The sequence below is a fragment of the Globicephala melas genome, chromosome 8 (genome assembly GCF_963455315.2).
Source record: "Globicephala melas chromosome 8, mGloMel1.2, whole genome shotgun sequence".
NCBI classification, from domain to species: Eukaryota; Metazoa; Chordata; class Mammalia; order Artiodactyla; family Delphinidae; genus Globicephala; species Globicephala melas.
Window position 1 is genome coordinate 8,256,721 of NC_083321.1, and position 286,384 is coordinate 8,543,104.

The 286,384-nt window shown below is 45.1% G+C and overlaps 7 protein-coding genes, 1 long non-coding RNA gene and 1 pseudogene across 23 annotated transcripts in view; 4 read left to right on the forward strand and 5 right to left on the reverse strand.

The window, feature by feature from the left end:
• Positions 1 to 10,999: 10,999 nt before the first annotated feature.
• SPINDOC (spindlin interactor and repressor of chromatin binding) lies at positions 11,000 to 23,030 on the reverse strand. Of its 5 annotated transcripts, none has more exons than XM_060303045.1 (7): positions 22,634 to 23,030; positions 18,984 to 19,313; positions 18,759 to 18,905; positions 18,456 to 18,608; positions 18,116 to 18,316; positions 14,415 to 14,475; positions 11,660 to 13,305 (listed from the first exon to the last, which is right to left on the reverse strand). In XM_060303045.1, the coding sequence occupies exons 1-6, from the start codon at positions 22,758 to 22,760 to the stop codon at positions 14,426 to 14,428; spliced, it is 1,008 nt and encodes a 335-aa protein (XP_060159028.1). In that variant the 5' UTR covers positions 22,761 to 23,030; the 3' UTR covers positions 11,660 to 13,305; positions 14,415 to 14,425. The 5 variants fall into 5 exon arrangements, with proteins under 5 accessions (XP_030689682.1, XP_030689683.1, XP_060159028.1 ...); XM_060303046.1 differs by having other exon boundaries at positions 11,667 to 11,803; XM_030833822.2 differs by lacking the exon at positions 14,415 to 14,475 and having other exon boundaries at positions 11,000 to 11,803; positions 22,634 to 23,028.
• A 14,346-nt stretch (positions 23,031 to 37,376) lies between these two features.
• Positions 37,377 to 38,368, reverse strand: LOC115840700 (large ribosomal subunit protein mL40 pseudogene; annotated as a pseudogene).
• Positions 38,369 to 42,183: 3,815 nt separating this feature from the next.
• LOC132597660 (uncharacterized) lies at positions 42,184 to 56,677 on the reverse strand. Its single transcript, XR_009564806.1, has 3 exons — positions 56,551 to 56,677; positions 43,413 to 43,506; positions 42,184 to 42,619 (listed from the first exon to the last, which is right to left on the reverse strand). It is a non-coding gene; the product is annotated as an uncharacterized lncRNA (long non-coding RNA).
• An 8,011-nt stretch (positions 56,678 to 64,688) lies between these two features.
• Positions 64,689 to 74,198, forward strand: ZFTA (zinc finger translocation associated). 2 transcript variants are annotated; one of them, XM_060303050.2, is made up of 5 exons: positions 64,689 to 65,196; positions 67,842 to 68,339; positions 68,868 to 69,254; positions 69,598 to 70,149; positions 70,310 to 74,198. In XM_060303050.2, exons 2-5 carry the CDS (start codon positions 68,045 to 68,047, stop codon positions 70,762 to 70,764), a joined length of 1,689 nt encoding a protein of 562 aa, XP_060159033.1. In that variant the 5' UTR covers positions 64,689 to 65,196; positions 67,842 to 68,044; the 3' UTR covers positions 70,765 to 74,198. The 2 variants fall into 2 exon arrangements, with proteins under 2 accessions (XP_060159033.1, XP_030689686.1); XM_030833826.2 differs by lacking the exon at positions 64,689 to 65,196 and adding an exon at positions 65,545 to 65,683.
• Position 74,199: 1 nt separating this feature from the next.
• On the reverse strand, positions 74,200 to 136,903 carry RTN3 (reticulon 3). Of its 4 annotated transcripts, none has more exons than XM_060303047.1 (9): positions 136,527 to 136,903; positions 121,305 to 121,355; positions 107,957 to 110,299; positions 82,759 to 82,966; positions 80,682 to 80,820; positions 80,172 to 80,241; positions 79,646 to 79,692; positions 78,243 to 78,301; positions 74,200 to 76,383 (listed from the first exon to the last, which is right to left on the reverse strand). In XM_060303047.1, exons 1-9 carry the CDS (start codon positions 136,669 to 136,671, stop codon positions 76,338 to 76,340), a joined length of 3,108 nt encoding a protein of 1,035 aa, XP_060159030.1. In that variant the 5' UTR covers positions 136,672 to 136,903; the 3' UTR covers positions 74,200 to 76,337. The 4 variants fall into 4 exon arrangements, with proteins under 4 accessions (XP_060159030.1, XP_060159031.1, XP_060159032.1 ...); XM_060303048.1 differs by having other exon boundaries at positions 107,957 to 110,020; positions 136,527 to 136,813; XM_060303049.1 differs by lacking the exon at positions 107,957 to 110,299 and having other exon boundaries at positions 136,527 to 136,813.
• Positions 136,904 to 142,912: 6,009 nt separating this feature from the next.
• On the forward strand, positions 142,913 to 193,896 carry ATL3 (atlastin GTPase 3). Of its 4 annotated transcripts, XM_030833830.3 has the most exons (14): positions 144,570 to 144,584; positions 152,252 to 152,302; positions 154,004 to 154,218; positions 154,359 to 154,502; positions 162,517 to 162,621; positions 163,117 to 163,167; positions 170,942 to 170,998; positions 172,019 to 172,111; positions 173,139 to 173,277; positions 185,704 to 185,831; positions 186,444 to 186,500; positions 187,763 to 187,834; positions 188,225 to 188,656; positions 189,451 to 193,896. In XM_030833830.3, the coding sequence occupies exons 3-14, from the start codon at positions 154,012 to 154,014 to the stop codon at positions 189,535 to 189,537; spliced, it is 1,572 nt and encodes a 523-aa protein (XP_030689690.1). In that variant the 5' UTR covers positions 144,570 to 144,584; positions 152,252 to 152,302; positions 154,004 to 154,011; the 3' UTR covers positions 189,538 to 193,896. The 4 variants fall into 4 exon arrangements, with proteins under 4 accessions (XP_030689687.1, XP_030689688.1, XP_030689689.1 ...); XM_030833827.2 differs by lacking the exons at positions 144,570 to 144,584; positions 152,252 to 152,302 and adding an exon at positions 142,913 to 143,010; XM_030833828.2 differs by lacking the exons at positions 144,570 to 144,584; positions 152,252 to 152,302 and adding an exon at positions 143,044 to 143,351.
• Positions 193,897 to 197,098: 3,202 nt separating this feature from the next.
• Positions 197,099 to 225,658, forward strand: LOC115840614 (phospholipase A and acyltransferase 3). Of its 4 annotated transcripts, none has more exons than XM_070046104.1 (5): positions 197,099 to 197,231; positions 197,467 to 197,628; positions 198,394 to 198,471; positions 219,093 to 219,361; positions 225,386 to 225,658. In XM_070046104.1, exons 2-5 carry the CDS (start codon positions 197,577 to 197,579, stop codon positions 225,485 to 225,487), a joined length of 501 nt encoding a protein of 166 aa, XP_069902205.1. In that variant the 5' UTR covers positions 197,099 to 197,231; positions 197,467 to 197,576; the 3' UTR covers positions 225,488 to 225,658. The 4 variants fall into 4 exon arrangements, with proteins under 4 accessions (XP_069902205.1, XP_060159035.1, XP_030689695.1 ...); XM_060303052.2 differs by lacking the exon at positions 197,099 to 197,231 and adding an exon at positions 213,464 to 213,566 and having other exon boundaries at positions 197,593 to 197,628; XM_030833835.3 differs by lacking the exons at positions 197,099 to 197,231; positions 197,467 to 197,628 and adding exons at positions 197,631 to 197,731; positions 213,464 to 213,566.
• Positions 225,659 to 261,722: 36,064 nt separating this feature from the next.
• Positions 261,723 to 269,253, reverse strand: LGALS12 (galectin 12). Of its 2 annotated transcripts, XM_030833092.3 has the most exons (9): positions 269,185 to 269,253; positions 267,371 to 267,459; positions 267,063 to 267,276; positions 266,118 to 266,237; positions 265,518 to 265,556; positions 264,846 to 264,872; positions 264,142 to 264,230; positions 262,513 to 262,663; positions 261,723 to 262,048 (listed from the first exon to the last, which is right to left on the reverse strand). In XM_030833092.3, the coding sequence occupies exons 1-9, from the start codon at positions 269,251 to 269,253 to the stop codon at positions 261,902 to 261,904; spliced, it is 945 nt and encodes a 314-aa protein (XP_030688952.2). In that variant the 3' UTR covers positions 261,723 to 261,901. The 2 variants fall into 2 exon arrangements, with proteins under 2 accessions (XP_030688952.2, XP_030688953.2); XM_030833093.3 differs by lacking the exon at positions 264,846 to 264,872.
• A 5,577-nt stretch (positions 269,254 to 274,830) lies between these two features.
• Positions 274,831 to 286,384, forward strand: part of PLAAT5 (phospholipase A and acyltransferase 5) — a 24,049-nt gene continuing 12,495 nt past the window's right edge. The window contains 4 exon segments of the mRNA XM_030833094.2: positions 274,831 to 275,003; positions 275,006 to 275,179; positions 275,737 to 275,830; positions 277,103 to 277,202. Of these exon segments, the coding sequence (XP_030688954.2) occupies positions 274,928 to 275,003; positions 275,006 to 275,179; positions 275,737 to 275,830; positions 277,103 to 277,202 (444 nt within the window). The 5' untranslated portion in view covers positions 274,831 to 274,927.

The following is a 286,384-nucleotide window of genomic DNA, read 5'->3' on the forward strand; positions in this document are numbered from 1 at the left end:
ATACTTCCTAAGGCAACAGGTATGACCTACAGTCCTAGTAAATGCTCGGGACTCCATGACACCTCCTCATGCCCCACCTCAGCTCCATTCAGGCATCCAGCCCTTGAGGAAGAAGTCGGTGAAAGAACACAGAAGGAGGTGAGAGGGAAAAAAGAGGAAGAGGTGAAGCCAGAGGACATTCCCCGACCCCAAATTCATCCGGAAAAATCCATGAGAATGATGTGCCCTCTGGTGGCCAAAGGGAGACTCACTGGTGATTCCTGTGCCCCGTGTAACCTCCAAGGCTTGGGTCCCTGGAATAAGGGAAAAGGGGAGGGGGTTGGAGGAGCAAAGGAAGGTGCACTCAGGGGTCTTCCCCGGCCCCTGTCTAAGCAAACTTGACTAAGCAAACTCTACATCCTCTATGCTTCTACTCACTCAAGTTCTCATCCCTGCACTCTGCCCCTTAGTCCCTGCCTCCATCCTACCTGTTCTCTCCTCTTCCTCACAAGGCTGTCTAACAGGTCTCCCTGCCTAGAGTCCCTCCAACCTGCCCCACCAGCCATGCCAGAATAATCTTCCTAAAGTCCAGCTCCAGTTACATCTCTGCCCTGCTAGAAGGCTCTCACCAGCTCCCTTGTGGGTTAGGCAGGCTGATTTCATGGGCCTGTGACCTGTGCAGTCACATAAAAGCCCCACACTTAAGAAGGGCTTTGAGCTTGATTTAATGCTCTACTGTCACCCCTCTTGAAATTTTTACCAAGGGGGCCCTGCATTTTCATTTTGCACTGCGCCCCACAAATTTTGTACCTGGTCCTGGTGCTAGGAAAAGACTTTGGCCTGCATTGAAACCTTTGCACAGTCTGGCCTCAACTTACCTTGTGAATATCCTCTCCAACTAGGTATCACTGGTTGACACCTCCCTGCAGTTTGTGCCCTGCCACCAAGCTCTCTCACCTTCACGCTTTTGTTCAGGCTGATCGATTGCCAGTCACCTCCCTCACCTGGAATTCTAGATGTCCTTCAAGATCCAGTTCAAATATCGTCTTCTCATACCCACCTAGTCCTCTTCAAAGATTAATTATTACCACACATTTACCTCTCTCTAATCTGCAAACTCATTCATTCATAAATCTCTGTTGAGCATCTACTATGTGCAAGGCACTGTTCTAAGCTCTTCAGATATATCAGCGAACAAAAGATCTCTGCCGTTGGGGAACTTACATCTCGACTGGGGAAAGACAGGCAACAAACATAATACATGATAGTAAATATTAAGTGCCATGGGGAAAAGCTAGTCAGCTAAGGGGGGTCAGGATTGCAGAAGTGAGGTGAAGGGATGCAAAACAAGTTGCAGTTTTAGGCTGGTCAGTGCAGGCTTCACTGAGAAGGTGACACTTGAGCAAAGACTTGAAGGAGATGAGGGAGTGAGCTCTGCCGCTGTCTGGGGGAAGAGCATTCTAGGCAGAGGGTGCGGCCAGTACAAAGGTCCTGAGGCAGGTGCGGGCCTGGCTGTTTGAGAGTGTGGGGGTAAACAGTAGGGGAAGAGGGCAGAAAGGTGATGTGGAGTCAGGCCTGGCGGACCGCTGCTTTGGCTTTTTCTTGTAGTGAGGTGGGGAGCCACTGTAGTGACATGACCTGACTGGCTGAGAATAGAGTGAAGGGGCAGGGCAGGGTTTCCTTCTGGAAACCCTGAGGAGGCTTTTATGACAATTCAAGTGAGAGATGACCATGGCTCAGAGCAAGGCAGCAGTGGTGGAAGTAGTGAGAACTGGTCAGATTTGTGATAGATACAGCCAACAGGATTTCTTTCTTTCTTTTTTTAAAAAATCAATTTATTTATTTATTTTTGGCTGCGTTGGGTCTTCGTTGCTGCGCATGGGCTTTCTCTAGCTGCAGCGAGTGGGGGCAACTCTTTGTTGCAGTGCGCGGGCTTCTCACTGCGGTGGCTTCTCTTGCTGCGGAGCACGGGCTCTAGGCACGCGGGCTTCAGTAGTTGCGGCACGCAGACTCAGTAGTTGTGGCTCACGGGCTCTAGAGCGCAGGCTCAGTAGTTGTGGTGCATGGGCTTAGTTGCTCTGTGACATGTGGGATCTTCTCGGTCCAGGGCTCGAACCCGTGTCCCCTGCATTGGTAGGCGGATTCTTATCCATTGTGCCACCAGGGAAGTCCCCGGACAGGATTTCATTTCTTTTCTTTTCTTTTCTTTTTAATATATAAATTTGTTTATTTATTTTTGGCTGCATTGGGTCTTCCTTGCTTCTTAGGGGCTTTCTCTAGTTGTGGTGAGCGGGGGCTACTCTTCGTTGAGGTGCGCGGACTTCTCATTGCAGTGGCTTCTCTTGCAGAGCACGGGCTCTAGGCACGCGGGCTTCAGTAGTTGTGGCACACGGGCTCAGTAGTTGTGGTTTGTGGGCTCTAGGCGCGCGGGCTTCAGTAGTTGTGGCACACGGGCTCAGTAGTTGTGGCTTGTGGGCTCTAGAGAGCAGGCTCAGTAGTTGTGGCGCATGGGCTTAGTTGCTCTGCGGCATGTGGTATCTTCCTGGACCAGGGCTTGAACCCATGTTCCCTGCATTGGCAGGCGGATTCTTTTTTTTTTTAATAAATTTATTTATTTTATTTATTTACTTTTGGTTGCGTTGGGTCTTCATTGCTGCACACCGGCTTTCTCTAGTTGCGGCGAGTGGGAACTACTCTTCGTTATGGCACGCGAGCCTTTCGTTGCAGTGGCTCCTCTTGTTGCGAAGCATGGGCTCTAGGCGCACGGGCTTCAGTAGTTGTGGCACGTGGGCTCAGTAGTTGTGGCTCGCGGGCTTAGTTGCTCTGCAGCATGTGGGATCTTCCCAGACCAGGGCTCGAACCTGTGTCCCCTGCATTGGCAGGCGAATTCTTAGCCACTGCACCACCAGGGAAGTCCCGGCAGGCGGATTCTTAACCACTGTGCCACCAGGGAAGCCCCCGACAGGATTTCTTGATGGATTGGTTTAGGAGTTATGTGAGAGAGAAGAGCTAAGGATAATTCCAAGCTTTCCAACCTGAATAACTGAAAACAAAACAAACACAAAAGTAAAGGCTCTACCACAAGCCCCAGACCAGGTAGAAACCAATGGATAGGACCTGTGGTCCAGGGCAGCCATGTTGCCCACTGGAATCAGGGAAGGCAGGGGTTACAGATCCCCAGCACCAGAGGCACAGGGGCCTTAGGAGAGCAGTCCCCTGCATGGATGGGCCAGGAGGGGAAAAGCCAAAGGGAGCCCAAGGTGCTGGATGGAAGACACCTTCATTCTCACCCCTGTGAACCATTGCAACTCTTCTCCATCTTTCTCCTCCCAACCAGTGAAGCCAGAAAGCCTGCTCAGGCAGGCCAGGCCGGGGGGTAAGGAGAGTGGTCCAGAATTGCCCTCTGATCAAGAGTCAGGTAACAGGGTGTGGCAAACCCACACATGCCCTCTGACTCACAGAGACCCTCCCATCTCGCTGAGCTTTGCTCTCTCTTGATGTCTCTGAACTCTCATCATGCATTTTATTTATTTATTTTTAAATTTTATTTATTTTATTTATTTATTTTTGGCTGCATTGGGTCTTTGTTGCTGTGCCCGGGCTTTTCTCTAGTTGCGGCGAGCAGGGGCTGCTCTTCGCTGCAGTGCGCAGGCTTCTCATTGCAGTGGCTTCTCTTGTTGCAGAGCACGGGCTCTAGGCGCCCGGGCTTCAGTTGTGGCTCGCGGGCTCTGGAGCACAGGCTCAGTAGTTGTGGCGCACAGGGTTAGTTGCTCCGCAGCATGTGGGATCTTCCCGGACCAGGGCTCGAATCCGTGTCCCTTGCGTTGGCAGGCGGATTCTTAGCCACTGTGCCACCAGGCAAGCCCCATCATGCACTTTATCGCCATTACCATACACCATATTGAATTTAGGACATTTCAGAGATGCTAGAGTGTGGGCAGATGTGCATCTTAGAACTGATGGACTAGAATATGTTTATTATTCCACCAGGATGTGAGCTACACTAGGACAGGAACTCCCAGGCTCCTTTCCTTTTCTCAGGGCTAACCCACATGGAGAGCTGCATCCTATGTGGATATACTCACACTCACAAGTGGAAGGCATTGTTATTTCCCTCATTTTTCTCAGAAGGAAACTGAAGCATAGAGAAGCCTGGTCCCTTGCCAGTGGGAGTGGGAACAGGGGAATGAACTTTGGGCTTCTCCGCCCACGAGAGGTGGGTTGTGTAGAGTGGTGGGCAAACACACAGACCCTGCTGCCAGGCTGCTCCTTAGCAGCTATGTGATCTTAAGTAAGCCTCTTAACGTCTCTCTGCCTTAATTTCCCCATCTGTTAAATGGGGATAATAAAAGTACCTACCTCACAGGGCTGATTTGTGAGGCTATAATGAGACGATCCATGAAACAGGCCAGGACAGAGCCTGGTGGACAGCCAGCGCTTTGTCCGGGCTGCTGTTATTATTAGGCAGACTAGCCAGCCTCCCTGAGGCTTCTTTTAAGTCTCTCTACTATATCCTCCCCACGTCCCAGAAGCACAGCCCTGGATCAGATGTGAGAGTCCATCCTGGCCCCAGCTCTGTCACTAATGGATCATGTGAGCCATTAGGTAACTCCCTCGCCCACTTGGGGCCTCAGGCTTCTTCTTTGCTGTCTGTGTGGTCTTCCATAATGCTGTCGACTGAATGTGTGTCTGCCCCCCAAGATTCATATGTGGAAATCCTAATCCCCCCGAGCTGATGGTATTTGGAGGTGGCGCCTCTGGGAGGTGATTATGTCATGAAGGCAGAGCCCTCATGAAGGGGATGAGGACCCTTATAAAAGAGACCCCACAGAGCTCTCCGGTCCCTTCACCGAGTGAGGACACAGCAAGAAGACAGCTGTCTATGAACCAGGAAGTGGACTTTCACCAGACATTGAATCTGGTGGCACCTTGATCTTGGACTTCTCAACCTCTAGAGATATGAGGAATAAGTTTCTGTTGTTTATAAACCATGAGTCTATGGTATTTTGTGACGGCAGCCCGGACAGACTAAGATAATCTCCCAAACCCTAAGCCAGTGACAATGTCACTCTTGTCCTTCTTCGCCCATGACTTGGCACTGTGCCTGGGGTGGAGGAGACAGTGTTCCTGCCAGCCTTGCTCATATGTGCCTAGCGCAGCAGGAAAGTCCAGCTGCCCACGGAGGTCACTGTATACCGACTTGGGGGGAAGGGGGGAGGAGAGGAGAGGGGGAGAGGAAGGGGCATCAGGCAGGGAGGCCACCTTCAGTGTCTGTTCTCCTGGGAGGAGGTGCTATTTGGACCGGCTCACATTCCCATACTGGGCCACTGTCTACAGGCAGAGTTCTGCCACCTCCATCGCTAAGGTTGGGCATTCTGGATGGAAAGCCAGGCTGCCACGTTGGCAGAAGCAACGTCGGTGGGAGGCGAAGGGGAAAGCAGAAGTGGGCGGTTTTTACTGGGGCTCAGAGGGGGATACCCAAAGTGGATGATCTGGGGCCCGTGGGAGCATGGGGACTGGAAGAAGCAGCAAGGAAGGCTTCTTAGAGGAGGTGATGCAGAGTCAGACCCCAAGGATAAGCAAAGGATTGCGAGGCCTGGCAGAAATAGGAGCAGCCCGTGGAGGCATGAAGGAGGCCGCTCTCAAGGAGTTCCCATCTCACAGGGATGGGCCAAGAGCAGCCTCAGACTTGGAGCTGGCAGAGGGGAGTCGGTACCAGCTGGTTGTAACTGGCTTCCTGGAGGATGAGGGGCGGGGGAGGCCGGCCAATGACTCATCAGTGTCTGAGATGATGTCCCCGCGTACCCAAAGCTGCATGGTTGCTCCTGGCTGGCCGGCAGCAGGTGTGTCTGGGGGAACACTCCCACTTTCCCTACCACCTCACCATCCTCCCTAGGGAGGACAGTGCCTGAGGTCCCTAGCCCCAAGGACAGCAGGGACATTTTCTGGCCCTGGCGGTGTCCTTAGTAGTTCCAACAGTGCTGGGCACATAGCAGGCTGTGAATCCCTGGGGAAAGAAAGCCACAGGACTTTGGCCCTCCTTGTTCCCTTTGCCCTCAACTCCCTTCCCCTATGTAACTGCATGGCTCTCTCTGTGCTTAAATGTCTCCAGAGGAAGCCCTCTCTAGCCCCCAACTCAAAACTGCATCCCTTGACGAATGAACAGGCAAGGATATCATGGGAATGCAATCAGCCAAGTCCAGAACGGAGGAAATTCTGTCCACAGAACAAGCCACTGTGTTCTTAAGAAAAAAGAAAAGAAATATGGACAAAGAGGAAAGAAAGGCTGTTACAGGTTGAAATCCATCAACCAAATGCAGTGTGTGGAATGTACTTAGACCCCGATTCAAAGAAATCAGTTGTATAAAGATTCATGGCAGAGTTCTGGAGATCGGTTGCACAACAATGTGAATGTACTTACTATTAAACTGGACACTTGAAAATGGTAAATTTCATGTTATGTGTATTTTCCCACAATTAAAAAAAGGTTTTTTTAAAGATATTCATGGACCAACTGGGGGATGTGAACACTGTGTGGATATTAAACGACATTAAGGGATTATTAGTTTTTAAAGTGTGATATATATTTTACTGAAAAGAGTCTGAATTTCCTAGAGATACAAACAGACCTATTTACAGATGAACTGATACAATGTCTGGGATTTGCTTTTAAATAATCCAGAAGAGAAGGCGATGTGGGGAGATAAAGATAAACCAAAATTGGCCATATTTGTTGAAGCTGGGATACATCAGTGTTCACTGTTTCTCTCTCTCTCTCTCTCTCTCTCTCTCCCCCTCTTCTTTTGGGTGTGTTTGAAAATGTCCACCATTGGGAATTCCCTGGCAGTACAGTGGTTAGGACTCCGTGTTTCTACTGCCGAGGGCCCGGGGGTTTGATCCCTGGTCGGGGAACTAAGATCTCACAAGTCGCGCAGTGTGGGAAAAAAAAGTCCATGATCGAAAGAGAAAGAAGAGAAAAAAGAATAGTGCCCTTCCGTCACGCCCAGTACTCTTCCCTGCTGGACACACTGAGAAGCCCCTAGTTTGCCGTCTGCCTCCCCTGGAATGGGGGTGTGGGGAGAGCCGGGGTGCTCTCTCGCTTGTTCACAGCTATATTCAAAACACCTGAACCGTGAACGCCTCTCGTCCGGCTGGCAGCTGTGAGCCCGGGTCTGCGTGGCCCCTGGAGCCTGAGCTTTGAACAGCACAGTGATCTTAACCTTGGAGGGCCATGGGTTAGTCTCTCTGAGGCCAACTGCTCACCCAGGAAGATGTGGGTGCCATGGTGGGCAAGTGGTTGGGTCAAGGAGAGGGAGTGGAAGGGACAGGGCAGGGTCTGGAAAGGAGAAGCCCTTCCCTCTGCCCTGTCCCCTAGGGCAGCCCGAGCTCATGTGGACATCATTGTACCTGGCACTGCTTTTGTAGCCTCCGAATACCAAGTCCAGCCTGAGCCAGGGTCAGAGGTCGCTGAGGGAGGCCAGGGCCAGCAGGCGGGACCCAGCAGGGGCCCAGGAGCCTTTCAGGAGAAAGGCAGGTGAGGGACAGGGCTCCCAACACCCTCAAAACCCTCAGCTTGGTTCCCAAACATCATCACCTGAGACAGGTGTGATGAGCACCCCTCCACATTGCTGTGAGCCCCTCCAGTGGGTGCTGCCAGGCACAGGGCATGATCCCAGCAGGGGCCAGGCCCTGGAGGGCTCTGGAAGTTGGCAAGGCAGGGGCACTGGGCACCACTATCATGCTCCCGAGCAAAGGAGGTGTGAGCACTTGTCTCGAACGAGCTTCCTGACTCCCATCTGCGTCCACTCCAGCCCCAACCCCTGAACCCACCGTGGGTCCCCAGGCTCTGGAGGGAAGGTGTGCCAGGGTCTTCCTAAAGCACAAACAGGCCATGGCGTGCCGGAGACAACAGCTCTGCAGTCAGACAGACCTGGGCTCAGCCAGGTTCTGCTCCTTTAGCCGCTCTGGGATGGCAGGCAAGGTACCACATGCAGCTCAAGGTGCCTCAGTTTCCTCACCTGTATCATGGGCACAAGGTCGGGTGACCCACAGTGGAGACCAGGGCAGGTGTCCTGTCTGCACCCCACAGTTCCCAGCACCGTGGCTGCCCAGGGGCCTTCATCCACGGCTGTGCAAGCTGGCCCTGCAGGGTGCTCGTCCCAGCCTCTGCTTCCCCGGGCCTCCTAGGTGCGGGGCCTGAGGAGACCTGAGGCTTTGCTGTTGGTGTTAGGGAGGCCAGAAAGGTGGCTCTGTTTCCTTTCTCTTCCTTTCTCGTGGTGTACTCTGTCCACGGAGCGAGGCTATTTGCTCGAGGTAAGAGAGGGACTGGCCAGATTCGGTGATATGAAGGCACCTGGTTCCAGGAAGGTGGGAAACAGACACACTGGTGTGCTGTGGAGTCACCTTACCTGTCACACCTGCAAGCGGCAGCCCCCACCCTGCCTTGGGGAGGTCAGCTGGGTGCCCCCTTCCCAAAGACCCTCCGTGCGGACAGACGCAGAGGCTGCAATCCCCTCAGAGACGCTCTCGCACCCCAGCCCCCAGCCTCCTCCACACCTCAGGGGTGTGCAGGACTTCACACCGTGAAGGCAGTCTCATTCCAGCCGCTCTGCAGCCTGGCTGTGTGTGTGAGGAATGGGGTGTGGGGGGCCCTGGAAAGGGAGAGCGGGTTGGAGGAGCCGCGGAGTCCGGACCAGAGCAGTGACGGGACTGGGTGCTGCACGGGGGCCCAGCCGGTGACCCTCCCCCTTTTCCAACCGTGCTCCCCCCTTTCCAACCACGGCCGTACACACTGCAGTTTCTCTTCAAGGAGGGAAGGGGCTGCTTCTTCCCTGGTCTCGGACTGCCTTTGCCCTCAGGGCTGTTACTGGTCTCCAAAAAGAGCTCCCTGACTGGACCCCAAGGAGGGCAGTTGTGAAGGGTGGCAGGTGGCCGCCTTCAGAGCACAAAGGAGTACTGGGGACTAGGGGCGGGGGTACGGCTCAGGGGTCGGGCGGCGGCATCCTCTTCCCCAGCTCCTTCACCTGGTCGTGGCTGGACTCCAGCATCACACCTGGAGAACGTCACCACCATCAGCCACTCGGGTCGCTGATATTTGCAAAGGAGGCTTTCTTGGTGTCACAGGCTCTAGGACTGTGGCTGTGGCCCAGGTGGCAGACCCCTACGTTCAGAAACTCCCTTCTGCACTCTGGGTGGAGCCATTCCCCGGGCTCCACTCTCTCCACCTCTCCCTGGAAGCCCAGAGGTGCCCACAGGCAGCTCCCAGCCACACATGCTCACGGAGTCCCTGGGGTCCTGGCCGAGGCTGGGCAGATCCCTGCCACCCAGGATGTGGGGCTTAAGCCGTGGAACAACCACGTCACCAGCAGTCACCATGGCAGCCACCTCATGCCGAGGACCACACTGCAGGGACCGGCCTGCACTGCACAAACGTCGCACAGGAATACGCACCAAGAGGTCAGCAGACAAACATTTATTAAGCACCTACTGTGCACCGGACCCTATGCAGGGCGCTAGGAAAATGGAGTCAATGCAATCCAGCCCTCGCCCGGAAGGAGCTCACAGTCTAGCGGGCCAAACCTTCAATCATAATTAACAGCCGCAAAGGTGCACTTAGCTTCACAATTGCACGAGGAGCTTTTATGTAAGTTCTCCCAACTGTCAACACCCAGCAACACAGCCACATTGTTTTAAAAGCACATTGGCATAAATGTAAACAGTCACACGACTGAAAGGACGGACAGCGACCACCTGTGACAGTTCACAGTCTGTTTCAGAGCCAAACTTTCAGCATTACTTATTTCTTCCTATTAGGAAGGATACAAGTTTTGCCAATTTGCCGAAATGGTGGTAGAGATACAGGGTAGTTCTATGGCCCCCTGCCATCACGCGCTGGTGCAGCCGCCCTCGACACGAGGGGTCCTGAATCCTTGCCCTCTTCCCCCCACCACACCACAAATCTTCTGGTCTCCCCTGGAAGAGGGCCCCAGATGTCCCTGGGCTCTTTCTCCCGAGCTCGTCAGATGGGGAGAAAGGACCACTTCCCATGAGTCAACCACGCTGAGATCACTCACACCTGGTTGAGCCCACGGGTGACACCAGCTCAGACGGGCACACAGCACAGCGCGCTCAAGCCCACACCCTTCCTTATTTAGGGACCAGCTCTCTGGTCAGTCTCAAAACCTGATGGGGTTGGTGTCACACAGGAACAACTGCCCTGTGAGCCCTGCCTCCGCCCCGCCCCTCCCCGGCTGCACGGGATCCATCAGCAGTACAGGTGCAGAGGGTGGATGGCCCTATTTATCCCACTCACCCCCGGATTCTGAACGGGACAGTGAAGTTTGGGATCTGAGAGCCCTCTGTGCCTCTCTTGAGAGCCCCCTTCACCAAAGAGGAAAAACACAACGCTACACAGATTCGGTTGGTGACGGTTAATTTAGGAGGATAAGGGGTTAGGAATCTGCTGAAGAGATCCAAGTGGACACACCTCTGGGTCTGGGGAACAGGAGAACCAGCCAAAGGCTTGGTGTAATTAAGCCGAGGAGAGGGCGGGCAGACCATGAGGCTGAACGTTCAGCGCTGAAAGGTTGGGGGCGTTCAGGACCCCACCGCCTGCCTTCCTTTCCTGGGGCAGGGGGAGGGGAGGCTTCTCTTCCCCTGCACACTGGGCACAGCCAGGGCACTTTGTAAAGGTCATGTTAAGTCTCAGCTCCTCCCCTGGGCCCCCCAGTGCGGCCTGTCTTGGACAGAGGCTTACCAAGTGAGTCAGAAGGTACCTGTTAAAGGTGTTTCCGACCCCATTTGGAGGGCACGGGTAAGGGGAGGGGGCGAGGTGCCCTGCTCACGGACTCGGCCTCGGTCTGCTGGCCCAACAAAGCCTGCCCTGACCCTGTTCCAGCCTCTGGGGCAGCAGCTTTCTGGCTCACACCCAGGACCACCTCTTAGCCCTCCTCAAGGTCGCTCCAGGAGGCCGGATATCCTGCTAGCAAACCCCTTCCCCCAATGACGGCCCAGACGGAACTCTCTTAATAAAAAAAAATAATTTATTGTCAACAAAGGAGATATATACAACAGGAAAAGGGGTGAAGAGGAGAGTGTGAGTGACGGAGCCCCCAGGTAGGCTACTTCAGCCACCTGCAGGGATGGAGCAGGAAGAAGAGGTAATGGAGGCCTCCTGGTTTAGGAGCCGAAACGGGTGGGGGAGGAGAGGCGTCCCCCGAGGTAGTGGGACTCAGTTCAACACCGTCACGACCACCTCTTGCGTAAGGCACTGTGCCAAGGGAGAATGGTGGGGGGCTGAGAAGGTGGGAGGAGGTCAGGGGGACAGAGAGGTCTGGGTCAGCAAAAGGATCGGGTGGGTGTTCTCCAAAGGCCCAATGCCCTACCGCACGACAGCCCTCGGCACCCCGTCCCCCTCAGGGCCTGGCCTCACGCCTCACTCGGGGAGACATTTTCCAGCGTCCCCGAGTCATAGCGGATGCTGCCCACCTTCCTCTTCTCCATCCTGCCTTGGCACCTGGTTTTACTCTCCATCAGGTGGCCGAGCTGGGCAGCTCTGAGTGATAAGCCGAAGGGTGACAATGCCTCCTCTCCCCGCCCTGAAGAGCAAGAACCTACAGGCCACTCCCTGCCTCTGGCTGCCCCCCGACAGTGGTGCTGGATTCCGACAGAACCGCGGGCCATTCTGGGCTGTCACCTGCTCCCACACCCTTGGTGCCCTGGGGATGCTTGGACCAGTCTTGCAGGAGGCTGACTGCCGGGGGCTCCTCCAGCCGCACGCGGATAACCTGGAGATCCAGCGTCCCGCGAAGCCCCGGAGGGGGAGCTGGGCAAGGATGGGAGCAGAGAGAGAGTCAGGGACCTCCAGACAACGCACCTTGAGGATGTCCCCTGAGGGTCTCTGTAAACCACACCCCCATTTCCTGGCCTTCAGTTCCATAGCCCAGGACCTGTGGTCTGAGGAGAAGCCTGGGGACAGTGGGAGGCTGTGCTCCTGGATCATCCAAGGACCAGCACCAACCGCAAGGGCATCGCGCCTCCGCAGGCATCAGTGCAGGCCCTCTGCAGCCTTCCTCCCTCAAGTATTGTGGCACACGGACGCTTAGTGCTGTACTCCGCTCCCCTCAACTACCTTCAGCTGACTCCGTTTCATCTAGGACGTACTGGGCACCCTAGCCTGATGGGTTCTGCCTTGTGTGGGCAGAGGTGGTGGGGTGGGGAACACCCCAAAGCAGAAAAAGACATGACTGTGCCCACAAAGGAGCAACCAGGTGAATATGCAGGGCGGAGGAGAGAGCACTGGACAGAGAGTCCTGGGTTAACATTCAGCTCTGCTCTGGAAGCTCAACCAGGCTCTTCATCTCCCGAGTCAATACCTACCACGCAGGGGTCAGATGTCCAACTTAGCAGCGTGGAGGAGCTACTCACAATGGACAAAACCAGGCCTTAGGACAGGGAACATGAACTGCTGACAGCCACTGTTCAGGTACCAAAATGTCCGGTTTGGCACGGGCACACGCAAAAGTTACATCAAAAAACAAAGCCAGAAAACGGTGACTGTAACTGTTGCGGCGTCTGTATTATTTGTGGTTTTCTTCTGCACTGTTTCTAGAGACCCAGTGATTTAAAATCTGGCAGAGAAAACAGGTACAATTCTGCTGTACTGTTTGCCGGGATTTACAATGACTCAATGGCTGCCACTGGGTCATGCGACTGAACAAGTTCTGCTTTGTAGTCACGTGAGCTGGTTTGTCTCCCTGACAAACTCTAAGCTCCTCGAGGGCAAGTGGAGCCTACTCACTGGCTCCTTAATTCAACAATAACTTACTGGGCAACTATACTGTGCCCAACACTAGTCCAGTTGCTGGGGGTTCCCCAGAACATGGAGCAGGCCAAGTGGCCTTCCTGGAATTTACATTCCAGTGGTGAGAGCCAATAAACAGGATGAACAAAGCAAGAATGCAGTGTGACATATACAGACAGAAGCAAAGTAAAGTACACCAGGGAAGGGGACGGGGTAGCAGGGAGGGCCTCACAGAGCTGGTGCGCGAGCAAAACATACAGGAAGCGAGGAGTCAGCGGCGTGTCTAGCTGGGGAACAGCATTCCTGACGGGAGGAAGAGCAAATGCAGATGCCCTGGTGGGCAGAAGAGGTGAAGATCCTGGTTTGAGGACCACTGGTCTCCACGAGGACTCTGACTTTTATCTGAAGTGCGACAGCGACGGTGCTGGAGAGCTCTGAGCAGAGCAGTGCCAGGATCCCACTTGTGTTTCAACAGGGGCTCTGGCTGCTGTATGAGACCGACCACAGAGGGCAAAGCTCAGAAGCTAGGAGACAAGTTCAAAGGTTGTTAAGGAAGCTTGGATGAAAGTAGCAGCAGTAGGGGTAGTGACAGGGGGTCAATTCTGAGCATCTTGGAGGTGGGGCTAACAGGATTTGCTGATGGACGGATGTGGGGTCTGAGAGAGACAGAAGATGATGACTCTGAGGGTTTGGTCCAAGCAAACTGAAGAACGGGGCTGCCAGCTTCCTGCGTAAGGGAAGACTGGGGGCGAATAGAGTGGCTGGAGGGGAGGGGAGGAGACTGGAGGTTCTGTTCAGAAACGCCGTCAGAAACTCCGAGTTTGGGGGATCTTTTAGGCAACCAATCAGACACGTCATACGGGTAAGAGAGAGGCTGGAACCGAAGGGAGAGGTCTGGGGTGGAGGAGAAAGGCGGGACTGTGAGCCCAGGAACTGTCCTTCAAGCTGTGAGCCTGGACGGGATCACCCAGGGCGCTGAGTGCAGACCCTGACCCACGGTTGGGTCATTCATTCATCCACCAAATACAGCAGCAGTACCTATTCTGTGCTGGGCACTGCGGATATCACAGTAAATGAAACAGGCAAACATCCTGACCCAAAGGAACATATGTTCCAGAAATGGGAAGAAAAACAACCATAGGATCCCCCTTGGGGAGCTAGGACAGAACAAGCAAGAGAGGCAGGTGCAACCCAGGCATGCTGCTGCCCGAGAGGCCCAGGGCAGAAAGGGTCTCCAGGAAGGAGGGAAGGAGGGAGGGAGGGAGGGGTTCCTTGTTTTTGCCAGGTCAGGAAAGACAAGGACTGAGAAATGACCACCAGATCTAACTTTATGGAAGTCAATGGCAATGTTGCCAAAAAGGCCATTTTAGTGTAGGGTGGTGAGCATGAGTTTGACTCAAGTGGCTTCTAAAGACAGACTGGAGACAGTGTAGAAGAGTGCTCCAGCTCTGCTGCAAAGGCTCGGGGATAAACGGGACGGTGGCTACGATGGGATGAGGGGCCAAGAAGGGAGAAAGAACAGCTTTGCGTAGGCTGATGGGGAAGACCCAGAGAAAAGAACAGCTCCTGGTCTGACAAGAGAACTGATTCCTGGCCCTCATTGCAGGCGGGGAGTCGCACGGGTGAAACACACCTGCCCAAGGCTCAGTTTCCTCTTCTGTAAAGTGGACATAATAATCCTTTATAAGGTGGTCCTGTGGATTTCAGGAAAAAATACATTAAAAGAACTCAGTACATTGGAATTAAGTGCCAATTCTTCCTGACAGCAGGGAGGGCAAAGGGGTGGGTGGTGGGGAGGGGTGTTTCAGGAGAGCGAGGCCTGAGGTGCGGTAGAGAGATCTTCTTTCAGAAGCAGTGCGTGAGCAGAGCCCCAGGCCGCCAGAGAGCAAGCCAAGAGGACTTCTCTGTCCCTGGGACAAGCAGCAGCACCCCCACCCCAGAACCGCCCCGACTTCTCTCCTGGCCCAAACTGCTCTGCTTCCCCACTCCCTCCCCTCCCCTTCCTCCACACGTGTGCATGTGTGTGAATGTGTACGCCTTCTCCAGGGGGTGGCTGGGCCCACTTCTCTCGTTTCTCACTAAGGCTTGTCTCTGAGCAGAGACTCTGGACATGTCACCACCAGGATGACGAGTGAAGGCAGCCGCCATCCACTCATCTGTCAAAAAATCTTCCCTGAGGGCTTTCTTGGTGCCAGGCCCTGTTCTAGGTGTTCTCTCTCTCACACACACACACACACACACACACACACACACACAGGCCCTGTTCTAGGTGCTGACACACACACACACACCCAGGCCCTGTTCTAGGTGTTCTCTCACTCACACACACACACACACACACACACAACCAGGCCCTGTTCTAGGTGCTGACACCTCCCACCCCCACACCCCCCCCAGCAGGACAAAGAGGCTTTTTCCCACTATCTACACACACACACAACACACACACACACACACACACACACACACACACACACACACACACACACACACACACACACACACACACACACACACACACACACACACACACACACACACACACCACCACCCCACCCCCCCCCCAGCAGGAGGCTTTTTTCCACTGTGTGCAAGTGGGCCCTCAGGGCTCACCTCCTCTCCTGGCCAGGTCCCCACCTTCAGCCTGGGAGGCCCCTGAAAGTCCAGCAAGTCGTCCCTGACTGCTTGACACACATATCCACCAGGTCAGCTGACCTGACCACAGTGACTCCCCGCCCCCCAACTCTTATATCCTTGATTTAAAGTGGTAGGACCTTTACTCAAATAAGATCCTTGGAGAGTTTCAATAAATAAAACAACTCAAAGTAGAGACATTCTGGTTGAAGCCTCACAGGTTTCTGGGAAATCTGAGCTTTGGGGACTTAAAACCCCAAACCGACCTGAAACCACTGGTCTGGAGCCTGTGCTCGGCACAGAACCATCGTGGGCACCACACTACTCTCTATTTGCTGACTTGTACCCTTAGGCAGACTGTGAGTTTCGTGGGGACAAAGGCTGTGGCACTCCTGTCATTTCCCATAGCTGGGCTGCAGAACACTTGCTGCTGTGTCACTTAGTGCCTCCTGCAGTTTCTGGACTGTCTCCAACCTCCACAGGTCCCAGCCTCTGCCGGGAACACCTCTCAGCCCTCTCCATCCCTCTCACTCATTCAATCAGCTTGCTGAACCCCAAATCTCAGGCTTTGCCCACTCAGCCCAAATAAACCTGAGATCTCAAGGATGCCCTTCTCACCTATTGCTCACTCCACACAGGTGGGGTTTGGGCACAGGGTACCCCAGGGGTCAAAATAAAGCCCCCACTTTCAAGAATGAAACCAGAGGACTCATCAGCCAGTGGAAGAGATCAGCCATTTAGAGCAGGGGTCCACTGACAATACGAGGGGGCCCGGGAAACACTCAAGTCCAGGCCGAGCACAGTCCTGGGGAAGCAGGACTGGAAGGTGACTCAAGCTGAAACCCGAGACAGTTACAACCTCACAGGGGTGAGGCCTGCCTCCAGACTAGAAAAAGTGGTGAAGAATAAATACATGAAAGCACACGTGCAGAGACGTGCACAGAGCTTCGGAAAAGGTCCGAAGGACGCAAGCCAAACTTTTGACAGTGGTCACCACTGAGTGATGTGGGCTGAAGTGACAGGTTTGCCTTTTTCTTTAGGCAAAAAGTACACCTCCTTTTTGAGAGCCCTGCTCTGGGGAGCCTCCAGCACCCCGTGCGCCATCTTTCTCAGGGCTCCAACTCCAAACGCCCATTTCAGGCAGGCGGGACGAGGCACTCTCTGCGTCACACATTCACTCCCTCAAGAATCCCTTTCTGGGGCTTCCCTGGTGGCGCAGTGGTTAAGAGTCTGCCTGCCAATGCAGGGGACGCGGGTTCGAGCCCTGGTCCGGGAAGATCCCACACGCGGTGAAGCAACTAGGCCTGTGTGCCACAATTACTGAGCCTGCGCTCTACAGCCCACGAGCCACAACTACTGAGCCCACGAGCCACAACTACTGAAGCCCGCGCACCTAGAGCCTGTGCTCCGCAACAAGAGAAGCCACCGCAATGAAGACTAGCCCCTGCTCGCCACAACTAGAGAAAGCCCGTGCGCAGCAACGACGATCCAACACAGCCAAAAAAGAAAGAAAAAAAAAGAAAAAACATTTTTTGCGTCTGAGATGCTGCAAGCAGGGCCTGGCCTGGCGAGATGAAGAGAGAGAGGAACCAGGCTCAGCCCTGCCCTGCTGGAACACAGGCCAGTCTCATCTCAATTCTGCTACTGCTAGGTTACGTGACTGTGGTAGCAGTATACCGGTCCCCCAAAGACGTTCAAGTCCTAATCCCCAGGACCTGTGAGTACGGTATCTTACACGGCAAGGGAGAATTAAGACCACAGATGGAACTGACATTGTTAATCAGCCAACTTTAAAATAAAACAGAGATCTGCATGGTCTGGGTGGGCTCAGTGTAATCGCAAGGGCCTTTAAAGGGGAAGGAGAAGGCAGAAGAGTCAGACCCAAACGTGGCATCCTGAGAAAGACTGCACTGGCCACGGCCTGCTTTGAAGATGGAAGGAGGGCACAAGCCAAGGAACACAGGTGGCTGCTAGAAGCTGGCAGAGGCAAGACTTCCTCCTTTAGGAGCCAGAAAGGGACCCAGCCCTGCTGACACCCTGACTGTAGCCCAGTGAGACCCGTTCCAGTCCTCTGACCTCCGGGACTAGAAAATAGTATATCTGTGTTGTTGTAAGCCACGAAGTTTGTGGTAGTTTGTTACAGCAGTCTCAGGAAATGAATACAAGGACCGTAGAGGAGGAACCATCTCTCTGAGACTCAGTCGGTCCATCTGGAAAAGGTACTTTTATAAGGGCCAGATGAGCTGCATATGAGTTTCTTAAAATCTGAGAACATGATAAAAACATAAGCACTTACTGCTATTATTAGACGTAAACTGAGCTGAGGTGTCTGCTGAGTGCTCGCCCCGTCTATTCTGCTATCGGTCCCATCTAGGCCCCTGGTCCACCGGGGCCAAGGTGGGCACCTCAGGCTCCAGCTGGAATCAACCTTAACTGCGGTGATGGGTGTCGGGCTTTTGGGGAGCACTGGCCTAACCCAACCTACCAACCAGCCAGGACACCCCCAAGGAGCTCACAAAAAACTCAGCTCTCTGGCTGGCTACTGTATTTAAATCCACCTGCCCTCGGCCCCTCTCCCAGGGGACTGGAGCACCAGCCACCTCTAGCCTGGGCTCTGCTGCCAAGCAGCCTCGTGGAGGCCAGACCCCAGGGATGCGGCCTTCCTGACCCCGCACTTGTCAGCCCCTCTCACGAGCTCACCTGGGGAGGGGCTTTCCGGCTGGAGAAGACCTCCTTCTGCTACTCTCCCCTCTTTGGGCGAGTCCTTGCTGTCTGAGGCCCTGAGCTGGGTGTGGGAGAAGAGCTGGAGGACGAAGCCAGCGGGGAAGCTGCCGTCGGTGAAGTGTCGGACCTCGGCGGGAGCCGCAAAAGTCTCGGTGGGTGAGCCGGGTGAGGGGGGATCTGGAAGGGAGGACAGGATGGAACTGTGAGGTCAGACTCCCAAGGGCTGAGCCCATGGCCTCAGCTGAGGTGCAGGTGCCCTCTGCCACGCATCCCTCCACCCCCCCCAGGGGCCTAGCTTTCCTCCTGGAGCCCACACCTTCCTCGCCTTCACCTGGGTCCGGGTCCGGGTCCAGGTCCAGGGTTTTGGTCATGGGTCTGCCTCTTTTCTTTCTGACCGGCTCCTCCCCAGGGGGCTCCTTCCATCTCTGACCACGTGGCTTCTTGCTTACCGGCTCTGGGACAGGGGCCGCTGCAAAAGACAAGACCTTTTTAAGAGGCCTGATTGCCGTAACCACAGGGCTGCTGAGGGTACCTGCCCAGCAGCCTCTCTCCATCCAGATGGCAAGGCCCATGCTTCCCCTCCCCCCAACTCAGCCTCTGAGGCTTTGGGATGACTGACCAGGAAGCTCCAGAGGGCGGAGTCCCCTGGGCCGGCTCCTTCTAGGGAGGGAGGGGTTGTCCTCGGAGTCGAGGAGAACGACAATCTCTGCTGGCATTTCGGGGTCCGGGTCGGAGTCTGGGTCCACTTCGACCTCCTGGCCTGAGTCTGAAGGGGGCAGACGCCAGTGAGCAACAAGAGTCCTGACTTTTCCTTCCCCCTCCTCCCCTCCCCCAGCCCAGCTACCTGAATGGGGCGGGGACGGCTGCTCGGCCCTGAAGTCCTGCAAAAGGGCCACCCCCTCACTCCAGGCCTCCAGGATATTGCTCTTCTCGGAAGGGCTCAGGTCCAGGGTGTGAGGGTGCTGCTCCAGGATGTGGGTGCGTGCCGTGTCCGCCGAGGGGGCCCGGATCTCGGCCCCACACACCATGCACAGTGCCCGCCCGCTGCCTCCCGGGCTGTTCCCCACCAGGAACTCCTGCTCCCAAGACACCTGCTGCCTGGGCTCCTCACAGCCATCGCTGCCTGCCTCTAGCAGGCTGGGCCTTGGCGGTGGGGTCTTCTCCTGCTGGGCCACTACGGAGGGAGAGGAGGGGGCGGGTACTGTCAGTAAAGGTGCCCACAACCAACAATACAGACAACAGGATTCCCCAAACCTGGTGGCATATGTAGGGAAGGAACTTTCCCACCTAGAGTCTCTTTCTCCCTCTCCCTGGAGCCCACAAGGCACTAGCCGCGATAAACACAGCCTACGTGCCTCGGCATCCTGCTACCTCAATCTAGTCTCCGACCACAGGTCCACCAGGCATTTCCACAGACTGCGTTCCTGCATGTCTACGGCCTTGGCAGCCCACCAGTCTGGCAAAGTCCTCTACTTCCTTCATGGCCCTGCTCAAAACCTCAGCCCTGTGAAGCCTTCCTGACCTCCCACCCCTGGCAGGTGATTATATCCATATGCGACTACCAGGCCACGGCAGCGAAGCACTTCCTTGAGGACAAGAATGGTAAATTTTGTCATCTTACTGTCCCCGCAGGGCCTGGCACGTAGGAGAGGAGACGCTCAATGAGCCTTCTTGGGTCAGTGAATGGCAACCATGCCTGTTCCTCCACTTGCTGAGGTCCCTTCAAGAGGCCTCCCATCCTGTCGGAAACAGCCTCCCCTCCCAAAGCCTTTACAGCAGTAACCTAGCTCGTCCCTACTGGTCGACTCAGCACCTGTTCCCTGTGCACATGGCCCATAAGCTCCGACAGGATGGGAACCCTTCTCAGCTCAGCAAAGGATGCAGGCTCAGACCCACGTTAGCCTGGCAGCTCAGGGTTTCTGATCCCTTGTGGCTGCACCTCCCTCCCACCTGAGAAGATGGAGCGAAAGACAAACATGGGAGACCCTAACCCCTGGGGACTACCTGGAAGAGGTGGCATTTGCACTGGGTCTGAGAACTGGCTTGGTCTCAGGTCTAGCTCCAAGGCTGGGCTGCACCCCGCTCAGATGTGACTGTGGGCAGGAATCCCTTGGTTGCAGGTGGGCTTTCCTTCCCACCACTCCTCGAAAACAGCTCTTGTCAAGGTCACCAATGCTAAACCCAGCGGTCAGCTCTTCAACTTTGTCCTTTGACAGATGGCTTCTTCCATCTTGATTTTTGTCCCTTGGACTCCAGGGCACCACCTTCTATTGGTTCTTCTCTTACTTCACTGGAGCTATTTTTCGGGCACCCGTGCCAGTCCCTTCTCCGGAACAGAGCCGTCTTCTCACCCAAGGCTTGTCTGCCATCCCTTAGAAAGCTGCCATCTGCCCCACCTGAGCTCCCTGCTCCCCTCACTGCTTCATTTCCTACTCGTTCCCTTTGTCTCCTGACTGCACTGTAGGTCCAAGACAGCATGGATTTTTGATCCTTCACAACTGTATCTCCAGCACTCGGCACGGTGCCTGGCATGTAGTGGCATTCAGCAGTGTTTGATGAGGAATGACTCAGTCTCTAAACTGGAATCACTGGAGCATTCCACAACGGTCCTGGGACCCCATCTATATCTACCTCCTTCCTCTGGTGGTCTCATCCCAGGGCCCGCCTGCTGACAACTCCCATGTCTATACCTCTAACCAGACTCTCCCAGGAAATTTAGATTCACATGCCTTACTTACCATCTGACATCTGTGCTTGAATGTGTCATAAACTTCTCAAACTTGCCATGTTCAAACCTTAACTCCCCATCTCCCACAGGCCTGCACTCCAGTCTTTCCATCCCGGCAAATGGGAAGTCCATCCTTCCAGTCGCTCAGGCCAAAAACCTTGAATTCGTCTGTTTTTCTTTCCCACCCCAAATCTTTCAAGAAGCTTCTGCTTCAGGACCTTTGTACTTACTATTCTCTCTGCCGAAAATTCTTAACCTCCAATTATCTACAGGGTTCTCTCCCTCGCTTCCTTTTGTCTGTGTTCAAAATTCACCTTTTTAGAGAAGGCCTTCCCGACCACTTGATATTCCAAATGAAACACCCTCACTCTTTTCTCCTTACTTTGATTTCCTGTTCTCTGAACCACCTGACATGCTATACATTTATTTATCTTCATTTATCTTTGGTCATTAGTATCTACATCTATGTTTCAGAAGAGCAAAGTTTCGACTTTCTTTATAGCTATTAGCATGCCTAGCCTGAAACAGTGCCTGACATATAAGAGGTGCCCCCACATACTTGCTGAATGAATTCACTTCTCTGGGGAAGGAGGATGCTCTCGCAGGGTTGTTGAGAGGGTTAACTGAGACAGCCTGGCACTGAGCACTCGAGAAATATTAGCAGAAGTACAGAAAGAACCTCTCTTTTGGATTGAAAGCTCTGAGAAAGGTAGTGGCCTTTATTTCCCTCATTTTATAGCACTCTTGATTCCAAAAAGGAGAGGCAGTGCAGGGAGACGTCACCATGTCCTGCTGAGGCTAAAGAATGGCCTTGCTCTCAACCTTTTGGGTACTGTCCCCCTGAGGGACGGGGTATCTAGGAATGAAAAGATTTTGCATTTTCATGAATAGTGTGTCTTCCACTAAGGTGGCTCTTTGTTTTCTTAGAGTTTGCAAGATCCTGAGGACTGGAGAAATCGGTGAGGGAGGAGGGGAAAGCGAGTGCTCCCAGACTGCTCCTCAAACCCCTTCCCGAGGCCAATCCCCTTCTAGAGTGGCTGAGGGCGCCCGTAGCAAGCACTCCTTTTCCAAAACTAGGTGTCCTATGCAACCCCTTTCACCCTTGCAGCGCGAGAATCTGACACCTGTGGCTTATGCAAGCGCAAGGCCCGGGGATGGTGAGGGGGGCGTAGGAAAGCATTCTGCACAGAGCGCCCTTAAAATCCACCTTTTGGCGGGCTGCAGCGGCGCCTGCCTCCACCCACCGAATCACTCCTGACACCAAGGTGCGGGGCCCCTAGCTCCGGCGTGGAGGCCCTGCCGCCCCTCGGCCCTCGGCCGAGAACACGGCCAGGCCCCTGGGCCTGCCTCTGTCTCTGCCTCCGCGGCGTGGGGGTAGAGGGAAGGGGGAGGGGGGAGGGGGGAGGGGTGGGACCCGCCAGCGTCACCTCGAAGCCGTCGTGCTGGGCCCGGGCGAGGGGGCGCTCGGGCACCGGAAGATCCGGAGCTCGCGGGGCGTGGATCGAAGGCTCCAGACCCTGGGCGGGGGAGGGGGAATTCGGGGAGGCCTGAGATTCCAAACCCCGCTGGGGGTGGAACAAGAGAGCGCCAGTACCTCAGACAGAAGGGGGAAGGGGGCGCCCGGGCACCAGGCCGGAGTGGAGTGGGGGCGCTTGGGCCCCTGACTGGAGGCGCGGGAGGGGGTACCCGGACCCCCGACTGGTGTGGCGGGGGAAGCCCGAGCCCCGGACCGTGACGCGGAAGTGGGATTCCCCTCCCATTCTCACCTCTGAGCATCGGCTCGGGCCGCGGGATTACGGCCACCACCATGGCCTCCTCGTCGTCCTCCCCTTCCTCGCATTTGAGTGTCACCTCGAAGCAGTCGAGCGCGGCGCCCTCGGCCTTCAGGGCCATGGCGCGGCCTGGGGGCTCTCGGTGACCGGACGCCGGAGGACTGGCGCGCAGGCCTGCGCGCAAGCCGGCGGCCGCCTCCCGCCCCGTGCAGCCCCCTCCCCGCCGCCCGCCGCCCGCCGCTCGCCGGCCCGGCCTGCGACGGGCGCGTCTCGGCCTCCCCGAGACCTAGAGCGTCGGGACCCCGGGCGGGGAGGGCTCAATCCGGGGCTCTAGCCCCCCGCCGCTCCCTTTTATGGAGGCTCATTGTCGGCGCCCGCCCGGCCTGCCCGCTGCGGGCCCGCCCCCGACTCCGAGCGGCCAATCGCGCGTGGCCCCGCCCCGGGCACGCGGCTCCGTTAGAAACCCCGCGACCCGCAGGGGGCGGGCAGGGCAGCTTGCTTCCGGCTGCACCCCGGCGCGGGGGTGGGGGGGTCTCGGGCCAGCGGGAGAGGACCCTGCGCTCCCCCGAGTCGGGAGCGTCCTGAGTCGGCCGGCCGAGCCTGGCGGGTCGCCGTTTATTGAGACGCCAGTTGGTCACGTTGGCTGCACGAAGAGCGCTACCAAGTGCCCCAGGATTTTGAGCGGGGTCTCTCTTGCCTTTCCCTGAACAAGCCTTCCTCCGCCAGAGGATGTACGGGGCGCGAAAAGAACCGGTGGGGGAGCGGAAAGCGCCTTGGCGTGGGAAGAGTAGAGAATGAATTCCTTCCGATTTGCTAGCGCTGTGATCTTGGGTACGTTATCTGTTTTCTTAGACAATTTCATCCTTTATTTCAAAAAACATTGTGGAGCCTTCTGGACAAGGGAATGGAAAGATGAAGAGCCAAGTGGAGTGTTGGGGGCGCGCGTAAACCACCCCGAGGGTTGTGATTTACATTTTTTAAAAGTGAATCCAGAGATTGTGACCCTCCCCACAGGTCACGCAGAAGTCCTTGAGAGCGCCAAGACCAGCGTCCAGTTGCCATGACGCTGCTGCATAATTCTGTTGTGGCTGAGCTTTGACCTCTGTGACATAGAATGGGCATCTCCCTCTGCTGTAGAAGCCCTCATGAAATTTCAGTGGAGAACATGCCTGACACTAAAAATCCGTCTTAAAATGCCACTGTATTAGACCAGACACAGTAGTAATCAGAATAATGTAGTAGGTTGGGGTGGGAGGGGAGATGTGAACTAGTTTATGTGGACTACAGTATGGTTTTAAGTGAATGATTTTGTTACTTTCACGTGTATCCAGTACTTTAAAGGTTTTACAAATAAAGGTATTACCAAGCCTGTTTAACCTATTTCTATCTAATGGTTGTTCTCTACCCTTTTGCTACAGACCCCTTCCTTGCGCTTCTGCTCTGCTCTGTATTGCCTTGGAGGGTGCAGTTTCTCAGGCTTCCAGGACAGCTGCCTTTCAGGCTTGGGTTTGGCCAATGGGAGACAGTGGCAGGAGACTGGAAGTTAGGAGGGATGAAAAAGCCAGGTTATTTCTTCTCTTTCTCTCTCTTGCTTGGGCTCTGGCAGGTCTCCAGCAGCAGGCGAGGCTCCCCTGCGGTGCCACCTCCTACTGGATAGGCTGCTGTGGTTCCAACTTCCCATGGTGGTCCTCCCCGCCAGGCTCCACTAATTCCATCTCCTCTGTTTGTCCCTCCAGTTAAGGAGCGTGGGCAGCTTCTGGTTTTTGCTAATCTCTGGGTTGCCTCATTGTCTGCTGTGGGGTTTCTCAGCCCTTCCATCACCCGTGTCACCAATCCCCTGCATTAAGTTCTCTGTTTTTACATTCTTAGAGTGGTTCCTGCTTGTGTGGTTGGACCCTGAGCGATGCAGCCAGTATTATACCAGGCACTTTGTAGACATTATTTCTTAGACCTCACAAGTCTTATGTAGTAGATTGTGTTGTTCTCATTTTACAGAGCAGGAAGTTGAGCCTTAAAGGGTTAAATTACTTCCCCAGGGTAATACAGCATGAATCCTATTTCATCAAATCTAGCATGAGCATTTTTCCCTACATGTTAACATCTTTGAAATGGGGGTGCTTTTTCTCTAATGGACATCAACGTGAAGTTTTAAGACTATCAAAAAGGTGTAAGATGGGGACTTCCCTGGCAGGCCAGTGGTTAGGGCTCTGTGCTTCCACTGCAAGGGGCGTGGGTTGGATCCCTGGTCCAGAACTAAGAAAGTGTAAGATGGCCCTTCTGATATTCAGATAGTGATGATACCAGCAGAACATAAACCATGCTGTTAAAAAAGAAGAAGAAGAAGAAACAACAGGCCCCAGAACAGAGTCATTTGCCCCCGTGACAGCAAACCAAGACTTAATTGCATTTTCAACCTCTCCCAGGAATGTGACCTATGAACAGATAATCTGAAATTTCCTGATCAGCACGAGTGAGGTAATCTGCATAAAGACCCCTTCCGTTCCCTTCCCCCCAAAAAGAATATGACCTGGCCTGAAACAGTTCTTTCCTCTTGCTAATAACTTCCCTACCCATCCGTCCTTCCTTCTGTAAAACCCTTCCATTTTGTACAGTTCCGCAGAGCACTTTTCTGTTTACTGGATAGGATGCTGAATCATTAAATAAAGCCAATTAAATCTTCAGATTTATTCAGTTGAATTTTTTTATTTATCAGTGCTTAGAATGAGACATGCTTAGATGCTCAGGTGGGGCCACTTTGTGACCACAAAAATGACTTGGCCTTTCTCTGAGTGACTGGGTCTTTTTTTGTGGTACGCGGGCCTCTCACTGCTGTGGCCTCTCCCGTTGCGGAGCACAGGCTCCGGACGCGCAGGCTCAGTGGCCATGGCTCACGGGCCCAGCCACTCCGCGACATGTGGGATCCTTCTGGACTGGGGCACGAACCTGTGTCCCCTGCATCGGCAGGTGGACTCTCAACCACTGTGCCACCAGGGAAGCCCGGTCCTTTTTTTTTTGGCCACACCACGCAGCTTGTGGGATGTTCCCTGACCAGGGATTGAACCTGGGCCCCCCCGGAATCCTAACCACTAGGCCACCAGGGAATTCCCGATTGGTGCTTCTTTACCAAAGATACAACTCTAGCCCTCTGTGAATCCTCCTGCCTCCTAGGTAAGCATTATAAAGATACCCAGTCTGAATTGCCTCTTCTTCTTGACAGCATTTAATCCAGAACTGGTCCCTACTTTCCTAATCCCTCCGCAGAACCGTGGAACAAAAACCCAGATTTAAGGAGATACACACAAGGGTGTCCCCAGGATGCACTCTCCTTACTGCTTCAAGTTAAATAAACCTGACTTTTTTTGACTATGAGTGTGTTTCTGGTGGTCTTTGGTCAAGGGCTTTGACAACCTTAACCAATTTATTTTGCTTACATTTTCTATTTTTAGATATATGAAGAATGATATATGATAAAAATCTACCTCAAGATATCAGTAAGTCTAAAGACCTCTTTTAATGACTATAAAATCCAATTCCAAGAGATAAGAAATCATTGTGTCAGAACTTGGCAGCGTTTTTTGTTAGGGTTGCCTAAAATAATGGTTCATGTTGCATCTTTCCCTAGATAGAATGAAATCCAATCAGTTGCAAAAGCAAGACTCAACTCTGGTTCTGCCAGTTCCCTGGCCTTGCTCTTTCCACTACAGCACCACCACGCTGCCTCACAGTGAACTTTAAATAGTTGTTAAATGAATAAAAAAGTAGATATTATTAGCTTTTACACACACACACACACACACACACACACACACAGAAACAGAATCCGAGAGGAGTCATTTGAGATCAAACGACTTGCAAGTCACAGCGCGATTCTGACTGCAAAGCTTCGGCTCTTTTCCATCATGCCTGCTGCTGAGGGAGCCCTCTCTGCACCAAGCATCCGAGGGGAAACTCTGGACCAGCTTAGATGGAGTTGTTACCAGTTCCCATCCCAGCTACGTAGTCGGTGCTGAGTCCTTTTTGAAGGAATTGGAATTTTAATTGCTGAGCTAGCCCCATGTGGAGGAGAGAGGGTCGAGATTTACTAGACAGGTATGTCTGCAACTTGGGAGTTTGGCCTTGGATTATCAGATTCCTAAAACGGGAAGGACAGACTGGAGATCGGAGAGTTGAAAACAATGGCCTCTGTTCCAGTAATTAGCTGCTCCAGCCCATTCCCCGCATCATCCCCTGGGTTGGAGGCCCAAGCTGGGATGAAGCATTGCCTTTTTTTTTTTTTAACATTAAAAAAAAAAAAATTGTACTTAATTTACAATGTTGTTACCTTCAGGTGTACAGCAAAGTGATTCAAACTGTTTCAAATTTTATTGTTCAGTATATATTTTTTAAAATGGGTATCGTTGTTGACTTTTATATATTTATTTATTTTTAAAAATAAATTTATTTTATTTTATTTTTGGCTGTGTTGGGTCTTCGTTGCTGCACGTGGGCTTTCTCTAGTTGCGGTGACTGGGGGCTACTCTTCGTTGCCGTGCGCGAGCTTCTCTTTGCGGTGGCTTCTCTTGTTGCTGAGCACAGGCTGTAGGTGTGCAGGCTTCAGTAGTTGTGGTGCACAGGCTTAGTTGTTCCGCGGCATGTGGGATCTTCCCAGACCAGGGCTCGAACCCGTCTCCCCTGCGTTGGCATGTGTCACCAGGGAAGCCCCTATATATATACATTTATATACTTTTCCATGATAGGTTGTTACCAGACGTGGAATGGAAGCATTTCCTTTTGATACAGCTCTTACTGTTGGCATTGGGGGTCTTGGTGATGAGATGGGGCGGGTGGGGTGGGCTGCTGTGGGAAATGAAGCTAGATGATGAGAGGGCTGTTTGAAGGCTAAGAGGAGGGGTGTGGCTTCACTCCTAACTTCCTCGGCATTTTGTAGCTGCCTACAAAAGCCATAATAAATATATGTCCATGCTCTTTAGCTCAATAATCCTATTACCATAGGTTACCTTAAAGTCATCTGAAAGCAGAAAAATGATAACCTAACAAAGATGTCATAGCAGTCACTGCTTGAACTATTCATTCCCTAGAACTTAGACTGTCATTCCTTGCTGAAATCTTATTCAGTTCTTGCATGTAGCCCGGGGTCCCCTTCTCTTGGTTCCTGAGTCAGTTTCAACACCTCTACTGTGTAACTCGTGCTATAATCACTTGTCAGCATCTCCCAGTCCCTCAGTTTGTGGGTTCCCAGAGGGCAGGTTTACTTCTCATGCACCTTTCTAGTTCCAGCACTGTTCCAGGAGCTATGGTGTCTACACCGCAAAGATCTTGTTCAAACAAAATGGATTTATTGGCTCATGAATTCAGGGAAGGGCTGAGTGCCTGATCATGGGGAGGGCAGGGAGACAGGCAGGATGCAAACGCCACCAGTACGATCTTTCCATCTTAGTCTCTGCCTCTTTCTGTCCATCAGCCTTATTCTCTCCTTGTTAGATGGTTTTTTTTTTTCCCATTTAGCAGGAGATTTCCCACCATTTCCCATCCACTAGCTTCTAGCTCAGTACATTTCAAACCTTGTTTCTCGTCCACTGCCCACATGGGCCTTGGGTGCCAGGCGCTGTAGACCACACTCCTATCACCAGATGACTTCTGGCCTCGCACTTTGGTGTCACAAAGTGACCTGAGTCAGCTTAGTGGGCAGTAGGAGAGTTTCTGGAAGCCATGCCTACTCAGGACAGCTGTCAGTAACTGTATAGGGAAGTGGCTACGAACGATACACACCATACCAGTAAGCCCCTGCTACCGAACTACTACACCGCTACTGAACTCAACAGTTGGGAACTGCCAGTGGCCATCCCTCCTCCACTTGACATGAGGGGAAGAATGGTGGAAAAGAAGGGAGAAAAAACTCAGCCAATCGAATGCAACAGGAATTTTTGGAATGAATTAATATAATAGTAAAATACTAGGAATAGCCACAACGCCCAATAATAGGAATTGGCTAATTAAATGGTGGTGTGATAGCACCACAAAGAACAAATTTCCAGATTGTAACAACATGGAAGATCATTTATGGAATAATGTTAAGTGTGCAAACCCACAAACATACACAGATCTTCCTCGATTTACATCCCCATAAACCCTTCTTAAGTTTGAAACGGTGCAACTCAGATTCGGACTTGAACCCACGGTCTTTTAATTGAGATCACACAGCTGGCCTCAGGACTTAATGAAGCTCAGGGTTTTTATGTCTCATCACAGAAAGAATTCAGTGAGAGACAAAGCGATTATTAAGAAGTGGACTTATTTAGAGAGATACACATTCCATAGACGAACGCGGTCTGTCTCAAAAGGTGAGAAGGGCCTTGGGAGAAACACACGTCACAGAGTGTGGGCCATCTCAGAAGGCAAGAGGCCCCAAAATATTTATGCTGTGGTTAGTTTTTATGGGCTGGGTAATTTCATAGGCTAACGAGTGGGAGGATTATTCCAACTATTTTGGGGAAGGGGCAGAGATTTCCAGGGATTGGGACATCGCCCACTTTTCGACCTTTTATGGTTAGCCTTAGAACTGCCATGGCTCTGGGGGGTGTGTCATTTAGCATATGCTAATGTATTACAATGAGCACGTAGTGAGGCTTAAGGTCTACTGGAAGTCGAATCTTCCTCCATCTTGGACCTAGTTGGTTCTAACCAGTTTTTGTTATGTCCTATGGCTATGTCATTCTTTTAAAGATCACGCCATGCCCCCTTCCTTCCTGTTTCAAGTTGAAAGTATTGTAAGTAGAAAATGCATTTAATACACCTAACCTACTGATCATCGTATCCTAGCCTAGCCTTTCTTAAACATTAGCCTACAGTTGGGCAAAATCATTTAACACAAAGCCTATTTAATAATAAAATGTTGGGCTTCCCTGGTGGCTCAGTGGTTGGGAGTCCACCTGCCGATGCAGGGGACGCGGGTTCATGCCCCGGTCCGGGGGAGATCCCGCGTGCCGTGGAGCGGGCAGCGGTGGGCGGCCCACATACCGGAAAAAATAAATAACTAAATAAAATAAAATGTTGAATATCTCATGTTTTATTGACTACTGTACTGAAAGTGAAAAGCAGAATGGTTGTCTGAGTACAGAATGGTTGTTTACCCTTGTGATTATGTGGCTGACCGGGAGCTGTGGCTACCGCCGCCCAGCATCACGAGAGAGGCTGCATATTGCTAGCCTGGGAAAGGATCAAAATTCAAAGTATGGTTTCTACTGAATGTATATCATTTTCCACCCATCATAAAGTCGAAAATCATAAGTCAAACGATCGTGAGCCAGGGACCACCTGTACACTATGATTACGTTGAAGCAAAAAATTGAATAACATTGCTACAGATTGGAAGTAAACATGAGAAATGGAAATAAGTCTGTTATGATGGCAGAATTATTGGTGAAAAAATATAAACATTGAAAATAGCGATGATAGGAACTTCCCTGGTGGCGCAGTGGTTAAGAATCCACCTGCCAATGCAGGAGACACGGGTTTGAGCCCTGGTCTGGGAAGATCCCACATGCCGCGGAGCAACTGAGCCCGTGAGCCACAACTACTGAGCCCGTGTGCCTAGAGCCCATGCTCTGCAACAAGAGAAGCCACCGTAGTGAGAAGCCTGCATGCTGCAACGAAGAGCAGCCCCTGCTCGCCGCAACTAGAGAAAGCCCCCGCGCAGCAACGAACACCCAATGCAGCCATAAATAAATAATAAATAAGTTTATTTTAAAAATTGCGATGACATTTTTATATAGAAAGGTATTCATGAAATTTTAACTGACAATAGAGATTACAAAACGGTATGTAGATCGTAATCCTAATTATGTTAAAAATAACATCAGTGTGATTATATATATATATATATGTAAGAAATTATATAACAATAAACACTAAGCTGTTATTGTTGGTTAACCCTTAATGGTGGGATTATAGCTTTTACATTTTTAAGTTTTCTGTATTGTCTGATTCTTTTTACTTTTACAATCAGAATTTAATATACAGTCATTTCTATTAAAGAAAAAAGGCTCCCGATGCAGCAGACATTAGACAAATGTCTCATAGTGCAGGAATGGCAAGTATTTGGCCCATTGGCTGTGGTAGATTGGCTTATTTCCAACTATTCCACTCCCCCCATAAGATTACAGGCCCAGCCCCGCTGCCTTGAGACTTTTTAGTGCCTCTCATTAGGCAACGAGTATTTATCCATCCCACTGACTTTGGGCTTGGCAGACTTGCCTTGTCCAATGGAGTGTAAGCGGGCATGAGGTAAGCTATATCCTAGCTGAGGCCTCATGCATGTTTGTGTGACCTGCCTTGGCCTTTCCTGTTTGTGCCACCCACCATGAGAAGAGCATGCCCCAGGGAAACGCTGTTTCTTCAGCCTGGGTCCTAGAATGGGAGACACCCAAGTCCAGCTGGCCCGGTAGAGGCACAGTTGACCCACAGACCTGTGAGCAAGAAATAAATGTTTGCTTTTCTTTTTTTTTTTTTTTTTTTGGCTGCACCACGCGGCATGCGGGATCACAGTTCTCCAACCAGGGATCAAACCCGAGCCCTCTGCAGTGGAAGCGAGGAGTCTTAACCACTGGACTGCCAGGGAAGTCCCCAGTGTTTGTTTTTCTAAACAACTGCATTTTGGGGTTGTTTGTTACACAGCCTTGCCACAGCAAGAAGCTGAATAACACTCCAGATCCTGCATTTTCTCCCCAATCCCCTTGTTCTTTTTTGAAAAAAATTTTATATAGCTGAGGGTGGCATTAGGGGGACAAACCCTCTTGGTTTGCCTGAATGATTGAGGGGTTTCCTAGGACATGGGACTTGCAGGTTTTTAAAAATAGCTTTATTGAGGGCTTCCCTGGTGGCGCAGTGGTTGAGAGTCCGCCTGCCGATGCAGGAGACACGGGTTCGTGCCCCGGTCTGGGAGGATCCCGCATGCTGCGGAGTGGCTGGGCCCGTGAGCCATGGCCGCTGGGCCTGTGCGTCTGGAGCTTGTGCTCCACAACGGGAGAGGCCGCAGCGGTGAAAGGCACGCGTACCGCAAAAAAAAAAAAAAAAGCTTTATTGAGATATAATTTACATTCCATACAATTCACTCATTTACAGTGTACAATTCAATGTTTTTTTAGTATAGTCACAGAGTTGTACAACCGTCACAACAATCTAATCTTAGAACATTTTTGTCCCTCCTAAAAGAGGCTCCAGACTCATCAGCAGTCACTAGCCATTGTCCCCACCCCCCCATCCCACAGCAACCACTAATCTACATCCTGTCTATACATTTGCATATTTTGGACATTTCATATAAATGCAATCATACAGTATGGCCTTTTGTGGCTGATTTCTTTTAATTAGCATGTTTCCTAGGTTCATCCTTGTTGTAACATGTATCAGAGCTCCATTTCTTTCATTGCTGGACAATATTCAGTTGTATATATAGACCACATTTTACTCATCCCTTCATCAGTAGTGGACATTTGGGTTGTTTCCACTTTTGGGCTACTGTGAATAGTGCTGCTATGAACATTTATGTACAAGTTTTTGTTTGCACATCTGTTTTCAGTTCTTTTGGGTGTATGCCTAGGAGTGGAATTGCTGAGTGATACGGTAATTCTATGTTTAACTTACTGAGGAGCTGCCAAACTGTTTCCCACAGCTGCTGCACGGTACATTCCTACCAGCAGTGTAAGAGGAATCCAATTTCTCCACATCCTTGCCAACACTTGTTATTGTCCATCTTTTATATTACAGCCATCCTAGTGGGTGCACAGTGGTATATCATAGTGGTTTTGATTTGCATTTCCCTAATGACTAATGATGTTGAACATCTTTTCATGTGCTCTTTCCCCATTTGTGTATGTTCTTTGGAAAAATGTCTATTGAAATTCTTTGCTTGTTTTAAAATTAGGTTATTACTCTTTGTATGGTTGAGTTGTAAGTGTTCATTATACAGTCTGGAACCTAGACCCTTCTCTGATATATGATTTGTAAATATTTTCTATTCTGTGGAATAGAATTAATTTGCAGCACAAAAGTTTTAAATTTTGATGTAGTCCAATTTATTTTTCTTTGGTCACTTTTGCTTTTGGTGGTGTGTCTACCAGCCTCCTTGTTCGTGGCCGACATCCCGAAGCAGTTATGGCATTTTTTTCTCACCGAAACTGGATGCCACCTACCTTGAAACTTTCCTCAACACTGTGCTATAGGCATTGTAGTGGTTAAAAGCCCAAGCTCTGGAGACAAACTGTGTGGGTTCAAAACCCCACTAGTGCTACCACTTAATGGTGGTGTTTTCTTCACCTGAGGGTCGCTTGCCAGGTGAGCACAATGCTGGGTGTAGGCGAGAGAAATCAGGATGGGTATAGACCAGTAGGATAATTAATATAGCTTATCTCGTATATGCTCTCGTAATGGATTGGACTTAATGGAGGGCCTGAACAGATCTGAGAGTTCAGGATGTGGACCACACAGGAAACTCTGGTGCATTACTTCACATTTCTCAGGCACACACCTCTTTACTAGCCACTGTTGCCAGCTTCGCACAGGTACAGCCCGACTGCATTTTGCCCATACTTTGCACCTCTCACTTCTTGCTCTGGGGCTTCTCTGACCCCTCAGTGTGGGATGCTTGGAGACCCACTCAGCACTAATATATGCACACCCTAGAAGAGGGTGGAATGAATGCCCCTGGGGCCATCGTTGACCAAAAAGGATGGGAGCTAATGAATAAGTGCTTACACATCTGTCCTTCACTTTGTTTCCCCAAAGATACCAAAAGAAGGGGTGAAGGATGCTGAACAGGTATAAACAACAGCTACCCACTTTTTCTACTAAAAAAGAATCTATAGAAGGATTCCAGGAACCTATATGTGTAACAAGCCCTATAGGTGACTCCTATGCACACTAAACAAGTTTGCAAAACACTGAATTAGGGTGTTTTCTGAAGGAATTTACATCATAAGAGGAGCAGAGATTACAGCCCTGGCACACTTGAACATTCCCTTGCATCACACAGAAAAGCACTGTATGACTGTCTGTCTCCATCTCCATCTTCATGGATGTTTCCTCTTCTGACTTGGCATTCCCGTCCTCAGATGCACGGAGCATGTGTACATGAACTTCCTTCTTAGTCTCTATGTAAGACGACTTCTGTCTTCCTAAGGAAGGCTCCAGCCCTCTTCCACAGGAGGAGGTTTTCCTTCTGGGTTCCTTCCTGCATCCTGTTGTCTAAAGAGAGCAGGGTCCTGGGCTTCAGCCGGAAGGGCACTGATGTTCGCTTCCTGCCAGCCCAGCAACTATGGGTGATGAACGGCCTCTAGGACCCAGAGCGAGGATGCCTATGGTGGAGCCACCAATTTTGTTAGCTCGGCTGGAAGAGTGAAAGCTGCAGGGCCTACTGGTTCCCTTATTAGATTTCATTCCTAGGTAAGCACATCTTTCAAAGACCTCCCCAAAATTTTCTGGAAGCAGTAAGGATAAATGTCTAGAAAAATGTTTTCCCCATTTGCATGGCTCTCTCTCTTTTCAGAACGTATTCCTTCCTGCACTGCTTGGGTCTTGGGGGCATCATTAATCCATACCCACTTTTATTTATTTGTTTGTTTGTTTATGGCCACGCTGCACAGTCTGTGGGATCTTAGTTCCCCGACCAGGGATCGAACCCGCACCCCCTGCAGTGGAAATGCAGAGTCCCAACCACTGGACGGCCAGGGAAGCCCCAATCCATACCCACTTTCAGTGGCTGCTTGACTTACGACCCAGGGAGTAGTTTTCATTAAGTTCTTTTGATTTAGAGTCTCCCTCTGATAAAGTTGATAGTGGTGGCGTTGGGGGATTTGGTAATTCTTCCTGATTTAAACAGTACAACATGTGGCCGATCTGGCTTTGGCTTATTCTAGGGCAGAGGGAAGGACTCCCCATTTCCACAATGAGGACCATGTCTCATATATCTGGTCATGTCTTTCCCTTACTTAAAATTCATCCATGGTTCCCAGTTACTCAAGGATAAAGTCCAAAATGATTAGCCTCACTTTCAAGCCTTTTATGATCTTGTCCCTGCTGGTCGCCTGTATTATTAAGGACTCTTCAACTGCACATGATAAAAAAACCAAGTGCAAACTGGGTCAAGTGAAAAAGAGCAAGTATTTGCCCATATATACGAAAAGTCCTGAGCTACACTGGCTTCAGGCACAGCTGGATTCAGAAGCACACCTATTTTGGGGAATGTCATTTCTCACCATCTCCAGGCTCTGTCCTCTGTATTGGCTTCATTTTCAGGGAGAATCCGCTATGTGGTGGCAGAGACGAACACATAGTGACTTCAGGTTTATAATCTGGTAGTTTATCAAGCTCAGCAGGGAGTGAATGCAACTTGTCCAGCAAATTCTAGGAAAGTTCAGAGGATGCCTATTATTAGTGAGGCCAGGTCGTACACCCGTCCTTGGACCACCCTTTTGGCTCACTGTCCACTTCTGCTGCTTTGCGGGTGGGATCACCCCAAATGAACGACTTTTTTGAGAGTGATGTATGGGTATTTCCAAAGGATATTTGAGATGATATTATTTTAAGAGGAGGATGTGGCATACACCATCGCCTAACAAATAGCTGTGTTCCTCTTTTTTAAAAATTAATTTTTTTGGCTGCATTGGGTCTTCATTGTTGGGTCTTCGTTGCTGCGCACGGGCTTTCTCTAGTTGCAGAGAGCGGGGGCTACTCTTCGATGCGGTGCACCGGCTTCTCATTGTGGTGGCTTCTCTTGTTTCAGACCTCGGGCTCTAGGCGTGCGGGCTTCAGTAGTTGTGGCTCGCGGGCTCTAGAGCACAGGCTCAGTAGTTGTGGCGCACGGGCTTAGTTGCTTCAGGGCATGTGGGATCTTCCCGACGCAGGGCTCGAACCTGCGTCCTCTAGCAGTTGCAGGCGGATTCTCAACCACCGCGCCACCAGGGAAGTCCCAGCTGTGTTCCTCTTCTTCCTTGCTAACAGAGTCCAAATTTCTTTAGACGGTAAGGGAAGGAGAGCCCCTCACTCAGCCTCGGGATGAATCATAATTGGTTTAACCCAAGGCCTGGAATCCCATTCCTATTATAGTGATTGGTTTGTGGGTCTGCATGTGACCTGGCTCTAGCCAATGAGAATCTAAGGGGCAGGCTGCTGGAAGGCTCCTGGGAAATATTTTCCTCCCTGAGAAAATAAGTGAGGACATCAAGGAGAAGCCTCTGCCTACATTCTTTGGATATTGTCATGGGAAGATGAGAAGCTTAAAGCTTCTTGAAACCATGAAGAGAAAGTGAGATTCACAGAGAAGCCAATGCATCAATCTGCCTTAGTTGAGAAGGTGAATTATCTAAACTTATAGTACCTTCTCTTGACTTAAAAAAAAAATTGTGCTAAAATACACAAAACATCAAATTCACCATTTTAACCAATTTATTTTATTTATTTGTTTTTGTTTGTTTGTTTTTACTGTATGGTATCACCCATATGTGGAATCTAAAACAAACAAACTGGTGAACACAACAAAAAAGAAACAGACTCACAGATATAGAGAACAAACCCATGGCTACCAGTGGGGAGAGGGAAGTGGGGAAGGGCAACACAGAGGCAGGGGATCAAGAGGTACAAACCATTATGTATAAAATAAGCTACAAGGTTTGTTTTCTATGTTTGTGAGTCTGTTTCTGTTTTGTAAATAAGTTCATTGGTATCATTTTTTTAGATTACACATATAAGTGATATATGATATTTGTCTTTGTCAGACTTCCTTCACTTAGCATGATAATCTTTAGGTCCATCCATGTTGCTGCAAATGACATTATTTCATTCTTTTTTATGGCTGAGTAATATTCCATTTTATATATATATATATATATATATATATATATCTATCTATCTCACATTTTCTTTATCCATTCATCTGTCGGTGGACACTTAGGTTGCTTTCATGTCTTGGTTACTAAAGGGGAAAGGGGACAGGAGGGGTAAATTAGTTTGGGATTAGCAGATACACACTACTATATATAAAATAGATTAGAAAACAAGGTTCCACTGTATAGCACAGGGAACTATATTCGATATCTTGTAATAAACTATAATGGAAAAGAATCTGAAAAAGAATATGTATATATGTGTGTGTGTGTGTGTGTGTGTATATATATAATATACGTATATAACTGAATCACTTTGCTGTACACCAGAAACTAAGACAACATTGTAAATCAACTATACTTCAATTTAAAAAAATAGATGAAGGGAATTCCCTGGCAGTTCAGTAGTTAGGATGTAGCTCTTTCACTACCGAGGGCTCGGGTTCAATTCCTGGATGGGGACCTAAGACCCCACAACTCACGTGGTGCAGCCAAAAGAAGAAAAAAGAGAAAAAGAAAGCCTCAGGATATACTGTACAAGACAGGGAACACGGCCAATATTCTACAATAACTATAAATGGTGCACAACCTCTAAAAATTGTGAATCACTATACTGTACACCTGCAAGCCATGCAATATGGTACATCAACTATACCTCCATTAAAAAACAACAAAAACTGCACGCATCTTACCACGCTTCCAGTATACTAGACTTTTCTTGCTCCTCCTGTGCAATCAGAATGACTCCCTTATAATAGATCAATATGTTCTGAGATGTCCAAATGGCCCAAGTCAAGCATTGAGCCCTGGTCATTCCGGCTCTCAGGGCCAGTGTGTTCTGTGGACAGCTGCCTGCAGCTCTAACTCTTGAACTCCACCTGTGTGTACACCTTGGTGATGTCGTGGTACCTGCCTTCCGGGGGCTTGTAGTTGGAGATCGGCGGCGTGTACTCTAGCCCCTGTCTCTCAAAGGGGAATAGACTGGGGTCCCGCTCGGTGGCTGCCTCGTGGCGTTCCGGGGATGTGAGCCGCAGCTCCTGCAGACTCCCTGCCGGGCCTCAAGCATGGACCTGACAGCGTCCTTCTCCAGTTCCATATTGTAGAGCGACCACTTCTTCAGAAGCAGAGCTCTCTGCTCGCTCTCCTCCAAGGGGAGCTGCACCGCAGGCCGGTGTCTCACTTTCCCCGGGAACTTCACAGCCGTGATAAAATCCTTGAGGGGAATTAGCTCGCGGCCGTCGTGGCATCCTTTTCTTCAAGCTGTCCTTGGCGGCTTGGCCTTTTGTTTGGATTTTTCTTCTCCTTCTTTTGCTCCTTCTCCTTCTTCCTCCTCTTTCTCTTTCTCCTGCTTCTCCTACTCTTCCTCAGGGGCTCTGCTCTCTTGGGAACAAGTCCCCAGAAGCACAACCACGAAGCTCTCGTGATGTCTCTCATCTGTGTCTGCCAAGCTCCCGGAAGCTGGGTCAGGGGCACAGGGGCACTCCAGCAGGGACCTTCTAACCACTTTAAAGTGTATAACTCGGTGGTATTTGGTATGTTCACCATGTATGAAACCATTACCACTATCTAGTTCCAGAATATTTTCATCACTCCAAAAGGAAATCCCAATTCTCCTCGCCCCAGCCTCTGGCCATCCCTGCTCTATTTTCTGCATTTGCCTATTCTGAATATTTCAAATAAATAGAATCATTAGATAGTATGTGGCCTTTCGTATCTGGCTTCTTAGCATAATGTTTTCAAGGTTCATCTATGTTGCAACTTGTATCAGTACTTCATTTCTTTCTGAGGCTGAATAATATTCCACTGTATGGACATACCACATTTTATTTACCCGTTCATCAGCGATGGACATTTGGGTTGTTTCCACCTTTTGGCTATTGTGGATAATACTGCTATGAACATTCATGTACGAGTTTTCGTTTGAACACCTGTTTTCACTTTTGAGTATATGCCTAGGAGTGGAAGGATATGGTACTTCTGTGTTTAACTTACTGAGGAATTGCCAAAGTGTTTTCCACAGTGGCTGCACCATTTTATATCCTCACCAGCAATGCAGAACGGTTTTAATTTTTTTGCATCCCAGCCAACACTTGGCTGTTTTCTGTATTTATGATTATAGTCATTCTAGTGGATGTGAAGTGGTATCTTATTGTGGTTTTGATTTGCATTTACCTACTTAGCAATGACAATGAACATTTTTTTCATGTGTTTTTTGGCCATTTGTATATCTTTTTTGGAGAAATGTCTATTCAAGTCCTTTGCCCATTTTTGAATTGGGTTGTTTAGTTTTTTTGTTGTTGAGATTTAGGAGTTCTCTATATAGTCTGAATATTAATCCCTTATCAGATATATGATGTGCAAATGTTTTCTCCCATTCTGTGGGTTGCCTTTTTACTCTGTTGATATTGGCTTTTGGTGCACAAAATGTTTAATTTTTGTAAAGTCCAATTTGTCTTTTTTTTTCTTTTGTTGCCTGTGACTTTGGATATATCCAAGAAATCATGCCAAATGCCATGTCATGAAAATTTTGCCCTATATTTTCCTCTAAGAGTTTTATAGTTTTAGGTCTTACACTTGTCTTTGATTCGTTTTGTGTTAATTTTTAAAAATTGAAATGTTGTTAATGTACAATATTATGTTATCATTATGTAATGCCCCTCTTTATCCCTGCTTTGTCTAAAATTAATATAGCTACTACTACTTTCTTTTAATTAGTGTTAACATGGAATATCTTTCTCAATCCGCTTACCTTTTTTTTTTTTTTTTTTGCGGTACGCGAGCCTCTCACTGCTGTGGCCTCTCCCGTTGCGGAGCACAGGCTCCGGACGCGCAGGCTCAGCGGCCATGGCTCACGGGCCCAGCCGCTCCGCGGCATGTGGGATCTTCCCGGACCGGGGCACGAACCCGTGTCCCCTGCATCGGCAGACGGACTCTCAACCACTGTGCCACCAGGGAAGCCCGACCATTATCTTTTATCCGGATGACTTTAATCTTTCACCAGAGGATGTTCTACGTTTACTCTTTGGGCTCCTGCGCTGAGAACTTGATCACGTCAAGTTAGGGACTGAGCTGGATTGGGGATAAGTTCCAGTTTTATGAATACTCTATCTACCTTTGTTTCATCCTCATTTCTCAGGCATGAGCCTTCTGGGCTTTTGAATGAGAGCCTAGACATTCTCTGTCTCAGCCTGTGGGCTGTGGGAGGTTTTATTCTGTGTTTCGGAGGTTTTGAGTTTAACTCTCCCACCTCCCGCCCCACATATCTTCAAAAGCCCCTTTGTTTCAGGCAGGCCCTCTTTCTGTAATTGGACTTTGGCTCCTAAACACCATGCGACTGCAGAAGATTTTGCTCCCTCCAGCTTTCAGGGGCTTCCAGGAGCCTCCAGCTCCTCAGGACCACCAAAATCTTGGCTGGTTTCTCTTTCTCCCAGTCATGTTCCTTTGCCTGAGCTAAGCCTTTGTGTCCAGAATTGGCAAATGCCTCCAGAGAAAAATATTTGACCAGTGATCCTCAGCTTATTCAGGAATGAAGGCTCTTCTGTCTTTGGAATTTTAGTTCATCTCATTCAGAGCTCTCTGCTGACTTTAAAAAGATGATTCTTGCAATTTTTTTGTTTTTCTTCTAACTTCTGCAGTGGGAGCATTGGTCTGCTGAAAACCTCTATATCCTGGTTGGAAATAGAAGTTTTTTGATCTTTTCTTAAATTCTGTATAATTTACTTTCATTATTTCTTCAAATATTTTCTCCTCTCCAACTTCGTTTCTCTTTCTGAAGTCTTATATCTGGATATTTTTACTTCTACTTTAATACTCTGTAACTCGTATTATTTCTTTTATATTTTCTAATTATTTTTGAAACTTCCGACTGGGAAAGTTATTCAATTTGGTCTTCCAGTTCACTAACATTTTCTTCAGCTGTATTCATTTTATTTATCCCATCTACCTGGACTGATCAGCACTTCTGGTTCTGAAGGGCTACTAAGAATTTATCAGACTGTTATATTCATTCTTTCACGTATTCATCAAATATTCATTGAATGCCTACCTTATGCCAGGCTGGGTTCTAGGCGTGGGAAATTCAATCACCAACTATACAAAGGAGGCTTAATAATTTAAACCTCTAGCTCAGATTCACACATGCAACAGCCTACTTGACATCAGAGGCATCTCAAACTCAACATGTCCAAAACTGAACCAGGGATCTTTCCCTAATCAGTATTCCCTTGGTGGCAAGGGGCAGAACTCCAAGTCAAACTGGTTTAAGCCGTAAAGCAAAATTATTGGTTTAGTTAACTGAAAAGTCCAGGGGTAGGATGACTTCAGGCCTGGCTGATTGATATTAGAGGCTCAATGATATTGACAAGACGCAGCATCTGTTTTTCCATCTCTTGCTTCTGCTTTTTTCTCTGCCGACTTACTTTGTGGGATCTTGGTTCCCCCGCCAGGGATTAAACCCAGGCCCTCGGCAGTGAAAGCGTGGAGTCCTAACCACGGGACTGGCAGGGAATTCCCTCTGCTGACTTAACTTCTAGGCTTACCCTCCTCACATTAGGGTGAGATGGTCACCAGCACCAACAGGCTTACATGCTTCCAGCTCAGTGACTCCAGCAGACAGACAGAGATTCTGTTTTACCAATAATTCCATCATCAGCTCCAGGCTTGAGTCTTGCTGACTTTGCTTGGGTTTTGTGCCTTGCTATGAACCAGTCCTTGTAATTTGGAGAAGGAATCTTTGGATGAGCCAGGTCTAGGTCTTAGGCTGACTCCTGCAGCTGAAGTTATGTTCTGCTAGATTTGCAACCCAGTGAAATAAGAAAGCCTCTTTCCTGAGCGCTCCATCAAATGTTTGAAGGGGGTTCTCATCCGCCTGGCTTAGGACTCATGGCCTTTTCCAAACCAATGTCTGTGTCCTATTGGTAGGCCTGGATCTGGAGTTGCCAGATTTAATGAATAAAAATACGAGACATTCAGTTACATTTGAATTTCAGATAAATAATGAATAAAATGTGAAGATCCCTATGTCCCAAGTAGGCATCCTGTACTTTATCTGGCAACATTAGCTGGGCCACGCACCAGTCCCACAACGTGGGGGATGAGATCAGCCACACCCAGACCACTTGGTGTAAGTGTGAGAAGCACAATTCCAAAAGGAAAAACGGAGGTGCTGTTTCCAGAAAGAAGCATGGACGTGGACTGCACAAATGACAGTTGACCTTGATACTCTCTGTGCACACCCAGTTCATTGCAACCCATTAGCCCTTCCCCATCTCCTTTATCCCTGCTGAGAGATCCCCATTTGGTACAGGAAGTAGATAGCACTCCCTTGATTTTAGGAATATAGGCTCTGCCCTCAGCCCCAGGGGATACATTATGATTACTCTAAACTACCAATGATAATCCTTTTCTTTTTTGCCAAATGACTGGTGTTAAAGAGAAAATTATTCATGACAATTGTTGACGATGGTCAGGTAGACTTTATTCAAGGGGCTACTACAATGAGGGTTTGTATTCGGGGAGGGAGATCTGGATCAACTTCGAACACAATAAGGAAAAGTGGGGATTTATAGTCAAGGAGCAGGGTGGGGGTCAGTGGATGGAAATTTACTAAATGGAAACCTCAGGGGTGAGGGCGGGATTGTGGCTAAACCGACCTAACAGAGTCTTGCTAAAACTGAATGATGCAGAGATGAATACAGAAGCCCAAAATTCAGGGCACAGATGAGAATAGAGTTCAAAGTAGCCTGACTGGAGTTTGCCAAGGAAGAATCTTTGTCACTGATACAGATCTTCCGAGCTTCCTCTGTGTCCAGGTATGGTCATGCAGCCAGTTCCGGCCCATGAGAGGCAAGGGGAAATTTGCTGGGGAGTTTCTGGAGAGGATTTTACTTCCCAGATAAAAAGACAGAGCCCCTGAAGGGAAGGACCTTGTGCCCCTGCACCCTACTTTTTACTTGGAACGCTGGTGTGAGCACATGATATATGGAGCTATGTCTGTCAGGAGACAACAAACACAGGAGTAAAAAGCCAGCATGCAAAAAATGACGGGGCTGAAGAGTGGAAAGAGTCTGAGAAAACTCTGGAAACTCCAACCTCCAGGCTTCATCTGTAAACAATAAACAGCCTCTTATAGTTTAGCCTATGCCTTCTGGTACTTGCAGCCACATGCTCCCCAGCTCATCTGCTCCCTCCCCTCAGCCTGCTTTTCTCCCCAGTCCCACAGCTCAATAATTAACACCATCACCTTTCCTTTCATGCAAATCAAAACTTCACCGTCATCACTGGAGCCTCCCTCTCCTCCCACTGTCCCTCCCCCATTTCTGTTGAACTTCCTCAGTGACTCTGGAATCTGCCTGCATTCTACATTTCCACGTCCACTGTCGTATTCCTAGCAGCTCCTCTTTTCTCTCCTGGTCCAGTTCAAAGGCTTTCTATCCATCTCCAACAAAGCCTCTACTCTTTGTTCCCCTGCAATATCTTTCCACAGTTATCTTTTCAAAATATAAATCTGATAATGTCAACATCCCCCACAATGTTTAAACACCCTTCGGTTACCTCCTCTTACTCTTAGAAAAAAGACAAAAATCCTTAACAAAGCCTTTAAAACCCTTCATGCTTGGCCCTGCCTCAAGCCATATCTCATCCATGCCACTTTCCTCTTTATATGAGTCTGTTTCCTTCCACCACAGGACCTTTGCACATGCTGGAATGCCTAGAATGATGTTCCCCACCTCCACTCCCCTGACGCACTCCTGCTCTGCCTTCAGATCTTTCCTTTACCCTGGCTTTCTCAGGTGAGCCTTTTCCTGTCCACAGAGACCCTCTCTATTGCTCTCAAGACCTAGGAGATGTCCACAGGTATCTCTTCCCTGCCTCCCCTGGAATCCCGCCAGGATTACCTTCAATTGCTGAGATCCTTCCCCTCTGGAACAATCCAGCTGCTTTGCTTCTGTGAACCCAGGCTTTCAAATCAATGACCTGCTAATTCTTCCACTGCAGTGAGAACAGAAGACAAATTAACATTTCAGTACATTATTCTGACATACAAATAAGAAGGTAATTACATTCTTGTGTTTTCCTGACTGGGTTTTGCAGCAGACCACCATAGGTCCTTGAAATGCCTACAGGAAACCTAAAGTATGAGGACAATTGAACCAGGAGCAGAGGGAGAAATGCATTCCAGGTGCTGTATGTGTACAGCCTCCTCCTTGAGGCGTCCTGGAGTGCTAGCAGTTAGAGATGAGGATAAGGGGTAAGCTGGGCTGTGAAGGAACGGATTCTGATTCTGAGGGCAATGAGAAGCCAGAGGGCTTTAAGCAAGGGAGGTACTGCACCAGATTTTCTTTAGAAAGATCATTCTAGTGCTGTGTGTAGAATGGATTGCAGGGGACAAGACTGGGGCAGGGAGATAGAGGAGGAGGCTGATGCAGTGGTGCAGGAGAGATGATGGTGTGAAATTAATTAAGCAAGGAGGCCATTAGCCTGAGGGGGCTCTAATGCTACATCACCTATGGAAGCAAACCAAAATTTAAGCCTGCGAATATCTCAAGGTTATGAAAGCAAAACCTAAAGACAAACAACCACAAAGAGCCAACTAGGATTTAAGCTATAGCCAATCAATATTTCCTTACTTTGCTTCCAGTTTTTCCATATAAAAGTTTTCTTCAGCTCCCATCAACAGAGCACTTCTAACCACGTCCAGTTTGGCACTGCTTTATTTGAATTGATTTTTGCTCAAATAAATTCCCTAAAAATTTAGTAGGCCTCAGTTCATCTTTTAACGGTTCTGGTGTCAGAAGTGGGATCCAAAAGAGATGCCAAACGGCCCTCAGAAGCAACAAGCAACCAGGCAGAGGTACCTGCTGAGCCCATTGAGCTCACTGCTTTCTTGCTACATCTGAAAGGGGGGTAAGTTCCTTTCATGTCTGAGGTTTGCAGGTTTTGTGTTTGAAAGAGTTCCCTGAATTTATTCAAGTATTTCTTTCTCTAGACTGGGTCTGGGGGCCAGCTGACTTAAAAGAAACTGGACTGGGATGGGAACATATGTATATGTATAACTGATTCACTTTGTTATAAAGCAGAAACTAACACACCATTGTAAAGCAATTATACCCCAATAAAGATGTTAAAAAAAAAAAAAAAAGAAAAGAAACTGGACTGGGTCCAGGGTCAGATTAGGTCTGACTTAAGCTGGACTGGGTCTGTTAGGGGAAATACTGACTGAAACTGCCCGCCCTGACCAGGCAACATAGTAACCACTTGCATGAGTTATTTTAAACAGGAGGTCCTGGTAAGGAACACAGAACTAACAAGCTACCACCAACTGGAAGAATTCAGGAAAGGTCAAAATGAGAGAGGAGATGCCAGTCCATTTCTCCTTCCAACCTCCCAGAATCCTTCTCACTGGAATCATCTTGGCTGAGTGATGCACGTACCACCAGTAAGGACCCTGAGTCAGAATGATTGGCCAGAGACAACCCGGAAACTAACCCCATTCCCATAAAACCCGAGACTGCAAGCCACGTGGCAAAGCAGTCCTCCTGGATTCCCTAACCCTCCTGCTCTCCACCTGGGTACCGCTTCCCAATAAAGTCTCCTGCTTTGTCAGCACGTGTGTCTCCTTGGACAATTCATTTCCAAGTGTTAGACAAGAGCCCACTCTCGGGCCCTGGAAGGGGTCTCCCTTCCTGCAACAGGTCCAGTGTGAGGCCTCAGGTAATAAGGGGGAAAAAAAGAGAAAAATTGGTTCCCTGAGTCCAAAAAATCTGGGACTCCTCTGTCTGGGACCCTGGCTAACTATATGTATAAAATTATGGGCCCAGAATCTGTGTTTTTCTGAACCAGTGGGTTAAACTTACCAAAGATAACCTTAAATTGCAGTGGTCACAATAGGGAACTTTTAACCTAGACAAGCATATCTTTACAAGGTGCTCTAGAGAAAAAAAGGGGCCCAAATCTCCCCAAAACAATGGGGTGCATTTTTTTTTTACTGGTATGCTGAAGCATCTTAGAAACACAATGAATCGAAAATTGCTTCTTTAAAAGATTCTTTACAAAACACAAATGAAAAGTTTAAGCAACAAATTGACAGTCAATCTAAAAAACTCTAAGAAGTGCACACTGACTAACTTGACTCCAACTGCTCCTTCCCTTAAACCTCCCCTCCCTAAATTTTCTGAACCTACCAATCCCTTTACACCTTTTATTTTATTTTAAAAATTTATTTATTTATTGGTTGTGCTGGGTCTTTGTTGAGGCAGGCGGGCTACTTAGTTGCAGCAGGTGGGCTCCTTAGTTGCGACTCATGGGCTCCTTAGTTGAGGCATGTGAACTCTTAGTTGTGGCATGCATGTGGGATCTAGTTCCCTGACCAGGGATCAAACCCAGGCCCCCTGCCTTGGGAGTGTGGAGTCTTCACCGCTGCTCTACCAGGGAAGTCCCACTCAATTGCCTTTTAAAGTGAGGCCCTCTGCTGAGCCTTGAATACTAAATGTAGCCATCTTTTCTCATGGTCAAAGGCTGAATTAGGGCCATCATAAAAGGTTCTCCAAATCCTCAAGAGAATCCTCAAAAGTTTTATGAGGAATTTAGAATTCTAATTGCAGCCTACGATATGGGCTCCCAGATCGCTGCCAGTTTATTCCTATGACGTTAGGACCTAGCAATGCCCAAAAATAAATGACTGAAGCCCAGTGGGAAGCCCCCAAGAGTGATATTAAAGACCCACATGCAAACTGCTCTGCCAGGGATGGCCCAAAAGGCTCTAGAAAAATAGCCCAAGACCTACGTGAAAAAAAAATTTTTAATTAATTAATTTATTTATGGCTGCGTTGGCTCTTTGCTGCTGCGTGCAGGCTTTCTCTAGTTGTGGCGGCAGCAGGGGCTACTCTTTGTTGAGGTGCGCAGGCCTCTCATTGCGGTGGCGTCTCACATTGCAGAGCATGGGCTCTAGGCGTGCAGGCTCAGTAGTTGTGGCTCACGGGATCTAGAGCGCAGGCTCAGTAGTTGTGGCACACAGGCTTAGTTGCTCCACGGCATGTGGGATCTTTCCGGACCAGGGCTCGAACCTGTGTCCACTGCATTGGCAGGCGGATTCTTAACCACTGAGCCACCAGGGAAGTGCCTATTTGAAAGTATTGATAAGGTATTTCCTCAGAAGACTGACTGGTCTATCAGTCAATCTTGCAAACAACACAAAAAGAATAAAGCAGTCTCAGATCATAAGACAAAATTGGAAACTCTGTGAAATTTCGGGCTTTCTTTATTAAATGAAGGCTCAGAAAACACCTTCACTTCCTTATTCATTAGCAACCTCTGGCTGAACTAAGTAGCCTAATAAAGAGACACAAGCTGTGCTGGGAAGCCACTTTCTTGCTGGATTAATAGCCCTAGCTAAGCATTTTGAAAAAACCTTGGAGCAAGCTGAAATTCAAAAAGCCAACCAACTTACGGCCCTGAAGTTACAATAGTTCCAAGGGCCAAGGGGACCTCCACGAACACATTTCAAGCTAGAACCTAGAGATTCTTCACTCAGGAATACTGTGCCCTGAAGTGTCTGCCTTTGCTGTACACGAGTGGGGTACTGAAAAAAGCAATGCCCCCTGCTGAACCCATCGTTTAAGAGACCTCCACCTATTAGTCCAGACTGCCTTTCCATTGGGGGAAGTCAAACAATTTGATTACTGAAATAATAAGCATCGATGGGGCTCTGAGGGATCCTTTGGTAAGTTGCTCCCCAGGATTCCTCTAAATGAGAAAAGGGAAACTAAGATAAACAATGCAGAATGTGGCACAGTATTGGGGTTTACTATTGTCACTTTATCTATATTAAAACCCACTTTCACAAAACAGCGAAGCCCTTGGAGTAAAGTATTCCCATACTGGGAGTTTCTAGCCAAAGGCAAAGGGTATTTGTGTCTAAACTAAACTAGCCCAGATGACACTAGGGCCATTTTGGGGAAACCATACTTTCCTTCTGTGTGACGTGGCCCCAGTAAGCCTGTTAGGATGAGATTTGCATTCTAAAATAAAGAGTTACATAAAATTTAACTCAGAAGGAATTTCCTGACCCTCCTGAACCTGAGGTGTTCTGCTCTCTGCAAGCAGGAATTGATGAAATTGAGACTCTAAAGTATGAAAGCTCTTAACTCTCAGAGTGCGTGAATGCCGGACTTCCCTGGTGGTGCAGTGGATGAGAATTCACCTGCCAGTGCAAGGGACACGGGTTCAAGCCCTGGTCCAGGAAGATCCCACATGCCGCAGAGCATCTAAGCCCATGTGCCACAACTACTGAACCTGCACTCTAGAGCCCGCGAGCCACAACTACTGAAGCCTGCGTGCCTAGAGCCTGTGCTCCACACAAGAGAAGCCACCGCAATGAGAAGCCTGTGCACTGCAACGAAGGCTAGGCCCCAACTCGCCGCAACTAGAGAAAGCCCACGCACAGCAACAAAGACCCAACGCAGCCAAAAAAAAAAAAAAAAAGAAATTGCTTTGACCACTTGGGGTCTTTTGTGTTTCCATGCAAATCGTAAAATTTTTTGTTCTAATTCTGTGAAAAATGCCATTGGTAATATGCTAGAGATTGCATTGAATCTGTAGATTGCTTTGGGTAGTATAGTCATTTTCACAATGCTGATTCTTTTTTTTTTTTAATATTTATTTATTTATTTATTTGGTTGCACCGGGTCTTAGTTGCAGTAGGTGGGCTCCTTAGTTGCAGCTCATTGGCTCCTTAGTTGCAGCATGTGGGCTCTTTAGTTGTGGCAGGTGGGCTCCTTAGTTGCGGCAGGAGGGCTCCATAGTTGTGGCATGCAAACTCTTAGTTGCAGCATGCATGTGGGATCTAGTTCCCTCACCAGGGATCGAACCTGGCCCCCCTGCATTGGGAGCGTGGAGTCTTATCCACTGGACCACCTGGGAAGTCCCATACAATATTGATTCTTCCAATCCAAGAACATGGTATATCTCTCTATCTGTTTGTGTCATCTTTGATTTCTTTCATCAGTATCTTATAGTTTTCTGAGTACAGGTCTTTTGCCTCCTTAGGTAGGTTTATTCCTAGGTATTTTATTCTTTTTGTTGCAATGGTAAATGGGACTGTTTCCTTAATTTCTCTTTCTGATTTTTCATTGTTAGTGTATAGGAATGCAAGAGATTTCTGTGTATTAATCTTACATCCTCCAACTTTACCAAATTCACTGATTAGCTCTAGTAGTTTTCTGGTGGCATCTTTAGAATTTTCTATGTATAGTATCATGTCATCTGCAAGCAGTGACAGTTTTACTTCTTCTTTTCCAATTTGGATTCCTTCTATTTCTTTTTCTTCTCTGATTGCCATGGCTAGGACTTCCAAAACTATGCTGAATAATAGTGGCAAGAGCGGACATCCTTGTCTTGTTCCGATCTTAGAGGAAATGCTCTCAGTTTTTCACCATTGAGAATGATGTTTGCTGTGAGTTTGTTGTATATGGCCTTTATTATGTTGAGATAGGTTCTCTCTATGCCCACTTTCTGCAGAGTTTTTTTTTTAATAATATATGGGTGTTGAATTTTGTCAAAACCTTTTTCTGCATCTATTGAGATGATCGTATGGTTTTTATTCTTCAATTTGTTAATATGGTGTATCACAAGGATTGATTTGCATATACTGAAGAATCCTTGCATCCCTGGGATAAATCCCACTTGATCATGATGTATGACCCTTTTAATGTGTTGTTGGATTGTTTGCTAGTATTTTGTTGAGGATTTTTGCTTCTATGTCCATCAGTGATATTGGTCTGTAATTTTCTTTTTTTGTGATATCGTTGTCTGGTTTTGGTATCAGGGTGATGGTGGCCTCATAGACTGAGCTTGGGAGTGTTCCTCCCTTTGTAATTTTTTGGAACAGTTTGAGAAGGATGGGTGTTCGCTCTTGTCTAAATGTTTGCTAGAATTTGCCTGTGAAGCCACCTGGTTCTGAACTTTTGTTTGTTGGAAGGTTTTTTTGGCTGCATTGGGTCTTCACTGCTGCGCAAGGGCTTTCTCTAGTTGCGGCGAGTGGGGGCTACTCTTCTTTGTGGTTCATGGGCTTCTCATTGTGGTGGCTTCTCTTGTTGCAAAGCACAGGCTCTAGGCGCATGAGCTTCAGTAGTTGCAGCACGCAGGCTCAGTAGCTGTGGTGCACGAGCTTAGTTGCTCCGTGGCATGTAGGATCTTCCTGGACTAGGGTTTGAACCCCTGTTCCCTGCATTGGCAGGTGCATTCCTAACTGCTGTGCCACCAGGGAAGTCCCTGTTGGAAGATTTTAAATCACAGTTTCAATTGCATTACTTGTGATTGGTCTGTTCATATTTTCTATTTCTTCCTGGTTCGGTCTTGGAAGGTTGTACTTTTCTAAGAATTTGTCCATTTCATGTTAGGATATGACTTATACTTATACCTCATGCTGTTGAGAGTCTATTAAACTCCCAACAGACTCACCATTTTTCAGCAAGCCGACTAACTGAGATCCTTCTCCTTTCCCTTTTTTTTTTTTTTTTGGCCTAGCTGCACAGCATGTGGGATTTTATAGTTCCCTGACCAGGGATCAAACCCATCCCCCCTGAAGTGGAAGCGCAGAGTCTTAAGCACTGGATCGCCAGGGAAGTCCCTGCTTTCACTTTCTAAGCTCCATCATTTTTTTTTTCATTTTATAGTTTTATTTCATTCCCATATATGTGTGTGTATATATATACATTTTTTTTTACATCTTTATTGGAATATAATTGCTTTACAACATTGTGTTAGTTTCCACTGGACAACAAAGTGAATCAGCTCTATGTATACATATATCCCCATATCCCCTCCCTCTTGAATCTCCCTCCCACCCTCCCTATCCCACTCCTCTATATCGTCACATAGCATCGAGCTGTTCTCCCTGTGCTATACATCTAAGCTTCTTGAGCGCTGCAACTTTCTCAACACTGCTGCCCTTGCAGACAGTGGTACAGATCACTGTAACTGTGTAGACGTGGTGTCATGGTTATTGACCCCTTGCATTGACGTACAGGACACATCGTTAGAAAACCGAGATTTGATACTCTTTGTCGCTGGGTCCTATGCTAAGAATGCGGAAGGGAAAAATCAATCAGGATATGCTATGACAGCTCAATAGGAATTATTGGAAAGGTGAAGCCTTCCCCAGTTTAACTTTGCTCACCAGCAGAACAATATGCTCTCACTCGGAGTTGTCAGCTATTCAAAGGAAAATCAGTAAACCTTTATACAGATAGTAAATATGACTTTGGGGTGGTCCATGACTTTGGTATATTATGGAAACAGAGAGGTTTCTCACTGCTGGTGGAAGGCTGATCAAAAATGGGCCCCAGGGCTTTGCTGGTGGTGCAGTGGTTAAGAATCCACCTGCCAATTCAGGGGACACAGGTTCGAGCCCTGGTCCGGGAAGATTCCACATGCCACGGAGCAACTAAGCCCGTGTGCCACAACTACTGAGCCTGCGTTCTAGAGCCCGTGAGCCACAACTACTGAGCCTGTGTGCCACAACTACTGAAGCCTGCACGCCTAGAGCCCGTGCTCTGCAACAAGAGAAGCCACAGCAGTAAGAAGCCCATGCACTGCAACGAATAGTAGCCCCCGCTCGCCGCAACTAGAGAAAGCCCGCGCGCAGCAACAAAGACCCAACGCAGCCAAAAATAAATAAATAAAATAAAAATCTTAAAAAAAAAAAATGGGCCCCAAGTAGCACTCCCCCAGTGGTCCAGTAGTTAGGGCTCTGTGCTTCCACTGCAGGGGGTGCAGGTTCTATCCCTGGTCGGGAAATTTCCACATGCTGCTCAGGGTGGGCAAAAAAAAAAGAAAAAAATAAACTGCGGCCCCAAGTAAATGAACAGCTCTCTGTCATTCTATTCTATTCTATTCTATTGTCTAACTGAATTGCAGTTATTAAAACTGAAGCTCATACTAGAAAGACAGAACGTGAGTATCAGGGAAATGCTCTAGCAGACTTCCATGCTAAGTCAGCCAGCACTAAAGTTGTACCAATACGCAACTTGAATGAACTCCGTAAGATTGATTCTAACCAAATTATTTATGATAATTTACATAAAAGACGAAATCAGGCATCTGAGCTGGAGCAACAATGTTGGGACCAACAAGGGTGCAAATTTCATATTAAACAATTCACTGAGGGCCAGGACAGTCGCCTGGTTCTTCCTGAATCCTTGAAAATGCCATTACTGAAAGCTCTACATTCTGCAACTCATCATGGCACAGACAAAACGATCCAAATTATGAAGAAGTATTGGTGGAATGACTACTCCAAGGTCACAAATTTGGTTTACCACCGATACCTGATTTGTCAAACCCAGAACCCTGGAAAGACTATTACGGTATTAGGTGGAGAATTCTCACCACCTACTGGGCAGGCCATTTGGACACTTCCAGATGGATTTCATTCACTTGCCTCCCTCAGTGGGTTACGGATATGTTCTTGTAATTGCTTGTACGTTCTCAGGATTGATTGAAGCCTTCCTATGCAGAAAGGCTGATGCCGCAACTGTGGCTCAGAAACTTTTAGAAAATATATTTCCTTCATGGCGCTTCCCCAGAGAAATCTTCAATGATAGGGGAACTCATTTCACCAGACAAAAAAATTAAACAAATAAAGCACTGCTGACTCAATGGCATTACTGTTGTCCTTAGTCAGCTGGTCAAGTTGAACAGACAAATGGTAACTTGAAACTAAAGCTAGCTAAATTAACAGAATCAACTGGACTGCCCTGGCCTGCAGTTCTACTATTCGTTTTAATGGTGATTAGATCAACACCTATGGGAAAGGATAAAGTAATACTTTATGAAATAGTGACAGGAAAACCTGTGCCCTTGGTGATAGAACCACATCTGTCTCCTGTACTCAAATTCTGATATGATTCAATATTGTAAAGCTTTAACGTATTACGCTAAAGTATATTTCCACCAGGTAAAAGAAGTTTTCATGACCCTCCTACAGATCGTCAAGCCTTCTACAACTTAGAACCTGGACAGTGGGTCTTCTTCTCAGGAAACGACACCTGAGAAAGACTGCCCTTGAACCTCGTTCGAAGGGACCATTCAGGTTCTCCTGACTACCCAGATAGCAGCCAAACTTCAGAGATTAAACCTTGGGTCCACATCTCCCAGTTGTAAAGGGCTCCTCCAAACTCTTGGAACTGCATACTAGCCAGAAATCTAAAGTTAGAGTTGGGAGATTCCTCCCCAGAAACAAATGACATCTTGAGGTGGACAGCTCTCTCAAGGTCACAGATCAAGGTCTTTATCTCCAATATGAAATCTTTATCCCTTTCACCTCCTTGCTATCTGCTTTTTCTCTTCATTAATGCATGGAAAGATAACACTATAATTAGGATTTCACAAACAATAGCTACTGCGGGAAACTTAACTAACTGCTGGATTGGTCATGCTAAACCAAAATCAGTACATGAAGGGAGAGACCCTTTAGTTTACCCTATAAGTAATTTCACTGAAATCCCAAATGCCACTGTGTGCCTAAATTGTTCGGCAGCTCCCTTTTATAAAGGTAAAAATACTAAATCTACACATCCCCATTCCTTGCTTCAATTTAATCCAACCCTGGGATGGGAAAATGAGATTCACTCAATATATATATATAAAAAACACTGCAGGGCTTCCCTGGTGGCGCAGAGGTTGAGAGTCCGCCTGCCGATGCAGGGGACGCGGGTTTGTGCCCCGGTCCGGGAGGATCCCACATGCCGCGGAGCGGCTGGGCCCGTGAGCCATGGCCGCTGAGCCTGCGCGTCCGGAGCCTGTGCTCCGCAATGGGAGAGGCCACAACAGTGAGAGGCCCGCGTACCGCAAAAAAAAAAAAAAAAAAAAGAACACTGCAGAGCAGCCAATGTAAGTCAGACCATTTATAGGCTTGCTGACGGGCCCATGTATTTAGGTGGACTTGGTAGGATGATGCTAACACCTCTGTACCAACCAATGAGCCCACAGATGCTAATACTTACGAGGGAGCCCTATGTACCCTTCCTGGCTGTGGCTTTATATGTGGACGCTTTGGTATTGGCCTCTATGCTTGAGCAACTCATTGTCTTGACAGCTGGCGGATGAAAGGGCACTGTGCTCTTTTATTTAGAAAATATTTTATTTACTTTTATTTTTGGCTACGTCAGGTCTTAGTTGCAGCTTGTGGGATCTTCGTTGCGGTATGCGGGATCTTTCGTTGGGGCGCACGGGCTTCTCTCTAGCTGTGGTGCGCGGGCTTCTCTCTAGTTGTGGCACGTGGGTTTTCTAGTTGTGTCGCGCGGGCTTAGTTGCCCCGCGGCATGTGGGATCTTAGTTCCCTGACCAGGGATCAAACCTGTGTCCCCGGCATTAGAAGGCGGATTCTTTACCACTGGACCATCAGGGAAGTCCCAGGGCACTGTGCTCTTGCTGCATTTAGTGTTCCATTGTCCCTTCATGATACCTCAGAAACTCAATGTTGGCCACACCCTTGAATTTATACCATGGAGCAAAAAGAAGTTTGTCAGGAGATGTTAACACCTCTGGATGGGCATCATTTGGGCGGTCCCTTCTTCCTTGGCTTGGAGTTAGTACAAACAAACATATGCTTAGAAACTTCTTAACGCTGGCAGCCATAGCTGAGTCTACTGCTAAGGCCTTGGGTGCACAACAGAAGTACCTAGGCTCTCTAGCTAAGGGGCTTTTAGATAGTAAAATCGCTTTAGATGATTTGTTGCCTGGACAAGGGGTCTGTGCCATAGCTAACACCTCCTGCTGTACCTGAATTAACACCTCTGGTGTTGTAAAAACTCGAATACAAGAAATGAACAAACAAGCTACTTGGCTAAAACATCAGGTACACATTGGTACCACATCAGGTACATTCTTTGATTTACTTGATACCAACTGGTTTGGTTTATGGGGGCCCTGGCTAAGGAGTGTACTTCAGTCTTTTGGTATTATCCCCCAGGAGTCATCATCGCAGTCTCCCTGGTGGGCTGTGTTGCCTCAAAGATCTCAAATGCATGTTTGCAGCCATCAGCAGCAAATCAGATGGTCTCACTGTGCTTGGAGAAACAGAAACAAGATGTACAATGGGATAAACAGCAAAAGCAATTCTTCTATGGGTCTGACATCATAACCTGATAAGAGCAATTTAACTCTCATAGTGACTGAGAATGGGGCTAATACTAAACTTTTGTTCATCCTCGGGATGATCAGAAGGGAGAATTGTTAAATTAAACAAAGAGACCATTCGACTGAGGTGGCGCTAGTGCCTCCGCACCTACGTAAGCAAACCAAAATGTTAACCTGTAAATACCTCGAGGTTATGAAAGCAAAACCTAACAACCAATCATTAACAGCCAAATAGCGTTGAAGCTATAGTCAATCAGTAATTTCCTTACTTTGCTTCCACCTTTTCTCTATAAAAGTTTTTCCTCAGCTCCCATCTGTGGAGTGCTTCTAACCACTTCCCATTTGATGATGACCAATTTGGATGGATTCTTTCTCAAATAAATTCCTAAAATTTTAATATGCCTCAGTATCTTTTTTTAAAATTTTATTCATTTATTTATTTTTGGCTGCACTGGGTCTTCGTTGCGGCGCGTGGGCTTTCTCTAGTTGCGGCGAGCGGGGGCTACTCTTCGTTGCGGTGTGCGGGCTTCTCATTGCGGGGGCTTCTCTTGTTGCGGAGCACTGGCTCTAGGCGTGTGGCTTCAGTAGTTGTGGCACGCGGGCTCAGTAGTTGTGATTTGTGGGCTCTAGAGCGCAGGCTCAGTGGTTGTGGCACACGGGCTTAGTTGCTCCGCAGCATGTGGGTTCTTCCCGGACCAGGGCTCGAACCCGTGTCCCCTGCATTGGCAGGCAGATTCTTAACCGCTGTGCCACGAGGGAAGTCCGCCTCAATACCTTTTAACAACAGGCTCTGAAAGTTCGGTCAGCAGGGGAGAGACACTTAGGAGTTAGAATCTAATGGCATTTGTGTGATTGGACATGGAATGTTGGGGACCATTCACATTCCCCAACATTATAAAACCGATAGGACCCCCCAAAGGATGTAAAAGTCCTAATAGTTCAGGCGGCAGCTTCTATTATCCCTGCACTGCTGCCAGCTTTGCACACTGGGCAAGTCCTTGATTATAGAGAACATGACATTTCAGGGCTGCTGTTTCATAGAACTTCCTGAAGGCCACATACAAGAACTAGTAACTGTGTATATATTGCATGAATAAGTGGGGAGATAATCAGAAAAGTGCTTGTCTTTCCCTAAGAATTGGGCAAATATAACCTAATGAAATACAACGACTGTTTTTAGTGAACAGTTAAGGGGAAGAAAGAAGACAGAGAAACAAGAAGGAGGAGACACGCCCAAGGGACAGTGGGCACCGAGTGGCCAAGGGGGCAGAGGTGGCCGCCCACCTGAAAGCCCCAGCAGCCTCCAGGCTGCTCCATCTCCCCGCAACTCTTCCTCTTTTTCTCATGATAGTATTTTATTGAATAACTTAAATCCTTCTGCATCTTACTTTTATCACTTTAATACACATAGCTCTACCTCATTCTTTTTTACTGCCATATAGTATTTATAGCATGAACATTCTCTGGCTTATTCAGCTCTTTCCCTGCTGAAGGACAGTTAGGTAATTCCTGGGTTGTCATTACCTGACATGCAAGGAACACCCTTTATCCATATCTTCTTGTACATGTACGTTTCTCCAGTGCAGAATCGCTGGATCAGAGGGTATGGGCATTTTGCACAAAAACTTTTTAGAATTTTGGAATAAATTTAGATTTATAGAAAAGTTGCAAAGAGTACCGAGAGTTCCCATATATCCCTCACCCAGTTTCCTCTACTGTTACCATCTTACATTATCACGGTACATTTGTCAAGACTAAGAAACCAACTTTTGCATGTTACTGTGAACTAAACTCTAGACTTTATTTGGATTTCATTAGTTGTATTAGTCTTCTCAGGCTGCTATAATAGAATATCACAGACTGAGTGACTTAAACAACATAAATTTATTTTCTCACAGTTCTGAAGTCAGGAAGTTCAAGAATCCAGGTGCCAACAGGGTTGTCTTATGAGGCCTCTCTCTTTGGCTTGCAGATGGTCACCTTCTCCCTGTGTCCTCACATGGCTTTTCTTCTGTGCACACCTGCAAGGGGAGAGAGAGAGAGCTCTTTGGTATTTCTTCCTCTTAGAAGGACACTAGTGTTATGGAATTAGGACCCCAGCCTTATGACCTCATTTAAACTTAATTACCACTCTAAAGGCCGTCTCCAAATATAGTCACCTTGGGGGTTAAGTCTTCAACATATGAATTTAGGAGGGGACACAATTCAGTCCATAACACTAGCTTTTCCACTAAGGTCCTTTATCTGTTTCAGGATCCAATCCAGGATACCACATTGCCTTTAGGAGTATGTGCATTTTTAGATTTCAATAGACTTGGTTAAATTGCTTTCCGAAGTGGCCCTAGTGGGGCTTCCCTGGTGGCGCAGTGGTTAAGAATCCGCCTGCCAATGCAGGTGACGCGGGTTCGAGCCCTGGTCCGGGAAGATCCCACATGCCGCAGAGCAACTAAGCCCGTGTGCCACAGCTACTGAGCCTGTGAGCCACAACTATTGAGCCCGCGTGCCACAACTGAAGCCCTCAAGCCTAGAGCCTGTGCTCTGCAACAGAGTAGCCCCCGCTTGCCACAACTAGAGAAATCCTGTGCCCACGCGCAGCAGTGAAGACCCAGTGTAGCCAAAAATAAATAAATAAATAAATTTTAAAAACAAAAACAAATTAGCCCTAGTAGTTGACACATTCCCAGCTGTGTGTCCCCCTTTCCTCATACCCTCCCCACTCCTGATAGTATCAAACTTTAAAATCTTCGCCAATCGATTGGGTGACTAACAATATCTTGCCGTTTAATCAGCAGCTTCCTGAATACAAGTAAAGTTGAGCTACACTTTGCTGGCCACCTGTCGTTCCTGGACTGTGAACTGCCTATTTTTAGCCTTTGACCTTTTTTTTTTTTTTTAAGTGTATGATGAGTTTTTCTTATTGAATTATAAGACCCTGTAACTTTGTGAGGGGAAGGGCTATGTCTTATAGTCACTGCTGGCACATAGTAGGTGCTTTTTGTTGCAAGAATCAGAGATTAACTTAAGGAAATGAAAAAGGGGATGTATCCCAGGGGACCCAAGTATGCGCGTAATGAGGCCTCCTCAGGGTTTGGAAGCAGGAAGGGCAGGCAGCATCTTTTCCCCTTTCCACAGTCTGGGTCTCCTCACCCTGTTCTGCATAGTGGGAGAGGATAGATGCAGCTTCAGTCACCCACCCTCAGACATCACCTAGCTGTCTATGAAATCCCGAAAAGTGTCAGGAGAGAGGATGTGATTGGCTTTGCATGGGTCAGGGTGACACTTCCACTGGACAGTCACCTCTAGGCCCTTAAGCTGGAATGTATGGAGGAAAGATGGCGGCTGGGGGCTCCCACTCTGGGTGGGGAAGGGTGAGCTGGGCAGAGAGCCAGAGGACAGCCAGCTCCTGCAGGACTGTGATGGACAGAATAGGAGAGATGGCCCCCAAAATGTGCCTTGCCCCTGTATTACTAGTATCTTGTTAGTAGCTGGAATGACAATATACTCTCAACATGAGTGACTAGACATCTTGTTTCTGCCATTCAGCATCCCTTCTTTTGTTAACTTCATATGGTTTTTCCTTATAGCATCCACCCTTCTCAGTCCACATGCTGACTCCTCCCAGAAAGGGCATCTGACCCCAGGTACAGGGAGGTGGCACATCCCATGTGTTTGGCCACAGTGACAGGTTGAGGGATAAACATGTGATTAAGCATGTGATCCAATTCAGGCCAATGAGAGTTAGACCTGGGATTTTGTTCACATTGCTGGAGAAAGGAAGATCTTTCTTTTCTGAGGGCCTTGAAGTGGCGAAGTAACAGGTCTGGAACTGCTAGGGGCCATCATTTGAAAGACCTGTCCGAAAGGGAACCAGGGAAGCAGGGTAAAAACAAAGAGAGAGGGACTTCCCTGGTGGTCCGGTGGTTAAGACTCTGTGCTCCCAATGCAGGGGACCCGGGTTCAATCCCTGGTCAAGGAACTAGATCCCACATGCCGCAACTAAGAACCCGCATACCGCAACGAAGATCCTGCATGCTGCAACTAAAGATCCCGCATGCTGCAGCTAAGACCCGGTGCAGCCAAATAAATAAATAAATGTTTTTTTTAAAAAAAAATGTTTTTTATAAAAAAATAAAAACAAACAGAGGGAGAGACAGAGAGACACTAAGATCATGGTGACACTACTGAGCCTTGGGTCAAGTCATGTCTGAAGACAGCTCTTCTGTAGTTTTCAGTCCCATGAACAAATACACCCTCTCCCCGCCTTAAAAAAAATACTGAACCAATTTAAGTTGTGTTTTCCATCAATTACCAATAAAAGTGTGCTGACTCATACTGAGACAGGATTAATGAAACATTAAGTAACCACCGGAATGTTCTGTGTTGGATGACAGGTTATAGAAAAGGGACAAAGAAATCCCACATGTCTGATGTTGTTTGTTTTTTATAAAGCAAGCATTTTATAAAGCAAATATTTATTTATTTTTGGCTGCGTCGGGTCTTAGTTGCAGCACATGGGATCTTTTCATTGTGGTGTGGGGGCTCTTCGTTGTAACACGCAGGCTTCTCTCTAGTCATGGCACGTGGGCTCAGTAGCTGTGGCGGGCTTAGTTGCCCCGCGGCATGTGGGATCTTAGTTCCCCGACCAGGGATCGAACCCGCATCCCCTGTATTCTTAGCCACTGGACCAACAGGGAAGTTTCCCACATGTCTGGTTTTGACACATTTAAAGAGGGACAGGGATGAAGCCCTTGCTGGTCAGTTACTTTTTTTTTTTTTTAATTAATTTATTTAGTTTTTGGCTGCGTTCGGTCTTCGTTGCTGCGCGTGGGCTTTCTCTAGTTGCGGCGAGCAGGGGCTGCTCTTTGTGGCAGTGTGTGGGCTTCTCATTGCGGTGGCTTCTCTTTGTTGCGGGGCACAGGCTCTAGGCACGCGGGCTGCAGTAGTTGTGGCTCGCGGGCTCTACAGCTCAGGCTCAGTAGTTGTGGCAAACGGGCTTAGTTGCTCCGCGGCATGTGGGATCTTCCCCGACCAGGGCTTGAACCCGTGTCCCCTGCATTGGCAGGCGGATTCTTAACCACTGTGCCACCAGGGAAGTCCCTCAGTTACTTCTTGGTCCCTGTTTCTGCTCAGGGCCGGGTCAGGGAGTTGGACCACTATGAGACTTGTCTCTCCTTAGTGGGGTGAAGTAGAGGGAAGACTAAAATCCTCAAATGTTTATGCCAGATCAGGAGGGTAGGACACTGAGACCATCTTGAAGACATCCCCACAATGAGGAGCTGGGGACCCAGCAGCAGGCCAGCTTCTGAGGCTGGTTCTGAGGACCTTTTGATGCATCTATGGTTTTCTGCACTAGTGGGAACTCAAGCCACTTGAGATGGTCCTTAGAGTTATTCTTCCTTTGGCACCAACAGGTAAGAATACGAATGCCATCCTGTATTTTCTGAGTGATCACGTCACCCCAATAAATAGTTATACAGCCTGGGCATTAAGAATGTTTCACTGGGGGTGGGGGGAGTGGGAGGTACAAACGATTGGGTGTAAGACAGGCTCAAGGATGTATTGTATAACACAGGGAACATAGCCACTATTCTGTAATAACTATACATGGAAAGTAACCTTTAAACACTGTATAAAAACAAAAAATTTTTAAACTTAAAAACAAACAAATAAAAGAGTGTTTCATTGGACCAGCTCCTCCAGAATCAGAATCAGAAATCAGAATGTGAGACCTAGGGTTTTCATCTCTGAGTCCACCTCAGTGGTGAGATCTGTAACAAACATTCAATAAACAAGAGTTGAATGAATGAATAAATGAACGTGTTTGAGAATAAACTTGTAGTGTGGGTAAGTGCAAGAAATTTTGAAAGTTCCAGAATGATAAGTATGGAGTAATTCCACTTAGTTAAAGCTTAAAAACATGTAAGTCATTGATTTATATTGTTTATGAATACGTGGGCAGTGAAAGTACTGGAACTTGTATGGGAAGGATAAGCAGCAGCTTCAGGAAGGGTGAACTTGTGGAGGGAGGAGGGAGATGGGGCAGGAAGGCTTGTCCTGGAGCTTCAACTGTCTCTGTGATATTTTCTTTCTTAAAAAATGCTATGTAGCAGATACATCAAAATGTTTACAGTTGTTAAAGCTGGGAGGTTATGAGAATATGTACATAGGTACTTATATAATTTTTTTCTGTATGTTTGAAATATTTTATAATTAAAAAAAGTGTTTTTAAGTGTCAGGGTTTTAGAGACCGGGAGGCTGGAGTTTAAGTCTTCTTTTCACCAGTTACTAGCTGTGTTTTGGACAAGTTACTTCCTTTCTCACCTGTGACTCTCCCTCTTGGGATATGTCACATCCTCTTCACCTGCAATGAACACTCGACTAAGTTAACACTGGGAAACAGCTTTTGCCAGTTTTCTCTTCTCTAAAAACAGAGACATTATTGGCTGTTTTATTTGCAAATTTGAGTGCCTGGGGTTGAAATGCCTCCCCTCTCTCTCCCCTCAACACGCACATATAAAGTTTGAAGTTTACCTTACACCTGGAGATAATCTTTAGGTTTGAAATTCCTTTGGAGTTTTACAAGGGATGATTTAACGTACAGTCTACATGGAAAGTCCCTTTGACGTTCATAGGCTATATGACCCATTGACTTTTGTTCTTTGGAAGGGTTTAGGTCTGCCCTCTAGAGAACACCGAAAACCTACTTTTCTGAACCTGTTCCGTAGTCCTGAGACATTTCGAAAAGTAGAATCTAGAATTTGTGGCAAATTGGGGTCTAGTGAGGTGAATGTTATTTACGGCCTGAAAAACTTCCTTTAGGAACGCTCTTCACAGTAACCCCTTCTAGTCTCTAGGGAGGCCCTTCCTTCAACTGGACTCCAGAGGAGCCACTGAGGCCCTGGAAGACACTCCGATTCTGCCCCGAGAGACTGTGGCTCTAGCAGGCTGGGACCAGCCACCCTACGGAGGCTGCGGTGCTGCCGGCTGAGGACCACAGATGGTGGCCTAAGCATCTGTGTCAGAGAATGGAGGGGAGGTGGCCTGGTGCAAAAACGAGTTCTGGCTTCCATACAGGCTCCAAGGTCTCCACTTGTGACCTCATTCTGTCTCCGCCCTCAAATCTGTCTTTCTTTTTCTATCCCTGCCCTTCCAGTGCAGATACTGGGAGTTAGCCAGGCTTTTCTCTTGCCATCACATTCCATCAGTCACCACGTCCTGTAGGTTCTACCCTCTTAATATAGCTCAATCTAGGACCACTGCTGGCATCTACAGGGCCTTTGTTAGAAATTAGTTAAAAGGGCCCTCTCTGGGGACTTCCCTGGTGGTCCAGTGGGTAAGACTCCACGCTCCCAATGCAGGGGGCTCGGGTTCCATCCCTGGTCGGGGAACTAGATCCCGCACGCATGCTGCAACTGAGAAGCCCACATGCCACAACTAAAGATCCCGCATGCCGCCACGAAGGATCCTTCATGCCACAACGAAGATCCCGCGTGCCGCAACTAAGACCCAGCGCAGCTACACTAAATAATACAATAAATAAATATTTTTAAAAATCACATTCATTTAAAAAAGGGTGGGGTGCTTCTCTGTGCTAGTGAAATAGGAAAAGACGCTCGCTGTAGGTGGAGGCAGCTTTCAGGTACACGCTTGGCTAACAAATAGCTTGTGGGTGAGAAGAGGGGCACCTTCCTCCTGGCTCAGCTGGGGGCACAGGCGGCACTTCACACCCCCCTCCAGTGTCTCTGTGTGCAATGAAGATGGTACCACGATGTGCTGGGACCCTGCTCAAACCTTCGGCTTCCTCTCCATGCACCCTGTAGCTGCTGCCTTACAGCCTTTCTGTGGCTGGCGTGGACGGCTCCAACTGTGTCCCGTCTTTCTCTCTCTTCTCGCCCTCCTCCCTTCTGTTCTCAGGGCTGCCTGCTGGCTGCCCTGCACACTGGCTCCAGGCACTCCCCAGGCCTCCGGGACAAACGCGGACTCTCAGCAAGGCACCCGAGACTCTCGTCCCTGCTCTTTCCATTTCCTTTTCTGCCTCTCCCACCGGAAATCTTCCTTCACCCCAGAGCTTCCCTGCCTCTATTTCTCATCCTGGCAATACCTCCTGGCCTTTGAAGACGTGGCTCAAGCCATACCTTCCCTAAGAAGTCTTCCCCAGTTGGTTGGGTAGCCTCTCCCCTGGCACTTGTCACCCTGTATTGCAATCAAGGCTGGCTAGACATTGGGCACTGGGAGCACAGTGCCGAGGGCCCTTGATAATCTTAGGGGCTCATGAAAATATTTTAACTTATTTAAAAATCAGAAGAAAAAAAGAACCTTAAGGGTCAAAGAAAGTGTGTTATTTTTTCTCACATCAGAAAAAAAAATTGTAGGGCCCATAAAAATCCATTAAATCATTTTTCCTTTCCTTTTTCTTTTTTTTTAGAGGAAGATGCCCATGGAGGCAAAAGTACCTAGGACCCATGAAAAGTCTTAATGTGACCCTGACTGCCATTGTCCACCCAGTAGACTGAGAGTTCCTAGGAAGTGGGGAATGGAACGTCCCAGAGCCGTGCTATGTAATCTTTAAACCTCTGTATCCCTAGCCCAGTGCTACATACTCAGGACTGGCTCAGTCAATGCTTTCTGAATAAGTGGATAAGTAAATGAATGAATGGACTTGAGTGAGACGCTTGACTCTGAGTCTCCATTTCTTCATCTGCAAAGCAAAGCTTCGTCTTTGTAGGGTGGCTGTGAGGATCAGTTGGTGAGTGGAAGATGCCTTGGACCTGTGGAACTTGGAGCGGGTCCTGAAGCTACGCAGGACGTGAGCAAGGAGAGGAGCCAGAGGTTGTTAAAAATGGCTCTAGGTGGTGTCCATACCTTTTTGTTGGTAACAAGCAAAATTATCCTATTTATACACAGAGAAAAAGAACCGGAAGGACATTTACCAAAAGTGTCTCTCAGTGGCCAGCTCTGAACTTGGGCTGTCTTTGTAATTGTTTAAAAAACATACTTAGGAACATGGGAAGGCCAGGTCTGTGTCTTATTTTCCTTTTGTGTCCCTGGCCGGGCATAGGCGAAGGACATATGAATAAGGGAATCCCCCATCTCATGGCCCCATCTGGTACCACATCAGCACCAGGGCCCCTGGTGGGCACCCAAGTGGGTGGAGTGCAGCAAGGCCAGTAGTGGAGAGAGCAGAGCTGTAGGACGGAGACTCTGTTTACCCAGGGTGATGTCTCTCGCAGGCCATCATGGGGACTGAGGAAGAGATGGGACAACATCTCCAATGGGACAGACACCTTGTAGACACTTCAAAAATTTTAGTTCCTGGTCCCTCTTCACGAACACTTAGGAAAGCAGGCTTCCTGTGTCCCAAGTAATTTAATATTTCCCATGGCTCCCCAAGGACTGGAATCGTTTCCTTTTTATAAGCTGTGGGTGCTAAGTCAGAAACAGTATCAGATTTGCACACCTTGCTCACTGCTGTCTGCCAGCGCCTGGGAGCATGCTGGCACACAATAGGTGTAGAGTGAGCAAATGAATGTGTCAAGAGTGACTTCTTTAACGGGTTGCTGGGCACCTCCCCGAAGAAGAGACTAAAACCCACCTCTAAATAATGAGACCCTGTATGGCCTCCCGCACCCTGTAATTTGGATCTCTAGGAATCGCCTTTGTTGTGGGCGACCAACCACAGGCACAGAAAGCACCTGCTTCTCCAGCCGGTCCTCGAGGAAGGACTCCAGGCTGCCGTGCCCCTAGCTGCTTCTCCAGGTCCCTTCTCTCCGCTTCTTGGGACCTGGGGCTTCCGAGGCATCCCGGGGCTCGCAACCAGGGTCCGCCCCAGAGCTTCCCAGCCGTGGTGGCGCGGGTCCCCAGGCGCCCGACTCCCCGCCCCGGGACAGCGTTCTTCCCTTCCTCGTGCGGGGCAGAGGGTCCGGGACCGCGTCTAGGGCCTCGTGTCGCACCCCCAGGCCTGCGGGGGCAGAAGCCTGAGTCACGGCGGCGCACGCCCTCCCCTCTCGGCTTCCATCCTGGGGCCACCTCTGCCCGGCAGCGTCGGGCCCCGGCGCAGCCCGCTCTCCGCGGTCTACTGCGCGCCCCCTCTCCTCGGCCTGAGTCTCTGCGGCCGCGGTCCCCGCCCCGGCCAGCTCCGGGGGAGCTTGGCCCGTCCGCCCTCCAATGCTGAAGGCCGAGCTCCCAGCGCTCCCGGGCGGCTCCCGCGGGAGGGGGCGCGGCCGCCCCCGCGGCTCCACCCTCTCTGCAGGGACACGGCCATCTGGGGCCCCTGCCAGTCGTGTCCGCTCTGGGGCCCGCGCCTAGCTCGCGCGGGAGGAGGCAGTCCCTGGCAGGGACCGGGGCCTCCCCACCGGCCGACCCCCTTGCCAGCGCCGGTGCGGGGAGCCGGGCGCTTAGATGCCCCGAGGGGCAGTGGCTGCGAGCCGAGCTTGGGTGGAAGCGCGTCGCAACGGACGCGGCGCCCCTGGCCGCCTCGGTGACCCTTCAGGAGCCGGGACCCGAGCCCCGGAGGCGGCGGCGCGGGCCCGCGAGGACGGCGAGGTCCGTGCTCCTGACGTCCGCGGCGGGCGAAGGCTGCAGAGCCTCGGTCGGGCTGGTCGCCTCATGCCTCTCCCCCCAGCCCCCCGCGAGCTGGCAGGAGGAAATAGCGCGCGGTCCCTTTAAATTTACCCAGGAGCCCTTAAAGGAGCCCCAGGGGCCCCAGACAGGAATCCCCACCCCGGTCCAGCCCGCGCCGCCGAGCTAGCAGTCAGCCGTCCGTGCGGCCGGCCGCCCAGTGCATGCGCCCCGCGCTCCGGGGCCCCGCGCACCGAGCGCCGCGCGCGGGCCGCCGCCGGCCCCGCGGCCCCGCGCCCTGCCGCCCCGGGGCCCCGCTCCGCAGCGCAGCGCATGGAGCCTGGCGGGGACCACCGGAGCCGGAGCGGCGGCGGCAGGGGCGGCCCCGGGCCAGCAGCGGCCTCGGCACGGGGCCGACGGCTGCCGCCCGCCGGATCGAGCGGCGGCGCGGAGCCCGAGGAGGACGACGGCGGTAAGAGTTGGCTGGGGCCGGCGGCTCGGGCGGGGGCCCCGGCATGGGGGAGGGGAGGGCTGCGGCTCCGGGCTCCGGGCCCCTCTCCTCCGCCGAACAAAGGGGGGGACGCGGGCAGGGCGGCCGGGGGCGCCACCTGGCGGGCGCGGATGGCGACTGCAGGGCCAGCGGGGGAGCCCCCCGCCCAGCTCCCGGGGTTGGCCCGCGGGGCTCGGGCGGATCCCCTCCCCCTTAAAGGGCCCCGCGGCCCCCGCCTTGGAGGCCAAGCTGGAGGGGCCCCAGAGGGCCTGGCCAGGCGCCGCGGGGCTCGCGCTCTAGGCTCTTGGACTTGCGGCCCCCGCCCCTTTCTCTTTCAGACTCCCAGGTGGTCTCCCTTATCCGGCTGTCTCTTAAAAGTCTGCCCAGACCTTGGGTCCCTTTCCGAGCTTCCCACCAGAGGAACTGTGCTGGGGACTCCGCTGCTTTAAGTTGGGCTGTCCTCTCCTCTGTGGCCTTGCCTAGAGAAAGGAACCCTTTTTCTTTTTCCCTACGTTCTCCCTGGGAAAGAGCACGGCTTGCGCCTCTTGGGGACCTACCAGTACCTTCCCCACGGCGGGCAGTCCTTAAAGGGATGGGCTCGCCCACAAAGGCATACACCCGCTCCAGTCCGCGCGTTACCCCCTCCCTTCTTTTCAGAAATTTTGCCACAATTTGTCAGCTATAGGGGGACCAGCCAGTCCTCTTCGTTTGCTCTCAGAGGAGACTGTTTTTCTTCATCCCTCTGCTTCATGGTCAAAGCCTTAAGACCCTGAAGACTGTCCAGGCTAGGGAGACTCAGCCCTAATCCCCGAGCTCCCCTCCCAGAAATTCCCCATCCCCTTTTGTTTTTAAAGAATCCCAGCTCCTCCCCTTTTTTCGGCTCTTAAAGCGCCAGTCCACCTTAGACTAACATCCAGCGCTGGAAGGATGCTCAGAGACCAGCTAGCTATCCAGTGTCTTTGCAGACAAAGACGCTTAGGCCCAGAGAGCGGACATGACCTGTCACAGGTCACAGAGCAAGTTACCAGTGAAGCCAGGAGTCGAACCCAGGTTTCTGACTCTGAAACTAGTGTTTTCTTTTTCTTTGGATCTACTTACACCAAAACCAAACAAAAACACAGTGATGACAGGAGCCCTCTCTGATCCTGCCTTTTGTTTCCCAGACCGGGGGATTCTCCACTGGGAGAATGATCACACCTGTCTATCCAGCCTATTTGTCCAGGAGACCCTTTTCTAAATAAAATAAGGTCCAAAGTGTAGGCAAAGTGGGGGACTGCTTAGTGTCTCTATTTGGCAAAAGGGAACACCACTGGGTTGGTGGCCTCTCCACTGACTGCCCTCTGATTGCTGGGCAGTGGCCGGCTCCCGGCCAGAGCAAAAAATAAATCCCCAGAAAGACTTAATGGACTCCAGTGGGTGGTGGCCACTCCCTGCTGCAGAGTCTTCAGTAGCCACTCTGGTGGCCCTCCTGCCGTCGTCATCCCCTTTCAGTCATCGGCTCTCCCAGACTCTAGGAAAGTCAGAGTCCTAAAAACTCCTTTCTCTGGAGGTGCTGACAGCTTTGTCATGGGGATCCCTCCTGTGGGTCTCTAAATTTGGGGAACTGACAATGCTTAGTACCCCTTAAAATGGGATTCTCAGGAGGGTGTATTTGAGGCATTATTGGAAAAAGGGAGAAGATCATCTTTGGGTGGGGCCTTCCTGGCTGGGGCCTTGGGCAGTGGGTCCTGCGTGCAGCCCTGGACGCAGACAGATGCCCCCTTTGTTCTTCTCACCCCGCTGCGGCTGTAACCGCCCCGGCATGCTGCTCTCCTGGCTGTACCCCTACAGCTCTCAACCAGAAAGGGGGCCTTGCACAGCCTGCTGCCTCCTTGGCCTTCGGCCTTCACCTTATTTTTTAAAGTCAGAGCTGTGCCCTGCATTCTTTTGTTCTTGAGCCTCTCTTAAAGGGGTCTTGCTCTCTGTAAAGGACCAATGTTTTGACGCCCTGCCCTCCCACTTCCCTTTTATTGCTGTTGCCATCCCTTTCCTGCCCCTGAATGACCTCTCTCCCACCTCCCTTCTCTTGCAAAATCGAAGCCCTAGGTTCTTTCCCTGGAAATCGGGGATTGAAAAACTGTCTCCCTTTCCCCCTCTTCAGGGCAAGATCTTCAGCTGGAAGGGGGTGCCTTGGGGAGCTGGGGGAGTGCCCCCCTGCCCTCCTCCAGGGCTAGGGGACCAGCATCCTCAGGCAGGAAATACTCAGACCACTGTGAGGCCCGGGCCTCGAGGCCTGGAAAGAGCCGCATCCCTGGCCGTGACCACCGGCGCTACTACCACGACCACTGGCGGCTGGAGTACCTGATGGACTTCAACCCTGCCCGTCACGGCATGGTGTGCATGGTGTGCGGCAGCTCCCTGGCCACTCTCAAGCTCAGCACCATCAAGCGACACATCCGCCAAAAGCACCCCTACTCCCTGCATTGGAGTCCCCGGGAGAAGGAAGTCATCAGCAACAGCTGGGATGCCCACCTGGGGCTGGGGGCCTGTGGAGAGGCTGAGGGCCCAGGGGCCCAGGGGGCTGAGGAGGAGGAGGAGGAGGAGGAGGAAGAGGAGGAGGAAGGGGCTGGCCTCCAGGCTTGCCCTCCCAAGGGCCCAGGTAACGTAGGACATGGGGAAGCAAGGGCGTGGGTAGTGGACAGGGCCGGGTGGGGACAGCCTGGGCTTCTTAGCCAACTAGCTGGTTTTCTGGAGCAAGTTTTTGCTCCTTTTTGGGGTGAGGTCTGTCTATTGGACAGTAGTGCGGGAGAGACAGTGGGATTAGGGGTCTAACCACTAACCACTCTGTGGTTTTAGAAGGATCCAGGGAGTGGAGGCTGGGGAGAGAGGCCGGGGAAGGTCTGGGAGCAGAGGGCACTGGGAAGGTATGACTGACGGTGAAGTCTAGGGAAGGGGCTAGAATGTGGGTCTGGGGGAGGAGTCAGGTGGGCTGAGGGTTTGTGTTCAGGAGGATTAGGGGATGGAGGAGTGAAGACCTGAGGGGAGAGGAAGGGCCGGGGGAAGCTTAGGCAGAGGGCTCAGAGTCAGAGTGAGGGAGAGCCTTGTGGCTGGAGGACCTGGCTGTGGTGGTGGGGGCTCCCCGGGAGGGCCAGCATCTCAGTTCCTTCCCTTCCTCCAACCCTTTCAGGCAAAGCCCCAGCTGGTGGGGGCAGCCGGCGCCAGCGGCGAGGGGGCCCAGGGGCACCCCGGGCTCGGCGTCGGCGCCTGTCTGCCTCCCGGAGGGCTGGGGGCAGCAGGGGGCTGGGTGCCCGGCGCCTGGAGCGGAGGCTGAAGGAGTCCCTGCAGAACTGGTTCCGGGCAGAGTGTCTCATGGACTATGACCCGCGGGGGAACCGGCTGGTGTGCATGGCCTGTGGCCGGGCACTACCCAGCTTGCACCTGGATGACATCCGTGCCCACGTGCTGGAGGTGCACCCCAGCTCCCTGGGGCTCAGCGGCCCCCAGCGCAGCGCCCTGCTGCAAGCCTGGGGTGGCCAGCCCGAGGCACTGTCTGAGCTCACCCAGTCCCCACCAGGTGCGAGGCCCATCCCAGGGCCAGGACCCCATCATATACGGGCTGCAAAGTGAGGTCTGTGGCCAGAATCGGGAGGGACTCATCCCCCCCTACACACACACGCACACACGCACACAGATGCACACATACCCGGGAGGACTCATTCCTCCCCTACACACACACACACACACGGGAGGACTCATTCCTCCCCTACACACACGCACACACACACACTCCTCTCCCTCTCTCTCTGGTTGGGCCCTCTAGCTTAGGGCTGGGGTGTGGAGCAAGGGACCCTGTCTGTGTGGGTAAGGGCAACCCAGCCAGCAGGCTGAGCCCCTCTCCCTCACCCCTTCCCCAACAGACGATGACCTCGTCCCCCAGGACCTGACCAGAAAGAGCCGGGACTCGGCCCCCGCTGCTGGAGCCCCCTCCTCTCAGGATCTCAGCCCCCCAGACGTAAAGGAAGAGGCTGGCTGGGTCCCTGAGAGGCCCGGGCCGGCAGAGGAGGAGGAGCTGGAGGAGGGCGAGAGGGTGGGGATCCCGGGCCGGTCTTCGCGGGGCCGCGACCACCGCCGCCACTACCAGGAGCGCTGGCGGCTGGAGTACCTCATGGAGTTGGACGGCGGCCGGCGCGGCCTGGTGTGCATGGTGTGCGGGGGCGCGCTGGCCTCGCTCAAGATGAGCACCATCAAGCGGCACATCCGCCAGCGCCACCCGGGCTCCACGCGCCTCAGCGGGCCAGTCAGGGCCCTCATCGCCCAGGAGTGGAGCGAGAAGGCCGCCCACCTTCTGGCCTTGGGGCTGCCCTGCCCCGAGTCCCCCAGGGACCCTGCCGCCCCCAGCACAGCCGCAGCCTCCGAGGAGGGGGGAGGGGAAGAGGAGGAGGAGCCAGAGGAGGAGGAGGAGTGGTGGGGTGAGCTGGCGGAGGGCCAGAGCAGGTGGAGAGGGAGAGGGGCCAGGGCAGAAGGGGGTGGGGAGAGTGGAAGGTCGAAGGGGAGAGGGGAGGGTGGGACAGGGCAAAGTGGGGGTTACGAAGCCCAGACGCTCCAATGCGGTCCTTTGTTCCGTCCTAGGCGACGTCCCACTTTCCCCTGGAGAACCGTCGGAGCGGCCCGCCGAGGAAGAGGAGGACGATGAGGACGGCCCAGAGCCCGGGGGACTCGCTTTCCCACCCCTGCCGCCGCCGCCTCCCCCGCCGCCGCCGCCCCGCAGCCGAGAGCAGAGGCGGAACTACCAGCCGCGCTGGCGGGGCGAGTACCTGATGGACTACGACGGCAGCCGGCGCGGCCTGGTGTGCATGGTGTGCGGGGGCGCGCTGGCCACGCTCAAGGTCAGCACCATCAAGCGGCATATTCTGCAGGTGCACCCCTTCTCCATGGACTTCACGCCCGAGGAGCGCCAGACCATCCTGGAGGCCTACGAGGAGGCGGCACTACGCTGCTACGGCCACGAGGGCTTTGGACCGCCCGCCCCGGCACCGCGCGACGGCGGCGCGGACCTCAAGGCGGGCGCCGTGTGTCGGGCGTAGAGGACTCGCACTCGAGGGGCCGTGCCCGGCTGGCTGTCCGGCTGGGAGCCCCAGCTTCCCGCGGCCCTGGCCGCTGCCGCTGCCCCCCGCTGGCCGGGCCGGGCGGAGATTCGGGATTGGGTGGGGGTCTCCGGCTTGCGCTCGGTTCCAGAGAGTTCCCCAGGCTAGTCGGGGCGCCGCAGGAATCGCGCTCTCTTCTCGGACCCGGAGCCCAGGCCCTCGCCGCTCAGGGCCTCACGTTCCTGAGAAGCCACAGCGTTTGCACGGAGAGCTTCCGGGCCGCGGCCGCACCCGCGAGGCGATCCTGTGCCAGGCCGGGACGGGGGCACCGACAGTCAGTATTAGGGCCCCAAGTAGGTGGGGGAGGCAGAAAGGACGCACCGACCCCTTTTCACGGCCGGGGTTCCAGCTCTCAGAGCTGTACGTCGGCAGGCACGGCTCCCGGGTCGGGGCGGCTGCTGCCCAGTCGTTACTGGCTTTCTCGACCGCTCCGGGGCCTGGACTGCGGACGAGGGCCTTCCTCGGGAGGAGAGGCAACGGGACTGGGGAGCCAGCCCGCCAGCCCGCGGTGAAGGCGCGTAGTACCGCGGGTGGTCGGGCGGGGCGGTGGCCCGGGGCGGGGGCGGAGCTGGGCCGGGCCCCGCCTGCTGTGCCTGCCTCCGGGGCGGGCTCTCCGAGGACCGCCCCACCCGCCTCCCCGGCCCCTACCACGGCCGCCAGCACCGAGATCTTGTAAAGGGATTAGCACTTTTTTCCTTTGCTCCTCTCTTGCTCCGAAGGCCTCCGTTTACCCTGAGCTCAGTCAGGCGCTCCTGCTTCAGCGCCCGTCAGTCCGAGCCCGGGGCACTGGAGGTCCCGGCAGTTGGCGTTCTGTTCCTGTCCCCTTTTGTACGCGGTGGACGCGCCACCCGTTCTCAGCCCCCAGGGCCTGGGGCCGGGCCTCGGCCTTCGTTTCTCTTCCCCGCGGCAGCGCCAGGTCCTGAGGGGCCGGAAGTGGGCCCCACGATCTCCCAGGCAGGTCCGAGAGGGATGTGTAGATTCATTCTCCTGTGGAGAACAGGTGGCCCCGAGATCAGGCCCTTTTTGCTCTTTGTATTTTATTTTGAAACTGTATTTAATGCTTTTATATGAGAGGGGGAGGGGCGGGAAGAGAGCTGTCCGTCACCCTTATGTGCAAATGTCTTATTTATTATGCGTGTATCAGAGATAAGCTGTGAGGTGGTGGAGGAAGGACCTAAAGGGAGGAGGTGCGAGGAGGCGCGGATGAGAGGACCCCAAACATCATAGACTAATGTGTGCCTCACCGGGGCCCCTCCTCGGAGTCTCTGGCACCCACTGTCTGCTCTTCACATAGGCCAGTTCCTTTGGTCTTAAAGCCTGAGAGTGGGGAGGTCAGCGGGTTGGGACTTCAGGGCTGGGTCTGGAGGGGAAGGGGCCCTGGCACCTGGGGCCAGGAGCTGCCTCTGTGGGTGGGAAAGCAGACAGCAAAGAAGCCCTTCCTCTCATCCCAGTGCCCCCAGGCCAGAGCCCAAGGTTCAAGTGCCTCAGGCCCAGTCCCCTTGACTCTTCCTGATTGGGAATTGAATTTTATACCACGGATTTTATAGCATTTTTATATAATTCAAGATTGTCTGAGTTGGAAGGACCTTGGAGATCTAGTACCTGCCCCCACCCCTTTCACAGATAGGTAAAATGAAGCCCGGAAACTGAAATTATCACACACACACACCAGGTAGGAATAGTACTAGGACTAGCATAAAAATCTCAACTCCCAATTCAGTGTTCTTTGCACTATACGGCCTCCCAATCTCTGGTGAGTTAAAATTTCTTTTACCATTAGGCCTGCCGAAGGATGACCTGTGCTGGGTGCTGCAGGCCCGCAGCGCAGTTGTGGCCTCCCGGGGATGGCAAAGAACAGCACACTTGGCTTGTAACGATTGAGTATCCTATAGGGCAGCCTTGCCACCACTGGCTTCAGCTGGAGGGCACCAACAGCAGCCTTCTCCGTCAGAACTCCCGAAGCAGGGCTGACTGCCGCCCGGCCCAAGGCCTCTCTACTGGGCAAGGCTCTGGTGTTGTGTTGTTGATGCCACCAGGGGTTCAGGAAATAACTGCATGGGCTGTCAGTTGACTGAAAAGTGAATTCCTAGAGTGTCTGAACCTCCAGGTTTTTTGAGACAGTATTAAAAGCTTCAGAACAGGGATTATGGATGGCATCAGGTTGGACACTGCCATTCTTTTATTTTCCTTCATGCACGTTGTTTTCAGATCCAGGAGTGTTGTGCCACTTTTGCTACTCTGCCTGTTCAAAAACAGGAGGCAAACTGGGGCAGTTATTATAGTCATCCAAGCCCTCTGCCGAAGTTCAGGTAAGCCAGGGCAGAGAGCAGGGTGGGAATGGTTTCTCCCCTCGATAGGGAGAGGACTTAGGAGGGCAGGAGCAGATGTCTTTAGTAAGCAGCAGCCCCAAGCACTCCACTGGTTCTCAGAAGTGGCCACCAGAACAGCATCATCCCATTAGGAACTTAGTAGAAAGGCAAATCCTTGGGCCCCACCTTGTAGATCAGAAATGGGGGTGGAGCCCAGCAGTCCGTTCCGAAAAGCCCTCCAGTGATCATGAGGCATGCTGAAGTTCTGAGCACCAATAATCTAGAAAGTGCCACTGCAGTGGTTACTACTTTGCAGCTATAGCCTCATGAGTTAGGAGATTCGGTGGTCCCCATCTCCAGGTGCCTCCTCCTTGCCTTGGGAGTCTGATATGAACAGGTGAAGTTTCTTCATGAATTCTTTTGTTAATGGTGTGCTTGCTATTATGGCCAATATGTAAATGTTACTCTGAATACATATTTATCTACCATGTCAGTGATATTATTTGAACATTTGTATGCGTATTTGTGAAGTTGTTTGCATCAGTTATTTTTAAAAAATTTCAGCCTAAGTTTTCTAAGAGGTATGTTGAATAAACTTTTCAAATCCAGCTTAAGGGTCATGGCAGCCTTAGTTTTGGGAAAGAGCTAATCCGAGACAAGTTCTTTCAGCAAAAACCTGATGGAAAAGTTTCCATTTGCCATGGTGATTGACTCTCATTTTAAGTACATTGTGACTGAGTTATAGGCTGCTTCATGTTGCAGGTGGGGGAACCTTCCTAGGTTGGTGTAAACTGGGACAACAGACCCCTCTGGCCCCCTTCCACTCATCATCTTTCTCCTAAGGTCATCTCTTAGAGGGTCTCTTATTTTCTTTCAGAAACCAAGTGCACAGTTTTGCTCTACTATGGAAATTCTACAGTCTTGGAAATCATTACCAGTATCAACTATTAGTCGCTTTTTAATGCCTCAAAAGTGGAGTGGGAATGGGGGCCAGTGGAAGCCTTGTTTGGTTCTTACTTTACCCAAACTGTGTATAAAGAATAAAGTTAGCAGAATGACACCACAGTCACTGTGTTCTTTTTTATTATTATTATTTTTATTAATACCACATCAATTTGCAGTTTTACAGGAACCAAGGTTCAAGCTCCTTAGGCGCTACTGTACTTTTATGTTGCACGCACATACACGCACACACGGTTTCGTTAGTAATTTTTCACCTATAGATTTTTCTTAAAAAAAACAAAAAATTCTTGTGTGGCACAAAGATCTGTCCAAATTAATCTAAACACAGCACTAATAAAACAAAGAGCTAGGTGTGGAGGCTTCCAGTGCAGAAAAAGGTCCTTTGGAGGGGAAGCCCCAAAAGATGATCAGTACACTTACTTCCTGGGAGGGCAAAGGATGGGGATGGAGAATGCATTCCCTACTATGACATGAAATCAGTTAAACATTTCAAAAGGAAAGGGGGCTAAGAAAATAAGCGAGTGGAGTAAGGCAAGGGTACCTTTTACCCGTCTAAAGTCCTAAGTAATTTCCTCAACAAAGTAGAAGGAAAACTTCCTTCCACTACCTTCTACAGAGCTGCACCGCTTTGGGACCGTCAAAGATTGTAGCCTTTAAAATCTCCAGTGCATATTCCCTCTGGATTATCACGACTATGAGTTACAACCTGAAGGAACTCACAGATGATTTTCTTTCAAATTTACTGAATTTTCATGTTGGAAAGGGAGGAAGACACTTATAAGTCTCAAATGGGAATCAAAGATTCCCAAACGCCCTCCATCTGATGTCAACGTGAACTGTTTTGTTGTCTTTTAATTGTGCACGGAGCCTGTCAACACAATCTGGCCCTGCCCGATCACCCTTACCTAAAGCTTCTTGGAAAACACTCTCAAAAGGTACCCTGTACCACAGTAGAGGTGCCAAGACATTTTATGTGCCTGAAAATGAAAGGAACCCTCAAACAACACACACCCAATAAGCTAGCCTCCAAGTTAAAACTCCCTATGAATCACAAAATGCACTTCCTTACACTAATCTGTGACCTCTTAACCACAGACACAATCTCCTCTCAAGCCAGCTCAGCTTTGGTCCTTAGGGGAAAACGATGAGCACAGGTTAAAGATGTACCATGTGCAGGAGGAAAAGATAAAAGAGAAAAAAGGCCTTTGTGTTTCTGTAGTTCACCTCTTGAGAATGTCTCCCCACCATGGACTGAGACAGGATTACAATAACCCAATAACTGAGGAGCCCACATGCAGATTAATTTTTTTCTCTAACAAGTTTACAGCAGTGTACAGCAGTTACAGACATTTATTTTATAATAAGAAAAGTACAACCATATTTATTAAACTTGAGGGTAGGAAAGAGGGAGGAAAGCCCATTCAGGAATAAGCTCTCAAACTAAAGCTCAGAACTGGTGTCCGAAAGAAATGACACAGGCCCCACCGTCCCACATGGCGGAGCCTTTCCTCTCCTAAGGGGGAGCGGGAGTCGCAGCAGCACCCCTGTGCACTCCTCCTCATCCTACTTTCCATTTTCATTCTTGGTTATCGGATGGCATTCTGAGAATCAGGAATTATCACTATCAACTATAAGTTATTCATAGAGTTGAAAGTTATATCGTTAAACGAAGAAGAAGAAGATTAGGGGTAGCTGCTCACATTGTGGGGCAGGAAGATGGGATCACAGGGCTGCAAAAAACAAAACAAAACAACAACAACAACAAAGAGGGAAAGAATCCCATTCTTGTCCCCAGATAATTTCTTTATAAGTTAATCATTATTTCTTAACTTAAAAATAAGGGCAAAACTATGATGGAAAGCTATGTAAGACTGACTAGTCCTTGAAATTTGAATAGAAGAACCCAAGAGATGTGTTTTATTTTCCATTTTCTCCTTTACCTCCAATCTTTCCCCTCCTTTCTAGCTACAGGTAAAGCTCCACCATCATTATCCTATTAATTTGATTCTTTCTTTATTCTTTTGGGTTCTAAGATATCAGTTCTTTCTTAAGTCCAACAATTCTTGTGCTTGATACTGAGGGTAAAGGGAAAGGAGGGGAGAAAACACCAAATTAAAAAAAAAAAAGCTTGGAATGCAGGCTCAAGCTGACACTGAGCACGGTTCCTTCATAGTACAAGTAACAACATTATAACTATTAAATGGTGTTTTAGTAACTGTTGCATTTCTGGTTTCCATGTACTTATTCTGCCTTTTTCTTTGCAATTCCAGGGAGTTTTGCTTGAATCCTATTGAGGAAAAGGAAAAAAAAAAGGGTGAAAATATACACATTAGTTCTAGGTTTTTATTTTAACACTGATGCTAGAAGACACTCCTGGATTTACCAGAGCCATGTGAAAAACACTCTCATTTCCACAGGGCTTCCTCTGGATGAAAAGTGGCAGGGGCCGAGTCTGGCCTGGGATGAGCTGAGGAGTATACCAGGATCCGTCCCCCTCCCTGCTGCTGTGCCTGCTGCCTGTCCTCTTTCACTGCCTGAACCTCCTGGCTCCTTCACTGGGGGTTCCAGAGAAGAATGAGATGTATCTAGGCATAATGCCTGCTGACTGTGCTCTATGTGATGGCAGTGCAAGAGCCCCTTTCCCTTGGAATGCCAGGTTACCCATTAGTGTCACAGAAGGAACCAGGAGTCAAGGGTCAAGGTCACACATAAAAAAACTACAGGGGCTGGCAATAGTTCCCCGCCCCTCACAGGACACTAAAGCTGTCCTTTATTTTGTGCACTGAGGTTACCCATCACTAAGGGTACCAAGGGACATTCACATCCCTCAGCTAATGTCAAAGCTACTCCCCACAAACGATACATCCCACCGAGTGGGCCAAATCAGCTCACACGGCTAATCAAGACTTCAGGTTTAAAGCTAAGTTATGATCATCTTTTACAATGAGGAGTAAACAGCAACCATATACAAATTTGTCCTAACTGCCCTTGTCTGGCTTGACCTCCAACGTCTACCTAAGAAAGCAAAAGAGCAGGTAAAGATCCTGGCATCAAGCCAGAGCTGTCTGGCTATAGTCAAGATTTCCTCTTATCAAAGCTGGAAAAAGCACTAAAATTTGGGGTGTGAAAGGTGGGAGTGGGCACAAAGAGGATTTAAATGCTTGTGATGTTTTGTCTCTTAAAGAATATCTGGGCTTCCCTGGTGGCATAGCGGTTGAGCGTCCGCCTGCCGATGGAGGGGACACGGGTTCGTGCCCCGGTCCGGGAAGATCCCACATGCCGCGGAGCGGCTGGGCCCGTGAGCCATGGCCGCTGGGCCTGCGCATCCGGAGCCTGTGCTCCGCAACGGGAGAGGCCACAACGGTGCGAGGCCCGCGTACAGGAAAAAAAAAAAAAAAAAAAAATCTGAAGAAAACATGGAAAATATGGAAAAATATTAACATTTTAATTCAAAGTGCTGGGTTCCATAGTGTTTGTTACAAATAATTGAAAATAAAAAAGAAAAACAGTTCTGTGATATAAGGAGTCATGAAAATGTCTACCAACATTTTATACTTGATTTAAATATTAAAGTGGTTAAAACAGAAGGATTTGATAGTCTCAGAAAAAAGAGGTAGCTTTGAACTTTAATACATTGATTTACTAAAATTTTTATTTCTTTAAAGGGAGGGAAGAGTTTGGCTTAAAATTGATATTTGTGAAAACTGGGGACTTCCCTCTTGGTCCAGTGGCTAAGACTCCACGCTTCCACTGCCGCGGGTGTGGGTTCGATCCCTGGTCGGGGAACTAATTACCTAATTTGCCACATGCCGCGTGGCATGGCCAAAAAATAAATAAAATAAAATAAAACTGATATTTGTGAAAATAAATGAAGGTGAGTAGACAACCACGAACATTTAAAAACCGGTTCAACAAGGCAGAGTGGTCCTAACTCCATTGATCCTTTTTAGTCTAAGATACAAGGCATGCTTTACAAAGAAGCGGATGAAATACTTTTTAGTAAAATCAAACTATTAACCAAGGTTTTCTTTTTCCCCAGGGTAAAAATTACTTTCTTTGGCATTAGCATTTTACACAGGAGACTAAAAATAACTGGGGGAAAAGAAGCACATGTCACGATGAAATGTGGGACCTAAGCATACTCACTTTTCAACAATTGACTTGGTCTGATCGCGGACGATGCCAACATAGTGATCGATCTGGATCTTTAACGAAGAAAAGCAACTCAGTTGTGGCAACACACAGATTAACAATTTTCCTGAAGGTAATTTGTCTTTGTCTACTTTAACCATTTTTTAAAAACACTATGGAATATTCTGGAAAATGAAAATAGTGCTCCGTTTTAAAAAGTACTTGCTAGGTATTTCCTTCAGAGACACTGGAGTATATAGCATTTTCTGAATACTAGAAACTGTGTGTCTAATCTATATTCTGTAATCAGAAATGTGTTTTTACTCCTGGGTGAGACTAATTCATTTAATATCAAAAAGCCATGAATAGGGCTTCTCTGGTGGCGCAGTGGTTAAGAATCCACCTGCCAATGCAGGGGACACGGGTTCGAGCCCTGGTCTGGGAAGGTCCCACATGCTGCAGAGCAACTAAGCCCGTGCGCCACAGCTACTGAGCCTGCGAGCCACAACTACTGAGCCCGTGTGCCTCAACTACTGAAGCTTGTGTGCCTAGAGCCCATGCTCCACAACAAGAGAAGCCACCACGATGAGAAGACTGCCACTGCAACTAAGAGTAGCCCCCACTTGCCGCAACTAGAGAAAGCCCGGGCGCAGCAACAAAGACCCAACGCAGCCAAAAATAAATTAAAAAGTAAATAAATTAAAAAAAAAAAAAGCCATGAATAAAAGTCTGCTGATGCATGACTTAATCTATCAAGAATAACCTCATAAAAAAAAAAAAAAAAAAAAAAAAAAAAAAAAAGAATAACCTCATAGCATCTAGTATACTCTGTATACATCACTCTACAATGCAAACATCTGTTCATACTGATGGATTCCCACAATAGCCTTAACAGTTTAAGTTTCTTTTTAGACACCAGCTTCTACTTAAGCATTTTTTCAGCTTATTTTTTTGGAACAGATCCATGTGATAAAAACTCAAAAGGTGGGGACTTCCCTGGTGGCGCAGTGGATAAGACTCTGCGCTCCCAATGCAGAGGGCCTGGGTTCAATCCCTGGGTCCGGGAACTAGATCCCACATGCATGCCGTAACTAAGAGTTCACATGCCACAACTAAGGAGGCCGCCTGCTGCAACTAAGACCCAGCGCAACCAAATAAAAACAACAACAACAACAAAAACCCTCAAAAGGCACACAGCAAGGTATAAGTTCCCTTCCTACCCTTATCTCTCCTAGACATTCAGCTTCTCTCCTTAAAGGAAACCACTATTACCAGTTTCTTACAGGCACCTGACCTATAAAATTAGACTGTAAAAATGGTTAGAAAAGGATTGCTCTGAACTTTCAATGCCTAAAAAATGAACTAAAATTACTCATACATCAACTGGCATATCTGATTAGAAACAGACAAATGCTTACCTTGTACTTCTCATAGACAACTGGAACACTGAAAATGAGCAGTTCAGCTATAAGACAGAATCATGAGACATGGCAAGTGTAAATGTGAGATGGTCACAAAGTCTCAAGACATAGGTAACAGGAACATTTTTCCTCATAAAATATAGGGAAACACTGATCTTCTTCAATATGAGAAATCCTGGCCAGAGCTCTCAATTAAGGACAGTTAGATACAGGTACACAGGCTTCCTTCTTTGTACTACAAATAATTTCCAAATTATGAAAATGATTTCTACAAATAAGATCCCCATATTTAAACCAAATCTAGACAACTCTCCTTTATTTCTAGCTGTCTGGATATTTCTTTTTAGGTAGGACCATTTAATAAACCTGTGGCCATAAACACAGATTCCTCTGAGGTCAAGGTCTCTATGGACGTTAAAGGCTGGGCCAATGTGGAAGGACTGGAGCAATGCTGACAATCTCTTTGCTCTTACTCTTACCAATTACTTCATAGAGTCTGGAGACATTTTCCTTGCCATCTTACCAAGAATCAGAAGGGTGATCCCATTGAAAACGGCACCAACGTAGGTCATCAGCCACATGAAGACAGCCAGCTGTGAAGGCCAACATCAGAGGGTTAAGCAGGAATAATCGTAACGCAAAGTTCAGGTTAATTGATGCCATTCTTCTCTAGCTAACTGAGTCTGCATAAATTTAGTGATGTATGCCATAAATAATTTCAAAATGAAGGTTACCTCATTTGTACTATACATTTGAGGGTGCATAAGAGAATTCTATAGTTCTCTCAGGCCCCCAAACAGACTGTAACTGCATTTCTGTCAATTATCAATACATTAGCCTTGTTCTGATGTTAGTTCTCCAGGCGCAGAGGTACCTCCTTTACTAACTCCTGTCCCCATTTTTACAGGTTGATTGAGAAAAGCATACATTTGCTTTTGTCTGACAAAACCCTATTAACTGCTTTTCCTCTGAATTATAACCTAGTCCCTGATTTTCCTCAGCCTCACCACCAAAAGCTGTAGAGGCAACTAACCTTCAAGGAGTCAACCAGATCTTCCACCAGAAAGAGACGAATAATGAGTTTCAGGGCCCTGTTGATGTGCACCATGGCAGCGTTCACGTAATTATGGAAAGCTTCTGAGGACAGAGTGATGTCTACATCCAGGTAGGCTCTTCCAGAAGAAGAAACAACAGTTACACATTTGACATGGCAAGAGAAGATCTCTTTCTGTTAGCACAGGAGTTCTTTAGAGTGTGAAATGCCCCAAAGGGTGTGTTTTAGCAAATCTGCAAAGGCATTTTCTGCTGCCATGGGGTGGGGTGGGGGCACCACTGTCATTTAGTGGGCAGAGACAAAGCTGCCAGATGCCTGCAGTGTGGGAGTGTCATGCACAAAAAAGAACTGCCCTATGTCCTGCATAACTTTTACTGCCTCACAGGATATTCATGAAGGTGAACCTATTTATACTTATCAAGAGCCCAGAACATATAAAAGCAAAGTATTTTTTCCCACAGTTTTAACATATCCTGAATTGTCTAAAACTGTGTTTTGTTTACGCTAAAACCTTACCAAGATTTTTTCCCATCATTTTAGAAAATCACACCTATAAGGGAGATTATACATGTATGTGCAAGTCTTTATTATGGGTTTTCTTTTTGGTGTAGTTATGTCCAAGCAATTAAATATTGACTGGAATACATATTATTTTATTGTCAATGGCTTTCTATTTATCACTCTTCATAATAATGATCAATTTTTAAAATGTTATATATGTTATATAATATACCATACAATGGTAATATTATATAACATTGTATTATATGGTATATTATCTATGAATTTCATTTCAAAATGATAAAGGAGGCATTATAAAATATTTGTTAAAAAAACAAAAAGACCTGGGTTCTGTCCCCAGACGCATTACAGAATTGAGATACAGCCATCTGCTCATAATCTGTTCATTCGCTCAGCACGTGCTGAGCGCCTACTGAGTACCAGACCCTCTGCTAGGTGTAGAGATATCAGGAAAGATAAAACTGCTTTTGCCTTAAAGAGCCTATAGTCTTGTGGGAAAAACAGAAGAGTAACAGACATGTTTTTCTTTCCTATTTTTTAAGAAAATATTTACCAAATACAAAAGTTATAAAAACTAGATGCTGTAATTAATACAACTTAGCAAAACACATTTTATAAATCCACAACAGTGTCACGCAAAAGGGAAAAAAGCCCTGCTAGCACACTGGAACTTGTGGCAAAACAGTAAAATTTACCCACTCCGCCAACCAACAACTGTTGGTTTGTTAAAACTAATTTGCAAATAACTTTTTAAATGTCATATATAGTTTAAATTATCGCTTCTATTCTCACCAGGAGAAAATACAAGGACCAGCGCGGCAGCCAGACACCTGTTCTGTCAGAGTTCTGAGAGATCACAGAAGTGTTTCTTTTTCCATGAGAAGAGGTTTTAAAAAACTGTCATTTTGAAAGTAAATTAAAAACTAACAAACAAATAAAAAAACCCTGTCATTTGCTGATGTTAAAGTTTTTATGGTCTAAGACTTTCAAGAGGAAAAGCGTGAGGAAAACATTTGTTAAAGTCATAGCACAGTAGGAAAGGTTAGCAACTGGATTCTAGAAATGCATGACCTCCCGACTTAATCAAGACCTGCCCCTGGTATTAAGGAAACTAAAGGAGAGACAGGAAGGAAATCAGTAATAAAACCAAGAGTAAACACACTGAGTTCTGGTATCGCCAAGAATGCAGCCTCAACACCAAGATTTCAAGGCCGTTTTAAGAGTTAACTACGTGGCGGCTTAAACATGTACTTGGGACCCCATCTGAGTGCTGTCCTAGATGCTCTGCTTTCCCTACCGACCCTGCTCAGGAATTCAGACAGTCCTTTGTGGTGAGCCTCTAGTTTGTGGAAAAGTTCCTGGCTCCCAACCTGTTCACTTCACAAGGTGGTCTCAAGCTGATGCTTCATGCCACCGATCGGCTGCAGTAGGCCCTATAATTCTTGATTTTTAATCAGGTCTCATTTAGATCTGCCCAGCCTCAGTGAATCCCTTCCCTAAATTGTAGAGTGTTACTTGTGATACTTCAACTCACTTGAATGGATGGCCTTCTTCTGACTTCTGTACAGCTTGGATGACAGACTTGTAGACCCTGAAGCTGATGGTGACAGACAGAAGAGCCAGGATGAGGTAAGAAACCACACTGATGACACTGAAAGCTGCCAGGGAGAGCAGCACGATCAGTGTGGTGCCAAAGACAAACCCAGTCTTCTTCACATCTCGCCAGAAAATTAAGTCGTGCACTGCCAAAGGAAAACGGATCGTAAGTTATATGAACCCCATGAGCCACAAGGCTAGGACTGTTCTCCCTGGCTGTGTCCTGCACACTGGAGAAGCATTACCCTCGCATTCAATTACAGGTGCACCCCCGCCTGAAGACAATGATAAATGAAAATCAAATTACATCAGGGATGATGATTCACACTGCCAAAGGTACCTTTGGTTTCTGGACAGGTTTACAGAAACTTAGAAACTGACTTTTTAGTCGTGGCTACTGAAGTACGATGGGGTAAAACATCATTTACTTTAAATGTTTCAGTAGGGCAACTGTGGGAAAATCTTGCTGTTGACTAAATTAAGCAAACCATGCTTGTAAAAACATACCAAGTTCTGTTAGCGTTGGTTACAATGAAACACCAGTCTCTATGTTGATCTGAAGAGAACTCAAGGAAGGATTTTGGGTAGGGGATCATACAATTACTAAACGATGATACTTTTGAAAATGAATGGGGACACTGTTAATAACTTAGGAAACAGGTATAAACCAAGACTGTCTCAGGCAAGTGGGTCTTATGGTTGGGAAATCCAAACTGGAAAAATCTAAGTTCTTCTCCTTAAAGACACCTCAAAAACTCCGAGTGTGAGGGCTAGCAATTACCTCCAATCTAGCAATGACACAACATTTGAATTTCAATCCGTGAAGTCTAACTTCAACACTAATAGCCCTATGCAAGTTTCTTCTGTGCTACTCTTTGCTTTCAAAGAAGAGTAAGGACTTTGGAATTGGAGAGACAGGAGTTTGAGTTCTGGTAATTTTTAGCCATGTTACCTTAATTAACCCTTCTAAACCTTTGTTTTCTCATTTATAAAATGAAGAAAGTGACATCTATTTCTTAGAGTTGTTTTAAGGAACATATAAAGCTAATGTATGCAGAATGCTCATTAGCACTGTACACAGCACATGGTAAACACTCAAATTTTAACTATAATCCATATATGTATGTCACAGTTCATATGGCTACAAGAACAGTTTCAACACAGAATGCTTATTAGTGGAACAAACAGATACCATGTGCCTCTTGATGTAATGCACTGAGAACGGCACATCACTTCAATGGTATTCTTGCCAAACCATATTACCTGAATCTAATGAGAAAGCACCAGATAAAACCAGTTTGAGAAAAGTCTACAGAACAATTGACCAGTATGCTTCAAAAATATCAGTGGTATGAAAGACAAGAAAAAGCTGAAGAACTTTTTCAGATTAAAGGAGAGTAAAGAGGGCTTCCCTGGTGGCGCAGTGGTTGAGAGTCCGCCTGCCGATGCAGGGGACACAGGTTCGTGCCCCGGTCCAGGAAGATCCCACATGCCGCGGAGCGGCTAGGCCTGTCAGCCATGGCCGCTGAGCCTGCACGTCCGGAGCCTGTGCTCCGCAACGGGAGAGGCCACAGCAGTGAGAGGCCCGCGTACCGCGAAAAAAAAAAAAAAAAAAAAAGCTCTAACTTTAAAAAAAAAAGGAGAGTAAAGAGACTTGACAACACATAAATGCAAACTGTGATCATAGACTGGATAAGGGGGTAAAAACAGCTATAAAGAACATTGCTGGGACAAGTGAAAAAAATTGAATGTACACTATATAATTGATAAAAGTACTGTATCAATGTTGAATTTCCTAAATTCAATAAATATACTGTGGCTACACAAAACAATTCCAAACAGTTTCTGTTTGAAGGAAACATACTCCAAAATATTTAGGGATAAAGGGGAAGGACATTTGCAAGCAGTTCTTAAATGGTTCAGGAAAAAACATGTTCTATAGAGAGAGGGAGGGAGTGAAAGCAAAAGTGGTCAAATGTTAACAACTGGTGAACTAGAGCAAAGGTTATATGGGAGTTTTTCTTACTGTGCTTACAATTCTTTAAGTTTGAAATATTTGAAAGAAGGACAGAAAGAGAAAAGCTTAGAGGATAAGGCTGGGCCTAGAAAGAAAAAGACCTTAATGTATTAGAGAAGGAAAAAGGCATAAAAACGTTAGCCTAAATGCAAATCTACCTTTGTGCAAATTAGAAGAAGCCACCCTTCTTCGTGAACTTTACTGCCATCTGCTGGAAAACCGTGACGAAATAGTCAAACCTACAATGGTAACACATGTGACTGGTGCCCCCTATAGGTGTGCAGTACACAAGCTGCATAACAGTATGGAAGGCCCTGGGCTCGGCCTTAAAAACAACGGTAGAATTGTGGTGTGGGCTAGAAGCAGGAACATCCCGATTAGAAGGGGGATAAGAGAGGGAAAGCTGGGAAAAGATGGTTCAATACAACAAACCTCTGGGATGCTCTTTGACCACAACTTCCCACAATTTGCTCCTTCACCCCATTCAGGTCCTGGTGCATGGGATACCGCCTCAGAGGCTGCCCACCCTATCTCACATCCTCTCCTCCTCATTCTCTATCACTCATCTATCTCATTCTGCCTTATTTTTCGTCAGAGCACTTGTCACTTTATTTATCCACAGCAGGCTCTTCATAGCTGTTGCTGAATCCTTAAACATGAGCTAAACTAAGCTAATGACCAAGAGATGGCATAATCACAACTTTCATTTGTTTTCTGATAACCCCTCTCAAACTAGTCAAGTTTCTGCACCTAACTCCTAGCAAGTACAGTGGACCAAGGATTCTGAGAACACAATATCAAACAAAGGAAACAGGCATAGTCTGCAAACATTGAGGGAGAGTTAGGAGGATGAAACACACGTAGGAAAAGCAAGAAAGGAGACAGATGCCGAAAGTTTAAAATGTGAAGCCACTAGACTTAGGTTTAGTGTTTATTTCATAACCAGGAAACCAGCAAGAGGCTGCAATGGTTCGATTCCATGAAATATTCTTTTTCTCTTCTACTTTTTTTTTTTTTTTTTGCGGTACGCGGGCCTCTCACTGCTGTGGCCTCTCCCGTTGCGGAGCACAGGCTCTGGACGTGCAGGCTCAGCGGCCAGGGCTCACGGGCCCAGCCGCTCCGCGGCATGTGGGATCTTCCCGGACCGGGACACGAACCCGTGTCCCCTGCATCGGCAGGCGGACTCTCGACCACTGCGCCACCAGGGAAGCCCTTCTCTTCTACTTTTATTCAACTGCTCTTACTACGTCAGTGTAAGACTTTTTAAAACAGCAAATTCCTTATTTTTAACGTGTTTTCTTTCCTTCGTTTCCCATCCTTCTCTCTTTCAGTAAGCTTTAATTTAGTGGCTACCACGTGCCAGGCAAGTGCTAGGAACTGGGAATACAACACAACAGTAAACAAAGCAAACAAGGTCCTTACTCACATTCCAGTGGGGAAGAGAAGCAATGAATAACAAACAAGATACATGTCACTTGTAACCGAGGCCTGTAAGAATATAAACCCATTGTGCTATGATGAGAGGTAGAGTGGTCAGGAAAAGCCTCTCTGAGGAGTTGACACTAAAGGTGAGACATGAAGGATAAGAAGCAGGCCATGCAAAAAAGCCAGGGGAAGGGTATTCTAGGCTAGAAGATTCACGTGCACAGGCTCTTGGGGATGGTGGTGGTGGGCTTTGGCATTCCTTAGGGGAGGACAGAAGGCCAGTGTAGATGGTATGTAGTGAGTGAAGGGGAGAGCGGTGTGAAATAAGGCTGGAGAGACTGGCAGGGACTAGATCATGGAGTATTTTCACAGAGCAAAGTAAGGAGCTTGGACTTTACCTCACGTGAAATGGGAAGTTACTAAAGAATGCCAAGCAGGGGAATAACATTATATATATATATATTTTTTTTAATTTAATTAATTTATTTTTGGCTGCATTGGGTCTTCGTTGCTGTGCACGGACTTTCTCTAGTTGAGGCGAGTGGGAGCTACTCTTCCTTGCGGTGCGTGGGCTTCTCATTGCGGTGGCTTCTCTTTTTGTGGAGCATGGGCTCGGGCTCTAGGCGTGCGGGCTCAGCAGTTGTGGCTCGAGGGCTCTAGAGCACAGGCTCAGTAGTTGTGGCGCAGGGGCTTAGTTGCTCCATGGCATGTAGGATCTTCCCAGACCAGGGCTTGAACCCGTGTCCCCTGCATCGGCAGGCGGATTCTTAACCACTGCGCCACCAGGGAAGTCCCAACATGATATATTTTAAAAAGAGGAACACTTTTACTGTTGTATAGAAAATGTATTGGGATGGGGCAAGAGTACAGGCAGAGAGACTCCCTAGGAGGCTAACACCAGGCTTCAAATAAGAAATGATTGTCATTTAGATTAGGTTAGGATGGAGCAGAGTGGACAGGCTATACTTCGGAGGCAGAACAGACAGAACTTGGTGATGAACTGGATATGGGAGGTGATGGGGGAAAGAAATATGGATGAGACCTAGTTTTGGGGCCTGAGCAAACGGATGGATGTGGTGTCATTTACAGAGATGAGAAAGAGCGGAGTATAGGCCATGTTAGTTTGGGGATGGATGTCTAGAGACGTCCATAAAGAAGGGGCAGATCTACCAGTGGGAAGCAAACAGGACACGTCTGAGCCGGAGACACACATTCGGAAATCATCAGCACACAAATAACATTAAGAGTCATGGACCGCCAACTACGCAGAAAAAAAAGGAAGTCACAGAAATGGACCAGGTTACGTGGTACTGATAGGGAAGAAGGCCCAGTCTTAGTTCTGAGGTACTCCGATATTTAGTAGCTGAGTAAAAGTAGAGGAACTAGAGAAAGGAAACAGGGGAAATAACCAAGGAAGCAGGGGGTAACTAGGAGAGTACGTATGGCATCACAGAAGCTGAGAAAGGAGTGCTTTGTGGAGAAGGATGTGGAAACGGGCCAATTCTGCTGAGGCTGAATACCAATTCTGCTGAGGTTGTATAAGGAAAAAAGCGATCCTGGACTTAGTAATATGGAGATAGTTGGAGATCTGATCAAAGCTGTTCAGTGAACAGCTGGCGGGGGCTGAAGAGGAATCAGTGGTGAGACATGGAGGCAGTGTGAGAGAAGATGCCTAAGAAGTCTGGCTGTGAAGGGGAGTAGAGACATTCAGAGCCAAGGGATGGTTTAACATACGGGAAACACGAGAGCACGCTTCTATGCAGTCACAAGCAAGGGAGACTGAAGATAGGGAGCAGAAGCAGTGAAGTCCAGGAGAAAGGAGGGATGGAGATCCAGAGGCCAGGTGAAGGGACTGATCCTGGTTAGAGTAACGTAGTGAAGAGGATGCAGAGACACAGACACAGGCCCATTCACGGATCTGAAGAATGGAAGAGGAGGGACTCCTGTCTGAATGTTTTTATTTTCTCAACAAAAGGGAGCTGAGGTCATCAGCTGGAAGAGGGCAGGGGGGTGAAGATGGTTTATGGAGAGAGAAAAAGATATGAAATGGTTGTTTCAGAAAATTGAGAAAGTGTCTTAAAACTCTTAGAAGAAAACACAGGAGCACATCTTTCTGATCTTGGATTAGGCAATGGTTCCTCAGATATGATACCAAAAGCACAAATGACAAAAGAAAAAATAGATAAATTGGATTATATCAAAATTAAAAACTTTTGTGCTATAAGTAGTACCAAGAAAATGACAAGAAACCTCATAGAATGAGAGAATATATTTGCAAATTACTTATCTGATAAGGTATTTGTGTCCAATATATATATAAGAATAAAGAATTATAACTCAATAATAAAAAGAACAGCCTAAATGAAAAAAATAAACATAATAAAAATGAGAAGACACAAGAGGGAGGGGATACGAGGATGTAAGTATACATATAGCTGATGCACTTTGTTATACAGCAGAAACCAACGCAACAATGTAAAGCAATTAGACTCCAGTAAAGATGTTAAAAAAAAAAGAGAGAGAAAGGACCCAAATAGACATTCCAAAGATATACAAATGGCCAGTAAGCACATAAAAAGAGGCTTAACATCATTAGTCATTAGGGAGATGCAAATCAAAACCACGGTGAACCCACTAGAATGGCTATAATAAAAAGTACAATAACAAATATTGGCAAGGATGTGGAGAAATTAGAAACCTCATGCATTCCTAGTGGGAATGAAAAATGGTGCAGCCGCTTTGGAAAACAATTTAGCAGTTCCTCAAAAGTTAAACATAGAGTTATTATATGACCCAGGAGTACCACTCTTAAGCAAATGGCCAAGAGAAATAAAAACATACAACACAAAAATCTGTGTACGCCAATGTTCACAGAAGCGTTATTCACAACAGGGAAAAAGTGGGAACAATCTAAACACCTGTTAACTGATGAATGGACAAATAAAATGTAGTATATCCGTTCAATGCAATAATTACTTGTCAACAAAAAGGAATAAAGTTCTCATGCTACATGTTACAACACAGACAAAACGTGAAAACATCAGGCCAAGTGTGAGACACTGATTACAAAAGACCACACATTGTATGATTCCTTTTATAGAAAACATCTAGAATATGCAAATCTGTAGAGAGAAAGTAGATGAGTGGTTGTTTAGGGTTGTGGTGGTGGTGGTGGGAAATGGGGAGTGATTGCTAACAGGTATTAGCAATCACTTTTTTGTGGGGGGACTAAATGTTCTAAAATTGGATAGTGGTGATGGCAGAAAACCATTTAGCTGTACACTTTAATGGATGAATTGTATAGTATGTGAATTATATCTCACTAAAGGTGTTAAAAAAACAAAGACAGGGCTTCCCTGGTGGCGCAGTGGTTGGGAGTCCGCCTGCTGATGCAGGGGACACGGGTTCATGCCCCGGTCCAGGAAGATCCCACATGCCGCGGAGCGGCTGGGCCCGTGAGCCATGGCCACCGAGCCTGCGCGTCCGGAGCCTGTGCTCCGCAACGGGAGAGGCCACAACAGTGAGAGGCCCACGTACCGCAAAAAAACAAAAACAAAAAACAAACAGACAAACCTGCAATTATAGTCAGGGATTTCAACACCTCTCTCAATAACTGGCAGAATAAGTAGACAGAAAATCAATAAGAATCTAAGACTTGAATGCTATTAACCAATTTGACCTTCTTGACATTTGAAAGAACACTCCACACAATAACAGCAGAATATACATTCTTTTCAAATACATGTGGAACATTTACCAAGATACACTAAATTCTGGGTCTTGAAAAGGATTCAAGACACTTTCATGTTTTCTGACTATAACGTAATTACATTAGAAACAATAACAGAAAGATACTGGGAAAACCAATATCAAACTTTGTATAAACTAAATACGCTACTAAACAACTCACAGACCAAAGAAAAAAATCAACAGGGAAATTACTGAGTATTCTGAACTGAATGAAAATCAAAACCAGTGAGATCCAGCCAAGTGCCTATATTAGAAAAGATGAGAAATCAGTAATCTCAGTTTCAACCTTAAAAAACTAGAGAAAGAACAACTTGAACGCCAAGTAAACAGAAGGAAGGAAAGAGTAAAAACCAGAGCAGATCTCAATGAACAGATAACAGAAAAACAACAGAGAAAACAATGAAACCAAAGTTGGTTCTTTGAGAATATCAATAAAATAGATAAAACTCTAGCTAGACTGGTCAAAAAAAAGTGCGAGAATACACAAATTGCCAATATCAGGAATCAGAGAGGTGACATCACTACAGATTCTAAAGACATTAAAAGGATAAGGAAATATTATGATCAATGTTATGCCAATAAACTAGACATGTTACATGAAGAGGACACAGACTATCAAAGCTCACTCAAGAAATAGATAAACTGAATAGTCCCATATCTATTACAGAAACAAAACTTATAGATAAAATACTTCCCATTCAGAAAACTCCAGGGGAATTCTGCCAAACACCGAACAAGAAATAATAGCAATTCTACACAATTCTTCCATGATAATGAAGAGAAGGTAATGTTTACCAACACATTTTATAAGGCCAGCATTACCCTGATTCCAAAACTAGACGAAGACATTACAGGAAAAGAAAGCTATAGACCAATATTGCTCATGGACATAGATGTAAAAATTCTTAACAAAAATTCAGCAAATGCAACCCAACAATACGTAAAAAGAGTATATCATGACCAAGTGTCTTTCTGCAAAAATGCAAGACTGGTTTAGCATTCATAAATCAGTCAATATAATTCATCATATCAACAAACTAAAGAAGAACCATATGATCGTCTCAAAACACACAGAAAAACAAAATCCAATATCCCTTTTGATAAAACCTCTCAGCAAACTAGGTGACAGCAGGGAATCTCTTCAACTTGATAATCTACAAGAAACGTAGAGCTAACATCATATTTAATGAAAGAAGGCAAGGATATTCTCTCTTACTACTTCTATTGAACACTGTATTAGAGGTTTTAGCCAGTGCAGTAAATCAAGAACAATAAATTAAAAGGCATCAAACTGGAAAGGAAGAAGTAAAACTGTCATTATTCACAGATGGCCTGATTGCCTATGTAGAAAATCTGACAGAATCTACAAAAAAGGTAGTAAGTTTTAGCAAGGTTGCAGGACACAAAATTAACTATATTTCCATATATTAGTATTAACCAATAAGAAACTGAGCTAAAAACACCATTTACAATAGCATGAAAATATGAAATACTTAGGCATAAATCTAACAAAAGATGTATAAGACCTGTACACTGAAATCTATAAAATACTGCTAAGAGAAACAGATGAAGACCTAAATTAATGGAAAGCTGTATTGTTTTCAGGGGTTAAAAGACTCAAAATTGCTAAGGTGTCAACTTATCTATAATTCTAAGTAATTCCAGTAGGCTTTTTAAAATAGAAATAGACAAACTGATTTTAAAATTCCTATGGAAATGCGAAGGACCTAGAAGAGCCAAAACAACTGTGAAGAAGAACAAAGTTGAAGGACTTAACACTGTCTGATTTCAAGGGTAATATAAAGCCACCATTATCAAGATGGTGTAGTATTGGCTTAAAGACAGGCAACAGAGCAATGACACTGTATACAAAGTCCACAGACAGGCCCACACATATACGGACAAACTATTTTTTGACAAAGTGGCAAAGTCAATTCAGGGGAGAAATGAGAGTCTTCGACAAATGGTGCCAGAACAACAGAATATACATATGCAAAAATCCCCAAACTTTTATCAACACCTCACATGACATGTAAAAATTAACACACAAGAATCACAGACTTAAATGTAAACCCAGTACTATATAACTACTAGAAGAAAACAAACAAAAATCTCTGTGACCTTGGAATTGGGAAAAATTTCTTCTATACAACAATAAACATTTGATACATAACAGAAAAAACTGAAAAACTGTATTTCATCAAAATTAAAAACTTCCGCTCTTTTTGAAGGACATTGTTAAAAGAATAAAAAGATAAGCCACAGACTGGAGAAAGTATTTGCAAAGAATGTATCTGATAAACAACTTGTATCCAGAATGTGTATAAACACACACACACACACCCGTTCTCAAAAACAAACACAATAAAAACTAGTCCAAATTTGAACAGACTTTTCATCAAAGAAGATATATGGATAGCAAGTAAACACATGAATAGATGCTTACCACCATTAGTCATTAAGGAAATGCACATTAAAACCACAATGAGAGCCTACTATGTACCTGGCACAATGTCTAGTGTTAAAAGACTGACCATACCAGGACTTCCCTGGTGGCGCAGTGGTTGAGAGTCCGCCTGCCAATGCAGGGGACATGGGTTCGTGCCCCGGTCCGGGAAGATCCCACATGCCACGGAGCGGCTGGGCCCGTGAGCCATGGCCGCTGAGCCTGCGCGTCCGGAACCTGTGCCCTGCAACGGGAGAGGCCACGACAGTGAGAGGCCCGTGTACCGCAAAAGAACAAAAAACAAAAACAAAACAAAAAACAAAAACATAAAAAGACTGACCATACCAAATGCTGGTGAGTACATGGAAGAACCGCAACTCTTGTACACGGCTGGCTGGAATATAAACTAATGCAAACCACTTTGGGAAAAAGAATTTGGCGGTTTCTTACAAAGTTAACTACAACTATCCTATGATCCAGCCATTTCACTTGTATTTACCCGAGAAAAGAATACGTTGTGTCCATATAAAGACATGAATGTTCATAGCAGTTTTATTTGTAAAATAAATAAGCAAAACTGAAAATCAAAAATTCAGCAAAAATTGAAAATAACCCAAATGTCTGTCAACAAATGGTATATCCATACAATGGAAAACTACTCAGTAATGCACTCATCAACATGGATGAATCTCAAAAAAATTAGGTTGAGTTAAAGAAGCCAGATAAAAAAAATAGTACACATATTTTATGATTCCATATACATAAAATTCTAGAAAATGCAAACCAATCTAGTGACAGCAGGCAGATCCGTGGTTGTCTGACAGGAGGGAGAGATTTAAAAAGGGAGCAATGAGGGCTTCCCTGGTGGCGCAGTGATTGAGAGTCCGCCTGCCGATGCAGGGGACACGGGTTCATGCCCCGGTCCGGGAAGATCCCACATGCCGCGGAGCGGCTGGGCCCGTGAGCCATGGCCGCTGAGCCTGCGCGTCTGGAGCCTGTGCTCCGCGACGGGAGAGGCCACAACAGTGAGAGGCCCGCGTACCGCAAAAAAAAAAAAAAAAAAAAAAAAAAAGGGAGCAATGAAATTTTTGTGTGATGGAGATGTTCATCATCTTGATTGTGGTGATAGTTTCATGGGTGTATACATAGCAATTATACCTCAATAAAGTTTTTTTGTTTTTTTTTTGCTTTATCCCCAGCTTCAGAATCAGTACAGCAAAGAACAAACTCTGCTCCAGACTGCCTGGGTTTGCATCCTCTTCTATTTACTAGCTGTGTGATTCTGAGCAAGACACTTAACCTCTCTGTGCCTTGGGGTTCCTCATTTGCAAAATGGAATCATACAGTATCTGGATTTTAGGGACGTTGCCTGCATTAAATGGGTTAATCTGTAGAAGCACTCAGAACACTATTGATTAGGTAGTAATACAAACGTCAGCTATTATTATTCATTTGACTGCTAATTCCTGCTACAATTAAAATGGAAAATTGAAGAACTAAAGTTAAAATCTGCTACAGAGAATTAAAGTTGTTTTCCTTTCCTCTTTGTTGCTATGATACTAAGAAATTAAGATTGGGGGCCTTCCCTGGTGGCGCAGTGGTTGGGGGTCCGCCTGCTGATGCGGGGGACGCGGGTTCGTGCCCCAGTCCGGGAGGATCCCACATGCCGCGGAGCGGCTGGGCCCATGAGCCATGGCCGCTGGGCCTGCGCGTCCGGAGCCTGTGCTCCGTGGCGGGAGAGGCCTGCGTACCGCAAAAAAAAAAAAAAAGAAATTACGATTGGGGGATTACTAGGGACCCTTTCAACCAAATCAGCTCCTTTGATCTATTTTACATACCAAGCTTCCACATAAAATTTCCAATGAAAAAGAAGTTGCACTGTCAGCACTATGATAAAATAAAGAGAATGGCCTGTAAAAGGTTAGAGGGAGGCAGAGGGCCAGGAGGTAAATGCAACACGACAGGTGGGCCTACAGGGCAGGCTGGACTAGCATAGATTCAGGAGATTTTGACATAGAGGTGGAAACAGAAGAGATCACTTAGAAGCACCTCATAACACCTCAAACCCCATTTATTCTACCCTCCATGCAGTAACCCAAGACAGAGTTACGGAAACAGGGCTCACCACTCCTCCTCCCTGACCCTCCACATTCAAACACCGTGGCCTGACAAAGTCTACCTCCTTGAATCTACCCACAGGAAAAGAAGATCTTAATTGAGAACCATTGGGCTAAGAAACCGCCACTCTAGTACACCACCTGACAGAGACAAAAGTAGCTTTGGCTAGCCTCTTCCACAGTCCTGAGTACTGACCCAAGCTAGTTCAATGGGTACTAGAAAAAAAAAACGAAAGCCAAAAGTTCTCAGAAGTGCAAAGTCAGTGTTTTCCTTACTTTTCGGTTATAACTTGACCATTGTTATCACATGACCTAAAATTTATTTTCATTTGAAAGACCCTTGTTTCTAATTATGTTTCAACATGTTTAAAGTCTTGTGCTCTACTAAGTATTTCTTAGAATCCATTTCAATATATAATACAGCTTCTCTGTATAAATTTATGTAAGTAAAGTCAATAATTTCTCAGTTACCTTAATTATTTTGCTAATGGCAGATGAAGCATCTGACAATGAATGTATGTATTCACCAAGAGTGTTTATATTGCTGGTAGAATGATGACTGATTCCTTCCTTCCTTTTATTTTCCAAATCTTCTATAATGTGAGCATACTTTTTATTTTAAAAACTTTTAAGGATGTCTATCTCTTGCCCGTTATTATTTAAGGATGCAGTACTGTTCTTACACCAAAAGAGGGCACTAACACATCCAAAGGTAATCTGAAGGCAGAGGGAAAAAAATTGGTTCCTGCCAATTCAAAGAACAGCAGCACCATTGATTTTCATTCCTAAATCTGGGGAAATCTCTTGGTTTCACGACAACTTCAACCATTCCCAAAGCCATTCTCAAACTTCACTCTCCCAAGTATACACCTCGAAGAAAAGAAAGGCTGCTCAAATGCTTATGCTGAAAAGGAATAAATGTGCAAGAAATTTCAAGGTTAACCTTTAGTAGTCTACCATCTTTTTCATTTTCAAGAATAAATCACCAACTAAGGATCCATACAACATGTTCTATCTTCTGTGCACTAATTTTACAAAATTTGTAAATATACATCTCTAAGATTTAAATGTAACTGAAAGAGCTAAAAGAAAAAAAAAAAAAGGATTTATGACCACAAAAGGGAAACTGTTCAGTAATAAAAGGGGAAATGGAAATGGGCAGTTCAGTCTTTTATATGAACTGCCCAATGGAAATGGGCAGTTCTTTACTCATGTAAAGAAAAGTATGCAGACATTTTCACATTGATTAGTTCTTTTCTTTGGTTACTTTTGCAGTAATAGTTCATAATAAGTGAAGCCACTTTTTGAGTTGCAAAAGACATTGTGGATAATGTGTTTATAAACTCAGATCCAAATTCTGTGGCTGCTGAAATGGGTTAATAGTCTGCTCTACTACAGATTTATGCTTACCAAAGACACTCCACTCAAAATGGCACAGAAGGATCACTGAAAAAATACAAAACCGTCACCGACAAAGACAAACATACATGCTTTTGGCCACGGATGCACCTGGCAGCAGGCCAAAGAAATTTGTAGGAACCCCTTTCAAGCTAGCATTCTTCTCAAAGACGGTCAAGAAAAAAGTTTTTCATTCATTAAAATAACCTAACAACCCCACTTGCTTTCAATTTCAGATTTTAAAAGCACAGAAGACAAAATGGCCTTGACTACCCTTGCCCAAAAGAATAACTAGGTGGATCTGAATATGTGAACTTTTGAACTAAGTTATCTAAAGAATATATAAAGATAATAAATGCAGTGCCGAATCATGACGGAAAGGATAAAGGCACAAAACTCTGGCTTTAGTTTTCTATCCTTTTTTTTTTTTCTAGGTCATTTGCACGTTTCACAACTATTTAATTCTCCAACTAAGAAAGTCTACACTTAAGTCTGCAGAAGATAACCAGATCCAATCTAAAATTAAACAAAACACGTTAATTGCTAATAACTGTGAAAGCCCAAACTTAAAAAAGTGATTTTATGCCCTTTGCACACACTTATTTCTAATTCAGTCTTCCGATGCTAGTCTTGTTATTGGTAACATGACACTTCTCCTATGGTTACAATACACTTGGACTTGTATGCTTCTTTGACAGTTTGTTAAGTAAGGCAGATAAGTGACATGGTTTCAGACTATCGTAATAAGTGATAAAATTGTTTTCTTCTAAAAAACAGCTCATAGTCTCTAAAATCTTTACCAGTAATAAGCAAAAGAAATTTTAAAAATGAAGTATTAGGTAATATATATACCCTTGACTTCTGAGATCTCATTCTATTTTCCTGGGAGCTCTACTGTTTCCCTCACGGAAAAAATGGGAACCTGGTTGGTAACTGGGACAGCATTTCTCCACTCTGCCTTATTCCCCCCAAGATTTAACTTCCTCCCAACATATAGCACATTAGAAATCGTTTAGAGTGAACACCCATATAATCACTACCTAGATTTTTATTCAATACTAGCAATGTCTTATTTAAGTTTTTTACTGTGGTAAATATACATAACATAAAATTTACCATCTAAACCATTTTCAAGTATATAGTTCAGTGACGTTAAGTACATTCATTGTTGTGTAACCATCACCATGATCATTAATGTTTTACTACGCTTACTTATGTATCTGTTCCTCTTATCCACTAGCCCAATTTTTAAAAATATATTTCCAAAAAATATATATATATATATTTCAAAATAAATAACAAATATCAGGAAATGATCTTCAGCTTGCATATCATTAACAAAGTTCAATATTTACTGTTTTTCTTTTGATATAAGATTTACATACAATAAAATATACAATACATTCGCTGAGTTTGGACACATGCACACACCTATGTAACCCTATCAAACTACAGAACATTATCATCACCCCAAAAAGTTTTCTCATGTTCTTTCCCAGACAACACGCCAAGAAGTAGCCACTGCTCTGCTCTGGTTCTTTTCCCTACATAGAATAGTTTGCTTGTTCTACGATTTCATATAAATGGAATCATGCAGTATGAATCCTTTCTGTACTGCTTCTTCCACTATTCATAATTTCTGAGATTCACCCGTATTTGCTGCAAGTATCAAAAGATAACTAGCTATACCACAGGTTATCTACTCCTTTATCGATGAATAGCTTTGAGCTGTGATGAATAAAACTGCTATGAACATATACAAGTGTTTGTATGAATGTTTTCATTTCTCTGCAGTGGAGCTGCCAAGTCATGGGACACATGCATGTTTAGTTCTCTTAAGAAACTGGCCAACCTTTCTCCAAAATATCTGTACTATTTTGCATTCTTACCAATAGTTTGAGAGTTAGTTGTTGTCAGTCTTTAATTTTAGCCATTCAGGTGGATGTGTAGTGATTAACTTATTTTGATTTTAATTATGTGAAGACTTGGGAAGTTGAACACATTTTCACTGGATTATTGGTTATTTGTATATCTTTTGTAAGTGCCAGAATCTTTTCTGCCCAATTTCTTTTATTGTGCTGTTGGCACTTTTATTGTAGAAATGTAGTTTTAAATATTTCCTGGATACTAGTCCCTCATCAGACATATGTTTTGTTAAGCACTTTCTCCTAGTCAATGGCTTGCCTATTAGTGGTGTCTTTTAATGAGCAAGTTTTACTTCTGATGAAGTCTAACTCACCGATCCTTTATTTTATGGCTAGTGCATTCTGTGACTTAAGAAACCTTTGCCTATCTCCAAGTCATGAAGATATTCTCCTACGCTTTCTTCTAAAAGTTCCATAATTTTAGTTTTTAATGTTCCATTTTAAGTTCATTTCTGCATATCATATGAAGTAGGGATTGTGGTAGGCAGAATGCTAAGATGGCCCCAAGACTCTTACTCCTCGGTGTACATGCCTTATATAATACTTCCTCCTACCCCCAAACATGAGCAGACCCTGTGAATACGATGGGATAGTCACTCTCGTGTTTAAGTTTCAGTTATGTGAGATCTTGCAGCAGACTAGAGAAATTCTCCTGACAGCTTTGAAGAAGCAAGCTACCATGTTGTGAGAGGGCTGCAAGACCAGGATCTGAGGGCAGCCTCCTGGTGCTGAGCACGATCCCCGCCCCGCCGCCAGCCAGCCAGAAAAGAGGGATCCGGTCCTTCAACCTCCAGTGAATCCTACCAACAATCAGTGAGCCTGGAAGAGAACCCTGAGCCTCAGATGAGATCCCAACCCTGGTTCACACCTGGTGATTTCAGAATCACACTTTATTTCAGCCTGGTGAGATCCTGAGCAGAGGATCCAGCTAACCTGTGCCTGGACTCCTGACCCTTGAAAACTGTGAGACAGTAAAGTTGTGCTAAGTTGCCAAATTTTTGGTAATGTGTTATTTCTGGATTCTCTGTTTCTTTGACCTACTTGTTGACTCTCTTGCAAGTTCCACAGTCTTTATTACTGGAGTTTTATAATGTCTTGGACTATTCCAAGCCCTCAATTTTGTCCTTTTTCAAGATTGCTTTGGATTTGCTACGTCTGTGTACTTCCAGAGAAATTTTAGAATGAGCTTGTCAATTTCTATTGAAAAATTCTTCTAGGACTCTGAACTGTACTGAATCCATAGGTGAATTTGGGTAGGACTGACTTCTTTACGATATCGAGGTTTCCAATCCATGAACACAGCATGGTTCTCTTCTTAGACAATTCTTGAGCGTCTCTCTGCAGTTTTGTAATTTTCATTATAGAGGTCTTACACATTTTTTTCTTTTGGTTAAATTTATTCCTATTTTATGCTTTGGTGCTATTGTAAATGGAACTTTAAAACTTTTTAATTTTCTGATTATTTGTTGCTAGTATATAACAAACGAAACTGAGTTTTGTGTATTAACCTAAAAACCTGTAAACTTGCTAAATTAAATTCACTTATTAGTCTTAGCAGTTGCTTTGTATCAGTAGATTCCTTAGGATTTTCTATGTACACAATCATGTAATTTGCATATTAAGACAGCTTAACAACTTCTTTCCCAATAGTCATTCCTTTTATTTCTATTTCTTGTCTTAATTCAAAGGGGAGGACTTCCAGTATAATGCTGAATACAAATGGTGAGGGTGAGCATCTTTGCCTTGTATCCAGTGTTAGGGGAAAGTGTCCAATATTTTGGCATTAAGCATAATGTCAGCTATAGTTTTCAATAGATATCATTTATTAGACTGAGATTACCTTCTATTCCTAGTTTACTGAAAATTTTTGTCAGAAAAGGATGTTGAGCTTTTTCAAATACCTTTTCTGTATCTTGACAGAGTGCTGGATTTGATTTGCTAACATTTTTTTTTGATTTGCTAATATTTTGTGAAGGATTTCTCATCTTATTATGTTCCATAGGAATACTAGTCTCTAATTTTCTTTGTAGTGTCTTTCTCCAGTTTTGGTATTACTATACATATACTAGTCTGTGAGTTGGAAAGTGTTCTCTCCTTTTTCCTTAAATGCTTGAAAAAACTCCCCAGTAAAACCACTGGGCCTCGACTTTTTTTGGTGAGATTTTTAATAATGGATTTAATAGAAATTGTGTTAGCTTTGGTAAATTGTATTTTTCAAGGAATTTGTTTCATCTAAGTTGGCATAAAGTTGTTCATAATATTCTATTGTCCTTTTAATATCTGTAGGATCTGAAATAAGCCCCTTTTCATGCTTAATATTGGTAATCTGTATTTGCTTTTTTTTTTTGATCAGTCAAGAGATCAATTTTATTAATCTTTTTCAGGAACCAAATTTTGGCTTTGTTAATGTTTTTTATTCCTTTAATTTCTGCTCTTATCTTTATTCTTTCTTCCCTTCTGCTTCCTTTGGATGTGCTTTGCTTTTTCCAGCTTAAGTTGAAACCTTAGATCACTGAACTTAGATATTTTTCTTTTCTAATACATGCACTTAGAACCATAAATTTCCCTTTCAGCACTACATTCCACAAGTTTGATATATTGTATTTTCACTGTCATTCAGTTTAAAACATTTAAATTTTTTTCTCATGATTTCTTCTTTGAGCTATAGATTATGTAAAAGTGACTTGCTTAGTTTCCAAATATTTGGGAATTTTCCTAGATATCTTCATTGTTTACAGTTTTTATTTCATTATGGTCTGAGAACATATTTTGTATGACCTTAATCTTTTAAATGTACTGAGTTGTTTTATGGCCTAGCATATTGTCTATACTGGTGAATGTATACCTTGTGCACCTGGAAAAGAATGTGTATTATGCCACTACAGGGCACAGTGTTCTATAAGTATCATGTAGGCCAAGGTGGTTGATTGTGCTGTTCAGATCTTTGTGTTTCTGTGTAGTTAGTTTATCAATTGCTGAGAAACAGGTATTAAAACCAGTAATTATGATTAAAGAACTCCCTATTCCTCCCTTTAATTCTGTCAATTTTTGCTTCATTTATTTTGAAGCTGTTATTAGGCACATATACATTTACAACTGTCAAGACGTCTTGATATCTTTTATCACGATAACATGTCACTTTTTACTTCTGGTAATACCCTTTGTCTTCTTATGCTTACTTTTGCATGGCATACATGCATATATTTCTTGGTATACCTTTTCCCATCCATTTCCTTTCAAGTTCTGTGTCTTTACTTTTTTTTTTTTTTTTTGGCGGTAGGCGGGCCTCTCACTGTTGTGGCCTCTCCCATTGCGGAGCACAGGCTCTGGACGCGCAGGCTCAGCGGCCATGGCTCACGGGCCCAGCCGCTCCGCGGCATGTGGGATCTTCCCGGACTGGGGCACGAACTCGTGTCCCCTGCATTGGCAGGCAGACTCTCAACCTCTGCACCACCAGGGAAGCCCTGTGTCTTTACATTTAATACATATCTTTTATAGTCAGCATATAAGTAGGTCTTGAATTTTTATGCAGTCTGTCACTCTGATTGTAGTCTTCAGTCCACTAACATAGTGATTGCACCAAGTCTCTCACCTCTTGGGAGACATACACCCTTGACTTTTCAATCTACTTAAAATATTGTACCACTCCATAAAAAATGTAGGAACCCCTTCTCTAGTATAGATTCACATACTCTTGTGTTTTGTTATAAATTGTCATATGAAATAAACATTATAATCTCCGCACACATTATAATTTCTCCTTTAAAGTCTTACATATTTTAAAGAAGAGGAAAAAAAATAAGTCTTTTATTTTTACTCAGCTATGTACCATTTTCAATGCTCTTCATTCTTTCCTGCAGGTCTAAGTTTCTATCTGGTATCAACTCCCTTCAATCTGAAGAACTTCCTTTACTGTTTCTTGTAGTACAGGTCTCCTACTGATAGATTCTCTTAGCTTTCTTTTATCTGAAAATGTCTTTATTTTGCCTTCATTCTTGCGAGGTATTTTTGCTTAACAGAGATCCTGGTTGACGTTTTTCCCCGTATGGCACTTTAAAAGATGTTATTTCACCGTCTTCTGGCATCTGTGGTTAGTGGTAAGAAGTAAGCTCTAATTATAATGGTCATTCCTTTACATGTGTCTGTTTTCTCCTTATCTTTCATTTCAGCAATTTGACTAAGACATACTGGGAAGGAAAGGATTGACTTGGCAGTTCTGGAATGCTCAAACGTGAACATGCCAAAGAAAGGTCTGTCTTCAGGACTGGCTTTGCCTGGCTCCTGGGAGATGAACTCTGAGCCCTTGGCATGTTCTGGCTGATTAGTGTTTCTGCATACCTGGGGCCTTGGGCCATGCTGTACCAGCATGACCACTTAAGTCTACCTGAACAATATGATTTATGGCAAACACCTGTTCTTGCTCTAGGTGGCTGGGCTCTGAGTAGCTGAGGTAAGTCATGGGGATACTGCGTGCCACCCTGAACACCCAGGACTGGGTGAGCTTCCCTAGTTGGCAGCACTTCGCACATGTTGTCATGTGTCCTTGATGGGAGGATTAAGGACAGCTCTGTGCGACTCTACTGGACCCCTGGAAGCTTGCACCTGGTTCCTCCTGGACTTTATCCCATGTGTCTTCCCCCTTTGTCAATTCTAATCTGTGTCCTTTTGCTGTATACAGTTGAGTATAACAGCTTCTGAATCCTGTGAGTCCTTCTAGCAGATCACTGAGCCTGACAGTGGTCTTGGAAACCTCTGACACATGTACCAAGGTATGGTTTTCTTCATCCTTATCCTAATAGGTGTTTGCTAAGCTTCTTTAATCAGTAAATATGTTTTTCATAAAATTTGAAGGGTTTTTTTCTGCCATTTTATCTTCAAATATGTTCTTCTCCAGCCTCTCACTTTCTTCTCTTCTGGGATTCCAACTATACACGTTAGCTCTTATAATATTGTCCCAAAAGTCCCTGAAGCTTGGTAATATTTTTTTCTTTCTATTCTTCAGGTTGGGTAGTTTTCTGTTCATCTATCATCGAGTTCACTGACTCTTCTATCATCTCTGTTTTACTGTTAAGGCTACTCAGTGAATTTTAATTTTAGCTTCTGTATTACAGAATTCCACTTTGCTCTTTTTTGTTTCTATTTCTCAGTTGAGATTTCCTTTGTTTTCATTCAGTGCAAGAATATTTTCCTTTACTTCAACTGATCAGTTATAGTAGCTGCCTTAAAACCTGTTTCTCAATTCTAACATATGAAGTTAGTTTCTGTTGGTTGTCTTTTTTCTTCAGACTAAGTTATATTTTCCTGGTTTTTAAAATGTTGTGCAGTTATAGATAATACCTTGGACATTGTGAATATTACGCTGTATAGCCTCTGGACTCTGTTATATTCCTCTGCAGAGTACCGATATTTCTGTTTTAGTATGCAATTAAATTTGGCTTAGACCCAAACTGCAAACTCTCTGGGCAATCAATACCTCAAATCTTAGTTCAGTTCTTTTATCTTTGTGGTTCAGGGATTAAACAGAAGCTTATATAGAGAGCTTATACTCAGAATTTTAGGCTGTCAGTCTCCAGATCTCTCCTTTCCAGGATTCCTCCTCCCCTCACTTTTCAGTGGTCGAATGGCTGTGGCTGACCTGAATTCTGTCCTCTGGTAAGTTTTCTATTAAGTTTTAAACCAAGCTGCCAAGTGCCAACTTCAGCCTTCCTCTGGCTAAAAGCAGTAAAAATGGAAAATTAACTTCATGCTATCTCTTCCTGAAAGTGTCAGCCCTTTTTCAGAATCTGTCTGCTTTTGCTCATTTTCCAGCGTTTCCAGGGCTCCCTCGCTGCCCCCACAATTCTGTCCAGAGGACACAGTTATGTGCAGAAAGATCAGGTCCAGTGAAAGCCTACTTGGCCATATTGTAAGAAAAGTCATCGTGATCTTGTTTTTAAAAACTTACTTCAGAATCACTGTGTGTAGGTATTACAGATTCACTTTTAATGATACCAAAGTAGGTATTATTCTGAAAACCTTGTTTTCTAACTTGTTTTTTCCTACTTTAAGCATTCATCATGTAATAAAAACTCTGCTATATTCAATAATATAGTTTTTATTAATTATGAACATTTTCACATAACAGAAGAAACTTCAACTTTGACAGCAAATTGACAGTAACTAGAAAAATAATGCACATACCCAGAAGTGAAACTGATAAGCAGTGTGGCACAACGACCCTAGAGAAATATGTGCATGTGTGTAAAAACAGGCAAGTACAAGGATGTTAACTTCAGCACTGTCTATAATAGCAAAAAATGGAAAATAATCCAAATCTTAATTAAAAGGGAAATAACATAGTAATAAACTTCATTACTACACAGCTGTTAAATAGAATTATAGATATTTCAACATGAAAAGAGTTAAAAAAACCTAATGTTGAATGAAACAAGTTGCATAACAAAAATAATATAAGTAAAGCTTTAAAAGTACAAAACAGGTATTCCCTGGTGGCGCAATGGTTGAGAGCCCGCCTGCCGATGCAGGGGACACGGGTTCGTGCCCCGGTCCGGGAAGATCCCACGTGCCGCGGAGCGGCTGGGCCCGTGAGCCATGGCTGCTGAGCCTGTGCGTCCGGAGCCTGTGCTCCGCAACGGGAGAGGCCACAACAGTGAGAGGCCCGCGTACCGCAAAAAAAAAAAAAAAAAAGAAAAAGAAACACCAATCTATAATAATTCCAATGGCTATACAGTATTTTGACTGTACAGATATATTAAAAGATACTCAAACAATCTCTAATTGTTAAGATACTGAGATATATGCCACTATCATAAACAGCCCTACAAAGAACATCTTTGTAGCTGTTTTTGTACGTAAATGCTTTTTTTTTTTTTTTTTTTTTTTTTGCGGTACGCAGGCTTCTCACTGTTGTGGCCTCTCCCGTTGCGGAGCACAGGCTCCGGACGCGCAGGCTCAGCGGCCATGGCTCACGGGTCCAGCCGCTCCGCGGCATGTGGAATCCTCCCGGACCGGGGCATGAACCCGTGTCCCCTGCATCGGCAGGCGGGCTCTCAACCACTGCGCCACCAGGGAAGCCTGCTTTTTTAAATTTTTTTATTTTTTAACTTAGAATTCATACCTAGAAACAAAATTGCTAGGTCATTTCTAGTTCTTTGTTATTAGTGTCATATATACCATAGAACAGCAAAAGAAAAATAAAATACCATTAATTTTTTCATTGTTTCTTTTGCCTATTTTCCCCAACAACTTTAGGCAGGACATAATTACAGAACTGGTTTTACTTTAGAAAGGAAGACTACTCAGATATACTACTTAGAACTAGACTCTGGTATATTTTGCTATAGTTTATATTTTAAAAGATTTATTCATGAAGACAATTTTAAAAGGTTTTCAATTCTGAAACCTTAAGGAAGACCTTTTAGCTTCTGGGTCTAATTATACTAGTCTTCTTTAATTATCATCTAAAAATATCTACTAATCACAGAATTTGGTCAGTGACAAATATCCTAAACTTCCATACTCCTTTTTACCTCTCACACTAGATTAAATAACTCAGTTGAGATTTGCTGATAATTAGTACACAGTACTTTATTTACTACAACACTGTGAAGCAGGGCAAAATAACTACCAGAATATTAACAAAGGAAGATGCCAAACCAATCCGGCCATTCGGCCAGTTGTCTAAGGTCACACTAAAGCAGGTATTTGCCAGAACTAGACTCTGGATTGTTGCCTAATTTCTACATGCCTCATCACTCACAAGAATTACCTTTAAGAATTTTGACAACAACGAATGAAGAAAGCTAGAATATACCAGAGTCAGAGAATCATATTATTGAAATGATATTGATGACCACCTACTTCAACATCCTCACTTTACAACTTAGGCCCCAAAAGGTGATGTAATGTAATTCTTTAAAGTCACACTTCTAGACACTGTAAAGCAACAATAATTCAGCTCTCTTTAATCCAAGTTCAACAATCTTCAATTACTAAAGTATAACAGCTATCCTTAACTGCCATTTCAAATTTTTGAGTTTATAAAAAAGCCTCTATGTTTTCACTGATAATTATTAACAATTCGTTCACTAACAAATAATTATCCAGTACCTACTATATGCCAGGTCCTGTACTTGGTGCTAAATGAATATTCACTATATACTAGGCCCTGCATTACCTGCATTTTCACATGTAACCCTCTCACTATTATTATAAAGTAAGCACCATTATTATCTCTATTTTAAGGATTAAAATTTACTAAGATTAAATAATCTGCCCATGGTCTTCAGTAAGGAAATGTCTTTATAAAAAGTAAACAGTGCCTTTCTGCTGCAGGCACTAAGGGCAGCAGTCATGGCTCTGCAGCAGCCCATGACTATGGGCTTCAAGGTGACCCAGAACGTGAGCAAGGAAGGTGACCCACAGAGGCCAGCAGGGCACCTTACCAAGTAAAGCAAGTTAGTGAGGGACAAGCTCTGAGAGGCATGGGGCTTCACTCCTTACAAGGAGTGCCCCTGCAGGAGGAGCTGAGCAGTGTTCTGGATACTATGAGGAGAGGAAAGCGGCTGCTAAGGACTAAGCCCCCCTCCTTACTCTGCATAATAAAACCTTTACAGAAAAAAAAAAAAATGTTAGTGGTATAATCTCACTTATAAATTTATCCTAACGAAAATACTTTTTGTTTTAAATATTATAACTCTGCATATGATTTCATTTGAAAGAAGGGATCTATTGTTTAAAAAGTTTGGAAGGGCTTCCCTGGTGGCGCAGTGGTTGAGAGTCTGCCTGCCGATGCAGGGGACACGGGTTCGTGCTCTGGTCCGGGAGGATCCCGCATGCCGCGGAGCGGCTGGGCCCATGAGCCATGGACGCTGAGCCTGCGCGTCCGGAGCCTGCGCGTCCGGAGCCTGTGCTCCGCAGCGGGAGGGGCCACAGCAGTGAGAGGACCGCGTACCGCAAAAAAAAAAAAAAAAAAAAAATTGGAAAACACAGAGTCCTCCATAGCACCTAACACTGACCATACAGTAAGTGCAGAACTTGGTATCAGATTAGAGGTTGGGGGTCACTTTTGAAGGGTTTTATATATCCTTTTTTTCATTATACTTTCTAAGACACCAGAATAGAGAGTATTTGAAATAATTTAACTGAAGGCCAACCGCTAGGAAAGTAATCACTCAAATAAATAGAAGACAAGGGGAAGAACTTCTAGTACCATATATTGGGTTTTGGCCTGAAGCATGATAAACAAGGTCCAAAGTAGAAGAATGCATGAGTTCTCTTAAGTGTTACTCACAAAGTTGTACTACAATACTGGTTACCTACTTTCAGAGCATAAAATCTCTGCGGTGTAAGATCAAATTAATTAAAAGTTTCATTTACTATCTTCCCAGCAGGGATTCCTTTATCTTTGATTGCTAAATAGATTTTCCAAGGCCCACAGCAAAAAACCCAAGTGCCAAGCAGTGCTATTATTACAGAGATTTAAAAATAAGCTTTGTGGGCTTCCCTGGTGGCGCAGTGGTTGAGAGTCCGCCTGCCGATGCAGGGGACACGGGTTCGTGCCCCGGTCCGGGAAGATCCCACATGCCGCGGAGCGGCTGGGCCCGTGAGCCATAGCCGCTGAGCCTGTGCGTCCGGAGCCTGTGCTCCGCAACGGGAGAGGTCGGAACAGTGAGAGGCCCGCGTACCGCAAAATAAATAAATAAATAATAAAAATAAGCTTTGTAAATAAATAAGAGCCTAGCGATGTTCTTAAAAGCAGCAATCTCCCCTAGGGCCAACGTATAAGGAAAGGAGAACCTTGAAAAAACTGGACCATACAATTTTTTCTTTAGAAGAATATTAATTTTAACAGGTAGTCTACTGCTTTGGAAAATATTTGTACAAGAAAACCAAATCAAGCAACCATTAAAAAAAATCTACCTTTTCCCATTTTACTGTATATTTTTATTCTAGCTATAATTTTGGTGATATAAATCAGAGACTAAAAAAAATAGCACTCTAAATAATCAATCATAGCAGGATTAACCACATGCAGTATTTCTAATGTAAACAGTTACCTGAGAATTCTGTCAGAAGTCTTGCTAGGACATCCTTGTTTACCAGTTCAGTCTTGCTAAGGCTGGAAGTGACATCTACCCTAGCAGCTTCTTTGGTAATAGTGGGCTTCCTGGAAATCCCGAGATCAGATCCAGTCTTGACATCTCTGTGTTCTAGGACATCATAGGATCTCTGTGGCCAAGATTCTGGAGCAAATGTTAAAGTCTGCTTGAGTATTTCTTCGGGAGATTCTATTTCATCCTGTACAGAAGCTGACTTCTCAAGCTTCCTTTCATTCAGTTCTTTCAGTGCTTTGATTGTGAGCTGTTCCTGGTCTAAGTCAAGAGATGCTACTGGAGTACCCTGGGTAGGGAAAACGTCCAGAAGCTCACTCCCATCTGTTTCCTTGCTTTGTTCATTGTATTTGCCTTCTATGTTTTTAATTTCAGAACCACCTGACTCACTTTCATGTAAAACATCTACAGGAAGAGCTGTTTTAAAGTCCTTAGTTTTCTCTGATGTTGCTTCGAAGGTATTTCCTTCACCTTTACCTACTATTCCTTTCTCTCTGGTTTCTGTAAAGGCTGCTATCAGGTCCTCTGGGGAAGAATCATCTACATCTTTAACACTTTTTTCATGCAATGACTCCAAATAGGCAGAGGTGGTCACATTTCGTGAGAATTCTGTCTTACCACTATAAACCTTTGGAGGTGCTTCTGAAGGAAGTTTGGGGTTCTCAGCTGCAACAAGCTTTTCAGGAGCAACTACACTCATACTATCTGACTGCTTCACATCTTCTGACGTGACATTCATATTAGGTACTTGTGAACATGCTGCCTCACCAGCTGGACTCCTTCCAAGAATATCAGGCTGAACTTGTCGTGGCCCAGAGTCACTGATGGATCCGTCAAAGTTTCCAGATGTTTTGTCTTCCTTATTACAATGAAGAATCTCTTTGATTGCTCTTTCATCTGTTTTTACAACAGCACTTGGGATGGAAACAGGTTCTTCAGCCTGAATTTTGTTGCTCTCAAATGAAGTATCTGCTGTGATGTCCTCTATCACCGTGTCATCAGACTCACCAGAACTGTCAGCCTCTGTCACGTCTCCCAACACAGAGGTCTGCCAGTTCATTTCACCCTTCAGGTGGCCATCAGGTAAAACCACTTTCACTGTGGCCACCCCAGAACCAAGAGAGACACCTTTCTCAAATGGAGATCCAGGTAACTCTGAAAGCGTGTCATCTCTTTTTTGCACACTGCCTTGCACACCTTTGATATTGATTTCTTGTGTGGAGTTGAGACAGTCTGGCATAGCGTTTTCCTGTGGGCGAGATGTTTCTGCCCAATCACCTGTTGATTTAGGGATAGTAGTGCTCCCACTGATAGAACATACAGGAATTTTCTGCTGAGTGTTACTTTTAAGATTTACAACTGGAATTTCTGAGATATATTCACCCATGTCGGGTCCTGTAGCTTTTGTGATGTAGTCAGATTTATCACTCTGCTGTTTTACTTGAGGAACCAAATCCCAAGTCAATATTTCATTAGTAAAGTTATGCATATCATTTACACATCTAGATACCTCCTCCAATGCTGCAGTTGTGTGTGAAAACTGCCTAGTGAGCAACGCAGAGGCTGGGGAACGCCCTGTTTCTTTATTTCTCAGTGGAAATACTTTGTCATTAGACTCAGAAATGTCTGCAGGTGATTCTCTATCAATGTGCACTGCCCAGCTACCAAAATCATTTACGTTTTCCTTATATGCGTCTTTAAATTCTCTGTCAAATGCTGCTTCGTCAATAATTACTTCAAATGGTGATTCAGGGGAATCCTTTTCCGTAATACCAACTCCTGAAACTTCAGAGGGGGACAAGGAATAGGTACAAATACCTTCTGCTTTATGCTGCTCGGTGGGTGGCTCCTGGGCTGTTAGCAGAGTGAATTTGTCACCTGCATCCAAGGCAGTTCTATCGTCCCTACTTGGTACCTCATTTGGGTTCTTGGACTCTTGATCTTTATTTATCTGCTCTTGCGTGTGACCAACTTCCTTTGAGAGAAAAGCAGGATGATCTGGGAAACTGTCTGGAATGGAAGGACGGTTACAGTGAACTCCTTCTGCAACAGAAACTGGGGAGTCTGCTATGTCTTTACTGGTCCCCTGAGGCTTTTCCATCTTTTTCACATCTAGAGGAGCCAAGCAGTCTTTTCTTTCTTTGGCTAAAACAGGCTGGCTGCCTAACACTTTGCTTTTTTCTCCATGTAGTATTGTAAGGTCAGTGTTATATATTTCAGAAGATGAACAAAAGAAGGAAGTCATAATTTCTGAAGGTGGCTCATCAGAGCAAAGAGAGCTCAATCCCTCTATGGTCAGCATTTGAAAGAAAAAAAATTGTTTACCAGGTACAATTACACATTAGCTAGTCAGGCCAAGCAGCATGCTTTTTATTCTAAAATTCGTATATATACACACAGGATGTACATATACACACACATAAATATATAACAAAACAATGAGCAACGGTTATCCTATAAGACATGCATAAAATTGTCAGCAGTGAAACAGAAAAGGCTTATCATGCTACAAATTGCAAAAAACAAAAAATTTTCACGACAAAATACTCTTCAATTTACTTTTTCCCTTTAATGGTAAAGCATGGATAATAAGATGGATAATCTGGGGAAGTGCTTTTCCTTTGGTATTTGGTATAGCTATTCAACAGAAACAATGTAATCCATATAAAACAAACAACTTGATATTATGAAGTACTAATATGCTCTCATCTGTAGGGGGAACAATTCAGGACACACACCTTCTATAAAACCACTGTTAGAGTCTGACAGTCTGAAAAGGAAAAAAAGAAGTGACCAGAGTTCCCCCCCACCCCCAGAGATATAGCGGACCCCTCCTAAGCCTAAAAATCAGACTAGAAGTAGTCTATTCCACCCATAGGGAAGATGGGCCCCAGGAACAGATGGCCTCAATGTCTTAAACTAAAGGGCACTGAAAAGGTTGGTCTGTTCCAAAAGCTCTTGCACCACCCTGCCAATTCAAACAAAACTGAACTGTGTAAATTGGTTTCCTTTATTAAGAAGAGTAATCTTCAGAAATCCTTTTAAAACAGAAAATATCCCCCTAAAAGTAATACATTAATTAAGTCTTAACAGTTTTTAATATCACAGTAGCCACTGATTTACCACATTGTTTTCCAACTAACCAATCTAGGAAGTTTTTACTGGGGAAAAGTTCAAAACAACTGTCCCAAGGGCAGGCACTATCTTTCTTACACACTGTTGTATCTCTGGAGTTGGAACAAAGTAGGTCTTAAATAAATAGTTCCAAATGAATGAATCAAACATTCAGCTTGGTCAGATGAGACCTAAGTAGGCTCAGGACAGCAATGCCTTCCTTGAGTGTGAATGAATAATTGGGAAGATGTGAAAGAGAAAAAGCTTTGGGATTACTTTTACTCAGCTTGCGTTCTTTTTCAGTGATAAGCTGAATAACAGCCAGACAAAAGCAAAATTATGATTTATTCAAAATCATTTTATAAAGATGAAAAGAAATAATATCTTACTGCAAGAAATAAAATTCCACTATTATAAAAATGTTTCCAAATGCCAGATAAAGTTCCATTTTAATACATCACTGGAATCTGATGTAACAGGATCTCTGACTTTTAGAACAGTGCAACTGTAATCATCGGGGTGGGGGGGGCCAGGGAAAGTCTTTGTAAATTGAGGAAAAATAAAGTTTGGTGGTATAAACTGTACCAGTGGGACAGAAGTAAGCTGTAATTCATATTTAGTTCTAATGCAGTAAACACGGCTTGCATCTATCACTGTACAGTATGGATACTCAGCAAGACTGGATTAAGGATAAATGAAGCTCACCACTGTAGGTTAAAATGCTTTAAAAAACCTGAAATTTAAAGAACTATAGCCTACATTTAAATCAGAAATATTCCACAGGGCTCCACTGGTGGCACAGGGGTTAAGAATCCGCCTGCCAATGCAGGGGATACGGGTTCGAGCCCTGGTCCAGGAAGGTCCCACATGCTGCGGAGCAACTAAGCCCGTGCACCACAACTACTGAGCCTGCGCTCTAGAGCCCGAGAGCCACAACTACTGAAGCCATGTGCCACAACTGCTGAAGCCCGCGCACCTAGAGCCCGTGCTCCACAAGAAGAAGCGGCCGCAATGAGACGCCTGCGCACCACAACAGAGTAGCTCCCGCTCAAGGCAACCAGAGAAAGCCCGTGCACAGCAACGAGGACCCAGCGCAGCCAAAAATAAATAAATAAATAAATTTATTTTTTTATTTTTTATTTTTTTGCGGTACACGGGCCTCTCACTGCTGTGGCCTCTCCCGTTGCGGAGCACAGGCTCTGGATGCGCAGCACAGGCTCCGGACGCGCAGGCTCAGCGGCCATGGCCCACGGGCCCAGCCGCTCCGCAGCATGTGGGATCCTCCCGGACCGGGGCACGAACCCGTGTCCCCTGCATCGGCAGGCAGACTCTCAACCACTGCACCACCAGGGAAGCCCAATAAATTTATTTTAAAAAAAGGAAAAAAGAAATATTCCACAATCTGAGTTATGTATTATTACTGAATTTACTGATGACTGTTCCTACCAGGAAACATTCAATGGACTAAATCTGGAATAAGGTAAAACTGGGGCCGCCCCCCTTCCCTTCAAACAGGAATGGAGGACTTCCTTGGTGGCGCAATGATTAAGAATCTGCCTGCCAGTGCAGGGGACACGGGTTCGAGCCCTGGTCCGGAAAGATCCCACATGCCGCAGAGCAACTAAGCCTGTGCACCACAACTGCTGAGTCTGTGCTCTAGAGCCCGTGAGCCACAACTACTGAGCCTGCGTGCCACAATACTGAAGGCTGCACGCCTAGAACCCGTGCTCCGCAACAAGAGAAGCCACCACAATGAGAAGCCTGTGGACCACAACTAAGAGTAGCCCCGGCTCACTGCAACTAGAGAAAGCCTGCGTGTAGCAACAAAGACCCAACGTGGCCAAAAATAAATAATTTAAAAAACAAACAAACAAACAAACAGGAGTGGAACCTTGAGGTGAACAAAACTGACTCCACCTCAGAGGGAAAGCTCAGCTTATATGTTTTATAGAGACTGAGATTTCAGAAGATTTAGACCTGTCATTTTACAGAAACAAGTGGACAAAATGAATTAGTAATAATTCATTAGTAATTACTGAGTGCCATTATCACGTGCCTGACACTGTTTTAGAAACTAGATTAAAAGCAGTGAACAACACAGAAAAAATCCTTGCCTTTGTGGAGCTTACAATACAGAGTGGGAGACAGAAAATAAGCAAAATCAATAAGTAAAATGATGATGATGTGGAGGTGGGTTGGATGAAATGAAAAAGAAAGCAACCTACATTGAATGCTAATGAAAGAATGCACACAGTACTACAAACAAAAAAAGCACGGTAGGGAGTTCCCTGGCGGTCCAGTGGTTAGGACTTGGTGCTTTCACTGCCGCGGGCCCTAGCCAGGCAACTAAGATCCCGCAAGCCACACAGTGCGGCCAAAAAAAAAAAAAAAAAGCATGGTAGAAATGTTTTGCTTTGTCAGGACACAAACCTTTCAGTTTTCTAAGCCTTGTTTCTTTTCTAATTTCCTTGAACTCTTTTTTTTTTAAAGATTTTTTTGATGTGGACCATTTAAAAAATCTTTATTGAATTTGCTACAATATTGCTTCTGTTTTATGTTTTGGTTTTTTGGCTGAGAGGTATGTGGGATCTTAGCTCCCCGACAAGGGATTGAACCCGCACCCCCTGCATTGAAAGGTGAAATCTTAACCAATGGACTGCCAGGGAAGTCCCTCCTTGAACTCTTAATACTCCAAAAGTTTCGAGTTAGGTATATAATAATCTGAGGTAAAGCTAGAAGATTAGGTTAGAAATCGTATTCTCAGAATAACAACAAGTTCTGTACTGAATGCCATGACAGCTTGACAGACTTCAAGCATTTTACTGAAGATCTGTCAATATGATGTAACTATTATATATACAAAAGAACTTTAATCATGTTCCCTAACAATAGTTTTGTGACTTAATACTTGGATTGGATAGTGTTTTCAGGGCACAGGTTTAGGGGGTAAACAGAGTATGATGTTGCATTCATTCCTCCTCAGTGATTGTGAGATGCAGATATTAGCTCTCATGATTGTCAATCAAGGTTTCCCACATGTAGCAAAATAAGTTAGCATCCTCATCTTTGTTTTAATTTTAATAATTATCTTGTTTAGAATTTCAGCAAATGGAAAGAAGTTTATTTGGCTACTTGAAACCCTCACAAACTTGAACAGAGCTGACTTGTACCAAGACAATGAAAAAACCGGTCTGGAAGTAAAGAACTTATAATGGCATGAAAACATTAAACAAAACAAAGACCAGAATCTAATAAGCCTTTAGAAACTAAGCTCCCATAAGTAAAGACTCTTCCAATTAGTCAGTATGACACAACAGTCATTAGTGTTGTCAAAGTCTGTACCTGGCAAAACAGCAGAAAACTCCAGGGAGTTTGAAGGGTGTTAGGTTTTAAAAATACTGTACCCTGGAAAACTGCCTGATGGAATAATTCTGGATTATCTTACATCTCAGAAAATGTCCCCTACCTTTCCTTTTTCAAAAGATCCAGCCCTTCACATGCACTACAAGATATTTTCAACATTACTCAAAACAAATGTCTGTCAAAAATCTCTTCATTATATTTTCTAGATTAGTTATTTGCTATAATGCAATTTAATGTGCACATTCATTTTCAAAAAGTCTAGTTACTCAAAAATATAGCATTATTCTAATTATTAACAAGCAAGAGTTACACATCTAATAGACTTGTCAAAAAGGGAATCAGTATATGGTAAGAGGTGAAAAATGTCATAATCCCACAACGATCATGAGAATGTTCCCAAATGTATTCAGTACTGAGCTCCTTGCTTACTCAATTTCTTCTTAAACTCTAAATATTCAGAAGTCTCCATTTAAGTATATTATCTTAAATAAGACTAGGAATTTAAGTTGGCAGTCATATTCTAAATTTCTAGACCACTCCCAAACCAAAAATTCCTATTAAAAGATGCAAAATCCAGTCTTCTCTGGTGGCGTAGTGGTTAAGAATCCGCCTGCCAATGCAGGGGACGTGGGTTCGAGCGCTGGTCCGGGAAGATCCCACATGCCGCTGAGCAACTAAGCCCGTGCACCACAACTACTGAGCCTGTGCTCTAGAGCCTACGAGCCACAACTACTGAGCCTGCATGCCACAACTACTGAAGCCTGCACGCCTAGAGCCCATGCTCTGCAACAAGAGGAGCCACTGCAACGAGAAGCCCGCGCACCACAACAAAGAGCACCCCCCGCAACTAGAGAAAGCCCACGCGCAGCAACGAAGACGCAATGCAGCCAAAAAAACAAAACAAACAAACCAAAAAGATGCGAAATCCTTTCATCACACTTACTAATCGTGTGGCTTTAATCTCAGTTCCTTAATCTTAAAGTTGCTTACTATCATCTGAAAATTGAAAACTGGGACACTAAAGCACCTAACTTGAGAACCGCTGTGAGGATTAAATGAGTTGATACACGTGAAGTGCTTAGAACAGGATCTGGCACTCAGTAAATCTTCAATAAATGTCCCCAAGCACCATATTCTCAAAAAAGTATCTCCTGACGTAGAGACTCCAGACCATACGCCTTTTTGTTTGGGGAGAGAAAAAAGGCATAGTGCCAAATCACAACCACCTTCACGTGGTATATAATAAAGGAAATCCTCATTTAGAGTTTTAGATACTTCCCCTCCAACCAGCCGTAAGTAAAAGGAATTTTTTTTTTTTTTTTTTGCGATACGTGGGCCTCTCACTGTTGTGGCCTCTCCTGCTGTGGAGCACTGGCTCCGGACACGCAGGCTCAGCGGCCATGGCTCACGGGCCCAGCCGCTCCGCGGCATGTGGGATCTTCCCGGACAGGGGCACGAACCAGTGTCCCCTGCATCAGCAAGCAGACTCTCAACCATTGCGCCACCAGGGAAGCCCTAAAAGGAAGTAATTTAAAGAGCTTTTATCTACTTCAAAATTTTGGGTGATGCAACTTCTGAATCATCTAGTACAAAACAAATGCCTATGACATTCCAAGAACCGTGCAAAGTACTATGTGGATAAAGACATTTAATACAAGCCAACATATAAAAAATTCTAAGTCAATGATGAAAGATAAAAGAACTTTTCCTTAACAAAATGTTTCAGCAAATGATCTTTACCATCATCAAAGTATATTTTAGTTCAATGTACAACTAGCTGAACAATTTAACAACCTAGTAAAACAATAGCCCTTGGCACCGTCTCTTATAGTCCTTTTCAAACCTTAGAACAAATACTAGTACTTCATGGGCGCGCTCTCTCTGACTTACTCAGAATTTCCTAAGTACGATGGAGCTTAAGGATCTGCATTACAAGTTTGCCAGTAATGAACCCTGTTTGGGAACGACAGCTTTACAGTGTTTTACTAGTTTTCGAGGGGTAGAAAAGCCGAGCTGTACTTCAGAACTTTAGCCCTGTAAAAATTCCACAGGCGTAGAAATTGGCACTCTTCACTCTCACTCACCACAGATTCTCTTTGTCCAGGAGCACAACTCACAGGTTAGTAGGGCATGGGGCAGGGGTGATCCTTTTGTGCCTGCTTTAAATACTTCCATATACTAATTTTAAAGTACAGTAACTTGAGGGAATTCCCTGGCCGTCCAGCGGTTAAGACTTGGCGCTTTCACTGCCATGGGCCTGGATTCCATCCCTGGCCGGAGAACTAAAATCCCACAAGCCGAGCGGCGAGTGGTGTGGCAAAAAACAAACAAAACAAAAAACGCCCTTCTCTTTACTTTGTTTCTTATTCCCCAAACTGTCTTTTAGAAAAAGGTTTAGTACTTTTTTATTTAAGTGTTTTATAACTTAATAATGAAAACACAATGTGATCTAGAAATAAGTAAGCAATAATGAATGCTATATGAGACTTCTTCCTTAAAAGAGTGAATAACTTAGAATTATGCTATACTAGAGTTACCGTTTGGTTACTAACCCCCCTCAGGAAATTCATCACTTTTAACTCAAAGGATACCTGTCAACAAGGAAAAAGCATACACACCAGTGAAGAAAGGGTGCCAGCCTATAGTAAACCACTAAGTTACTTTTTCACATACATACTATGCATATTCATACAAGGGAGGCTTGAAATATTCAGGTATAGGTTTTTCTACACTTGAATTTTCTCATGTTCACAAAACAAGAGGGAAAGACAAACTATCGTGCAAAACAGTATCAGCAACTTTCAGCCAAAGCATCAAAATAGGAAGTTAGCCAGCAGACACTTTGCAGCCAAGCTAGATCCTAAACAAAAAGTCTCTTTTGTACAAAGAAAAATGTTTTGCTTTTGTTTAAAAAAAGGCTGTAACTGGCATAGTTTTTCTCCTCAACGCTTGCCCCAAAGTTCAGTGCTTAACTTCCTATTCCAGATGCCTACTGCATTACTCAAACTGAACACAAATATTCATTACTGCAAATGTACTTCCAATTCTACATGGTGGGTAGATCTTCTCTAACCTTATTTTCACCCAATGTTTTCTAAAGAAAATTGTAGTATTTTCCAGCCTCCACTTTTTATCAAAGATTTCAAAAGTAGAAACCAAATTTCAGTTTGATTTTGTGTCTGATGGAGTACATCCCCCAGATGATACTAAATTACATCACTAATAGCAATAATATGGCTAAAATAGTAATTTCTGCCTCTTCTGCTCTCATGATTTTAACATTAACCTCAAAATGACATCTCTAAAAATACCTGTAAACCCTAAAATACAACTAATATATCATCTTTACTGTAGGTAGTGGCATGGACGGTGGAGTCCTAGGTGTGTCACTTACTGCGTGACCTTGAGCAAGTTATTTCACCGTTTTAAACCCCAGTTTCCTCAATTAGTAAAAGAGGCGGTACCTTTCCTCCATAAAATTGGCTGTGAGGATTAAATGAGATGATTCGCATAAAGTACTGAGCACAGTAAAAGCTCAGAAAAAAAAACAAAACTGGCCACATACCACATCTATACCTCTGTTAATATCCTTATTTAACAGTACAGGAAAACATCATTAAAATGTACTCCCCTATTTTGAGATGCTTGGGGATTAAGCTGAAATTAAACTCTGCTTGATGAGAAAAAAGGACTCAATAAGCAAAAGACTGCAAAGCACCTACTCAGGAGTACAACTTATTTAAGAAGGAACTGATTATTCCATTGATATTCTCATCACAAATCTATTCGACAGTTTTCAAAAAGCTTAATTTACTAGCTTAAGTAGCTGTATACTTCAAGGTAGTACAATTTAATAAAGATTACATAATTTCCTTTTGAAAGATTTAACTGCCCTTCCTTCTCAGTCCAAATTAATGACAACTGTGGGAATTTCCTGGCAGTCCAGTGGTTAGGACTCAGCACTTCCACTGCGGTGGGCCTGGGTTCAATCCCTGGTTGGGGAATTTAAGATTCCACAAGCCGCAAGGCATAGCCAAAAAAAAAAGGCAACTTTTAATACTTGCATCTCCTTAAAGCCCAATAATGATAAGTATATATTTCAGGATTAAAAATGTCATTGTTAAATATGACTTACTTAATTACTGCTACATATTGCTTGATATGGTTTAGATATATAAAAGTAAGGCACAATCCTCCAAGGCTAAATGGCTAAGGGATATGGAAGCCAGAGACAGATTAGTTGGGTTACTGCCAATGATGGACTCAAGGTGCCTGCTGGTGACAGTCACTCTCAAAGGCCTGCGGTTGGGTGGAGCTGGTCCTAGCTATTCTCTCCAGGGGTTTTAATCCACTTAACCAAGTACACCAACAACTTCCTTTCCCTTGGTTTTATTAAGGCAGACTAGAAGCCACTAGACTTGGCTACCCTAGAACACACCTAATCACTTGCCAAGGAGTGCCCTCAAAAAACGGAATAGGCTGATCTCTAGACCTGCCAATGAAGTAGAGCATCAACTGGGTTGCTTTTCCATTATGTTTTTTTGCAGGAGAAAATGTTAGTAATAGAGGCTACACTGGAACACCTTCAGGGATATGACTTTTTTTTTTTTTTTTTTTTGCGGTACGAACGCAGGCCTCTCACTGTTGTAGCCTCTCCCGTTGTGGAGCACAGGCTCTGGACGCGCAGGCTCAGCGGCCATGGCTCACGGGCCCAGCCGCTCCGCGGCATGTGGGATCTTCCCGGACCGGGGCACGAATCTGTGCCCCCTGCATCGGCAGGCGGACTCTCAACCACTGCGCCACCAGGGAAGCCCCCAGGGATATGACATTTTTAAATGCTTCTTTACAATACCCTTTTAACAATAACACTATGCTGAATCTGCACTGGTCAAAAAACTATAAAAAAAAGGAAGAATGACAAATCTATTTTCCTTAACAAACTCTCATACTCACTGAAACTGAAGCCTACTTAAACATTTTTAATTACAAAAATCCTCTTTATTTACCTCCATTTTACCTGAGCGTATATGTAATTTCTCTTAACAGGGATTAAAGTAATTTTTTAAACTATGACACTTATCTTTCTCAACATTCTATACATTAGGTATGTTGTGCTTAGGTTGTATTGTTACACTATTTAGGATATTAATTATTCCCTTTCTGTATGAAAAAAGTGACTATGAAGAATGTATTTTAGAAGATCTGAAATACAACAGAGAAAATACAATTATTTGTTCTATTTACACTATGATATTTTTACTGATTTATCTTCCAGAGTAAAATAAATGTAATACCTATTTGCCTAAATTATTGAATTTCTCATGAGGAAAAAAAAAGAACCCTTAGAAATATAAATCTGGTTGGGTTCCAGATGTCAAGGATCAATTTGTATGTTTGAGTTACTTTCTAACATTCACAAAATATCTTTTAATGTAAACAATTTTTTAAAATTTCAAAGGCCATGATTTGACCCAGAAGATATCCAAATTCACACAATGAGGCACATTATAAAAATGCTGGGGACTCTGAATGTTATCAGTCTGAATTAAAAGCAACAAATTATCTATCACGTTTCCTAAGAAGCAGAAACTCTGAAAAACATTTACTATGTTCATTTTATCCCATTATGGTTTTTTATTTTATTTTATTTATTTATTTATGGCTGTGTTGGGTCTTCGTTACTGTGCGCGGGCTTTCTCTAGTTGCGGTGAGTGGGGGCCACTCTTCATCGCGGTGCGCAGGCCTCTCGCTGTCGCAGCCTCTCTTGCTGTGGAGCACAAGCTCCAGACGCACAGGCTCAGTAGTTGTGGCTCACGGGCCTAGTTGCTCCGCAGCATGTGGGATCCTCCCAGACCAGGGCTCGAACCCGTGTCCCCTGCATTGGCAGGCAGATTCTCAACCACTGCGCCACCAGGGAAGCCCCCATTATGTTTTTATTCCTATAAGGTCAAAGTCTTCCTAACAAACCAGCACCCAGATTTCGCATTTCAGCTAGGACAATAAACTCTTTGCACAAGGCTTCTTAGACCTATCTACTGAGTTTAATTACCTTTTTTCAAATAATGCTTTTCCGTTGACCTATACTCGAGGAGGAGCACAACATCACAAATGAAACAGCACTTTATTATTAGTGCGAATCAAAGAAGCACACTCTCTCTTCCAGGTTCTTGGCAGTGCTTCCCCTACAAACACATAGTTAACAACTCTGATTGCCTTCCTCACTGGTTGACATTAAAAACAAACAAACAACCGCCCCCAAAACACAACTTAATCTCTAGGAAAATAAGCCCTGCTGGCCAATAATTCAACCGACATGTTCAATGTTCCTAGGCAATCTGGAATTGGCCTACCTCTTGGGACGAATCTCAGGTAAGTTCACATTAAAGTATTCTAGCTAGGACACTGTTATTAGTTCAGTGGAAGCACACTTTAAAAGTTTTTCCAAACCTACTACCTATCCAAACCAGTTACATAACTGCAAATCTATAGGTCAAATGCATTCTGGAGGTGGTGTGTTTTCTGACCCACAATTCTATCTACTCCAAGTTCTGTGGGCAAGTTTTTAATTTTTAAGAAATACTCAAAACTACACCTAAAGCTTATGCTATGTTAAAGAGTCCACCTAGCCTCATTCTATTTTATTAAGCTTTACGGGAAATCCGTTAGAAACGGCTAAATAGAAAGCACTGGCTTGGATTTGGTTTTTATTTTAGGGGATTTGGGGGCAAAAGAAAACCTGTGCCTCGTATCCCCAGTTACAGCCTCTTTCTCAACATTTTTCTTTTATTAATGCACACACAAAAAATGACAGACTTGCCTTGTGAGGTCGAAAATAGAGATACAGGCTGAGAGGAAGAAACAAAGGAATCTGAAAGAAAATATACAGCGTGAGAATTTGACAACCTCACACAGGAATTTGAATTTTCCTTTTTTTTTTTTGGCCAAGCATCTTAATTTCACTGGGTTTAAGCAAGATGAGAAAACCCAAATCTATATTTCCAATTACTGTTTTCACTCACCTGGCAGCAAAACCTTATTTCATTTTCAAGATGCATTTCTAAAAGTTAATCAATTCAATTTTTTGGTCAAATATTCTTTCTCACCTGCAAAGGAAGAAAAGAGGAACCCCTAGCATTTTTAAACAAGTATAACCTCAAGAAAGATAATGCTCGCCTGCAACTTCATGTGGGAAAGGAAAAACGGGGATCTGAGTGCTAACTGATTTTGCTTGTAACCATTTTCAACTTCATTTTGAGGAGTCAGTCACGAATATGAGTACTAAACATTATAATTGGCAAATATGTAAAATTGACCCTGAACACTTTTTTTTTTTTTTTGCGGTACGCGGGCCTCTCACTGTTGTGGCCTCTCCCGTTGCGGAGCACAGGCTCCGGACGCTGCAGGCTCAGCGGCCATGGCTCACGGGCCCAGCCGCTCTGCGGCGTGTGGGATCTTCCCAGACCGGGGCACGAACCCGCGTCCCCTGCATCAGCAGGCAGACTCTCAACCACTGCGCCACCAGAAAACAGGACCAACATGAGAAATCTTCCATCTCTAAAATTATATTTCTCTAAATTTGGCAACACATATCAAAATTTTAAATGCATAAACTATCTCCACCACCTCCTGCACATATTCTTTAACTTGGCAGATATATTTGCATATATGTACAAATACATGTATATAAGGATATAGAGCACTGGTTATAAATACTAGGAATAATCTAAATGACCATCAACAGACGTCTACTTAGTTACATCCAAATAATGGAATACTTGCTGCTATGAAAAAGAATGAGGAACAGCTATATATAAGTTGATACATTAAATTAAAAACCAAAGTACTGGGCTTCCCTGGTGGCACAGTGGTTGAGAGTCCGCCTGCCGATGCAGGGGACGCGGGTTCATGCCCCGGTCCAGGAAGATCCCACATGCCGCGAAGCGGCTAGGCCCGTGAGCCATGGCCGCTGAGCCTGCGCGTCCGGAGCCTGTGCTCCGCAACGGGAGAGGCCACAACAGTGAGACGCCCGCGTACCGCAAAAAAAACAAAACAAAACAAAAAGTACTGGGGCTCCCCTGGTGGCGCAGTGGTCGAGAGTCCGCCTGCCGATGCAGGGGACACGGGTTCGTGCCCCGGTCCGGGAGGATCCCACATGCCGCGGAGAGACTGGGCCCGTGAGCCATGACCGCTGAGCCTGCGCGTCCGGAGCCTGTGCTCCGCAATGGGAGAGGCCACAACAGTGAGAGGCCCGCGTACCGCAAAAAAAAAAAACACAAAAAAAACAAAAAACAAAAAACACCAAAGTACTGAAGTGCATACAGTGTGCCTCCATTTGTTAACTGGCAAAAACAGGGACTTTGAGGTCTGGGGCAGGAGGGAGATTTGCTTTTCACTACAACCTTTGGCCTTAAAAGAAAAATAATCAAACAGAATATAAATTGCCATTGGTAAAATGGAAAAAAAATTAATAAAAACAGCATGTGAAAAACAAAACCCTCCAAAAGTGCCCCTAAATATACTGATCTTTACTTAACGCCTTTTTTCTTGCAATTATAAAAATGTTTTCACAAATATTAGAAATACACTTAAAATGAGGAGATTGCTTTAAAGGACTGGGCCATCACTATATCTGTAAGTACTAATCTAAATACAACACAGGGAATATAGCCTATATTTTATAGTAACTATAAATGGAGTATAACCTGTAAAAATTGTGAATCACTGCACTGTGCATCTGTAATGTACATAATATTGAACATCAACTATACTTCAGTTAAAAAAAGCAAACTATTGGGCTTCCCTGGTGGCACAGTGGTTGGGGGTCCGCCTGCCGATGCAGGGGACGCGGGTTCGTGCCCCGGTCCGGAGGGATCCCACGTGCTGCGGAGAGGCTGGGCCCGTGAGCCGTGGCCGCTGAGCCTGTGCGTCCGGAGCCTGTGCTCCACGGCAGGAGAGGCCGCAGCAGTGAGAGGCCCGCGTGCCGCAAAAAACAAACAAAAACAAAAACAAAACAAAAAAGCAAACTATTTAGTCAACAGACATGGAGCATGTTAACACCAAGGCAGAATTTAGTGGACAAGAGGCAGTAATTCAGTAACTCAAAACCAGAATTTTAAAATTCACTACTTTTTAATTATCTTAAAATTAAGCATCACATTTACTCCTACAAATGAAAAACAATTCACCTTTCCTTGTTAAAGCAAGCATTTCTATCTATTTCTTTAATGTTTCCAGATGGGTTCATTTCTTTTCTTTTAAATTTATTTATTTATTTATGGCTGCGTTGGGTCTTCATTGCTGTGCACGGGCTTTCTCTAGTTGCAGCAAGAGGGAGCTACTCTTTGTTATGGTGCACTGGCTTCTCACTGCAGTGGCTTCTCCTGTTGAAGAGCACGGGCTCTAGGCGCTCGGGCTTCAGTAGTTGTGGCACATGGGCTCTAGGGCGCAGGCTCCGGAGTTGTGGCGCACGGGGCTTAGTTGCTCCGCGGCATGTGGGAATCTTCCCGGACCAGGGCTCAAACCCGTCTCCCCTGCATTGGCAGGTGGATTCTTAATCACTGAGCCACCAAGAAGGCCCCTAGATGGGTTCACTTCTGTATGCAATTATCTGCAACATTAAATCTCTGCCAACTGAACAAATCTGAAAATCCAAATGCTAAATAAGCCTGATGACAAAAAAGATCCTATGAACTTTTCATCTCCACCTGACACCCCTCCTAATGGAAAATTTCGACATACAAAGTTTTATGCAATAGCATCTATTTTGATACAGAACACAGATAACCAGTAGTAGTTTGCAACAATATTGCATCAGGTCTTCTAACTTACACAACCATGTTGTACTCATATGCCATATTTATGCTACAGGCAACTGAACCCAAAAAAGGCAACCTTAATGCTCAAATACTATTAATTAAATCAAACATTATCTTCAAGTAGCTAGGTCTAGGCACTGTATTAGCACAGAGATGATGGTTGTGCACAAGCAACTGAAAAAGACAAACCAGCAAAACCGTATGCATTGTGGGAACGCAGCAGAGGCAGAAGAGATGTTCGTCAGGTGAACAAGACAGGGGAAGGCATTCTGGGGAGAAGGAACAACTGATCAGATTCCAAATGGCTTTAAATGTCATGCAATGAAATTTGGATATTATGTATATAATGAGGCATCACTGGAGGTAAGGGATTCACAATGTCACATGTATTTTAAAGAGAACTCTGGCAGCAGGGTAGAGTATGGACTTAAATGAAAAGCTACTACATAATCTTGGCAAGACATGAGGGCTTAACTAAGGCAGTGAGGATGGGAAAAAGGGGATAGATATGACAGAACAGAATGGCCTGGACTTGGTCATTGGATGTTGGAGACTGGAGAAGCAAAAATCAAAGGACTGAAGGACTACATGAAATGCCACTTGGTTGGGGAATGAAACAGAGGAGAAGGAATTCTTTATATTAATTTCCACTAAAAAATAAGTTGTCTAAGGCATATCAAAGAGGAAACTGTTTGCCAATATGAATAAGCTCAGGAGACTGTTAAGGGTTATAGATAAACATCTGGGAGTTAACATCTGGGTGAGAACTGACACCACTGGAGTGAATGCATTTGTCCAGGGAGAATCAGAGAGCTGTTAACAATGGAATCTTGAGATACACTACCAATATTTAAAGAGGAGCAAGAAAGAACTATCAGTGAAGGAGACAGAAAGGAGTCAATGTGGGAGAAAATGGTGTCACTTGGAGAAAGCTTTAGGGAATGATTAACAGAGCCAAAAGCCAATGCGTGGGGCTTCCCTGGTGGCACAGTGGTTAAGAATCCACCTCCCAATTCAGGGGACATGGGTTCAAGCCCTGGTCCGGGAAGACCCCACATGCAGCGGAGCAACTAAGCCCATGTGCCACAACACTGAGCCTGCGCTCTAGAGCCCGTGCTCTGCAACAAGAGAAGCCACAACAATGAGAAGCCCGCATACCGCAACAGAGTAGTCCCCGCTTGCTGCAACTAGAGAAAGCTCATGCACAGCAACGAAGACCCAACGCGGCCAAAAATAAAAACAAATAAATAAATGAATATATTAAAAAAAAAAAAGCCGATGAGTGGTTAAGACTTTCAGATGGGTCACTGAAATTAAGTAATCAAGTAATTTAGCATTGATGACTCTATAGTTAGAGGGGTGGGGAGCGGGCCAGGCACTGAAGACTGAATGGAAGTTTAAAGTGTGTGAAGTATGATGATAAAGGGAAGGACTAAAAACTGGGCAGCAGCTAGAGGGAGAGGCAGAGTCAAGGGAAAGATTTTTAGGAATGGAAATGACAAGCGTATTTATATAGAGAAAGGAGCAAGTAGAAGGAAAAAGACTGAACATAAAAAGAAGCAATATTTGCAGGAACAAAGTCCAGGAAGTTGCTAGAAGGTAAGGGATAAAAAAGTACGAGTGGACCTGATGAAATCTAATTCCAATAAATAATCAGATTTATTTATAAATAAAATAATAAATCTGTGCATATATGTTTTATTTATTTATTTGGCTGTGTCGGGTCTTAGTTGCGGCATGCAGGCTCTTCCATTGTGGCGCATGGGTGTGGGCTTAGTTGCCCCGCGGCACGTGGGATCTTAGTTCCCCAACCAGGGTTCGAACCTGCATCCCCTGCATTGGAAGGCAGATTCTTAACCACTGGACCACAAGGGAAGTCCCATAAATCTGTGCAAATATGAAGTTATAAGATTGTTCATCACAAATATTAAGGAAATTTAATAAAAATCTATTAGGGACTGGTTAAATAGGTTTTGGTATATCCATACGATGGGATACTATTCATTAAAAACTGTATTGTAGGGCTTCCCTGGTGGCGCAGTGGTTGAGAGTCCGCCTGCCGATGCCGGGGACACGGGTTCATGCCCCGGTCTGGGAAGATCCCACATGCCGCGGAGCGGCTGGGCCCGTGAGCCATGGCCGCTGAGCCTGCGCGTCCGGAGCCTGTGCTCCGCAGCGGGAGGGGCCGCAGCAGTGAGAGGCCCGCGTACTGCAAAAAAAAAAGAAAAAAAGAAAAAAATTATTGTTACAAAATGAAAGGATATAGTACCCACGGATGTTTAATTTTCTTTACGTTTTTGTTTCCTAAATTTTCTATTATGAACACACATTTTTCTTATACTTCCTAACACACACCTATGCTCCCCACCCACATGGAATGGGGTAGTTACTTAAAGGGAGAAAAAGGACACCTAAAATGGGATCTCTAGCAAGTCTTTCAATAAAACCATTTAGTGAATAATCTTATTAGTCTTCACACCACTGGATTTTCAATATTGATAATACTTTAAGCTGCAACAAACTGTCAAAACTAAAACTAAAAAAAAAAAATCATACTCTCTTTGAAAAAGCTTCATTTCACTTACTGAGTCCCAGGTATCTGTGATAGACACTGAATTAAGTATTGATATACATTATAAATCAAATCCTTACAAAAACTGAAGCTTATAAGTGTCAGAATCAAGATTTAAACTTGAACTTTTCCTGAAAGCCTGTGCTTCTTCTCTCTCACTCTACCAGTCAGATCACCTGGGGAAAATATACTAAATAAATCTGTTTGAATTTTCTAAACTGCAGTAAAAACAGCTTCAGTGAATTGTTTATTTTGGTGATATCTGTCCTTCAACACCAGCAGAATACAGACTATTTTTTAGAGAAGTAAGTTACTCTAGGAACAACTTTGTAGAATGACTTCTACAATTTAACGCCAAAGCTTTTTCCTTTGTGTTAGTTTCTATAGATTATTAAAGCATTTTCTAATACATAAGGAAAAATAAAGTATTTGAAATTTTATCTAAAACTAATATAATGAAAATGAGAAATTCATCAGTTCTTTTAAACATCTTTTCTCTCTAATATTAATATTCTCTCTAGGGACTTCCCTGGTGGTCCAGTGGCTAAGACTCCGCTCTCCCAATGCAGCAGGCCCGGGTTTGATCCCTGTTCAGGGAACTAGATCCCACATACCGCAACTAAGAGTTCGCGTGCCGCAACTAAGAGTTCGCGTGCTACAACTAAAGATCCCACAGGCTGCAACTTAAAGATCCCATGTGCCGCCAACTAAGACCCGGTGCAGCCAAATAAATAAATAAGTAAAATTTTAAAATTCTCTCTAATATCAAAACAAATGATTTTTATCATTTAGTTTTCCTTTTTGCTTTATAGCTGGGCCACAAAAAAATGTCAATCTTTCCACTCTTTCTCATGACCACAATTCTTGATGTCAACTCATGATCTCAGTAAAAACTGCTAAACGGAGCCAATTACTGCCCTCTCCCCCATCAGAGCTCCAGGAATAGGCAGACTGATTTTTCTCCCAAAACTTAATGCCATTTTTTTCTTTTTCTTACTTTTTTGTGCTGGCTAGGACCTCCACTGCATTACTCGGACCTGCCTGCCTCTTCCAAAATAATTTCTATTTCATGATTAAGTCTTTCTCTCTCTGTCTTTTTGAAAAAAAATTATTTTAGAATAATTTTAGATTTACAGAAAAGGCAAAAAGATTGCAGAGTGTTGCTTTATATCCAGCACTGTTTCCGCCATTAACATGTTACATTAGTATTGTGGTACATTTGTCAGAGTTAATGAACTGATGTTGATACACTACTAATAAGTAAAGCCCACACTTCGTTGTGATTTCATTAATTTTTCCCTAATGCCCCCTTCATGTTCTAAGATCCCATCCAGGATACCACGTCATGTTTTGTCATCATGTCTCTGGAGCCTCCTGTGGGCTACGACAATTTCTCAGACTTTCCTTACTTTTGATGATCTGGACAATTTTGAGCAGTGCTGCTCAGATATTTTACAGAATGCCCCTCAATTTGGATTTGTCTGATGTTTTTCTCATGGTTAGACTGGAGTTATGAGTTTTAGGGAGGTAATCCTCCACTGAGATGAAGGGCCATCCTTGTCATACCATATCAACGGTTCATACTATCAATGTGACTTACCACTGATGATATTAACCTTGATCCCCTGGCTGAGGTAGAGTTTGCCAAGTTTCTCCATGGTAGTACTTCTCCCCTTCTACACTGTGCCCTTTGGAAGCAAGTTACTAAGCACTTTCCAAACTTAAGGCATGGGGAGAATCTACATAAACTGGCAGGCTAATTTTTAATTTACTAGAGCTAATATAACTACGGCAAATAGACCAATTAGTAATGTTTTGGTCCTCTGGAACCAATAAACCTAGATAAGATCTAATATCTAGTTAAATAAATTCAATTTATTTGCTATTGGAAATAAATTCCAACCTGACTGGAAGCACCTTACGGCTAAGGGCCACCTTACATGTCCCTGTATCTTTCATAAGGCACAGAATATGATGGTCAGCATATAGTAGAAGGCACAGAATATGGAGGCCTGAACGTTATAGAGCCTTAATGAATGTTTGGTGAAAACTAAATAGTAAAAGTTTAAATTGTTATTTCAAAAACAGACTTTGAGTACCTACTGGATATTAGTCCTACTAATGTAGTAATGTAGTTCCCTCTGGTATAAGTCAAGATGCTCACTCTGTTACAACACTAAAAAGAGTTGGAAAGCTTTCTTTGTACGTTTGTGGAGTAAATGCATATGCAATCTAAGAGGAAAAATAAGCAGAACTCTTGTCGCACAAGAAACATTAGAAAGCCTGACAGAAAGAAACAAATTGGACTGTATAAACAGTAAATTGGTTACAAATATTTTAATAACCCAACTTCTAAAGCAGTGCTACATTTACTGTTGTTAGGAATATCTTACCCTTCTCCAAATAATGCTTGAAACGTATCAGATCAAAATCTCAGATTCTGTTAGGAGTAAGATGGAAATCAAACTTATTCTAACATATTTTAAAATTCTGACACATCAGACTAGCCTACCATTGAGTCCTTATTGGAAGTGAGTCTCTTTCTAATACACAAAATGTGGCATTCAAGTGGTTATAATTTTATGGATTAAAGCCATTAGTGGACTTAATACCTAAAGTCCAGAAGTAAGGACAGTAACGTACGATATATTTGGATACAGTTTTATGCGCTTACATGAAAATTCTCTCCTCAGCACCTAAATGAATATATCAATTTCCGTATGTGTAAGTTTTTGCAATGCTTATAATTTGACTTTTAAAAACTAAATTTTCTTTACCTGAGGTTTATGAGTAGATTTCATAGTAGTTCATGAATCTGTGAAAGTTCACGCAATACTTCATTTATATGCATATTTTTCTGGGAATAGGGTTTCTCCAACTATCTAGCCATTCCATAAATTTATTGAACATCTATTATGAGCCCAGGATTAGTTTTAGTTGCTGGACAAAAACAATAAGGTCTCTGCTCTCTTTCAAAAACATCTGAGGGTCTGCTTTGTGCCAGGTTCTGTTCAGGCATTAGAGATAGAGCAGTGAATAAAGCAGCAAAAATCTCCACTCTGATGGAACTTATATTCTACCGTGGCAGACAGACAATATACAAAATAAATAAGTCAAATACTGTAAGATAGATTATGACAAGTGGTAAGAAAAATAAAGCAGGAAAGGCCTATAAGGTGTTTTTTCTCTTGTGCAAGTTAGATCAGGTGGCCAGGAAAAGACCTAAAGGAGGTGAGAGAGTGAAGAGCTGCGAGAATGTATGAGGGAAGAGCATTCTAGGTACAGTGAACAGCAAATAAGACTGCGGTAGAGAGCTACTCCTGGTGTGAAGAACAGCAAGATCAGTGTGGCTAAAGCTGGGTGAGCAAGGGGGAGGCTGGGACCAGATATTACAGGGCTTCATAAGCCTTCGAAGGACTTCAGCATTTAATCTGAGTGGGATCAGAAGCTACTGGAGCATTTGCCAATGAGTGAAATAATCTGACTTACATTTTTCGCAGGCTTACACCAGCTGCTGTGCAGAGAAAAGACTGAAGAGAGCCAAGGGAGAAAGTCTGGAGACCACTTAGGAGGCAACTGCAGTGATCCAGGAGAGCTATGATAACAGCCTGGACCAGGGTAGTAGCAATGGAACTTGAGAAAACTAGTAGTCACTGAATATATTCTGAAGGTAGAATCAACAGGATTTGCTAATTGTTATATGAAGGAAAGGGAGGAATCAAGGGCATTTAAAATGAGGAAGAGGGCTTCCCTGGTGGTGCAGTGGTTAAGAATCCGCCTGCCAATGCAGGGGACACGGGTTCGAGCCCTGGTCCGGGAAGATCCTACATGCCGCGGAGCAACTAAGTCCTTGCGCCACAACTACTGAGCCTGTGCTCTAAAGCCTGCGAGCCACAACTACTGAGCCCGTGTGCCACAACTACTGAAGCCCACGTGCCTAGTGCCTAGAGCTCCGCATGAGAGAACCCACTGCAATGCGGAGCCCGCACACCGCAACGAAGAGTAGCCCCTGCTCACCACAGCTAGAGAAAGCCCGCACACAGCAAAGAAGATCCAACGCAGCCAAAAATAAATAAATAAATTTAGAAAAAATAAAATAAAATAAAATAAAATGAGGAAGAGAAGTAACCACTGGATTTAACAACGTGGAAAGTAACTGGTGAACTTGACAAGAGATGTTTCTGTAGAACGGTGGAGCAAAAAGGCACCCGGCTTAGGAACCATGGGACCAGAAGTGACGGTTTCTAAGTTAACTGGACTCAGTAAACCAATAACTGAATTCAAGAGAGTGACTGAACCGTTTTTATCGCATGTTGTTTCAAATTTCAAAGAGAGGCAGTGTACATATTTGAAAGAACTGAGTTGGTCCTCTATCCCTGTTTTATCCTATCTTCAACTTCACGGACACAAACCTTTGGGCATATCACTTAATTTCTGATTCCTCATCTGTAAAGTGAGATTTATTTCACTACCCACCTCACAGATAAAAAATATAAGTCTTTCTCCTATTGAATACAGCCTCTTAGAGAGATGTTGTACGCACAGCACCTAACAAAGAGCTTTAATGTATGCTCAAACATTTGTTGAATTAAGTTAATGTATGGGCACAAATCAAACCATAAAGCAATACACAAAGATAAGATATAAAAAATCAAATATTTCCACCTTTATGTAAAAAGAAGACAATGCTCACTGCTGAAATGCCTTCAGGTGGCTCTGTATTAGTTTTGCTAAAAATGTTTTTCAGAATACCCTTCAATAGACCCTCAAGGGCAAACTGCCAGTGAGGAACAAGTCAAACAGCTCCTTCTGCCGCCCCCCGAACCCGCCTCCCCACTAGGTTATGATGATGTGCTTACAGGCAAAACTCAACCAGTAGATTGGAAAAAACAGATACGCAGATTGGAAAAAACAGATACGAATATTTCTTTGAAATTTAAAGAGACCATCACAAGAGGAGGCTAATTGGTAACAATTACCACCACCACCCCAAAACGTAAAACAGAAATGCAAATCCTATACAGTATTTAAAGGGATTCTCTCTGGGAATTCCCTGGCGGTCCAGTGGTTAGGACTCGGCGCTTTCACTGCCGTGGCCCGGGTTCAGTCCCTTGTCGGGGAACTAAGATCCCACAAGCCATGCAGTGCAGGCTCCCCCGACCCCGTCAAAAAAATAAATAAATAAATAAACAGATTCTCTCTGAAATTGCAGTATTACAGAGTAACATGTCATACTCTAATAACAGATGTTACTAGTCAGATATGCAGTAAAAGACTTCAATGATGTAATCGCAAGCAATACTGATTACAGCTAAACTTATGTAGCATACGTACTTTTTCAAAACACCTATAACATACCCGATGATCCAAATTATTTCTAGAATAGTTGTTATGAATAAACAGAATAAAAGCTGTCAGTCTCCTGCACAACTCCTGATACGAACATAATACCGACTTGGTAGTTTTTATTTTAAACGTTTTATTATGAAATTTATATATTTTTCACAAGTCTGTACAGTTTAGGAGGCAGTTATAAATTCATCATTAACAATAAAGTTGAACACAAACTATAAGCTAGGTACACGCAACGAATATGCATAGCTAACCATTTATTTGGAGCTTTTGTTAATTCTGCTCAGAATTACAAAAGTGGTAAATTCTAGGTTTATGGCTAGTCTAAAGAGAAGCGCCCTTCTAAAGAACAAACAACCTCTTGGCTCACACAAAACTGGAAACCTTAACTTTCCCCTGGCCCTTCAAAGGCACAGCACCAATGCCTTCACTACCAAGCTTTGGTTACAAACGTTTGTAACCTGCACAGGATTAAACAGGTGCCTCCTATATCAGGACCAGTATATCATTTCCTCACCACAGAATACAATAAAAGCAATAGTATGAGTTTTATTTTGTTTTCAGACCATCACTAAAATAATAAAAATAAAAACACTGATGCTCTTACCAGCTACTACCTAAACAATTCCCAAGAGATTTCAATTTAAGGAAGGTGTAAGTGTTAAATATATGTAGACTGGTTTGTTTGATCATAGTCGTTAAACTATTTGTGAATTGACTCTAAAAGAAAACAGCATTAAAAGAAATCTTCTATTCCTGGGGAATAAAAACCACCTTAGTCAACAGGCATTTGTGAACCATATTGACATGACCATGCATTCTTGCTGTCTCCTGTACTCTTGCTTCCACTGATAGGAGTTTCACAATGTATCATGACTATACTTATGGTCAGAATGCTGCACAAAGTATTTAAGCATACTGATGCCAAGCGATCTATGAAACATCCTGGCTCCCCCTCAACTTCTTTAACAGATCAGGTGAGTGGAAGGAGTGGCAGCTCTTATTAATATGAGGGGTCAAAAGCTGAAACAACTGACTCGCTTTTAGAAAGCAGAAAAAGATAGAGCATCCTTTACTGAGAGGAAGATTAAATGATTTCTCACTTGTAATTCAACTGTTTTTTGTATCTATGTGTTTCAAACCTGTAAATAGATGTACCAAGTACTAGGTATCGTTATTCAATCAAAGTTAGGATCTAACGGCAGCAAAGCAAATTTGTCTAGGTCACGTTCCTGAGGCTTAGGATGTACACAAGGTCATACAATTAATGAGAGAGACAGGATTGAAATCTAGGTGTCTCTGGGGCTCAAGTCTGTGTGTTTATCACCATGTTATACTGTCACTGCTAATGGGACATGAATACAATACAGCTGTCAGCGTTGAACGGGTGGTCAGAGTTCTTTTTTACTTAAGAGTTAAGACTGAAAATACAAGTTACATAATCATATGATTGATTGACGTGTTAGAACAAAGCGTAAAAATGATGCCTTAAAAAGTACACAGAACAACTTAGTTTCATGAGTGAAAAAGAAGTATTTAAAGCATTAAAATACTTTTTAGTTGTCCAAGCTGTTTTTGCTTTAAGCTAACTTCCACAAACAGACACAAGAAATGTAGCTTTATTTTGGCACCATGATTTTCAGAGCAGTAATAAAGAATAGTCCCTAGCAAGTTATAGAATTTCAAAGGCTATAGACAACAAGCTATTAAAGCACTTTTAAACATCAGACAATAGACAGGTATCTATACTTGATGTCTAATAAGGCAACCCTCATCCTGAAAAGAGCACTCATTATTTCCGTATTTTCTACCTCAACCTCAAATTTCTGCCTTTGAAATCCTCACTTTCCTTCAAAGGCAGAAATCTGGGAAGCCAATCCTGGCCCCGACCTTCTCCAAGCGTACATCACTGCCAGCTGCACTAACACCCGATGCACTGGAAGAGCGAGTGCTATTGCTGATCACCTTTAGGTAGGAACTAAATTTCTAAAATTTGGACAGGTCAGTCAAGACACAATTGTCTCCTGCAGGCACCAAGTGACCACTTCCTCTTCTTTTTTTTATTTTTTGAAAGTCTCTAAAACCAAGAGGAGCTTGGTGAATGAAAGTGAAGCTAAAGGTTGACATCAACACTTACAGATTTTTAAAACAAGGTAAATTTTTTAAGAATCCTTTTTTTTTTTTTTTTTTGCGGTACGCAGGCATCTCACTGTTGTGGCCTCTCCCGTTGCGGAGCACAGGCTCCGGACGCGCAGGCTCTGCGGCATATGGGATCTTCCCGGACCGGGGCACGAACCCGTGTCCCCTGCATCGGCAGGCGGACTCTCAATTACTGCGCCACCAGGGAAGCCCAAGAATCCATTTTAAATGAGTCAAATTTTGGAATAACAGACTTCATCTTATTTTCATGGTGCAAAAGCTTGAGACATTTCCTCAGAGATGGAGAAAGCATTCTGTAAGGAGGAAGAGCTTCTGCAATGAAATGATGACTATACACTGCAGTGTCTTAAGCTAAACTTTTCCAGTACTGACCTGACAAATGAGGATCTTGCACTGAACCCACTAAAACTGTATTAATGATTTTTACACAATATTAATACATATTTGCAATGGGTAAGACTTTAAGGTGGAGAGAGTATCTAATTTATTTTTCAACTGTATCAAAAATTTAAAACCAAGAGAAATCAAAAGGTATGCACAAAAGGGCCAAAAACCAAACAGTAACCAATGACAAGTGATTAGAGCCAAAACACCAAGTTGCTAAATATATAAGGAAGCTGCTGTTCATCTGGACCTTTGCCCAGAACACAAAAATTTGGAGGAGAAGCAGTGGTAGTTTAAAGGGGACAAGGGTTCTAAATTTGCTTGCTTCGTTCATTTATCTGGACATGTAATCTTGGCCTTGCAGAAGCTTCCTCTGATACTGTTTCTACTGAAATGGCCATAACCACACTGGAAAATCCAAATGAGTACCAAAGCTCTTACGTGGAAATCCACTGTTCGAAAAACACGTAGAGAATATATTTAGGGCTAAGATCAGTTTTGTTCTTTAGAACAATCAACCCAAGATTCTGGCAAAGGAGACGTTGAAGCATTTTAAAACGTCTCAAAATCCTTTAAGGTAACTAAATAAACAGCAAAATTATCTGTACTCTGCCAAGCTTATGGCCCTTCTTTTGACAAAATGCTTTTTTTTTTCTTTTTCTTGGAAGACTGAGTTCCTTTAAGAATCACCACCTGCTCATGGTGCTTTTTTTTCCCCCCCCAAGAAGGCATCTGCACTGCAGATCTCTGCACGAGGGGAGCTTGCCAGCCAGCTCCCACCACCAGGCAGACGCGTTATACAATGGAAACTGAAAGCGGCCTGCAGCTTCCCTCCTAGTCTTTCACAGAGATGGGAGGAGAAGGGGGTTCAACCAGCCCCTGCTTTGTCTGACTTTTCTCCCCCTCCCCCCCTGTCTGCGGGAAACACCCCCTTTTGTTATACTTCGATCAATAATAGCCGACAAAAAGCATGAAATTAAAATATGTTGATGGCTTGGCATGACTCTACCTATTATCCTCTAGAATATAAGCAGCTACCCTCGTGTCCCCACCCCCACGCCGCGCCAGTGAAGAGCAGGCTGTGTTGCAGATGCAGCCACGGATCCATCTTGGACCATCAGCAGCTCCCTCCCAAATCTTCCCTGAGCTATTCTCATCACGCCTCCTTCTACCTCGGAGCCTCAGAAAAATCGGGCATCCGGTGTCTGGCCACAAAAAATTAACAGCAGATAAAAACAGTATAGAAAACGGCCTCAGTGTTTCCATTAAACTTCCTCATCTTTCCCACGGGCAACCAAAAAAACCCATGATTTTTGGAAGACTACGAATGGCTGATTATGTCAACACCTGTTTGCAAAACCTGCAATGCAACCCAACCCTTTCACCACCATCCCCTCAAAATCGTAAGGAGTCATTTCTCCTACCACCAACCTGCCCCAATCCGCTCAATCTCTCTAATCCTCCACTAAATCACCCTGGTTCAGAGGACGGCTCCCCCCGAACCCGTGTCTTTTCCCACCTGCCCAGTCTCGGCGTTAACGCCCACTCTCCAGAGTATCTCCCCTCCCCCAACCTGTTTTCCTCACACCCCGTTATTCCCTCACCGCCTGCAAGACCTGACGCTCCCCTCCCCCTTACCCCATTTTCCAGACGCTCCTTCCCGGGGGCTGAAGCCTCCAGTACGCAAGAGTGACTTGCAGTCCCTGACCCCGAAGGCACCCCCCTCCCGAGGTCGGGGTCCCCCGGCGCGCCTCACCAGCACAGGAGGAGCCGCAGCTCTTCGTCCCCAGGGCGGGGCAGGCTCCCGGGCTCCCGCCGCCGCCACCAGGCGCAGAGGACTCGGCCACGGAGGATGACGAGGAGACGGATGGGGACTGAGTGGCCGCCGACGGCTCCGCCATGGCTGCGCAAGCAAAGGCGGGAGAGGGGTGAATAGCGATGTGGGACGGGAGAGAGGGAGGGAAAAGAAAATAATAGGGCGGCTGGCTCTCCGAAGTCGCCTCGCCTCTCCTTGCTCCGAGGACAGAGTCCGACAGACAGACTGCCTTAGCCGAGCGCCGCGAGAGGGCGGAAGCGCGAGCGCGCAGGCGCACAAAGGGCCCTCGGGCTGGTGGCGCGGGCGGGAGGCGGTCAAGTTGAGGCGCCCAGTGACGCAGGGCGCAGGCGCAAGAACTGTCCCTCCGCGCTCTAACAGGGAAGGAGGGGCAAAACTGGCTTCGCCCAGCGCCCGGGCCAGTGGCTGGGGTGGGCCGTGCCCCGCGGGGACCAGGCGCAAGGGGCGTGGCCAAGCATCAAGCCCCGCCCACCACTGCGGCCGAAGTGGGAGGGGGGCCTGCGGCTTACTGTTGCTTCACGGCTCGTTTTGTGAATGTTTTAGCGTAGGCTAATTATGTGTCTTAACGATAGGAGTTTCTTTTTGCTTCCGTTAGTGGAGAATATCTTTCCCACAGATTCCAGAGCCGATGTCTTTTGTCTGATGCGTTCCCGCTCTTAACTCCAATGGTGAAAACCACAGTTTTCTGCAGGCCCGCTCTGCAAGGTGCTTTATGAATTTTTCTGGATGTGTCGTAACATCTCATCACCATGAGGCAGAGATGGCACGATCTCCCATTTGGTAGGTGGAGAAAGATGCTGTACAGAGTGAAAAACTATTACTTATTCCAATCACACTGCAATGCAGCCGCAGAACCTGCTTCATGTTCTTATCTCGTTACTGCTCCGAAAGAGGTATCCACCTTGGGTCTCAAGGTTGTCCTTTCCTCTAAATAGAGAGGACACATTCTGAATGAAAAAAACGCTGAGCTAATGAAAAAGGAAGAGCCAGGAGATAACATCCTGGCTGTGGTTATGGGGGATGGTAAAATGAGGTACTAAAAATTGAGAATATGGCACAAAAGACACGTAATTGAATTTTATTCGTAGCCTAAAAGAGGTCCTTAGTGAAAACTGTATTTGAAACCAGATATCTAGCTTATACTGGATTTTGTTCACTTTTTGGCTTCTCTTTGGTCGGCTTGCAAAATTCAAAGCCTTCTCCCTACGTCTGGTCAAGTGATTTGAAATGTGCCTGATTCTTTTAAAAACGGAAATGTAGACTGGAAGTAATAAAGATGAAGACTGTAGGCTTTGTGATTGCTAAAGCAGCAATTGATGACCAGAAGGGCAATTGCAGGATCAGCAGATCCTGTAAAGATGCAACCTCCTGAAGGGGGAGGTAGCCAGCCAAGCAGCCACAGAGAGGAAAAGTGATCTGACCAGAGGAAATCTTCTAGAACAGTCAGTGGACTACATCTGTCCTTGACAGTTTTTAAGGTCAGGTAAAGCCCAGACAGGAAAAAAACTCCTGGCCATTGAAACACTCTGAAAAAAGGCACAGAGAATATTTCCCAAAATAACTTTGTGGCAAATATCTAACTCTGGCACTTAACAGCATCAGATGACACTGCAGCAACCTGTCCCTTAGATGACAAAGAGAAATGCAATCCAATCTGATAAGCAAGCCAGTTATCTACCCATTCTGATAAATGCATAAATTTTTAAAATTTACATTATTAGGTGCTGGATAAGGAAATGAATGAGGCTGTTCCCTAACTCTGACAGCAATTGCTAGGATCTGCAGACCCTGGCTGGAAAGGAATCCTGTTTCCATATCTAGAAAGAGAGAAAAGAAGATAAACATCAAGACATTGATGTGGTCTTGGTGGTCTCTTCAAACCCTTCAGATTTTTTACATAAGAGGCCTTTATGCTAGATCCAATTCTTGAAGCTGCCTTTCCTTCCTGCTCTCATTTGCTGTATCAGTAAATTTCCCTGAGACTGACTCTTGCTTGGGATGTTATTTGTATACATGGTTTGTTCCACAGATGTTTACTGGTTACTTGCTGTGTGTATGACGGTATCCTGGGAAATTTGGAGGGATCCAAAAAATATGTTTGTCCTGAGCTTACAAGCTAGTTGGGGCTTAGAACATACTCACATAAAGTTTAAAAAATACAAATTAAATAACAACCAAAAACAACCCCCAAACAACACAAAATTATAATGCTCTGATTAGATGACAAGTGAATTGTATGAATTTAAGAGTATAGGGAATGACTATGGAGTTATAGTGACTTGGGGAGGTTTTATGAAGAAGCTAACTCAGGAGTTTGGAGTGGTAAGGAGGTCATTAAAGGCAAGGGAGAATGGTGTGAAGCAAATGCATGGGCTGTTTTTGAGCAAGTATACAATAACACCTCCTTCTGGGCAGACCAATCACAAAAAAGCACCCCTTGCTCCCAGCCCAGCCCAGCCCATGATGCATGTCACTGCTGGCTTGACTAGCAGAACTTGGCCTAGATTTGATCCCATCTTGCCCCTCCCCTCCACAGGCTGCATTAGTGCAACACAACACAACACAGCCTTCTGTGGTGGCTGGAGGCCTAGAAGTGTGAGATGTTTTGGGTACGGTTAGCCCAGGTTGGCTAGAGCCAAGGGCTTGAATTAGGACAAGAGGGAGATAAAATGGGGAGATGGGTTGGGGCCAGAGTGTGGAGAAGCAGTAACAGAGCCTTAAAGAATTGAGGGTTCATCTTAAGGCTAATGGGGATTCAGCATAAGTTTTCAGGCAGGGAAGGGCTCAGGTAGGATTGTTAAAGTGCTCACTGGAGTACAGTCATTTCTCAGGAGTTCTGAGCAATTTTTACTGCTGAGGCACTGAGCTGGGAAATCTTCTTTCTTGGTCCTATCCTTATGGGACAGGTATTTACAAAGCTAATTTCCCACATCATTTTCTAGGCCATCTTATTACCCAGTTTATTTTTCTTCTTGACTTTTAGAAAAAAAATTATCTAATATAGTCACATGCCATATATGTGTTTATATTCAAAAGTATATATACTATCAAGTTTTATTCTATCACCAACCCCCCTCCCCCCACTGGTCTCCCCCTCTACACTCACATAGGTAATTACTGTTAGTAGCTTTTTGTGGCAAAGTGCACAGGTGAATGTAGCAAATCTATATCCTTCTTTTTTACTTTTAAATTTTTTTTAATTTTTATTTTTGGCTGCGTTGGGTCTTTGTTGCTGCGCGCGGGCTTTCTCTAGTTGTGGAGAGCAGGAGCTCCTCTTGGTTGTGGTGCGCAGGCTGCTCACTGCGGTGGCTTCTCTTGTTGCAGAGCACAGGCTCTAGGCGCGCGGGCTTCAGTAGTTGCGGCATGCGGGCTCAGTAGTTGTGGCTCATGGGCTCTAGAGCGCAGGCTCAGTAGTTGTGGTGCACGGGCTTAGTTGTTTCGCGGCATGTGGGATCTTCCCGGATCAGGGTTCAAACCCATGTTCCCTGCATTGGCAGGCAGATTCTTAACCATTGTGCCACCAGGGAAGCCCTATATACCATTTTATACACGAGCAAAGTAAGGTATTTAAATGACAACCAGGGACGCCAGTAGTCCAGCCTGTCTTTTCTGAGTGCCCAGACTGTTGCTTAAATGTGGATCCTGCGAGTAGGTGGTAGGAGAGGAGGCTGAGCTGTCAGCACAGTCAGTGAGTGATAATTATTTACTTGGCTGTTTACCCCAGGAGGCTGTGAGTCTCTGGAGGACAAGAATGTGTCTTATGCATTGTTGCAGCATTACTACCTAGCACTGTGCCTGGCATGCAATAAACACCCTATTTTTGGAAAGCTGTGGATCCTGAGTCACAGTGGATATTATTGCAGAAAACAATTTTTCTATTTTTGTGCTTTGTAACATAATTCAGCATCTCAAATATTTATGACTTTGTTTTGCTTTTCCAGAATGAATATAATGATTACCAATTTTTGAGCACTAATTATGCATCAGTCATAATTGCCAAACACTTACATCTCATTTAACCTACAACCCTGTGACTTGAGTATTCAAATCATTTGGCAGATGATGATAAAACGAGTTCAGAGAGGTTAACTAACTCACCCAAGTTTGCCCAGCGAGTGAGCATCAGAGCTAGAATTCAGAGCCAGCTCAGTCTGACCACAAAGCCAGTGGCCTTGACCATTCAAACATGTCTACATGTCATCTACTCTGGAAAACCACAAGGAAAGCTCAGCCTCTGGTCATACCACATGACTCAATTCAGAGTGAGATGGTTGAAGGCTGGCTCAAATCAGTTTCATCAATTTTTAGCATTTTGAACCTCCACTGTTTTGATGACCCTAGATACCTGAGAAGGAAACAACAATAACAAAACAGGTTTCTTGTTTACAGGGGTTGTTTTCTAAGCTGTGACTAATCCTGAAGTGTACCTATAATTTGTAGTGTTGTTCTAAGTGCCCAAAACTTCTACAGTGTATGGGGAAGCTGATGTGCTGACACTGACCTTGATGTTATTGAGAAAGATGTAATGTATTTTTTTAAACATTTATTTATTTTTGGCTGCATTGGGTCTTCGTTGCTGTGCGCGGGCTTTCTCTACTTGCAGCGAGCAGGGGCTGCTTTTCGTTGCGGTGCACAGGCTTCTCATCGTGGTTGCTTCTCTTGTTGTGGAGCACGGGCTCTAGGCGCGGGCTTCAATAGTTGTGGCACCTGGGTTTAATTGCTCTGGGGCATGTGGGATCTTCCCAGACCAGGGATTGAACCCATGTCCCCTGCACTGGCAGGTGAATTCTTAACCACTGCATCACCAGGGAAGTCCCTAACGTATACCTTCTTTATTCTTCCATTCAATAAATATTTGAGTTTCTACCATCTGCCTGCCACTGTTTGGCAGCACTGGAGATAGAGCAGTGAACCAAAACAAAAATTCCTGTCCATTTGGAACTTATATTCTAGTGGGAAGACACAAACAAAAATAAAAGTAAAACTTAAAGTTAGATGGTGAGAAGTCTTATGGAGAAGGATGGGAAGGGGAATATAGAATGCTGGGAGGTATGCTCAATTTTAAAATCTTACACTGCATGTTGCAACTGTGACAAGTCATTAGCCTCTGGCCCCTTTCTCTCCTGAGCATGCCTCATAACGCCCTGGATTTGTGTCACATCCTGTAGGTCCTGCTTTCTGCATACCCAATGTGAAACCCCAGGAACCACTTGTCTTGAAGTTCTCATCTAGTTTCTTGCTGGCCAGAGTTAATTTATATCTAACCTAGACTCAAATATAAAGCCTGGCCGAGGGTATTCAAATAATCTTGAGAGTTTGCAGAGAATCAGAAGGTGCAGGGGAAAAGAAATCAAAACACGACCTCTTCAGGTAAGATTAGGTAGAATTATCTTTACCTTTTCACTTCTGGCCTAATCACTCGGGGAGTGAAAAACAGCTCAAGGGCGTGGCAGGGCCTAGAGATAGCTGGAAGGAGGTTCTGGGTAGGTTATAATAGTTAATGTAGAGGCAGAAGAAAGAAAGTGGAATAATTTGTCGAGTGAATGAGGCAATGGTGATGCCAAGAGGTGGTAGCGGTCGGGGTGGGGGGGAGGGAAATAGAGGCTTTAGCCTCTCATAAGCTCCATGAGCTATTTAGCCCCAAGACAACTGCCCCTACCCCAACGAATCCAAAATAACAATATTCTTCAATTGTGACAACAGACATTTTCTCAATCACACGTGAAGCGTGAATAAAAGCATTTTTGGAGAACCCTGTTTTGTACTGATCTACCATACAGTTTAAGTAAGGGTGTGATTGCCAAAGCAGCTCCAAAAACAAGCTCCTCTAAGCCGGAGATTTACAAAATATGGCCATGGCTTAGGCTGGACAAAGCCAGTGGAAGGACTCTGCCTGGAAGTGGCTATGGTGCGCCATCAGGCTTGGACAGGGACGGGAATATGGAGCGAAGTTGCTGATGGTGATAATGAAGTCACGACCTCCTCTCCTTGTGAAGTCAAAACCATTTAAAAAAACACTGATGCTCACGTCACCCAGGGTTGAGGCCTCCCTTCGGTCCTTAGGGCAGAGTGCCGTCGACCTTATGGCCCCGGCCAGCGTTAAGCACCGAAACCGTCTCAAACACTGCAGTCAAGGATCTGTGGCCGGTTCCACCAACGCCTCCGCTAGGGGCCTGGCCTCAAGGCTAAGTGAGGGCAGGGCGGGGATGACTGGGCGGCCCACCGCTCCCTGCACAGCCTGCTGGGAGTTGTAGTTCAGTCGTCGAAGAGCCGCGGCAATCCCCATTCCTCTCTTCCGCTTCCTCCCCGCCCGGATGAGTGCGCAGAATGGGAACCGTTGGAGGGTACCCAGAGAGCGTGGGACTACAATTCCCAACGGACGGTTGCCCCCAGGGCGCAGCCCCAGGTAGCCGGCTGCGGGTGTCGGACTCCGGCGCACGCGCACACGCCTCGGGCGGTGGCAGAATTCGGCCGCGTGCGCTTTCCCGCTCCAGCCGTCTCGGCGCTCGCTGCCCTTCTGGCTGCCGGTCGATCCACGCTAGCCCGCTACGCGCCGTCTCTTGGTTTCGCGCGCCTCTCCTTCTCCCTAGTTGTTTGTAGAGCCAGGCCACGCCCGTTTCCCGCCGCCAGGGCCTGGTTCGTTCCCGCCCCATCCCGCCCCTCTCTGAGCTCCTGCTCCTTCTGCTGGAGGCGGAGGCTCCATGTTGTCCCTTCAGCGAGTGGTAGCGGCTGCATCGGGAGGAGCAGGTGAGGCGCGCTATTTTCCCCGAGCCCGCTCCGTGGCCACCCCCGCCGCCCTCCCTGCTATAGTTTCGAGGAGACCGGACGCCCGCGCCGCCGCCCTTCCTCGTCCCGGGGTTGGAACCGCGCGCCTCTCGCTGGGGTCCCTTAGCTGACGAATTAGGGTCCGGGGGCTACTCGCGAGGCCGGGCCAGTCGGACGCGGGCGACGCCTTCCTCCGCTACCGGCCGGGAGCGGCCGCCTTCGGGGGTCGGGCCCTGGGCCCGGAGGAGGCCGTTAGTACTTCTCGGGGTACTAACGGCCGTTAGTACTCCTCGGGGTACTAACGGCCGTTAGTACCCCGAGGGTCGGTGGTCCTGGGGCGGCGTTTAGAGGCTGAGCTGGGCGCTCCGGGCTGCTGCCTTCTCCCTGCCTAGGCGCTTCGCTCGCTCGCTCGCGGGCCGGGAAACCTCGGGCCGAGTGGCTCTGGCCGTATTAACGGGCCCAGGGAGTGGGGAAGGTAGATGCTTTATTGTTCACCCTTTTAAAAAGCTCTGGAGGGCTGCGAAGCGTCTTTGAGTTGGAAGCTTTATTTTTATCCTAAAGACCTTGAGTTACAGGAGGTTTTAGGGAAGTCAATTTTCAACCCGCACTTATCTCTCTAAGGAGATAAAAGAATGTGGCCTAAATTGATTTTTAGGAAGTTCTTTTAGTACGTTTGGTACAGTACGTTGTTCTTTTGCTTTCTTGAAGACACAAAGCATAGGGAAAGTATTAAAGAGAAAACAAATAGTCACCATAAATTCATGGATTTTAATTTCATCTGTCGTTCTACCTGGCTTTATTCTTGTTTGCTGTGTGTGCTGTTGAAATGGCCAGAAGTTTTCACTTGCGAAACCTAAAGGCAAAAAAAAAAATAAAGAAAAGAACATTGTTTGAAGACACTTTTAATAAATCTTAGTCCTCACGTTTGAATATGAAGTTGGATGGAATGTTTTGGGAAGGAGAGAAAAGAACTAACGGACCAAAAACGTGGTTTCACATTTTGGCTGGCTTTTGGAGAAGCAAAAGCTACGTAGTTTTAAACCGCGACAAGTATTCAGCATTGCAGTGTACTGAATTTCAAATTACTGTTTTTTTTCAATCCCCACAGAAACCAGCTCATAGTATAGAAATCTCTGTTGCTGCTTTAACGCCTGTAAAGAAAACGCTTGATTGAAGAAGACCTCTACCTAATGAAGCATTACACTAGTAGAGCAGGTTGTTTTATTAGCTGTTGTTAACTGTCTTATTGGAGTAATCATAAAATTAAGAAAAGTAGTAAAAAGTAAGGATAAATGTGATGATGTGTACTAGCATAATTGTCTCAGTTTTCACTAAGTAGGACTTGTTTAGATTAGGCTTTTTTAGAATTGGTTTTCTATGGCGTAGCACATGCATTTTTCATTTTTATGACTCCTGAGTCATATAATAAAAGGTATACTCACACTAGTTATTTAAAATGAAATAATAGAGAATTGTAAGAAGCAAGAAATATAAAGTCACCTCTACTTCCCCAATTCCCCAGTGGTAGTCATTACTCACAGTTTGGTCACATATTCTAAGATTTCTTTCAAGTACCTTAGGGAACCCTGGGTTGTGTGAACTTGTTTGAGGTTTAAAATTTACCTGCAGTGACTCGGCATGCCTGTTAAACTTTCTATGGCCTTGTGTCTTATACTGAGAAATTGTTTAACACAACTACAGTTTAAAGTTAGTCTGAATTTTAAAACATTTTCCTGACTTATCTTTGAGATTCTAGGAACATATTCTAAAAAATATCAAGGGGGAAAAGTGAGTGGAAAGCTTTTAGTTAAACGAGAAAAGTCTTTTAATTGCTGTAGAGCTGTGGTTCTCCGCCCTGCTGCTGTGCATTAGAATAACTTGAGGTTTTTAAAACCTGCCAATGCTTGGGGCCCACTCACAGATTCTGATTTAATATATTGAGGGACTAGGCAACAGTTTTAAAAAAAAAACAAACCCAAAACCCAAGTAATTTAATTTCTGTACTAATATATACAAATTTCTCTGTAGGTGGTTGCTTAATTTGAATTGATTTATTACTTTATAGGAAGTATAATTTGTAATATCAGTATTTTTGTATTGAGTTGATACTCTTCCATGCACATATCTAAAGAATGCCTTTTATTGGTATGTGTTTAGATTGTTAGAATATGTTTTGATTGTTAGAATGTGTTACATATATTTCACAGATAAAGTATCAATATATTACAAATCAGAAAATAGGTTTTAGTGGTATAGTAGGTGAATAAGCAAAGAAGTAGATTAACTCTTTTTGTCTTGAAATGATAAGGACTCCAAATCAAATATTGCCAGTTAAAGCTTATTCAACTGGAATACAGGTAATTAAAACCTTCAGGTAACCAGATTGATTTTGGGGGTGGTCTCATTTTTAGGGTAAAGTCAAATAAGATGAATATTGAATTCATTCTGTTAAAAAGATTTTTATCTTTTTAATAGACTAGCCTGGCATCTATTCTATTAAATGCTGTATTAAATTAGATGCCTGTAGTATAGCCTGGCATCATTTTTAGATTCAGCCCAATCTCTGCATTTCTGAATCTTTAATACTGTTTAGTCATAGTTGATCTTCATAAATCCATTAAGCACTACAGAATTCTTAATTGACAAAGAAAATGTGGTTTTGTTCAGCATTCTGTGCTAAGGTACAAATTTCCCCTATTCTGTTAAGTTGCATTTAAATAGAATTTTCACTGAAACAACCTTAAAAATATACGTGTATCTACCAGCATGCTTACTGCCTTGAGACCTAACAGTGTATAAAAGCACTCCCTCACCATCACCAAAAAAGAGCCACACCCAGCAGTTGTAGAGGTGGCTGAGGGCTTTAGTGTACTTAGCCTTACATATGATGATGTGTTTTCTTTGGCCTTTTCTGTGAATTAGGAACTTTAAAGACTGCCAGTAAGAACAAGGCATGAAAATGGTATGCTTCTGTTTTTGGGTGTGTTGCTTTTGCCCTTTAGAAAATGTGGTATTTCAGGAGAGTGGAAAACTCAGGTCATAACTTTACCCTGAGTCATGCACGCTACTCAGTGAAATGTTTCTATAACTGTAGTTAGGATTTGCTTTTCAAAACTCTCTGGACAGTAAGGATGAGTACTGAGGCTGGCTCTACCCCAGTGGCTCTTAACCCAGGGCGATTTTGCCTGGTTGGGACACTTAGCAATGTCTGGAGACATTGCTGGGTCTCACAATCAGGAGGAAGCACTACTGGTATCCGGTGGGTAGAGGCCAGAGATGCTGCTAAATATCTTGCAGTGAATGGGGTAGCTCCCCACAACAAAGAGTTATCCAGCCCAAAATACCAGTGGTGCTGAGGTTGAGAAACCCTGGTCTAAACTGTTGACTTGATCTACTAAATTCTGTCTGAATTATCTGAAATAGCAATTGTAATTGCTTCCAAATAACTAGTTTCATTGAATTTATCACTGTTCAGATGGTCTTCTCAAGTATTTGAGGGACATTTAAACTTTTTTCCCCATGATGTTTTTTCTGATAGGACTTATTTCTTAAAATTTACATTTTCCATAGGAGCAGAAAGGCCAATTATAATTCACTAGTCTCAGCTACTTGTATTTAGCCTGAGCAGCTACTTTTTTTTTTTTTTTCTTTCAGTCCTTTGAAAATTCAGAAATAATTCTAGGAAGAATCAGTGCTGTAATTTGCTCAGATCTCTACAAATTTGTCCCTATAATAATTAATTTCACTTGTTAGTCTTTCAGCCATTCTATTTGGGTTGTCTGTTTTTGTTTTAGTGCAGAGCTTCTCCATTGAATCCAATCATACAGCGATTGTTTGAATAGGCATACTTAAACCTATTGGTTAGTCTGGATTAAGGTGTGTTGTGTCCAAAGTAAAGGATACATCAGTACTTTAAAAGTAATTAGAAAAAATGTTGTAGCTTCCACATCAACTATTGGAGTCCTTTTTAATTATCCAAATATTTTCAACATTTCTACATACTTCGAAATGACGGCTGATGCGGTATTACTATGAGCTATTTACAGCACTAATCAGAATTGGCAGTATGATATAGTTCTACCACTCACTTTTTTTTTTTTTAACTTAGGTTTTAAGTTCACTAAACTTAGGTTTTCCCTAAACTTAGGTTTTAAGTTCACTTAAATGTATACAGATGATCGGGGAACTAGGATCCTAGAAACTGCGTGGTGTGGCCCAAAAAAAAAAAATAGAGATAGATGTGACTGTGGTCAGGCCATATCTTTGTATGTGTATAAGATGTCACATCTGTTACTCATATAAATGAACATAATAGAGCATTACCTCTTCATATCGAACATTAACTGTTCATGTAAGTGAGCATTACTGTTGTCATCATCTCAGAATGCATATCTGGACCTTGGGAAATGATTGCTTCGCTAAAGGGAGAAGGCATATAAGGTTGCCACTTAAAGCTTTTTCTAGTACTATCCCTGGAGGTTAGATCTCCAGAGTATAAGATTACTGAGAAGTGGGAGTAATTTCACTGCAAATGGAGTATCTCTCCCCCTTAAAAAACTCCTAAAACAAACCCCCAGGTCTTTGGTGGGGTCCTTGCTGAGCAAGTTGCTTTAATGTTTTTATCATCGTAAATTTTGATCTGTTCTTTAGCCAGGACTATACAATTTTAAATTAAGCCAAGGCATGAATACGTTACCCAGCAAGTTTGGCCAATTTAGATATTCAGGAAATTTTCACTTGTTCAACAGAGATTGAATTTTAGGGCTATAAAATGGCTTTACCTAACTGCCTGATTTTGTAGACGAAACTGAGACACAGAGAAGTAAAGTGATTTACTCATGCTGTTACGGTTAGTACGAAACTGGGCCCAGAAATCTGGTCTTTCCTGATTGTTAGGGAAGGCCTTTCTCCTGTAGATACTCCTTCACTGTTATAATAGTCTTTGCCAAACCAGGAGCTTAAGTCATAAAAGGAAGAAATGGTAGGGTGTGGTGGTATGTTTCATCTAGGAAGATGGAGTCAGGGAAGATGTGAAGGCTGAAAGGTGGAGATTTGAGAGAAGTGGAGCATCTGAGAGGATTCATTTTGATGATACTAAATGTAGACTTATAAAATGTTAGAACTGAAAGGGTTGCTAGAGGTTAAATCTTGACTCATTTTACTGTTGAGACTGAAGACTAGACATGCCCAGAATCACACAGGTTGTTAGTGGTAGAACTGGAACAGGAACTTGTCTCCTGACTCTTGTACCCATATATTTCTACATAATACACCTCCAAGAGTGAGCTGATGGTGGAATATCCAGATGAATCTTCCCTTTAAGCAGTTGCACATTTGGACCTAAGTGCAGGTTAGAAATGAATGAAGTTGCATCACCAAAATAGAGGATGTAGTGAAATTATAAGAATAAAGAGCTTATTCAGGGAGAGGTTGAGAACTGCAGAAGGCTAAAGCAGGGCGTTGGTGGGTATCACAGGAGGCTGAAAAGGAGAACCAGTGAAAGGGGGTGATAAAGAGGCTGGAAGAGAACTAGGAGTGGGCACTGTTGTGGAGTCCAAAGGTTTTAAGAAGTTTTAGAAGTGGTTGGCCAGTGTGTTATATCACAGGTGTAGAGTTGAATGAGAATCAAGAAATGCCTATTGGATTTGGCAGGAGAGGTCATTGATGAACTAGAGAATGGTTTCAACAGAGAGACTGAGAAGAAAGTCAGATTGCAAGGTGATAAGGGAATGGGTAGATAAGTGGATGAAGACACACTTTCAGGGAGGTTGACAAAGAAAGACTGGGAGGAGGAAGGGAAGAAACTGACTTTTATTGAGGTTCTTTACATGTACTATAGGGTTTAGTGTTTACAGTACTAGGAAGCTATTATTCTATGGTAGATCCTGGGGCTGAATGTGGTAGTTTCCCTACTCCCCAGGGGCTCCCAGGAGCTCATTACAATATTATTATGTTGTAATGAGTGGAATAATAGTAAAGGTTTTAGTGGAAATAGGAAAGTGGGTTCTTTTTATGGAGTCCCTAATATGTGTCAGACACTGTCCTTTGAGATGGGTATTAGTTTTATAAATAAATGGAGCTACAAATGGTTAGAAATTTATCCACAGTCACATTGTGACTAAATGGTGGAGTTTTTCGTTTATTCCCCAACTGTTTATTGGATGTCTACTCTCTGTGGGCACTCTTCTGGTTCTTGGGGGATATAGCATTGAACAAAAGAGACAAAAATTTCTGCCCTCATGGAGGTTACATTCTAGAGGTGAGAAAGTAAGGATTTAAGCCCTGCCGTCTCTCTTGATTGCTTTTAGTGTACTGTGCAAAGTGATGGACTCTGAGAGGATGGGGTGGGTGATCAGGACAGAGGGAGGGTGAAGGTGATTGTTGAAGGATGAGCAAGTGTTTGCTGGAGTCAAGTGGAAGAAACATTTCAGGCCATGAGAACAAATGGTTGAATAGGCTGTATATTTGAAAATTTGGAATCAAGACAGGACAGGACGTGAATCCTAACTTTCTCCTAGGAGGAAGACCAATGAGTATAAATTTACCTGGGAGGATGAGGAGAATAAAGCATTAGAGGAACGAAGGCAGTAGGGCGAATGGTGAAAGGGTTTGACTTACAGGATGGGACTTTTTAGCTTTCAGCCATCAATCCATAAAATGTTTTTGTAGTTTTTTAAATAAATTTGTTTTATTTATTTAATTTTGGCCACGTTGGGTCTTTGTTGCTGCACGCGGGCTTTCTCTAGTTCTTGCGAGCGGGGGCTACTCTTGGTTGCGGTGCGCGTGCTTCTCATTGTGTTGGCTTCTCGTTGCAGAGCATGGGCTCTAGGCGTGCGGGCTTCAGTAGCTGTGGCATGTGGGCTCAGTAGTTTTGGCTTGCAGGCTCTAGAGCATGGGCTCAGTAGTTGTGGCACACGGACTTAGTTGCTCCGTGGCATGTCGGATCTTCCTGGACCAGGACTTGAACCCGTGTCCCCTGCATTGGCAGGCAGATTCTTAAGCACTGTGCCACCAGGGAGGTCCTTGATAGTTTTTTTTTTATGTAGTTGCTGATATGTTTATGTACTGTAATGAAGGCATTCATCCCTGAAGGATGAGGTAACATCCTTAAAGCAACACTCGGGGATGTTGACTTGCATGATCAACCTAACAGGCAGGAAAGGTTGGAAGGTGGCATGGCTAAAGGAGATGGCCCTGAGGTTTTTTTTTTTTTTTTTTTTTTTTTTTTTTGCGGTACGTGGGCCTCTCACTGCTGTGGCCTCTCCCGTTGCGGAGCACAAGGCTCCAGACGCGCAGGCTCAGCGGCCATGGCTCACGGGCCCAGCCGCTCTGCGGCATGTGGGATCTTCCCGGACCGGGGCACGAACCCGTGTCCCCTGCATCGGCAGGCGGACTCTCAACCACTGCGCCACCAGGGAAGCCCCGGCCCTGAGGTTTTGATTAAGGGATCTATGAGATTGGGGGGGCAGGTTGTCTGAGATGCGAGGATAAATCAGCAAAAGAAATTTACATGATATCTAGAAAAGGGTGAGTGGAAATAAGATTTTTACTTGGATGATCAATAATATAGTTCTCTTGTCTTAGGAAGTGAGAGATAAAGATAGTGTGGTGAAAAGTGAGCAGCTCTATTTGTTTAAATTAAATTATTAGTGATGTGTACAGTTTAAAATGATTTTTCCCTTAAGTGGATCCAAACCAAAGGAACAAGATCTTTTAAAATCCGGTGTGCCCGGTATACTGTCGGAGAGAAATGCAGGATCACCCCAGCTCCCTCAAGTAGATATAGCCTGGTTCCCTTCTTTTTCACTTTGCTACAGGCAGAAAGAGGAAGAGATGAGGGAAGGCTTTATCACTTTTTTTTTAAACTGTCCTTCTTAGTGGTCTTCATCTTCTCTTGAAGTGTAGTTCGTTGTCTACAGCTGCATACATTTTTGTCATGTGATTATTCTATCTTGTTTGTAGCCCAGGTAACTTTATCTTCCATACCTGTTGCCCTGACAGTATCACCTGCATCCTTAGGGTGGTAGCTTTCAACTAGATTACAGTACATACCATCCATCCTTTTTACAGTTGTTTATTGTGTGCCTGCTTTCTGTCAGTACATTCACACTGCTCAGTAAACTTTAATAGTGAAATAGATAAAATTGAAAGAGCCAGTACCATGAACTCAATTGTGAAGTCCTGGGGGACTATTGTATTGGTTACTAGGTTTGGTTGTATCTCGTAGAGCCTCCAAATAAGTGATTTAAACGAGGTAGACATTTTTCTTTCATATGAAAGTGAGCCAGCATGGCAGTTCTGCTACACCAAGTCCTCAGCCCTACCTCTCTTGTTGCTCCAGTATTCCTAGGGTGTTGCCCTCACATGCCTGGTCCAGGGTGACTTGGTCCCACTTTTGCATATAGCCAGCAGGAAGGGGGAAGATGCATGATATGCAAGTTGCTATATCATTTCCAGTCAGAACTTAGTCACACAGTGATACCCTACATACAAGGTTGGGTTGGAAATGTGTTTCTTCTGAGCATTTATATGCCCAGCTAAAAATATATTACCATAGCAGGAGGAGAAAATGAATATTGGGGGCGCAACCAGCCATCTCAGGGACTTCGTTTGGTATTGCTTTGAGTACTGCACAGTACTTAACCTTGTGGCTTGTCCATAAGGTGTGGATAAATTGTTCTCATTTCTTCTTTTATATAAAAGACTGAAGGTCTTCAGGTCTTGGATTCACCTGCTGTTATGGCAATAGGAACTCTAAGAGATTATTTACAGAAATGTTTCCTTTTTATAATAGGAAATAATGGGAAAGAAAAGTATTAGTATATATGTATTATAATGCTAGAATGACACTGAATCAATGTTTATAAATTGTTTTCCAACAGTTTGCAAAAAATTAAAAAGTGGCAAGAACCCTTTTGTTGCTGCCTGATACAGTAAGTATAAAAAGCGAGCAGCGGGACTCCCCTGGTGGCGCAGTGGTTAAGAATCCGCCTGCCAATGCAGGGGACACAGGTTCGATCCCTGGTCCGGAGAGCACCCACATGCCGCGGAGCAACTAAGCCCATGCGTCACAACTACTGAGCCCATGTGCCATAACTACTGAAGCCTGCACACTGTAGGGCCTACATGCCGCAGCTACTGAGCCTGTGTGCTGCAACTACTGAAGCCCGCGTGCCTAGAGCCTGTGCTCTGCAACAAGAGAAGCCACCGCAATGAGAAACCCGTGCAGTGCAATGAAGAGTAGCCCCTGCTCGCCACAACTGGAGAAAGCCTGTGGTCAGGAACGAAGACCCAGTGCAGCCAAAAAATAAAAATAAATAAAAAGTGAGCAGCAATTCCCATATTTAAAGATTAGAGTCTGGCCGTCAAGCTGTTTTGTTGACTTTGCCTGCTGTGATCGTTCAGCCTTTACTGCTTCCCAGATGAAAGTGTTTCTGGGACCATGTGTATGATTTTGGCCAAATCTGCCTACCTGTTCTATGCTCAATATTTGACCTTCAATTTACTTTATATTGATTAGTTTTTAAAACTTAGCCTCCTAAGCAATAATCCATTAAAACATGGTTTTGTTTCCTAATGTTTAATAGTCATTAAAATACATAATTATTAAAATAAAACAAGTGTCCTTTTAACTACCTAAAAACATCTCCTTTAGTACATACACTTAGGGAAGGGAAATAGTGCTTTGCCTCATTTCATAGGCCCCACTGCTGTTTGTTTGTTTGTTTGTTTGTTTGCGGTACGCAGGCCTCTCACTGTTGTGGCCTCTCCTGTTGTGGAGCACAGGCTCCGGACGCACAGGCCCAGTGGCCATGGCTCACGAGCCCAGCCACTCCGCAGCATGTGGGATCTTCCCGGACCGGGGCACGAACCCGTGTCCCCTGCATCGGCAGGCGGACTCCCAACCGCTGCGCCACCAGGGAAGCCCTATGGTTTTATTTTTAAAGTAATTTATTTATTTATTTATTTTTGGCTGCATCGGGTCTTTGTTGCTGCACGCGGGCTTTCTCTAGTTGTGGCGAGTAGGGCCTACTCTTTGTTGCTGTGTGCGGGCTTCTCATTGCGGTGGCTTCTCTTGTCGCGGGCTCTAGGCGCATGGGCTTCAGTAATTGTGGCGTGTGAGCTCAGTAGTTGTGGCTCGTGGGCTCTAGAGCGCAGTCTCAGTTGTTGTGGCACATGGGCTTAGTTGCTCCGCGGCATGTGGGATCTTCCCGGACCAGGGCTCAAGCCCATGTCCCCTGCATTGGCTGGCGGATTCTTAACCACTGTGCCACCAGGGAAGTCCTGGATATCCTTTTTTAATGATATGCTCGTTCATAATCTTTTACCCATTGCTATTTTTAAAGGGGGAATGGTTGTCTTTTGTTTTTCTAGAGTGATTCTGGATATGAGTCTTTTGGATTTAGGTGTTAGGAATATTTCCTCCTAGCCTGTGACTTGCATTTTTACTCCCTTAAGGATGTCTTTTAATGAACAAAAATTCTTAATTTTAATGAAGTCTAATTTGTCATTTTTTTTCTTTTATGGTTGGTGCTTTGTGCCGTGTTTAAGAAGTTTTTACTCTTCCCATGTTAAAAAAGTAACATTTTAAAAATATTTGAAACTAATATTTTTTTTCCTCTACAACAACATAGGTGATGCTATGGAGAGTGGAAAGCCTTGTCCAGTGCAGGTTGTTTTGGTGCAGAAAGACCAACATGCCTTTGAGCTAGAAGAGAAAGCCTTGGCCAGCATCCTCTTACAGGAACACATCCGAGACCTTGATGTGGTGGTGGTGTCAGTGGCTGGTGCCTTCCGAAAGGGCAAGTCCTTCTTTCTGGACTTTATGCTACGATACTTATATATCCAGGTAAAGTAGAATTATTTCATTTCAAATTAGAAAGTGAGACTGTTATGTCCAAAAGAGCAAACTAAGCTCATGAATTATCCTTGATGTGTAAAGTTACTCGAAATTTTAGACTTAATGGAAATTTCTTATTTCTCCTATAGAAGGAAGGTGGCAGTTCAAATTGGTTGGGTGACCGAGAAGAACCGTTAACAGGGTTTTCATGGAGGGGGGGCTCTGACCCAGAAACCACTGGGATCCAGATCTGGAGTGAGGTTTTCACTGTGGAGAAGCCAGATGGGAAGAAGGTAAGGAAGAAAAAGACTTATAAACTAACAAACACAACAGAATGAGAACTTTAATGTGTAGCCTGATAATCCAATTAAAAATGATTTTTATCGTAATGATACAAGTGCATGTTTAAAACTAATTCATGAATAAAAGGTCAAAGAGTAACATAAGGCTTCTAACGAACAATAGCTGTCAGGTGCCCTAGTCCTCTGTCTGCTCATTTTCACTTCCCAAAGGCTAATGCTCTCAGCTGTTCAGATGTTACTTCTGTTCTTTACACTCTTACTCCTGTAAGCATTCACTCCCCCCACCCCTCCAGCTGTCAGCAGGGCATCCTACCCACCTCATCGAGCCTAGTAAGCTTCAGTTATAGAACTGCTCCCCAGGTTTCTTTGTGAGGGTCAGCAGGGGCAAGTCATGTGTCTCCTAAAGTGGAAGAGGGGATTTGGGGTTATGACTGTTTCTTCAACAGACTTTAACCCATTCCTTCTGTTTTTAGCCTCACCCTAAAGCATACCTTCACAGCTGTTTGTGCCTCTCATTTTTGAGTCTTTCCAGGGCTTCAGGTTTCATATCCCCCCTTCAGGTTGTTCAGTTTCTGCCGTTTCCTTGATGTTAAGTAATTAAATATTTTGAGAGCTGGACAGTTGATGCACGACTTTTTTTTTTAATGTTTATTTATTTATTTGGCTGCGCTGGGGCTTAGTTGCGGCACGCAGGATCTTCGTTGCTGCGTGCGGGATCTTTAGTTGCAGCATGCGGGATCTAGTTACCTGACCAGGGATCGAACCTGGGCTCCCTACGTTGGGAGCTAGGAGTCCTAACCACTGGACCACCAGGGAAGTCCCTGATGCATGAACTCTTGATCACTGTTTCCACAGTTTCTATTTCTTTTCCTTATTCTTTTAATGTTTTGTTTCTTTCTCTCTTTGTTGTTTGTTTTTTTTTTTTAGTAAAGTTTCAGGAGAAAGGTATATAGGAAAACCCTCTTTTTTTTTTCAGCATAAATACACATACAGAAATGCGTAGCAAAATGGGGAGATTATCACACATTTCTTTTAAGGGTAGAGAATGTAGGAGAGTAAGGAGTTTTTGGAATATAACATTAGAAACTTTTGCATGGAAGGATCTTTAGATGTTATTTTTATCCAGCCTTTAATTTTTTAACAGCTTTACTGAAATTTAATTGATGTTCCATTTCTCCCCTCCCAGCTTTAGTCACTATTTTACTTTAATAACATTGTTTTTATTGTTGTTTAAATGGTTAGTTATCTTTTAAAGATATTTAAATAATAAGAAAAAAGCCATATATTTACCCATGCAGTTACCATTAACTGCTCTTCACTTTTTGTGTCCAGGTTTTTATCTATTTTTTGTATTCATTTTCCTTCAGCCTGAAGGACTTCTTTAATATTTCCTGGGCTTCCCTGGTGGCGCAGTGGTTGAGAGTCCGCCTGCCGATGCAGGGGACACGGGTTCGTGCCCCGGTCCGGGAAGATCCCACATGCCGCGGAGCGGCTGGGCCCGTGAGCCATGGCCGCTGAGCCTGCGCGTCCAGAGCTGTGCTCCGCAATGGGAGAGGCCACAACAGTGAGAGGCCCACGTACTGCAAAAAAAAAAAAAAAAAATTCCTGTAGTGCTGCTCTTTTGGTGCAGAATTCTTTTAGCTTTCTTTCTATGTTTGAAAAGTATTTTGCCTTTGTTTTGAAAATATTTATGCTGGGTATAGAATTCTAGGCTGGCAGTTTTGTCTTTCAGTGCCTCAAAGATGTCACTCCCCTGCCTTTTTTTTTTTTTTAAAAGATTTAATTTAGGGCTTCCCTGGTGGCACAGTGGTTAAGAATCCACCTGCCAATGCAGGGGACACGGGTTCGAGCCCTGGTCTAGGAAGATCCCACGTGCCGTGGAGCAACGAAGCCTGTGCACCACAACTATTGAGCCTGTGCTCTAGAGCCGGCGAGCCACAACTATTGAGCCCGTGTGCCACAACTATTAAAGCCTGTGCGCCTAGAGCCCGTGCTCCGCAACAAGAGAAAGCCCACACAGAGCAGCGAAGACCCAACGCAGCCAAAAAAAAAAAGATTTAATTTTATTTATTTTTTTGGCTGCATTGGGTCTTTGTTGCTGCATGTGGGTTTTCTCTAGTTGCGGCGAGAGGGGGCTACTCTTCGTTGCGGTGCATGGGCTTCTCATTATGGTGGCTTCTCTTGTCGTGGAGCACAGGCTCTAGGCACGCAGGCTTCAGTAGTTGTGGCACATGGGCTCAGTAGTTGTCCAGTGCAGGTTGTTTTGGTGTAGAAAGACCAACATGCCTTCGAGCTAGAAGAAAAAGCCTTGGCCAGCATCCTCTTACAGGAACACATCCGAGACCTTGATGTGGTGGTGGTGTCAGTGGCTGGTGCCTTCCAAAAGGGCAAGTCCTTCTTTCTGGTGGCTCGCTGGCTTAGTTGCTCTGCAGCATGTGGGATCTTCCCGGACCAGGGATTGAACCTGTGTCCCCTGCATTGGCAGGCTGATTTTTATCCACTGTGCCACCAGGCAAGACCCCTCCTTGCCTTTTTGCTGACATTACTTCTGCTGAGAAATTGGTGTTATCCTTTGTTCTTGTGTGTTTAATGTGTCTTTTTGTCTAGTTGCTTTTATGGCGTTTTTGTAGTCTGACTGGAGGGAACAGGTGCTGTTCTTGGTCCTCTGTGAGCCTTAGGTAGTGTTCCCTCTAACCCCCTTTTTTTTTTTTTTTTTTGCTGTACGCGGGCCTCTCACTGTTGTGGCCTCTCCCGTTGCAGAGCACAGGCTCTGGACGCGCAGGCTCAGCAGCCATGGCTCACGGGCCCAGCAGCTCCGCGGCATGTGGGATCTTCCCAGACCGGGGCACAAACCCGTGTCTCCTGCATTGGCAGGCGGATTCTCAACCACTGTGCCACCAGGGAAGCCCCCTCTAACCCTTTTGAATGGCTCTTTCTCTAGTCTCAGGTAATTTCCTTATTCACATGGGTTGGTCAGGACTCGGCTGAACACTTGATGGGTACCCTCTGTAGATCCCTGGTGTTCTTTGTCTCAGTAGCTCTCTACTCAGGTGCTCTGCCTAAGAACTCCTGTTTCCTTGGTCTTCCTGACTCTCAGCTGTATTTCCTGACTCAGAGAATCTGGTGGCTCTGCCTGGGTTCCCCCTCCCTGTGCCTTGGCCAGTTAGCTGGGTCAACTGTAAGGCTCACCTCATCTGTTTCCTTTCTTTCAAGGATCATTATCCTTTGTTACCCAGTGTCCAGTGTCTTGAAACTGTTGTTTCATATATTTTGTCTGTTATGTTTGGTTTTAGGTGGGAGGATAAGTCCAGTCTGTTATTCCATTTTGACTGGAAATGGAAGTCCAATCTTCATTTTAGAGATACTGTAAAATGACCCAGTGAGTTAAGGGCCTGCTGTGGGTAACATAGCGACTCTTAGAGACGGCACCACAACAAGGCCCTATGACCTTCATTTCTGTTCTTATTTTTTGTATCATGTTCTGTTTCTACATTTCTGGTAATGTGTGGTAGGTGGTTTTGTTTTTTACTTTTTATTGCAGAATAGTTGCTTTACAATGTTGTGTTAGTTTCTGCTGTATAGTAAAGTGAATCAGTTATACATACGTCCACTCTTTTGTAGATTTCCTTTGCATATAGGTCACCACAGATAGGGTTTCCTGTGCTAAACAGTAGGTTATTATTAGTTATCTGTTTTATACGTAGTAGTGTATATATGTCAATCCCAGTCTCCCAATTCGTCCCACCCCCCAGTAGATGCTTTCTTAATTTTTCTTTTTTTTTTTTTTGTGGTACGCGGGGCTCTCACTGCTGTGGCCTCTCCCGTTGCGGAGCACAGGCTCCAGACGCGCAGGCTCAGCGGCCATGGCTCACGGGCCCAGCCACTCCGTGGCATGTGGGATCCTCCCAGACCGGGGCACGAACCCGCGTCCCCTGCATCGGTAGGCGGACTCTCAACCACTGCGCCACCAGGGAAGCCCAGATGCTTTCTTAATTTATTTTTAGGAATAAATAATTATTGTTGACTATGTGATCCCTTTGTACAGAAGTGGTGGGCCTCATTTTAATTTTGGGGGAATGTGGTGTATTAATTCTCCTTAAGGGTTTAGGAAATCTCTACAGTGTTAGTAGTAAGCAGGCTTTGCTTTTAGTTATCTGACATTTATAGTGCCGTCATTTTTTTATCTTGTTGAATTGACTCCTCTATAGAGCTCCATGTTTATTGACAGCATTTTGGTTTCCTGTCCTTTAAAAAAATTTAATAGACTTTATTTTTTAGAGTAATTTTAGGTTTATAGGAATATTGATCAGGAAGTGCAGAGTTCCCCCTTCCAGTTTCTCCCTATTATGTACATCTTTTGTCAGTGTGATACATTTGTTATAATTAATGGACCAGTATTGATAGGTTGTCATTAACTAAAGCCCATGGTTTACGTTAAGGTTCACTCTTTGTGTTGCACGTTCTGTGGGTTTTGATAAATGTATAATGATATGTAGCTACGATTACTGTATCAACAGAGGAAGTGCACTGCCCTAAAAATCCTCTGTGCTCCACCCGTTTGTTCCTCCTCCCCTCCCTGAAATCCTGGCAACCACTGATTGTTTTACTGTCCCCATAGTTTCGCCTTTTCCAGAATGTCATATAGTTGGAATCATATAGTATATAGCCTTTTCTGATTGGTTTCTTTCACTTAGCAATGTACATATTTTTATGGTTCCTCACATCTGTTTGTATTGATAGCTCATTTCTTCTTATTTCTGAATAGTATTCCACTCTATGTATGACCACAGTTTATCCACTCACCTACTGAATGCCATCTTGTTTGCTTCCAAGTTGTGGTAATTGTGAGTAGAGCTGCTGTAAATATTCATGGGCAGGTTACTGTGTGGACATAAGTTTCAACTCATTTGGGTAAATACCAAGAAGTGCAACTGTTGGATTGTATGGTAAGATTGTGCTTAGTTTTGTAAGAAACTGCCATGCTGTCTTCCAAACTAGTTGTGCCATTTTGCGTGCTCTCCAGCAGTGAGTGAGAGGTCCTGATGTTTCATATTCTCGTTAGCATTTGGTATTGTCAATTTTCTGGTGTGTAAGGATACCTTGTTGTGTTTATAGTGTGTTTTAAAAAAAATTACATTCAGACATCTAGCAGGATCAGGAGTGCTTTAAAAAAAAATCAATATTCCTACACCAGAAACTAACACAACATTGTAAATTAACTACAATTAAAAAAAATTAATATTGGATAAATGCTGTACTGATAAGCAGTTCTTTAGAAGTTAGCCAAATAAAAGTTTAGCAAGATGGTCTTATTTTATACTTGGTGAGGTTTTAGCTTAGAGCTTGTCTAATTAGAAAGCCACCTACAAGTGGAATTACTGGGTCTGAGAATGCCCATTTCCTCTTTTTCTAGCTATTGCCAAATTGTTCTTGAAGGTAGTTATGGTATTTTACTATTCCACTACATGGTACGAGAATACTATTTCCCCGAAATATGCAGCACTTTAAGTATACTTATGACTCCCACTCCTCAAAGAGCTTCTCTTTAGTATGTCTTCTTTTTCCCTCTGTTTGGCCTCATTTTTCTCATTAGCAGATGCCATGGTTTTCTCTTTTTCACTGAGGTATAATTCACATACCATAAAATTCAACCTTTAAAATACATAATTCAGCAGTTTTTAGTTCACTCACAAGACTGTGCAGGTATCACCATCTAATTCCAGAACATGTTCATCACCCCCAAAAGAAACTCAGTCACTCCCCATTTCCCTCTTCTCCCAGCCCATGGCCACTATCGATCTGCTTTCCTCTTCCATGTTGGCTGTTTCATATAGATGGAGTCACGTAACATATGGGTCATTTGTGTAGCCTCTCACACCCAGCCCAGTGCCCTCAAGGCCCATCCATGATGTAACACTAGTAATGACTAACGATGTTGAGAATCTTTTCACATAACCATTTGTATATTTTCTTGGGAAAAACATCTGTTCAAATCAAATCCACTTTTTAATTGGGTTGTCTTTTTGTTGTTGAATTCTTTATGCATTCTGGATACTAGACTTTCATCGGATATGTGATTTGCAATTATTTGAAGTCCAGTTTGTATATATTTTTTTGGTCTGTTGTGCTTTAGGTGTCATATATTAGAAACCATTGCCTAATCTGAGGCCATGAAGATTTACACCTATGCTTTCTTCTATGAGTTTTGTGGGTTTTGCTCTAATATTTCGGTCTTGATCTGTTTTAGTTAATTTTTGTATATGATGTGAGGTAGGGATCCAAAACCATTCTTTCACATGTGGAAATCCACTTGTTCCAGCCATGATTAGTCTTTTTTTTTTTTAACCTTCAGTTTTATTTTTAATTAATTAATTTATTTTTTGCCGTATTGGGTCTTTGTTGCTGCGTGCGGGCTTTCTCTAGTTGCGGTGAGCGGGGGCTACTCTTCATTGCAGTGTGCGGGCTTCTCTTGTTGAGGAGCATGGGCTCTAGGCACGCAGGTTTCAGTAGTTGTGGCTCGCGGGCTCTAGAGCACAGGCTCAGTAGTTGTGGCCCACAGGCTTAGTTGCTGTGCGACATGTGGGATCTTCCCGGACCAGAGCTCGAACCCATGTCCCCGGCATTGGCAGGCGGATTCTTAACCACTGTTCCACCAGGGAAGTCCCCATGATTAGTTTTGATTGGTCGTTTAGTTTGACAGTATCCTCTTCACAAAACAGCTAAGGTGTGGGTAGATGAACTCTTTTAGCATTAGATTTCAGTGTATTCAGGCTAGAAACTTCATTTCATTTGAATTGACCTTTTTTTCTGAATAGTGCTTTCTTTTGGTTGAATTTATATCATATGTATTCAATCACAGTAGTACGTTGGGTATATGAAAATCCATAAATATATAATGTTATTAATGGGTCCTGATATATAAACTATATAAAATGATTTATTATCATTTCTAAGAATAAAAATACTTTTCTAAGTAATAAAAATGCCATTTCTAAGAATAAAAATTTTGATTTGTATTTGTTATCGTAAATCTTACCTAAAAATGTTTTTGACTATGGCATTTCTCTTCTTGTATTCACTAGAGCTTCATAGAAAGCTTCCCATCTGGCCTTTGCAGTAATTTCGGTATTGGGAAAGAGCTAGGCACTTGCTGATGAATTCACTTATTTTTCTGAACATATTAAACCCTGTCCTCTTTTGGAACCAGTTATGCACGAGTTTGAAAAGTTTTATTTTTAAATTATATGACTGAAAATTATAGCAAGTTGTATAAGGATTATAAGGTACTATATCTTATTTAACATTTTGCATACATCTAACTTTTAAGGTGGGAACGTTCATTAAGGCTTCCTGAAACCTAATTACATAGAGTGAATGATAGCCTAGTTTCTCCTGCTTTCATTTGGCATCTGTGGTGTGGTCTCTGTTTCATAAAGATTGAAATAAATGTTCATTTTATTTTATCAAACAACGAGAAAACTCTAGAAATTTGAGAGAAGAATGCAGGCTTGCAGGTAAATGCCAAAAATATCCCACGCCATATGTTTTATTTATTTTTTGATTATGCCTAAGTTTAAACTAAGTCAATTAATTAATTGACTTAGCCAATCCAAATGACTGGCTTTGAAATTGAGCTAATAGACTTCAACATTTGGCTGTTTTGATTGTTAGGGTGATTTTCCCCTCTTTTCATATTGCTTTGTATGCCTCTATTTTGTATCATATCACCGGATGAGAGCAGATAATCTTCTCCAGCAAAGTTCTCTGTTCAAAAATACAAGGCAGCTGAATACTTACATTTATTGAAAAAAATTCACGTATTAAGTGGACCTGTGCAGTTCAAACCCCTGTTGTTCAAGGGTCAACTGTAATTGTACTTTTCTGATAGAACCTACGAGCAGGTGCTTAAGCCTCATTTAAATATTACCTGTACTTTTCAATTTCTCCTTGCATGTCTTCCCTTCTCACTTTTACATATTTTGTTTGTGTTTCCTTTTTTCCATAGGTTGCAGTTGTTCTGATGGATACCCAGGGGGCATTTGACAGCCAGTCCACTGTGAAAGATTGTGCTACCATCTTTGCTCTAAGTACCATGACTAGTTCTGTTCAGGTAAGACCATTTGACTAGGAAAAAAGTTTGTAGAAGAAATAAGATGAAGAGAATACATCTTTCAGTTATTGTTCTGTTATCAGCATTCCTATGGTGATATGTAAATGTTCTTTTTAGACTACAGATATAAGTTAAGCTCTTACATGCTTAAGAAGGAGCCTAAACTATTTTTCCATTTTGATCATAAATATATGTAGTATATTCCAAGAAAACTCTGAAAAGTGAAAATCAAAATTATATCATTTACATCATACAGGAAATGTAGATTTGGTAAAAATTGAAGAAAACTATATTTTAAAGTGTAAAGGAAAGATTATGTGATTTCAACATTATATGCATAGTTTTCCAAAAGACATGTTATTACTGTTTAAACAGACCTCATATTCTTATATGCAGACCTTTCATTGTACAAAGCTTCTGTTCAGTCCTGTAGCCTTATTTGGGATTCATTTGAAGTAAGCTAGAGTAGAATAAATCTGGACTTTTGTTTTCTAGATTTATAATTTGTCCCAGAACATTCAGGAAGATGATCTTCAACAGCTACAGGTATATATTTCTCATAAAAATGTTAATATATCATTTAAAAGTTTTAAGACTGAGATAAGTTTTACAACTGAGTAGTTTCAGCCAAAGATTGAAACATGGAGGAAGGCTTGGGGTTCATGGTAATCCTGCATTCTGTATCTGTGGCTGGAGTGGTCAGGGAAGGCCTTAGTGAGTTGAGCTGGGAACCGGAAGAAAGTGGGTGGGTCAGTCCTGCAGATATATTGGGGGGAGGGGTGTGGGGAGTGGTGCAGGGGAGGGGACAGCAGGAAGAAAGACCCTGAGGTGGAGTGTGCTTGTCAGGATCCAGGAACAGCAAGAAGGCCAGTGGGTGGGGTTGGAGGGTGAGACAGGAGAAGGCCAAGTGATGAAGTCAGAGAGGCATTCAGCTTCCAATGATGCCCTGCCTTTGTAAGGACTTGGGCTTTTCCTCTGGGTGAGACGGGAGCCATGTTTTGATCAGAGGAGTGATATTATTTGGCATATTATGAAAGGATCACCCTGGCTGTTGCGTTTAGAATAGATTTTTAGAGGCACAAGTGTGCATTCAGGGAGACTGGTTATGGAGCTATTGCAATAATTCAGGCGAGGTTAAATAAATTCATATTTATAAAATGCATAGGATCATGTGCCTGGAAAACAGTATGTGCTTAGTAACTGCTAGCCATTACTTATTATACCTATCACTGCTACTGTTATTAGTCATTGTCTCCTCTTCTCCATAGTAGCAGTTCTTTTTTGGGGGGCTACTTTGGGTCTTCGTTGCTGCGCGCAGGCTTTCTCTAGTTGCGGCGAGTGGGGGCTACTCTTCGTTGCGGTGCGCGGGCTTCTCATCGCGGTGGCTTCTCTTGTTGCAGAGCACGGGCTCTAGGTGCGCGTGCTTCAGTAGTTGTGGCACACGGGCTCAGTAGTTGTGGTGCACGGGCTTAGTTGCTCCACGGCATGTGGGATCTTCCCAGACCAGGGCTCGAACCTGTGTCCCCTGCATTGGCAGGCGGATTCTTAACCACTGCGCCACCAGGGAAGCCCCGAGGGAGAAATTTTTAAAAAAATATTTATTTGCTTATTTATTTGGCTGCATCAGGTCTTAATTGTGGCACGTGGGATCTTTTGTTGTGGCGCACGGGCCCTCTAGTTGTGGTGCGAGGGCTCCAGGGCGCGTGGGCTCTGTGGTTTGTGGCACGTGGGGTCTCTAGTTTAGGCACGCGGGCTTAGTTGCCCTGCGGCATGTGGGATCTTAGTTCCCTGACCAGGGATCGAACTCACATTCCCTGCAGTGGAAGGCAGATTCTTAACCACTAGAGCACCAGGGAAGTCCCGAGGGAGAATTTTTTTACCAAGATGTCAAAGGTAGAAGACAAAAGAAAAAAAGGGGCTAGATTTGATTCCATGTAAATTACAAAAACAGGGTTCTGAACAGGAGTTCGTTACCTATTAAGTGCTGAGGGAGAGAGATGCCCAGGTATCAGAGGTCCCAGTCTGGGGGACTGGGAAAGGTTTCCTGGTGGAGATATTCCCTTCACTCTGTGCCTTCCTCATAGAGCCTAGAATTAAGCTCTCTAAATGGGTAAGATGATATCTATCATTGTAATATTTTTTCTCCTTTTAAAAGTTAATAATGTATAATATTACTGATGAAATTAGAAATATTATCCTTTGAAAAAACTGGGCACTTTGGATAAGGCTGAAGTCCCCCTCTCCCCCTCCCCAGAGGTAACCACTATGCCTATCAGTTTTGAATATATCCTTTCTATTCCCTTCCTGCGTTCTGTAAACAGGTATGTATCCCTATAGGAAATATATGACATGTGACAGCAAGCCCTTATCCAAACGCTTTGAGGCTACATGTGTTTTGGAGTTCAAATTTTTTTAGATTTAAAATTAAAAAATTTTTTTTTAATTTACTTATTTCGTTGTGCTGGGTCTTTGTCGTGGCACTTGGGATCTTGGTTGTGGCATGCGGTATCTTTAGTTGCAGCATGTGTGATCTTTAGTTGCAGCATGTGAGATCTTTTAGTTGTGGCATGTGGGCTCTTAGTTGCGGCATGCAGGATCTGGTTCCCTGACCAGGGATCGAATCCGGCCCCCCTGCACTGGGAGCACGGAGTCTTAACTGCAGGACCACCAGGGAAGTCCCGTTTTTGGATTTTAGATAGATAATATGGTGCGTATATTATAGCATGATGTCTAGGATAGGAATGGGCATTTGGTTAATACCTTTTAATTAAACACATTAATATTTCTGCAGTGAAATGTGTGACTAATTATATGAAATAGGATAAATTAAACCTATTTAAAGCCTTAACATCAGTTTAAGGCAGACTTTCCTCCAAATGAGTTTGCTGCTTAACTTGGGGTTTTAGAGCTTTTTGGATTTCAGAATTACAGATAGGAAATCATGGTTGTATATAGTTTTATAGTGTGTGTTTGTCTTTTTTTATATATAGTATTTTAATTTACCAGGTACTTTTTTTAAAAATAAATTTTATTTATTTATTTTTGGCTGCATTGGGTCTTCGTTGCTGTATGTGGGCTTCCTCTAGTTGCGGTGAGCGGGGGTTACTCTTCATTGCGGTGCGCGGGCTTCTCATTGCAGTGGCTTCTGTTGTTGCAGAGCACGGGATCTAGGTACACGGGCTTCAGTAGTTGTGGTGCGTGGGCTCAGTAGTTGTGGCTCACGGGCTCTAGAGTGCAGGCTCAGTAGTTGTGGCACACGGGCTTAGTTGCTCCGCGGCATGTGGGATCTTCCCGGACCAGGGATCGAACCCATGTCCCCTGCATTGGCAGGCGGATTCTTAACTACTGCGCCACCAGGGAAAACTGTACTTTTTTAAAAAAACATTTTATTTATTTTTAACATGGTGGTCTGTATTCATAGTTTAAAAGTCAGTAGTCTTGCAGTGTTCATAATGAGCGTCCCTTCTACGTCCCATTCCCTTTCTCCAGAGGCAGCCACTTGTACTCCTTTGGCTGAGTCTTCTGCTATTTGTGTCTACAGTTTTAAAGAACGTGCTTATATTTTTCCTTCTGGATTTAAAAGACTTAAGTATTATTTCTTATATAAAATTAGGATTTCTCTCTCTTTACAACTCTCCTACCCCTCACTCAGTTTCCTTCCTCTCATCTTCCCAGTAGTTAACGTTGCAATTTTTGGTGAAAAAAGTATTTGTGTTTGCCTTATTATATGGATATATGTATATGTTCTTCATAACTGAGGTGTCTTATATCAGTCTTTTCATTAGTTTAGTGTTCTTTGCTTATCAGTAATGCGTCTGCAAAGGAGAGACTCAAAAAATGTCTCAGTCTGATCTTAATACTTTAGGTTCTGTTTTATTTTTCCTTGGGGAGGCATGACTTCTTGGCCTGTGTTTTCTTCCTTTAGTCTGGAGTGCTTCTTCTAGACCTGGGGCATAGCCGTCATCCTAGTAATTTATTTATTTATTACAATTATTTGTTTATTTGTTTATTTGTTTATTTTGGCTGCGCCAGATCTTAGTTGTGGCACACGGGATCTTTGTCGCGGCACGTGGACTTCTTTGTTGTGGCATGCAGAATCTTAGTTGCAGCTTGTGGACTTCTTAGTTGTGTAATGTGAACTCTTAGTTGTGGCATGCATGTGGGATCTAGTTTCCCGACCAGGGATTGAACATGGGTCCCCTGCATTGGGAGCATGGAGTCTTACCCACTGGACCACCAGGAAAGTCCCTATTTTCTTTCTTTTAATAAAAAATTATTTTTATTATTTTTGTGTGTGTGTGATAAAAACTTTTAAAACTCTTAGCAACTTTCAAGTATACAGTACAGTATTATTAACTACAGTTGACCCTTGAACAACGTGGAGGGTTAATCTGCATATAACTTGGCATATTACCTTTAAGTTTCATCCATGTTGCCACAGATGACAAGATTTCCTCCTTTTTAAAGACTGAAAAAGATTCCCTTGTGGTATATATAATCCATTATGTATATATGTATAATATATATAACATTTTTCTTATCTATTCTTCCATTGACAGACACTTAGATTGTTAGATTGTTTCTGTATTTTAGCTATTGTGAATAATGCTCCTGTGAACATGGGAGTGCTGATATCTATTTGAAATAATGGTTTTGTTTCCTTTGGATATATACCAAGAAGTTGGATTGCTGGATCATATGGTAGTTCTACTTTTAATTTCTTGAGGAACCTCCATACTGTTTTCTGTAGTGGCTGCACTAATTTACATTCCCACCAAGAGCGGACAAGGACTCCCTTTTCTCCACATCCTCTCCAACACTTGTCTTTTTGATAATAGCCATTCTGACTGGTGTGAAGTATAGCTCGTTGTGGGTTTGATTTGCATTTCCCTGATGATTAATTATGTTGAGCACCTTTTCATGTGTCTGTTGGCTACGTGTATGTCTTCTTTGGGAAAATGTCTATTCATATCCTCTGCCTGTTTTTTAATTAGATTTTTTTGGGGGGGCTGTTGTGTTGCATAAGTTCTTTATATATTTTGGATATTAACCTCTTATCTGACATATGATTTGGAAATATTTTCTCCCATTCGGTACATTGCCTTTTCATTTTGTTGATGGTTTCTTTTGCTGTGCAGAAGCTATTTAGTTTGATGTAGTTCACTTGTTTATTTTTGCTTTTGGTGTCAAATCCAAAGATTGCCAATACTTATGTCAAGGAACTTACCACCTATGTTTTCTTCTAGGAGTTTTATGGTCTCAGGTTTTACATTCAAGTCTTTGACCCATTTTGAGTGAATTTTTGTGTATGGTGTAATACAGTAGTCTAGTTACATTCTTCTGCATGTAGCTGCCCCGTTTTCTCAACACCATTTATTGAAGAGACTCTCCTTTCCCCATTGTGTGTTCTTGTCCCCCTTTTCCAAAATTAATTGACCATGTATATGAGGGTTTATTTCCGGGCTCTCTATTCTGTTCCATTGATCTGTGTGTCTGTTTTTATATCAGTACTGTACTGTTTTTTTTTTTTTTCGCGGTATGCGGGTCTCTCACTGTTGTGGCCTCTCCCGCTGCGGAGCACAGGCTCCGTACGCGCAGGCTCAGCGACCATAGCTCACGGGCCCAGCCGCTCCGCGGCACGTGGGATCTTCCCGGACCAGGGCACGAACCCGTGTCCCCTGCATCGGCAGGCGGACTCTCAACCACTGCGCCACCAGGGAAGCCCAGTACTGTACTGTTTTGATTACTAAAGTTTTGTAATATAGTTTGAAATCAGGGCCGGGCAATTTCTTTTCGATTCCTTTCTCAGTTGGATCCCATTTAATCTTTTGTTTATTCTGTCCATCATTGTATGCATTCTCCAGTAGCTTCCTGAGAAAGGCTGCATAGGAGATAACATTTTTGAGGTCTAATAAATCTGAGCATGTGTTAATTTTATCCTAGAATTATAGGAAGTAATTTTGTTTTAGAATTGAAGGCATTGTTTCATTACTTTCCAGCTTCCAGTGTCTCTGCTGAAGTCCCACATCATCTGATTCCTTTGTATGTGACCTTTTTGTTTCTCTCTGACGCTTTTAAGATCTTCTGATTCTTGGCATGAATTTTCATGGTTATGTACTTTAGTGTGGGCTTTTTCTTCGTTCTTGGTACACTCATATCCTCAGAAAGATAGACGTTGCAACTGTTGTAACCAAGAAATAACAGGATGCTGGTATAAAGCAACCTTCAGAAAACCAGAAAGAGCTCCTGGAAATTACAACTATGACAGCAAAAATGGAAAATTCAGTACAGGAGGAGTTAGAAGGTGAATTGGAGAAAATTCTCCTAACAGGTTGACTAAAAAGACAAAGAGTAGAAATCCGTAGGAGGGGAGGTAGTGGAGCATTGAGAGAAGAGAAAAGCAGAGGAGAGAGATAGAGCGGGGAGGAGAGAGAAGGGAAAGGGGAGGAAGAGAGGAGAGGGAGAGGTGGAGGAGAAGGAAAACGGAGGGCACTGAAAAATAGGAAAATTGGAGGATCAATTCAGGAGAGGCTTAACATGTTGGTAATCGATATTAGTAAAACAGAACACAGAAAATGGAGGGAGAGAAATTATAAAAGGATTAAGATGATGTTCTAGAATTGAAAGACATGAATTTTTGTCCTCCTTGCTAGAAGCTTTTCTCAAAGATGTGGTGGTCCCTGGTCATCTGTATTTGAGAGTGAGCCACTAAAATACCAACGGGGAGCCTTTGGTGAGAGAGTGGCCTCTTGTGCTGGTTTGGATCACCAGTGAGATCCCTGGGCAAGATCATTTAGTTATTTTGTTGCAGCCCCTAAATGTCAGTATTTGCAGACTATTATTCTTGGGTTGTCAGTTTCTCCAGAGACATCTTTAAACTCCTACCTGGGTAGGTAAAGCTTGCTGCGGCTCCAGCAGGGTGAGAGGCCCAAGGAATCTTACTGTGGCACATGTAGACTTGACTTAAGTACCTGTTTCCAGTAAGGTAGGGGACTTACTCCCATCTTCAGCTGAGTTTGGTTTCAAAGTCTAAATTCTTTTTGGTTCACTTCCCATCTTCTGTGAGGGCAGGAAGGGGATTGGAGCAGGCGGAGGGAGCAGGATCTGGGAGTGTCGGTGATCCCTCCACAGACTTCCAGCCATTTCCCAGCTCCCTCACGCCCTCCGTCAGGGTGGCTGGTGCTTCTAATTTCTGAGCCTTTCAGGGATTCTGCTGAGAGACTCTGCTTGTCTCTTTCTGGCCCTGCCTCACAGATTTCTTAGCAGGGCGGAGAAAGCCAAAACCCGAGCCAGTTCTCATTTGTTTTCCTTCCAGAGTGTTTGTGACAACTCCTCTTTTTCATATAATTTGTGATCCTCTCTGTCCTGTGAGTTAACAATTTTTAAACTTCGTTTTGCTTTACTTTTTAATGAGGCTTCATGAAGAAATAGAGGTAAATGTATGTGTAGACCCTGACTTTGAAGAATTCGTTCATTGGGTCATTTGAATGGCATGCATCCTACAGGCCCAGTACATGCTACTGTTGCTGCTGGAGGTCCCGTAGTGCACAGAACAGACAAACGTCCTTGCCGTCACGAAGTTTAAATGCTAGTAGTGAAGACAGACACTAATCAAGATAAATAAAGGTATATTATGTTAGGTAGTGAGACAGGTGAAGGAGAAAAATTTCACAAGGACATGGGGTAGGAAATACTATGTGGAAAACTAATCTTTTTAGGTAGATGGCCATGGGAGGCTTCATTGAGAAGGAGTCATTGGAGTAAAGACCTGAAGAAGTGAGGGAGCCGATTATGCAGATGTTTGGGGGAAGAACACTGCAGGCAGAAGGAGGAGTGAAAACAAAGGCCCTAAGGCAGCAGTGCGCCCTGCAGGTTTGAGGAACATCAAGGAGGGCCAGTGTGACTGGATCACACTGTAAGGACTGGCCTTTATCCTGAATGAGGTTGGAGGGTTTTGAGCAGAGGTATGATGTGGTCTGACTAACCTTGTGTATGACAGAGCCACCGTGGCCGCTGTAGTGAGAAGAGTCTGTGGGGGGCAAGGGCTGACGCGGGAGAAACTACTGCAATATTGTAAGCCACATGGAAGTTGTGAGTGGTTGGATTTTGGGTTTGCTAATGAATTGGGATGAGAAATGTGAGAGAGAGGAATAGTCAAGATTATTTTAAGGTTCATGACTCCTGCGGGCTTTTGAAACTGTAGAATTTTGGTCTCAGATAAGTACTGTTCAGTCTGTTAAATGAATTATTTGCTATAGAATAGCCATAGAAATACTTTATATAATATTGCCTTACAAACCATAACTCTTCTTTTTTAAAGCTCTTCACAGAATATGGTCGTCTGGCGATGGATGAAATTTTCCAAAAGCCCTTCCAGGTAGAGTATTAACTATAAATATTTAAGTCATATCTTTGTTTTAGTTCAGAGATGAGCAAACTACAATCCACAGGCCAGGTCTGGCCAGCTGCCTGCTTTCATGTGACCTGTGAGTTAGGAATTGAAAAAAATCAAAAGAGGAATAATATTTCATGACATATGTAAGTTATTTGAAATTTAAATGTCAGTGTCCACAGTGGAAGTTTTATTGGAACACAGCTACACTCATTTGTATCGTCCATGGCTGCTTCTTGCTACAGCAGCCTGAAATATTTACTCTGTGGCCCTTTACAGAAAGTTTGCTGACCCCTGCTTTAGCTAATTGTTTTATGAGGGTAAGAATGCATAGTAGGGCTTCCCTGGTGGCGCAGTGGTTGAGAGTCCGCCTGCCGATGCAGGGGACGCGGGTTCGTGCCCCGGTCCGGGAAGATCCCACATGCCGCGGAGCGGCTGGGCCCGTGAGCCATGGCTGCTGAGCCTGCGCGTTCGGAGCACGTGCTCTGCAACGGGAGAGGCCACAACAGTGAGAGGCCCGCATACCGCAAAAAAAAAGAAGAAAAAAAAGAATGCATAGTAAACCTCAGTAAGATTAGAGGATCCCTAAGTATTATTGTTTTAGTTTTCTTTTCCTTTCTGACGTTAAAAGTAGATCTCAAAAAAAAAAAAAAAAAGTAGATCTCATTTTATGAGTAACTAGTGCCGTATGTTTTTCTTGTCCTCCACCATATTCCTCATACTTGCGTTTCGAGCAGAGCCCCGAATTTAACATTTTCTCATCAGTCTCTTCCTATTAACCCATGAGAACAAAAATATCAGATGGGATATTGACCTTACATATGGTTTATACATGTTCTGCTAGTGTTTATAAGGTTTCTAAGACATTACAGAGTAGATAAATCCTTCAGCACATTTTCTTGCCCCCTTTGAAGAAGCTGGCATTATGCAAAGAAGTATTTGAATGGTTATTTTGAAAATACATTTATGCAGTATTATAATACATTCTGCTCTCTTTCTAAACAGACACTGATGTTTCTGGTTCGAGACTGGAGTTTCCCTTATGAATACAACTATGGACTACAGGGGGGAATGTCGTTTTTGGAAAAGCGTCTACAGGTAAGTAGAAATATAATCTTCTGAGGAATTACCTGAAGTAGTGATAACTTTCTCATTTGCCTTTAGCTATTGTATTTAAAGCACATCATAGAAAATTACCTTGTGTTTTGAACACTCCGGAATATTAGCGCAATAATAATATTCATGGTAAGATTAGAGAACCCATGTATATAACTCACAGGATTGGAGAGCAGAGCCCTGTGCAAAAGCCCAAGCTTTAATTGCAGTTTCTGTTTCACATTTTACACGTGGGTCCATATGTGCCTTTTCTTTCTGGTGTGGATACAAACAGGCTTCAAAACACAGAAGTCAGGATTCCCTGGTGGCGCAGTGGTTGAGAATCCGCCTGCCAGTGCAGGGGACACGGGTTCGATCCCTGGTCCGGGGAGATCCCACATGCCGCGGAGCAGCTAAGCCCATGCACCACAACTACTGAGCCTACGCTTAGAGCCTACAAGCCACAACTAGTGAGCCCACGTGCCACAACTACTGAAGCCCGCGTGCCTAGAGCCCATGCTCTGCAACAAGAGAAGCCACCGCAATGAGAAGACTGGGAACCGCAACGAAGAGTAACCCCCACTCGCCGCAGCCAGAGAAAAAGCCCGCACTCAGCAACGAAGACCCAACACAGCCAGAAACAATAAATAAATAAATAAAATAAAAATAATAAATAAACTTATAAAAAAAACAAAAACAAAAAAAACCACAGGAGGCCTCTGTCAATCACTGCTAATTGGTTAGACCCTGCTTCATGCCCACAAACCTTCCCTTATTCTTCCTAAGTCTTGTGTAATACTCTTTTTTAAGAAACTCTTTAGTTGCTGTTCTTTGATAGCTCTAGGAGCCAAGCCATGGTTAATCGATTTTATGCATTTATTGCTTCTTAGGGTTCTGAGTTTTCTCATTGGAAAACACCTAGGCCACTACGATCCATTAGAATTGGGAAGTCTCTCCTTTGTCATATACTAGTGGTTGCTGGTGAGGAAAATCAAATGGTCTTTTGTAAATTGTCGGCCTTTATTGGCAGGTGAAAGAACATCAACATGAAGAAATTCAGAATGTCCGAAATCACATTCACTCATGTTTCTCCAGCGTCACCTGTTTTCTGCTACCACATCCAGGGCTCCAGGTCGCCACAAGCCCTGACTTCGATGGCAAATTGAAAGGTGTGTTTCAAATGATATTATTTTATACATGTGATTTTATGTTTGGAATTAAATAGTGACCAGAAAATATCAATTGTGAATAGTAAATGCTAAGAGAGATAGTATGTTCTCTTAGAAAGAATAGTATTTAGAATCTAGTTCAGTTTTTGCTCCTGCCTTACTGTGACCATAGTTTCTCCATCTGAAATGGTTGTGCTAATACCCATTAATGATCTTTCTAAGGGAGATGTTAACGATTACTGGTTTACAAGAGATAAAAGTGCTAAAAAAGGGAAAACTTATCATTAGCTCATTTTTATGATGTAAAATATTCCCAAACAAAGGTAGCATGATGCACGGCATGGCTATTGTTTTCATCTTATTTGTGATTATAGCAAAACTTGATGCTGGGTCATGAGTTAATATCAGGAAGTGCTGACTAGACGGTAGCTTAGAGAAATCAGAGGTGGGACACTTGGGTTCCATTGTCTTATTTTTGTTCCTTTTTCACTGAGACCTTGAGTCATTTAATGGCTAGTCCTCAGTTTACACGTGTGTTAAACTAAGTGCTTTTGTTTATAAACTTTATCTGAGCTTCTTAGGTTCCGAGTAAAGTAGAAATAATAATAGCTGCCGTTTTTAGAGGCCAGCTGTGTTCCCAACTGTCAGTCTCTCCAGGCTGCTATGACAAAATACCATTGACTGGGTGGTTTATAAGCAACAGAAATTCATTTCTCACAGTTCCGGAGGCTGGAAATCCAAGATCCGAGTGCCAGCATGGTTGGGTGAGGGTTCTCTTTCTGGTGTTAAGAGTTCTGATTGTAGCATCTCTTTCATAGGAGCACTAATCCCATTCTTGAGGGCTTCACCTTCGTGACCTAATCACCTCCCAAAGGCCCCAGCTACTAATACCATCACCTTTAGGGGTTAGGATTTCAACCATATGAGTTTTAGGGGCACACAGACATTCAGACAGTAGCACCAGCACTGTGCTCTTTACTTTTATACTTTATGTTCCCAGTAATTCCATGGAGTTGGTATTTCCTTTATCTTAAAAATGAAGAAGCTGGCTTAGGAAAGTTAAGTAACTTGCTCAAAGTACTCAGCTAGTAAGTAGTGCGGCAGAGATTCACATCCCCGTCCTTCTTGCCTCAAAGCCTTACTGTGCTAAACTAGAAGTTCTGTTATATTGGGGAAGTCATTTAGAGGATATATACTGTTTAGTTAGTAGGAGAACTTGCCTTTTGAAGTGGGAATTTTTCATAGCCTCATATTAAATGTAAAATGCATCTTTTTCAGTTTATTTGGCTCAGTTGATTCAAGACAGTTAATATGCTTGTTCAACCTAAGATTTACATTCCAGCTGGTCTTAATATTGCAAAAGAAATCGAGTTTGAGAGACTTACCTTTACCTTCTATTTGTCACCTGTGTGATATTTTTATGTGGTTGGCAGCTTTCCTGAGCAGGAAACTTCCACAGCCTATTGGTTGGCAATTCAGAAGTCCGAGGTTGGGGCCTGGCTTTGGAGAGAAATCTGCTTAGGCAACACTTTGTGAGTTAGGTAGGAGAGAAAGTTGAGTGTGTAGGTGATGTGTTCTTTTAGGGTTATAACGTTCCATTATTAGACATACTTTTACCAAACCTAAGCTCTGGTTTGTTCATCACTGGTAGGGAAGATGTCCAGTGGAATTCTTTTTTTTTTTTTTTAAGTACTTGATTTTCATTTGAATTTAAAAAAATTTATTCATTCATTCATTCATTCATTCATGCTGCACCAGGTCTTAGTTGCAGCATGCGAACTCTAGTTGTGGCATGCATGTGGGATCTAGTTCCCCAACGAGGGATCGAACCTGGGTTCGATTGGGAGTGCAGAGTCTTACCCATTGGGCCACCAGGGAAGGCCCCCAGTGGAATTCACAACTGAGGATGTTTAGGAGAGGGTGGGTTAGAATGACTCTTCATGCCTGTCCTCTTGTCTTAGGGTGGTCTCAGGTTATCGGGCATAAACATGCAGAATGACATTCCTCTGTATTACTAAACATTTAAATATTTCAGAACATTCTTTTTTTTTTAATTTATTTATTTATTTTTGGTTGTGTTGGGTCTTCATTGCTGTGTGTGGGCTTTCTCTAGTTGCGGGGAGCGCGGGCTACTCCTTGTTGTGGTGCACGAGCTTCTCATTGCGGTGGCTTCTCTTGTTGCAGAGCACAGGCTCTAGGCGCGCAGGCTTCAGTAGTTGCGGTGCGCAGGCTTCAGTAGTTGCGGCACGCAGGCTCAGTAGTTGTGGCTCACAGGCTCTGGAGTGCAGGCTCAGTAGTTGTGGCGCATGGGCTTGGTTGCTCTGCAGCATGTGGGTTCTTCCCGGACCAGGGATCGAACTCGTGTCCCTTGCGTTGGCATGCGGACTCTCAACCACTGAGCCACCAGGGAAGCCCCCAGAACATTCTGTTTTAAAATTCATTTTTATCATGGTATTCCAGGAAATAGAAGAGCTTTTTAAAGTTCTGTAACCCTGACTTCTGAAATTTTGCATTGCAATACAATATGTAATGCATGTTGTAATACAGTATGCATATTGTATTAGGTTCTTAGGACTGCTGTAACGAAGTGCCGCAAACGGCGTGGCTTAAGAAAAGAAATTCATTCCCTAACAGCTCAGGAGACCAGAATTCCGAAAATAAGGTGTTGGCAGGGTAGATTCCTTCTGGAGGCTCTGAGGGGGAATCTGTCCTGTGTTTCTCTTGGTGGTTGCTGGCAATCCTTGGCATTCCTTGGCTTTTAGTTTCAGTATTCTGATTTCTGTCTCTGTGGTCACATGGCCACCTTGTGTCTGTGTTGTCTCTTCCTACAAGGACACTGCTCTTTGAATTTAGGTCCCACCCATATCCAGTATGATCTCAACTTAACTAATGACATCTGTAAAGACTCTATTTTTAAGTAAGGTCCCATTCTGAGATTCCAGTGGACATGCATTTTAGGGGGGGAACACTGCTCAACCCCATACACATATTTACAAATATGAAGGGTTTATTACTAAATATTAAGTGTGCTAAGTTTCATATTAGATTTATAAAACAGGGAATAAATTCTATATAAGCAAACTTTAGTCTCATTATTATGTACTATTTGCTTCCCTCATACATGATTGAACTATAAAACACATTTATAGGGTTAAAATTTTTCCTTTGCTACGTGAAAAGGCAAGTCCCAAAGGAAGAAATACAAATGATTAAGACACATTCATGAAAATATGTGTTGCATAACAGTAATCAAGAAAGTACAAATGTGTCGGTACACAGTCTTTATGTGACAGTATCAACATTTCAAATGTTCACGTCTTTTGATCCACTATTTCACTTTTAGGAAATTACCCTAAGGCACTATCCATATGTAAGTAGATAAAAATATGTGGACAAGAATACTACTACTGTGGCATTATTATTATAATAGTGAATAATTGGAAACAACCCAAATACGTATTTTTGAGGAATTGGTTAAATTATGGTACATCACACAAAGGAATGAAAAGAAGTCATTTAAAAGGATAAGATAGATAAATGGATCTATCTGTACTTACATAGAAAGATATTCATGATACGTTATTAAATGTAAAAAGATTGCAGAGTAGCATATATTGTAAGATCCTAATTATTGAAAAATATGTACATATAAGGATGTTTTTAAAAGGAAAGTTTTGAAAAATAAAAATTTCCTTTTTTATTTCACTTTAAAAATATGTTAATATTAGTTTGCCCTGGGACTTCCCTGGCGGTACAGTGGTTGAGAATCTGCCTTCCAATGCAGGGGATGTGGGTTCTATCCCTGGTCAGGGAACTAATATCCCACATGCTGCGGAGCAACTAAGACCCCGTACCCCAGCTACTGAGCCTGCGTGCCACAACTAGGGAGCCCATGCGCTGCAGTGAAAGATCCCGTATGCTGCAACAAAGATCCTGCGTGCTGCAACTAAGACCCGAGCAGCCAAATAAATAAATAAATAGTAAATAAGTTTTAAAAAAACCTTAGAAAAAAATATATTAGTTTGCACTTGTGTGTCTATTTAGGGAACTATATAGTCATTAGGAGGATTGTTCATGAAGAATTCTTGTTAGCTCTGCAAAGATGTATGTACTTTTTAGCTTTGGAGTTGGGTAGTTTGTAATTTTAGGGAACCTTTTAAACAAGATATTGAAGGGTTTTGAGTGAAGAGTAAATTTAGGGTGCTACATTGCAAATAGTAGGTGACTTGTGAATATTTGGCAAGTGCTTGATTGAGAACCACATAAACTTCATTGTGGGGGGGGATCTTTAAGTGGAGCTGATACATTTCTCAGAGCTAGAAAAATACCTAGACATTTCAATATATTTTCTCAAGTATATTCTTGTACAATGACTTGGTTGAGGTTCTGCAGCCCCGCCCCATATAACCTGGGCAAGACACCATTAGCCTAAGAATGTTTATGTTTAATCCAGAAGAGGATCTTCATGTAGTTTCTGTAGGACATTTAAATTGATTAAGAACTACATTCTGGGGCTTCCCTGGTGGCGCAGTAGTTGAGAGTCCGCCTGCCGATGATGCAGGGGACACGGGTTCATGCCCCGGTCCGGGAAGATCCCACATGCCGCGGAGCGGCTGGGTCCGTGAGCCATGGCCGCTGAGCCTGCGCGTCCGGAGCCTGTGCTCCGCTATGGGAGAGGCTACAACAGTGAGAGGCCCGTGTACCAAAAAAAAGAACTACATTCTGAAGCTATTTTCTGCAAATGTTCCCCTAAGTACTTTAAGGATTGTTTTAGTGGTTTTATTTTATTTTTTTTAAAAATGAATAACCATTTATTCAGAGGTGAACACCTGCCAGACAGTCTTAGTTTTGGTATAATCGGTGCTGAACTGCTGTTCCTACAGTAGTTAGCTAGGAGATGAGCTCATTTTTGAGACTCCTTTTCAACCGACACAGGACGACTGTCTTCACCATAAAGAAATCTGTCTTCCTTTTTACTAGAGAAGAGAGACCTAATACAGTAACTACTGAATTGTTTAGAAATTAAACAGAAGAGATTGTAGTGAGCAGTCTTCTTGGAGGCCATGAGATTCTGAGATTGTCTCAGTCGTGAGACAGTTCTTGCCTGTTCTGAGTCTAAAACTCATATTTTGGTACAGCCTTCATAAAAACATTAATAGCTGAGGGTCTATGAAATCTGGGTAAAAACATGGATAATACAGCCTGTGGTGTCTAGATCCTGCTGAGTCTTTTGTGAAATAATTGCTGAAGCTCTCATTCTTTCAGTATGGTGAATGTTGAAACCATAAAAAATTTATTTTTCTGAATAGGTAATGCACTCACATGTTTAAAATCCCAGAAAAGATTAAGAAGTAAGTATTTAGTGAAAAGTCTCTCTTCCATTTTTGTAGGCTTCCAGAGTTTCTTTTAGTATATGCAAAGCAAATATAAATATACATGGGATAGCATTTTATGTACCCTATGTGTTTTTCACTTCAAGGTTATAAATAATTTGTCCCACTTTTTTTCTTGAAATTTTTTGGTTCCATTTTTCACATTATAATTTATGATCCAGTTTGGATCCAGCTTATTTTCTGAATGGGTACCTATTTGTCTCAACACTATTTGTTGAATAGTCCGACTTTCCCCCACTGGTTGAAATGTCACCTTTATCAAATGTTAAGCCACTAATCAATGTGTAATATAGGGATCAATCCCTTTTTAAAGTTGATATAGGCCATATTTTGGCACCATCCTGAAAAGACTATAGAATTAAGAATATTTAGATGGAGATTGGTACCCATTTACTTAGGTAGGACATTGAAAAACTTAAAAAAATTTTTGATGTCAGGAGACCTTATGATTGATTAGTTATTTAAGATGGGGTGGAAATCAGTGATTAGAAGTATATGTTACTATTTAGAGAAAAATCTCATGTAGATTTCAATTTAGGAGCCATAAATAAATTCTAATTATAAAATTTAAAGCATGGGGGGAAAGTAAATTTTATTAGACTTCTGGAATTGGGGAAGGACTCTTTAAAATTAGAAAGAATAAAAGAAATTATCAAGGAAAGTGCTGTAGTTTGAATGCATAATAATTAACCTTATGCATATTTACAAAAAAGCAAACAAACTGGAAAAATATTCTAGTTATCATGGTACACATAAGGATAACATTTATTTACTTGCTGAAGAGTGACTGTATTCTAAGATAAAGGCCCTAATAAATAGTTCACTGAAAAGGAAATCAGCTGATGAACAAATATGAGAGAAAGTTTGGCCTAACTACTAAGAAAAGAAATAAAAGCAAATTAAAATAATGACCTACCATTAAATTTTTAAATATGCTATTAGATATCCAAAAGAAAGCATAAGTATTACAGGTAAGAAAGGATACATGTAATGTATATATGTAAGGTATGAAACATAATTTAATGAACATCATCAACCCACTACCCAACTTACTATCTAGAACTAGAATTGGCAAACTTTTTCTGTAATGAACTAAATAGTAAATATTTTAGACTTTGTGGGCCTTACAGCTACTCAGCTCTGCTGTTGTAGCAAGAAAGCAGCCGTAGACAATTGTATTAATGAATGTACATGGTTGTATTCCAACAAAACTTTCTTTACAAATATAGTTAGCAGGTCGTATTTGGCCCAAGGGCTGTAGCTTTCCAGAACTACAGAACATGACAAGTACTATTTTCTATACCTGTATGCTTCTTCCCATCTCCCTGCCTCTCTACAGAAATAACCACTATTGTAAATTTTGCTTTTTCTGTCCTTGAATTAAAAAAAACTTATTACTTGTGTTTGGTTCACTTAACAGTCTATTGCTAAGTTTCTTTAATTTTGAACTTTATAAACATATGTGGCCAACTTGAATTTTTACTGAGCATTTTATTTTTAAGGTTATCTGTATTATTGCATGTAGTTGTAATTCATTCAGTTTCATTGTAGTATAATAGTGCCTTCTGTGAATACAACAGTTTATTCTCAATGGTTTTCTCCAGTTTTTTGCTATTATGACAATGCTGCTATGAACATTCTTGTATGTGTGGATATATGGGAATTTCCCAAGGGTATGTGCTTAAAAGCGGGATTGATGGATATTGGAATATGTAATATAGCTTCACCTTTACTAGATAATGCCAAATTGTTTTCCAAAATTCTTGTTCCAGTTTATAGTCCCTTCATCAGTGTATATAAAAATTCCCATTGATCCATATCCTTGTCAACACTTGGTATTATCAGACATCTTAGTTTTGCTAAGTTAGTGATATAATATATCTCATTGTGATCTTAAATTGCATTTCCCCGATTACTAATGGGATTGAATATCTTTTCATGTATTTATTTCCATTCATGTTTCCTTTCCTTTGAAATTCCTGTTGTCCAGTTTTAATTGGGTTGTCTTTCTCTGCACTGTAAAGATCCTGTATGTCTACTTTGAGATATGAGCCTTGGGCTTCCCTGGTGGCACAGTGGTTAAGAATCCACCTGCCAGTGCAGGGGACGCGGGTTCGAGCCCTGGTCAGGGAAGATCCCACATGCCACGGAGCAACTAAGCCCGTGCGCCACAACTACTGAGCCTGCGCTCTAGATCCCGCGAGCCACAACTACTGAGCCTGTGAGCCACAACTACTAAAGCCCGCGCCCAGAACCTGTGCTCTGCAACAAGAGAAGCCACTGCAATGAGAAGCCCACATACTGCAACGAAGAGTAGCCCCCACTCTCTGAAACTAGAGAAAGCCCGCGCCCAGCAATGAAGACCCAGTGCAGCCTAAAATAAATAAATAAAATAAGTACATTTATTTTAAAAAATTAAAAAAAGATATGAGCCTTGTTGGTTATGCATTGCAGGTATCTTCTCCCATCCTGTGTCTTGCCTTTTCTTTTTTTAGTAGTAGTGTCTTAGTTTTAATGTGGTCGAATTCATTCATCTTTGATTTTATGTAGTGCTTTTTAAGTCTTGTTTTAGAAAATCCTTTCCTTTCTCTACACACACACACATGCATACAAACACTCTTAAATTTTGTCTTTCATATTTGTGTTTAGTCGACTGGGAATCAATTTTTGCGTATGTGAGGTGGAGATCCGTTTTCTATTTTTGTACCTAGATGCCAATACTTCTGACATCACTGATTGAATACTCTTGTTTTCCCGTTATTTGCAATTTCTGTTATGTTTAAAAAAATCCTTTTATAAATGCATGGGTCAGATTCTAGGTTCTTAATTCTGTCCCACTGGTCATTTTGTCTAGCCCTGTGCCATTACTACATTATCATAATTAGTTATTTTATAATAAGAGTTGATATCTGGTATAACGATTCCCTCCCTTTTTTACCTGTAGTCATCTTCAGTAGTGTCTTAATTATGCTTTAGTCTTTGCTCTTCTGTGTAAGTTTTGGAATCAGTTTATCAGGTTTATTAATGTCCCTGTTTGGTTTTTGATTGGAATTTTATTGGATCTATAAATTGATCTGACGGGGATTGGCATGTATTTATGACAATGGGAAGGTATTCTTATCCTGAACAGAGTAATCTCTCTCCATTTATTTAGGTTTTTTAGTTTCACTTTATGAAGAATATAAAAACTTACTTGATCAAGGTCTTATACATGTTTTGTTAGATTTATTTTAGAAGTTTCCTTAGAAGTTAGAAATCTTAAAAATTATTTTTTCTAATCATGCTGGTATGTTGAAATGCATTTGATTTTTCTATATGATAAATTCAGCAATCTTGCTAAACTCTCATTATTTCTAGTAATATATTTGTAAATATTACGTATTATCTACGTAATTCATGGAGAATGGAGTTTTTGCTTTTTTCCACATCAGATTTTATATTTTTTATTTTTTTGCGGTACGTGGGCCTCTCACTGTTGTGGCTTCTCCCGTTGTGGAGCACAGGCTCCGGACGCGCAGGCTCAGCGGCCATGGCTCACGGGCCCAGCAGCTCCGCGGCACGTGGGATCTTCCCGGACCGGGGCATGAACCCGTGTCCCCTGCATCGGCAGGCGGACTCTCAACCACTGCGCCACCAGGGAAGCCCCTCTGCTACTTAAGCTTTTGATGCGTTTATTGACACATTTTATCGAATACTTTGATAGTGTTTGAATGCTGTGACACTGAGTCTTAAACATTTGCTGATATATATTTTATGACCTAGACTTTTTATACATGTTCCATATGTGCTTGAGCACAGTGGACATTTTGTTTAATTTGGGGGTGTAAGGTTCATTTGTATCTCTAAATCATACTTGTTAATTACGTCATTTTAAAAATCTTCACTAATTTTTGTCTCCTTGAGTGTCAATAACATATGTATTGATGTTCCACTGTTCTGGTGGATTTGTCAGTGCTCCCTTTTGTTCTGTCACATATTTTGAGGCTATTTTAATAAAGTTTTGAATTGATACATCTTTTTGGTAAATTGAGGTAATATATAGTAGCCCTCTTTATCCCTAATACCATTTTTTGTTGTTGTTTGAGCATTTTTATCTTTATTAATATGGCTATTCCAGCTTTGTTTTCCTTAGTATTTGTCTGTATATCTTTTTCTGTCATGTTCAACCTCTCTGTGACTGTATGTTTTAGGTGTGTGTGTCTCTTGTAAACAGCATATATGTGGATTTAACAAAAATGCAATTTGAGGGCTTCCCTGGTGGCGCAGTGGTTGAGAGTCCGCCTGCTGATGCAGGGGACGCGGGTTCGTGCCCCGGTCCAGGAAGGTCCCACATGCCGCGGAGCGGCTGGGCCCGTGAGCCATGGCCGCTGAGCCTGCGCGTCCGGAGCCTGTGCTCCGCAACGGGAGAGGCCACAACAGTGAGAGGCCCGTGTACCGCAAAAAAAAAAAAAAAAAAAAAAATTTCTTTGTTCACTTTCTTGTCCTGCAGACCTTCCTTCTGGAAACATTTTCCTTCTTTCAGAGGGTCTTTGCTGTGCGACAGTTTTACTGTTACGTGTGTTTTTCTTTCTATTTAACCTGCTTGTTATATGCTGTGGTTTCTGAAGCTGTGGATTCATGTACTTCATTAGTTCTAGAGAGTTCTCAGCCATCACCCCTTCTCTTATTGCCTCTGATTCACTCCCCTTCATCTCCCAGGACTCCTGTTAGACATATATTAAATAATCTTATTCTGTCTTCCATATCTTAATTTTCTTCTTTATTTCCCATCGTCATCTCTCTGTGCTGCTCCTTGGTACATTATTCAGATCTCTTTTCCTCCAGAGGAGATCTGTGTTTGCTCCTTTGGGGAGCTAAGGGCTTACCCACCTGGGACCATTCCAGCTCCATTTCATGATCCAACTTAATTTAGGAGTTATTTTTGCCCAGAGTTTGTCACCACCTTGCAGTGAATGGCCTCAAATAAGCCACAGCTTCACATGTACTTAGCTCAGTGCTCTGGTTTCAGCTCACTGCCCACCTGCTCAGCCCCTTGCAGCTCTCTTTTACTTCCAAGTCTACACTGTAATAGAATATATTGTGTGCAGGATCTTGTTAGGAAGAAGGTTCCTTCAGATTCTCTAGTCTTTAGTACTGTCAGAAGCAGAAGCTGCAAGATAGGGACTTCCCTGGTGGCGCAGTGGTTAAGAATCCGCCTGCCAATGCAGGGGACATGGGTTCAAGCCCTGGTCTGGGAAGATCCCACATGCTGCAGAGCAATTAAGCCCATGTGCCACAACTACTGAGCCCGCATGCCACAACTACTGAAGCCCATGTGCCTAGAGCCCATGCTCCACAACAAGAGCAGCCACCGCAATGTGCACTGCAATGTGCACCGCCTGTGCACCGCAACGAAGAGTAGCCCCTGCTTGCCTCAACTAGAGAAAGCCCAGGCAGCAAAGAAGACCCAGCGCAGCCAAAACATAAATAAATTAAATACAAAACAAAACAAAACTGCAAGATACTATTTTTCACCAATCAAGTCAGTAAAAGTTTTAAAAACAATAAAAATCTCGGTGTGTTCAGAGTAGTAAACAAGTCTTCTCCTACATTGGTGATGGGGTATAAATGGGTACAATCTTCTACAGAAGCAGTTTAGCAATATATAAGAGGCTTAAAAAGGAAGGAGGATATTTTAAATGTTCATTGTGATTGTCTGATGGTGGGCTTTATATATGGTTGTTTTTTAAGTAGTTTTGAATGTTTTCCAGGAGTCTCCATTGTTGTCACATACCTAGTAATTTCTCTTAGTTGACCCTATCATGTAAGGAGGTAAAAGTAACCTGAAGTTTTTTCTATGGAGATTTTTATGGCGATATTTGTACTTGGAAAAATTTATAAACCACTTTTGTTTTATTCACTATGCTATCCCCAACTCTTACAGCAATGCCTGCCACAAAAGGGTGCCCCCAAACTGTTGAATGAATAAATAAGAATGTTTCAGTTTTGTAAACTTGGGTTATGGGCTGTTGAGAGAGTTCCCATCTTGATGTGGGTTCCCATCTGCTTTCTTTTCAGTTGATAGTCTGAATTAGTTGGGAACCTAGGAAGAAGTTAGATCATATAAATCAGATTCCTTGCATTTTCATAGTTGGGCCAGCGAGTTCTCACTTTGAGGAAAGAGCTCTATTTAATGGCTCTCCTGAACCCTCTGTGAGAACTTGGTAGAAGCTGAAAAGAAGCTATCACCTTTCCTGAGATAGTAGCCTTTCCCTTTGGGGTGGCCCAGAGGGCTTCTCTGAGGAGATAATAGAAAATAAATATCATGGGGTCCATGTGCTTTTACTTCCTTTAACATTAGAAAATGAACAAAAATAAAGCACGTGGGGCTTTCCTGGTGGCGCAGTGGTTGAGAGTCCGCCTGCCGATGCAGGGGACACGGGTTCATGCCCCGGTCCAGGAAGATCCCACATGCTGCGGAGCGGCTGGGCCCGTGAGACATGGCCGCTGAGCCTGCGCATCCGGGGCCTGTGCTCCGCAACGGAAGAGGCCACAACAGTAAGAGGCCCGCGTAAAACAAACAAACAAAATAAAGCACATGGATGAATAGTGAAATCTAATGGATTTAAGGGGGAGAGTGAGGGTACAGCAAAGGCCTGGCTTGGGAGAACCTGAGGGGTTGATACTTGATTTTCTGGAAGGCCTGTTAATGAAATTCTTTAAAAAGTGAAATTTCTTGAAAGTCTAGGGAGTAGGCTGAATCTCCCAGAATGGAAAGCAGGGTAGGGATGTTCTGCATATTCTGTTCTGGACTAGAGAGGACTTAATACTGCAGAAGGGAAGGAGACAATACAGGTACATGAGAACAGAAACCCGCAAGCAATCTGGTCATTGTCAGAAAGTGTCAGACTCACAGTCTGGGACCCCCGCCCCTGTCTTTTAGCTAGCAAACGTTAGAACAACTAGATAGAGAGTGAAGATTGTGCGTTATGCTCCCCTTGGTTGAATAAATCTGTTGGGCTTATTGTTTCCTTTTTCTTGGTCCTGTGAACAGATATTGCCAGTGAATTCAAAGAGCAGTTACAGACACTGATACCATATGTATTAAACCCAGCTAACTTAATGGAAAAGGAGATCAACGGCTCGAAAGTCACCTGTCGGGGGCTATTGGAATATTTTAAGGTAAATGTGGGTTTTTATTATTAAAATGTTTGACTTTTGGTTAAACTGATCTAGGTTATAAACTAACTTGGTTTCAATATTTTAAAGCCTGGGGGAAAATTTGAAGGGGGAGATGGTGAGAGGCGTTTTGAGAGACTCCAGTGTCCTCCCAGGAGTGGGCCACTGGGTGGCAGTATCGGTCTAAGAACCAAATGGATGTTGTTTGCACTCTCTTAGAGGAGTAATTACTGTGGCTAAAGGAAGATTGTTCCTCAAGGAAGATGATGTGGACAGGAGGTGGTTAGGAAGTTGTGTGAGTTGGAGGAGACGGCACCTAGATGTGACACGACTACCTCAAGGCGGATGGTCACTCTGCCCACAGGTAGTGGTGAGGCCAGTGTGCATGGGGAGCCTGGTGGGAGTCCTAGACTTGTGCTGCTTTGAGAATATTTTCAGTTAACTAAAGAATGCTAACATGCACTCAAAGGTGTGCTGTGTTTTTGCTAATTCCTGGGTGTTGATCTAGGTCTTTAGGAAAATGCAACTGTATGGTCACTGTTTGTAAAAATCAAAGTCCAGTTAAATATGACAGAATGGCATTTTTCATAATTGTTTTTATGTTTATATTCTAAGGCATATATTAAAATTTACCAAGGAGAAGATCTGCCTCACCCCAAATCCATGCTTCAGGTAAGCAGTTCTTTGGCATCCTAAATGATATCCTTTGATTACTTGAATTGACCCGTATACAGTAAGCAGAGTCCTTTAAGAAGAGAATGCTGTTGGTCCCCCCCCTTTTCATTATGCTGAGGTCCATTCATGTTTAGCACATTTTCCAGCAGTGTGACTCCCTTCCAGTTTTCTTGTCTGTATTCATGCTGGTGAAGTTAGAACAGAATGGCTTCTTGCTGGGCCTGGTCTTCCCCCAAAACATACTGTGGAAAACAGGTTAAACATACCCAGTTCTGTTAGACAAATCATTTTCCTGTTACCTGTTGTCTCTTTTCATAGAACATGTCCGACGTATCTAAATATTTCCTGTTTACTAATCAGGTTTTTAATTTGCAAATAGTTTTATTTCCAACATTTTGATGTTTCCAAGATGTCATTTTGTTAAAACATATAATTTCTGACTTTCATGTGCTGAGGATAAGGCCATTTATTGCCAAATCTTTATTTATTTATTTTTATTTATTTATTTTTTCTTTATTTCTTTTTTTATTTTTATTTATTTATTTATTTATTTATTTACTTTTGGCTGCATTGGGTCTTCATTGCTGTGTGCGGGCTTTCTCTAGTTGCGGTGAGCAGGGGCTACTCTTCGTTGCGGTGCACGGGCTCCTCTTTGCAGTGGCTTCTCTTGTTGTGCAGCACGGGCTCTAGGCTCATGGGCTTCAGTAGTTGTGGTGCATGGGCTCAGTAGTTGTGGCTCATGGGCTGTAGAGTGCAGGCTCAGTAGTTGTGGCACATAGGCTTAGTTGCTCTGTGGCATGTGGGATCTTCCCGCACCAGGGATCAAACCCGTGTCCCTGCAGTGGCAGGTGGATTCTTAACCACTGCGCCACCAGGGAAGCCCCAAATGTTTATTTCTTTAGTAGGATAACATTTTCACAAAGGGAGCTAGAGATTGGGATTGATGTTGTAAAGATAAATTTTTCCTCTTCTTTTCTGAGTTGCATCTATTTTTTAACACATAAAATCGAAGCAAAGGAAATACTTTCAGAGGTTTAATTTTATGCTAAAGATTATGTATGAGAACATTTTTTGGCAGAAAATTGGGCAGAAAAGGTATATTTTAATTCATAAATTGGGCTATATGGAAAGCTGAAAAACAGAAGAATAATAAAGAAGGGGGAATGGGGAATAGGGTGAGAGAAAATTTTTACTTGGTTATTTGTGGAAGAACATTAAAAGAGAAAGGATTTATGGTTTGTGCTTTCATTTCTTAAAAGGCCACTGCTGAAGCCAACAACTTAGCAGCTGCAGCCTCTGCCAAGGACATTTACTATAACAACATGGAAGAGGTAGGTTGCCGGGCAGTCGTCTTATTCTGAAACACCTATAACTGGGCATGCTGCTGACTTCAGAAGTCCAAACGTGATCCCATTTAGTGTATCTTATGATGATGAGGCAACATTCAGGTCTTCCTGCTTATTGGGGCCTTTTAATTATGGCCCTTTCTAAGCAAGGCTTTCTTACAGTGTCACAGCTCTCACTAATCAATATCACCCTGGTTACTAAGTGTGCTTTTTTGAGGAATTGAAACCAGACCTCTATTGGTCTTGGTCATCATTTTAAAGTTAATTTCTAATATCTTAAAACATTCTAAGCTTTTCAGTGTTTTCACTTGTTTTATTTGGCATTTGTTTTTGAAGGGTTCTTCACCCTTCACATTGTGTCTTTATTCTTTTTAGGTTTCTGGGGGAGACAAACCTTATTTGTCTCCAGACATTCTAGAGGAGAAGCACTGTGAATTCAAAGAACTTGCTCTGGACCATTTTAAGAAGACAAAAAAGATGGGTGGGAAGGATTTTAGCCTTCGTTACCAGCAGGAGCTGGAGGAGGAGATCAAGGGACTGTATGAGAACTTCTGCAAGCACAATGGTAGCAAGAATGTCTTCAGCACCTTCCGAACCCCTGCAGTGCTCTTCACAGGCATTGTGGCTTTGTACATAGCTTCAGGCCTCACTGGCGTTATTGGTCTTGAGGTGGTGGCCCAGCTGTTCAACTGTATGGTTGGCCTGCTGTTAATAGCGCTTCTCACCTGGGGGTACATCCGGTACTCTGGTCAGTATCGTGAGCTGGGCGGTGCTATCGATTCTGGTGCAGCGTATGTATTAGAGCAGGTAAGTGGTGCCAGCTGAGCAGGCTGACGGTTGATAAAGGACAGATATTTGTGCTTTGATTGTAAAATGTCTCCGTTTGGAAGAGTTCAATAGTGAAAGAAGGCATGAGAAACTTACCCTGGCCATTTTTTTTTTTTTTTCTAATAGGCCTTACGTTTTATTATCCTTCTTTAGGATATTAATGTTTATTTGTAGTATTTTGTTTCCACGCTTAAAAACTGCTCTTTAGTGCAAAAAAATTTCCAACGTACATATGTTGTGTTCTTCATGGGAAACTTTTAACTGCGTGTTCATCAGACATAATTCCTGTGTGAGTCTCTCCCCCATCCAAGGTTAGTTTGCCTCACTGAAAGTCACAAGCTTTGAAAAATATGAACCTTAACAAACTGTTCTATTTTGAGACCTACTAAAGGATGGCGTGTCTTTCACTTAAATCATTCAGTAAGCCAGTGGCTTTTGACATTGACATGATCTCTAGGTTTATAGATCCTTGAGACTCAGCTTTCTCTTTCTGAGTAGCAGGAACATATCAGTTAAGTTAGAAGCTTGTGGTAAAGCCAGGAGAGCTGCCCACCCCATTCCAGTAAGGTAGCAAAGGCTCAGCTGATGGACTCTCTGGGGAGTTAGCAGCTGCCACAGGCTCCCCGACCCCTGCATTTTCATTCCCTTATTTTCTATAATAACATAGTAACAATGTAGACAGAGATTTTCGAAAGTTTGTCTCCAATGGCTTACTCTTTTGATGCTGTGCTGTATTTTATTAACTGACATGTTGAATAAATGGACTTTTGCAGGCCACTTCTCACATTGGTAATTCCACTCAGGCTGCTGTGAGGGATGCAGTTGTTGGGAGACCATCCTTGGATAAAAAAGTTCAGTAGCATCTTAACAAGAGGATCCAACAAGACCCCGGCCAGCCCCTTCTGATTTCTGGGCTTCTGCCACAGCCACAGGTCCAGGTGCCAAGGAACGCAGACCTGGGACCATCTGGAAAGAGCTGAAACACAGCACTAATAAATGAACAGACCTTTCCTGTGGTTTCAAATTCTTAAACACACTTCCATTTCTCTTGGAAACATTTCTTTTCCTTGCTGGTATAGATCCAAGCCTATGTCTGTCTTCTTATTACTCTCTGCTTTGTGCACTTTATGGGGAAAAAGCTAAAAGAAAAAATGGAAATGCGGTTTTGTCCTTTATGTGCCATTTAGTGCCTTTTAAGGTTGAATCCATGCTTTTGAGGACATAATAGGGAGGGGATTGAGGATAACCACATGAAAGATGCTGTTTTGGTGAATTATCAGTTCTTTTGTACCTTAGTCTTTTGAAAAGGATTTTTTTTTTAAAGTTTACAAAACTTGCAAAAGCTTCAGAACTAAAGACTGACTAAAAATGATGCCATTACACTTTTAAAGTCTTATAATATTAGAGAATTGTTTTTGCCACATAGTATGGAAAAATTATATCGTATTTAACTCTACCGTACACTGAAATTTAAGATCTGTTTCCTGACAGGCTGGCAGTTTTGTTAGAACATACTCTTTTTTTTTTTTTTTTTTTTTTGCCTTCATTCATTCCTATAGCTTCTTTCTAGAAAAGAGACAAATATGGCTTGAGAAACCAGAGCAGCTTGTAATAAAAGGAATGAGCTTTCATACTTTAAGAAGAAAGCTTGAGTTTAAATGAACCATGTGACCTCTGATAAGTCATTTGAACTTGTGCCTTGGTCAGATTCACTGATTGTAGGTTTATATACATATATGTATTATACATAACTCACACACAATTGTCATTTGAGAGTTTTTGTTTTTTAGAGTTCTGTATGAAAACAGAACTTTATCAAGGATTAGAGGAAAGACATTTACCAAACATAACTGCCTTTAACTGGCATCCTGTTTCATGTGGTTTAGCAGTAAATCAGGTCTTTATCCACAATGTTTATTTGCATTCTCCTATTCACTGTCTAATGTTTTTAATAATGGAGCTAAAACTGTCAGTTTTATTGAATCATCCTTTTAACTTTATACATGACTAGTCTGGTAGCTTTAAAATAGCTTTGGCTTAGTAAGGACCAAAGTCCCACCCAAATATGGACATATAATATCTAGAAGTATCTAAGAATTCTTCATTTACCTTGATCATGTGATAAAAAACTTTATCAGTTGCCTTTTCCTTTGGTTTTATAATGGTGAATTGTTGTGGATTTTAAAACTTCATAAAACTTGCCTGCAGGTATTTATATAAACATTCAGGTATGTGAGCCTTAATTCTTAAGATAATTTAACTTTTGCTGTGGGAGGTAGGGAGGTTTAGGCAAATTCTAAGGGTAAATTCTTTATACGTGAAGTATGAATGGAAGGTAGAAAAAGTCTCTTCTAGCATGTAATCTCTGTCAAAGAATATTTCTCTTGACTGTTTTAACACTTTACCACTCAAGTATTTTTACAAGTTCTGAATTAATTCCAAGTGTTTTATGTATTTTTTCATATTTACATACCATCTTGCCCTGAAGCTCTTGCTGTTTTATTCAGCTGTGGTTAAATTCTAGAAGAATTCCAGCTTGTCCTAAAAGCTGTTTACTTGCATATCAGTGATACTTAGCTTTATTATCAATAAATTAAAAACTTAGTTTTGAAATTTTGGTGCATTTTCAGGTGGCCTCTCATCTTCCTGAAGGTTGATACTTATTTGCTAAAGGCCTTACAGATGTTGAGATACTTAGCTTTTAATGCATTTGTATAAGCACATTTATAGATTTCAGAAAAATTGTCTAGAATTATCCTACTTTTAATGGTGAGAAAGGATGCTGTGTTTAAATTTTATTTTAATACTAAAATATTAGATTTTTTAAAATAAAAAATATATGATGTATGATTTAATGAAATCTTAGAATTTAGTTACTGTTTAAATCCACCATTTCTGTTTTGATCTTAAAGGAATAACTTTGTTTAATTACCCTGGGGAACCCTTATTTTTTTGTCTTTATCAGTTAACTTATTCTTCCTCTGGAAATTGTTTATAATATTTTCTCAGTGAGGATTTTTATGGTTTCCTTTGGCCTCTTTTTTTTTTTTTAACAGAAAATTGATGATTTTATGTCAGCTTTTCCAATAAAAGGTACATTCTCATTGCTGGCTATAAATTGTCTTGGGGAGGTTTATAACCAGGTTGAAAAGAATGTCTTTTACCCCTTACCTTCCCTCAGCCGTTAGTTTGTGGGTCAGGGACATTACTTAGGACTAAGTTTTTGCTTGGTGTTTGTTGCTCTGCCACTCCTGCCTTTCCATGCAAGCATTTTTAATTTGCACATTCCTAACAGTATATGGGGCACATTCCTATTAACATATAAAAGGTTTTCAGAATTTTCTATGAAAATACTTCATTTTAGGAGAGGTTAAATATTGTTAAGTTTTTTGTTTTCTTAATACTTCCAGTTAGCTTCTAAGTAAAAATAATAGAATCAAAATTTTGATTGTTTCACTGAGGTGTGTAGACAAAATGAGGGAAAACTCTCATGTATGGTGATAAAACATCTGTAAAGTCATAACCTTATTTTAGCAGTATACCAAGAGATCTGTTTTCCTGCAGAGGTTTATATAGTAACAGCTACTTCATACTTGGTAGAGTTGCCTGTGAGTATTGTTTTTGTTTTACCTGGTTTTTCTTTTTTTTTTCTCTTTCATGAAGTAAAATGCTTTATGTGAACAAACAGACAAACTGCCTTGTACTGGCAGTGCGTTTCTTTAACAGGTCATACCCAGCGTTCCACCTGGCTTATGAAAATGGTGTCTTGGATAGGGTGAGTTTGGATGAGTGTGTATGTATGTTTGAGTTACAGAGAAATTAAGTAGTTGATTTAAGTCCAGGCAAAAGCGATTAAAAAAGTTTTATTTTTCCCTAGAGTATTTTTTTTAAAATAATGTAAACTTACATGGACATCTGCATAGAGCTATTGAAATGTAATTTAGGATTATTTAGGATGGCTGCCATCTAAGGTCGCAAACATGGGCTGCATCATTCTGGCTTACCTTTAGATCCAACAAAATTTTAGTCAAGAATAAGGGCATGATGAAGACAAGCTTCAGTTCCTAAAACACAAACTGTTTGTGTAGGTGGTGTTTTAAAATGACATTCAAAAGCCCATTTGTAAGAGACCATTTTGCATTTGAATCGTTTTCCTTCTGTTAAGTCCTGTTGTACCTATGTTTTGGATAGTGGTTCTCCTCTACCTTGAAGTGCATAAAACTTACCCCTGGGAGGCATATTTAAAGAAATTCAAATTCCCAGCTTTATACCCAGGGATTGCCTCAGTGTGTCTGGGTCTGGGTTGTGGCCCTGGAATCACCACTTTTAAAAACAGCATCACAGGTGGTTCAGAGACCACAGCGAGAGAGACTGCTTGGAGGGATGGGAAAGTGCAATTCAGTATTGTCTGGAGGCAAGTGGATGGCTTTTGCCTGAGGTTCAGAATAGGTGGTCTACTGCCAGATACAATCACTGAGAGTTTACAGTGTTCAGAGTAATAAGGATGCCTTTAGTCTAGAGGATTATCTAAACTCTGTGAAAATGTTATTCTAAATCAGGAAGTCCTAGTGCCTTCTCTGAGAGATGAATGTACAAGTATCCTATTTACTACCGGGTGTAATTAGGATTTAAAAAAAAAAACTATTTTGAAAGTTGTTTTTCTTTTAAAAAAACAAAGTTCAGCACTGTGACTTTGAACCTCTAAATCTTTTATGCACAGAAAACCTTAAGCCTAAGTAAAAATGAACAAAAAGGAAGGAGAAGATCATAACTGTGAAAATTAGCCACAAAATAGCCCTTACCAGGGACTTTCAAGATAGATGTAAGGGCAGAAAGATTTTAGAAGAAATTTTTCTTCCTGGGAAAGGCATTTCAGGTGCCAGAACTAAGATTTAAATGTAGTGTTTTATGACCAAGGGAAGGCGGCATTTGATTCCCAAAGTTTCCAATTTTGATGAATAAATGCTATCATGGACTTAAGCCTTAAAGGAGTTAATATTAATTTTGAGCATATATAGAATTTCCTTTCTGATTTCTTTTTCTTCAAAAAAAAATGTTCAAAGCACTTTCTTTCTCCTAGACCCTTTTTGAATGGCTTTAAAATTTAATATACTTTTTAAAAAGTGCAATGGATTAGATTATGCTATTAGTATATTAAAAGCTTGTTTCTGTTTCTTAGTTTTAAGGTCATTTAATGGAATAAAGATCACAGCACCATGTTACTTGTGTTTCTTCTTTCTCTGTTCTTTAACATGGGAGGATCTGTGAAGTACATTTGGGCTTGGCAAAGCAAATAGGATCTCTAAGGGGATGAAAACTTGGGTCAAAGGCGCAGTGGTCATGCGGTTTGAGTGAGTCAGCTTTCTCTGTCCTGCAAAACAATACTGAACTAGTATCTTACTAGCATAATGCTGGAGCAGGCTGTGCTGTTGGAGGTATTGGGTAAAATGGAGCTAACTGGTTAATGGTTCCTTGTTGGGAGTGGGGTGAGGTAAAGAAATCTCTACTGAAAGCTTTCCCTTTCACTGACGACCTTGGAGGCAGTGGGGAAGTTGGTTTGAACTTCTCAAATATTGACTAATCACTTTACATACCCAATTTAGCCCTACAATAAAAAGATGTATTTCCTAGTTTGAAACATACACTGGGTGGGGTCAGTAGCCTCCATCCCTCCCTCCATCCATCCATCCCTGATCGTACCAGGCTGGGTGTTGCACTGAGTTCATCGCAGTTTAGTAGGGAAGGGGCATACTCACAAGTAGATGAGATACGAAGAGTATGGGGAGTGATGATTCCTCCATCAGCGTAGGCTGGCTGGAAGGAAGGACCAGGGTGGGAAAAGTCGTCGTGGGGGGGGAGACGTCAAGCAAACTGTGGCTTGTCTTTGGTGCATTGGCATTGTTGGCTTTGATGACCGTAAACAGTTTGCCAAAGATAAGTCCAACTCTAACTAGCTTAATAACTAAAAAAATAGAATTGTAACTATGAAAAAGTTTCTTATAATTGGCTGTCTAGAAGTTAAGCTAGCATGAGGCCCTGGAAGAACTCAAATGTCAACAGGACTATTATCTCCTGTATGCAGTGGCTGCATTATTTGCTCTTGCAGATAGATCTCCATGCTGCCGGGGAGGGCAGGAACACATGGCTCCAGGCTTATATCATCTCTTTTAAGTCCCCAGAGGAAAGAGGCTTTTTGACCACTGCCTATTCAAAAATGTGTATTTATGTGTATATACACACACACACACACACACACACACACACACACACACACACACACACACACACACACACACACACACACACACACACACGCACACACACACACCCTCCATCCTAGAGAAAGATTCTGACTGGTCTCTGGCTTGGGTCATATGCTCTTCCAGGGCCACTGCCTAACCTGAGGGCTGGGGCATGATAGCCAGCCATATGTAGGTCACATGTGTCCCTACTCGGGGTGATGGGGGTACTGTGATTGGCGGCTCCACCAGAACTACATGGAGTCACCAGATGAGAGACTGCTGGACAAAAACGAATGTCCACTGCAGTTTTCAGTTCCCCAGACTGGCCATTTCACAAGCTAGTGGGATGAGAGCCTGCAGCGTCTCGGGAATGTGCTTTTAAGGGGAAATAGACGTGGTGACCGCATTTATGCAGTGGAAGCTCCTCAGGGCCTCTCGAGGGGTTTATTCTCACCTCTTCAGTAGGGTTTGAGGGGTTGCAGAGATAGGCAATTCACAAGGAAGTTATACTTCACTTTCCTTTCACAAAAGCCTGATTCTTCCAGCCAGGACGAACTGTCAAAATTGGTATATTCACAAAGCCTGCCCAGAGTGGCCTGGATACACGTAAAAAGCCTGCATTCGCTTGGCCGACGGAGCACCTTTCCCCGGAGGGGTGCTCCAGGTTTGAGCTGCTGTTCAGCGTCAGAGCCCTCGTGTTATCGTGAAATGCTCCCGCTGTGGATTCTGCTCCCTTGATGCGGTTTGCTGCCCACTCTTCCTACCCCCTCCCTTTCCTCTTGGCCTGGCCTTGATACTCGTCCCCGCCCCCCACCTGCTCAGGATCCCACAGGGTCTCTTAGGCCTGCTCGGCATTTAGCCTTGTGCCGTTTCCTCCCAATTCCTCAGTTACTTCTTCCTCAGAGGCAGCACGACAATGGATCTCATGGAGGAGGAGAACCATCAGAAGGCAGAGAATGGAGAGATTGCAAATAATTAAAAAGTAATATTTTCCACCTGTCACAAGAAGAGTAACGGAGCTACACAGCTGGTTGCAGAAAAGACTGGAGGCTTCGTAGGCAGATAGCAGTTTGATCCTGGCTGTTTTGATCTTGGCTCTCCACCCAAATCGTTGTTTTGGACTTGGAATGGGGCTTAAGGGCAGACTATCTTGCTGGGGATGGTGGTGGCATCACATGGTATCTTCTCTTGGGGGTTTTCTTACACAGCTCCACTTTTGAGAGCTGTGTGAAAGGTCAAAATCACTTCCTTGACATCCCCGCCCCTCAGTGTTCTTTTTATTTTGTTTTTCCTGGCAGAGCAACAGGAAAAAAAAAAAGGGGGGGGGAGGGAGGAAGGAAGGAAGGAAGAATAAGAAAGTAAAGGAAGTGACATCTGGGCAATACTGAAAGCAGAGAGTAAGAAGAGGCAGAATCTGTGGTTTCCTCAAAGCTGAACCTTTCCATCCTGGGTTTGACTGCCTTACAGGTAGTCTCTTGCTCCATACACATAACAGCTTGTTGCGTGAGTAGTAATACACATAAAGCTCTGGTGTTTATTTTCAGCGCCTCTTGCCGGGAAGCTGGTGAGGAACGTGATGTTGATGAGCACGTTCCTTCTTGCTGTTAACAACAGCCAATGGGTCCCGAGTAAGAACTTGCCCCGTGCCAGACATAAGCCTCATTTCATCTGCTGCTTTCCCTTTGGGTAATGTATTTTTTTATATTATCTTTTTTTTTTATAAATTTACTTATTCATTTATTTATTTTTGGCTGTGTTGGGTCTTCGTTTCTGTGCGAGGGCTTTCTCTAGTTGTGGCGAGCGGGGGCCACTCTTCATCGCGGTGCGCGGGCCTCTCACTGTCGCGGCCTCTCTTGCTGCGGAGCACAGGCTCCAGACGCACAGAGCTCAGTATTTGTGGCTCACGGGCCCAGTTGCTCCGTGGCACGTGGGATCTTCCCAGACCAGGGCTCGAACCCGTGTCCCCTGCATTGGCAGGCAGACTCTCAACCACTGCGCCACCAGGGAAACCCTATATTATCTTATATATTGTACAATATCATCACCCCTCCACTGGCAGATGAACAAACAGGCTGAGAGAGGGAAGGGTGCCCTGGACCCTCTAGGTAGCCAGGGACAGGATTTGGCCCATGCGTCCTGATTCCAAGCTCAGTGCCGGCGGGACGGAGCAGGAAAAGAGAGATGAAGAGGAGCTGCTTCTACCCTTTAGGAGTCACAGACCACTGCACAGGAAGGGCCTGTCTTTGGTCACTCGTTCACTCATTGATTCATTGATCCATTCATTCGTTCATGGAATACCTGCTGTGTACCAGGTGGGTGCCAGGTTTTGGGGATATCTAATGGCTTAAGACCCAATAGTTAAAAGTACTTTCTCTCTGGTATGCCCTTGCCTTTAAATGGCTTTAAAGCTTAATATACAGTAGTCCCCCCTTTTCCTAGGGGCATACGTTCCAAGGCCCCCAGCAGATGTCTGAAACCGTAGGAAGTACGCAACCGTTAAGATAGTACCCGCTTATCCACAGTGTTGTCTCCTTGTTTGTTACCCAGCGGACTGCAGAAAAAGAAACCGCGGATAACGGGGGCCTATTGTAGTTTTAAACTACAGTATAAGCCCACTGGCGTGGAGGAAATGAGCAGACTGATGACACTCCAGTGTGATGTGTATACAAGATCTTAAGTTGAGCGGGCCGCAGCGCGTGCGTAGCCGAGGTGAGGAGGCGGCGGCCCTGCGCTGGGTTCTGGAGGCGCCTCCGCGCAGGGGAGGGTGTGCTGAGAGGCTTCGGGGTGAGCGGGGAGCGTCCTGGTATGTCTGGTATGTCTGCCCCAGAGGCTGGAGCAGGCTGTCACTGTCGCCGGGGCAGGGAGCTCTGCGAGGCTCTAATTAGTCAGTCTCACGGGGAGGGGCCAGTTGACCTCACGCTGGCCTGGACTCTGCGGCCATTTAGCCGGTTCCCTTTTCAGTGGAGGCCGCGCTGCATTCCAAGTCCTCGAGGTGGGGGGAGCGGTACTTCCCGGAACTTGAGGAAGGGTGAGACGCTTGCGGGGGCTCTCAGGTGTTACAGGCTGTGGTGGGGGATGGAGAGCTTGGGTGAGGCGGGAGTAAACAAGTTAGGGAGCCGCTGAGGGCAGCGGCCGGGGACGGAGGGCCCGGCGCGAGGGCGGCCCCGCTGACTCTCTGGGGGCGCAGCGCGCCCTGGTAGGTGACACGGCTCGCGCTCCCCGCCGCTGCGCCGCCCGGCTCTCCGGTATCAGGTGTACCTCCCTGGCCCCTGCGAGGGATTCATCCGTTCACGGCCAAGTGCAGGGGCAGGGAGGGGGCCGGCGAGGAATTCGCAGGGAGTGAGCCCGTTGTTCTCGGAGGGGTTAGAGACCAACCGGGCACGGTCTCCCCCGCCAGAAGCCACAGTCCCCTGGGGTCTTGGGGACTCTGTTTCCTGCTACTGACAATGAATCCCTGCTCCCCCGCTGCCTCAGGCGTTTACTCAGCTGATAAAGCCAACTCCAGCGTGAAATTGAGGGCCTCCATTACCGAAGGAGATGCGCGCGCCCGTGGTAAGTTGAGGGGGGGCGAGTGGGCTGGGAGTGGGGGCCGTGTTTCGGTGGGTCTGAGTCATCACTTACGAGAGAGAGGGTCCTTGAGGATGTGGCCTCCACATGTGGTTGCCCCACTGGCCGGTGGGCATCAGGTGTGAGATGCGCGTCGGTGGGTATCCGTTGGAGTTGTCTCAGTGTGAGTAACTGCGTGGGCGGGTTGGGAGGCCGCCCTGCCTGAAACAGGCCCCCAGGAGCGGGGAGGCAGCAAGGAGAGATTTGCCCCGCCAAGGTCCTGTGCTGCCTTCCCGAGTCAGAGCAGAACACCTGGGTGGGCTCCTGGGGCTGAGTGTCTGGGGCTGCACCTGCTGCCCCCCGAGCCTGGGTCTGACAACAGGTGATTCTTCCGGCCTCAGCTGATGCACCTCATGACCAGCCCTGCCAGCAAGTTCCCAACTCTCACTTTTCCTATGGTTCAGAAATCATAAAGGTGCTTAGCAAATGCTACCTTTCAGCCTAGCTGGACCTGCTCCAGAGAGGTTCTGAGCCCGGCTTTTGAGGTAGATTCGCCCCGGGACCGTGTTCCTGCTGAGCACCTAGCTGTGGCACTTTGACCAAGTTTCAAATCAACTCTCTTCCCCAGAGTGAGGATTATATGACTTAATACTTATGAAGTGCTCAGAACAGTGCTTCACACACGTATTATGTGCTCAACTGTAATTCATTGTTATTATGATTATGATTTAATCCATGTAAAGGGCTTAGCACAGTGCCTGGTATTAGGGTGTACCTGGAATATTTGATGTCTGGAGTGGTCATTTGAAAACATCCTCTCCGTTAACTAGCAACATTATTTTCAGTAATAATCATGAAATGAATAGTAGTAATGGCCAGAAAAGAAACACAGTCAAGTTTCTTCTTTTGAGCTTTGTATATGAAATCATGCCAGTGAAAATATAAAAACTGAAAAATAAAGTAGGTGTTATAGAGAAAAATAGAAGTAATGGGTTAATAGCTTTTAATTGCATTAGTGTATTTTTGAAGAAAACGTATTCTTACATATAGGTTGGTCACAGTAGTGAATAATAATGCCATTACAGTTTCTGTTTTGGAACTTTAGTTTCTGAAAAGTTGTCCTTGACTTTGACAAAATTGATCTTCTTTGTATATTCATGTTCAACACTCAGTAGAGCTAGATTTGTCCATTTATCTTTATTCACAGTTGAAGAACACTTTTTAAATTTATTTATTAAAAATTTTTTTTATTGAAGTATAGTTGATTCACAATGTTGTGTTACTTTTTGCTGTACAGCAAAGTGAATCAATTATACATATACATATATCCACTGTTTAGATTCTTTTCCTATATAGGTCATTACAGAGTATTGAGTAGAGTTCCCTGTGCTACACAGGAGGTCCTTATTAGTTATCTATTTTATATATAGTAGTGTGTATATGTCGAGAAGACACTTTTTATTAATTTTAATTTCAAAAGCTTCTCTCATATGAAACAACAGATATACAAATTGGAAAAACCTTAAACATTAGGATAAGTTTGTCAGAAATTCATAAAAATCCCATTTCCTAATAAATTGGAGAAATTGCAACGCTGCCTATGTCTTAAAAAAATTAATTCTAATGGCTTCTATGTTTTATTTATTTTTGCTGATCTCTAGATATCTCTCTCTCTCTTTTTTTTTTGGCCACACCACATGGCTTATGGGATCTTAGTTCCCAAACCAGGGATTGGACTGGGTCCTCGGCAGTGCGAGTGTGGAGTCCCAATCCCTGGACCACCAGGGATTCCTGATTTTTTTAATTTATTTTATTGGAGTATAGTTGACTACAATGTGTGAATTTCTGCTGTACAGCACAGTGATTCAGTTATACACATATATACACTCTTTTTCATATTCTTTTCCATTATAGTTGATCACAGGATATTGAATATAGTTCCCTGTGCTATATAGTAGGACCTTGTTGTTTATCCATTCTAGTGGCTTTGTTTTTATTTTGATTTTTTATTATTATTTTTTAAAACATTTATTTATTTATTTGGCTATGCCGGGTCTTAGTTGCCACGTGCGGGATCTAGTTCCCTGACCAGGGGTCTAACCCGGGCCCCCTGCATTGGGAGCATGGAGTCTTAACCCTGGACCAGCAGGGAAGTCCTCATTCTAGTGGCTTTTAAATATATCCACATTTAAAACATTTTCACTGAAACATATTCACCAGAAAATTCATTGTAAGTTTTTATCTTATTTGGCAAAATTCTCCCCAGTTTTTCTTCCTTGGCAAAAATCAGAGAAAATGGCCGAATGATGGTAAACTTTGACATTTATTTAATCCATTGCTTTAGAATGAGAGTCTAGTTCTTGGTGAAGTTGATCCAGACTTTCAAACACTTCTCTTTCAAACACTTTTCTTCTGGCACTGGGAGAGCAGACTCTTGTCTTCTGTTTAAACACAGGAAAATGTAGGATCACAGGGGTTGGTGGCCCAAACTGTGCTGAAAGTGAACTTGAACCATTCTGAGCCATTCAGAACTTACTGTTGGAACAGACACATGTAGCTGAGTCTGTGTATGTTGGGGGTTGACTGTATAGCTGGGTGTTCTCTGATTAAACTTCCATGTAGAAGACTGAAAGAGTAAGAAATGAAAGTGTGCTAATTTAAAGCTCACATATATATTATTTTTTTTAAATAAATTTACTTATTTATTTATGGCTGCGTTGGGTCTTTGTTGCTGCGCGTGGCTTTCTCTAATTGTGTTGAGTGGGGGCTGCTCTTTGCTGCGGTGCGCGGGCTTCTCATTGCGGTGGCTTCTCTTGTTGCAGAGCACGGGCTCTAGGTGTGTGGGCTTCAGTAGTTGTGGCACATGGGCTCAGTAGTTGCGGCATGTGGACTTCAGTAGTTGTGGCTCGGAGGCTCTAGAGCTCAGTCTCAGTAGTTGTGGCACACGGGCTTAGTTGCTCTGCGGTATGTGGGATCTTCCTGGACCAGGGCTTGAACCCATGTCCCCTGCATCGGCAGGCGGATTCTTAACCACTGCGCCACCAGGGAAGTCCCTATATTATTAACTCTCAACAGGAGGTGCACGAGTTAGAACTTAGACCAATATCACTGATATTGTTTAAAAGTGTTGGCACACGGTGATAGTAAACAGCAGACTGATTTTTGGTGTGTCTTATCATGGTTTTAAAATTCTCTATGGACAACTCTCCCCTATTTGTCTGCACCCAGAGGATTCGGCTCTCACTCTCCCACTCTGGGTGTGCCACTGCCTGGCTCTTAGGGCTTGACAAATGTTAGTTGTTGTTAAAGCAGCTGCCTGGACCTCCCTGGGACCGAGAGGCTGTGTGTCTCCCATATGGGCCCACGTTTCTCCAAGCCCTTTAGTCCAGCCCTGAGTCCTCCTGGTCAGGGCCAGCGCTGACCATTTCCCTCCCCTCCGTGTTCTAAATTTACTTAGAATTCGTGGGCCAGGAGCTTTGCCTTCCCTTCTCCACCCACCCTGCCCTTAAACCTGTGGCTTGTTGAGCAGCGGCTGCTGGGGACGTGAAGCTCCAAAGGGCATCTGAGGCTCCAGATATGCAGAAATCGATGGGCCTGCTCTGGTCTCTGACTCTAGACTCGCTTATTGACTTCTTTATGACCCTCTAGGTTTGCCTGATGATCTGACAGATCTCTGTGGGGCTAGTTAAGGTGCAAAAGGGAGGGGGCGGGGCCAGAGGCTGGGAGGGGCTTGAGGAGGAAGCAGTGTGTCCCTCTTGCCCACAGACCTCTGCTGAGAATGTTGTATGTGCCTGGCTGGTTGCTCAGTCCAGCTAGAGAGCTGGGCAGGGAAACTGATCATTCCTTCGCAGGGGCTCAGCCCAACAATTATAGTCATCGGATAAACGGGGCTGCGGCTGATAAACACTCTCTGCCCTGGAGTCTGGGGGAGGCACTGAGGAGGTGGAGCCGTGAGGGATGAGTAGGAATTTGCCAGTGAACAGTCAGGGGCATTGCAGGACTAGAGCACAGTGATGTGGAGGCAAAGCTCGCCATGGGGATGCTGAGCAGATGTCAGTAGCTTCATGTGAATTACTGGGTGTGGTGAAAAGAACTGGGCCTTTGGATTCAGGAAGACCTTCAGGATTCAGTGTAATCCTGGCATTGCTTCTCAGGGAGTTCTCTTGGGCCAGTTACTTCCTACATCTGAGCTGTTTTCTGGTCAGTGAAATGGGCTGCTGTAAGGATTCCCGGTAACCTGTGAAAACCCCGAGGAGTGCATGGTGACAGCGGTGGTGGTTCCCACATGAGTTCAGGGGGAGTCCTGGTTCCCGTGGGGTGAGGTTCCACATGTAGAACAGGTCTGAGGCTTGGAGGTCAAGAGCCTGGGAGGGCGAATGAGTTTTGCCTCCTTTTTCCAGGATACACATGACCTTTGGGTTGCTGTGGCTGGACCTGGTACCCACTGGAGCTGCCACTGTCCCTCTCCCGGAGGCTGGCAAGGGAAGAGGTGATGTGTCAGCCTAACCCCTCCTCTACCTTCTCACTGGGCCCGAGGCTGGGGAGTCTGCCCCCCACCTCGAGTTCCCCGGACCCACCCAGCCTGGGGCACAGGGTCTCAACCCTCTAATAAGCGTTAAGGGGGTTTGCAGCTTTTCACCCCCATTATCTCACTTATTCCTCACACAGACTGCTGGATGGATCTTAATGGCACTGTTTTACCAGAGAACCTCAGAGAGGTTAAATGATTCTTGAAGGTCACACAGCAATAGAGCAGAGGGGCTTCACTTGCAGGTGGCCTGGGCCCTGCTTCTGACAACGCAGCCTCAGATAGACAGGATTGATGGTGGGCTCCTCAGGGGTTTCTTTTCTTTTTAAAGCCTTGGCATCAAAACTCCCAACTCTGTGCTGGAAAAGTCCCTTTTCAGCACCCTCCCTGGACTTCCGGTTTTTGAATTACATGCTTGTAGATGTTTTCCCCAGAGTATCAGAAATGAAGTGGGTGAGTTGGGGGATTTCTACATTCACCAGAGCGTGTGATTTGGGAACAAGGAGAACTTGCTCTCAGGCTGGGTTTCACATCCTCCATAGTGTCTCCAGCTACTCCTGGAGCTGCCTCTGACCTTCCCAAATCCAAAATAATAAAAGCACCCCCAAGAACAGTGGCAGCAGAAACTGCTGTTTACCTGTGTGCCAGGTAGTATTTGCTGAGTGTTTTATAGGTACTAATTTATTTGATCCGCAGGACAACCTCATGAATCAGGTGCTGTAATTATCCTCGTCTTAGAGCTGAGGAAACTGAGGCTGGGAGAAGTTGGGTAACGTGCCCAAGGCTATCCAGCTAGTAAGTAGCAGAGCCAGAATTTGAACCCAGGCTGTCTGGCTTCAGAGCCCACGGCTGTAATCAGTATGCAGTTTCTGAAAACCAAATGCATCCTAATTTAAATGCAGAGCAGTAATGCTCATTAGCCTACTTTCTGTATTTTTTGTATGCCTGAAATATTTCATTAAAATAAAAAAATTGCAAACTTCTGATGAGGAGGCTGAATGGAGCTGAGTGTAGGCGGATTGGAATGCTTCCTTAGCGGCCTTGAATGAAAGAAAAACATTCTAGGGACTTCCCTCGTGGTCCAGTGGGTAGGACTCCACGCTCCCAGTGCAAGGGTTGGGGTTTGATCCCTGGTCAGGGAACTAGATCCCACATGCATGCCACAACTAAGAGTCCACATGCTGAAACTAAGGAGTCTGCATTGCCACAACGAAGATCCCATGTGCCGCAACTAAGTCCCGGCACAGCCAAAATAAATACATAAATAAATAGTTAAAAAAATAAATAAGTAAAATTAACTAAAAATATAGGTACCCCATTCAAAGTAAAATTAACAAAAAATAAAGAAAAACATTCTTTTTGTTTTGTTTCAACCCTTGGGTTGAAAATTCTTCTGGAAGTGCCCTTACTTTTCCATCTGGTCCTGTCCAGTGCCCACAGCTGAGGGTCTCACACTGGATCAGAGTTGCAGGAGTGAATGTGGATTAACATGCAGGGGCAGATGGTGAAATCTGCCAGAAGGCTGGCGGATTTTCCTTGTGGTGGGGATCAGGCTGTGATTCAAGTTCCTGCTTTGCTACTTTCGGGCTGACCTAAGTGACCTCATTCCCTTAGTGTCAGTTTCCCCACCTGCAAAGTGAGGTATGACTGCCCCTCTCTGCCTAACCCGTCTCTCCTGTGGTTCTCTGGGCTGCACAGTAGAATCACCTGGAAGCTTACAAAACTGCCAGGCCTGGGTTCCGCCCCAGGGATCCTGCTTCTGACCCAACCGCAAGATCACCCCGAGGCGCCCGCACCGCTGTGCTTTTGCTCCTGTCTGCCCCGTCTCCATATTTCCCCTTTCCGGCCGCTTCCTCCCCACTGCCTCCTCTGATTGCAGGAGAGTGTGAGGGTTAAGAGTGAAGGATTTCAAAGCACCGAGCTGATCTCCCTGTGCTATGCGGCTGCTTCCCGCTAGCTAGCTATTTTACATTTGGTAGTGTATGTATGTCCATGCCACTCTCTCACTTCGTCCCAGCTTACCCTTCCCCCTCCCTGTGTCCTAAAGTCCATTCTCTACGTCTGAGTCTTTATTCCTGTCCTGCCCTTAAGTTCTTCAGAAACATTTTTTTTTTTTTAGATTCCATATATATGGGGAAAAAGAGTGAAGGATTTGGGGGAATTCCCTGGTGGTCCAGTGGTTAAGACTCCGCGCTTCCACTGCAGGGGGCACGGGTTGGATCCCAGGTGGGGGAACTTACATCCCACATGCCACGAGGTGTGGCCAAACAAAACAAAAAACAAAAGTGCAGGGTTTGGGTTTGAATTCTGTGTCTACCATGTACATGCTCCCTGTCATCTTTCAAGACTTCAGCAAAATCTCAGCTGCTCCCTTTCTAGGAGGAGGTCCTCTCCTAGTCTCTCTTATACCCATTTCAGCCGGCTTTTGCCTCCAGCTCCCAATAGGAGCTGTTCTCCTAAAGATCGACAGTGACCCTCACCCCAGACCCCTCTTCTGACCTCCAGACTCATGCATGCAGCTGCCTCCCTGCCTCTCCAGGTGGCTACCTGGTGGCTATTTCAACCCAGCATGCCCTCCGTGTCTGCAGCCTGCCCATTCAGCCTCCCCGAAACCTTGAAGTCACGTTTCACGCCTCTCTCCTTCACACCTTACCTCATTGCAACAGCAAATCCTGTTGGCTCTGCCTTCAAAGAAATCCAGAATGCATTACTTCTCATCCCCTGCTCCCTCCATCTTGTCTGAGCCATCAACTTCTCTCTCCATCCTCCATCCTCCCCTCTTCCACTCCCCACTCCACTCCAGCCACGCTGGCCTCCGGGCTGTTCCTCTAACATACTACTACCCGGGGCCTTTGCTCAGGCTGTCGCCTCGGCCTGGGTCTTCTCAACATCTGCAGGGCCCACTCTCTGCCTTCCCTGACCCCCTTTTACTATTGCAGTCCCCTCCCCCTTCCCCTCCCACTCCAGCCCCTTAACCCTGCCCTACCTTTTCTTTCTTTCTTTTTGTTTTTATTTGGTATCTCTTCTACTATTCTGGATGATTTACTCATTTACTAAGGCTTTGAAGAAATTTAAAAAAAATTCTGTCTCTCTCCTTGATGCTGAACAAAATACCTGATACCTGACTCCGTGAAGTCAGGTATCTCGGCCTTTGTTCACAGGCGTGGCCCAGGTGCCCGGCTCTGTGAACATCTGTAGAATGAATGAGCAAATGAAAGAGTTCCTTGACCCTCTCAGGCAGAGGTGGGTATCCCCAATGTGAAGGGATTCTCAAGGAGTGTCGTTGACCAGTTACACCGTTTCCCTGGGGCGGGGGAGGGCGTTTGTTAAGGGCGGGCTGATTCTGCACGCATGCCAGCAACCTCCCCTCCTGTAATTTGTGCGGAGTAGGTGGACGTATTTGTGGTACAGCCACTTCAGTAGCCTAACAGTAGATGTAGGTGGTGGGGTATACAGATGTTTACTGAAAAATGCTTTCAATTTTGAACATTTGGAAATTCAAACTAATGTTTGAAAAATTTTCATAACAGTGTTGCGAAGCATGTTATAAACTTTCCTGCTCGTTGCAGAAAAGCTGGAAAATGCAGAAAGATAGAAGGGAGCAACATAATCACAATAACCACGCTTAGCCCCGGCCCCCAGCGGGAATCTCGGGTAGGATGCTGGTGTGCATCCTTCTAGTTTTTGTTGTGTGTATTTATTTTGTTACATAATAGTAATTGTACGGATCACCCCAGATTGAACACACTGATGTTTGTCAAGCCTTACGTCGTTTTCTGATTCTAAAACAAATATATATGTATTTACACTTTTGGAAAACTAGAACAGAATTAAAAAGAAAATTAATACCCCAAGTTTCACCACCTAGTAATAAACACTGTTTATGTTTTGGTGTATTTCCACAGTTTTCAAAAAAACATGCGTTGGTTATCTTTTTTGAACAAAGTTTAAAAAAAATACCATTTCGTGTAAAGCTTTTTAAATTTTTACTTTAAAAAAATTGAGTTATCTTTGATTGTAAAGCTTTTTTACTTACCATTATATTATAGACATTTCTTGTCCTTAGGTATTCCTTTAAAATATATCTTTTAAAACATAACTGTATATTAGTATATAATTATGGCAATATTTAATCTTTTTGTAGGATATTTAGGTATCTAATTTTTTGCCATTAGATGTGACTTTGTGACATCTTTTATAGGCATTTCAGATTATTTCCTTAAGATCTGGTCGATAAATAGAAGTTGGGTCAAAGGATATGAATATTTTTAAGGTTACGATACAGATTGCCAAATTGACCTTCAGGAAAGTTGTATTTATTTATACTCCTAACAGCAGTGACTGAGGGTGCCTGCTTACCTGCATCTTTTCCTATATTTAGTATTAGTATTTTAATCTTCCCCAAAACCAGTTTTTAATTTAATTGGATTACTAGTGAGATAGAATGTGTTTTCTTGTATTAGTGGTAATATGTATTTCTCCTTTTAAAATTATTTATTATACCCTTTCTCCACTTTATTCTATTTTGGTGTTTACTTTTTTTTTTTTTGGTGGTACGCGGGCCTCTCACTGCTATGGCCTCTCCCGTTGCGGAGCACAGGCTCCGGACGCACAGGCTCAGCGGCCATAGCTCACGGGCCCAGCCGCTCCGTGGCATGTGGGATCCTCCCGGACCGGGGCATGAACCCATGTCCCCTGCATCATCAGGTGGACTCTCAACCACTGCGCCACCAGGGAAGCCCGGTGTTTACATTTTTTATTGATTCATAAAAACTCTTAAAGCTGTCATTTTCTTCCAGTTGGTCGTGGTAGTTTGTCTGTGGTGTGTTTTCGATGCACAGAATGTTCTGGTCTGGCTCTTTTGGTTATAAGTAACCAGCAGCCCACTTAAGCTAGCTCAAGTGAAAAAAGTTTATTCTAAGGACACATGTGGAGCGGTAAGGGGATTCTCTTGAAAATCTAAGTATAGGAGCTGTGTTAAGGCTGGGCCTCCCAGGGGCTGGGAGGCAGTCCAGGATCACGGTGATTCCAGGCACTCAGCAGCTGGAGTTGGTGTATCTCTCCTCTGGTGCTCCGCCACTGGTGTGACTCAGCTAGCCGTTCCTGATATGCCTGCTTCCTTCTCTCCCACTGTCAGCAGGGGTCTTCTACTTGGTCAGAGTGGGTGTGAGAACTCCAGCCCTTGGTTTGGCCTGTGGTTCACTGGCGTCTCCCTTGCCTCCTCTTTGTCATGACTTTTCAATTTTAGCCCCTCTGCCAAAAGCTATTTTCTTTTTCATTACTTGGTTCAGATTTTTGAGAGAGAGAGAGAGAGAAAATTTGGTTGGCCCAGGTCCACTTATGGAGGATCATAGGTTGGTGACCTGCTTGGGAACCGTGCCTTTTTCTAGTCCAGCTGATGGAGGCTAGGATGAAGTGGTCACATGGTATAAAATATGGCTGCCTGGGCAGTCGGGATTGTGGGTGGTCATTTTCTCTTAAAAGGGAGTATGAATGTAACAGGCAATGATAGAAACTTTTCATAAGAACTGTAACATTTTTCAATTGTAAAAACTCTCAATCTTTTACTTTATGCCTTGTTCTTTGGACTTTATCTTTAGAATTTCTTCCTCTATTCTAAGATCTGAAACATATCCATCTGTATAATTTTAAATTTTATTTTATGCATTTATGTGTTACATTTAAGTGTTAATGATTTTTAAGCACCATTAACATGGTAATATTTACAGGCTCCAGATGGCAGATGGTTTCAAGAGGTTTCGCTGACAGATATCATCCACCTTTTTCAATTAAAAAACTGCACGTTCATCAATAAGAAGGATGTTTTCCCATCTAAAACTCTTTTAATAAAAGTTTTTATTATAAAAATAAAAGTTTTTATTATAAAAAAGTTTTTATTATAAAAATTATAATGTTATATTATAAAAATAATAAAAGTTTTTATTATAAGAAAATAATATAGCAAAATATAAAAGTCTCTGAATCCCAACCCCCACTGTATATAGTACACAACAGTTTGGTGTATTTTCCTCAGCTCATCCATAGTGTATAATACATTTTGCATGTGAATGTATAACAATGTTTTTTAAACAAAAATGGGATAATGTTTTCCAACTTACTTGTTTTGATTATTTCTATGTCTGCTTACGTAAATCCAACTTGTTCTCTCTATTGGCTGTTTGTACATATAAATATAACATAATTAATTTAGTTGGTCCTTATTAATGGTTGTTTAGGTGGTTTTTCCAGTGTGAATTGCAGAGGCCAGATATTGTTCTCCATTTGCTTGCTAAGGAAAATGGCTGTGACACAGCTCTTTGTAAACTGTGCTTTTGTGGAGAGAATAAAGACTTTTTGTTCTGAAATCCTGTGGGCGCAGAGTCTCAGCTTTGCCACTGTCATTGGCTGTGTTGTGTGGGAGAGCCATGGTTACTGTGCTCTGGAGAGTTTCTGGCTTCCTGCTGGCTCTCCTTGTTCCTAGGGGAAGAACCACCTGACAACAGGGTACAGCTAGGTTTCTGGGACTGGGGATGAAGCTGAGTGAGAGAGGGATCACTGTTGATCCAAACTGAAGGGCCAGAGAGTGAATATTTTACTATCTCTGGTCTCTGTTGCAACTACTCTACTGCTGTAGAGAGAAAGCAGCCTCGGCCACAAGGTAGATGATGGGGGTGGCTTTGTGCCAATAAAACTTTATAGATACTGAAGTTTGAATTTCATGTGTCACAAAATATTCTTCTTCTTTTGACTTTTCCCCCAACCACTGAAAAATGTAAAGATCATTCTTTGCCTGCATACAAAAATAAGCAGAGGCACAAATTTGGCCCAAGGACTTTGTTCTCATATTTCTAATTTTATAACATGCTTTCTTGAGTTCTTAATTTTGATTCAACTCAGTTGGCTGTGTGTATCATTAAGCAGTTGTTTCTCCAATTAGAGTTTAGTGAAAGGGTGTGAATTATTTATGTCCCTGTTCATGGCACCCTGTCCTCACTGGTCCCTGCAAGACCCCTTGTCTTCTTTTTTTTTTTTTTTATTAAGTTCCCTTTTATCATCCTTCCTCTCCCTCTCCATCTTCCCAATGGCTAGGTAGCATCCTAATATATTTAATATGTATTCTTTAGATTCTTCTGTTGTTGTTTTAAAAATTGTTTTTTGGGGTATGGTTCTGGTAAGACATGGATTATTGGTTTGTGTGTGGGTATCTTTAATACGTGTAAGTGGTATTTTGCGGAGCTCAATCTCATTTTTTCACTCAGCACTGTATCTGAAAGATTATCCGCATGGTCATGTGAACATCGAGTCCTTGCTTCTAACTAGTGCACAGGGCTCCGTGGGGGAGTCCAGCACCTTTCACTTCGTTTTTAAAAAGTTTCCTTGAGTGATGTCATGTTTTAAGCTAGTGCATATTTGGAAATATGTTCCTTTTGCCATGACAAGGGACAGGCAATATGACTGAGTATTAAAAAAAAATCACAGCTTTTTTGCTTTCAAATTGTGGATATCCATTTTTTTTAAGTTAAAATTTTTTATTTATTTAAACAATTAGTGTTTTAAAAAGTTACGGTCTAATTTACCCTTTTAGTGTTCAGTTCGATGAGTTCTGATAAACATGGACAACTGAGTAACCATTCACCACCATCAAACAGAGAACAGTACAGAAAATTTAATTGCTCTGAAATTTCCTCATTCCCCTTTCTTGTCATCCCCTCTCCTGACTCCTAGCCCCTGACAATCACTGATTACTTTTCTGTCCTATGGTGATGCCTATTCTGGAATGACGTGTAATGGAATCACACAGTACGTAGATTATTGGTATGGCTTCTTTCACTTAGCATCAGTATTTAGTGTTATAAAGTCTGAGTTTCTTTGTAGATATTTTTGTCACTCTGTGTGTGTGTGTGTGTGTTTGTGTGTGTGTGTGTGTGTATATATATATATTTATTTATTTATTTATTTTCGCAAGCATGTTTCTCTGTATATCAATATCTTTCATTGATATCTGTCTGGAACACAGTGAGCCCCTGAGCTCCTTGGGTCTGTGTACCTACTGGCTGCTTATTACTTGACGTCATATTCCTGATGTCCCAACTGTCTCCTTTTCTAATCAGTATCCTCCCTGAGGGCTGGGTCTCAGCCTTGCTTTTGTGTCCTGGCTTATTCATGGAAATGTCCAGTTAAATCGCCCTTTGGGGGTCCTTGAAGACCCCATAACTCTCACCAAACAATTAATATATACTTTTTCTTTTATTCTGGAAAACAAATGGGATTCATCAATTGTGACCATTGTCCAGTGTTCTGAAAGCTTCCCAGTAAGGTCTGGGCGCCTTCTTCTGGGAAGATAAATTATAATCACTGCAATAAGACAATATGATTTATCTGTAAAATTCCTGTGAAAAGATTTTTTTCCTACCACGTGGGATGTTTGTTTGCAGTTTTATTGTTTCTATAAGTAGAAATGAACTGTCATTGACCCTACTTCCTAGCCATTATAGAGTTGTGATTGGCTCTTCCACTGCCCATCATTTTTATCCCAAGGGAGGCCATACAAGGGGGAGTCCATGCTCCCCCCTTATCTTTGATGGAATCTCTCCAGGCCCACAGAGTTTGGCGGTGGGACGTGGGCAAACTCCTATGGGTCTGTCCCCTAAGAGCAAGCAGGTGAGCGGGAAAGGACAGAGGGCTGGAACGACCACTGATGGGCTCTGTCTCCAGGTGTTCTAAAGAGATTTAAGGTTGGTTTGGACTACGGAAGCTCATCAGCCCTGATCCTGGCCCAGGTCGGAGTGTCCCCACCCGCAGTACTTAGCCCAGTGTCTGGCACTGGGACCTCAATAGGTTGAATGAAAGTGTTCTTGAACCTCCCCAGGTTTTCTCAGGCTCTGGGCTGCTGTGCTCCCCTAACAGGGCGGAGCTCTGAGGAGCATTTCAGCATCCTTCCCACCTTCCCCTGCACACACGCACACACCCTCACTCCCACGCACTCTCACTGTGATATAATGAGAAATGGATATTTAGTCTTGGCCCCGGGTTCCTGCCACAGAGCTCCTAAAATCCAAGTAATTTCCTGAGCAGTAGAGGTGAGAGGAATGTCTTTCGTCATTCATAATGAGCCCCTTTCAACCGACCAGGTGATCAGAGGGCTGGAGGTTGCATTAATCACCAACGGCCAATGATTTAATCCATCGTGCCTACATAACGAAGCCTCCATAAAACGCCTAACCCAGGCTGTTGGTGAAAGCACGGGGGTGCCGGAGAGCACTGGTCCCCAGAGGGGTAATGGAAGCTCCGTGCCCCTCCCACCACAGCTTGCCCTCTGCATCTCTGGCTCTTCCTGTGTTGTATATTTTCTAGTAACTGGAAATCTAGCAAGTCAGCTGTTTTCTTGAGTTCTATGAACTGTTCCAGCAAAGTCCTGAACCCAAGGAGGGGGCTGTGGGAGCCCCCAGTTTACAGCCGGTTGTTCACAGCACAGCTAACAACATGCAGCTTGCAGTTGGCGTCTAAAGTGTGTGTGGGGCCTCCGTCTTCTGGGACTAAGCCTGTGGGTCTGTGCTAACTCCGGGCCGTTAGTGTCAGAACTGAGGTAAACTGTGGGTGCCCAGTCAGTGTGCATCGAGGATTGAATCGCTTAGTGTGGAAAACCCACACATCCAGTGTCAGAAGGACCGGTGTGAGCACAGTGCAGAGGAGAGTTTTCCTTTGCTTGTCACACACACACACACCCTAACACGCACACACACTGACACACACACATACACCCTCTTATCCTTGGGATGAGCAGCCAGGGGGACATCACTGCCAGAGGTTGATACCAGTTCTCTGCCAGGCCCCGGGCCGGGTCGCGGAGTGTCTGTGTGACACCCCCCAATCTGACCCCCCTGGAAGAGTCTCCAGATGCACAGCTCTAATCAAATAACCTGTGATGTTGCCTGACGGTCAGTGTGGTGGTCAAGTCACTGGGCCTGGGAATCAGGCGGCCTAGTGTTGAGTCCTGGCCACGTCACTCGGGCTGTGTGGCTTTGAGAACATTCCTCTGCATCTCTGAGCCTTGATTTCCTCATTCATAACATGGGGTTCACAGCAGTGCCCACCTCATAGGAGGGTTGTGTGAATTTATTGAGCTACGCCTGTAAAACACTTAGCAGAGCGCTTGGCTCTGAGTAAGAGTTCAATAAATAATACTCCTAGAAAGAGGAACAATAAGGCAGAAACCCCGGCTAGTGAAGAAACCCTTTAGGCGGTGCACTCGGCAGGTTGTAATGACAGGTGGGCAGGCCCGTAGTCCCTGCAGGTCTGGGACACAGGCTTGTGAAGTCAGACTGGCAGTGGATTGGCCGGGCAGGGCTCAGGAGGACGCCCTGGAGAGCTGTTAGCTGGAGGCCGCGGAGCTGCACCCTCCTAGCTGAGCCCTGCCCCTGGTTCCAAGCTCTCGTGTCACCTGAAACAGCACTCTTCTTGGTTTTGCAGCCAGAGCCCCAGCCTGGAGACCTGATCGAGATTTTCCGCCCTTTCTACAGACACTGGGCCATCTACGTTGGTAATGGATATGTGATCCACCTGGCCCCACCAAGTAAGGGTGCCCAGTGCTCCACTGTGCTGGGGCTGGGAGCAGAGGGAGGTGGGGGAGCTGTGGTTCACAGGGGACCCCAACGTTCTTCTTTCGCCCCCAACTGACGGTTGGTTCCTGGGTGCTACAGGAAGACAGCTCGGTGTGGGGCAGTGGTTTTCAGACTCTGCACCTTGGAGCACCAGGGCCATGCAGAGAGACTGGGGTGGGCTTCCAAGGGGGCAGTTCTGCTTTTCATGTATTTTGTGTATTATGACTTCGTATAAAACACATTCGGTCCTGAAGGGCAAATCTCCTGGGAAGAGCACAGGTGTTTGGGCAGCAGACTTGGCTGTGAGTCCATTTTCACTCTCCGGCCTTGGTCTCCTCATTTGTAAACTGGCGTTAAGAATCCTTAACGTGCAGGATTATTGGGAGAATTCCCCACCCGTTTTCTCAAACTTTTTACTTAAACTGAGGTATAACCGAAATACAGTAAAGGGCGCAATATTGTCAGGTGTATAGTCAGTGAATTAAAAAAAATGTATCCATCCGTGTGACAATGACCGGATCAAGATCTAGAACATTTCCACTCCCCGAAAAGACTCCCTCATGCCTCTTCAGTATGCTCTCTCCCTCCCTAGAGGCAACCACTCTTCTAGGTTCTCCTGCTGTAGGTTAGCTGTGCTTGTTGTAGAACTTCAGAGCAGAGGAATCACACAGCTTGTGCTCTTTTGTGTCCGGCTCTTTCCCTGGGCCTGTGAGGTCATCTGTGTTGTTCTTACTTTTCCATTGCTGCGTGTCCTCGGTTATATGGACATCGCCCAGTCTATTATGTATTCTTCCGCTGATGGGCATTGGATGCTTCCATTAGTGGGCTGCTCTGTGTGCAGCTGCTGTGGACATTCTTGGATGTGTCTTTTGCTGACCAAGAATGGTAGCAAAATGAATGACCTCACCCTGTATTTATAGAGAAATCTAGAAGTAACCAGGGTAGATGTCACCATCCCCACCCCTGATCAACCAAACCACCAACATCTAGAACCACATAATCTGTCTTTTCTTCTGTTACAGTGCAAATGTGCCCCTGCCCTTATTTTATTTTATTTTATTTTTTACATCATTATTGGAGTATAATTGCTTTACAATGGTGTGTTAGTTTCTGCTTTATAACAAAGTGAATCAGTTATACATATACATATGTTCCCATATCTCTTCCCTCTTGCGTCTCCCTCCCTCCCACCCTCCCTATCCCACCCCTCTAGGTAGTCACAAAATACCGAGCTGATCTCCCTGTGCTATGCGGCTGCTTCCCACTAGCTATCTACCTTACGTTTGGTAGTGTATATATGTCCATGCCTCTCTCTCGCTTTGTCACAGCTTACCCTTCCCCCTCCCCATATCCTCAAGTCCATTCTCTAGTAGGTCTGTGTCTTTTTTTTTTTTTTTAACATCTTTATTGGGGTATAATTGCTTTACAATGGTGTGTTAGTTTCTGCTTTATAACAAAGTGAATCAGTTATACATATACATATGTTCCCATATCTCTTCCCTCTTGCGGGTCTGTGTCTTTATTCCTGTCTTACCCCTAGGTTCTTCATGAAATTTTTTTTTCTTAAATTCCATATATATGTGTTAGCATATGGTATTTGTCTTTCTCTTTCTGACTTACTTCATTCGGTATGACAGACTCTAGGTCTATCCACCTCACTACAAATAGCTCAATTTCGTTTCTATTTATGACTGAGTAATATTCCATTAGTATATATGTGCCCCTGCCCTTATTTTAAAAGCCAGCCTTTAGGTGTGGGCCCTGGACCCCCTTCTCTTACTTTCACAAGCACTGTACCCTCAAATTAATAATAATTCTGTATTATTCCTATTGCCCTAGAAACCACTGGAATATCTCCCACTGATAAAACAAACACACACCGCTTCGACCTCACGTCCTCTAGCTAACTTCCCATGGAGCAGCTCTCTTGTCTGCCACGGCCCCTGCTGGTCCCTCACTTCCCATCCTCTCTTCTGTTCCCTCCACCAGGGAGTATTTACTCTCCTCCTGGAGCAGCTCTTCTCAAGGCTACATCAATACAATCAATATCCTGGTCACGGCTTACTTGGCTTCTCTGCAGCATTTAACACGAGTGGCCTCTCTCTGCTCTTCACCTGGTGCTGCCTTCCTTTCCCACTGGGCCCTTCCTTCTTCTTTTTTTTTTTTTTTTTTTGCAGTACGCGGGCCTCTCACTGTTGTGGCCTCTCCCGTTGCGGAGCACAGGCTCCGGACGCGCAGGCTCAGCGGCCATGGCTCACGGGCCCAGCCGCTCTGCGGCACGCGGGATCCTCCCGGACCAGGGCACGAACCTGCATCCCCTGCATCGGCAGGCGGACTCTCGACCACTGCGCCACCAGGGAAGCCCGGGGCCCTTCCTTCTTGGCCTCCTGTGTCTAGGGGGCTCCTCCTCTCCCATAACCCTAATCCTTGCTTCTCCTTCATCCGGTCCACTGGCTTCTAACACCTTCTATTTGTCGATGTCTCCCTTAACTTGATTTTAACCCTGCTTAGCTTCAGGTGTGTGTAACCTCTTGACGACTTGGCATCTTCAGTTGGGCATCTAATTGGCATGTTGAACTTGACACACCCCAAATGGAGGGCTCCAGCAGACAATGCCATCCGGTTGCTTAGACCAAAAGTCTAGGCATCATCCTTGATCCTTTTCACCCCACGTCTGATCCATCAGGAAATCCTGTTGGCTTTATCTCCAAAACAGACCCCCGATCTGATCACTTCTCAGCATGTCCACTGCTGTGCCCTGGGGTAAGCTACCATCCTCTCTCACCTGTTGCTACTGCAGCTTCTGGTTGGTCTCTCTGCCTCTTGTCCACTTACAGTCAGTCCTTCCTTCACTGGGCAGCCAGTGTGATCATTCCAAAGTATAAATCTGATTATGTCACTCGCCTTCTTTTAATTTCGACTGGCTTTTCCATCACACGTAGAATAAGTTTCAGATCTGTGCTGTGGCTTGTGAGCCTGGCGTGGTCTGGCCTCTGCCTGCCTCTCTGACCTTCTTGAAGCTTCCTCTTCTCTCCTCCTGGGTCTCTAGACTTCAGCCACATTGGCCTCCTTGCAGCTTCAAGCACGCCACGTGCCTTTCTTCCCGAGGTCCTTGCCTTTGCTCTTCCTTCTGCTTGTGATGCTCTTCCCTGGCTCTCAGCACAGCTGCCTCCTCTTCATCGTTCAAGTCTCAATTCAAATGCCTGTTTCTGGGCGTGGCCCCCCCCACACCCCGAGTGAGAGCAGCCTCCCCTGGTCATCCTCTCCTATGTGACTTCGCTTAATCTTCTCCATAGCATTTTCAGTACCTGAAAGTGTGTTATTTTTTCTGTTTGTTCCTTGTCAGTGTCCTTTCACTAGAGTGTAAACTCGCTGAGGGCAGGTGCGCTGTCTAGTTCGTGTCTGTGTTCAGCACCTTGGACCAGCACCAGTATTGCTTGACTGCACCGAGTGGGTGTAACTGCTGGACAGGAAGCAGGGAATGGCACGACAGGGGATCTGGGTGGGTAGGTGTGACACCCTTCATTGGGTGAGTGGTGCTCCTCAAAGGGAAATATGCTTCTATCTGCATCTTCTCACTCGAGCTTCACAGGAACCCCGTGGAATAGGTGAGGCAAGGAGGACTGACCTCCTGCTACTGAGAAAACGGTGGAAATTAGAGTTGGAAGGAAGCTTAGAGAACAACCCAGTACTGATGAGGCACTCACCCTGTGCCAGGCACTGGTGGAGGCACCTTACCTAGTCAGTTTCTTTAATCCTTGCAGCTCCCCGTCCAGTACTGTAGGCACAGGTAGAACTTACTGACCCTATTCTACAAGGAATTGGGGACTTAGAGAAATTAAGCCACTTGTCCAAGGTCACATAGCAGGAAAGTCGTGGAGGTGGGACTCAAACCCTGGCTGTCTGACTCTCTATTCCCTGCCCTTACACATGCTGCTATACTGTCAAGTCTGAGGTTTCCCAAAATTTAGTCACTGATTGCTTGCCATATCCTTGTGCCCTCTCTCCAATTATTTAATTGGTATTTTCTTTAATAGACTAACTTTAAAAAGTAAAATAATTCTTTTAAAAGAAACTTTAAATTCCTATATGGATGTGTGTTTGTGAATCCATCTTAGCTGGTATTTGTGGATTCCCAGTGTTGGCTCAGCGAAGTTAAGCGACATGTCAAGACCATTCAGTGATGGAGCCAGAATCAGATCCCAGAGCTTCTGACCGTCAGCCTGTGCACTCACTCACCAGGGTGACACCCAGGGTGTGAAGTGTAAGGAAGCCCTCACTCTTAGGTGTTGACTCTGAACTTGCGTCCCTGAGAGTTGGTACCTCCTGAAATTCTGTGCTCCAGGCACCTTGCTTGCCTCGCCCCAGTCCCAGCCCTGCCACCCACGCCTAGGGGCTGAAGGTGGGTGGGTCTCAGGAGCTCCCCTGATCCAATCACCACACCGAGCCTTTCCATAAATTTGGGGCTCAAACACAGCACCATCTTTTATTTACTTCACTGAATCCTCAAGCACCTTGTGCCTTGTTAGTAGCAAGTCTGAATTCTTCTGATTTTCTAAAATCTCAGGATTATACTCAGGGCAGAGGGGTTTAGTCCTCTTTGGAAAGCCTAGCAGAACAGGACCTGGACTCTGATCAGACCCTCTTGCCATGGCTTGTTGCTGTCACATGGTGTTACAGTGGAAGATGGGTCCTGCCCAGTGTAAGAGGATGCTTCCCCTGCTGAGAAGAGCCTTGGGGGTTCCCGATCGCGGCAGGGCCACAGAGGCTCCTTGAGGGACAGTGAGCCTCCTCTGTGATGTTCCCTGGGGTCCACCTCTGTCGTGCAAGCACACCTCTTCAGCCGTCATACCAAAAGCTTGCCCCTCCCCACACGGTGTAGGCTGGCTGCCTCAGGAGGTATGCCCAATCTCTGTGCTGGCATCAGCTTTCCCTCCCAACTATCCTGGTCCTTCTGCTGAGCCCAAATCCCTTGCTTCAAGGCAGTTTCATTTCTGGAAATTTGTTGCCTCTTCCAGCCCCTCCCCATGGACCTCCCTGGTGTCACACCTCTGGGAGCAGCTGTGGGGTTTTGGTCCCTTTGCTCCAAGAAGGATAGGATCCACTTCTGCAAATCCATCTACCTTTTCTGCAGTAATCAGCTTTGTATATGTCAAGGAAGTGTAGCATTTTTAGGATCACAAAAAGTTCACACTCTATTCCTCCAAGGAGGTGGGTGTGCTCAGGGCCCATATTTGCACAAACAAGAGGGTGTACGAGGCCAGCTTCTCTAGGTTAAAAATAATCACAACAAATCATGGAACTTTACTCCTCCTCATTTCAGATAAGGAAACCAAGGCCTAGAGACCATAAGTGCCTTATTCATAGCCACACAGCTGTGGCCCTTTCACACCTGCTCATCCCCTTGTGGATGTGGTGGATGCCAGGCTTGGGGCTGCTCTGAGCCCCTGGGGGCCGGCTCAGGACCGATCCCGCTGTTTCTCATCCTGAATCCATAGGTGAAATCGCAGGAGCTGGGATGGCCAGTCTCATGTCTGCGCTGACCGACAAGGCCATAGTGAGGAAGGATCGGCTGTGCGACGTGGCCGGGAGAGACCGGTACCAGGTCAACAATAAGCACGATGACAAGTACTCGCCGTTGCCTCCCAACAAGATTGTCCAGCAGGCAGAGGAGCTGGTGGGCCAGGAAGTTCTCTACAAGCTGACCAGCGAGAACTGCGAGCACTTTGTCAACGAGCTGCGCTACGGGATCCCCCGCAGTGACCAGGTGCGTCCTCAGTGTGTCCCCATCCCCGGGAACCAGACCATTTCCTCCGCTGACCTGGGCATCAGTGTGGGCTGGGCTGGGCTGGAGGCAGGGGCACAAACACGACAGAATAGCAGAGGCAGAAGCCTGCCCTCAAGGATGTCACCATTGGGGTGGGGAGGAGGGTGGGGAGATGGGCACCACGGACCAGTGTGGTCGGGGGACGATGGCCGAGGGTGTGAGCACAGCTGTCACTGTCAGCCCGGTGCCCGGCCCTCCCTGGCTGCCTGGCCCTGAGATGGGCCCTTCCCACAACCTCAGAGGCAGGTTTTACTATCCCGCTTTACAGATGTGGAAACTGAGGCTCACAGCACTTGTTGATGGACATTCATTTCATCAAACAAATCTGTGTTGTCTCTTTTCCTGAGAGTTGTCTCCAACTGTGCTGATAAGTAGCAGAGGTGGGAGCTGAAGCCCAGGTCTGCCACGACTTATAAAAAGCCCTGTGCTTAGCCCTGCCTTAAGCCAAGGGGCAGTCCCAGAGGCTCCAGGTGATGCAGGTGTGTTTTATTTACTTAGTTGATTTTGGCCATGGCCACTCTCTTCTTTGAATTGCTTTTTCACCTGGGTAACTAACTTCCTTCCCATTTTCTCTCACTTTTTCCTCTCCTTTTCTGGCCCTTCCCTGCAGCCCCCTCATTTGTGTGTGTGTGTGTGTGTGTGTGTGTGAGAACATTGTTTGGAAAAGTTCTTGGATGCCTGTTGATGCAAAAGAGTACGATTTTTTTTTCTTTCAGTAAAGGATGAGTTTAAGATCCATCAGGTTGTTGATTTTCAGTACTTTTTAATTTTTTGAGATCTGGTGTCTTCTTCCTTGGTCATTGTGGTTGTCAAGGGCATGGCCTGGCAGACAGATCGATTCATGTTCTCTAAACCCTGGTGAAGTACAAGTGATAATACTGATCTAGGAGGGTTACTGTGTGAATTAAATAAGAGCATCCTTATGCTAGCAGAGTGGCAACTCAGAAAGTACACTTAATACATTGTAATAGTTGAAGTAGTCATAATGGTCCTCATCTTCATTCTTTTTCTTGGTTCACCCACTGTCTTGTCCACTGGCCTGTCTGGGCCACAGTGACTTGCTGGGGAGGCATCCACCAACACCGCCTACAAGGATCACGCTCAGCCTTCCTCATACCGCGGATAATCAGCTGTGTTTACTTATTACACTGACCTGCATGTTGGTTAGTTCATCCTATGCTCTGTGATGATACAGTAGATATCTTCCAATGGGTATTCTCTTATTTGTTTTCTTCAATCACTCATGTTATTATTATTCAATAAATATGTATGTAAATATATAAAAATGTATATAAGTACATGTATATGTGATACATATATTTACATATACATATATTACATATATATATATATATATATGAATGTGAAAGATGATTAATACAAAAATTGACTAGTAACAAGTACACACCTAGCTAGGGAAGGACAGGGCAATACTGCCAGTGTTTGGTGAAGAGTCCCAGAATCTCTGGGTCACAGTCTAGTTTCAATTTCCCTGACAGTTTATAAGAGGCTCCTTCTGGGAAAGTCAGTGGGCGGGTCCATGAGAGGAACCTCATGACTCAGATTACAAATGTGAGGCAACCAGAAGGAATCTGGGGGATGATGGCACTCAGCATATCTATCTAGGGGGGATAATGGCCTTCAAAACATTTGTTTTGAGTCACATTTGATGCACACTGTCATCCTGGTATCTCTCTTTACTAGCATCCTTTAGAGATGCCCTTCAGTTCTCTCCTGTATTAATGCTTTTGTCCTCTGCAACTCACATCTTTCTCTTTCTTGGATTACTCTCTTGTTTTGGTGGAATACCACCTCTAATAGATTCTGAGAAAGGATGCATTTTAAAAAGACTGTTTATGCCTGAAAACGTCTTCGTTTTATCCTCGTATTTGATTGATAGTTTGGCTGGGTATGGAATTCTAGGCTGAAAAGAATTTTTTAAAAAATATGAAGGTATTGCTCCATTGTCATCTAGTTTATGCTATTGTTTACGAGAAGTCTGAATCGGTTCTGATTTTCGATCCTTTGTACGTGACCAATTTTATCTTTCTGGAAGCTTATAGAATCTTCTCTTTATCTTCAGTGTTCTGAGATTTCACTATGATAAACCTTGTGTGGATCTGTTTTCATGAATTATGCTGGGCACTTTATGCCATTTTTCAATGTGGAAACCCTATTCCTTCAATTCTGGGAAATTTTCCATTTTCTCTTCTCTCATTCGGGAACACTGATTATTCGGAGGTTGTACCCCTAGACTGCTCCTCTGATTTTCTTTTCTTCTCTCCCCTGTTCTCCAATTATTTATCTTTTTCAATGAGAAAACTAACACTTATTGGTAGATCTGGGTACAGGAGGTTTTTTAAAAAGTAGCAGTGATGATATCAGCATAAAAAAGAGAAACATATGCTAAACAAATCTGATTTCCTGGGTGATCCTGCATAACAATTGAGGTGTTGATTACACCTGGCTTCTGCTTCAGGTAGATGTCCACCCTCCTATGCAGCAGTAAACTCCAAACAGAGGTTACTATACAAATTTGGGAAGTTTAAGATACCAAATCCAGGGTGCTATTTTGGTAGATTTATAAAATATCTCCAAATCATCTCATTTGTAGTTATCCTTTCGTGATTATTAATAGACTAAAGAAGAGAGTCACAATTTAATATACGTGGAACATTTCTTCACAAAATTGTTACATAACTTAGTAAAATACACGTCAGTGCGCACAAATAATATTTTGAGCATTTAAATACAATTCCAAATCTTGAGATACTGAAAGAACCAAGAAATGTTTTTTATCATTTGCTCTTTCTACAAGCACCTTCTTGAAAAATGAAACAATACAAATTGGACACATCCCATTCCCTTCCTGAGGCGTTAGCCCAGTGCGCTAGCCAGCCGCCCGAAAGAGGCAAAACCGTGACAACACAGCAATGATAAAGCAGCATCAGCAATCCTACCGGACCCCCTCACAGAACATGAAACCAGAACATACTACAAACCAAGAAGAGGGGCCGTGTATACTGTTTCCAAAGACTTCCTCTTTCATTTCTTGGCCTAGATGAGGGTCTCTCAGCCTCATCAGCACTATTGACATTTGGGGTCATTAACAATGAAGATAAGTCTTCATTGTTAGGACTTGCCCTGTGTATTGCAGGACATTTAGTAGCATCCACGGCCTCTACCAACTAGATGCCAGTAGCACCCTCCACCCCCAGGTGTAAGAACCAAAATGTCTGTAGATATTGCCAAACTTCCCCCAGAGGGCAAGCCTGTACCCGCCTTGGGAAGTACTGGCCGAGGTGAGTAATGATCATAAAACACGGTGTGACCGAATTAAAATGTAGCTTCTGCACTTCTCCCATCTCACTAGAGAGGGTGGATTTAGTGGGTGCTGGACAACGTCCAGCAGTACTTTTGTTTGTAAGAGCCATCAAAGCAGCAGCTCTCTTTTTCACTTAACTCACGACGATAATTTCCTGTGTGAAAAGGATCTTATTAGTCATCATGTTTATTTGTGTTCAGCTCTTTGAAGCAGACTAGATTTTCCTTCAACGGACTATATGTGACTCATCTAAGTTTCCATTTAGAAAGGGAAACAATGGTTTAAACCAAAATGTTGTTTGTGCTTTCCATGCCTAAGAGCATTCTAATCAAGATGGTCCTATTTTCCACCTACCTATTTAAAAATACTCAGGCTTCCAAAAATGTATTCTTAGTAAGCTTTTGTACTGAATAGTACTCTAGCAAAAAGCAACTAGGAGCTACACTCATGCTGAAGTCTACTCTGTGTCAGATAAAATTTTAAGATAAATAGAAATTGAAGATATGGCCAATGGTATTGTGTAATTACATAAACCTGGATAAATTACAGGGTATTATTTAAAAACTACTGTAAATATTAAAGCCAGCTTTCTGTACACATATTTTATAACCATTGTTATTTTATAATCTCTCATAGTCTGAATTCAATTGCTTTCTGAATAATATTACTCTTCTTATGTCCACTTAGAACATTGCTGAAAGTGAAGAAAAGCACATTAGCATTGCCTTTTTCCCAGAAACAATTCCGGGGCTTAACTCATAGTAGACGTGTAGCATAAGCAGCTAATTGTCTGCAGTCTGATAGGATTACTGTTTGCCCACGTTCAAGAAAAGATAATGAGGGGCAACTTGTCTCTTTCATAATATTCTGATTGAAGACCTCTGGTGCACACCGTGTAGCCCATTTTCATGATCAGAACTGTTGTAATTTCAGCACAGTGGCTGGGCTGGACCCAGCAGCCTTACAACAAGAAAATCATCAATGGCATCTGCAGGTAGCTCTGTCTCTCCTGGGAAGATCATTCTTTCCGTAAAATCTGCACTCTCAGGGCTAGCTAAATACTATTTTCTTGTATTTAATTACACAGTTTGACTCTGTACAAAGCATGAGCACAAACAATGAGGCTATTGTTGTTTTCCTTGACAAAGTACCTTTTGTATGAACCGGCTCCATCAGCATTTCTCCTCACACTGTGAGGTTCTGTAAAGAACTGGGGGCTTACGGTTCCTACTCCATTATCTGCAAACCATTTCTCCCACCTTGACACATAGCTTAGCAAGGAAAACACTGGATACAAGTGGTTTTATGCAGGCTCCCTAGCAAGAACCCAGCAGGACCGCGGTTGCCACAAAGCCAAGCCTAATTACCTTTAATTTAACAGGAAGGTCTAAAGACTGAGCGGCAGTCAAACCTTAGGTCAGTAGCTTCATGCAAACTTTTGTTGACACGTGTTCTGGGTACCTTGTGATGTTAGTTACACTGGTGTATTTCCTGGCATTTCACACAGCTATGCTGGACATGTGTATGGCTCAGATAAGCCTGGGCAGTGGCAACGTATATTCTTTTTAAGCATTGAAGTTTTTCAAAGTCTTCTCTATGGTGGGCATGTGGGAATTTTTCGGCCACAACATACACAACCTATGCAAGCTCTGTGCTCAGGGTACCAAGGGCAGAGTTGGCGGAGTCATGTAAGGATGTGGGTTTGGGGTACCAAGTCCACGTTTTCATCCTTTTTATTACTGGGAGTCTAGTACACTGTCTCATTGGACTTCTTGGCGTAAAATCATTATAACCTTTTCCTTTGCAGTTCTTGGTTCTGCTTAAGTGCTTGGCTTGGTTTTAGGGTGAGATTTCTTGATCCGTGTTCATGATACCGTTAGTGGGAAAAAGTACAGTTTTCATGATTTCGGGCATTTTGCCTTCACTGCATTTAGTGTTCTCTGGGTCCTGGTGGAATGATGCCTAAAACAAATGCCTTATTTTACTTTTAGTTGGATTTTGGAAAGAGTGAAATTTGATACATGTTCAATTTTTACCCTGAAACTTACTCTTACTTTTGCAATGTTTTTTTTTTTCTAGTACAAACAATACAAGTCAGATATCTTAATAATGTAAAGTATAACATTACTACTCTTCATAGTTGAGTCATTTAAGAACATGCAAAGAGCACATCTGCGCCTGGCAGGACCGGGAGCTGGGGATACAGCGAAGATGACGGCAAGCGAGGGTTTTGCTCTGCCGGAGGTCACGGTTTATTGAGGATTCAATAGCAATGACTCTTCAACTTCACACTTACTTCGGGAGCTCCCTGTTGGCCAGCCAGGATTTCAACCATCTGGCTTCATCTCCCTGTCCTTTTCACAGCCACCCTCTGGGGATGTGTGCTTTAAGTACTCACAGGGTGAAGTGAGTTTCCCGCTTCAGACCTGTGTATGTCATTGGCCAGCTGGCCCCACCCACCACTCCTTCCCCATCCTGCCCTCTTCTCCCCATTTCCCTGCCAATGTTAGATGACTCCTGAGTTTGTCAAGAAGACCAAGGGGCATGGGAGGCTCCCTGAGCTGGATGTTCTTGTTGAATGTACAACGTGTACTCAGATTCCTGGCACAGAATCTGATCCACCCTCCTCTCTCTTCCAGGTCAGAGATGCCATCATGGTAGCTGGCATCGCAGGAGCGGGCCTGGCAGCCATAGGCCTCATTGGAATCATGTTCTCAAGAAACAAGAAACAAAAGCAATGACTTGAAGGGACTCTCTTGTCAGCAGTGAATTTATGCATTAAGGGGGCCTTCTTTGCTAGAGGGTTTGAGGTTTGGTTTGTGGATTTATTCTGTTTTACAATAAGGCTTATTTTCACAGAATAAAATGAAGCCCAATGAAGGAGGACTTTATTGGGGGAAGCGCAGCAAGAACTGCCTGGCGTGGTCTGTTGAGGGTGCAGCTACGCTCTGTTCCTGATGATGCCATGTTGTTCTCTGTGGCGTGGTCTGTTGAGGGTGCAGCTACGCTCTGTTCCTGATGATGCCATGTTGTTCTCTGTGGTGTGGTCTGTTGACGGTGCAGCTACGCTCTGTTCCTGATGATGCCATGTTGTTCTCTGTGGCGTGGTCTGTTGAGGGTGCAGCTACGCTCTGTTCCTGATGATGCCATGTTGTTCTCTGCCTCTTTGGTGATTTTCTCTCACTTTCTATTTGTGGGCTGCATTCTTTACGTGCAGGAAACAAAGTCCGACTCTGGTTATCTCAAGTAATGGGGGCTTCTAGTGGTGAGGATACACGTGGGCAGCAAGGGAGACAGACAAACCTGACTGATATTCAAGAACAGGAACCACTGCACACCCAGGACCTTTGGCCTGGAGCTAGACCCAGGCTGGCTTCCAGGACTTAGTAGCTGGAGTCTATGTCCGTGGGGTTCAAACCTCAGCCATAAGGAAAGACTATATGCTCTTGCCAATCTTGTTAAAATCTCCTTTATCTCCCTCTGATCTCCACAGCTTTTCTCAGCCTTATCACTTCCACCCCGCAGCACTCCTACATCCTCTCCACTTGGGCTGTCACGACACCCCTCCCCCCACCGCCAAGTCTCTGATCCCACACCCGCTCCTGCGGCTGCTCTCCCCACATCTGCTCAGTTTCATCCCTCCCTGTGGCCTGCGAGGTGCTCCCAACGCAAGCTCCTGAGAGAGAATCTGATTGGCTCAGCTCACCACACTTAGCCTACAGATTGATTGACTGACATTGGGTCAGGTGGCCCCACTAGGCCAATCAGCTCTGCCCAGTGGGGCCAGGTCACGTGGTACAAAGTTGCCTCAGGGTTTTCGGGGTGGGGGTGTGGCTCATCCCGTGCCTGATGTAGGTGCAGCTGAGCCCTCGCGGGAGGGTCTGGGGGTGAAGGACCAACCTTCATGGTTGGTCCCTTGAGGTCTCCTGCTGTTGCTCGCTGGGCTTGGCAGGTGTTCAAAATGACCATTTTCCTGAAAGGGGCTTTTGTGGGTTCCTCAGAAGTACCCTGCTGGGGCCGACTGTCCTTCCCTCCACAGGGCAAGTCTTCTCCTCTGTCTGCTTGCGAATGTTTCCTTCGGCAGCCCTGGTTGTCTGGGGACCATCAGTCTTTTGGAATCCTGGACAGGACTTACAAATGGCTCCCGGCCAGCTCCCTCCTGCTTGGCCCACATCTGGTCCAGGATAAGCTTGTGCCCATTCATGACCCAGCATTGATGTAAGAGTAGTGTCTCCCAGTGTAGTTTTCTTCCTTTTTGTTTCAGTTCTGTTGATGTCACATGTCGTGCCAGTTCTCAAGCTCCCCAAACCCAAGGGACACGGGCCCAAATTAAAGGGTGGGTTTCTTGAAGCCCCCTCTGTCGCATGGCATAAGATGATGCAGAGGCGTGGAGCATAAACCTCCAAACTAATTATCGAGTAAAAAGGAATGAAGTAGAATAAACACAAGAAAGCAAAACTAAAACACCCAGTTCAATTACAAAATAAACATTACATACAGAAAGTGGGGTGTGTAGAAATGACCAGAGAAGACGGAAGAACTAATTCCAAATATATTGGTAATGACCATAAGTATATATGGACTAAATTTGCCAAGTATAAGACAAACATTATGCTGGATTAGACAACTAATCCAGGGAATACTGTCTACAGCAGATCCAATTGAAATATAAGGACACAAAGACTGAAGTTAAAAAGATGGACATTGTGCATGGTAACTCATCTGATGTCTTTAAAACATTGTTATCAAGGAGAAAAATTGGCGGTGTGTATAAACTGTCCTAGACTGAAAAACATGTTGGAGACAAAACAACTAAGTGTGAAAAACAACTATAAATGCAATTTGGGATAATAGGGAAAATTTGAATATGGACTGGGTGTTTAAGAATATTAAGAAATTATGAATTTTATTAAGTGTGAAAATGGTATGAGATTTATGTAAAACACATGACCTTATTAAAAAATAGATGCAGATATAGCAAATATGACAAAACAATAAGTTTTTAATCTATGTATTGTGTATATGGGTAACCACTGTACTAGTCTTTCTAGTACTTTTTGTATATTAAAATTTTTACCTAGTAAGCATCTGAAAAGTATCTGAAATTTGAAAATTTAAATAAACTGAAACTTTTGAAATTATTTCAAAAGTTTATTATTATTTTGAATTAATTCAAAATAAATTATATAATAATTTTTTTAAATTAAAAGAAGATATGCTAGGCAAATACTAACTAAAAACTGGTTAATTAGTTAATACTAATTAACTAAAAGCTGGTATGTCTATAATCATATCAGACAATATAGGCTTTAAACCAAACATGATGACTGGACAGAAAAAAGACAAAAGGTGTGTCATAATGAGAAATACATTTGGTCTTTATCCTTGGTTCTTGGCCAGAGTGCCTAAAACCCTCGGAATTTCCTGAGTGATAGGCATGTCTTCTCCTGTTCCTAAGGAGCCCCTTTTGATCAACCTGAGTTTGTCCTAATGAGGAGACTTAGGGTGGGGACACTAAGATAGCCTTAAGATGGGGCTGGTCATCAGAAAGACCAAGTGATTAGAGGGTTGGAACTTTCGGGCTACTGATCTCTAAGAAGGGGAGGTGAGGGGTGGGCAAGCTGAAGATTAAGCTCTATAAAAACTCTTGATCAAGGAGACTTGATGAGCTTCCTGCTGGTGAACATATGGACGTATCAGGAGAGTGGCTGCCTGAAGAGGGCATGGAAGGTCCTTGCCCACACACCTTGCCCTATGCATCTCTTCCATTTGGTTGTTGCTGAGTTCTGTACATTATAATAAACGGGTAAACATAATTAAAGTGCCTCTTCCTGAGTTCTGTGAGCTGTTCTAGCAAATTATTGAACCTTAGGAAGGGTTGTGGGAACCCCTGATTTTTAGCCCATGGACAGAAGTACAGGTGGCCTGGGTCTTGCGAATGGTGAAAGGTGTCTAAAGGTGAAGGAGGGCAGGCTTAGGGGACTGAGCACTTGAGCTCTGAGGACTGTGCCAGCTCCCAGGGGTTAGTGTCAAAACTGAACTGAATTGTTGAACACCCAGTTGGTATCTGGGAAATCAGAGAATTAGTTGCTGGTGTTGAAAAAGGCTCCAACAAAGTTTCTGAAAAAAATTTCAACTCACTAGGACGGTATAATACTTCTAAAATTGTTTGCACCTAATAAAAGTCCTAAAATAGATACTGAAAAATTTGGTCTATTGCAAGGAGAAAATGACAAATTCCCCATGATAGTGGGAGATCTAAATAACACCTCTCTCTGGAACTGATAAATCGAGGAGGCACAAAAGATACAGCAATTTTGAAAAACCAACGAGCTGATTTAATGAACACATGTAGTACAATTGTCGAATATAGATTTTTTTTTTTTTTTTTTTTTTTTTGCGGTACGCGGGCCTCTCACTGTTGCAGCCTCTCCCGTTGCGGAGCACAGACTCCGGACGCGCAGGCTCAGCGGCCATGGCTCACGGGCCCAGCCACTCTGCGGCATGTGGGATCCTCCCGGACCGGGGCACGAACCCGTGTCCCCTGCATCGGCAGGCAGACTCTCAACCACTGCGCCACCAGGGAAGCCCGAATATAGATTCTTTTTGACCACACACGAAGGAATGCTCATGAAAACTGACCACGTCCTTGGCCTTGATGCAAGTCGCAACAAATTTCAAGGGGCTGGTAACATAGAGATCATCTTTTCTAACCATAATGAAATTAAGTTAGAAATCAATAAGAAAGTGATAGCTAGAAAAACTCTATCCTTTTAGAAATTTTAGAACACATTGTTAGATCAGTTATGAGTCAAAGAAGAAAACATGATGGAAACTAGAAAATATTTAGAACTGGATGATAACAAAAATACTAGAGATCAATACTTGGGTCATTCTGGTCAAGGGATACCTAGAAACAAATGTGCAGCACGAATTCTTACATTAAGAAAGAAAAAGGTTCAAATTACTGAGTTAATCATCCGATTGAAGAAGATAGAAGTCATACAGCTGGCCGACAGGGACAGGAAAAGATGCTCAACAGGAATAATCATCAGGGAAATGCAAATCAAACCCACAGTGAGACACCACCTCATGGCTATTATCTAAAAGACAAGAAATGACCAGTGTTGGTGAGGATGTGGAGAAAAGACAAGCCCTGTCCACTGTTGCTGGGAATGTAAAGTGGTGCAGCCACTATGGAAAACAGCATGAAGTTTCCTCAAAAAGTTAAGAATAGAATTACCATGCGATCCAGCAATCCCCCTTCTGGATGTTTATCCAAAGAAAAGGAAAACATAACTTGAAAAGATATGTGCACCCCCATGTTTGTCACAGCATTATTTACAACAGCCAAGATATGGAAACAAGCCAAGTGTCCATCAGTGGGTAAATGGATAAGGAAATTGTGGTATACATGTAGAACGGAATATTATTCAGTCATAAGAAAGAATGAAATCTTGCCATTTGCGACAACACGAACGGATCTTAAAGACATTAGGCTGAGCGAAATAAGTCAGAGAAATACAAATACTGTATGATCTTACTTATATATGGAATCTTTCAAAAAGAATCATGCTTATAGATACGGAGAACAGATTGGTGGTTGCCAGAGCTGGGGGTTGGGGGTGGGTGAAATGGGTGGAGGGGGTCAAAAAGTACCAGCTTCCAGTTATAAGATAAATAAGTCATGGGGATGTAATGTACCACATGGTGACTATAGTTAATAATACCGTATTGCATATTTGAAAGTTTCTAGGAGAATAGATCTTAAAAGTGCTCATCACAAGAAAAAAATGTTTTGTAACTATGTATGATGACAGATGTTAACTAGACTTGTTGTGGTGATCGTTCTGCAGTATATGCAAATATCAAATCATTATGTTGTGCCTCTGAAACTAAGATAATGTTTTATGTCAATTATACCAAAAAAAAAAAAAAAAAGAGAGAAAGAGACAAAAGAACAAAAAAATTGGAAGAAAGTAAAAAGATATGAACCAAAAGAAATGAATCAAAATAAGCATATAAAAGAGAATACACAAGTTAATGTTTTAGGAATAAAAAGGGGGATATAACTACAGATACTAAGGAGATCAAAAAACAAGAAATCAATAAATAACTTCATGACAATAAATTGGAAAATTTGGATGGAATTAATACATTCTAAGGAAAACATGTTATCAAAATTGAACCAAGAATAAGAAAAAAAGTCTAAGTAGTCCTATTACCATTAAAGGAATTAAATCAGCACTTAAAATTTGTCCCACAAAGAAATGGCATTCCTGGATGGTTTTACAGAGTTTTCCCAAATATTCAAGCAACACACGAATGAGATCTCTCTGGAGAAAATATCGAAGGACTTTGCATGGCTAGGAAACCCCAATATCATAAATATGTCAGTTTCTTTCCAAATTCATCTCTAGATTCAGTGCAATTCCAAACCAAATTCCAACAGGGTCTTTCCTGAAATTTACAACCAGATTCTAAAATGGACCTGGAAAAAGTAAAGAGGCAAGGTTAGCTTTTTCATTACCAAGAAGAAACACCAGGCAGGGAGACTTGCACTATCAAATATTGATTTATTATAAATTATTATTGTGATCAAAATAGTGCATTTTTGGTGCAGGGATAGTTAGGCTGACTAATGGAATGGAGTAGAACCTCTAAAACAGACCCCACAAATATACAAAACCTTAATTTACAACAAAGGTGACACTGCAGATCAGTGGGGAAGGATGAACTATTTAGGGTTGGCAAACAGTTTTTGTGAAGCGCCAGGGAGTAAGGATTGGTAGGCCTCAAAGCGATGCAACTACTCAACTCTGCTGTTGTAGCAGGAAAGCCGCCATAGTCAATTCACGTCTATGTACTGTAATACGTGGGTGTGTAGCTAATAAAACTGTATTTGTAAAAGAATAAAAACATAACTTTATCTATGTACACTGAGATTTAAATTTCATGTACTTTTCATGGGTCATGAAATATTAACTTCTGATTTTTTTCAACCATCTAAAAATGCAAAACCCAGTCTTAGCTACTGGGCTGTATGAAAACAGGGAAAGGGCTGGATCTGACCTGTGGGCCATAGTTTGCTGATCCTCAACCAATAAACGGTACTCAAAAAACTGCATAATCATATGGACTTTGCGCTGTACAGAAAATGTCAGTTTGGGGAGGATTTCAGACTTAAATGTGAAAGGAAATATGTAAGTTGCAGCTCTCCAGACAAACAGAACCAGTAGGATAGAGATAGATAGATAGATAGATAGATAGGTAGATAGATGCAAGAGGAGATTTATTAAAGGAAATGGTACACATGGTTATGGAGGCTGAGAAATCCCACCATGTGCTATCTGCAAACACAGAACAGAAAGCTCGTGATGTAATTCAGTCCAAGTCCGAAGGCCGGAGAACCAAGGGAGCCAATGGTCTAAGTCCCAGTGAAGGCCTGACCACATGGAGGGTAGGGCGCTGGCGTAAGTCCTGGAGTCTAAAGGTCAGAGAACGAGGAACTCTGATATTTGAGAGCAGGAAACCATGGACCCCTCAGCTCAAGGAGAGAGATTGTCCTTCCTCCACCTTCTTTATTCTATTCAGTCCTTCAGCGGATGGGATGATGCTCTGTCAACCTAAATAAAACTAGGAGGCCATATTCAGGCAGAAAGCAGTTATTTGGGATCAAAGAACTGCAGTGCAGGGCACACAGGTTTGGATAGCGACCTAAACAGTGTCCTACCAGGGAGTTAAAGTCATGGGTTTTTAAAGGCAAAGAAGGAAGGTTTGCATTGCAAAGAGTTTTAATTGGAGCTGGGTGCAGAGGCTAGTCTTGGTTGAACAGGATTGCTAAGGCTATCACTAGAGCGAGGTAACAACCCGTTGCTATGACAAGTTGCAAGTGTTTTTGCAGAGTCCTTGGAATATTTGTGGTTTCACCCAGTTCAAAAGTTCAGGTTCTGGGCTTCCCTGGTGGCGCAGTGGTTGAGAGTCTGCCTGCCGATGCAGGGGACGCGGGTTCGTGCCCCAGTCCGGGAAGATCCCACATGCAGTGGAGCGGCTGGGCACGTGAGCCATGGCCATTGAGCCTGCGCATCTGGAGCCTGTGCTCCGCAACAACGGGAGAGGCCACAACAGTGAGAGACCCACGTACCGCAAAAAAAAAAAAAAAAAAAAGTTCAGGTTCTGCTCAGGGAGGATGTGGGTAAAGTCCACCTCCTTAATGGCCTCCTGGTTCCATTTAAAAACCCCTTGACATAAATGACCCCATTTTATTTCACATTTCACACCACCCACATTGGTGAGAGCTGATCTTTGTTCAGTCTACTAATTCAAATGCTTAATCTTGTCTGGACTCACCCTTACAGACACACCCAGAAATAATGATTTATCAGCTATCTGAGCATACCTTGGCCCAGTCAAGTTGACTCAAAATTCACCATCACAGGCAAAAGTACAAAATTTTTAGAAGGAAATATAGGAGAACACTTTTATAACCATTCTGTAGTTCATAAGCACAAAATAATACAGAAAAAAAAAGTAAAGCACCAAAAGGTAAATTTGATTCCATCAAATAAGAATAATAGAGTAAATGAAAAGACAGGCAACACTTGGGAGAAGATACTTGTAACACAAAAACTGACAAAGGATTAGTATTCAGTATATATAAAGAACTCATACAAATCAATAAGGAAAAGAGGGCTTCCCTGGTGGCGCAGTGGTTGAGAGTCCGCCTGCCGATGCAGGGGACACGGGTTCGTGCCCTGGTCCGGGAAGATCCCACATGTCGCGGAGAGGCTGGGCCCGTGAGCCACAACTACTGAGTCTGCTCTCTAGAGCCCACGAGCCACAGCTGCTGAGCCCGTGTGCCACAACTACTGAAGCCCGCGTGCCTAGAGCCCGTGCTCTGCAACGAGAGGCCACTGCAATAAGCCCGCGCACCGCAACGAAGAGCAGCCCCTGTTCGCCGCAACTAGAGAAAGCCCGCGGGCAGCAACGAAACGCAGCCAAAAATAAATAAATAAATCTATTAAAAAATAGTAATAATAAGGAAAAGACAACCCAACAGAAAGGTGGACAAATGTATTAACAGGCTTTCCACAGAGGAGAGAATACAAATGTCCAATAAACACATGACAAAATGGGGCACTTCATAAGTACTTATAGAAATGTGAATTAAAAGATCCTAGTCTACAGCTACCATGCTGACAAATATTTAACTATTGAGCAGTTATATCTCTGGCATTCTGCTGGTGGAAGCTTAATTTTCCATTCTTTTTCTAATAAAGCTGAAGGTCATACCCTACAACCCAGTAACTCTGGTCTGTGCTCCTTTAGTGAGGGATAACTTCTATTTAGTGGGTCACAGTCAGTATTTTAAAAATCATTCAGTGAAACACAGTGATAGAGAATAGGATTTGTCAGAGTGAATTTCATCTTGTTTCTTGGCAAATTTTTTGGTAAGACTTTTACTTGTATACATCAATATCCTGATGCATTGTGAAGTGTATTTCTCACCGTGAGTCTTGGTCAAAAAGATCTGAAAGCCTCTGCTTAGAGGAGAGCCGCCTGGTGCTCCAGGAGGCTTGCGTGAGGACGCTCGTGGCAGTTTTGTCAGCAGCAGTGATCACCCCCAATGTCTGTTGACCCGAGACAGGATGATTAGCTGTGCTACATTCTACAAAGGGAATACTGTGAACGTGAATGAACAATGGCTACAATCCGTCAGCATGGAACCTAATTGTGAGCAAAAATAATCAAGTTGTAGAATGTATGATGTTTGATTCTGTTTTTACCAAATTAAAAAAATGTTGTTAAGGGATACCTTTTTATTTGTAAAAACTTTTAAAAAGCAAGACATTAATAGGCACAAAATTCAGGAGAGTGGCTACAACAGTACTAGGAGGGAGAGAAATTGGGTTAATTTTTTTATAACAGCTTTATTAAAATAGAATTCACATACCATCCACTTCACCCATTTAAAGTCTATAATTCGGTGGGGTTTGGTATATTCACAGAGCTGTGAAACAATCACCACAATCAGTTTTAGGACACTTTCACCACTTCAGAACGAAGCTCCCTACCCTTTAGCTATCACCTCCAAGCACTGCCTGGGCCTCTAGTCTTAAACAATCATAAATCTACTTTTTGTCTCTCTATGTTTGTCCATTCTGGGCATTACATATAAATAGAATCTTAAAACAGGTAGCATTTGTGACCTGTTTCTTTCACCAGCATGCTTTTAAATTTCCTCCCTGTTGTAGCATGAATTATTACTTCCTTCTTCTTTATGGCCAAGTAATGTTCCATTGTATGGATATACCCATTTAAAAAAACCATTTATTTATTTATTTGGCTGCACTGGGTCTTAGTTGCGGCACGTGGGATCTCCGTTGCCACGTGCGAGACCTTTTTAGTTGCATCCTGCGGGCTCTTAATGGTGGCATGCAGGATCTAGTTCCCTGACCAGGGATCGAACCTGGGCCGCCTGCATTGGGAGCACGGAGTCTTAACCACTGGACCAGCAGGGAAGTCCCTACCCATGTTTTTTATCCATTCGTCAGTATGCGTCCACCTTTTGGCAATTATGAATAATGCTGCTGTGAACATTTGTGTACAGACTTTTTTTGTGTCATGGGGCTTACTTAAGATATTGGTGATTTTCTATTTCTTCAACTGGGTGTTGGTGCATGGATATTTTATTGTTATTTCTTATGTCTTACACTTATGATTGTTCTTTTATATAGATATAAGATTTAAGAAAACTCATTAAAAAGTATATGTAGGGCTTCCCTGGTGGCACCGTGGTTGAGAGTACGCCTGCCGATGCAGGGGACGTGGGTTTGTGCCCCGGTCTGGGAAGATCCCACATGCCGTGGAGCAACTAAGCCCGTGCGCCACAACTACTGAGCCTGCTCTCTAGAGCCCGCGAGCCACAACTACTGAAGCCCATGCGCCTAGAGCCCGTGCTCCACAACAAGAGAAGCCACTGCAATGAGAAGCCCATGCACCGCAGTGAAGAGTAGCCCCACTCGCCGCAACTAAAGAAAGCCCGTGCGCAGCAACAAAGACCCAACGCAGCCAAATATAAATAAATAAATAAAATAAATAAATTTATTAAAAAAAGAAAGAAATTGATAAGGTTTCCTCTAGGTAGGGGACCTGGGTGGCTAGGGGATGGGGGTGGGGAGTATAGAGGCTTATCTTTCATTTTATATCCTTTTATAAATTTTTTGTTTTGTTTTGTTTTTTTTGCGGTACGTGGGCCTCTCCCTGTTGTGGCCTCTCCCGCTGCGGAGCACAGGCTCCGGACGCGCAGGCTCAACGGCCATGGCTCACAGGCCCAGCCGCTCCGCGGCATGTGGGATCTTCCCAGACCGGGGCACGAACCCGTGTCCCCTGCATCGGCAGGCAGACTCTCAACCACTGCGCCACCAGGGAAGCCCAAACTTACATAAGCTTTTATTTTGAAAGTAGCTCTGTTGGTGGTGATTCTGGGGGGTTTCCTTGTTGGTCTGCAGCTCTGGCACAGAGGGGCACGGGCACAAGCTGAGGCCTGCGGGGCCGGGGGTGGGTGAGGAGTGCTCCTCTGGGCCGTCCTGAGGGGGCAGGGGTGGTGGGCTTGGGAGGGCAGCCTCTGCCCAGTGCCCAGACCCACCTCCTCCGTCCCACTGTCCTTGTCGGTGCGACCAGGGAAATGGTTCACAGTGGTGGGCCCAGGTGGGGGCCGCCAGAGACGTCCTTGTCCCCGTCTCATCTCCAAACATCGCCAGCCCTTTGCTTTTCCCTGCATCCCTTCATCCTCCTTCCACCCACATGCTCCTTCTTCCTTGTGGCTCAAAACTAGCCACACTTCCTGAGTGCTCGCTGCAGCCTGCAGCACGACAAGGGCTTTTCTCGAATCTGTGCAACGCCCCTGTGAAGCAGGAATAATTACCCCCAAGTGTGCACTGAGGGCACTGATGCTCCGGTAAAGGGACCTTCCCAAGAGGTGCAGCGGGGATCTGAACTTAGGGGAGTCTGACTCCAAAGCCCTACCTTAAAAACAATCAATTTCTTTGATTCCACAAGAAATATGTGAATACATTTTCCTTGTTAACAACAGGAACAACCCAACCCAACCCAACCCAACCCAAATTGAAACTGCTGGCATTAAGGCTAAAGTCTCTTTCCATGCTCCATCCTCCTTTACACAGCCTGGTGTGTGTCCTTCCAGATAATTTTTCTGCTCATTTGCACACATAGGTATAGCTCCCTTTTCAGTGCTGTTTTGTGACTTTGCATTTTCTTGTAGTTTTTCATTTGGTTCCCTGAGTACAGGTCATTTAGGAAATGCTTTTCCCTGAGTATAGTTCATTTAGAAAATGCTTTTCCTTTGTTTGCCAGTTTTTCAAATGACGTGGTGAGTTTTTGCACCCTCTAAAGGTGACAGATTTTTTAAAAATATCATGATGAGCACACAGATTTCAATTACTGGATTTTTTCCATCTATGTGTAGTTATTCTTTTTGATGTTCAAATTGTCCCATCTTGGGCCAAGTTGAGTCTTGACTTCCGTAGTCAAAGGCTTTGCTCTCAACCATGTCTCCTCTCTGCCCCCCCACGGCAGCTCAGCCCCCTGCTTGGGTGCAGCTGGCTCAGCTGAGTCATGGGGAGGTGGGGTGCTTGCTGGCCTCAGAGTGTTCCTGAAATAGAACTCCTGCGTCAAGGGCGTATCTCGCATTCTGAGTGTGACCAGGGCCACCTACCTCCTGCTCTTGTAAACTCTAGGAGGGCACTACCCACTGCCAACTCTAACCGCACTGTGATCCCCAGCCCGGATCTTGGCCCGGAGCCCAGACTTGAGCTGCCCCAGGACTGCCTGGGATGTTCTGGGACCATTAAGGGCATAATGTTGGAAACGTTCAGACCTAGGTTTCAGTCTTGCTCTTCTACTCACTAGGTAAGGATCTTTGGCAAGTTACCTTACCTCCCTGGGACTCAGTCTGCTCATCTGTCAAGTGGGGCAGTGACAGTTCTTACTCCAAGGAGTGATGGATAAAGTGGGTCAAGTGTTGAGCACTGTGTCTGGCACGTTGAGCTGTGCCGTTCGGAGCTCCATCCCTCACGAGAGACACACGGGCCTGGGTACGAGGCGGGTGGCCCTTTAGGAGACATTTTAGACCTCCTGGGAGTCAGAGATTCACTCGCTGACACACACATGCTCTGTGCATACAATGTACTCACACCCAGCTTGTGTACACCACTCTCACCCACTCCCATGCTGCACGCCCACCCACACCGCCTCCTGGACCCCCGTCCTTCTCTTCTTTGTCCTCTGAAGAGCTCCTTTCCAGCCCAGCCGTCTCAGGAAAGAAAGGGGCTTCTCCCCGGCGCGAGGAGAGCTCCCTGCCCCCTGTTTCCTACAGGTGATGAACACAGGGAGCCTGCAGGCTGGACTGGGGCTCCTTGAGGGTCAGGTTCTAGAATATTCCCTGCGAGGGCTCACCTCTGCCTGTCTCTGGTTTCCTGTCTCAGGCCAAGCCGAGACTGAGACTTGGAGACCGGTCGGAGATTTCTGCCTTTGGTTGTGAGCCCTGGGCCTTCTCTTTGGGATGTGGCTGTGTGGTCCATCTGGCTCCCTCAGGTGAGGACAGGTGCTCTGTTTAAGCACCAGGGCTGAGGTGGAGAGCGGGAACAGCTGTACGATCGTGTGTGTGCTCTCACTTCAGTGCCTGGCACAACGGGCACTCAACCGCCACTTCCTGAACGCATCGTGCTCTGCCCTGCAGGGTGTACCAACGGCTCGTCCTCGTTAGCAGTGAGTTCGTGGAGAGACCGTTGACCTTCATTCCATCAGAGAGTGGGGTTCAGTTCTAGGCAACCCGCTGTACCTGGGAAGCACCCCTTCATGGGTCCAATCTCCTAGGTATTAGCTGCTCTGGAGGGACAAACAAGAGTGAGGAACAGTTGTCTCCTTCAAATAGTTTACAACTGGCTGCACAGCGTAAGGGAAGGCGCGTGGGCCTCCCAACTAGACAGAACCAGTTTGGAATCCTGGGTCTGCTGCTCACTGACTGTGCCACTTGCATAGGTGACTCTCCCTCGCTAGTTCAGCTGCACCCTCTGCAGAGCAGGTAAGAATCCCTACCTCCCGGGCCGTGGAAGGATGGATTGAAGGAGGGCCCGGGAGGCGCTGGTGCAGCGCTGGGCCAGGTGCTGGACCAGCCCCCTTTCCTTCAGGGGCATCACAGCATTAACGAAGATGCCCCACCCGGGAAACCACTCAATAGCAGGGAGCTGGATACCTGCATTTAACGGCACGTTATGTAACCATTAAAACAGCTGTACAGCAGGTGTGTATACACATGTAGGCATATGTGTAAATATGTAGGTTTATTTTCAAATCCATTTTTAAAAAGTAGGCTTATTGAGGAACAATTTACCAACAGTAAAATTTACCCTTTTTAGTATACAGTTCTTTGACTTTTGGCAAACACATATAGTCGTGTAACCATCACCACAGTACAGATATAGGAGAGTTCCCTCACCCCTAAAGTTCCCCTACGTCCCTTTGTTGTCAACCAACCCCTAACCCCCAGCTCCTGTGATCTTTTTTCTGTCCCTATAGTTTTGCCTTTTCCAGAATGTCATATAAACAGAATCATACAGAAGGTTGCCTTTTGTGTCTGGTTTTTTTTCTTTTTTTTTTTTTTTGCGGTACGTGGGCCTCTCACTGTTGTGGCCTCTCCCGTTGCGGAGCACAGGCTCCGGACGCACAGGCTCAGCGGCCATGGCTCACGGACCCAGCTGCTCTGCGGCATGTGGGATCCTCCCGGACCGGGGCACGAACGCGTGTCCACTGCATCGGCTGGTGGACTCTCAACCACTGCGCCACCAGGGAAGCCCTGTGTCTGGTTTCTTTAACTTAGCAGAATGCCTTTGAGGTTCATTTATATCATAGCAAAATATAGTAGTGACAGGGCTTTGCTCCTTTTCACTGCTGAGTGGTATCACATTGGTTGGACGTCCCACCCTTTGTTCATTCACCACCTGAAGGACGTTTGCGTGGTTTTTGATTTTTGACAATAATGATTACAGCCACTATAGATGTTCCATACAGGTTTGTTTTGTATGCATGAACATAGAGTTTAATTTCTTTTGGGTGAACACCTAAGAGTAGGATTGTGGCGTCATATGGGAGATGAATGTTTATCACAAGAAATTGCCCAGCTGTTGTCTAAGTATTTCACAGCAGCGTAGGAGAGGTCACCCTCTACCCAGGAAAGGAAGAAGCTCATCTCAGACCTGAGGGGCAGAAAAGGGAAAATGAACCCAGAAGGAGAGACTCGGGGTTGGAGGATTCCCGGGAGCGGAGATGGAGGAGCAAATGTGTTTTTCTCATGAAAAAGAATACATTCTTGGAGACATATTTTCATGCCTATGTTGATCTTGTTTCCTCCACCCACCCCTTCTCGTTATGATCTGCAGCCCCGGCAAAGCTTCCTGCTGCCTCTCCTGGTTTTGACCCTCAGAAGAGGGTCTCTCTGCCCCCATCCCTGCTCCTATAGCTGGAGCGAGCTGGGGCAAAGACTTTTAAAAATGCCCTTTTGCAAAGAAAATCAAACCGGTGAACTAAAGTTTAAACGCCCACACACACAAGTGAATTTAGAAGCTGGTCATTAGATGAACCGGCTGTTCAGAGATTGGCATTACACCGCAGGCTTCCTGTGAGCCGTGCTGCTTCCAGCAGGTCCATCGGCCTCTCCCTGAGGGTTCCAGGAGCCATCACCCGGCCTTCTCGTTCCAGCTTCCTGGAAGCCTGGTGAGGCAGGAGGCCAGGGTCCCCTTTAGATGTGAAGCAGAGAGTTTAGAGCTGGGAGAACGTGGACAACACCAGGCCCAATCCCTTCAATTTAAACATGATAAAAGCAGGTGAGAAGAGGAGGGACTTGCTTGAGGCCACACAGAGAATGAGCCCCCCGGAACCTCAGCAGACAGTGGCTGGGCATCCTGGGCTGGGGTGGTGACAGAGGCATAAACAAGCCTAAGTAGCAGAGACAGAACCCCTGCCTTTGATGTCACAGTCGAAGGGGATGGGGGTGGGGAGACGGGCTCTGCAGACCCAGTGCAGTTAGGGGGGCGCGGCCGAGGGCGTGAGCATGGCCATGCTGCTCGGTCCAGTTGGTGAGCCCTCCTTGGCCACCAGGCCCTGAGATGGGCCCTTCCCACAGCCCCAGAGGCAAGTTTTACTATCCTCACTTTACAGATGGAGAATCAGAGGCTCACAGCACCGAAGCAGCTTGTCCACACTCATTCAACAATTAGGTGCTGAGTCTCTAGACCATGACAGCCATGGTGCAGAGGTGGGATTGGAACCCACGTGGGTTCTGCTCCAAAGGCCCTGATCAAGGAAGGCTTCACAGGACACCTTGACACCTGAGCTGAGTCTGATTTAATTCTTTTGATTAATCTGAAACTGGAAAATGAGCTGGGGCTTACTGGGAAACAGGGGTGATAGGACTATAGACAGAAGGAACAAGCAGTGTGAACCAGGTGGAGGAAAAAACCTGGGTCATGTCGGGGTCAGGGTCATGTCAGGGTCAGGGTCATGTCAGGGTCAGGGTCATGTCAGGGTCAGGCAAACTCTTCCTGTAAAGGGCCACACAGTCAATGTTTCAGGCTTTGTGGCCCAGATGGTCCCTGTCTCTTCCATTGTAGCTTTGTAGCCCCCAGAGCAGCCATAGGCAATATGTAGAGGAGTGAACAAGGCTGTGTTCCAATGAAGTGTTTTTTACAAAAACAAGTGGTGGGCTCGATTTGACCCACGTGCCATAGTTTGCAAAACCTGTTTTTTGCCCTGTCAATTTCTCACAAATTTATTGTTCCTTTGTCTAAAGACGTATAAAAGCGGCCTGCTTTGGCCACTTCTTCGGTCCCATTTCCACGAGGCCTCCGTGAGCACGCATGACGATTTCTTTCTTTTTCTCCAGGAGTCTGTCTTGAGTCAATTGTATTATTAGTTCAGCCACAAGAATTCAAGAGGGATAGAGGGGGGCAGGCATCTCTCCCTCCCCGACAGCATACAAGCCAGGTAACCTTATCTCATAAACGCAGAGCCTCAGTGCTACTCAGAGTCAAGACATTTGTTCAGCAGATAAATCACGAGCCTGCTATGTGCCTGGCGGTGGCTGAGCACCTGGGACAGAGAACAGTCCAGGCGAGCCCCCTGCCCTCGAGCTCTGGGTAGTGAGAGGTCGCAGGGGTGCTTTCCCGCAGTCTCCACTGGCTTCCAGGCTCCCAGTCGGTCAGGCCTGACCTACATCACCTGGGCACCCACCCGCTGTGGATGTGTTGTACCCACAGGGCTATTGAGTTTCCCTTCTCCGCCAATATTTGTTTCCTCTGTGGTTGCCCTGGAGAGGACAAGGGCCAGATGGGTCTTTCCGGAACTGAAGGTTCTTGGCGTACATATCCGTGGTCAGACTCTGATGGTGTGACCTCCCCTTCTCCTCTGCTGCAGGTCACTCCTGTGGTCATGACTGTAGGCGTGACAGTAGGTGTCTGGCCGCCAGCTCACTGGGATCCTGCCAGCCCGAGGCAAGCAGGAAAAGCAGTTAAGTTCAAGGAATTGTCCTGACAGCAGCCATTTAGTATAGAGGAATCTTACTTAGCCAGCAGGCATGGAGTTTGCTTTCTTAATTTCACTATTTCATCATCCTTTAGGCTTTAAAAAAAATTTTTTTTTTTTTTTTTTGCGGCACCGTGACGCATCCGGCATCTTAGTTTCCCGACCACGAATGGAACCTGTGCCCCGTGCTGTGGAAGCTCGAAGTCTTAACCACTGGACCACCGGAGAAGTCCTTAGGCTTATCTTAATGGAGCTAAATAAAAGCACAGGAAGAGTTATTTTGGGAAATGCAGACTAGCGTGAATTCTATTAAAGACACAGTTCAGCTCTGTTATGGACTGAATGTGTCCCCCCAAAATACATGTTGAAGCTCCAGCCTCCAATGTGATGGGATTTGGAGATGGGCTTTGGCAGGTAATTACATTTAGATGAAGTCACGAGGTTGGACGCCCCCATGATGGGATTAGTGCCCTTATAAGAAGAGAGACCAGAGCTCTCTCTTTGCCTCTCCTCCTTGTGAGGACACAGTGAGAAGGCAGCCATCTGCTAGCCACGAAGAGGGTTTTCACAGGAACTGAATCTGGGAGCACCTTGATCTTCAACTTCCCAGCTTCCAGCACTGTGAGAAATAAATGTCTGTTGTTTAAGCCACCCAGTCTGTGGTGTGTTGTTATGGCAGCAGAGCTGACTAATACAGGCTCCTTCCCAGCTACACTGAGGTGCGTCTGGGCTGTTCACTGCTATTGTCAGGTTTCCTCTTGGAGGGCTGTGTTCTTTTTATGGTGTGAGGGTACACGAGGGGCAGGGGAGACACACCGGTGATGGATGAGAACCAGAACCATCCGCCTGCCAGAGCCCGGGACCTCAGCAGCTGGAATTGTGTTGAAGATTCTCAACCACAAACATGACTCAGCCACCAGTGACCGCTGGCTCCCAGTTCCTCCAGTAACTCCCTGTTCCTCTGGATTCCAGGAACCATTAGCGTCATGACCTCCCTCTGCTCTCCACATCTTTCATGTGCCTTGTTACTTTCACGCCCCCGCTCCTGCTTCCTCACCACTTGGGTTAGCCATCTTCCCTCAAGGTCTGATTGCACATGCCCTCTAGTGGCTACTCTTCCTGCATCCACTCACTTCCGTCTCTCAAGCTGCCTGCGGCTCCCAGTGCAAGTTCACGAGAGAGAATCTGATTGGTTCAGCTCGTTGCATCCTAGCTCCGCCTACCTATTGGCTGTCCTTGGGTCAGGTGATCCCACTAGGCCAATCAGCTCTGCGGGAGGCAGCGTGGTCACATAGTTCAAACCTGACAGGAGAGGCAGTTTCACTCGGAGGGATTTGTGGGTGAGACAAGCGTGATTGGTTCAGGGCACCCAGGGGAGGGGGCAAGGCCAGCACCATGTTTTGGCCCCTGGAAAGCTGCTGAGGTCCTGGGTCTTGTCCCAGAGGACATTCATTGACTGGCATTAGAGACTGGAGCTCACATCTCTCATAAGGTCTGATTCTTCAGTCTACCACTACTATTTGGAAAATAAAATCTTTGAATCCAAACTTTTCATTTATTTTTTTCATGTCTCAAATGCCTGTTTCTTTAGAAGCCATCAGGAGTAGGGAGAGAGAAGAGGGTTCTGCCCCCTCCACCCCTCACCGGGCCAGATGTCCTGTCTGCACTGAGGGCCCACAAGGTGAAGAGGAAGAGCTCCAGCACCTGTGAGGGGCCCAGGGTGGGTGCAGAACCGGCTCTCTGAGCAAATCCAGCTGAGCTATCAGCTCAGGCACAGCTCTTGGGCTTCTGTTTGGTCAATAGCGGAAACCGCTGGAACGTTCACATGAGCTCCTGTTAGATACTCTCCCAAGCCTCCCCCTCAGGTTATGATGAAAGCAAATCTCAGACCACATTCCGTCACACACCTAGGCATTCATTAAACACGTGTTCACCAAAGAAGCACTGAGCCGTCCGCCCAGCCTGTTCTGAAGGCAGAATGAAGACACAGCCGTCGTCCTTTCAGGGGCTGTGACCACACACTGCATGACAGACTCACTCAAGGCAGGGTTCGGGTGCCCAGATAGCATCAGGCAACCAGAATCCAATCCAGAGCCCGGCACAGGCACGCTGGGGATCAAGCTCCAGATGGAACCCCTAGAGAAAGTTTCCTCTCTCACGCTCTGCACCTGCCAGGGTGGAGAGTGGCTCTAACATATTTTAGCCAGCGTACATCTCCTGAATGGCGCTCGTTTCACCAATGAGAGATCTTGTCTAGCCCCTGTTATCCTGATTATTAAGTCCTTAATTTTTCCAAGGAAAAACCAGTTCCAGCATTCAGTTTGCTAATTTGAAAAACATCTCTTGATTAGGGTTAAAGATAGGTAAGAGCAGCCACCTCCTTCAGACACGGCGCCAGCCTACTGCCCCAGGGTGTGGTTTCCTGCTTAGAGAGCTCGCGGAACCTGGGGAATTCTTGGGAGGCCCTAGCTTCTGTCCCTTTTGTTTTTCAAGCAGCAGGAGAATGTGTATAGGACCGAGCATGACTCTCTTCTGGAAAATCTCAAAGAAAGAGGCTGGCTAGAGTTGCCCAGAGAGCAAAGCCAAGAGGAAGGATGTGGAGAGAGTAGTCTGATGGTGGCAACATCTGCCCTGAGGTTGGGCACAGAGCCCTCTGCCTCCCATGCCTTCCCAAAGCTCCCAGGAAAGCTGACCCCCTTGGGCTTCGTTTGCGAGTCCCCCACGTCCCACTTCAGCAACCGTCTCCTGACCTCCTCCTGCTTCCCCCATTCCCACTCTGACCAGTTATTCCAAAGAGCCCATCCACCGCGGCCACCCCCGGCACCAGCCCACAACCCAGGATCCCACCTACACATGCCCTGTCACACAAACACACTCACACTAAGACTTACCCATCCCAAGCTCCACTTCTTCCATGCCCTCCCAGAGAGCTGAAAGCCATGGCAGGACCAATTTTTACTAAAATGCTTTAAAAGAGATTGAATGCCAATGTTGCTTAGGACAGCACCTCGAATGGGACAAAATGCTGAAAACTGAATTCAGTATGGCAAATTCAGGCCCCAGGGTTGGGGGCCTTCCCCCAAAACCTGCAGGGAAACTGATGGCTGTGTCTGGTGATGACCTTGGCAGCTCTCCACGTGACCTGGCCGTGAGGACGATGGTCCTTTCCCTGTAGCAGGCGAGACTGCCATGGATCTCCAGATGGCCTCAGCACTCCTGTCACCCTGGCAAGTGACTCCCCCAAGTACCCGTCCTCCAAGCCCAGGGAGCATAGGGTCTCGCCCTGGAGGATGGCTCTGTGGTACATCCAGTCAGCTGACAGCCCTGAGAGTTCCCATGCTCCTCCGATGTCCCTGTTGACTCAGATCTCAACAACCTTCGGAATGTTCTGATGATTCTCCGACTTAGAGAACAAACTTATGGTTACCATGGGGAAAGGGTCGGGGGGAGGGATAGATTGGGAGTTTGGGATTGACATGTACACGCTGCTATATTTAAAATCAAATGCCTTTCCGTAGAAAAAAAAAAAAGAACACTCTGGTGGACGCACACAGAGGGAAACACCCAGACATCCACGAGGCAGGAGGGGCAGCATTGAGGACTTCCCTGTGACCTGCCAGCTGTCCCACAGTCCCCAGAGTGGGGACGGACATGCTGTCTTACAAAAGTGACAGAATGACGTCAGAAGGGCAACCCTAGTCATACCATGCAGGCCCCAAGGTTCCTATTTCTCCAGCACCAATCACCATGTTCTTAAACTTTTCTTGACGTAAAAATCAGGCTGTGGAAATATATGCACGCTCTTGAAAGCGAGTTATAGTCCTAAAAACAAGTTTTGCTGAGACCAAGGATTGTCCAGAGATAGCTCAGCCATTTTATGAGTTTATTATGAAAGAGTAAAGCATGCTTTTTATTACTTATATGTACATATATACTTTTCACATTTTAGCGGAATCCAGTTCATAGAAGTCAGTCCAGAGGGCGGCGTCCTGGAACCAGTCCAGCACATTTCTAAGCTTCACAGCAACACACATCTGGTGGATGGTAACCTGTATAACGATGGCTTCAATTTTTAAAATTTTCGTATCAAAATTTTTCTCACAGTTGCAGAGAATAGTTGTGTTTTTAATGTATTGATTAGTAAATTTATTAATAAGGGAAACAACTGTTTATTGAGCACCTATAGTAGGCCAGACATTGTGACTGATGCTGCGGTCTGATGGTAACAAGCTTAGACGGTCCCAGCTCTTGGGACCCCTGTAGTTGTAGCGGGGAGTGGGATATTAGTAAAATAACCGCATGGATCAATGTTCAATTGTAACTGTGAGAATCCCCACGAAGGGCAGATACATGGACACTTGAGACTCTTCATGGGAATGTGACCTGGTCATGCAGACCAAGCACACACTGTCCATGACTCTGGAGCCATAGGTCCTGGACCGGAAATGAGGTCTGGGGAGGGGAGCCTTAGACTGTAAGAAATGAGAAGGCCTCCTCCTCTCTCTGCTTCGTCTGGTTATTGGGCCTGGGCTCTGCATAGAGCAGCTGGGCCCGCTGAGCCAAAGGGAGCCCTGAAACAAGGTAGGCACGGACCTTTCTGGAACCCCCAAATGGAGGCTGACATTTCAGCCTGGGGATCCGAGCAGGGCCCCACTTGATAAGCGGCAATTGTAAGTGACTCTCCTTGTTCTTCAAACTTCTTATAGCCCTGAGCTTCCAGAGGAGTCTTGGGAATTGTTCCAGCCTGGTCTCCACTGCACTGGGGGTTCAAGGGACCCCCAGCTTTTGCAGGCTTGGGAAGGTAGAGCCCAGCAGAGGGTGATGTCCCTAATCCTCAAGCCAGAGTGGTAGTGGTTGTGGTGACACCATGGAGGACGGCCAGATAGAGTGGCCATCCAGGAGGGTCCCTGGTGGCAGAGGCCACTGGGGAAGCAGAAGCACATGGGGATCAGGCCCTTCTGAGACCACACCCAGCACATGCCGGGAATCAGCAGAGGAAGAGCCTGAGGCAGCTAATTTTAAAAAACCAAAAAAAAAAACCCAAAACAACTTTATTTTGTAAGAGCAGTTTAGATCCACAGCAAAACTGAGAAGAAAGAACAGAGATTTCCGTTCATCCCCTGTCCATGCCCACAGCACGCAGAGCCTCCCCCGTTATCAGCAGGTCAGGCCAGAATGGTCCATTTGGTTACTGTAAGGCCAACTGGCCCGAGGCAGCGGAACGCAATCAGACTCACAGGTTGCATTAGACCGAAATTTTCCGGACCACCCAGTTCCAGGAACTGACCTGGGGACTTTCCACCCGGCCCAGCCTTCCCGCCTTTCGAGGGGCGGGACTAACGGTCTCCCACAATACCCGAAAAGACCACCAAGTAAGGAATACCCTGCGCCCTCCCGGATTCACCACACCCCTTTCCCTTCTTCCCCTATAAATTCTGCCCAAACCCTCGCCCGGGCGCGACTTCTCTGGCCCCTTTCTCTCGGACCAGTGCACCTCGCCCGGGAGCGCTCCCTAATAAAGCTCACTTGAAGCTTTCCTGTGTTTCGCGGTGCCGTTTGTTAAGATCCGACCTTACAGTTACAACTGATGAATCTACATGGACACACCGTAAACACCCGGAGTCCGTAGTTTACCTTACGGGTCACTCTTGGTGGTGTACGTTCTACGGATTTGGACGTGTGTAATGACATGTATGTGCCGTTACCGTATCATACCGAGTAGTTTCACTGACCTAACAATTGAGGTGGCTAATTTTCAGCATTCAACCCAGGGGCAGCTGAGCCATGGGCAATTTGGGCATAGAAAGATAGTGTCATTCCATCTGGTAGTCCCAGAGGAGTGAGGACTAGATCTCAGGCAGGATCCTACGTGCTCGTCCCTCCCTCCCCGCATCTCCAGCATCCAGAGAGGGCCCTGGCTTGGAACAGGGACAAAGCAATTGTGCAGGCAGGAGGGCTGGAGGCTGAAGGGGCCAAGACTCAAGAGAGTCTTCCTCTGCAGACTCTCTCACCCCAAGGCGCCCCGTCAGCCAGGGCCGGGCCAGAGACGGTCCTCATCGGAGAACATGTAAGGACTCATCCCTAGATGTCCGCAGATGTCTAAGACCATGGCCACGGCACTGACGACAGCAGCCAGTGGAAAGGCAAGACTTCAGCTGTGTCCCTACTTGGAAAGGAAATGGAGCAGGACGTAGGCACAGAGCAGCACAGAGCAAGGCTAGATGCTGCCCCCTTCCCCCTTCCTGTGAAATCCGAGACACCTCTCCCCGGAACTGGTTGATTTTCAGTAATGGCAGGAACCGAGCTTGTTCCTTCCCAGCTGCACACCGCAAAAGGAGCCTGCCGCCCACTGAAACTTCTCTCATTCAGAAACATTGGGCTACTTGGGAGGGGAGATTTCAGAGTCAGAATACTGAAATGCAAATGCGCTTTCCAGGGCGGGACAAATGCCTTGGGGGATGGAGGAGGCCCCAAACTCCAGCCAGCGGCTGAGGCGGAATAGGTGGGATGCGCTCACTCCCCAAGTCCCAGGGTATCCCCCTCACCCCCCGACACGTCGCCCACAGCACCCGCCGCTCCTCCCCGCGGAGGTCCCTGCCCCTCACTGAGCTGGACGCAGAGAGGAGGCTCTCTCTGCCCAAAGACCTCACGGTCCTACAGGAAAAGGGACTTCCAAACACCAAATGTATTTTCGCATGAAAGTCTTCTCAAGACAGGCTGTGGCAGCCAGACTGAGGCCTTAATATGAGCGGAGCTGCCCTCTCACCACAGAGTCAGTGATGGGAACTTTCAGGGCACTTACCGAAGCCATCTGGAAGCCAGGGCTGTGTCTGGGGTTCAGCTGTTCCTGAACCCAGTTTTATGTTAAAGTTAAGAATTTGCTTTCACTTTCCTTCTGACACTTAAAAAGCTTTAAACACTAAACTTTTCTTTTAAGGGAGACTAAAGATTTGCTTTAATTGGAAAGGTCCATAGTTACCTACATCAAAACATGGAATCGCCGAGGCTTCAAAGCCACCTAAAAGCAGTCAGAGTAGGAGGGAGACCTTATGATCTGCTCCTGCTTGAGAAAACCAAGGTCTCTTTCAACAAAAACCTGGACAACTATTCCTACTCCAGGAAGGGGGGCCTTTAGAGGCACAGAGGTGCCAACCCCGAGTGCACTTACCTAGGCCATCATAAAAACTCCAGGAAATATTAGGTCAGAAGCCATGGGGGAGGCCAAATGGGGTGCTGCGCTCCACAGGGCAAGGCTTCAGGAGGTGGGGGCCTTGGAGCACATGGATCCAGGAGTTCATTGCCCCTGGAGGACACGTCGGGCTGCAAGAAGCAGAACTTAACTAAAGGGGGTTTTGACAGCCTGGATAGTCAGTGTCTCCGTAACAAAAAGACAGAGGCAGGTGACTCCGATTCAGTTCAGCAGCTCACCAAGGCCACCAAGGACCCAATCATTTTACAAATCTGAGGAAAACTGTAAATTCAAAGTTTGCAAAGTTCAAAAAGTCCCAAGCAGGACAAAAACAAAGAAAATCACACAAAGTCAACAGCACAACCAAATTGTCGAAAAGCAAAACGTTAAAGAGAAAAGCCTTAGAATCAGCTAGAGAAAAAGACACATTAAAAACAGTAGAACAGGGCTTCCCTGGTGGCGCAGTGATTGAGAGTCCGCCTGCCGATGCAGGGGACACGGGTTCGTGCCCCCGTCCGGGAGGATCCCACATGTCGCGGAGCGGCTGGGCCCGTGAGCCATGGCCGCTGAGCCTGTGCGTCCGGAGCCTGTGCTCCACAACGGTGAGAGGCCCACGTACCGCAAAAAACAAAACAAAACAAAACACAGTAGAACAGTTTATCACCAGAAACAGAATAAGCCAGAAGACAATTAAACATCTGTAGAGTGATGAAAAATAAAATGAGAAATCAGAGTACGTATCCAGCTAAAATATTTTTCAAGAGCAAAAGTGAAAGAAAAATGTATTCTGATAAATAACACGTAGGAGACTTCATTGCCAGCACTCTTGCACTATAAGAAATATATTTCCTCTTTCACCTCAATCAGTTTTCACCTCATGTATTTGAAGCTCTGTTGTTCGGTACATTCATATTTGCGATTGGTAAATATTCTTGGTGGATTGACCCCTGTATTATTATAAAATGTTCCTCTCTGTCCCTGGTCATTTTCTTTGCTCTGAAGTCTACTTTTTCTGATATTATTATGGTCTCCCTGATCTCTTCTGAGTAATGTTTGTGTGTGTATATTTTTCTCTCTGTTTACGTTTGACCTACGCATATCATTATATCGATACTTGAAGTGAATTTCTTGTAGACAATGGATTTAAAAAATCCATTCTATCGATCTCTCTCTCTCTCTTTTTTTTTTTTTTTTTTTTTTTTTGCGGTACGCGGGCCTCTCACTGCTGTGGCCTCTCCCGTTGCGGAGCACAGGCTCCGGACGCGCAGGCTCAGCAGCCATGACTCACGGGCCCAGCCGCTCCGCGGCATGTGGGATCTTCCCGGACCGGGGCACGAACCCGCGTCCGCTGCATCGGCAGGCGGACTCTCAACCACTGCGCCCCGAGGGAAGCCCTCGATCTCTCTTTTAACTGATTTATTAAGCCATTTGTATTTTATGTAATTGTTGATATGTTAGGGGCATGGGTCTGCCATTACACTGTTTTGAACACTTTCTCTGTTCCTTCTGTATTTGTTCTTCTGCTTCACTTTTCTTGCCTTTGTATGTCTTACCTGAACATTTTTAGAATTCTATTATCTATAGTGTTTTTGCAGATTTTTTTGGTGGTTGCTCTAGGTATTATATTATCATTATAATCGATGAACCCACATTGACACATCATTATCACCTGAAATCTATAGTTTACGTTCACATTCACTCTTCCAAGGGACATTTTTATGCAGTTTTGGGGGCCTCTTTCTCTGCAGCTCCCTGTTCTCTGGTACCCTACTCCTTGAATCCCAGTGGTCTTAGAAAATCCCTGAACTCGGATCTGCTTCCTGTCAGTCTACGTCTGACCCTGTTTACCTGCACCAAGGTTTGGGAAATACCCTCAGGCATAAGTCTGGGCGCATGTGAGCCTTGCCTCCATCACGTCCCTTCTATCAAGGATCTTTGTTGCTCTCCAGTGCCTACAAACCCTTTTGAAAATAGTTCAGAGATTCACAGGAAGTTGCAAAGATAATACAGAGAAGTCCTGTTATCTTCAGCCAGTTTCCCCCAATAGTTACATCGAACAAAACTGTAGTACAATAACAGAACCAGGAAATTGTCATCGGCATAAGTGTGTGTACAGTTTTATGTCATTTTATCACATGTATAGATTCATGTAACCACCATAACCACCAGAAGACAGACGGTTCCGTTACAGCAAAGCTCTCCGTCAAGCTACCTCTTTATAATCACAGCTCTTCCTCTCCCTCCTACCATTGCTAACCCCTGGAAGATGCTTATCTGTCCTTTATAATTTTGTCTTTCTTGAGAATGCTGTATAAATAAAATCACACATGTGAAGTTTTGAGACTGGCTTTTTTCACTCAACATATTTCCCTCGATATCCATCCAAGTTGTTGCCTGCATCAAGAGCTTGTTCCTTTTTTATTGCTGAGTAATATTCCTTGATATGGATGTATCACTGTTTGTTCAACAGTTCACTTGTTGTAGGATAACTTTAGTTGTTTTTAGTTTTGGGCGATTACAAATAAAGCTGCCATGAACAATTGTGTCCAGGTATTTATGTGAACATAAATTTAATTTCCTGCTTCCATGTGTGATGGGCCAACTGCATACTGTGGTCCCCTTCTCAGGCTTTGGAGTTTTGATCAAAGTTTGATCAGTGAATCATAGACTGAGCAGTGCAGATGAAACCAAGAGTGAGGCGCTGGAATCCATCTAGAAGGCCGGGCAGGAGAACACACACAGCCTGGGCTCCATGATGTCTACGCTATGTCCTCTTGATTGATAAGGGAAGATCCGTAGTGGATTGGCTCCCTCACTTCCCTTTGCTGGTCTTGGGAAGAGCGGGCGTCAGCTGCTATTTTGCAAACTTGTATAAGGATTCTGTTATTACATAAGAGCCTCTTTTCCCTGGGGGACCATGAGGTCTTTGCAGAGTGGATATCTCTTTTCTGTGACCACAGACTACATGTCTGGCACATGGGGAGGGGGAGGCACTGTGAGTGATACAGGCGGGGATCTGGTCCTTGTTCTAGAAGCTGTGTCTGTCTGGGTCTTGGGGCCCAGCTTGTTCACGCCCAGTTCACAGAGGAGCCTCGATACTGAGTCTGTGGGGCAAACCTTGGGTCTCTGGGAGGTGAGCTAATCTCTGTCTTTCCTCCCTCTGCTGCTGGTGAGGGTTTAGACCCTTCTCAGCCCCCAAACAGCACCTCTGTCCCCTGTTTCCTTTCACAGTCTTTTCCTCCCAGTTCAAGACCATTCTAGTTTAAGCTGTGTAATATCCAGCAGCGTTGATTTTCTGTGTGATTGAAGTTCTAGGCGGGGTGGGATTCAGCTCAGGGGTGTGCAGCTGAAAAAGATAAGCTGCGTTCATACATTTATTCCCGGAATCGGAACAATTCCAGGAAGGCATGTATCATAATCTTAAAAAAAGGAGCTTGTCTGGCCTAGTTCCAGAAGGGAACTTCCCCACCCCTAGTGACCATTCCCTGTTTCTTCATCCAGATGGAGGTCAAGGGTAGACTTCAGCTCAGCATTGCTATTGACAGTGCCCTGGCCATGGTCTTAGACATCTGGGGACATTTAGGGATGGAGTGAATAGTCCCTACATGTCCTCCAGATGGAGACCATCTCTGGCTCTGCCCTGGCTGACAAGGTGCCTTGGGATGAGACAGCAGAGGAGCTGCGTAGGAGTCCTGGCCCCACGGAGCCTCCAGCCCTCCTGCTTGCACAATTGCTTTGCTTCTCTCCCAAGCCAAGCCCCTCAGTGGATGCTGGAGATGCAGAGAGGGAGGGACGAGCACACAGAATCCTGCCTGAATGGAGCTCCAAGTCCAGAGGGGTGCAGACAGGAACAGGGAATCACAGCACGACACAATCATGGGGGGAGACGGGGAGGTCCTGGGCGCCTGGGGACCCAGAGGGTGGCAGCTGACCAGGCTGGGGCCTGCAGGGCAGCTTCTCAGATGTGGGGTGTCTGATGGGGAAGAAGAGGAGGGGGGGTATGGAGCAGGGTGTGAGGTCAGAGAGAACTGGATGTGCACAGGAGCAGAGGCAAAGACAAGCAGTGGGTCAGGGAAAGGGCAAGTCATTCAGTCAGCCTGGGTGGAGCAGGAAGGGCGAGGAGAGGTGAGGAGGGCAGGTCAGGAAGTGCTGTGAGCTGCCCAAAGGACCTTCCCTGTGCTCTGATGTCAGAGGAAAGTCATGGGCAGACGTGCCCTTAGGAGGCAGGTCACAGAGAGTCTTGGGGACACTGGATGTGGAGTGATGGGAGCAGGGGGGGCACAGTCAGGGGGCCGAGGGGGTCACAGAGGCAGGGATGGGGCTGTCCTGGACCAAGTCAGTGGATGGGAGATGGACGAGGCAGTGAATTCAGGAGAAACTTCCAGGGCTGGCATTGACTGGACTTCGTGATTGGATGCAGGTGGCAGGAGTTGGGGTGAAGGAGGAGCAGAGGGAAAGGATGTGCTAGGGAGATGGAAGACTTAGGATGGTCCTCTTTTGGGACTGGGAAACCTGGAGGAGGGGTTGGAAGGGGGGATGTCATTCCCCAGATCAGGAATGTAGAGGGAATAGAAAAAGTATTAGTTCTTGCAGCTGGGGTGCCCTGGGGTGGAACATGGATGGTGAGGAATGGGGTGAGGAAGGGAAGAGAGTCAGGACCATGGGGTGCCTAGTGAGAGATGTGGGCAGAGGAAAGACCCAGCTTGAACTCTTCACACAAGTGACCTTGAGCAGGTCATCGCCCTTGAGGGCCACATGGCAGGTGTCCACCCCACTGCAGACACAGCTGTGTGATCCCACAAGGTCCTGGTCCCTGGCCGAATTGCCTGTTGGGTCACATTAAGATCCCTTCAACTTGCATCTTCAGGACATCAGCTCTGAGAGGAGGGCATCCTGGGGCCAGGAGGGGATCTAAGTGGGGGCTCAATGTGACCCTGAACACCACGAGCGGGGGGTGCCGGGCTTGAGGGTCAGTGTGCAGGAAGGGCAGGGACTCAAGACTGACTGCTCAGTGCTGTCCTGGGTGGGCCTGGCTCTTGGACATGTTGGAAAGATGCTGTACATACCGTGTCATGAGTACACATGTGCAGAAACACATCCACACAGCCCTGTGCATGTGGAGGCACATCTGAATGAACGTGTACTCAGCCAGCACAGTCCCTGGACCCTCCCTCCTTTCCCATGTCTCGGTGCGGGGGGCGGGGGGTGCCGGCCGAGACAACTGCTTGCACCTTCCGAGTTCCCCACCAGTTGATGAAGCTGAAGCATCCCCCCTTACCCCCAAAGAAGCCACTCTCTGGGCGGTGGGGCTCAGGTTCATGTACCTCTGGCTGTTCTAGGGCAGGCAGGCCAGACACTACACCTGGAGACCTGGTTGAGATTTTTCAAAGTGGCTACGAGATGAGAACGTGATCCTTCTGGCCCCCGCAAGCAGGGAAGGATTTTCTGTCTAAATATCATCCCTTGAGTTTGGAAGCATGAACGTGTGCACACTGAATTGTGTTCTTTTCCACCTTGAGTTCTTTGGACATATTGTAAAAGACTCCGAAACTTTATTCTCTATAGGATGGAATTTGTTGTACATGGATTGAGCTGCACTTTTTGGTAAATCCTCTCACATGTCCCCAGAGGAGCTTGTTTGCAAAAGATCCACACAGCGTCAGTCTGGCTCCAAGGAGAGGGCAGGGCCTTCGGAGCTTGCAAGTCCTGCTTCCAAATCCTGGCTCCACCATATCTCAGCAGAGTCCTTGGGTGCTACTCCATCTCCCTGAGGCTCAAGAGACAACTTCTTAAGGGGAGATGATAATACTTGTAACCCTTTGGGATAGGGGAGGGATGAAACGAGACAGCAAGCTCTAGAGCGCAGGCTCAGTAGTTGTGGCGCACGGGCTTATTTGCTCCGTGTCGTGTGATCTTCCTGGACCAGGGCTCGAACCTGTGTCTCCTGCATTAGCGGGTGGATTCTTAAACACTGCGCTACCAGGGAAGTCCCAAGAGAGTAGATCTTATAAGTTCTTATAAGTTCTCATCACAAGAAACAAATTGTAACTATGTGTGGGGGTGGGTGTTAACTAGACGTATTGTGGGGATCATTTCACAATATATACATATATTGAATCATTATGTTGTACACCTGAAACTAATATCATGTTATATGTCAATTATATCTTAATACAATTAAAAAAAATTTAAGTATGTATATTATAATTCCTAGAGGTAGCACTAAAATAATTATGCAAAGAGATATAGTAAAAAAAGACAATAGGTTAATTGAAATTGGATGCTAAAACTGTTCAAATAATCCAAAAAAAAAAAAAGAAAAAAGGCAGGAAAGGGAAAAACAGAGAACTAAAAAACAGTGGGAACAAATAGAAAACAAACAATAAAATGGTACACCTAAAACCAAACCTATCAATGACTACTTTAAATGTAAATGGTCTAAACACACCAATTAAAAGAAAGATATTGTCAGAATGGATTTAAAAAACCAACCAACCAACAAACAAAAACTAAAACCATAACCCAACTATGTGCTATATACACAAAACTCAGTTCAAGTATAACGATACAGATAGGTTAAAAGTAAAACGGTGCTCTGTGATGATCTAGATGGCTGGGATGGTGGGTGGGGTGGGAGGGAGGTCCAAGAGGGAGGGGATATACGTATACATATAGCTGATCCACAAACAGCAGAAACTAACACAACATTGTAAAGCAATTATACTCCAGTTAAAAAAAAAGAAGTAAAAGGATGCCAAAAAGATACAACATACACACACTAATCAAAGAAAGCTAGAGTGACTATATTGATATCAGACAAAGTGGACTTCAGAGTAAAGGGATAACTAGGGACTTTGCAAAATGACAAAAGAGTCAATTCATTAAGAAGAAGACATATGTGTTGGGGATCCCCAAGACCACCCCAGGTTCAGTGATTCACTAGAAGGACTCATAGGACTTATCATATAGTCATACTTCCAGCTAAGATTTATTACAGTAATGGATACAAAGTGAAATCAGCAAAGGGAAAAGGCACACGGGGTGATGTCCAGAAGAAAACCAAAGGCAAACTTCCAAAGTTCTCTCCAGTGCATTCACACGGGATGTGCTTAATTCTTCCATTGATGAGTTGCGACATGTGCAGTGTTGCCTACCAGGGAAGTTCTCTGAGTCTAGAAATTCAGGCTTTTATAAAGGGTAAGTAATACAGGCACCCTCTGCCTAGCATGTACCAAAATTCTAGATTCCCAGAAGAAACCTGGGTGTTCAGCATAAACTATATTTTTAATATAAACTGTTTAGGCACAGTGAGCCACTCTTAATAGTTAGGAATGTTTTATGTCAGTATAGGGAATTGTTTACCAGTTAAGTTCCCAGATACTAGCCAAGATCAACCTTGCAAGCAGGCTTTTCTAAGAATCGCTGTTTCAGGACTAGCATGGTCATTTTTTTTCTGCACAACATAATAATCCAAAGTTTTTTGCACAGTATTTTTTTTATTCTACATGATTAATATACAAAATGTCTCCACTTCCCTGGAGAAACAGTATCATATCTAAAACACACTTTGATATGCACTGAACAATAGAGCTTCAAAATAAAGGAAGCAAAACCAGACAGAACTGAAAGGAGAAATAGATAAATATGCAATTGTAGCTGAAGACTTTCACATTCCTCTCTGAAAACCTGATAGGACCTGTAGACCAGAAAACCAGCCATAATACAGAAGAACTGAAAAACACCATCAACAAATTGGATCTAATTGACATTTATTGAACACTCAACTCAACATCAGAGTACACATTCTTTTCAAGTGTCCACAGAACATTCACTAAAGCTTATATTCTGGATCATAAGAAAATATTTAAAATTTTTAAATAATTGAAATTATACAAAGTGTGAGTTAAACTACAGCTCAATAACGGAAAGATATCAGAATGATCTACAACACTTGGAATTAAATGACATACTTCTAAATAATCCATTGGTCAAAGAGGAAGTCTCAATGGACATTAGCAAATATTTTAAAATGAACAAAATGTAAATCCAAAATATAAAAATTTGTGTGTTATAGCTAAAGTGCCGAGAAGAAATTTATTGTATTAAATGCTTGTGCTAGAAAAGAAGAAAAGTTTAAAATCAGTATTCTGAGCTTCCAACTGAAGAAATTAGAAAAAAAGAGCAAAATAAACCAAAGCAAGCAGAAAGAAGGAAATAATAAAGATAAGAGTGGAAATCTATAAAACTGGAAACCGAAAACAGAAGAGGAAATCAATAGGGCCAAAGCTGTTTTTCTGAAAAGGTCAATTAAAAAAAGGGAAAAAGATTCAAATTATACCAATATCATAAGTGAAAAAAGGGCTTTCACTAAAGATCCCCCAGACATTAAAACGATAAGAAAATAATATTATGCACTCCGCCTACATATATACATTGGATGACTAAGATTAACTGGACCAATTTCTTGAAAAACACGAACTACCAAAACCAACCCAAGATGAAATAGATACGTAGCCTATTTCTATGTCCTATTACAGGAATTGAATTTTTAATTAAAAATCTTCCAAATGGAAATATCCAGGTCTAGATAGCTTCCCTGGCAAATTCTATGAAAGATTAAAGAAGTATCCCCAATTTTTACAAACGCTTCCAGAAAATAGAGGAGGGGACAGCATTACCCTGATACCAAAAACAGACAATGATAGTGCAGGAAAGTAATATTAGAGATCATTATCCTTCATAAACCAGATGTTAAAATCCTCAAAAATATTTTAGCAAATCAAATCCAGCTACAGGCCTACCTCAGAGATATTGTGGGTTTGGTTCCACATCACCACAATAAAGCGAATATCACAATAAAGAGAGTCACAGGAATTTTTTGGTATTCCAGTGCACATGAAAGTTATGTTTGCACTGTACTGTAGTCTATTAAGCATACAATAGCATTCTATCTAAAAAACGACATACATACCTTAATTAAAAAATTATGCTGTTGGAAAAAATGGCACTGATAGACTTGCATGACACAGGGTTGCCATAAACCTCGAATTTGTTAAAAGATGCAATATCTGTGAAGCACAATTAAGATGAAGCACAGTAAAATGAGGTATGTCTATATTTTCAAAAGGAATAATACACCACGGCAAAGTAGAGTTTATCACAGAAATGCAAGTCTGGTTGAATATTTGATTATCAATTATGTAATACACCATATTTATAGCCTAAAGAATAAAAAACAAATGTTCATATCATTTGATGCAGAAAAAACCTTTGACAAGATTCAACATCCATTCATAATAATTTGTGATAAATTCATAATAATAGTAATAATAATAAAAACTCTCAGTAAACTAAAATATAAGGGTATGTCCTTAACTTGATAAGGGGCATCTACAAAAAATCTATAGTTAATATTATAAGGCTTCCTCCCTAATATTGGGAACAAGGCAAAGAAGTCTACTCTCATTCGTCCTACTCAACATTGCACTAGAATTCTTAGCCAGCATAATAAGACAGGAAAAATAAAGTCTTATAGATTGGAAAGGAAGAAGTAAAATTGCCCCTTTTCACAGACAACATGTAAAAGATTTATGTAAAAGATTCTGTGTAATAGACAAAAACACTTCAATATATAGAAAATCAATCATATTTCTATATAATTATAATAAACAATTGCAAACTGAAGTTAAAAAATACCACTTACAATAACCCTAAAAAGATGAAATACTTAGCTATAAATCTAACAACACATGTATAGGATTTGTATGCTAAAAACTAGAAGATGCTGATGAAATAAATCAAAGACCTAAGTAAATGGTAAGACCTGTTGTGTTAGTGGATTGAAAGATTCAACATAATAAAGAGGTCAATTTTTCCCAAGTTGCTTTATAAATTTTAATGCAATTCCCTTCAAAATCCCTGCAGGATATCTTGTAGGTATGGACAAGCTGCTTCTAAAATTTATAAGAAAAGGCAAAGGATCAAGAAGAGTCAAAATAATTTTGAAGAAGAATAAAGTTGGAGGAATTACATTACCCATTATCAAGATTTACTACAAAGATGCAGTAGTCAAGACAGTGTGGTATTGGCCAAGAGACGGACACATAGATTAATGGAACAGGATAGAGTCCAAAAATAAGCTTGCCCAAATATGGCCAATTGATTTTTGACAAAGTTGCAAAAGCACTTCAACAAAGGATAGATAGTCTTTTCAAAAATGTTACTGGAATAATTGGACATCCAAATGCAAAAACCAAACCAAACCAAACCAAAAGAAACCTCATAAAACTTCAACCTAAACTGCACAACACAATTAACAATTAATTTAAAATGGATCATAGATCTATATGTGAACTATGAAGTATAAAACTTTTAGAAGAAAACAAAGGAGAAAATTTTCATTAGGCAAAAACTTCTTAGATATGACACCAAAAATACGATTCCAGAAAAAATTGATGAATTGGACTTTATCAAAATTAAAAACTTTTGCTCTGTGAAAGAAACTGTTTAGAGAATGAAAAGATAAGCTAAGACTGGGAGAAATTACTTACAAACCACATATTTAACAAAGGACATTTATCCAGCCTATATAAAGAAACTCTTAAAAGTCAGTGATAAGAAAACAAACAACTCAGTTAAAAATGGAGAAAAGATCTGAACAGGCACTGCACCAGAGAGAATACACAGATGGAAAATTAGCACATAAAAAGATGCTCAACATCTTTAGCCACTAGGCAAATACAAATTAAAGCCACAATGAGATACCTCTACACACCGATGAAGATGGCTAACATAAAAAATACTGACAATTATGAGCATTGATGAGCGTACAGAACGACTGGAAATCTCATAGATTGCTGGTGGGAAAGCAAAATTCCCAAAACTACTCTGGAAAATTGTGACAGTTTCTTATAAAGTTAAACATGCATTTACCATATGATCCATCAATCTCACTAGTAGGTATTAACCCAAGAGAAATGAAAAGTTACATTCATACAAAGACTTGTATACAAATGATTTTAGCTGCTCTATGCATTAATTGTCAAAAACTGAAAACCACCCGAATGTTCTTCAGTGGGTCAATTGTGGTACGACGGGATACTACTGAGTAATAAACAGGAATGAGTCACTGATACATACAGCCACTTAGATTAATCTCCAAAGGGTAATGCTGATTGAAAGAAATCAGTTTCAAAAGGTCACATCCTACCTGATTCCATTTTTATGACATTCTCAAAAACACAAAATAGAGTCATGGAGAGCAGATCAGGGAGTTGCTGGGGGTTAAGGGAGCGGATGGAGGAGGTGCAAATACACAGAAATAACACCAGGGCATTTTTTGGAATGATGGAGCTGTTATATATCTTGATTGTGGTAGGGGCCACACAGATCTACGTATATGTTAAGACTCAGAATTTTACCCACCCCCCCAAAGTCAATTTTATTGTGTTAACTAAAAAAATAAAATAAAGAGTAAGGACAACCACTAGAAGTATAAAATGGAATTTACAACTTCCAAATCAGCATAAGGAAAAAACGGGGGAGGGTGATAAAGAAGACTTTATCAATCCAATAGCAAGTCTGAAAGCTGAAAATACGATGAAAAATAGCAATGGTAAATAGAAAACACAAAATATGATGGTAAAATATAAATAAACCAGATATTCCGGGAACCACAGGAGTAGAACTATGGCCAGGCACGTGGTCCTCCCGTGGAGGGATGACCTTGCAGATATCTCCCTTGCAGATAACGTGGCTGCGTGACTGAGTACTTGCCAATGAGACGTGAGTGATAGCGTGTGCTAATCCCAGGTCGGGCTTATGACATCAGATGGGCCTTGTCCGTATTCTCTATTTGCCTTCTCAGCGGTTGAAACCTAGATGTGGTGGCTACTGAGCTTCTGCCATGCAGGTGATGCTGATGCCCTGGGGGGTGGTGGCATGATGACTAGGATGACCCAGAAGGTCCATAATGAGCAAAGTTGCCCCACTGACCTGGACGATTTTTCTGTTTAGATGAGAAGGAAATAAACATCTAAATGTTTAAAGCCGCTGCATTTTGGAGTACCTTCATTGGGCTACAAAGCCTGCCTCCTTGTCTAGGCCCTGAAGGAAGGCATAGACAAATCCCAGGCTCCTGGTGGAGGGAACTGCAGAGTTTCTGGAGCCTTCACACTCTTGTGCCCCCTTTCTGCTGTGGGGTCCAAAGCACCTGCAGACTCAGGCTCCTGGTTCCAGAAGTGAGCCAGGCCTGACACCCTGTTGGCAGGTGGAGATTTTAATGAGGATAGGAGAGTGGGGCCATCTGATGGGGCCCCGGCTATAGGCTGGCCCTCTTCTTCTCTGGCTGGGCTCTCTGGATCCCTCCTCAGTAGTGGACGCAGTAGAGCTGGACGCTGCCACTGATTCGCAGCTCCCGCAGCCGCTCCAGGGCCTGCTGGCCCAGGCTGGTGGTCCCCACGCCCTGCCCACTGAGCGCCAGCTTCAGCTCTCCCTCTTGGCATAGGAGCAGAACCTGGGAAAGGAGGGCATGGGGCTCTGCAGGCTTCCAGACCCTCCCTTGCCTGCCTGATGCCCCACCTGGCAAGGACACAAAGATTGCACCCATGGGGCACCCAGTGGTGGAAAAGACCAGGACTAGGGGCCCAGCTCATCATCAGCCCTTCCACAAGGACCTGCCCAGGCTTTGGCCTCAGTTTCACCATCTGTAAAAGGGGTCGTTGCTCTCCCTGGACGAGTGGTCTCAACCTCAGCGGCACACTGGAGTCATTAGGGGGGCTTTTTGATAATGCTGAGGCCAGGGCCCCCCCTGATTAATTAAAGAGGGGTTTTTGGGCATGGGATCCCCAGCCCAGATCTCCTCTCCCCCAGTGGGCACTGGCTTCCCTGCCCCGCCCCCGACACACCCCCAGTCTCCCGGATGGGAATGTGGCTCTGCACTCCACCCCAGAGGGACCAGGCATATTGGCTCCGACCCACCTCGAAGAATCGCTGCGGGTAGAAGAGGAAGGGGGCCAAGATCAGTTTCTTCCGGCCCCAGCGGGAGACCCAGGCCAGAGTTCTGTCGGCGAAGGAAGCCCTGAGCGTCACAGGAACGTGGGCGGCGTCGTCCAGCAGACTGAGCGTGAAACTGCGGAAAGGGGCCGGAGAAGGGGCTGAAGGCTTGCTAAGTGCCAGGGGCGGTGCTAAGCCTTGATGTCTGTGGCCCAGGGCTGACTTAACCTGTAGAAATGTTCTGGCTGGTCCACGGTATTCTTCAACTTTAAAGTAATACCATTTTCAAAAATTGAGAAAGTTTATATAAAAGATAGCTTTCAGCTTCTCTTTTAAATAATTAGAAGATCTGGCATCAGAAGATCTATGGAAATATTCTTTCCACTTCACCACATTCCCAACCTGGTGCCTCACTATGTGACCTGCCTGGCCTCTGAGGACACGTGAATCATGGCCCTTGAGAGAGACAGCAGTAAAATCATTTGCTGTGTCACTAATAATAACCATGTGAATTGAGCTAAGATAAGCACCTAGTCTCCTGGCTCCAAGCTTGGGGAGGAGTGGGGTTCTTTCCCTCACTGGGAACTTTTTCATTTTCCCTGTAGAGTGGGATTATCTTTCTCCTTTTTTTCTGATGGGGGAACTCAGCACTCCAGGCTAAGAGAGGTGTAGTGACCTGGCCAAGACCACAGATTTTGTTTTTGTTTTTTTTTTTTGCGCTACGCGGGCCTCTCACTGTTGTGGTCTCTCCCGTTGCGGAGCACAGGCTCTGGACACACAGGCCCAGCGGCCATGGCTCACGGACCCAGCCGCTCCGCAGCATGTGGGATCTTCCCGGACCGGGGCACGAACCCGTGTTCCCTGCATCGGCAGGCGGACTCTCAACCACTGCGCCACCAGGGAAGCCCTGCACAGGTTTTAAGTGTCCTCAGCAGAAGTCAAACCCAGGAAATCTGGCCCAGAAAAGTCATGAAATCTAATGCAATTCCAGAAGGAAGGAAGGGAGGAGGGAAGGAAGGATGGAGGGGAAGAAGGAAAGGAAAGAAGGAAAAGGAAAGAAACAAAGAAAGGGAACGAGAAAGACACTTGTCTAAGTGGCGTGGAATCCGCAGGTTTGGGAAATGAAGCATGAGCACCCCCTATGGGAGAAGTCAGGAAGCATCCACTTGGTTACTGCGTCCCTCCAAGTCCCCACCTCCCAGCACTGGGCCTCTTCTCTGGGGTCGCCTGGCTGTGTTTCCTAAACCAGGGCACTGTGGGAGGTCACATCCTCTCTCTGGGTCTCAGCCTGTGCCTTTAAAGGGCCTTTCCTGAGGCTCCAGCTGGGACCTGCGGTGAGAGGCTGGTTGGCCTGACCACATGCACAGACAGGGAAGATACTCCCGGAGTGGGAGTTGCTGGTGCCACGAAGGCACCAGAGCCCTGGACCCGACCCCAGATCAGACTTTCACAAGCCCTGCAACCTTGGGCAACTTACTTCTGCTCTCTGCTCCTCCGTTTCCTGATCTGGAGGATGGGGATTGAGCAGTGGTGCTGGGGGTTAAAGCTGCGATGTTTATCAAGCTTGTGCCTGGCACAGAGATGCCCCTCCTGCCCCTCCTTCTGCATACTTACTCCTTTGGCTCCGGCAAGACCAGCCCCCTCACTATGATGACCTGTCCGGGCCAGAGACCCTGGGGAAGGGCACGCGAGCAGGGCACCTCCTGAGGGAACACGGGAGATGACTGAGAGGGGGACTCACAGAGGGGCTCGGGGAGGGATACTGCCCCTAGGAGCTGCTTCATGGGCTGCCCTCAGGGGCCAGGGAGCCCCGGGGCTGGTTAATCTCTGCCTCTAGGCCTGCATCCAGGAGACACTTGTGCTCAGTTATTAAACACCTACTGTGGGCCTGTCTCCAGTACTCGGCTCTCTCTGGCCTCCCCCCCACCCGCCCAGCTGGGAGCCCCTAATGCTGTGCTCCAAACTGTAACGGCTCATTCATTGGTCTGCCCCCCTACCAGCCTGTGGGCAGCTGGGGGGTGGGCTGGGACTGATTTGTCCCTCCATCCTAGAGCCTGGCTCTGGGCCTAGCACAGGAGAGTATCAGATAATTGTGTGCAGAATAAATGGAGAAAAGGTAAAATGAAGCTGGAGTTTCAGCCTGAAGTCGACTGGCCCACCCATAGCCTGCAGTTTCCTATAAAGAAGGGGAGACCCTGATGCTGAGGCCATATGCCACCAGCATATGGGATATGAGTGGGAGGGGGTGCCCTCCCACTCCTGATGGAGCAGGTGAGGGACTGTCCCTCTGCCAGGCCGAGAAGGGGGAGGTCACTCACCAGGCTGGGGCTCTTCAGCAGGAAAGGCTGTCAAGGAGAGAAAAAGGGGACATGGAGGCCACATGGTGTTTGCTCATTGAAAGGGAACCTCGATATTATTCTTTAAAAATGGGGATATTTGGGGTTTGCCCCTCTCACAGATAATACAGGGAAATGACTGGAACCCCAGTGGGGCCCTCTTGAATTCAGATGGACACCAGCTCTGGAATAATGCAGGAGAACTGGACGGGGGTGGGGTGGGGGGTGGGGGGGGCGGACCTGTCATGCACGCACTCTGTGGCTCTGAGCAAGTCCCTGGGCGCGTCATCTCCCCTTCTGCCCTGCTGGCCAACCCACTACCTCACAGGGATGCTAAGAACTGAAAGCTCCAATTGAGACGGATCTTCTGATAGGAAGACTGGGGCCCTGCCCGTTCCGGGAAGCCAGTCTTCCCCCAGCCATCCTCCCGAGCTGGCCCTGGTGCTGGGAGAGGCAAATCCAGGCTCCCAGGGACTGAGGTGGGGCCAGCCGTCTCCATGGCAACCGCACAGTGAGGGAGGGGGCAGATGGGCCTTGTGCAAAATGAGCAGCAGCCCAGCGAGGGGCGGGTCCCGCTGGGGGAGGAGGGAGAGTCAGTGGCTCAGCTGGCGTGGCTGGGACCGCGAGGGCCAACCCTGCTCGCAGGAGACTCACGTGTCCAACCGGATACTCGCTACTGCCCTCCACAAATGGCTGTGAGGAGAGAGAAAAAGCAGCAGGCCAGATTCGGGACCACTGCAAGCCCCAGAGCTTGATTGATTTCGCTCCCACCTGCCCTCCAGTGCCTGGGAGGGGGCAGAGGCCAGCTTTGGCCTTGAGAGCTCCTCCTCTCCCCGAGGCCTCGTCGGGGCTTCTCCAACCCGGCATTTTGAACACGCTGATTCCCGGGCCCCACCTCCGACTTGTTGAATCAGAATCTCTGATGGCGGGTCTCAGAAATCTGCATTTTTAATCAGCTCCTCAGCTGGGAATGATACCCCACAGGTCCAAGACTCCAAGTCATCTGCCTCTGGCCACTGCTCCTCATTGACCAGACCCCATGCCCAGGCTAGGATTCTGCCCGAGGCTCTTGGACCCACCTTCTGTGGTCACCTCACCCCTCCTCATGTCCAACACCTGGATGGATGCCCTCCACCTTGGCTATAATTGGTGTGACAGGGCTTGTCTGGGGCGGGAGGGGGTCCTGGGCCTGTCCAGGCATCAGGGGAAGTCAGAGGCTGCTGCCACCCAGGACTTGGCCCCAAGGGAACTTACGCTGATGTTCAGGAATCCAACGGCCGTCACCAGGATATCTCCATATATGCCCAAGGTGTCTACACGAGACAGCGGGAGCTGGTAGCGGTAATGGAGAAAGTGTTGTCCATTTACACTCACCTAGAGAGACAGACAGACTAGGCTGGCTCAGCAGCAGCTGATGGTCCTGAGTTCACACTAACGTGCCAGGCATCATGAACATCCTTTCTGGAATTTTCCTCATTTAACTTCACACCAACTCTACAAGGCAGGCATGTTTTACAGACCAGGTGCCCGAGGCTTGGGGAGCTGGCAACTTCAACGCCCCTCCGGGCCCCTGACACCCCATGCTGGCCCCATTTCGCCTCTCAGCTGACCCACCAGCAGCTGGAGCAGCAGCCCCCGAGCCCTCCCCACCATCCACAGGTGAGGAGCCTCCGGAGGCTGTGTGACCCCTGTCCCACAGGTGCCCCCCTCCACTGCTGGCTCCCACCAGCTCCCTCTCCCCTGGAGAAGTCTGAAGATCTTCCTGGCAGGAGTTCACATCAGCGGTGGAAGCCCTGAGGCTTCACTCTCCCTGTCCCTTCCCCCTCTTCCGTGAGACGGGGAGAATGACGGTTCCCTCCTCATGGACTGCTGTGAGGATGCAGTGAGCTAATATTTAAGGGATTAGAACAGCGCCCGGCATACTGCAGGCGCTCCCTAGACGCTCCCTGTGACGGTGGCAGTGGCACCCTCTGCAGGGCCGGCACCATAGGGCCCGCTGAATGCTGCCGTCTGTATCGGGCCAAGTGGGCCCAGGGCAGCTTGGGACTGGGCTTGGCAGCTCCTTGGTCCTCTGGGTACTGGACTCTGTGCGCCATCCCCCCACATACCGCTTAACGCAGTGACATGGGGAACTTGGCTGAAGGAAAGAGAAGCAGAGGGACACCAGTTCTAGACTCCCTGATCTCCCCTTCCGTTCACCTTCATCTCCTCATTTCCAAAGAGAAAGAGGATGAGGAAGCTCGCTCCTTTCCGCAGGGCCAGATGGGGCCACCGGGCCTCGGCTTGCCAGCGCCCGCCGCGCAGGGTGTTGCAGATGACGTGCGGCTTGGTGGTGTGGAAGCGAGGGTTGAAGTGGATGGCGATATCTGGCCGGGGGTGCAGGCTGCAGCCGCACTGGAAGTCCACCTGGAACCTAGGGGAGATGAGGCCCCCAAAGGGCACCTGCGGCCAGAGACTCCCGGAGACCCTGAAGGTGGAGAGGGAGCCCTGCCGGGCGCTTCCCTTACCTGAGTGCATTTAGAGGAACCGCTCCCTGGAGCACCACCATCTTGCCTGCTCGCAGGCCACCAAAAATCGTCGCGACGTAAGGAACCACCTGAACGAGGGGATAAACCCATCCATACAGGGCTGAAGAAAGGGCCTAGGGACCCCTGGGTCGGGGGGTGCGGTGGGGAGGAAAGAGGAACAAGAAGACTCAGCGCTCCCACCCCAAACAGAAAATGTCCTAATGGGGACAAATTAGTTTTCTCTGAAGTGTTCTCTTCCATCTTCTCCCCTTTCCTGGACCCTCACACATCAAAGCCACACTCACGGGCAAACCAGATTCAGCCCCACTGCCCCCTTGGGGCACCAGTCCGGCCCCTTACCCCAGCTCCTAGGGCACAGTAGTGCCCCCAGTGAGGCTTACTGTTCCCCGGTTGCCACCCTGGCCTCCAGAAGCCTGGTGTCGAGGCTTCCCAGGGACTGTTTATTGGCCAGAACCTGGGAAGTGGGAGGCAGAAGGGTGGACACATTGGGATCTGAGCGCAGACCCTGATATGGACACCTGGAAAGATACCTGATAATGACCCCAGCCTACCTTCCCAGCTCACCTTTCCCCTGGCATTCCTAAAATACAGCGTACGCTTTGACCACTCCTGACCCTTGCTGGGGTGTTTCCTCTGCTCTCCTTCTACCCTGTGAAATCTGACTTGACTTTCCAGGCTCTGACACCTTCTCCAAGCATCGTCCATTCTGGTGCCTGAATTATTCCTTCCCTCGCCGTGCTCTCCCCTGGCACGGCTAGTTTGGCCCTTGGCCGTCTGGCTTCGAGGGAGCCGTGTGGCCGGTTGTTCATGCTGGAAGGCACAAGCCCTTCAGAGCCGAAGCCCTGTCTTTCGCTTCTCCAGGCTCAGTGCCTGGCCTGGCACAGAGTGGGCTCTGAGCAGGTGTGTGCAGAATAAATGTGAACATGCAGCAGGTACTCATTGGGCAGTATCTCGAGACAGGGCCTCGTGCGGTGTTCTCCAACTCCCAGCAGCCTTCAGAAGCCTGAACTGCCCAGAAAGAGCTGAGATCCAACAGCGTTGCCCTCCAGGTGGGATTTCGCAGCTTGCAAAGCAAGGAGCCACTGTAACCTGGGCGGCTGCTTCATCCCACCACTCAGGCACCTGGGGAAGTGTGGGAGACCTCGGGCTGTCAGAGCACCCACGGCTTAGCCAGGCTCAGCGTGTCAGTCCCTCCTGCTTCCCAGGCTCTGGGCCTGGCCTGTAATTAACTGAGCCAAAGCAGTTCTCCTGGGAGGCGAGGACCAAGTAAAGGGAAAGTGATAATTAGTGTTCGTTAGTGGGAGGGTGGAGTCTGCTGGGAGTTCAGCCTTCTGTAAAGCACTGTCGGGCTTCAGGAAATCTGCAGGGCACCGGGCTGAAGGAGGAATCGAGGAAATCCCGACACCATCTCTCACTTGGAGGTTCCGACCTGACTCCCAGGCTGGAGATGAGCCTGCCCTTCCTAGTGATCGATGTTCCCCCGATGATACTACGCACTCCCCCAGACCCTCCTAGCCACCCATCGTACAGTAGGGGACACCACTCTGTCTCCAGGCCCTACTACTTTTAAAATGCAAGGACCCTGTGAACCCAGCAGTCATGGACACGCGAGTGGGAATGAGCTGTCAGCCACTTTGCTAAGCTCAGGGTGGCCTTCCAGAGCCCATGGGCAGGGGCCAGGGAAACAGGACCTATGACTGAGGGCCTCTCCAGCCCCCAACCTGGGATACGGGGCCCAGCTGGAAGGGGGAGCCCTGAGACCCAGGAGGTTCTGGACCCGAGCGGCTGCTCACCGGGTGGAAGACTGGCGGCTGCAGGATGAAAGTGTCAGGAAGTGGGTCCAGTTTTTCTCCAGGCGACATGGTGGAGGGGGGGCCTCCAACTTGGGCTGCAGGTCCTGATTCCAGGAGCCCTGCCCCCACTGGACTGACTCACCTTTCCCAGCCAGGTCCTAAATGCCTGGGGCAGCTCTCCCAGCTGTCAGTCTCACCTGCACCTGGCAGGGTCCTTCCTAATGGTGCTTGGAGCAGGTCTGGGAGGGCAGCTGTCCAGCGCCCCACACCAGCTCCAGCCCCACCGGCTGGACTGGGTGTCAGAAGAGATCCGTGTTGAAGGGCGCGTAGCTTGTACTAACTAACCCTCAGGGTCTGAAGCACAGAGCCCGTCGCAGAGGGAAGCCAGAGGCTGGCTCCTTTGGGGCCAGCGGGGTTTGTGATTTCCCGGGCTGCAGCCTGAGCCCTCCAGGGGTCAGAGGCAGGGGTGATGGTACACGGGGGCAGGTCCCAGGAGAAGCCCCGCCCCCAGCTTCCTGGACACCAAATGAGTGGCTTCCCCTCCCCTCCCCACAAAGGTTTCCATCTCTCTCCCTCATTTCCCCACCCCTTTCCCCACTCTTCTCCCTTTGGCAAATTTTACAGTCCTTTGGGGGCTCCATTTCAGCACTGGGTGGAAATGCCAGGGCCCAGACGGGGTCACAAGAAAGTGCGATGGGGAAAGGTGAGAAAAGGCAGGGAGAGAGAAGACCGTCTTAAGCTCAGAAAAGGGAGTGGTGGGCAGCGGGGAGCACACAGCTGCACCGAAGGAGACCTGGGTCCTTGCTCAGCTTCTGCTCTAACGTGCTGTGTGCCCTGGAACAAGTCACTGACCCTCTCTGGGGTTCCCTTCGATTATCTGTATGTAGAAAGGGTGATCACAGTAGCGTGTCTCCTGTCTCAAAGGGAGGTCTGTATCTGGGGGTGGGTCTAGGTTTCTGTCTTTTTGTTTTTTTTCAAGCTCCCCTATGATCCTCTGGACTGGAATCATTCCGGTTCTGGTTCAAATTCCAATAAGCCTTTCCCTTTAAAAAGCAGCACAACCTCTCAACTTTATCATGAGTTGGGAGGCCCCAGGATCTGACCACAGCGTCAGACGTGGCAGCAGGGAATTGCTGGCAGGGCCAGGCTGGGCAAAGGCTCAAGGGCACGGGGTGGTGAGGGAAAAGTAAGCAGCTGCTCTGATGGTGGGGCGAGTGCTTGGGCAGTGCTGCGGAAAGACGTGTGTTAGCTGTGCTACTGAAGGGCTGCCTGGAAGCTTGTTAGAAATGCAAGGGCCCCACCCCAGAACTACTGGGGGGCAGCGCCCAGGAATCAGCATTTTAACGTACTCTCCCGGTGATTCTGATGCATGTTAATGTTTGAGAAGCACTGACTTAGGTCCAAACCGGCAGGGCTTGGGATACAGAGCCAAGGTGTTTGTTCAGATCCTGCTGGGTAGGTGGAGCTGCGTGGCTGAAGGTGTTTCGTGCGGGAAATTTGATCAGAGGTGCATTGAGGAAGGAGGAGAAATGAAAGGTGGAGAAACCATTTGGGCTGGGACAAGGCTGGCCTTGCCGCTGGGAGTCAGATCTGGGTCCTGGTCCCAGCCTGGTAGCGCCCCAATGGTGCCCCTCCCCCACTCCCATCCCAGCCTCAGCGCCTCTTCTGTGAATTGAGGAGCCAGGGCCACCATAGCGAAATACCAGGGACTGGGTGGCTGAAACAACAGGAGTTTATTTTCTCACAGTTCTGGAGGCTAGAAGCCCAGATCAGGATGTCAGCAGGGTTGTTTTCTTCTGGGGCCTCTCTCCTTGGCTTGCCGATTTTGTGTCCTAATTTCTTCTTGTAGGGAGACTGGTCATATTGGATTAGGGTCCACCTACTTGACCTCATTTTACCTTAATCATCTTTTTAAAGGCCTTATCTCCAAATACAGTCACATCCTATGTACTGGGGGTTAAGACTCAACGTATGACTTGGGGGTGGGGAACACAGTTCAGCCCATAACAGAAGAGTAGTTATAACTGTTCTCTTTTTGAAACTCCAAGGTATTGCAGCAGTCGGGAGAGGGGGATGCTGAGGACCTGCAGTGGGAAGGCAGCAGAAGGAAGGGGGATGGTGCATTTCATTTCTCTTTTCAGGTGACCCCAGCTTTCGACAACTGGGAGGGACCTGGTTGGCTTAAAGCACATGTCCAGAACTTGTTGAATCTGATCTAAGAGGCTCCAGCATAAGAGAGGGTCTTAGTGTCTGTTGTTCTGTCTTGGGGTGGACACAGGGGGGTAAATTCCTCTTCCTGAGCCAGAGTGAGGGGGGGACTTGTGGGAGAGCTCCAGGAAAGGGCTGATGGTGACCCTGACACTGGCAGGTGGGTTTCCCCTGCCCCAGACGGGCACCCTCCCACCCCATCCTCCCAATTCCCTCCACCCTGTGCTTTTTCCTCAGAGCACTTAACATAACTTGTCATTATATACTGAAGAACTGTTTGGAACTTCCCTGGTGGTCCAGTGGTCAAGACTCCGCGTTCCCAATGCCGGGGGCCCAGGTTCGATCCCTGGTCAGGGAACTAGATCCCGCATACCACAACTAAAAAACAAAACAAAACATCCCACATGCTGCAACGAAGACCTGGCGCAGCCAAATAAATAAATAAATATTTAAAAAAAGAATTGTTTAATGTTTGTCTCCCATTCCCCCTACTCCCCACCTATAAGTTCCACGAGGGAGAGTTATTCTTACACTCTCAGTACCAAGCAAATGCCTGACACAGAGGAAGTGCTCAAAATCTATTTAAAGACTGAATGACTATAAGAGGTGATGGTTTATGGCTCCTGTCCTGTCTCTGCCTCCTTCTCTGTGTCTCCCCCAGCAGGTGTGGAATTGTGGCCCAAGCACAAAATTGTCCATATACTCCTGTAGCTGGCCACAGATTGTAATTGAGGCCATTTTATTGATATCTGTCAATTACCAGTTAATAGCCTGGGAAACATAATCCACTTTCAGGGATCTCAAGGTGCCCCACTCTCCCCCTTTCTATGGTCCAGCAGCCTCTTTCACAGTCCCTGCTCCTGAATGGGTATAACTCTCCGGGCCTAGGGAGGGACTAATGCATAGATTAACCTACTTTGGTCTACACCTCCACCCCTTTCTTCTATCTGATTCCTTCTATCTGGAAACTCTCATGGATCCTCTTTCTCTCGGGACCAGTTTTGCATCATCGGAACAGAGGGTAGGATAATTAGGAGAAATACTAGGCAAGAAGAATTGACAGAAGCCAACAGCAGCCTGGGCAAGGGAGACAAGGAGAAAGGGCCCCCAAAAGTGACTCCAACATCTTGAATCAAATGATTGGGAAGGGCTTCCCTGGTGGCGCAGTGGTTGGGAGTCCACCTGCCGATGCAGGGGACACAGGTTCGTGCCCCGGTCCGGGAGGATCCCACATGCCGCGGAGCGGCTGGGCCCGTGAGCCATGGCCGCTGAGCCTGCGCGTCCGGAGCCTGTGCTCCGCAACGGGAGAGGCCGCGGCAGTGAGAGGCCCGCGTACCGCAAAAAAAAAAAAAAAGAAAAAGAAAAGAAAATACAGGAGAATATTTTTCTGACTGCAGGGCAAGGAAGGACTTCATGATAAGACACAGAGAGCTGGGATTTCCCTGGTGGCGCAATGGTTGGGAATCCGCCTGCCAATTCAGGGGACACGGGTTCGATCCCTGGTCCGGGAAGATCCCACATGCCACGGAGCAACTAAGCCCATGTGCCACAACTAAAAATCCTGCATAAAGAAACTAAAACATGCCGCAGTGAAGATCCCATGTGCTGCAACTAAGACCCGGTGCAGTCTAAATAAAAAAAAAAAAAAAAAAAAAAAAAGACACAGAGAGCTGACCACAAAAGAAAGAATTGGTAAATTCTACTTCTTTGAAGTCCATAATTTCTCTTCATCGAAAGACTTCATAAAGAGAGTGAAGAGAGAAGCCAGGAACTGGAAGAAAATACGTGTAAACAAATACAACCGACTAAAGATGAGTATCGAGGATATATAAACAGTTCCTACAAATCAGTAAGAAAGCAACTCCAAAGAAAAATGGGCAAAAGGCACGAACAGGCACTTTTTAAAAGAGGAAGTCTAAATGACTAATAAATACATGTAAAGGTCTCAATCTTATTAGCGATCAGTTAAATGCAAATTAAAACTTCAGTGAAGTACTATTTTACATCCACTCACCTGGAAAAATTAAGTAAGATAGTACTAAGTGTTGGTGAAGATGTAATCAACAAGAATTCTTACACATTGCTGGTGGAAGTGAAATTGGTACCACCAATTGGGAAAACGTTTTAGTGTTCTATTGTAAAGTGGAACATTTTCATACCTTCTTAGCTATTAAATCCTATAGACTCTCTTGCATGCATACACCAGGATACAATTTGGGTTCTTTTCAATAGTTTTCTAAATCCAAATTAGAAAACAAAACAGAACAAAACCAAGTGGTTTTATCACCATATCAATAAAATGTGGTCTATTCACATAATGGAATATTTTCCAGCACGGGAAACAAATTACAGATCTGTACAGCAATGTGTATGTATTATAGAGACAACTTTTTTTTTTTTGCTGTACGGGGGCCTCTCACTGTTGTGGCCTCTCCTGTTGCGGAGCACAGGCTTCGGACGCGCAGGCTCAGAGGCCATGGCTCATGGGCCCAGCCGCTCTGCGACATGTGGGATCTTCCCGGACCAGGGCACGAACCCGCGTCCCCTGCATCGGCAGGCAGACTCTCAACCACTGCGCCACCAGGGAAGCCCTAGAGACAACTTTAAAAGAAGCAGATTGCAGAAGATAATACAGCGTGATACGATTTTTTTTTCTGTGTGTGATACGATTATTACAAGCTTCAAATAAGCAAAACGAAACGTGTTAGGACTACAAAGAAGAGATTTTTAAAAAGTTTTAAAAAGCAAGAGCATGATAGACTGGAGAGAGGTGACCTCTGGGGGATGGGGGTGGAGGTGAGGGTGGGGCTGGGAGATGGGATAAGGGAAGAACACACAGGTAGGAGGAGCCTCTGTGCTAGGTGTGTTGCGGTTCTTAGTAGGATGGTGTTTTCACGGGTGGTAATTTTATCGTCATGTTTCATAACTACATGTATTCCATGGATTCTTTTGTATATATATTACATATTATGTATATAATTTTAATAAAAACATATAAAAGATTATCTGTCGATCGCTCGATCTGGTCTGAATCGTCCAAGATTTTAACTCCTGAGCGTACCTCCCCAAGCCCTCCTAACTTGGCCTCAACCCCTATCTCCAGATGTCGCTCCTCTGCTCCGTGGACCTTCAGCTTCTCCAGCCACATCAGATGCCACCTCTGAGTCTTACAGAAACTATTCTGTTACTTTCCACCCCAATCGCCTCCTACGCCGCTTTTCCCTACCTTTCCTCTCAAAGCGCCCCCCAGCCCCCGGCCCCGCGCAGGTTCCTGGGCTTTCAAGCGCCCCCACCAGCGCCGGCTGTGTTCGGACACGTGCTCACCGCGCGCGCACCGCCCTCGCCCCGCGCGCTCTGGCCGCGCGCCCCCGCCGTTCGCTGCGCGCCCGCGTGCCCACTCCGCGCCCCTCCGCCCTCCCAGCAAGCAGCGTCCCGGACCCCGCAGCTCTGCCGACCCGGGGCCGCGCCGACTGGGAACTGGCCTGGCGAGTCGCCCCCAGCGAGGCCCGGGGACCGGCGGGGCGGCAGCAGCGGGATGGGCCTGAGCCCCGCCGCCGAGCGCGAGTGCGGGCGCCTCCTCCCTATGTTCCCCCGGCCCCGCCTCAGGCCGCCTCGGAAACCGCGAGTGTACGGACGAATGACACCCAGCCTGCTCCTGGACTTTCGCCTGGGCCCCAGTCGGGTCGCCGCGGGAGGGGGGCTCCTCCTCACCAAGCCCCCACGCCTGGGCCTGGAACCTTCCGGGGTCGTTCTCCAGGCCCCAGCAGGCCGTTGGACCCCCAGAAAGGTCACCATGGTTTCTTTCAACTCTCCTTCTCGTAGATATTTGTTCATTGTGCGAAATGCTTGTTAACCGAAATGAGTGAATATTTTGGAATGATCGTTGGTTATTAATGTAATCGAAGCGAGCCAGGCGTCCAGTGACTCTCTCGAGTATTTACCTTCCTGTTGTATTTAGGGTGGAAATGGGACAGACGGGGTAGCTGCCGGGCAGGTAGAGTTATAATAACAGCTCTGGCTCCGCAGAAGCTTCTGCCATTGCGTTTGGCCCCGAGGATTCTGCCCTCTGGGATAGAGGCATCCTCTTCCCGAGTCTGTACCCAGGAATTCCAAAGCCTCTCTTTCCCGGAGGAACTGAGCCCTCTCCAGGATGGTCTCACAACCCCCTTTATCCCAAAGTTTATTGAGGGCTAACCAGGTGCCAGGCTTGGTTCTAGACTGGAGCTCCCACCTCTGCATAGCTGTCAAGGTGCTCGCTCCAATCCTCCTTTCATGGGTTTCACGCCCTATAGAAGGCAGTTGTGGTTTAAATATTCAATAACATTTTTTTTCCCCTTGAATTAGAAGAATCTGTGGGGTCTCAAGAGTTGGTCCAGCTCTTACCCAAGCAGCCACAGCAGGGCACGTTAGAACAGGGCAGAAGCAGCGTCCGGCAGGGGTAAGATTCTTTCTTCGTATGTAAGGACTGGGTCTTTGGGTGGTTAGAAGCCTTTTGAAGAACCGACTTTGATGACAGTTTGTAAAACAAATCCTGAGCTGGTTTTGCGAACCAGCCTACCACTAACGAAGGCTAGTGTGCTCCTGGTAATAACAGCCAGAGGGCAGTCCTGGGACCTGGTGGAGGGAGGCTACCTTGTAGCAGTTTCTAGCCGCAAGGCCATTCTACAGACTCCTGAGAACTGAATTGCTTTCCAAGAGTGCTTACGATATTTTGCCAGCTGGGCTCAGTAACTAATGAATGATGCAACCTTCTTGCCAATTTCTGCAATTCGCTTTCATTAAAAACATGATAGTTGCTTCTGTTTAAAATTCTGAGAGCTGAAAGTTTGGAGAAGAGCAATATGGAAAATGAGGGGTTCCCCCACTCCCCCGCTCCCATATACTGTACTTTTGGAGAAGAGTTAAAATTTGGGGAAGGTAAAGAAAATGCCATTTGGGGGTTGGTAATGTATTAGATGTGTACATATGTTTTCTCATTTAACCCTCTTGACAACTCTGCGAGAAAAATATTAGCATCTCTATTTTATAGACAATCAAACTGAGGTTCAGACAGACTAGTTTACTAGCTCAAGGTTGAATAGCAGATATCAGAGCCAGGATTCAAACCCAGGTCTTTTTGGCCCCCATATATTTCACTCTACTTTTCTACCCCAAAAGCATACTCCTACCTTTAGTTTCAGTCCTCTCCTGTAACATTTTGTTTCTAGGGACAAAATATACTGATTTCTTTCACATTACTTGCAGTTACAGTGTTGTCAACAAGATTTCTCAGAAACATGGAGCTAATTATTGGAAGAAACAGGTCAAGAGTTCCAGGGGCTTGCCTCTGGCCAGGAGGACTGGGAGGGGAAGGGAAAGAGCAGAGGCCTGTTGCATTTCCGTATAAGTCATTATGTACAGTTACCATTTTTTAAAAATCTATGTCTAAGTATCACTTTGATAAATATTTAAAAAAAAAAAAGATTATCAGAGGAGGGGGGGAAAGCCCCTGAAAGCAACTCATTGCTATCATTAGCATTTTAAACAATTGTCTGAAAAGCAAAAAACAGCCATTATTTTGTATGACAGCAAATGGCATCACAGAAACAAGCTTGGGAGGGGGGAATGTTTCCTATAATCTGAAAACTAAAAGATATTTTAAAATCGTAAATCTGAAGTAATACAGAATTTCCAATAATTGTGAATTTGTGTGTGCACAAAATTCATTTAGGGAGAAACCCTTGGAGTCCACACCCAACCAGAAGAGAGCAGAGTGGAATTCAGCTCTGGAGCCTGGGAGTGCGGGAAGGTTGATAAAGCAGGCAGCAGAGGTGGGTATCTCGGGAATTCTCAGACCAGGCATATCTTTAACTTCCTGGCGACTTCTTCCCTACATAATATTGTCTTTTACTTTATTTATACTGTGGCAGGTTGAATTGCACACTGATTTGGGATGTTGCTTATGCCTTTAACATTTTTTAAAAACAGCTTTACGGAGCTGATTATTGAGCTTTATTGAGGTGTAACTGACATACAATAAACTTCATCTATTCAGAATATGCAATATACATTTGGATATGTTTTGACATATGTATTCACCCATGAAACCATCACCACAATCAAGATAACGAACATCTCCATCACTCCCAAAGCTTTCTTTGTTCCCTTCTGTAAACCCCTCCCTCTTCCCACTCCCATCCCCAGGCAACAACTGATGCACTTTCTGTCATTATGCGTTCGTTTGCGTTTTCTAGAGACTTATATAAATGGAATCATATTGTATGTGCTCTTTTTTGTCTGCCTCCTTTCACATAATTATTTCAAATTATATCCATGTTGCAGGTTATCAGTAGTTTATTCCTTGTTATTACTGAGCAGGATTTCATTGTATGGATAGACCCCTATCTATCCATTCACCCGTTGATGGGCATTTGGGTTGTTTCCAGTTCTGGCTGTTACAAATAAAGCCGCTATGAACATTTGTTTACAGATCTTTGTATAGACATATGTTTTCTCTTGGGTGAATACGTAGGAATATAGTGGCTAAATCATTTGGTAGATGTTTGTTTAACTTACTGTTTTCCAAAGTGGTTGTGCCATTTTACCTTCCCACCAGCAGTATGTGAGAGTTCCAGTTCCTCTTCGTCCTCATCAGCATTTGGTTTGGTCAATCTCTTTAACTTTAGCTCTCCCAATATGTATGTCGGTATCTCATTGCTGTTGTAATTTGCATTCCCTTAATGACTAATGATGTTGAAAATCTTTGCATGTGTTTATTTGCTTTCCTTATATTTATATATAATCTTTGGTGAAGTATCCAAATCTTTTGCCTGTCTTTTCTCTTGGTTTATCTCTTTGAGAGTTCTTCAGAAATTCTGTATACAAGTACAGATGGAGTTCATCATCACTTGCAATATTCTCTCTCAGTCTGTGGTTTGTGTTTTTGTTTTCTTAACAGTATCTTTTGAAGAACAAAATATTTTAACTCTGTTGAGGTCCAATTTATAAGTTTTTCTTTTATGAATTGTGCCTTTGGTGTTGTATCTGAGAAATCTTTGCCTAAACCAAGGTCACAAAGGTTTTCTCCTCTTTTCTTCCAGCTATTTTAAAGTTTTAGTTTTTACACATTACCTTTACATCTTTGATACATTTTGAGTTGATTTTTGTATATGGCATGAGGTATAGATCGACGTTTATTTTTTTTTCTTCGTGGCTATCAAGCTATTCCAGCATGATTTCTAGAAACGACTATCCTTTTCCCACTGAGTTGCCTTTGCACCTTGTAAAAACCAGTTATCCACATACTAGTGGGTCCCTTTCTGGGCTGTTTTATTCCATTGATCCTATTTGCCTATTGTAAGGCCAACATCACACTATGTTGATTACTGTAGCTTTGTAATAACTCTTGAAGTCAAGAATGTTAGCCCTCCGATTCTGTTGTTCTTCTTCAAAGTAGTTTTGGCTATCCTAAGTTCTATAAAACGCCTGCTGAGATTTTCCCTGGAATCACATCAAATTTTAAGAGAATTGGTGTCTTCACAATGTTGTCTCCTGACTCATGAACAAGGTGTTCTGTTTACTTAGGTCTTCTTTAATTTCTCTCAGCAGTGTTTTGTAAATTTCAGCTTCAGATCCTGCACATCTTTTTGAAAGTATTTCATACTTTTTGATGCTATTGAAATGGTATTTCAGAAAATTTTAAATTTCAATTTTGAACATTTAAAGTGAAAAAAAAGTCAATTTCTGATTGTTTATTGCTAGTAATTGGAAATATAATTGACTTTTGCCAGGGTACTTAGATAAGGATACTTATCTTGTATCCTTCAACCTTATTTACTGACTTATTTACTTGAGTAACTTTTTTGGGGTCGATTCCATTAGACTTTTTACATATCATGTCACCTCTAAAGACAGTTTCACTTTTTCCTTTCCTAGCTGGATGCCTTTATTTTTGTCTTAAATTGTACTGATACTAGCCAGAACCTTCAGTACAATGCTTAATGGAAGTGGTGGGAGCAGACATCTTTATCTAATTCCTTAACTTAGAGGGAAAGCATTCAGTCTTTACCATTGAGTATGATGTAAGCTGTAGGTTTTTCATAGATGCCTTTTATTAGGTTAAGAAAGTTCCTTTCTTTTACCAGTTTGTTGAGAGTTTCTTTGGAAAAAAAAATCAGGAATAGACATTGAATTTTAACAAATGCTTTTTCTGTACCTATTGAGATGATCATATAATTTTTCTTTTTTAGTTTGAATTATATTGGCTGGTGTTCAGATGTTATAACAACCTAGAAATCCTGGGGGGGGAAACACATGTGACCATGATGTATTATTCTTTTTATATATTGTTTTATACAATTTACAAAATTTTGCTTTGAATTTTTGCATTTATATTCATAAAGGGTATTAATTTGTTAAATTTTATTTTCTTGTATTTGTCTGTTTTGGTATTACGGTAATGCAAGCCTCATAGAATGAGTTTGGAAGTATTCCTACTCCACAGAATTCTTGTGAAGAATTGGTATTATTTTTTCCTTTAATGTTGGTTAGAATTTACCAGTGAAGCTGTCTGGGCCTGGTGTTTTCTTTGTTTGAAGGATTTTTAACTACAAAATCAATTTCCTTCATATATTTTGGGATATTCACATTATCTGTTTCTTCTTGAGTGAGCTTTGTCAAATATATTGGCATAAAGTTGTTCATAATTTTCCCTTGTTATCCATTTAGTATCTGTAGGACATGTAATGATGTCACCTCTCTCATTCCTGATATTGGTAATTTGCATCTTCTCTTTTTTTTCCCTGATCAATTCGGTTAGAGTTTTAACAATTTTATGGATTTTCTCAGAGAACCAGCTCTTGATTTCATTGATTTTCTTCTGTTGTTTTTCTGTTTTCTATATCTCTGATCCTGTTCTGATTTTTATTATTTCCTTTTTTCTATTTACTTTGGTTTTAATTTGCACTTCTTTTTCTGTCTTAAGGTGGAAGTAGAGGACACTGATTTCAGACTTTTCTTCTTATCTATTATAGGCATTTATTACTATAAACTTCCCCTTAAGCACTGCTTTGTGATGTCCCACAAATTTTGGCATGTTGTATTTTCATTTTTGTTCAATTCAAAGTAATTCCCCCCCCCACCTTTTTATCTCCTGTGGGTTATGAAAAATGTTATTTAGTTTCCAAATGCTTGGAGATTTTCCAAGATATCTTTTGGTTATTAAGTTATTCTGTTGTGGTCAGAGAATGTATTTTGTATGACTTGAATCCATTTCAATTTAACGAGACTTGTTTTACAGCCCCAGATATGGTCCTTCTTGGTAAATATTGTTAGTTTCTGGGAAGAACGTGTATTCTGCTATTGTTGGATGGAGTAGTCTATAAATATCTATTAGGTCAAGTTGGTTCATAGTGTTATTCAGGTCTTCTGTTTATATTTTTCTATTAATTACATAGAGGAGTACTGAAATTTTTGACTATAACTGTAGATTTGTTTATTTCTCTTTGTAGTTTTATCAGTTTGTTTTTAATGAATCATAAGGTCGTATCATTAGATATGTAAACATTTAGTATTGTTATTCATTATTGATGAATTGATTCCTTTATTATTACAAATAATACCTTCTTTATTCCTAGAAAGATTCATTGCTTTGAAGTCTACTTTGTCTGATATTAATATAGTCACTCCAGCTCTTTCAATTAGTGTTAGCATAGTATGTCATTTTCTTCCTTCTCCTTTTAACCTATTTATGCATTTATATTTAAAATGTGTTTCTTGTAGGCAGCATAGAGTTGGGTTTTATTTTTTTATCCAATCAACAATCTCTACCTTTTCACTAGGACGTTTAGACTATGTACTTTAATGTGACTATTAATAGGCTGAGATTTAAGTCTGCCATCCCTATTTGTCCTATCTGTATTTGTCCTATCTGTTATTTCCTATTTGTCCTATCTGTTTTTTTGTTTCCTTTCTCCTTTTTTTCCCCGACTTCTTTTTGATTGTTTTTTGTGATTCAGTTTTATTTCATTTGTGGTTTATTGACTATAATTCCGTGTGTTTTGTAATTTTAATTCTTGTTTTAGTTTTTATAGTCTACATTTTTAACTTCTTATGGTCTGCCTTCGAGTGATACTGTACCGCTTTATTTATAGTATAAGAAGCTTACAGTAGCTCCATTTCTCCATATCTGGCGTCACTGCATTATTAACATCCATTTTGCTTCTACATATGTTATAAATCCCAACATACATTGTTGTTATTGTACTTTTGCTTAAGCTGTCAGTTACCTTTTTAAAAAATGACAACCTTATTGAGATACAATTCACGTATACCTAAAATTTATCCTTTTAAAGTGTACCGTGTGGTGGTTTTTAGTATATTCACAGAGTTGTGCAACCATCATAATGGTCTAATTTTAGAATGCTTTCATCCCCCTAAAAAGAAACTCCACCTCATTAGCAGTCTCCTCATTTTCCCTTGTCCCTAGTCCCTGGAAACCACTAACCTGATTTTTGTCTCTAAGTATTTGCCTCTTCTGGACGTTTCATGTGAATGGAATCATACAATCTGTGATCTCTTGTATCTGGCTCCTTTCACTTAGCATAATGTTTATAAGGTCCATCCATGTTGTAGCCCGTGTCAGTATTTCATTCATTTTTATTGGCCAGTAGTGTTCCATTGTATGGATATACGATCAGTACATTTTGTTTAGCCATTCATCTGTTGATGGACGTTTGGGTTGCGTCCACCTTTGGTTGTTAGGAATAATGCTGCTATGAACATTCATGCACAAGGGTGGACCTGTGTCCACACTTTCAGTTCTCTTGGATATATACAGTTATCTTCTAAAAGAATTTAAATTATAAGAAAACATGAGTAGATAGATCCGAAGTTTTGAAGGTGTCTTCTAGCAGTGATTATAGTGTCATGTGATCCGAGGTACTCAGGGTCTGCTAGAGAGCTTGGCCATCAGTTACTGCTGGACTTACTATGACTCGCTACGTTGTACTTGTTCAAACGGTGGTGAGACTCTTAATCTCTTCAGTAAAATAAAAATCCTTACAGTCAAAGGTTTTTATTTCTCATTCTATGATAGGAGAGGAAGGCGCCAATTGAGTTGGTCTCAATTGTATGGTTTAGGAATATAGAGGCGTCAAGATTCCAACATTATTACCAGGCCGGTGAGTTATCAAGCCCAACCACCAATAGGAATTTCAGTTCCTCCTTGAACTACAACAATTTCTAGAATGTCTCAACACCACTTTGTTCAGATGATATTCTAAGGACTGATTTATATTAACAGAGAACAGAACAAGTTGGTGACGGTTAATGAATATTCAGGAAGCCTCCATATTGCACAGTACCTCGATACTCTTGTGTTTTCAATTTGATACTTTGTCAAGTCAGATTCTTTAGCAAGCTTGATGCTGTGGAAAGATACAGCTATCTCTGCAGCTGCAGGGTGGCCATCACTTTAAACACTTAATTTTATTTATTTATTTATTTATTTATTTATTTATTTATTTATTTATTTTTTTGGCGGTACGCGGGCCTCTCACTGCTGTGGTGGCCTCTCCCGCTGCGGAGCACAGGCTCCGGACGCGCAGGCTCAGCGGCCATGGCTCACGAGCCCAGCCGCTCCGCGGCATGTGGGATCCTCCCAGACCGGGGCACGAACCCGCGTCCCCTGCATCGGCAGGCGGACTCTCAACCACTGCGCCACCAGGGAAGCCCCTATTTATTTATTTTTAACATCTTTATTGGGGTATAATTGCTTTACAATGGTGTGTAAGTTCCTGCTTTATAACAAAGTGAATTAGCTATACATATACATATATCCCCATATCTCCTCCCTCTTGCATCTCCCTCCCACCCTCCATATCCCACCGCTCTAGGTGGTCACAAAGCGAAGATTCCTTTTAAAAGGAAATTTGTAAGGACTTGCATTTTTTTTTTTTTTTGCGGTACACGGGCCTCTCACTGCTGTGGCCTCTCCCGCCGTGGAACACAGGCTCCGGACGCGCAGGCTCAGCGGCCATGGCTCACAGGCCCAGCCGCTCGGCGGCATGCGGGATCCTCCTGGACCAGGGCACGAACCCGCGTCCCCTGCGTCAGCAGGCGGACCCCCAATCACTGCGCCACCAGGACTTGCATTTTTTAAGGTTAGGCTCTGGAGTTTCTTTAGTATATGGGCTGCCGAAGTGAGCACTCTGGAGTTTCTTTTGATAACGTTATAAGCAAAAGCAGGTCTGTAGAACTCAGTGTTAATGGCAAAAATGTAATACAAGATGAATAGGATTTTACTTAATAGCGAAATAAGGAGTGTATAGCATTGCTTCTCTACAGTGTTTTACTCAGCAGAGATCTGGGAGGCTAGTCTTGTCCTTGGCCTCAAGGTGCTTGTGGACTATTTGGGTAATAGGAGGAAGAGAGGAATTTATCTTATAAAATGACAAGCAACATCATTACCAGCTCCCCATATGAAACTTTGTGTAACATTAATACATGGTTTCATTCACTTGCCCCTGTTTCAGAGAGTCAGGACAAAAACCTGCTGGGATGTATCACTTCAAGCTGTTCTGTTTTCATCTTAACCTGATGGAGGTCTATGTGTAGGTCTTTGACGGACATGCTTACTTTCCACCTTCACTAACCTCATGCCATTTTGAGGCTCTATCATTTGACTCCTATTTCTGCTGATCTCATCAAGACATGTACATACCCTTTAAAATACATGGAACGACTTACTGCTTTGTGTAACAGGGGTGAATTAATGCCAAGATAGGACAGATAAGATAAATGCATCTTGAGGTCCTAGCACATGAGGAGCACCAGCTCTTTTACTCAAATGAGGCCTCAGAGATTGCTCACCATGGACACACGTCCACCCCCCCACCCTGCCCACATTCTCTCCTTTTTGCTTTCTATCGTCTGGATCTGTATATCATCTCCAGATTCATCTTGTATCTCTCTCCTCCCCCTGATCACCCTGTACCAACCATCCCCGCCTCTTTTCTGTACATTTCATGAACCCAAGTCCTCCCTTTCTCAGAGCCTTTGCACTCACTGGGTTGCCAAGACTCTCTTTCCTGGTTTTGCAAATCCAGCTCACATATGTTGTTATGGACTCAGTGTATGTGGGTCCCTCCCTCCCCCCACCACATTCATATGTTGGAGTCCTAATCTTCAGCATGACTCTATTTGGAGTAAGAAGTAATTAAGGTTAAATGGGATCATAAGGGTGGGGCCCTAACATGATAGGATTAGTGCCCTTATAAGAAGGGACACCAGAGAGCTAGCTCTCTCTCGCCACACACAAAGAAGTAGTCACTTGGGAGTTCCCTGGTGGTCTAGCGGTTAGGATTAGGAGCTTTCATTGTTGTGGCCAGGGCTCAGTCCCTGGTTGGGGAACTGAGATCTCCCATGTGTCGTCATGTGAGCTTGCAGTGAGGTGGCAGCTGCCTGCAAGCCAAGAGAAGAGGCCTCAGAGTGAAACCTGCCTTTCTGGCACCTTGGTCTTTGGATTCACCAGCCTCCAGAACTGTGAGAAGATAAATTTCCCTTGTTTAAGCCACCCAGCATGTGGTATTTTGTTATGGCAGCCCAAGCATACCAGTGCGTGTCTTCTGGTCAGAAGGACCCTCCCTGACCTCTCTATGGGAAGGCCAGCTCCTCCTCGGGGGCTCTTGATCTCAGCCCCTCCCATTTTTTTCAGGACCCTTTGCTGCTGATTAATCTTCTCTCTCTGCCGCCTTCAATATCTCCCTCCCGCTGGAGCCACGCTACCAGCACTCATGTGCTGTCGTCCTTCCTGTCTTGAAAATGCCCTCCCTGGACCCCTGTTTCTGTCCATTTCCCACCTGGTGCCCCTCCTCCCTTTCACAACCAGTATCCTGAAGGACTCGTCTGCCCTCATGGTCTCCTGTCTATAACTGGTGTCGGAAAGACCTCCACCTCCACCACGATGGGGTCCTTTTCTTCTTCTACAGTCTCATCAGACCTTCTCTCCCTTCATATTCAGCCACACTAAACCCTCCTGCCCAAGAGTCTTTGTCCTGCCCCTGCCTGGAGCGACCCTCCAGATGGTCACATAATTTTCTTCCTCGTGGCTTTACCTTCTCAGCCTAAATCTTACCTCTTCATAGAGGTCTCTCCTGCCCTTGGGGCCCAGAGTGTATCCACAGTCACTCTATGTCACACCACTCCCCTTTCAGTTGGATTATAGAAAACCAGCTTTAGCTAGTATAAGTCAAGAAGAGATTTTTTAAATTGCAAGGTTACTAGGGTAACTTAGAGTCAGGGAGGACTCACCGTAGGAACCTGGGCAGATCTGGGCTCTTTAGAGACTGGAACCAGGATCTGGGCCCCTGCCACTGCCAGGGGATCCTGTCTGTCTGGCCACCTCTCCCCTTGGTTTCTTTCAGATCGACGGCCTCAATTTTCCTCTACATCAACAGCTTCTTCCATGAGGTTTAGAGAAGGGAGGTCCCACTTAGCAACCCCAGAGGAAATAGACAGCATCTCTTCCCTTGCTTTAAACACAAAAAATCCTGAAAACAGACAAACAAACAAACCCCAACCAACCAACCAAGCAAACAAACCCCCCCGCCCCGAGCTCATAGATACAGAGAACGGATTGGTGGTCGCCAGAGGCAGGGGGTGGGAGGTGGGCAAAATGGGTGAAGGGGGTCAAATGGTACAAATGTTCAGTTATAAAAACGAACAGGCTGTGATGTACAGCGTGGCGGCTATAATTAATAATGCTGTATTGCATATTTGAGAGTTGCTAAGAGACTAAATCTTAACAGTTCTCTTCACAAGGAAAAACAAATTCTGTAACTATGTATGGTGATGGGTGTTAACTAGACTTATTGTGGTGGTGACCATTCTGCAATATATACAAATATCAAATTATTATGTTGGATACCTGAAACTAATATAATGTTGCATGCCAGTTATACCTCAATCATTAAAAAAAAAAAAAATCCCAAGGGAAAGGCTCGGATTGGCCTGA

Coding starts and splice junctions, on each gene's coding strand:
- ATL3 (XM_030833827.2), top strand. CDS start 142,932: ATGGGAACCGTTGGAGGGTACCCAGAGAGCGTGGGACTACAATTCCCA. Junction 162,622..163,116: donor CCATGACTAGTTCTGTTCAG/GTAAGACCATTT, acceptor TTTGTTTTCTAG/ATTTATAATTTGTCCCAGAA. Junction 163,168..170,941: donor ATGATCTTCAACAGCTACAG/GTATATATTTCT, acceptor TCTTTTTTAAAG/CTCTTCACAGAATATGGTCG.
- RTN3 (XM_060303047.1), bottom strand. CDS start 136,671: ATGGCGGAGCCGTCGGCGGCCACTCAGTCCCCATCCGTCTCCTCGTCA. Junction 110,300..121,304: donor TCTATTTTCGACCTCACAAG/GCAAGTCTGTCA, acceptor TGCTGACCATAG/AGGGATTGAGCTCTCTTTGC. Junction 76,384..78,242: donor ACCAAGTCAATTGTTGAAAA/GTGAGTATGCTT, acceptor TTTCCTCAATAG/GATTCAAGCAAAACTCCCTG.
- LOC115840614 (XM_070046104.1), top strand. CDS start 197,577: ATGTGTATACAAGATCTTAAGTTGAGCGGGCCGCAGCGCGTGCGTAGC. Junction 197,629..198,393: donor GCAGCGCGTGCGTAGCCGAG/GTGAGGAGGCGG, acceptor CCGCTGCCTCAG/GCGTTTACTCAGCTGATAAA. Junction 219,362..225,385: donor GGATCCCCCGCAGTGACCAG/GTGCGTCCTCAG, acceptor TCTCTCTTCCAG/GTCAGAGATGCCATCATGGT.
- LGALS12 (XM_030833092.3), bottom strand. CDS start 269,253: ATGTCGCCTGGAGAAAAACTGGACCCACTTCCTGACACTTTCATCCTG. Junction 264,231..264,845: donor TGCTGAAGAGCCCCAGCCTG/GTGAGTGACCTC, acceptor GTGTTCCCTCAG/GAGGTGCCCTGCTCGCGTGC. Junction 262,664..264,141: donor GTCTTGCCGGAGCCAAAGGA/GTAAGTATGCAG, acceptor CCCTTTCCGCAG/TTTCACGCTCAGTCTGCTGG.
- ZFTA (XM_030833826.2), top strand. CDS start 65,545: ATGGAGCCTGGCGGGGACCACCGGAGCCGGAGCGGCGGCGGCAGGGGC. Junction 68,340..68,867: donor TTGCCCTCCCAAGGGCCCAG/GTAACGTAGGAC, acceptor CAACCCTTTCAG/GCAAAGCCCCAGCTGGTGGG. Junction 70,150..70,309: donor GGAGGAGGAGGAGTGGTGGG/GTGAGCTGGCGG, acceptor GTTCCGTCCTAG/GCGACGTCCCACTTTCCCCT.
- SPINDOC (XM_030833822.2), bottom strand. CDS start 22,760: ATGGCCCTGAAGGCCGAGGGCGCCGCGCTCGACTGCTTCGAGGTGACA. Junction 18,609..18,758: donor CCGCCCTCTGGAGCTTCCTG/GTCAGTCATCCC, acceptor TGTCTTTTGCAG/CGGCCCCTGTCCCAGAGCCG. Junction 18,317..18,455: donor CCCAGGTGAAGGCGAGGAAG/GTGTGGGCTCCA, acceptor CCTCCCTTCCAG/ATCCCCCCTCACCCGGCTCA.